Source organism: Schistocerca cancellata, chromosome 4 (genome assembly GCF_023864275.1).
Source record: "Schistocerca cancellata isolate TAMUIC-IGC-003103 chromosome 4, iqSchCanc2.1, whole genome shotgun sequence".
Lineage (NCBI taxonomy): Eukaryota > Metazoa > Arthropoda > Insecta > Orthoptera > Acrididae > Schistocerca > Schistocerca cancellata.
This window is the reverse complement of record NC_064629.1, coordinates 834,214,335-834,502,692: the sequence shown is the minus strand read 5'-3', so window position 1 is coordinate 834,502,692 and position 288,358 is coordinate 834,214,335. Positions and strand designations below refer to the sequence as shown.

Here is a 288,358-nt window from a genome sequence, read left to right as displayed (position 1 = left end):
AGGAAAGTGTCCAACCGATTTCTCATACACAAACAGCAGTTGACCGGGATTGCCTGGTGAAACATTTTTGTGATGCCTCGTGTAAGGAGGAGAAATGCGTACCATCACATTTCCAACTTTGATAAAGGTCAAATTGTAGCCCATCATGATTGCAGTTTATCGTATCGCGTCACTGCTGCTCGCGTTGGTCGAGACCCAATGACTGTTAGCAGAATATCGAATCGGTGGGCTCAGGAGGGTAATACGGAATGCCATGCTGGATCCCAATGGCCTCGTATCACTAGCAGTTGAGATGACAGGCATCTTATTCGCATGGTTGTAATGGATTGTGCAGCCACATCTCAATCCCTGAGTCCACAGATGGGGACGTTTGCAAGACAACAACCATCTGCACGAACAGTTCGATGACATTTGCAGCAGCATGGACTATCAGCTCAGAGATCATGGCTGTGGTTACCCTTGATGCTGCATCACAGACAGGAGTGCCTGCAATGGTGTACTCAGTGACGAACCTGGGAGCACAAATGATAAAACGCCAGTTTTTCTGATGAATCTAGGTTCTGTTTACAGCATCATGGTGGTCGCATCTGAGTTTGGCGACATTGCGGTGAACGCACATTAGAAGCGTGTATTCGTCATCAACATACTGGCATATCACCCAGCGTGATGGTATGGGTTGCCATTAGGCACACGTCTCGGTCACCTCTTGTTCACATTGACGGCACTTTGAACAGTGGATGTTAAATTTCAGATGTGTTACGACCTTTGGCTCTACCCTTCATTCGACCCATGCAAAACCCTACATTTCAACAGGATAATGCACAATCGCATGTTGCAGGTCCTGTACGGGCCTTTCTGGATACAGAAAAGGTTTGACTGCTGCCCTGGCCAGCACTTTCTCCAGATCTCTCACCAATTGAAAACGTCTGGTCAATGGTGGCCGAGCAACTGGCTCGTCACAATATGCCAGTCACTACTCTTGATGAACTGTGGTATTGTGTGGAAGCTGCATGGGCAGCTGTACATGTACATACCATCCAAGCTCTGTTTGACTCAATGCCCAGGCGTATTAAGGCTATTATTACGGCCAGAGGCGGTTGTTCTGGGTACTGATTTCTCAGGATCTATGCACCCAAATTGGGTGAAAATGTAATCACATGTCAGTTCTAGTATAATATATTTGTCTAATGAATACCCATTTACCATCTGCATTTCTTTTTGGTGTAGCAATTTTTATGGCCAGTAGTGTAGTTCCAATTTCATATGTTCTAATTAAGCCTGGAGGACACTAATCTTTGCCATCTGTTCAGTTTATTATTTTTTTATTTTTTTATTTTTTTCCCCCCACAGTCTACATGCACCGTTCCCTCTCTGTCTATACTACAGCAATATCCACACTTATCATGCACTACAACACACATTACATGCTTAAAAATGGAATTAAATTGCTTAACACACTTTACACTACAAAATGTTTGTTACATTATGTACACAATGCAAAAATTAGACGTACAATCTAGTGCTTCAGGTGAATGATCTAATGTAAAAAGTTAATTATTTCTGCTTGCAACAAGAACTCAGCACTCATTTAACTGAAGTATTTATTAATTAACAAATTCACTATAGAATGTAGATTTTAATGTAACTTCAATGTGAGTAGGCTACATGTAAGCAAACTACTAGTATAAAAGTTTCTAGATCAAACAACTTACGATTTACACTAGGCCCCTACTTTCCAGAAATATAACTTCGTAATGAATGAACATGCTCTACTTAAGTTTCTGGAAAAAAAAAACAACATAATGAAAGAGGATTCTCTAAGTTAACTGCACCAAATATAGACAAAAATATGATTATTTATTTATTTATTTTGATCCTCTGAATCATACATTGTACAGAAATGCACATCATGATATAGGACAGGTCATTTGATACATATTAGGCATTTATAAGAAGAGGTACATGTCCATGAATCTACGAAATGATTATATATTTATATCACATGTGAAATGTACTTAGGTCTTATATTTAGTCTGTACCAGAATTTACCATTTATATCAATAAAACTTATATTTAGTTATGTTACATAAGGTCAGTAGTTTGGGATCCATTATCTGATGTTTTTGTTGAACAGTTCCTTATAGCAGGTTGGTTTCGAGGAACTCCTGTATGCTGCAGAGGCAGTGTTCTTCACTGCTATTGGGATATGACTGTAGAGTTTTATTCCCATATATTTGACACCTTTACTGTATAGTTTTGTTTAATGGGGAATTACTCATAGAGAGTTCTTTGGCTTTGTGTCATGTTGGTGCCAGTTTGAGTTTATATCTAAGTTGCTAATATTTTTCTTGGTGAAACATAGTAGGTCCAGTATGTAGTGACATGGGAGGGGTAATATGTTCAGATTCTGGAACAGTGGTTTACAAGATTATTTTTGCTGTTTGAATAATTCCGTAGCTTAATACAGAGTGGAAAATAGCATTGTACATTGATGTGAGGGGTGCTGGTATTAACAATATTCCTTATTTGTCTAATCATGAAACATAATTTACTCAATTTGGTGCAGGTTATAACATGACTTTTCCATATAAGTGTGTCAGTAATGGTAACCCCCAAAAATTTGGTTTCCTTTACATAGTTGGTCTTATCATCACTCAGTGATATATTTGGTACTGGTGGGTTTTTATTTTGAACTGTGTGGAAAGTAACACCAGTTGTATTTTTTATATTTAGGAGTAGTCTGTTTGAATTAAACCATGAGTTTAGTTGTGCTGTGCTCATGTTTGTTTCGTCTTGAAGATATTCATTTGAGTCAGATATCATAATTGTGGTAACGTCAGCAAAGAGGACGGTTCTGTTATTGTGTAAATTTAAGGGGATGTGATTTATATAAAGTAAGAAAACTATGGGACCCAACACTGAGCCTTGGGGAACTCCATGTTCTGTGATTTGGGTAGATGACTGTACAGTATTAGCAATTCCTGGTCGATTGGTTACATTAATTTGGACATAATGGTTTCTGTCTTTGAGGTAGCTTTTAAACCAGTCATGGCCACTGTCCCTTATTCCATGGGAATAAATTTTTTGGAGCAGTATATTGTGATTGACCATATCAAATGCCTCTGTTAGGTCAAGAAAATGCCTATGGCTGGAAGCTTCTTGTCTACTAGTGTTAAGGTGTAATCTGGAAGTTGCTGTATTGCATCAGTTGTGGTTTTTCCTCCTTGGAAACCAAACTGAGCAGCTGATATGGCTTTTCTTTTTTTTTCAGAAATGAATTTAGCCTGTCTGCATAGTATATTCAAATATTTTGCTGAATACTGAGAGTACTGCTACTGGCCTGTAATTGTTGATATCATCTTTACTTCCTTTCTTATGAATGGGTATGATTTTTGTGGTCTTGAGTTTATTAGGAAATATGCCATTGAGGAATGAAGAGTTTATTGTGTGGGACAATGATTTACTTATGAGATTGCTGCAGTTATGTAGAAGAAAGCAGGGGATCTGATCTTGTCCTGCAGAGAATTTTTTCTTAATTTTTGTATGAATAATTTTTTTCTATTTCTGCCTCTGTTGTTGTTAATAATAACAGTGTGTCAGTTTGGTTGTTTTGTTCTAAGTTTGGGAGATGATTATTTTTAAGGTGGTCTGTGAGACTTTCAACATTTTTAATAAAATATGAGTTAAATTCATCTGCTATTTCTTTTTTGTTTGTGATTGATTTCCCATTTATTTCTAGGTTCATGTAACTTACAATTTTTTCATGTTTTCTGGAAAAGATACATAAAGAAAAGTGATACATTTAATAGCAAGTTTAAAAACTCACTAATACATGTATTTAATGAGTAAACTATACTAAACTAACTTTTATTACAATCTTAATAACTTTTCTTTACAAGAACACAAGAACTTAAACGTGTTGCCGGACACAGTGCTGCCAACTTTGAAAAGTAATTTTACAAACTTTCAGAACAGGTTCCTTACACCAAAAGAAGAAAAGAGGTTTACATAAACATATGTCACAAAATCCTTTGTTTTTGAGTTATTAATGAAATCTTACAATTTAAGTGGTTGGAGCTCAACAATACATTAACTCAAAATAAACACTCAGAATGTCCTCCTATTGCTTCTAAATGCACAAGAAATTGTTGAATCCTGGACTGTTGTACCATTTCAAATATTCCCTGGTAGTTTTGAATGGTTTCACTGGCTGCTACGATATGTTGATAAAGAGTTTCTGCACCCGGTGATCTGCTGCATAGACCAGTTGTTTAAGATGCCCTCAGGGATAACTATCCAAAAGACTTACATTGGCAGAATGTGCATGACAAGGTACTAGTCCTTCTCTACTGTCATGATAGATACTAGCCAGTGCATCTTGAACACTGGGCCTGAAATGTGTGGGAGCTCCATCATGCATAAACTGCATGTTTCCTTTTATTTGCAGGGGCACAACTTCTATTAGGTCTTTGGGGTATTCTGAATATAGTGCCTGCAGACAGCACTTGTAAGATGTGCTGGGAGAACATATGGTCCCACTGGGTAGTCCTGCTGTTCCAGCCCACACAATAATCAAGATGCAGCCGGTTATCATGTCCTAATGCTCTACAGCACACTGTAAATATCACACTTAAATGTTGCCATTTCTCTTCAAATGTAAGTTAGAAATTGCAATAAAATTACACCATTTATCTTTAAATATGTTCTAGTATGTAAACAAAATGGACAGAAATTTATTTTATAGTGCCATCTCCATGATAACTAGAGACCAATGTCAAGTGCTGAAATGATGGTCAGCCATGCTTCAATCAACTCAGAGAAGTGACACAGCTGTCTGCTTTCTATTGTTCATTCTCAGATGTGGTACCATCCCTTCTAGCACTACAAGCGTTACATTGCTCACAGCACCAGGTCAGTATTTGTCTTTGAAACTGCATGTAATGTATCATGCAGGCATACAGTATGAGGGATTATTTAAGCACTATTGTCAAGGCTCCACTGTAGGTGAGTGGTCTAAACCATAAACTGCTAATTTGCAGACCTGTGTTTGATTTCCATAGATGCCAACTATTTTCCATTTTATTTTGTTCTGCACAAGTTAAACTATTAATTATATAATTTAATTATATTTAAACAGTTAAATTTATGTATGTAAGGTTAACATATTCAATTTAGTAATGATTAAGACCATTGCAAGACAAAAGGCTATGTGTCACCACATTGTACCACATTGGTATAACTTTGCACGAGCCACCACTGCATTTATCTTAAATGGATGCTAATGTATAGCCTGTAGTGTAGCATGAAGATTGTGATTGACCCATATGTGTTGGTTGCGGAAATTTGTAAATGTTGCCTCATTTGTAAACAAAACTGAAGAGACAAACAATGGATTGATAGTTTGTGAAATAAACCATACAAAAAAGATCTTCCATGGTGGGTGATTGGTTGGCATAAGGCCCTGTGCAAGTTGAAGAAATTACACATGCATGAGTTGCTGGATGAAGTATCCTCCATCCTGAACTTGGAGATGTACCCCATGCCAGGACTACTTGTCTTGCTCTTCTTCAACAGACCATAGGACATGCTCTTTCTGGTCAGGCATACAAGCAACACATGGCCTTCCTTGATCAATAGTCTGTTGTGCTACAAATCCTGTATCAGCAATGTGTCCACAGAAATAAAGTCTGGATGATTCCACTGTCTGCAAATGGTGTATGATACAGTCATGCAGCCTCATGTCCATTGCCATTCATGTGGATGTACACTAAAATTATGTCTGCCTGCTCACAAAATGAATATACTGCCATGCTGAATGAAGTACTGTCAGTTAACTCATCACTGTAGCAGATGTACACAATTGACAAACTGAAGACAGACGAATGAATGTAACAAGTCTCCCTGGCAACACAATGCCATCTAGGATACAATGAGTGAAGTGGGTGCATGGATAAGTTGCTCTGTTGGGTTGTGCCTGGAAAGCCATTTTACATCAACTTTCATTAATAACTCTAAAACAAAGGATTTTTGGACATATCTTTATATGAATCTTTTTCTTGTTAGGGTATAAGAAATATATCCCCAAAGTTTTTAAAAGTATTTCTAGAACACACTCTATACAGTAGACACACACACACACACACACACACACACACACACACACACACACACACACACACACACAAAAAAAAATGTGAAATCATCCCATTGACACATGCACCTATTTTCAGTATGATATGCAGTCTGTACTGTTTCACACACACTTACACACATATACACTATTTACAAATAAACACATCCACTCTCTTATTATCACCCGAGTGAGTGGTATGAGTATGAGATCATCTTGATCCCATCCCCACAAATGAACTGTTTGTCATTATGGCATGATACACTTACTTTCAGTTCCAATACAGTGTTTACCACATTATCTCACAGTCGAATGCTTACTTGGTGCACTATATGTGGGGTAGTGTCAACACCACAGAGCAGGCACTCCTTTTAATCAATCATGAGTGCCATTGAGGCAACATGATGTACATCCTTTGTCCACCTTTGGGTGGCATCTGTATCTGGACAGTATGATACATTTTTTATCTGAGCCCTACAAACTCCACAATCTGCAACCCATTTGCCTCATCTTATGCTGATAATCTTACTGCTTACAGGTATTATGCAATAAGGAATATCAGCCATTTACCCAGATGTTTCAAATCTGTCAGGCTGGTACCTTATTACTTCATCTGGATTGCAAGCCTTCATGCAATAGATGAAACTGTCCATACGCATATCAGCAGTGATGGCTGATGCAGCATTTATCTACAACTTTGGATGTGAAACCCTGAACATTAGTTACCATATTCTTCTCAATCCTTCTGCCTAACCACACTCTCAGAATTCACAACATGTTCAGATAAAATGGCCAAATATTTGTGGCAATGAAGAATACAAATGTTATTGCTGATCCCAGAATCTATTACAAATGGGAAGAAGGAAAAAAAAACAATGTTAGCATTCAACAGGATGTGAACCTACTTCCTTCAGTTTCATACTCGATGTCTCCAACCACATGGACATACTGAATACATGCAACCAAGAACAATATTATTGTTTATATTAGGATCTCCCCTATGAATGCATCATTAATTGACATTTAATTGGAAGAAATCATATCAAAGGTGACATGTTTGTGATAAATCTTCAATGACCAAAACCAACATTAGTAATATAAACCTGCACATGGGTAAAACATAGCACTTTTCAACTGGCCTTCCAGTTCCAGCTTTTGATTAGTTGCTTGGTTAGGGCTCAGACAGCATGGTGGGGATATTGCCCCCCTTGTTATTTCTGTTCTTGCCTCTATGGATTTGGTGCTGTGAGGCTTGTAGCACAGTTAGTGCCAGCTCAGGGGCCATCTGCTGGCACTGGTAAGACCTGCAGTGTCACACAAAATGGTTCAAATGGCTCTGAGCACTATGGGACTTAACTTCTAAGGTCATCAGTCCTCTAGAACTTAGAACTACTTAAACCTAACTAACCTAAGGACATCACACACATCCATGTCCAAGGCAGGATTCGAACCTGCGACCGTAGCGGTTGCGCGGTTCCAGACTGAAGCGCCTAGAACCGCATGGCCACAACGGCCGGTACAGTGTCACACACTATGTCTTTCTCATGGGCCTTGTGTCTGTAGGAAAGATGTCACTTCAGAGCATGTGCAGTAGCACACAGACACCTGCATCTCTTCTCTGACAAGGAAACATCACCATCTTGACTTTGTACTTTGAGGCGAAGAAAGCACATGTGCAAGATAAGAGCCCCAACAATCAATCCTGTGTAAAAATTTGGGCCATTATTCTGACAGTGTACAGTTATGGCCTGAAAGTGCAGCTTTGAAACACACATGCACATTACTTGTTTGTCACTTTCTCCAGCCCGCTGTGCCCACTTAACCCTAGATCACTAAACCTTCACAAAATTTGTATTTGCAGTAGGGTATAAAATAGGTCATTTTGCACTTAATTTGATATGTAACATACCGCTGGAGATCTAATAATTGTAATTAACTAATACATAACCTATAAATTATGACTTATTTTGAATAAAATTTGGAGTAGTACATTTTATGACGATTTAGTAGCAATGTAACATTTCCCCTCTTTAGTTTTCTAGGATTAATGCCCAAGTATGAAGTACTGTATGGTGGAGTGACAACCAGAGCCCTCCTATTGAATAACAGCACAGCTCCTGCAAATGTACTTCACTATAACATTGACAGGTTTACAGTCTAAAGAAAATAATGCACAACAGCAATGTTAGTAATTAAACAGTGACACACTCTTTTGCTTCATTCATTTACACTGTATTTGTGAATGGCAACATAAAAATTTTCAAAACAAAGAGGGCTCTGCCATCAACTACATGTTAGAAACCACACACTTTAACACAATGATCATAGCATGTTTCCAAAGCTGAAACAGTATCCAACTGGATGTTCAAAGCTATTTGTCTAGTCAGTGGTGTAGCCACTTTGATACCAAGTGTACCGGACAACTGGTCAATATTCTGGTGCACATAACTATCTGCAAAGAAGAGACTGCATTTGAAGGAAGTTGTTGCACTGACCGAAGTTCATATTGACACTCAGAAGTTACATTGAGTTGGTAAACATGTGGACAAAACCTTGAAATATGTGAAAGCCAAAAACATCCAGAGCTTGACAGTACTTTTTTCTGCCTGGTGGTATTGTCAATATAAAAACTGCAGCGTCTTTTCTACATTCTCTTCATATATTGAAAAGCGTCTGTGGCCAGAAAATGAACCTATAATCAATCCTAGATTACTAAACCCTTGTAATACTTACAGTTGCAGTTGGTGCCAAACAGAGATTCCTGACAATTTGGAATTGCCAGTCCAGGGTGTAAAACAAAAAATGAACTCTTCAAATGCATTTTGTATTTGTTTTGTATGTGACATACCATTAGAGACCTTATAATTGTAATTAACTAGTGCATAAACTATAAACTATGACAAAATTTTTAAGACTTTCATGGCTAATTGATGATAAATTTCCTGTTGGCTTCTGTCTAGAGTTCTTAGCCTGATATCTGTTTGACCATTTTCACCAGCATGAGTGGCTCACATTCTAAAAGTTTCTCCATCCATTACTGGTGGTGAACTAGAGTTGAGCTCTTGGCTGCAAATTATATATACCTGGCATACCAATGTCCAAGTGGTTTTCTGTTGTCAGTTTTCCCCTTGCTACATGTAACGAACATTCACTGCAGCATGGGAATCCAGGATCCATTCACCCTTAGGTTTTCTTCTTTCTTTCTGAAGCTACTGTCATGTTTGTGCATTTCTATAGATTCCCTGAAGAAGTGGGTGTGATAGCTATTCTCTACAGCAAGAACTTACATGACAGCTTATTTTACTATATGGTCAGTCTCACACGGCACCTGCTCTGCCTCCATGATTTTTCTATCTGCCCCAACCTGCGATGGCACGTATGTTTGGTGATTGTGGTGCTGATTGATTGTCAAGTCATTCTGACATAGATTTTTCCACATGCACATGGTATGCACTTTATTACCATCTTTTCATGGGGGTCCCTTTTCTCTTTTGTTGATCTGAGACACATTTTAATCTTCTTTTTCGGTTTATAAATAGTCTCATTTTTCCAATGTGTCACTTTTCTGAGTGTTTGATTCTGTGACACTTCTTATGTAACTGGTACAGTACCCATTGCTCCTCAGAACCCTTTCTAGGTGTTAAACTTCCCATATGAGGTGCTGTGGCTCATCCATTCATCTTGCTCATGTTGTGAGTGAAATAATCATCCCTCTTTTCTGGCTCAGATGGTTATTTGACAGTTTGTGCAGGTATTGGTGCTTGCATGTCAGCTTTCAATACATCTCAAAACCTGGGACACAGCATGTGCATCTTCAGATATTGTTGGCATTATTGTGTAGCTGTGCATCACATTATTCACAGACATGATTTCTAAATTAAAACTGCTGTGATCCATATTGTACACATCATGTCTACCGACCATTTCCACGAGGGCTGTGGTGTTAACAATGAACTTTTCAATGCATTATGTGATCATCTCATTACCCAGATTTTTAGATGTAGTAACAGGATTATTTTTTGTGCTACAATATCATGTTTCATCTTGTAAGTGTACACCCACCCAGCAGGTATTTTAAACTTTTTAAGTCCCATCTCCATTGCTGCTCAAACATCTCACTGCTGTATATTAAAATAGTGGACAGTCATTCTTTTCTTGAATGCATTATTAAATTTATACTGACAGACTGTGTTGACCTCGGAAAGCTCTTGTTGATGTGTATCCTGGTTTTCAAGATATCTACTCCAGACATACACATCTCTTTTTTTGTTTTAATGATGTAAAGTTACTCTTGATGGTCCTGAAAGACCGATACCCCTTTTTTCCACTTTTCCAAAAGGTGACAGCTCGTTTCATTCAGTGATTGGCCAGAACATTATGACCACTGTCCTTCTATTGATGTAAACCCATCCAGCTTATAGCAACATCACCTGGTAGGGAATGACTCCTGGTCAGACACATGTATGATGCATATAGTATCAGTGAGTGTGCTGTCCGTGTGTAGAATGAGGAAGGTATGCGATCTGCCTGAGTTTGACCGAGTTCAGATTGTGAGTGTCTTCAACAAGTGGTGAAACCAAAGTGAAACCAGATCCAGACGTCATGGGGTTGGGCGGCCACCCCTTATTACACATAATGGCCATCATAGGCTGGGCCGACTTGAAAACAGGACAGGTGGTGAACTGTGGTGTAAAAGTGTGCCTGAACACACAGTGCAATGAACACTTCTAAAGATGGGACCCATGCATGTGTGAATGTTAACTACATGACATTGGCAGCTGCAGCTGAAATGGGCACATGACCATTGGCATTGGACAATGGTGTAGTGGTAGATCATTGCATGGTCTGATGAATCCTGATACCTTCTTCATCGTGCTGATGGGAGGGTGCGAATCTGTCATTTTCCAAGGGAACAGCTCCTTGACACCTGTACTGCGAGATAGATATAGGCTGGCAGTGGTTCCATTATGCTCTGGGAAACATTCACATGGGCATCCATGAATTCAGTGGAGCTAGTATAAGGCACCTTGATGGTCAAGGGGTACTGTTCACTGGTTGCAGACCAAGTATACCCCTTCATGACAATCATGTTTCCCAATGGCTGTGGCATTTGTCAGCAATATAATGTGTCATGTCACAGTGCCAGGAGTGTGATGGAGTGGTTCAAGGAATACAGTGGAGCATTCCAATTGATGTGCTGCCCCCCCAGCTTGTCAGATCTGAACCCGATCGAACACATCTGGGATGTAATTCAATGTGGTGTCAGAGCTCATTGCCCCCTCCCCATAATTTATGACAATTAGGTGACTTGTGTGTACAGATGTGGTGCCAACTCCCTCCAGTGACCTACCAAGCCCTCATTGCTTCTGTGCCATTACATGTCGCTGCTGCTATTTGTGCCAAAGGTGGACATACCACCTGTTAGGTAAGTGGTCTGGCTAATCAGTGCACACTCCTCTCCTCTGTTATGCACAGGGACAAAGTGGTATCTGACAATATGAAATCTTCAAAGCAGGTTTCATCATCACTTACTTTCTTGTTTTCACATCCCGTTTCCATTGTATCAATAACTGTCACAGAAGGGGAAGCCTCATTATCATCATAGCTGTCCTCTAGCAAATAATCATTGTTTTGCTCTATATCTAGCAGGTGTTCCTTCATGAAGTTGTCTATTACTCCTACAATTTAATTGAAGGTATAAATAATAGCACAATACAAGCTCCATAAGCTTTTGTTTGCCTTGTTTAAATGTTATGTGGCAGTTTCTCCTGCTTTAATTATTTTGTTTGTTGTTTGTCCTTGGTGTCATCATACTGGCTGAAATATGGGGTTTGTAATTCCGACACTCGCTACTGCAAATGATGTAGCCGACAAATGCACAGTTGTGTTTCACAGTACTTCAATTTTCACTTTTCACAACCCCCCATTTACACAGTTATACATGTATGGCCAGTGCACTATTGTTTAACTTGCAATAAGCCTCATTAATAGTTTTCAGGCAAAACTCAATGGACTGCTACAATAGTTTACTTTTGAACATCTACAAGCAGTGAAAACATATCCACAAGGTCCATAGTTCTTGAAGAACAGTCAGGTATGTATGGAGCAGTCACTGTCATTGGTTTTTACACACGGCCTAATTGTTTAACACTTATTTCACAGTTAAATTGAAGTATTGCTGTTGTTCTAACAAGCACAGGTTACTCGTCTGAAACTCGGCCATGGACTGACTGTCTCGTGACCAAAAATTGGGTCCTTGTATATCATCACAACAATAGGTGCTGAAACTACACATTGTTTAAAGTTAAATTTACAGAAATTACAATTAAAACTTCACTCAGTTAACTGAATACATCAAAAAATTGCGTCTTTTTAACAGTTTCTTATACTATGATGTTCAGGTCGAATTATTTTTTTAAATCATGAAATTAACAAATATAGTTATGCAAACAATACTTTTGACAAAACTGTTAATTACTTTGGAATTAATTAAGGGCTGGCTTTGCTAACATGTTTTAAAACAGACCCAAATAGATTCTTTAAGATTACTAGTATTTTGTCTTCCAAATGTTTATAATTAGTACAGAATTTATATTTGTTTATGGGTCAACAATAGACTTTCAGTTATGAAACAATCACTGATTTTGCCCTATAACAAAAGTTACTAATTAGGAATAGTCAAAATAAATTAGAAAATCAATTACATACATAAAACTAAGCACAGAATTAGATCTGGTGTTATTTACTTCAAAACTGAGGGCCAATCTTTCTCTTTTATGGAAATGTAAATTCTGTTCATGTATGTTAATGGTAATTAGTTAAAATTGGAAAAATGAATTTTAAGGAGGCAGATGGCAAAACAAGAGGAGAATTAAAATTATCCCAGCTTGCTTCATCACAGTTCGTCAAATAGCTACATATAATTACGCTTACCAGTCATGACTTACAGGAGCTCTAGTTCTTTTTAGTTTAAATGTTGCATCTTGGCTGTCATTCTGTACCATTCCTGGAGGTGCTGCACTGTAACTTGTTGGTTCACTGACATTATCAATACAAACCTCTTACCCACTCCTCTGTACAGTGCTTTGCACTGGGGCATTAAGTATGGGGAGTGAATCGGAGCAAATGACAAGCAAGTGATGTGCACATGTGTTTAAAAGATGTACTTTCACAAGGTCATAACTGCATACTATAAGAATAATGGTCCAAATTTTCACATGAGTTTGATTTCTGAGGCTGATATCTTGAAAGTGTGCATTTTTCTTCTTAAAATATGAGGTCAAGTTGTGAGTGGATCATAGTACAGCAGAAATCATTTTCAGCACTTACCACTGTTGTTTCTTGTGATTGTGGAGAGAGTGCTACAAAATATGTTTTGTCCATTTTGTTTGTGTACCAGCACATATTTGAAGAGAAATTGCATAATTTAAGTGCATTGTCCCATTCACATTCAAAGAGAAATGACATAATTTTAGTGCAATATTTACAGTGTGCTGTAGAATGTTATCACATGGTCATTGGCCACCATAGCATGCAAAGTAACTTTGGGACTGCAATGAGTTTTTCAAACTCATAATGAAACTGCTACATGTGGAGTTTGATTAGGTCCAATATACACATACTGACATAGACAGGTTTTGTGAACACTTTCAAAACCTTAGCTATCTCCAATGTGCCACAGCCCTCATTAAAATAGTGACTTGTTTGAAGTGTGGCCTGGTGATATAATCCCTGCCTCATAATACCGCTACCAGCAGTGAACTATTTGAATTTCTCAATGGTTTCTCAAATTCTCCATTGTCTTTCTGAAAACTGCATTATTCACTGTATCAAATAATCTTTTTCAAACTCACAATTTGTGGAAGCCCTCTTTTCAGTGCTATCATCTACAGTCTATGCTCTTTCAAACAGTGTGACTAGTTGAATGAGATAGAGCAGAAGACTCTAATCAGTTTCATTTCCAAACTGACTCACTACTGGAGGTTTCTGTAGTGCATTATGTATCTCCTCTTATCTTCTAGCTTCATCATCAACTGAGGGACAGAATTGTTGCATGGTACTAGGTGCTCTGGATATAGATGTAAATCGCTGTGCACATAATGCAAATTATTAAGATATGCCATTTCTGTCTCTATGACATATCCTACATCAGAATTAGCAGCCACATATGAAAATTTACCTAATCCAACAATTTCTTCATTGGACAGCCATCAAAACTCTCCAATCAGCAGAGCTTATTGCATGGAATGTCTGTGCAAGTTATTTACATCCAGGTATAGGATGTAACTAAATCATTGGATGCACTGAACTCCTCACCCATTTGTGGATTATCTGCCTCAGTGTTCCTATGCACACACTGGCAAAGTCCCCTGTAAATATCATGTTTGAAAAAGACAGCATGTCAACACCAGCCAATAGTTCAATGTTGACACAAGTCTTATTCAACATGGCATCCCATGAAAGCACTGATGATGTGTAATCGAAGGCAGGATATAGTATATAGAAGATCATACATACACTCCAGTATTTCCCAAAAATATCCCCAAGTAAGCATATATTGATGTTCATACTGATTCCATATTTCTAGATTTCAAGAAAGCTTTTGATATCATTCCTGACATGTGGTTTATAATCAGGTTGCATGCCTACAGAGTATTGTCTTAGCTGTGCAACTGTATTTCCTGTCACAAAGATCACAGTTCATAGTAAGTGATCGAAGGTCATTGAGTAAAAGAGAAGTGATGTTTGGCATTCCTCAAGGAAGTGTTATAGGCCCTCTGCTGCTTCTAATCTATATAAATGATTTAGGAGACAACTTTAACAGAATTATTATATTTTGTGTAGATAGTGCTGTCATTTACTGTCTCATAAAGTCATCAGAAGATCGAAACCAATTGCAATATGATAGTCAAAAGATATCTGTATGGTGTGAAAAGCGGCAATTACAAGGAATCTGCTAAATTTCAGTTACATGATAAATCACACAAATCAAAAGTCTTTCAATTCACCTAAATATGTTGGGACTATAGACACAAATAGATTAAATTGCAACAGTCACAAAAGATAATGTGGGGAAAGAACCAAAGACTGTGCTTTATTGCCAGAACACTAACAAGGTGGAACAGGTATACTGCACTTGTCCATCTTCTTCTGGAGCATTGCTGTGTGGAACGGGATACGCATCAGTTATGACTGACAGAGATCATCATAAAAGTTTATAGAAGGGCAGTTTGTTTTGTATTATCACTAAATAGGGGAAAGGGTGTCACAGATATGATACACAAGTTAGGGAGGCAATCATTAAAGCAAAGACCTTTTTCCATTGAGGGAGGATCTTCTTACAGATTTTTGATCACCAGCATTCTACTCTAGATGTGAAAATATTTTGTTTGTGTCCACCTACATAGGGAGGAATGATCATCATAATCAACCACATGAAATCAGAGCTCACATGGAAAGATTTGTGTTAGTTTTTCCTGGGGTTTTAGGGAGTGGAGCGGTAGGGAAATAGCTTTGCCAGGTGTTTAATTATGACTTGCAGAAGATATAAAGTTGCATAACCCCCCCCCCCCCCTCTCCCATCCTCCTCCATTAGAGATGCTGTGAATTCCTGCCAAACATTCACTGCATGCCCATACTCCACATCCATTGTGGCATTACCTTTAAGGTTACTGGCAAATGCGATTATGTTGGGTGCTGTTTCATTGGAACTTTCCATAAAATCCAGATATTTGTATGAGAGGACCCTTTTCTTTATCACAAGCTGAAACTTTGAATAATCATAATATTCAGCTCTAGTCAGATATATGTCCCCTTGGTGTAGTGTCTCAGTGAGCTTCTGAAGTAGTGCATGCATGTACTGAAGTGAGTCAAGGAATTGGAGCATAATGTTCTTCATGCGAGATGTACTTTTCAGTGCTCTCAAGCAAGACACTAACCTTCTCATTTCTCAAGCCAAAGTCAGCCAAGTGCTTGACAAGGAAGTGAGCATCATACCTGCTCAAATTGTGGAAGAAAATGGGTATATGTCATGGTAGCTGGTATTTCAAGTTGCATTCGTTGTGAGTTACTATGCAGAACCTTCCCATTAGATGACAGTGGACTCTGCATGGAGTTTCCACATTTCTATTCCACAGGAACCCATAGATATGACAGTTAATTATGTCTTTGTATAAATCATCATTCTGCTGTGAATTGGTCATGGGAAAGTTGGTACCATAAATACAATCAACATTCTGTGCAAGTTGCTCAAGCTCCAAGAGCAATCACCTTGCAGGATGAATTGAAATGGTTATGACTAGTCACATGTGCGTATAACTTGATATGCTGCCACATATGGTATGCACCACTCTGTGAAGGTACTATGGGAGGCAGTAGGATTACCTCCACAGCATGTCACAAGATCTAGGAGGCACTCAAATTCAGCATATTCTTCAAAGGGGCACCACTATTGGTGGTGGGCTTTCTAAAACTCTAAGAACTTGACTGCTTAGGTAGCCAATTCCACATTTACTTGTTACTGTGTAGAACAATATATCAGATTCTTTGCTAAATTCTTGTTTATAGAAAATAGGTTGAGACATCTAGGACAGTAATGTCATCCACCATTAAGTTTACTTGATTGGCAGGAAAGTAAGTGGGACCATTTTTATCCATATGTAACACTGATTCTTCCTCTCAGAGAATAGCAACAAATCTACATGTTTAGGGTGATGACAGGCTACTTTGGGAAAATAAAGGAGTCCAATGACTATGCTTGGCCTCATTATCCTGCATGTTGTGGCTTGCTTTCTTCTTCCTTCTTCAGGCTGTAAACTGTGAATATACAGGTTATTTTTGCTGTATCATTATCAGTCTGATTGCAGCAATGACAAATGGTAAGTAGCAGAACTTGCCTAGTAATTTAAGTATTATGTATTACCAATACATGGAACTGTTTTTTAAGTAATGTTCAAGTTTGTTCGAAACTATGAAATGTGTGTATTTGTTTGTTTTCTGTTTCATAAGGGGCATAGCAACTAAGTCTAGCCAAAGATGATTTTCACCTTTGTATAAAATGCTGACATTTCTAGACTTTATCATGCTGAGGTCAATAGGGAACAACAAGATGACAGATAATACACTTACTTGCTATGTTCACTGTTTTTAACCCAAAACTGCACGCACCTGGAATCTCCGTGTCAGTACACACAGCTGGTCTCAAAGACCTCAACAGTTTCCATCACTTTGAATTTGCATTGTTATATATATTATGGAGGGAAGTGTTAGTAAATGAAATAGTATCATTGTAAATCATTTTAATGTATCTATTTAAAAGAGCAATTTTATATTTTGGTCAAAAGAATTTATAAAAAATGGAGATGTATAAAAATGAGCTGCTATGAAAATAGTTCACTTATTCAGTGGGATATTTTGTCTTGGCACACAGTAACAGAATATTCAAGGCAAATTTATTTCTTGCAGTTTTTTTAAACATATCCAGTTTTTATATTTTTGCCTTTTTAACCCAGACACCATCTTCATGACTCACAGTTGATTTCACTTCAGAGGTTTTCCACACCCCAAAGCTCTCCAGTTCTCTCAGTTACCTTCTTTGACAAAGTTTTTGACATTAACATATGCTTAAGATGGTCTTGCAGAAGTGCAAAAGAAATCTGCCTCAAGAACTCTCTTCTTCTCAATTGTTCTTTGTTTATTTGTGTTGAAAATAATAATGGCATCTAATTCTCTCCTCTTCTACCTTGTAAGAATATGCCACAATGCAGTTAGAATACTTATAAGATACTAAAATAAGGTACTAAGCAATAAAGGTCTGTCAAACACTAAACAAATTCAATACTGCATACATTAATGCACAGGAATAATTTAAATGGAGCTAGCAATAAACTAACACCAGTGCACACAACTGGTATGTGATACCGAAGAACTGTTTGCTGTAAGCTAACCAGAAGTGCTATTGTTAAAATACCAAGTACACCACACTAAATTACTCCTATTATGGTCACTTAAATATACTGAGAAGATAGTTTCTTGGAAGCAATTGTCAGAAATTGTATTAATGTGAAAATATTCTCTGTCATCTCACAGACCACCTGCGAGTATTTCCCATTTAACAATGTAAATCTGTGAAGAAAATGTGATATGTAACAATGTGTTTTCAGTACTGATTGAACTTTGTATTGAGCAAAATCATTATGACACACACATATGAGATAAGTGGTTAGATTCTTTACATCTACATCTGCATCTACATATATACTCCACAAACGCTGTATGGAGCTTGGTGGAAGGTACTCGTACCACTTGTACCCATTTCCTTTCCTGTTACATTCACAAATATAGTGAGGAAAAAATGACTATCTATATGCCTTTGTACAAGTCTGAAATTGCCTTATCTTATCTTGATGGTCCTTACATGAAATGTACATTGGTGGCAGTAGAACTGTTCTGCAGGCAACTTCAAATGCAATTTCTCTAAGTTTTCTCAATAGTATTCCTCAAAAAGAGTGTCAGCTTCCCTCTATGGATTCCCATTTGAGTTCCTAAAGCACCTCCATTATACTTGTCTGTTGTTTCAAACCTACAGATAAGAAATCTAGCAGCCCACCTCTCAAGTGCTTCAATATCTTTCTTCAATCCAACCTTGTTTCGATCCTAGTGACTTGAGAAGCACTCAAAAATGGGTCATACTGGTGCCCTATATGCAGTCTTCTTTACAGACAAAACACACATTCCTAAAATTCTCTCAATGAACCAAAGTCATCCATTTGCCTATCTTACTAAAATCCTTACATGCTCAGTCCATTTCATATCACTTTGCAATTTTATGCCCAGATATTTAAGTGATGTGACTCTGTCAAGCAGAACATTACTAATGCTGTATTCGAATGTTACAGGTTTTGTTTTCCTACTCATCTGCATTATATTACATTATTCTACATTTAGAGCTAGCTGCCATTTATCACACCTAGTAGCAACTTTTTCTGTGTCATCTTTTATCTTCCTACAGTCACGGAATGACAACACCTTTCCATGGCTAAGAATGTATAATGATGTCAGAAATTAAAACTGTTAAAATGTGTTTGAGTGAATATCAATGCGCTCATGAAAATATATTTTAAGAAGGTAAGACTGGTAATATGGGGAAAGTCATGCAAAAAGCATTTTTGATATTGTTCATGCCTATGAGGTCAAAATACTAATGAATTATGATGCTCGAGTTGACAGACTACTATCTTTTGTCAAATCACAGTTTCAACTGTGTGAAATAATAAACACTATATTCTTGTAGTTAGAAAGGATAGCTACAAAACAGTATTTGATGGAGGAGAATGACTCAAGTGCATTTTTTGTTTAGTGACTATACTTTGCATGCATTTAAAGTTAAGAGAGTGCATTTCTCCAGATAAAATTGTTCCCTTCATCAGTGAGAGTGTTAAGTGATAATTCACAGGTAGGCACTATCTCTGACAGTTTATAGCTATCACAGGTGAAATTCATTAACCAAAAAAATCATCAGTTTATGAAAGGATAAGACTAAACTTAACCCATCAGTGAAAAGTGATGAGTACTGGAATGATATGCAAATGATTAACTTTTCAGAGCATTCACACAAGGTTGGCGCCGGTGGCAACACCTACAGTGTGCTGACATGAGGAAAGTTTCAAACCGATCTCTCATACACAAACAGCAGTTGACCAGTGTTGACTGGTGAAAAGTTGTTGTGATGCCTTGTGTAAGGAACAGAAATGCGTACCATCACGTTTCCGACTTTGATAAAGGTCAGATTGTAGCCTATCGCAATTGCGGTTTATTGTATCGTGACATTGCTGCTCACTTTGGTCAAGATCCAATGACTGTTAGCAGAATATGGAATTAGTGGGTTCAGGAGGGTAATACGGAATGCTGTGCTGGATCCCAATGGCCTCGTATCACTAGCAGTCGAGATGACAAGCATCTTATCCATATGGCTGTAACAGATCGTGCAGTCACGTCTCGATGCCGGAGTCAACAGTTGGGGATGTTTGCAAGACAACAACCATCTGCACGAACAGTTTGATGGCATTTGCTGCAGCATGGACTATCAGCTCGTAGACCATGGCTGCACTTACACATGATGTTGCATCACAGACAGGAGCGCCTGCGATGGTGTACTCAGTGATGAACGTGGGTGCACGAATGGCAAAACGTCATTTTTTCGGATGAATCCATGTTCTGTTTACAGCATCATGATGGTTGTATCTGTGTTTGGTGACATCACAGTGAACACACATTAGAAGCATGTATTCATCATCACCATATTGGCGTATCACCCGGCGTGATGGTAGGGGGTGCCATTGGTTACACGTGTTGGTCACCTCTTGTCCGCCTTGACGGTACTTTGAACATTGGACATTACATTTCAGATGTGTTATGACCCATGGCTCTACCCTTCATTCAATCCCTGTGAAACCCTACATTTCAGTAGGATAATGCACGACCACATGTTGCAGGTCCTGTACAGGCCTTTCTGGATACAGAAAATGTTTGACTGCTGCCCTGGCCAGCACATTCTCCAGGTCTCTCACCAATTGAAAACGTCTGGTCAATGGTGGCCGAGCAACTGGCTTGTCACAATACACCAGTCACTACTCTTGATGAACTGTGGTATCATGTTGAAGCCACATGGGCAGCTGTACCTGTACACGCCATCCAAGCTCTGTTTGACGCAATGCCCAGGCATATCAAGGCCATTATTATGGCCAGAGGTGGTCGTTCTGGCTACTGATTTCTCAGGATCTATGAACCCAAATTACGTGAAAATGTAATCACATGTGAGTTCTAGTATAATATATTTGTCCAATGAATACCCGTATATCATCTGCATTTCTTCTTGGTGTAGCAATTTTAATGGCCAGTAGTGTATTTGTTCATCAGCAACAACTGGAGCCTCATTTGGTATAGACCATTTGCTTTCAACTACAGTCAGTATGCCAGACTCACACACTTGCATAGTCCAAATTGGTTGAAAAACCCCTACAAAAGAAAAGCATACCTTAGCTAATATATGTATCGAGTGTAAAGTATACACACAGATAGAGAGATATATATGATACAGACCAATTCGATCTTCTGCAGGCAATTGCTTAGGGCTATATGGATTGGGCTCTGTATTATTGCCCTCATTCAACAGTCCTGGAAAAAAATAAAACAATATACAACTATTATAAAAATATTCACAAATATATAAATAAGCACATGTACCTGTGGTCATAATAATCACCAATAATTGCAATCAAGTTTTCCATAGTATCATCACCAAACAGCAGTGGAACAGCACCACCACCACCAACAACAACAAAAACAACAACAACAACAGCAACAGCAACAGAAAATTCAGTAGTTCTTGTCTATATATGAGAAAAACATATATGCACATATAATGCATTAGATGCATACTTCCACTGTAGTCAGCCAAACGAGGATGTCTGCTTCCACCATCACCACACCCATCACTCTCACCATGTTATCAAAGGAGCATTTCATGCTTGATGGTGTTAGTAGGTAGTTTAAACTGGAATGAGTCCACATTCAAGACAAAAGTTTATCTAGCAAAATCATATTGGGTGCATTTTGAAAACACATGTATGAAAACAAGGAGCTGGCAACAATGTCACATCTTGCAATGCATCAGTATGTACAGAGGAACATATATTACTACTGTACTAGCCATCATAGCTCCCTGGCTAGACTGCTGGGACATCAAAGCCACATCCACCATGGAGCTATGGTTCAGATCCTCATCAGATTCCTTTCTTAATTTTTAGATGTCCATTCCCTAGTTGTCATTATTTATAAGCAGGACATCATTTTGTCACATGACAATAGCCTATCAAATGACAGTGGGACCCATTAAACTGCATTTATGTGTCTACTAACCACATACTGTTCAACCATAACTGCTCCTGTCAGGTCCATGTAGGGTGGCTTCGCATTGGAGTACACAATCATTGAATATGTTGATATTCTTTTGGTGCAGGGTGCATCTGATAACCAAACTGCTGCTGCTGCTGCTGCTGCTGCTGCAGCAGCTGCTGCTGCTGCTCATGCATGTGCTGCATAGTACCCTCAAAGGTTCTATCCTGATAAGAATGTTTTTTGTCACCTGGAGCAATACCTTTTGGAAACTGGTAATCTTTGTCCACAAGTAATGGACAGAGGTTGTCCAAAGACATACTCCACAAACAGGGTACAGAATTCTTGAAACAGTTCATCAGTCACCTCAGTGAAGTACCTGTGACATGGCAAGGCAGTTCCAGGTATCTCAAAGGCAAGTTGTTGAAGTATTGCATGACGAACTGCATCCATATCATTACGTGGCCAGAAGATCATATGCGGTGAGTACAGTTTTGTGAATGGCTTTTGCAACAAGTGGAAGATAATGAACATTTTATAAATAATGTGATAGGGACTGATGAATCTAGCTTCACTTGTGAAGGTGTTTTCAACCTCCGCAACAGCCATTATTGGTCAAAACACAACCTACATGACATTAATGAATGTGGCTTTCTGGCATGCTTTGGCATAAATCTATGGGCTGGAATTGTGGGAGGAATACTTCTGGGCCTTTACGTATTACCCGACAAGTGAATGTGCCCCTGTATCATAAGTTTCTTTGCAGTACTTAGCCTGATGTGGTAGAAAATGAACCACTTGGTGTTTGGTGACAACTGTGGTTTGAGAACAGTGGAGCAACTCTTTGGAATGAATGTGCATAATATTTAAATGAAGCATTTCCAGAGAAATAGATTGGTCATGGAGCTCCAGTGTTCTGGCCTCCATTTTCCTTGGACCTTAATCCACTAGATTTTTATTGTTGCACACTTAAAGGAACAAGTTCATAGCACTCCACCCATGGATTCACAAAACCTAACAGCTTACGTGCATGCCCCTTTGGCATGGTGTATGCAGAAGCATTGTGTAGAGTCCAGCATAGTATGATCCAGTGAGTAGCAAAGTGTTTTCAAATGCAAAGTGGTCACTGTGAAAACTTCTCTAAAATTCATGTTGTTCAGACATGTGTGTACTGGCTCTGTAAAGGTAAGCCTGGATATCAAATGTGCAGAATGGAATTGCACATAGCATAACTGCAATCTAATGTGGCATACCTATCATGATTTTTGTATCTCATTGGATACAGACAATGTTACTGTATCCACTATTATTTTCTATTGGCTTTTTGTGTCATGGACAAAATAAAATGGTTGTTTGGAGCTATAAGACATTTGTGATATATCTTAGTGTTTAAATAAAGGTAACAGCAGCAGAAATAAATACACAAGGTACCACATTTAGGAGGCGTAAATTGGATAAAATTTTATACTTTAACTGAAAAAAGAAAAAATGTTTGGTATGAATGTGACTTGAACATTGATGAATCTGTGTATTCATTCCCTACACCAATGCCTCATTTCACTGAACTAATGGGACAGCTCCAGCACAGAGCAGAGTTCATGCTACATGCTCTTGGCCACATTGCATGCACTTACAGCATTGCTAGAGGCTCATTTTACAAATTGCATTTCTGTTAAACCTATTGGTGGGACTAGGTTTTGATAGATACACTTTGGCCTTGACTTGGGATGAGGAATCGTGTGCCAACCACCAAGTTGGGAATTTTTTCTTCATCTTGTGTATACACTCGCCCTGTGGGTGTGATGGTGGTGGGGGGAAGGTATGTTCAAGCTTGTATCTTCCTGTATGTGTTCACAGGGTCAAATGGAACAAATTCATGCCAAAATTATAATGCTTCCTGGAAATGCATTCACAGGTGATGAGAGTGAAATAACTTGTAGCATTCTTATGTGAATTAAAGTGATAGTCCTTGTATCTACCAGAGTGTAGAAATTAAAGCCAAAAACATATCCGCAGGTCATCAGAGTGATTAATTTCCAGTGTTTTCATGGGAATGGAGACAATGGTTCAAGTAAATGGCAGAGTGTATAAATTAAAGCCCAAACACATCACTGTTAAATATATATAGCATATTTTTATTCTTAATTGAAGAAAATGTCAAAGAAAGTTATGGGAAAACAAGACCACTGGGTGGTTTCTGTCTGTTATCTATGTATGTCTTCTGGTGCTGAAAGGAGTCCCATTATACAGTATGTGGACACTAAATCTGTTGGTATAGTGTCAGAAGATTCTGTCTGCTATTGACATATGACATGAGTCTCATTAAGCTATTGCATCTGGTTACAGCTCTAAGTGATATGCCCACCCAATGTGAGTGATGGAGTGGTGGTCGGGGCATCGTGTTGTTGTACTTGAGGATGATAATGTGTTAGAACCAGCTGGCGCTATCTCTGTAGAGGATGCATCTCCTTGCAGCTGCACTGTCAATGGATGGAGTGGCCATCCACCTTTGCTACCACACTGCCACATGCCACTCAGATAAACATGCATATTATTTTTCACACTCACATGATGACACAAGCGCACATATTCGTTATAAAACACCAAACTACTCTGCTTTTACAACAGTCATTAAAGTGAATTCAGAGAAGACTCAGAAGGAGCTGCAGTTTAAGGTGGAATCTAATTCACTTCAAACAATGAGTGAATGGAGTTTCGCATATTATTCAGCATGGACTGGACCTTGGGAGGAGGTGGCATGTGACCACTGCCAATTCCAAAGGCACATCAATTTGCAATGGCTCTTTCACGTTCTCATCAATACGGTACCAGAACGTTTAAGTGCTACCACTGTATAGACTGAAGATCCATGATTCGGAATGTCAGAACCATGTAGTAAGTAGCGGCAGGAACACCACCACAAAATCACACAGTACTAACACTCCAAACCATCAACTCTCGGAGAGAGATTTTAACTGTGTTCAACCCAATGGTAAAGTATCGAACTATTTTTCTCCAAATCATACAGTTTGGGGGAAAAGCAGTGAGAATAATTACTTTTGGATAACTTTTATCAGACAAAGCCTGTTATAACAATAAACTGTTTCGCTTAATAAAATGGCTGCTAGCCCAAATCGGGAACATTGTCTATACAAAAAGATGAAGTCAATTTTTGACACTGAATAAATAACTACTTTCACTTACTATGGTCACTTGGCAGTAAATACTATTAATCCCACTTTCTGTTACTATACTTCAGCAATTATTTAAATAAGACAAACATATGTTTCAACAAGGATACAAAAAAATATTAAACTCATAGCTATCATTCATATGACCAAAACTATTATTTAACATGACTAAATTTAATTTCTTGAGGACTATTATTTGTTAACATTTTACTAACATCAATATTTGTTTGGCTTTCTTTGACATGGAGAGGCAACATGAACAATTACTGTTAAGATTATTGCAGTTAAGCAATTATGTTACTTTACTTTCAGAAATACTATTGAAAACTTATCCTCATGGCCACGCAAAGCAGTGGCCCTCAAACTGATACATGCAAACTTTAGTATTTAATAATGATTTTCAGAATTTACTACCAAAACAGTACTCTTGCCAGTAATTTACTATTATTCAAGCTTCAATAAACAGCAGGCTACTTGAAATAAATTCATTTAGGTAAGGACCCTACTGAGGTAAATGACATAGGAAAAATCAAGGTTAAACACAAAGGTACATTTAACACTTATATTCCACTGATTGAAGATGGATGGTTCATACTGTGATACACTTCTGAATAAAGTACTTTGCCTGTTACTGATGTCAAAGGTGGCATGAGGCAGTGCTGCGTAGTAACATTGCGCAGGTACGGCTCTTGATGTACTTAGCTCTGTCTTCCTCTTGGTGGCAATGATAAAATTGCAAATTTCTGAGCTATTAATTCATTGCCATACTGTGCCAATCATGTAAAGCACGTCCGAGGCCAAAACCCAGTCTTGCAGGTAAATTCGGGGCCTCTGGTGCTTGACCAACGTAATGCGTGTTTACTACTTGCAGTGCAGTTACCGACTTAATGAGCCACTTGTGCGCCAAATCTCACTCACACGCCCCACCACCTTTTGCATTCCTCCACAGAATGGAGTTCCGTTCTACCTATTATCCCTACACCTTTTCAATTTACACTTCTGCTTACAAAAACCCTAAGTATGAACCATCTACAATTGCATGACAGCATATACATACAAAATTGACATAATTAATTACAGTTGTACTTGAAATATTACATAATTAGTTACAAAATATGTTTTAATATGTTTATTCCACCTATGTCAAAGAGGTTATTTTAAATAGATAAACTACACTTAACAAAAGCTTACTCTCGTTATAGTATTTTCTTAATTTTTCAAAAGTATTATGGAACAAAAAAATTTTAAAACATACAGATTAATGGCAGTATTATATTTGCAATAGCATTACAAATTCTGTCATCTGTATTTGATGAATCTCATAGACAACATATCTAGATGAAGTTGCATGTATACCATGAATAAATCCCTACCTGTACACGTAGAGCAACTTCTTCAACCCTGTGGAGGAGGATGGACTGAATAAATAATAACACATCATATTTTTATTAAAAAGTAATTTATTCATCACTCAACTGAAGCACACATAAAATGATTTTCTTCTCCATAGTTGTTCTTCAGCTGTCAGAGGGAAGACAACCCATATGATTTGAATTGTCATTGCATTCTTCAAGATACTATGCGTCCATGGATGTCTTCTCACTGCCTTTGACATAGATGATTGTGTCTTTGTGGGCAAATGTTTGAAGGTATGTCACCATATCTTTGTCAGATATGTCTGAGTGGTCCCTCACACTGGATACTAAAAATATGTTCACCATGATACAGTTCACATCCTTGAAATCTACCATGAAGTGACACGGATGGAGAATATCATTACATATCCTTTGTTTGTGAACACAGTAAATGCCATATCCTTAAACATAAACAGTCCACATTCATTGTAGAAGCATCTATAACAGTGTTCACACTTTCAGGTGTCATCCTGAAAAGCTTTAGATGTGACACAACACTTGTACATTTGTACAACTCATTTCACAATTCCCACGAGCAGTGAGCAGTTAGTTACATGGTCATGAAGTACTAAAACATAAGCTGTGGTGCCAGATAGGAAATCTGTTGAGGATTTTGAATTCTATTCAGACATTTATCACTCCCAATTATTTCATTCTGCTTTGAGCAATCTATCACAATTACTGGTGTTAAATCTCTAAATTTCTGTTTGTTGAGCAGACATCCTTCCTCTTATTTAATGTTCTCATAGTAAGAATGGCATAACGTTGTATACATATTGTATGGTAGACTGTATATTTTGTGAATGTGCCCTAGCAGTAAGTTGTCATATGAATAAGACCCTGAGTTAAAACAGACTTTAGCACTAGTTAAATTAATATTGTTGTACACAGTAAAATTCTTTCTCAGGTTTCCCTTCCTTGTGGTTTGGAATGCTAGTCTAATGAAATGTGATGTTTCTATTTGAATGGAAGTTTTAATAGCCCAAGTTTGCTTGGATGTGGTTAGTAGCATGGGATATGCAGACAGCTCTCATGAATGGAAAGTTAAGGGCAGATGTATACCTGCATACAGAACTTTCAGAAGTCTAAAGCGTTCCTTGTGTGTTACAGTAATGTGGAGAATTTTCCATATTATTTTATCAATGATAATCTCATTCTATTTAGCACCTCAATTGATATGAATTATTATCAGGTGCACTTCATACCAGAACAACTTCCTGCTTAGCATTCATAATAATGTTTTTCATGTCTTCAAAGCATCACATCAAAAGATTAAGATGTATGCATGCACTAAATCATCTTTACTCCACTAATGTTCTGTTCACCAGTTCATCTATGAACCATCATGCATCTTCTAATCCAATGAAGTCCAAGGCTGATGCAGAAACATATGTTTTTAAGGCTGATGTTATGCCTACATTGTTTGTGGAGTCAATCTCAATCCCATTCAGTTAATTCCTTATTTACTCAAACATAAATGCTAAAATGGTAGGGTAGTGTATGCTTTGATGCCACTACTGCATCACCACCCTTTTTCCAAAATTTCCCGTAGAGGTATAAGAAACTCTTGCAGGGAATGATTAAAGCATCCTCATACTTGATAACAACCCACATTACATCATTTTTATCAAGCACTGTCAAAGCATAGGGCTTGTGTGAACAGTATTCCTGATCATCATATTCTACAGGAGGTGTTATGTAAACTGATGTCATTATGAGGTTTCAAGCCCAGAGATTTAAGAAACTGATAGTTCTTCTGTGTTATCATGTTATATCACCACATCAAAGAGGTCACTGATTGCTGTGTGTGCTGGTTGTATACCATATGCCTGTGCTGCTTTCAGTGATGAGGTATCAAGATTTCCTTATTGTGAAAATTGACTAGGCACCTGTCTTGGACCACAGTACACAACTTGAGATGATCTAGTGCCTGGATGGTCACTGACAGGTATACAGGATTGGTGGGTATCTCAACAATCTTATATCCTGGACTGAATGCAGAAAAGAATCCATAAATTGTATGAATCAATTTTTTGTAAAGCTATGCATTCATTGCAATATCATACTCAGCAAGAATTGTACTGACTGTTGCTATATATAGTGGCTGAGCTGTTTCATAAAATTTATCAGAACCTTTCACAAAACTTGACATTTTACAAAACCTATTAGTGATCTTACTAAACCTTCATATCTAAAGTTTGTTGTCACCTGTGCTGTCCTTATTTCCAATTTAAGCATTCTGATGTTTGCACATAGCAGAATTCCTTTTACTTACTGTTTTAAAAAATGTGTTTAAATTATCAATATTGTATGCACCAGGTGGCATTTCCACAACTTTTCTTATCATTAGCTTCTAGATGTAGTTTATTATTTGCCTCAGTGATATTAGGAATGCTAGTTTACATCTCCAGTGCTACCAATATGATATTCCAATCCCCCTTGCTTAAATTGATTGATGGAAAATACTCACATGTAGAACTGACAATCATTCTTTTAAAGTTATAGTGTATGACATCACATCTCTACCTCAACTGAGGTAATGGTGTGCATGGTGCCTGTTTTTATGCACTTGTCAGGAAGAACATGATGCAAAAATGGCCAACCAGTTTTGGTGGCACCAAAAATTGTAGAACACAAAATTGTTGGTAAAGTATCAGAGTACTTCTTCTGGAGGCCATGAGTCACCAAATGAATTGAAATAGCATATTTTATTATGGTTAACATATACAATCCTGTGAATTACAAGTCCTCCTGCAACCACTAAATTCACAATCCCACATTTTTTAGATTTCCATATAGTCTTGTGGAACATATTCCACACAAACATTCCACAGAATCTTGGACTGTAGAATTCTTTGATGAATTTAAGCAGATCGATATTTGTAAGTCATCTCTCTCTCTCTCTCTCTCTCTCTCTCTCTTTCTTTTTTTTTAAATAGTCCAACACCTTTGCCATGTTCTTTTCAATCAAGTGCCTTTCTGATAGCCAGTGATTCCATTATCCTGTTGCAAATTTTTGGCTCATCAAGCTGTTCCAGGGCACTTTTTACATTTTTGACTGTTCTGGCAGTAACTGCTGCTCCTCTGACTAAAGAGCCAATCACTGAAAGGGTTGTCAGTGCATTAATTACAAATGGAATATTTACACCAGATGTCTTAGGTATTCTTTGAACTCTAAGCATTTTAATTGACCCTCCAGTTCCTATTTTTACTACTTTCTGCTTCAGGATGCTTTTAGCAGCTCACAGCATTATTTCAATCTTATTTTTTAAACATATGTTACTGTGTCACCAAGGTAGCCCCTGCAGGCTGGCAACACATCTAACATGACACAGGACCGAAGTTGTCAATGCCCAAAGGCGTAAGCAATGGTAAACATCGGCTGTTTTGGAAACAGACATTCCATGTACTACTTCTTGCAGAGGGAGTTCGAGATGGCCTGCAGGAAGTGTTACTACACCAACATCTGATTGGCTGACCAGTACTATTTAAAGGCTAGAACCAGCACCAGATGTCAGTTCACACTGAATACCAACCCCAAGAATGTCTCCACAGAAGACTACATGTTTGCCATCAGAATAGGACTTGGAATTAAGTGTATGTGTGTTACAACGGGCTGTTGTGGGAAACTTAGAAGTTACCTTTTGTTGCCTCTAGTATTAAATTCTTACCGGCTTTGTGATTGTGACTTTTCATTGTTATTCAGTCATTTCCATGTAGATGCATGTAAATAAAACTTGTACTGTAAAAATGTTCGAATTGTCAGTCACAACACAAGTGGCTGTGAGTTTGTGCCTCTGTGTGTCTTTATCATGACAGAAATAGTGCTTCAGCAGCTGATCCAAAGTGTGCACGACTTACTACGAGGTTTTGAACAGTTTTGCCAGAAATCTCAGGATACACAGGAACGTTCCTTTACAGAACTCTTGAAAAACCAACTGGTTCCACCACCCCTGCTGATTCCTGCTTTCAGTGAGGATACTGAAGACTGGGAAACATACGAGAAATGGCTGCTGCAGTATTTTCACATCCACCAGGTTGTCCAGGAGGCTGCTCATCATTCCTACTTTTTGTCCTGGAACCAGTCCAAAGTATATGTTCTCTTGATGAAACTACAACCTTGACATCCAGATTCTTTGACTTTCTTGCAGATTTGTAAGGTTCTCATGGTTTACTACTGATGACGGTTCCACATGTTGGCTGCCCGGGTCGCATTCTACCAAGGTCGCAAGAAGCCAGGCCAATCCTATCGCCAATGGGCAGTGGAGCTACAAGGTCTCAGGCAGAAGTGTCAGTTCAGCACACAGGTCTCCAAAGAATCCTACACGGATGAGATAGTCCACCACCACCTCATCCAGGCTGCCACTGATGCAGCTTTCTGACACGATGCCCTCAGACTCGACGATCCTACTCTGGACCAGATCATTGATCTCTATGGCAGCCAACAAGCATTTGAAATCCTGGGCAGAAGTGGCGTCCCTCCATGACCACGGTGCCTCGGAGCCTGTCGCATCGCTGGCGGAGGTCAAAGACGTTGCCGCCATCCGTTCCGATGACTGGCGCCGGCCATCAGGTTCAGCACAGCGTCGGCAGGGCAGCCGCACTGACAAGGACTTCGCACCCTCGGCATGCTCAGCGGGTCCAGCGTGGACTGTCAGTGCACAGTGGCCCCCACACCCTCACCAGCACCACCAGCCCCTCTGGCTGCCCTCCTGACCAGGATGCTTTCAGGACCATGCACAGGAAGACTGCCCTGACAGGTGGGCATATTGTACAGTGTGTACATGTAACGGATGACAGTTTGGTCTGCTGCTCTTGGCAGCCTCCTCCTCCTCTTCCTCCTCCTCCAGCCACTGACCATTGGGGGGCTGCTACCCGTGGATGTCAACCAGGTGCAGTCTTCAGCATCTCACATCAATGTTCAGGTCAATGGTCAGCCGCTGCAGATGCAGGTGGATATCATAGCAGCGATCTCACTGATCAGCTATTCCTCTTATGCGAAGATTGGGGTGCACCCCCCTGGAGCCCACACCTCAGTGCCTCCTTACTTATAATAAGCAAGCAATCACTCTCTTGGGTCAGTTCACGGCTTCCGTCCTGTATAAATTGGTTTGCCAGGAAGTTACCTTCCTTGCGGTCAACGATGCAGCCACTGCGGACCTCTTTGGGTTGGATGCCTTCTGTGCCTTTGGCTTCACCATCAATAACAATGTTCATGTGGTGTCTTCCCAGGTTCCGTTTCTGGCAGTTGATACCTTGTGCATGGACTTCCAGGACCTCTTCACGCTGGGCATTGGCTGTGGTCAAGATTTTCAGACGTTGCTCCAGCTGAAACCATCTGCCCACCTGAAGTACTTCCAGGCTTGGCAGGTCCCCCTCTCCCTCCATCTTCCTCTTAAACAGGAACTGGACTGTCTCAACATGGAGGGAGTCATCACTCCGGTCTGTTACAGTTCATGGGCAACACCCTGGTTGACATTAAATGGAAATAAAACAAATTATATGCAGTTTGGGAAAATATGTCAAAATGTAAATCTTGATCTGTTGTTGGGTGACAAGGCCATAGACAGATTGGCGTCAACAAAATTGCTGGGGATTTGTGTAGATGAAAATTTTAATGATCATGTAGTGAAACTTGTGCAGAAACTTAACTCAGCTTGTTTTGCTCTTAGAATTACTGCAAATATTTGTACTTCAGAGGGTACCAGCATGGCATATTTTGGCTATTTTCAGTCTCTTGCAACATACAGAATAATATTTTGGGGTTCCACCACTTGCCATTTGAAACAAATCTTTCTGTTACAGAAGAGGGCTATGTGAATAATAACACACAGTCATCCACAAACACAATGCAAACCCTTATTCAACAAGCTTAAAGTTCTAACAATACCTTCCTTGTATATGATCAAATGTGTTTTATATGTTAGGGCCCACCTTACAGATTTTCTGACAAATGCTGACTTGCACAACTACAAAACTAGAAATAGCACAGCATTCTACACTCGGTGAACAAAAGGAACACACACACATAGCCATGTGAGCCATATGGGTACAAAACTCTACAACATACTGCCAGCCAACATCATGAAGTTAGAAGATAAAAACAGATTTAAAGTAGAATTGAAAGAATTTCTACTTGAACAATGTTTTTTCTCGGTAAATGACTATTTAGGCCAATAAATAATTCTGATAATGTTTACATTAAAGCAAAACTGAAAACACTGTCTTTCATCTCCTAAAGTTTCTGTTAATTTTTTAAATCTGATGAACAGTTGTTGAGTGTGGTAAAATCTTTCCTGAATTATTGTAGTGAATATATGGGACTCCTGTTTAGGGAAGACAAAAGTAAAGCCTTAGGGGAAACAGACTATGCATTGACAATACTGTTAGTATACATGTATGAAAAGTTGTATTACTGTATCTTGTATGATGAAGTATTATTCTTTGTACATTTTTTGGACAATTATGTATGTATTATTCTTTGTATTACTTAATGTAAAATTTTGTATGTTCCTTTTGCACAGATTGTTTTCCATAAATTTACATGTACTTTTGGACAACATCCATACAATATTTATTATCTACAGATGGATAAATAAATAAATGAAAAAATAAATTAAAATGGACCAATAAATGGTTTTTTATCATTTTATTCAGTCTTTTCGGTCTGTTGTTCCATGATACTTTGTTTCATGTGAGTGAATGCTATGTAGTAGTGAATTCCATAGTGCTCCATTGCCATCTTGAAATTCCTATTATAAATTCCTCTGTATGGTCAGTTTGAAGGTTGTTTGGGTAATGATTTGTAGCAATTGTTTTGTTTGTGCCCATGCAACTTGCTTGCCATTTTTGTTTTCACAGGTATTACTTTACATTTATACTTGTTCCATAGATTATGAATATGACAACACAGAACATGTCAGTTTAACGTAAGTTTTCTTTACACAATATAATTAACTTTTTAGTTGCTAATTCATATCTAAAAATTCGTGTATTGAGTAGGAGTAGTTGTCATTCAGAAATCTTTTAATTTTCTTTAAATTTTGGTTGGCTATCTGTCAGACTTTTAATGCTGTTTGGTAAATGATCAAAGATTTTTGTGGCAGCATAATTCATCCCCTTCTGTGCCAAAGTCAGATTTAATGCAGAATAGTGAATATCATCCTTTCTTCTAGTGTTGTAGCTATGCTCTTTGTTATTATTTTTAATTGGGATGGATTGCTAATAATAAATTTCATAAATGAATATACGGGGTGGTCCATCTGAAGTTTTCGATGAGATTATCTCGAAAACTATACATCAGGTAAAAATAGTGCATAAGACAAGTTCATAAGCTCAAAGGGGGGACATCAAATGATACTATTCATGACCTGCAGCCTCCACCTCCTTGGGTGGGGTGGGGAGAAACTTTTAAAACTTAAGTGGAAACACAAATTTTTTATTGCAGATTCGGATTCTCCATAAAAAAGTAATCAAGTTTTGTCTGAAACATTTTTTTTAAACCGTTGACAATAGCACTGAAATCAAGAAAAAACTAAACTGGGGAAGAACTCTGATTTATTTAGAAATATCCAAGAAAGACGCATCAAATTGATAAAAAATGTGCACCAATTCTTTCATTATGCCAAATTAAGCTATATTTGTGCAAAATGTACTGTATCCTACTTTTAGCGTTACCCAGGAGCAACAACATGGATGTAGCAGAATGATGTTCCCATGGGGTGCTTCATTAGTGTGAGTCCCCTTGCATCTCACATGTTGGGGTGCTTCATTAGTGTGAGTCCCCTTGCCTTTCACAATTTGTGGTGATTAATTAATGAAATTAGCTACGAAGAAATTGTTCAAAGTTATACCCATTTGCTTCAATGCATAAAGTCAATCGTCTGCGAAAGTTGTCCAGAGTTTTGAGCAGCACATCCCATGGTATGACTGCACACGCTCTTCGAATGCATTTTTCCATATTGTTTTGGGTGTGAGCTGTCTTTCAAAAACAATATTTTTTAAATAACCCCAGAAGAAAAAATCAGGAGATGTTAGGTCTGGTGAGCGTGGAGGCCACTGAATTGGTCCACTGTGTCCTATCCACCAACCAGGGTACCATAAATTAAAATGTTCTGCACATTTTTAGCATAATGGGGAGCTGCTCCATCCTGTTGGAACCACATTCGTTGCCTAGTTTCTAAATCAACATCTTCCATTATCTCCAACAAAACATAGCAGAGAAGTTGTAAATAAGATTCCCCAGTAACATTTTGGTCAAAAAAATATGGTCCTATCAAGTAACCATTTAAAATTCCACACCAGACCATTAACCACCATTTGTGTTGATTGTCAACTGGTCTGTACCAGAGTGGATTGACAGGGGACCAATAATGACTATCATGACGATTTAATTCGCCATTGTTTTTGAATGTGGCTTCATCAGTGAGCATATCTTATCTAAAAAAGTCATAGTCACCTCTTATTATTTCCAAGGCCCATTGGCAGAAATGCTCGCGTATTTGCATATCTTTCGCCGTTAATGCCTGTGTCAGTGTGATATGATATTCATGATATTTATGTACCTTCAAAATCCTCAAAACAGTTGAATTTGGTATTCCAGTTTGTCTCTGAATCACATGACTACTCATTTTGGGATCCAGTTGAACACAGGCGAGCATCATTTTCATTGTATTTGCAACGACGAGGTGGATGGTGCATGTATCCATTTCGAGCTCATTGAGTGCAATTTCGAATAATGTTTTCACTTGGGTGTTGTCTGTTTGGGAAACAATCCACATACAACTGTGTAGCTGCAGCATAATTGTTATGGCATTCACCTAAAATTAACATCATATCAACAATCTCTGTAGGAGGATAGTGAGCCATGTTTTGCTAAAGAATAATTTACTTCCATCAGTTGATGTATATGGTTCACAATCTGAAAGTGAAGTGACATCTGATCGCATTGCACCAACCTTTATACTGAGCCATAGTTCGCAGTTTGGCCATGGTAGCACCACAGTTGGGTGAGTAATGCAGTTGTGAAGAGATCCCTAACAAGATTTTAATACCATTCCACCTCCCTCCATCAAAACTTGTGGTGGGTAGGATACATTTTGTAAAAAAAAATAGCTTGATTTGGCGTAATGAAAGAATTGGTGCATATTTGGTATTGATTTGATGCATCCTTCTCAGATCATTCTAAATAAATTGGAGTTCTTCCTCAATTTTACTTTTTTCTCGATTTCAGCGCCATCTGTCAATGGTTTACAAAAATGTTTCAGTCAAAACTTGATTACTTTTTTATGGAGAATCCGAATCTGCAATAAAAAATGGGGGGTTTCCATTTAAGATTTAAAGTTGTCCCCCACACCATTCAAGGGGGTGGGGGCTGGGGGTCACGCGTAGTATCATTTGATGTCCCCCTTTGAGCTTATGAACTTGTCTTACCCACTATTTTCACCTGATGTATAGTTTTCAAGATAATCTCATCTGAAACTTCAGATGGACCACCCTGTACATGTTGCAAAGCATTGTGAATATCCTGAGTTTCTTAAATAAATGTCTACTAGGTGATGTTGGATGGGCTCCAGCTATTATTCTGATCACATGCTTTTGTTAAATGAATACTTTTTCTCTTAATGATATATTACCCCAAAATATGATGTCCTATTACCCAGGTGAATTTGGAATACATATCAATAACTATTAAAATACATCTGAAACTTTTATTCATATGTGAATATTGCTTTCTTGCTATGAGATCTGCTTGCATTATAACCCTTGCATTATAACACATCTATGCAGGAACATTTTGCACACTGGTTTGTGAAGTTCTTGTATGACTGTCTCCATAACTATTTGATGATGTCTCTTGCTCCAAGCTCAGAAGTGATTTATATGATTTCATTCATGTGAGCCACATACTTGGTGATGGCTGATACTGTGAGCAGTGGTAGTATTCTATTATTTGACTGGGGGTATCATAATATTTATACTGCAGATATTGAGTGTTGATTCTTTTTGCTGAATGTGAACAATTTCACCAATGCTATGTCTAGCAATTAATGTCAGTGTAATAATTGTTTTGTATTTCACACTGGTGCAGTCTTTTGGTCTTCCATTGGCTTTCTTATGCACATGAGTCAAATTTGATATTTCACCACACATTTCTAGATAATTTGGTAAATAATTCTTGGGTTTTGGAGCTCTTGGGAATATTAGATTCAGAAAACTGGGTGATCTTCCATATTCTCTTCCACCAACCTGTATTGCTTGCCTGGTTAAAAATGTATGTAGTGTATCCACCATATATGCTTTTCCTCTGCTGATCCCATATATTTTATCTGCCTTAACACCACTGTTTTGATTAATAAAATCAGTAATGGCATCTACTTTTTTCTACCTTCAAGAGTCATTTGAAGGATCACTAACTGCTTTAAATGTTTCTCTGAGGGATTTATCTCATTCCAGATGGTTCTAATCTTGTCAGCTGTAATTTCTGTTGAGTGGCCTTACAAACCTTGATGACTCTACACTTTGTGCACATGCTTTTACATAATAAACTGACTTTGATATAGTATGCTATGTATATAGCCTTGGAAACTTACACACCAATGAATGGGGTTTCTTGCTGTATTTCAAAAACTTTTTCAGTCTCATCAACCTTTGAATTTGTCATATTGATTAACCTCTAGTCATACTAGTGGTTTCTCCCTGAGCTCTCTTTATCATCATTATTATTATTTTATAATAATAATAGTAATAATAATAATAATTATTATTATTATATTATTTAACAGTCACATTGCAGACCCATACACATTCCCTGATACACTTACACATGGAATAACTTATCTGAAACCTAAAGATCAAGCAGACACAGCAAACCCAGCTAAATATCAAGCCATAACATGCCTACCAACAATATACAAAATATTAACTTCAGTCATTACACAGAAATTAATAACACATACAACACAGAACAAAATTATAAATGAAGAACAAAAAGGTTGTTACAAAGGAGCACGAGGATGTAAAGAGCAACTGATGCAGAGGTGACATATCAAGCTAAAACTAAACAAAGGTTGCTACACCACGCATACATTGATTACCAAAAAGCTTTTGATAGTGTACCCCACTCATGGTTACTACAGATATTGTAAATATACAAAGTAGATCCTAAATTGATACAGTTCCTAAACATAGTAATGAAAAATTGTAAAACCACACTTAATATACAAACAAATTCAAATAATATCACATCACAGCCAATACAGATTAAGCATAGAATATACCAAGGAGACTCATTAAGTCCTTTCTGGTTCTGCCTTGCTCTGAACCCACTATCCAACATGCTAAATAATACAAATTATGGATACAATATTACTGGAACATACCAACACAAAATCACACATTTGCTATACATGGATGATCTAAAACTACTGGCAGCAACAAATCAACAACTCAACCAATTACTAAAGATAACAGAAGTATTCAGCAATGATATAAATATGGCTTTTGGAACAGACAAATGTAAGAAAAATAGCATAGTCAAGGGAAAACACGATAAACAAGAAGATTACATATTGGATAACCACAGCGACTGCATAGAAGCGATGGAAAAAACAGATGCCTATAAATATCTAGGATACAGACAAAAAATAGGAATAGATAATACAAATATTAAAGAAGAACTAAAAGAGAAATATAGACAAAGACTAACAAAAATACTGAAAACAGAATTGACAGCAAGAAATAAGACAAAAGCTATAAATACTTATGCTATACCAATATTGACCTACTCATTTGGAGTAGTGAAATGGAGTAACACAGACCTAGAAGCACTCAATACACTTACACGATCACAATGCCACAAATATAGAATACATCACATACATTCAGCAACAGAAAGATTCACATTAAGCAGAAAGGAAGGAGGAAGGGGATTTATCGACATAAAAAACCTACATTATGGACAGGTAGACAATTTAAGAAAATTCTTTATAGAACGAGCAGAAACTAGCAAAATACACAAATCAATCACTCATATAAATATATTGGCTACACCACTGCAATTTCATAACCACTTCTACAACCCTCTAGATCACATAACATCAACAGATACGAAGAAAGTAAATTGGAAAAAGAAAACACTACATGGCAAGCACTCGTATCATCTAACACAGCCACACATCGATCAAGACGCATCCAACACATGGCTAAGAAAATCAATATATACAGTGAGACGGAAGGATTCATGATTGCAATACAGGATCAAACAATAAACACCAGATATTACAGCAAGCATATTATTATAGATCCCAATACCACAACAGATAAATTCAGACTTTGCAAACAACAAATAGAAACAGTAGATCACATCACAAGCGGATGTACAATACTAGCAAATACAGAATACCCCAGAAGACATGACAATGTAGCAAAAATAATACATCAACAGCTTGCCTTACAACATAAACTTATAAAACAACACGTTCCCACATACAAGTATGCACCACAAAATGTACTGGAGAATGATGAATACAAATTATACTGAAACAGAACCATTATAACAGATGAAACAACACCACATAACAAACCTGACATCATACTCACCAATAATAAGAAGAAATTAACACAACTAATCGAAATATACATACCCAATACAACAAATATACAAAAGAAAACAGGAGAAAAAATTGAAAAATGCATCCAACTGGCTGAGGAAGTCAAGGACATGTGGCATCAGGATAAAGTTGACATTATACCAATTATACTATCAACTACAGGAGTCATATCCACCAGTAAATCAATGCAATACAGCTACATCCAAACTTATATATACAACTACAGAAATCCATAATTATTGATACATGTTCAATCACCCGAAAGTTCCTAAATGCAATATAACATATACTGTACAGTTAAAAGGAAGTCACACTTGATCAAGGTCCGTGTCACTTTTCATTTTTGACCAGACATAACGTCTGAGAAAAGAAAGAAAGAAATAATAATAATAATAATAATTATTATTATTATTATTATTATTATTATTATTATTGTTATAATTTACAAGAGATCTATTTTTTCATATTTTCTAATGATTTTTCAATTTCGTGAACCTTTACAGATACTGTATCCAGGCAACCCACAGCATTTCACAGTGTTAATGTATTGAATTTCCATTCTGTAGGGTTTAAGGCTCATCTGCTGTTTCAATTTTCACATTGACATATGAATGAAAGTTCTGTCTATGTATCCCCCACCTCTCAGGCTGAGAGTGGTGTTCATGCAGATTTGTCCATGATGTAAAGTACACCAATGTACTCACCTATTTTATTTCTGCATGTATTGAGTAATAAGAAATTCATGGCTGTTTCATCCATATAATTCATTATTCAATTTTCTTGTTTTATCAGTAGCCAGAAGCTTATGCTGTGTGGGATTCCACATGGTTACAAAACTGATCAAATGTCATATCAGTTCCTACATGTACCACATGAATGTGTTTTAAATTCATACTATCTTGTTTGATTGTGATAATAAGTTTAGCATTATCCCTTAACAACTGTTTCAGTATCCTAGAATATGTCTGACTAAAATAAGTCTTCAACTCACATATGATGGCCAAATCAGAAATGTTTCTATATTTGAGCCTCATTCTTCACAGTAACATCATCAAATAACACAAAGTGTTCAGGTGACAGAATATAACTGCTTTTGCTGAATGTTGTGTATGTTCAACCACTGATGCCACGCAATATCTCCCCTAATAGCTGGTATTTGGGTTGAATTAATGTTTTTGAAAATACATGCACATGCTTTAAGTGGATCTTCTTCTTCTTCTTCCTCTTCTCCTCCCCCTCCTCCTCCTCCTCCTCCTCATCTTCAGTAGTCATGCAGGACCCATCAGTTACTATGAAGTCCTTGTGATGAGGATGTTTTGCCCACTTAGCCATGGTGATGTCTGTATGATGACATTAGCATGCAAGGAGTTTTATAGAGAAATTAAAAACAAAACACACATGTAATTCTTACATAAACTCATATACATATTAGGGTATATGAACATCATTAAATAAGGTTCTGTGTGTACATCTGGCAAGGTAGATTCAAATATATTTGTATGTATTGAAGCACAACATGTGCTGTAAAGTTGAGCGACAGTTTCTTCTGTAACATGCAGAGTTTGAAAAACTAATTCAGCGGAATTTCTCATAATAATTTATCTAGAGCATGCTGGATTGCATAATTGGCATACATTAAATTTTAAAATGTCTGCTCTTGCAAGTAAGTATTAAAAAGTTTAACTATTCGTGGAAAGTCCTCTGCAGTGATCATGCAACTGCCTAATATCACTGAGGGTCCTTGAGCAATTCCTTTGAACACAGCAGAAATTTGGATTTAGGTACCACATAGATGAATCCACTCACTCAAGGATAATATTGCTTTTTGTCACCGTATCATGGAGTTTTGAAAACAGTCAGTGGGTAAAACTCTTGATCTAATTTCATTCCCACACTAATGTGTTTACTTTCACTGCTGTTCAAACTACATATTGTAGTAAATAGTACTATTTTTTAGACCTGGTGGTGGTGGTGGTGGTGGTGGTGGCGGCGGCGGCGGCGGCGGCAGTGGCGGCAATGGTGGCGGTGGTGGTGGTTGTGATGCCGATGCCGGTGGTGGTTGTGATGATGCCTCTGCCTCATCTACATGATGAAGAAAAGAAAATGAGTTACGCACATATTTATAACTGCAGTCTAAGATCATCATCATTCTCACTACTACTTATGTAATGGATGCATTTAGGATGTCAGTGGTGATGCCGCTGCTAATGCTGCCACTGCTCCTGCTACTATGCATTTTGACATGGTCACCCTTTGGGAGTTCTTACTCAACTGGAAGAGAACATTTCTCCAACTAGTGTTAATAATAATCATTCATAACAGTGTATGCAACTTTTAAAAAAATGTATAGTTACATATCATCTTTGTTTTTTGCTATAAAAGAGAAAATAAGCTGGACTGTAGACTCAGTTCATTGCTATCACTTGTGTCATCACACATTCTGTTGAAAATAAATAAGGTTATGATACTTGATCCTAAACTTGAGAAACAGAGGGTGATAGTACTAGTTGTTAACTGAAGTGAATGTAAAATACAAGTTCTGAATACTGAAGTATCTGCCTATACATTGAATGCATCCATTAACTCACTGCTAAAGGGAAATGATGGCTGTGTGACAATAGTGTAGTCAAAAAATCTGCCAAGCTTAGATGCCATGAAGATTCTGGAACTAATTATTCCTAAATAGTATTAAAAGGCAGTCCTAGGTTGCACAATGCACAATGGACTGGAATAAATTTTATTCCTGAATATGTCACAAATGTGCAGTTGTAAGACTATGGATTCAATAAAAGAAGAAGGATGAGAGTGCTAATACATACTACAACTCTGGGTGTCTCAATTGAAAAATGAGTGCAAGCAATTTTTGAAATTTGTAAGAAACTTACAGGGTGACGTCTTAGTTTGAACACAACTATTATCTGTTTCCTAAAGAAGTGGTACAACTGTTATATGTTATTTCAAATAGCTTTCACTGGCTACCACCAGTGTTTCAGAGTGAGTGCTTATTTCTAAGTATGAACCTTCTTGTAAACATTATGGTTTGATTGTACAATGCCAATTTGATGCACCTCCTCCTATTATACTGCACTGTCAGGATTGTAGAATGAGAACGAGGGAAGTCATTTTTCACATATATGTTTTTTTCTTTTTAAAAAACATGCACAGTTGCTTTAGTTTAGCAAGTTGGTTAGAGGATGGTAATGCCTCTATTGCTGTATAAACCTCAGTTTAACAAACACATGCATTACCTGCTGAGCTACAGTGTCTGCACATCTTTATAAACTCTTAAGTTACATCTAATGATGTGATGGAGCAGGGAAAAATAAAATCAATTTTGTAAGAAAATATTATTTCATTGTATATTTTCATATACAGTTATTCATAATCATCAACTAATGTTATTCTCTCTTTTGCTCTGTTATAGCATTCACACTGGAACATCTCTCAAGTAATTATTTCTTTTATGCTTTAAATTCACACTGTACCACAGCCAAACAGATGGGAGCAACAAAAAACCTAGGTGTTCCATCCATAAATTCTGCTTATATGGATTTATACAAGTGACAGAAACTGACTTTGGTACTGTGTGATATAATGAATCCAGTCCTGCTGGAACTTTTGCTCAATTAATGAGCTGTACAATACCATCTAAATTCTTATCAGAGTTGAATTGGTTTTCCTATGTAAATTACGTATTTCATATTTATTTATTTTTTCATCCAGTAAATCTCTACAGATTGTGGGATGTCATCTGCATATCACTCACATACACACACACACACACACACACACACAGGTTACATATAACTTCGAAATTTATTTTAATAGTACAATAAATTCATTATGTTTGATCTTGCTTTAGCAGCAGTAGTAGTTTTCGCACATTCTCGCTTCATATCTGTTGCACTTCACATGGTTTAAGAATTCTGTCACTGAATAGAAGCAGTAGTCTAATAAGAATGCCCTTAGCGATTTGTAAAACAAAGAAAATGAAATAACTTTAATTTTATGTGGTACACTACTGTACATTTGTATTGCACTATTTGTGTTGTAGGTTTTAAAGGCTGTTGTCCTTACTGACTGAACATGGAGTTTGTCTTTTTGCCTAGTATTATTTTCATGTATATTACATTTTTTTTATTTATTTCTTTGATATTTTTCCTCACATATATGCAATTTTCTAGAATAAAAAGACAGGGGAGAGGGAGGATGGAAGACTTCTGAAAGAGGGGCCTACATGAGTCAGTCTGCTTTGCATGGGGCACCACTCTTACAGCTCTTTTTTGGGACTGGAAGATTACTGCGCTAGCAGCTGTGCTACCCCATAATATAATTCCATACTGTAGAATACTGTGGAACTGGGCAAAGTATGCAATTCTAACAGGGTGGAAGCTTGCTTTGTGTGTAAGTAAGCGTAGGCTGTAGCATACTTTTTTCAATGTCATATTCATTTTTGTTATATGTGCATGTCATTTAAAATCATTTTGAAGCCATGTGCCTAAAAAATTTGTATCCAGTGAGGGTGTAATTCCAGTGGTGTTTATTGTCACAAAGTGTTGCAGGCTTGTTTTGGAAGTGTTTACTATTATTTTATTTCCTCCAGACCAATCATTTAGCTGGTCTGTAGCTTCATTTATTTTTTCTTGTAGCTGTGTTTGTGTTAACCTTGTAAGAAAGATACTTGTGTCATCTGCAAACAAAATATTTAGTTGCGATTCTCTGCTTACATCTAGGTCATTTATATATAGAAGGAAAAGAATAGGCCTGAGAATGGATCTTTGAGGGACCCCAGTTTTCATTATTCCTGAATCTGAAAAATATGTTCTAGTGCTGTAATTTAGTTTGTATGTTATTACTACTTTTTGTTTCCAATTTCTCAGGTATGAGGAGAACTTTTTTAATATGGTGCCTCTAATGCCATACTTTTAGAGTTTTTTTCAACAAGATTCTGTGGTCCAAAATGTCAAAAGCTTTGCTCACATCTAAGAAAACACCAGCAGCATTTATTTAATATCCATTGCTTCTAGAGCATTTTGTAAGAAATTATATATATAGCACTGATTGTAGATTTATTTTTCCCAAAACCATGTCGGGCATCAGTGAGGATTTTGTTCTTATCCAGAAATTCAATCAATCTGTTATACATGATTCTTTCAATGAGTTTGGCAAAAACTGACAATAATGAGACTAGTCCTTAGTTTTCCAAATTTGCAATTTTAAGACAATCAGGAAAGGTTCCAGTTGAGAAAGATGAGTTGTTATCTCTGCAAGGGGTGTTGCAATGTTTATAATACATTCCTTTGTGATGAAGTCTGGAATACCATCAATTCCTGAGGACATGTTTCTGAAGGTTTTCAATATGTGAATGATTTCATTCAGGGTGTGTCATAGAGATAGATTGAGTGGAGGCAAGAACTTACTTTATTCTGTTGGTTAATTGGGATATCTTTCTTATTATTAATTATTGTTTTTTTTTATTGTCTTCATAGTACTGCCTGAAAAGATTTGCAATCTGCTGTGGGTCAGTAATTCTCTTGTTGTCACAGTTCAGTGTGATATTTTCCTTTTTACTATTTCCTCCCTGCTTTATTACTTTCCAGATTGCTTTGCTTTTATTTCCTGACTCTTATATAAACTTATCATTGGCCATTATTTTTGCCTGATGTGTGACTTTTTTGTACATCTGAATGCATTTTGTGGTATATATGTTGTGGTTTTTTTCTGTAACTTAGCAATTTTCTTTTTATGTTGCTTGAGACTTTTATGCCACTTTTTATCCATGACTTTTCTTTTAGATTTGTGTTCCTTACCACCCATGTTTTCAGAGGAAATACTGTTTCAAAATAATAGTTGAATATGTCAAAGAACTTTTCAAAATTTTTGTTGGTGTCATGCAACTGAGAAACTTCTTCCCACCTTTCTCTTGATAACAAGTGATTGGATGTTTCTATGCTTTGTGTGTTGAAACTTCTTGCAGTCACTGTCCTTTTATGGTTTTGTCTGGGTAGTAAACAGTCTGAGGGGGCTATCACATGAGCTTCATGATCACTAAAATTTACACATTTTGCAGTGTAGGGTGTGTTAACAAATATCTAGTCCACAGTAGTGGCAGAAGTTTTTGTAATTCTTGTCAGGGGTTGCAGTTGTTTTTCTTTTTTCCTGCTCATTGCAAGAAAGTCAGTGTTGAAATCCCCACACAGTACTACTGATTTCTTGCCTACATGTATCCTATTTAGTAATGTTTCAAGTTTATTGATAAATGTCTTAAAGTTCCCATTTGGAGAGTGATAGATACACATAAAAACTGTTTTTGCACCAATGATTTCTACAAGAGTTGCTTCAAAGCCTCTTTCTGTATTGAGCCACTGAAAACTATCAATAGTTTTGAATTTCAACCCACTTTTAATAAAAATATCCGTACCTCAATTTTTGTATTTTCTTCTACAGAATTAGTCTGCAAGTGTGTAGCATGGTACTGTAAATGAAGCAATCTGATCCACCTTTAACCAGTGTTCTGAGAAACATAGAACACTGACAAAATACAGTGTAGTGTTTGGCAAAACCTCAACGTCTGAAACCTTATTTGTGACTGGCTGAACATTCTGGTGGTATATGGAGAGACACTTGTCACTGCAATTTATTTGTTTACTAGATTTTAAATTAACATCCAAATTTTCTAAGGGCATTATTATTACATCACTTACCTCAGTTTTGTTTGGAAGGATTCTGTCCATAAAAAATCATCAGTGCAGGTGCTTAGAGTCTTCTTTTGTCTCCTTGACTTCCGAATGCTTTCTGCTCCTGAGATGTTCATCCATGTGGCTGTATCTTCAGTGGTGCTGTTGTTAGCTGCTTGCACCCAATCATTTCCGCAGATTTTCTTAGCTCGCTCAGACTCGTTGGCTGCTTCCGTTTGATGGTTTTCTGTCTCATCTGGCACAGAGATAAATGGTCCATTTCCAGCCTTGAGAGGTGCCACTTTTGTTACCATACACTTTGTATTTATAGAATTAGACACAACACATTTGTCGTTGAGAGGTATGGCTACCCAGATATCCTGCTTCAGGTATAATTTTTAACCTACTATTTCAATGAATTTCTTTCCCACTCTGTTGAGGTGGAGACCATGATTTGTGTGGAATCTTCTTCCAAGTCTACTTATATCCAAGAATGTTGCATTTTTAAACTGTCTGCAGATATTTTTAATATCTTTGTTTGCTTTTCATACCTCTTCATTTACACAGGACCAGTTTGGTAGGTCACAGCAATGTGCAACTGAGAAAACAATCACATTTGTGTTTCAGGACTCAAGCAATCATTGCTTAAGAGAAATCATGAGTTCTTTGCTATGTCATATGTTCCAGTGAGGGAAACAGAGAAATCATTTGTGATCAGTTCCCATACTTTTTGACGATTTATTGCAGTCACAGATTTGAAATTGGCACCTGGTTTCACAACGGCATTGATTTTGTAAGTAAACCTGTTACTTAATTTGGTGACTATTCCTCATCCTTGACTATCTGTAAACAGACCAATTTTAGCTGCGCTTGTTAAGGGAAGTTTACATGTTTCAAAAATACTATTGTGGACTGCTATGCTTTCTTTTGAACTACTCCCCTTGATCATTTTTCCGATGGGATGTTGTGTGGATGTTCCTATAGTCTTCTTATTGTCAGTAGAATTTTTCCTTAAATATAATTTTCCATAATATATTGATATAGTCTCACAATTTTATCTTACATTGTGAAAATTAGTCAGCAAATAATTAACAGAAAATACTCTAAAACAAATCTACATTTTTTTCTATTTTTTGCTATTCAATTTTAAATGCAGATAATGCATATATTTCTACCTAAATTTCTAACTATTTTACTATTTATATGTAAATGATATTGCACCATAACAGGAAGTTTCCAGTTTTTATATTTACACATTTTGTAACCTTTGTTATCAGATAATATTACTTCAAATGACATTCCGTACAATAAATCTGACATATAACCGGAAAAACAGAACTTGTCTTAACATTATTGTGGCTGATGGTATGTTCTGGAATATTCTAGAATAAATTACTTGTCTTGTATTATGTTTTCATGGCACCAATTGCATCAGATTGTTTTTCAGTTCAGTAGGGTTCAGATATATATTGTGTTTAACTTGGCTTGAGTTAACACCCACAGAAACTCTTTCAAATTCATGATGAGCTCCAAGTTTTCTGTTTTGATATTTACTTGTGGCATTTTGGAAACTTGTGTGAAATGCAAACAATTAATGAGACAAAAGAACTATTATGTCCATGCCAAGTCATTTCAAACCCCGGTCATTAAATTGGATATTATGGAACACCTTTTCACAACAGAACACTGACTCCTTCTCAAAGTTAAGTGAACTTTCCTAAATATATGTTTCATGCATTATCTCTTGGACTTACAACTGCATTGGTGGGCAACAACTGTTTCAAGCAATGTCAACGAGACTTACATCTTATAAGCTAAATCATAGTAAGTCCATGATTTTATACACTGTTATAAGTCATCTATATGCACACTACAGTTCCACAGATAGTGTATGTTGGCACTGAATGTGAATTTGACATACGGTTGCCAGTGATCCATTCCGTCTGACATAATCCATAATGCATCATATAGATCACAGAAATTCATAACACCTGAATGACGTAAATAAATGGATTAGTCTCCAGGTGTTAGCTTGAGTGTTGTCCCCCCACAAATTTCAATTATGGATGTCTTAATGTCAAAGACACAGATGTTGACAGGAGTATGAGAGAGGCTGTAATCAGCCATCATCTGGGCTTTTATGTACTCCATCTTATGACAGCCCATTGCACACAGTCTCTGTAAACTACATTTTAACACTATGTTTAACATTCTTGATTTTCATTACTGCGTCTCAGTGACTGCCTGATTCTATACCTACATTTACACGTTTGAATCCACTAGCAATCAGGGCATATGTGGTGGCAAATACACTCCTGGAAATGGAAAAAAGAACACATTGACACCGGTGTGTCAGACCCACCATACTTGCTCCGGACACTGCGAGAGGGCTGTACAAGCAATGATCACACGCACGGCACAGCGGACACACCAGGAACCGCGGTGTTGGCCGTCGAATGGCGCTAGCTGCGCAGCATTTGTGCACCGCCGCCGTCAGTGTCAGCCAGTTTGCCGTGGCATACGGAGCTCCATCGCAGTCTTTAACGCTGGTAGCATGCCGTGACAGCGTGGACGTGAACCGTATGTGCAGTTGACGGACTTTGAGCGAGGGCGTATAGTGGGCATGCGGGAGGCCGGGTGGACGTACCGCCGAATTGCTCAACACGTGGGGCGTGAGGTCTCCACAGTACATCGACGTTGTCGCCAGTGGTCGGCGGAAGGTGCACGTGCCCGTCGACCTGGGACCGGACCGCAGCGACGCACGGATGTATGCCAAGACCATAGGATCCTACGCAGTGCTGTAGGGGACCGCACCGCCACTTCCCAACAAATTAGGGACACTGTTGCTCCTGGGGTATCGGCGAGGACCATTCGCAACCGTCTCCATGAAGCTGGGCTACGGTCCCGCACACCGTTAGGCTGTCTTCCGCTCACGCCCCACTATGTTTAACATTCTTGATTTTCATTACTGCGTCTCAGTGACTGCCTGATTCTATATCTACATTTACACGTTTGAATCCACTAGCAATCAGGGCATATGTGGTGGCAAATACACTCCTGGAAATGGAAAAAAGAACACATTGACACCGGTGTGTCAGACCCACCATACTTGCTCCAGACACTGCGAGAGGGCTGTACAAGCAATGATCACACGCACGGCACAGCGGACACACCAGGAACCGCGGTGTTGGCCGTCGAATGGCGCTAGCTGTGCAGCATTTGTGCACCCCGCCTCCAGTGGTGTCACGACAGGCGTGAATGGAGGGACGAATGGATACGTGTCGTCTTCAGCGATGAGAGTCGCTTCTGCCTTGGTGCCAATGATGGTCGTATGCGTGTTTGGCGCCATGCAGTTGAGCGCCACAATCAGGACTGCATACGACCAAGGCACACAGGGCCAACACCCGGCATCATGGTGTGGGGAGCGATCTCCTACATTGGCCGTACACCACTGGTGATCGTCGAGGGGACACTGAATAGTGCACGGTACATCCAAACCGTCATCGAACCCATCGTTCTACCATTCCTAGACCGGCAAGGGAACTTGCTGTTCCAACAGGACAATGCACGTCCGCATGTATCCCGTGCCACCCAACGTGCTCTAGAAGGTGTAAGTCAACTACCCTGGCCAGCAAGATCTCCGGATCTGTCCCCCATTGAGCATGTTTGGGACTGGATGAAGCGTCGTCTCACACGGTCTGCACGTCCAGCAGAACGCTGGTCCAACTGAGGCGCCAGGTGGAAATGGCATGGCAAGTCGTTCCACAGGACTACATCCAGCATCTCTACGATCGTCTCCATGGGAGAATAGCAGCCTGCATTGCTGCAAAAGGTGGATATACACTGTACTAGTGCCGACATTGTGCATGCTCTGTTGCCTGTGTCTATGTGCCTGTGGTTCTGTCAGTGTGATCATGTGATGTATCTGACCCCAGGAATGTGTCAATAAAGTTTCCCCTTCCTGGGACAATGAATTCACGGTGTTCTTATTTCAATTTCCAGGAGTGTAGTACACTGTAACCACCATACTGTGGCTTGATAGGTGTGGGTGCAGCAAACAGTTATGTGCCCTGTTCAGAAATATCAGGTAACCCATCTGCATGCTGCTATGGCTAGATGAGCAATGGCACAGCAAATACGTGTATGTCTTGTTCCAACATATCAGCTAGTGCTGCAATGGGGTGCTGTTGCACAGTTGAAAAAAGAAAAATTGTAAGTATTTCCAAAATTACACACACACCCAATGATTAATGCAAGTGTAGTTGGTTAATACCTACACATCATATCTCCTCCCTTATTCTGCCTCATGGCAAATCTCTGATGCTGATGCTTCATGATACTCTCACGCTGTAAATAGAACACATGTGACACACAAGTGGCCTAGAGAGGGAAAGGGAGGAAGAGGGGGTAGGAATGTGGGAAGGGAGGGGGAAGGAGGGGAGAGAGATTGACATTGAAGCTAAGGAGGGCATTGACTCTTTAGTGAAGTTCTGGCAACAATGCAGCTTTGAACCTTGACCTTTTGGAGATTTGGTTGCAATGCAGAGTGGGCACATTCTCTCTTTCATCCACCTAGGAGACAATCTGAGCAGCTCTCTTACATTGTTAGCAGATGGTATTGTCATTTACTATCTAGTAAAGTCACCAAATCCAACTGCAGATCATTTTGGACAGGATATATGTACGCCACAAAAAGTGGCAATTGGCCCTCAGCAACAAAAAATGTCAGGTCCTCCACACAGATAGTAAAAGGGCAATCAATCACTCAAATATTGCACCAACACCCTTTCTATTAGACTTCAGAATCTGAGGGCAAGCAGGCCAGCTTACTATCTATGAAATTCCGCTGCTAGGGCCAGAATGGTACCGAGGCAGCGTGGTGCAAGACAACAGCCTGGCGCTGTGGCAAGGGAGGTTATCTCATGCAACACTGTGAGATACCACTGCCTCGGCCACTCTACATGACCAGAAGTGGTGCCTTGTTATAACAGAACAGAGCAGAGAGAGAATAAATACTAGCCATTCCAGCCTAACAGGATCAGTTTTTGGCTGTTGCCAATGCCGAGAATTACTCCACACCAGCTACTGGCGCAATGTGGATCACCCAGTCTCCTGTAAAACTAGCTGCCACCTTCTATATCTGCTGGTCTGTGTGCTGCTTTTAGACATGATGCTGCTGGTGCCTGAGACAGTTGGGGTCTCCTCCAGACTGTCATCAACCGCCTCCTCTCCCAGGGGATCCTGGATGTGCAGCCTAAACCCTGGTGCACCTTGTCTCTGACCTACTGCCACTAGCTTCTGGCAATGAGCAATACATGCTTCACTCTTGGTGGAATGCCTGATGCAGCCACATGTTGCAAAACTTGCTCACCAACCTGAGACAACCATCCTGGTGCTAACAGAGCTATCATCCCATCACAATTGGTGTTGGAAGAGCCAGTGACATCAAAAAATAACATGAGTTGGCCTACAGAATTGTCATCACAGTGTGCTAAGTGAAGACAAACATTTTTTCTCCTTTCCATCCTTGAAATTTGCAATGACTGAACACACAGACTGGAGAGCTGGTTTTAAAGTTCGGTTCATCAAAGTTGACTAAGGTACAGATTTGATCAAATTTATAGCAACATCAGAGAGAAATATGGGAGTATGCACCCAGTTAACTGTACACAATGTAATTTTCTGGGTAGTAGTGCCCCCTCGCGTGTAGTCATCAAGAGCAGTTTGTTTTAAGTGTAGAAAACCTAGGCATTATTTCAGAGAATGCTTTGAGTGTGTGTGATTGGTGCTCAGGGGTAAAAGATTAAGTAGAGTGTTGAAAAAGTGTTACTGTGTTTTTAATGTGAAATGTTTACCTATGTTTGTCCTGTGGGCTTTACAATGGGTAAATCAGGAGAACATGTAGTCACCATTCCAGAAGAGCTTCAATCTTTATTAGCCCAAGTGTCTCAGATGCAGTCACATAATATAGACTTGCCATTAGATACTTTGAAAGAAGGCAGATGCTCGTCCAGTTTATCAGTACTCATCCTAGATGCTAGTACCACTAGTTGATCCGTTTTTTGGTAAAACAGGAGAGGATGCATTAAAGTTTGTGGATCATTTGTTAACACCCACAAAACTGGTTTTTTGTCAGAGTTGTTACATATGGCCAAACTACATTTGGTAGGAGATGTGAAAATATACATGAAGTACCCTGAGGACCTAGAAAATGCTCAAACATTTGAAGTGCTGAGGAATGGCTTAATACAGTGGTATAGAAGGAAGAACAGTTGTAGATATTATTTGGAGCAGTTACCTGGTGTGTCACAAAGGTAGGTTAAGGAAACTCAGTGTCAATAATAAGGTTCTTCTGTAGCAAGCAGAGCAGAGGAATTACACACATGTTACAGGGATTACTACACACCATTTCCAGAAAATTACAGACACCATTTCCTAAGGACTTAACTGGAGTCATAGGAATGGCAATAGTTTTGCAAGGAGTATGCAATAAGTAATACAACACATTTTTTTCTGAAAGCAGCTTGGTTTCGTTTAGGATTCTAATACACCATATTATTCCCCACTCTTTTGACTACAAAACCCCGTTTTACACATAAATAACATCCAATGTGATAGTGTTAACCACCTTACTGGGAAGGCCTGTATGCCTGCATGGTACCACTCTACCATTTGACGTTGGGGCCAATGTTTTGCTGCATCAATAATCTCCCCATCATCCATATACTGCTTCCCATGAAGTGCAACCTTCCTTGAGCTGAACAGATGGAAGTGGGAAGGTGTGAGATGTGGGCTGTAGGCTAGGTGAGGGAGAAGAGTCTGATGAAGTTTTGCGAGCTACTCTCAGGTGTGCAGGCTTCTGCGAGGCCTTGTGTTGTCATGGGGGAGGAGAGGTTCACTTGCATTTTTGTGGTAAAAAACATGCTGAAGTTGTTTCTTCAATTTCCTGAAGGCAACACAGTACACTTTAGAGCTGATCATTGCACCCTGAGGGTGGTCATCAAACAGAATAACCCATTCAAAGTCCCAGGAGGTCATTGCAGTGACTTTACCAACTGAGGGTGTGGCTTTAAACTTTTCTTTGGGTGGGAGGCGATGAGGCACCACTCCATGGATTACCGATATGTTTCTGACTTGAAATGATGAACCTATCTTTCATTGACTGTGATGATATTTGACAAAAAATTGTCACAATCAGCCTCATAATGTGCAATAAATTCTGCACAGATGACCCTTTGTTGCTCTTTATGGTCTTCTGTTAGGCAGCAAGGGATCCAGTGGGCCCACACTTCTGAGTACCCACACTGGTGGACAACTGTATCAGAGCAATTGATTGATTATTGATTGATTGACTGAAGGGGTTTATGGGACCAAACAGTGAGGTCATCCGTCCCACAATTCAACAGATATGTTTGCAAGTGGCATCTGTGAAAAGTAGTTGTATTCAGTTAGTGAGGAGGCTAAATCATACACAACAGAAAGGATAAAACAGTAGGCTAAATCTAAAATCTGGGGAATAGAGGGATAAAATAGCAGCCTTTGCACACAGGAGGGGTCATGGGTCCCAGACCCAGAAAACACGAAGAGGGGCCCTGACCACAAACACCCTGCCCCTGCTCCAGGTAGAAAGCAAAAACTCATAACTGAAAATAAAAACCACTTTCACGAGGGAAACTGAAGACCAGTTCAGACATCTGTAAATTGTCCGCTAATATTATAGGCAAGGAATTTGGAAGGCCATACTTAGTATGAAGGGCCAAAAGAAGGGGACATTCCACCAATATATGGGATCCGTCAGACTGGCTCCACAACCACATCATGGTGGTGGCTCATTATGCAAGAGAAAAGAATGGATGAGCATAGTATGACTGATACATAGATGGCATACCACAGTGGACTCCTTCTGAGAGGGGCGGAAGAAAGGGCACCAAACTGCAGTAGTCTCCTTGATTGTGCAGAGTTTATTACTGAGAGCAGCAGTGCACCAGATGTCATTCCACTTTTGGGCAAAAAGAGATTTGATGTGAATCCGGATATTGGCACCCAGAATCCTGAAAGAGAATGGGGGGTAAATATCTGCCTCTCTAGCCAAACGGTCAGCCAGTTCATTCCCTGGGATGCCTACATGACTTGGGACCCAGAGAAAGGCAACTGAGCAGGTGGCACAGCCAAGGGCAGAGAGAACCTCGCAGATATCAGGGACCAAAAGGCAATGAGAGTAGCATTGGTCTATAGCCTGTAAGCTGCTCATTGTGTCAGTACATATTAAAACACTGTGCAGGGAGGCCTAGATAACAAAATGGAGGGCCCTGTTAACAGATAGCCACACTGCTGTGAACAGGCTACATGATCTCAGCAATAAATCGCATTCCATGTCAGTAGGAGATGTAACAGCTTATCCCACCTTATCTATCATTTTAAAACCATCAGTGTGGAAGATGGTAGCACCCTGAAACTCCTCAGGGATAGAACATACAAGATGCTGGTACATCATAGGGGAGATGGAGAGCCGGCCATGGTGGCTGAGCAGTTCTAGGCGCTACAGTCTGGAACCGCGCGACCGCTACGGTCGCAGGTTCGAATCCTGCCTTGGGCATGGATGTGTGAGATGTCCTTAGGTTGGTTAGGTTTAAGTAGTTCTAAGTTCTAGGGGACTGATGACCTTAGCAGTTAAGTCCCATAGTGCTCAGAGCCATTTCAATCATTTGGAGATGGAGACCTTAGGCCGCTGGAATACTGGAACAGGTCTGTCCTAATCCATGGTTGAAGGCATTAACCAAGAGGGCAGAGGTATGGGAGGAAATACACGGGGAATATTCCAGTGACTGGAGATGGAGGTCTCGACAGAGGAAAGTGAGATGCAATCCAGCTGGCAATCCCACCTAAGGGCAGGTATCAGGAGAAAGACATCTCTCATTTGCAAAGGGGATGGGGTACACGGCATGGTCAGGGAATCATCGAATGGTGATTGCATAAGGAACCAGGAGTTGGCTCCATCATATTTGTAGAGGGAGAATCTCCACTTCAATGAGGAGGCTGTCAACATAACTAGTGGAAAACGCACTGATAGCCAGATGCACCCCATAATGATGAACAGAGTGAAGTAGACTCAGAGTGGAAGGAGCCACTGAGCCACAAACCTGACAACAATAATCTAGTCTGAACAAAACCAGAGCATGGAGAAGAGTAGCACATTCTGCACCCCAAGATGGGTAGGCCAGGAGGTGGAGAGCATTAAACTTCCACATGCATGTAGTCTTCAGGTGAAGAATATGGGGCAGTCATGTCAGTTCTTTATTGAAAAGAGGGCCCAATAAACGCAACTGCCCTACAACATCTAGGCGCTGCTAAATAAAGTTCTGGATTGGGCTGTAGTTAGGTCTACAGTAAAAATGCATAACCTGTGTTTTGGAGGGAGAAAATTGGAAACCATGGGAAAGGGCCCACACAGAGGCCAGTTGGATGGCACCTTGGAGCTGGCATTCAGTAGTTGCTATCAAATGGGACCTGCATCAAGATGCAAAAATTGTCAACATACAGTGCTGGAATAACCAGAGGCCCAACAGGAGGTACAAACCCACTGATGGTGATGAAGAAGAGTGTGGCACTTAACACAGAACCCTGTGGGATACCATTCTCTTGCGTCTGAGGGGTGCTGAGTGAGGTGCCAAGTCGAACCCAGAAGAGCTGGTGGAATAAAAACTAATGGATAAAAATCAGAAGGGGGCCAAAAAAGCCACAGTTATGGAGGGTAACTAAAATGTAATGGCACCAAGTCATGTTGTATGCATCACATAGGTCAAAATAGACTGCGACATGGTGTCAGTAGTTAGGAACAGCCCATCTGATGCTGTTTCCAGTCTGACTAAATCATCAGTTACAGATTGTCCTTCCCAGAAGCCACATTGATACATTGACAAAAGGCACTGAGATTTGAGTACCCAACAATATCGGAAGCTAACCATCCTCTCAAGCAGTTTACAAGGTACATTGGTCAGGCTAATCGGTTGGTAACTGTTGAGAGATTTTAGGGTTCTTCCTGGGGTTAAGGATGGGGATAAAACTATGCTGTCTCACCATTGCTAGGGTAAGGCACTTGTGAGCCAAATGTGGGTTTCCATGAAGGAAACATAGTGATCCCAGCATTACTTTTTACTCTGGTTAATAAGGTAGCGGTCCTTAGCATGGAGACACTTAAAAGTGACTGTGTTGATCTGTGAAGAGTGTTGTTTACATTGTTGCAGTGCCTTTCGGCAGTGATGGAGAGCGACTGCGATGTCCTTGGTCCACCACAGTACTGGTTGATGACACGGGGGATCTGTGGACAGGGGGACAGCAGAGCCAGTGGCATGAAGGATAGTGTCAGAGACATCTTGTACAACCACATCAATGCAATCTGAGAGAGAGGTGTCGAAGTTGTGAGGCAACGGGCGAGTTGTGGTGCCTTGAAAATATTCTAAGTTAGGAGTTGCCGTGGCTGCACGGGCTTCTCGGCAAGCTGGGGCTTGTCAGCAACCGCGTGGTGCTGAACAGCAGCCGGAGCAAGTGGGGTGGCCCCAGCACATAGTCCAGGCTGACTGCGTGCCTGGGAATTCCATGTTGACACTGTGTCAAGGAAGGTACTTTGTGTCAATGAAGGAGATTTGTATGCTGGGAGTGCCAAAGATGGCAGAATTTGTGAAACCATAATGGCAGACATTTCACAGTTAATAGAAGCCAGAGGACTCATGATACCTTAAAAAGAAATATGTACATTACTATTACTTGCTCAACAATTCTGATGGTGTAATCAGGTTTTCAATATCTTTATTAGTTTAAAGTTTAGTATCTGACTGTAAATTATACAAGTAACACCCAGCAACGAATTTCCAAAATCTAAATGGTCCATCTGATTTTGTCAATCAATTTGTGTTTAGAAAGCTATTATTGTAAACCTAAATTGGTATGAATTACAGGCATGTAACTTGAATAATACATGAGTTATTGGAGGCCAAAGTGGCCGATTCTATTGATTGTGTCAGGCCAGAAGTACTCCACATTACACAAAAAAATGGTAGCAGCATGCTTATAAACATATATTTATTCATCTATGTCTTTGTTTATATCCAATATATACTATTCATCAAGAAATTGGTCAAATATTTATTGCGTTTTACAAAGCACAGAGACATTAGGCTACTGGCCTACTTTTGCTTCTATTCCTTTGATGTATGTTTATTTAATTTGTTTATGTATTTAATAATGTGTGTTAGAGGATGATTATGGTCCACCCATAGGAATATTTATTTAATTTCAAGTTATTTAAATGTAAATTGAGTATTTTGTATGTGTTTCAATATGTTTGTGAGTGTGCATTGGCTTGAAGACCTGGCAGGAGCACTCTAGCCAATCACAGCACTCGTTACTATGGTAAGTGACTACCAAAATCAATGGAGGGACTGTATGGAAGTGGGGGAGGAGCATCAGGTTGCACAGGGTGGGGAGTGCTGGATAGGAAGGTGCAATGGACAGTCACAGGAAATACTTGGAAAGTGTTGAGCAGTTTTTGTGTAGTCGTGGGAGATAGAAATTTTTCGTAGTGTGCTTGTGAGATTTACATGGCTTCTGCAGTGAAGACATAGTATGCATTTAGAAGTGAATATCTCCCAAGCTATGTTGTTGCTCATAACTAATTATGTGAAATAGGAATCTATTGTTTCCCTGTTAATCAACTTATATTTTATTTAATTGTGTTTCTACACACCAAGCAGGTTTTTGAGCAAGTAGAAATGGTTGTGATCGAGTGCTGTTCCTCACAATTGATACCGAGAGAGGCCTCCAAAATGAGACAAAAACCAGTGTGGTTCTCATGGATCTTATATCAGCCCATGATACATTATGGATTGAGGGGCTACTGCTCAAGCTAACTAAAGTGCGCGTCATTTACGATGGCGGCCGAGTTTAGGCTCGTTCTGCGCATCTGACGTCACAAAACACAGTCAGCCAATGAACAGAGAACGATGTTGCCAGAGCTCGACTGCAGTACAGAGCACAGACAAGTGTCTTCAGTTTTAGAAATGTTCAGTCATAAATAAAGTAATTGAACAAAAGCAATGTCTTGATAGCAGACTTTCTTTTATAGAAAGTTTGGGAAAAGCATTCTTTATACCAATTGCTTCATATTCTATTAATTAATTAAACCAAACAAACAATAAGCCTCCTAATTCAGGTGATAGCAAGGAAAGGTGTTTGTATCATTCTCACTAACCGCTTTTTCACAATAAAGAACAGCGGTAATTGTTTATTTCCTATTGTACTTCGACAGACTGTGAGCAATTCATAGTCATACCAACAGTGTTTGTCATTACTTTGCGTGATATTTTAAGGTCCTCCGGGAGATGTAATGAATGACGGTGCGTTAGTGTAATGGTTAAAGTGTATGGCTGCTAAGTGAAAGGTTCTGAGTTCAAACCTTGTTCGGTGCATAATTTTCTTTATTTAAAAACAATATCAAAGTGTCTTACTTCATGAAGTTCATTCATTTGAATGTAATTTTTTGAAATTTATAGTGGCAACTAAAATCAACCGTACAGAAAGTATATGCTATGGAGTTTTACCTCTGCAAACTCTTCAAAATTTGGAGCAATGGTTTACTACATCTAATGCTGCACAATAACTGCATTGAACATCAAAACAAAATTAAGTATTTATGAGGGGAAGGTATCAGTCAAGAAGATGTGTAAAAATCAAATTTTTGGACCAAATAGTTTTTGTGAAATCGAATGATAAAGAGTGTCAAAGCAGTCGAAACACCATGTGTCTGCACAGGCGAGTAGTGCAGTGGTGACAAAATCGCGCACAGCAGTGAAAGGGTTAATGCGGCTGTGGTGCCTGTACTTCATAAACTGCGCGCTCCCCCCTAAATGTAAGTTTGCGAACTATACTATGGCGCCGCTTCTCTTGGTGCATACAACTGGCAACGCAGCAATCTCCCGCGTCTGGGCAGACATGCGCGAACCGCCATGATAAAAGAATTGAACTATAGTACCATCACGTTAAGATAGACTTACACAATTCTCAAAAACATGTTAACATACAGGAAAATCGAGGTTTCACTTCATGACACTCACAGCAAGAGCATGGTTCTGAACAATGGCCTGCAACAAGGTTCAGCACTATCACTCACTCCTTTCAGTCTCTACAGGATGTATCAAAAAGGATGGCACAAACTTACATGGCTGAAAGTACATGATAATAGAAGCACAAATGTCAAGTAAACATGGGCTCTAAATCGCATACCTTTAGAGCTATGAGATATTGTTGATTTTCAATATTGTGAAACAGATCTCTTCTACTGCAAGTTCTTTGTTTTTCATATTTTTTGAAGTGGTAGTATGGACCAAAACAAGAAAAAAATGTCCAGTAAACATGTGCTCTAAAATGCATACCTTAACAGCTATGAGCACCTGTTCATCTTTGGTACTTTGGAACACAACTTTTCTAATGAACAAGAGCTCATAACTTTTAAGATATGCATTTTAGAGCCCATGTTTACTTGACATTTGTGCTTCTATTATGGTGTACTTCCAGCCATATAAGTCTGCACCTTCCTTTTTGCTACATGCTGTATATTGACAACATACCAGACACAAAATTGTAAATTTGTGTCTGTGGACAACCTGGCTATCATATATCAGAGTAAAAATTTGAATTACCTTGACAAAATACTGAATATAAATCTGAAAGTACTTAACACCTACTACTCCAAGTGAAAACTACATTCAAACCCTAACAAAATAAGCAGCACCATAATGCTCCTTAACAATTGAGATACAGATAGAAAATTACAACTCTCTACAACTGGCCAATGCATCAAGCATGATAATAAACCTAAATGTTAGGGAATGAAATTAGATCATACAATAACATATAGTTCACATCTAGAAGATACAAAACAGATGTTAAAATCTTATAATGATATCCTGTCGAAACTATCAGGAATAACATGGGGACGTGGAATGAGCACACTGAGTACTTCAGCACTCACCATTGTCTACAGCATGGCTGAATTCTGTTCATCAGCCTGGATGAGATGTGCAGGCATATCTAAAGTGAATGTCCAACTGAAGGAGGAAATGTGAATAATTTCTGGAACACTCAGGTTTGCAACATGCACCTGCAGAGCCCTCTGAAATTTAGCAATCACAGTTAGCCTTAAGATCATACAGAAAGATCCTAGACAACCCACAACTCCCTATACAGGAAGACCTATCACCTCTAAACAGACTTAAATCCAGGTCAACTTTATGGAAAACTGACAAAGAATGGCAAGGCTTCAACTAGAAGACAGCTTGAAAGAACTATAGGTTGTTAGTGGACATAAGAAGCAAGACAGTGGGTGACCCCAACAAGAATATTTATGGATTCAATGACCTGAGGAAATTGTGGATAACTTTGAACCATGTCAGGATGAATGTTGGTAGGAGGAAGTAATGGACAAATGGGGCCTATTGGACAATCCTGATGTGAGTGGGGGGAAATCCAATCAATTGACCATTTACTTGCATGTGACGTGCATGGATACGATGGTAATCTGAAGGACACAGACACTCTGACTCAGCCACAGAGTAGCTCAAGAATATTTGCAATATTGTATAGTATTATAAGAATGTATATAAAGAACATTGTAATTCAGGATGTTTTAGTTAATACATTATGTGGTGAACGCCTTTATAAATGCCAAATGAGTAAATAAACAGCGTAACAACAAACTGGTTTTCTTTTTTGTTATTGGCCATAGTTACTGTGATGCTTCAAAGTAAAGTACAGCACTGTGCAATTTTGGAAAGTTTCCAGTGAAACATGTAGTCACTGGCCAGTCTACATTAAGTGCATTTTATGTCATATATTGCTGCATAAAAATGTAGTTAACATGTCTAAATAGTTTTTAATGCTGGAAGAAAAACTGTACCTGCTTCCAGGCTTGAGTAAATACATGATACATTTTGGCATTTGACCATGATGAGCTATGATGTGTCACGCTCAATGCTATGACCAAGTGCTGCATTATGTGCAGCTGTCTTGTGTTGGTCCCAATACAAACTGAAGCACTCAGCCACCCATATGCTTCCAAGCTGGAAAGATGTCTTGATCTGTGTGTTTCTATGTGCTGCAAATAGTCAACATAACAGTGCTGTTTGGAGGTATCTTTCATTCAGCTTGTTGAGTAAAGTTATTGTCTATGGGATTACACTATAAAATTGTATTTGTGGGCAGATTCTTGGCATGGAGGAAAACAGCAATGGAAATGAAAGAAATGGGTAAGAACTTGTTGTGGAATCTATGTCACCATTTTTAACTCATTATCTAAAATGTTAATTGTATTCTAAAAATTACTCCATTCAAAACTGAAATGGAGGATACCCTACTTAAGATTCTAGAAATGTTAATTGCAGATATACTCACTGAGCAAGCCCCTGCCTCAGTGCATTTAAACATACAGCTTTGAATAAAAGTTGTCTACAGCTGCTTCACATCATGTATCATATGCATATTGTAACACCCCAATTGGAACAAGATTATCACACAGATAAGTGTTGCATTATGTGACCTTTATTACAATGAATCATACTGCATGTTGTATCATCTCAGTGTGAACCATACTATAATTTGACTTTGGATAAAATACAGTGTACCTTAGTGGAACATTATCTCATCTGGGAAAATTATTGGCTGTGTCACTCTGTCACAAGGGCCTTTTTACCAGAAAGATGAACTGACTGAACTCTGTGTGAGGCCAGTAAGGATCAACCTATGTCATAAAGTAATGCAAGGTATGTGGAAACTGCATCTGGTAAGCATGAGAATGGATCTCCTCGTAAACATGTTATGTGTGAATGAGCATTTGGAGAAAAAGGTGAATGAGATACAACACAGTGATTTGTAAACAGGAGAATAGTATGTGAATGAGAGATATATGGTGAGCAGACTGTGCACTGCAGTATAGCTCTACATCCGCACCTAAGAGGCACACACTGCAAGCCCTGATATGGTGCATAGTGGAGGACACCTTGTACCACAACTAGTCATTTTCTTAGCTGTTTCACTTGCAAATAGAGAAAGGAAAACATGACTGTCTGTATAATTTTGTATGAACCTTAATCTCTCTTATATTATCTGATCTTATCTTCATGGTCCTTATGCAAAATGCACATTGGTAGCAGTGCAATTGTTCTGTAGTCAGTTTCAAGTGCCTGTTCTCTAAATTTTCTCAGTACTATTCTGTGAAAAGAATTCATTTTTCCTTCAACGCTTCCCATTTGAGTTCATTAAGCACTTCCAGATTACTTGCGAGTTGATCAAACCTGTCAGTGACAAATCTAGCAGCCCACCTCTGAACTGCTTGGATCTTTTCTTTTAATTTGATCTGGTGCGGATCCAAAACACTTGAGCAGTACTCAAGAATGGGTTGCGCTAGTGTTCTCTATGTGGGCTCCTTTACAGATAAACCACACTTTCCTAAAATTCTCCCAATAAAACAAAGTCAACCATTCGCCTTCCCTATTCCGCCCTTAAGTGCTAGATTGATTTCCTGATTCATTGCAACATTAAACCTAGTTATTTAATCAATATGACTGTGTCAAGCAGAACACTACCAATGCTGCATTTGAACATTGTGGGATTGTTTTTCCTATTATTCTGTATTTACTTACATTTTTCTGCATTTCGAGCAAGCTGCCATTCATCACACCAATTATAAATTTTGCCTAAGACATCTTGTACCCTCTGCAGTCACTCAACAATGACACCATCATGTATACAGTAGCATTCAATTTTGTACTTTATATAGTCAAGTGTTTATCACACTACTACTGTCCATTAGGTAGCATGCCCTATGCTACTACTACTTGGCAGCATAACTATTTGCCACATGATTAGTCCAATGTCTGTTCTTATAATGAACTGCAACTGTGAAGATATTTTTATTCTTTCCCATGTAGGTCTTAATCTGTGATTTCTGCTGTTTGATTGCAGCATTTTAGCTTGTAACATATGCTTATAATTTTAAAGTAGTATAAGTTATGTAAGTACCATTTTTTCTGTATACTTCAAGTCACTGTTATAATGTGTTGGTTATTTTAGATGTAGAAATGCTGGAACACATGAGGCAATAGTGACCCTATGAGTTATCTTAGAAAAAAGATCAAGGAAAGGCAAACCTACGTTTCTAGCATTTGTAGATTTAGAGAAAGCTTTTGACAATGTTGACTGGAATGCTCTCTTTCAAATTCTAAAGGTGGCAGGGGTAAAATACAGGGAGGAAAGGCTATTTACAATTTGTACAGAAACCAGATGGCAGTTATAAGAGTCGGGGGACATGAAAGGGAAGCAGTGGTTGGGAAGGGAGTGAGACAGGGTTGTAGCCTCTCCCCAATGTTATTCAATCTGTATATTGAGCAAGCAGTAAAGGAAACAAAAGAAAAATTTGGAGTAGGTATTAAAATCCATGGAGAAGAAATAAAAACTTTGAGGTTCGCCGATGACATTGTAATTCTGTCAGAGACAGCAAAGGACCTGGAAGAGCAGCTGAACGAAATGGACAGTGTCTTGAAAGGAGGATATAAGATGAACATCAACAAAAGCAAAACGAGGATAATGAAATGTAGTCGAATTAAGTTGGGTGATGCTGAGGGAATTAGACTAGGAAATGAGACACTTAAAGCCATAAAGGAGTTTTGCTATTTGGGGAGCAGAATAACTGATGATGGTCGAAGTAGAGAGGATATTAAGTGTAGACTGGCAATGGCAAGGAAACCATTTCTGAAGAAGAGAAATTTGTTAACATCGAGTATAGATTTAAGTGTCAGGAAGTCATTTCTGGAAGTATTTGTATGGAGTATAGCCATGTATGGAAGTGAAACATGGACGATAAATAGTTTGGACAAGAAGAGAATAGAAGCTTTCGAAATGTGGTGCTACAGAAGAATACTGAAGATTAGATGGGTAGATCACATAACTAATGAGGAGATATTGAATAGAATTGGGGAGAAGAGGAGTTTGTGGCACAACTTGGCAAGAAGAAGGGACTGGTTGGTAGGACATGTTCTGAGGCATCAAGGGATCACAAATTTAGCATTGGAGGGCAGCGTGGAGGGTAAAAATTGTAGAGGGAGACCAGGAGATGAACACACTAAGCAGATTCAGAAGGATGTAGGTTGCAGTAAGTACTGGGAGATGAAGAAACTTGCACAGGATAGATTAGCATGGAGAGCTGCATCAAATCAGTCTCAGGACTGAAGACCACAAAAACAACAACAACAACAATAACAACAACATTTTAGATGTTCATTTTGTACTGAGTTTAAGACATTATTGATGACTTTATTCCTTCAGAAGAAGATAACCCTAGTAGTTTTGAAACTGGTCAGTGTTCATTACTGTACACTTTGTGTATCCAATGGGTTCCATACAACATTTATTGAATTTCACTTTATCTTTTATTCAGTTGTCTTTCCTCTACAACTTGTTAAGACCCTCCCACAATAACCAATGTGGAGGGTATGATCCTCGCCAAATTTTAGAAATGTTATTAAAAAAAGCTCCTCTTAATGTATCTGGGTACTTTACACAGCCAAAATTTTATTGACAAGCATGACTGAAATTTGGAAGTTTGCTAAGTGTACTATACTGTATTTCTGATTTGCCACAGGAAGAAGGAATTATTGTTCACAGGACCCTGTGACAATGTAGAAATTCTGTGCCTTTATTTGACTATGTATGCTAGATAGTTGTTAATATGCCAAATTAAAAATCACAGCTGCTCTTCCCAGTTATCCTCCCCACTGACACCCAAACTGACAACAATGATGATGATGATGATGATGATGATGAAAATAAGTGATTTCTTGAATACATGAAGATCTGTTATGTTTATTGTTTGCTCTTTTCAGTGGTTCACCCAGTTTTAGCCCTTATAATCCAAAATCCCATTAAATTTTATGCAGATGATGACCTTGTAAATTGGATTATTAAAATGCCAACCAAATTCATTGTTAAGCCGCTGACCTACATGATTAATGGAAGCCATCACAAAAGGACTGCATCCAGAAAGTTTAAAAATTGCTAGGATGCTGCCACTGCACGGGAAAGGTGGCTCAGCAGAACCCAAAAACTCCAGACCTGTTTAGAACTACACTAGTAATATCTAAAATCTTCCAATGAATTGTGTTTAATAGGTTAATTAGCTTCCTAAAATCACAGAATATCCAACCAAAATCCAACATGGATTTTAAAAATACTGCTTCAGCAACACATGTACTTGTGGACTGTGTACCACAGATACTTGACAGGGAAGCTTTCAATTTAGTTGATCACAAGAGTCTTTTGGAAAAGCTAAAATTCTATTGGGTGAGAGACATTGCATTGTATCTCATAAAACTGTTCTTAATGCACATATATCAAAAAGTAGAAATAATAGATGAGGAGAGTAACAAATACTACTGAGACATGATTAAGAGCCTAAATAGCATGCCTCAGGAAGTGTCCTACGGCCACTGCTGTTTTTGGTATACATTAATGACCTTCCTGATGAAATCCCACAGAAATCCATACTATTTGCAGATGACACAAATATTCTAACTAAGAAGATGTATCTAAAAAAAAGCTACACATGAAGCTGAAAGTGTATTGTGTAGACTAGATAATTAGTTTGAAATAATGCTCTGATATTAAATTAAAAACAAACATATTATGAGCTTTAAAACCAAACAACCACAAAGTTGCAACGTAGTGCTAAAAACTGAGGAGAACAAACTAGATCACATACTCTGTGTAAAACTTCTTGGGTCTCCACCCTGACATTAACATCTATAGTATAAGCAGTTAATTGAATTCAGGCTGCTATAAATCACAGAAGTTACCCAGCATTGTTAGTATTAAAGTCCTCAAATTGTTTGACTTTATGCACTGTGAATCCATAATGTCTTATGGAATGGAACTATGGGGAAGCTGCGTAAATTCAAAATGTGGGATCTTGCACACTCATTGCTAATAGAGTACCTAAGGGATGCAGCATTCTTGGAATGCTATACAACAATTCAAACAAATAACATTAGTATTTTTATTTCTGTAAAGAAATTGACAATACTTTAGAGATATATTGGTGTCACAAGTAACATGCCAGCCATTGGCAAAGTCTAGACAAGTAACTGGCAAGGGTCACAACTAGTTGTTCTTGTAGCATGCTCTGCAAATACGTTCCACTAAGGTCAGTACACTGAGGCAATCTGAGCCCCGAGGCTGGCAGGAGTGGCACTTATATTCACTTCTTTGAGATGTTATTCCTGGCATGGTGCAGTCCAATTCTGCGCACCATTGGCCGACATTTCCTCACCATCTTCTCTGGTCTTCCATTCATCTTTATTATTCTGGTGTTTGTGGTTATGCCAGACCACAAAGAAGGTACTCATCACACAGAAATGGGTTATGTACCTGATGACCAGTCTGAAGCAACTAACAAACTGTAGACCAAAACTGAAACTGGTTTGAAATAAAAATAAAACCAGTAGACTTTTTATAGCCATTTTATTTTTATATGAAAGTCTGCACTTTAATGCACTGTTCTACATAATTCACACCAGCTGTAAGGCACTTATTGTATCATACAACCAGCTTGGAATAATATTCTCATAAAATCTGCCACCTGAGCATAACTTTCAATTATTTAAATGTTCTGAAACAGTTGCATAATGCACATCTTTTGAAATTTGAGGAAACTTCTCATAATATCAACATCATGTCTCCCAAAGAAGTAGCATCCATCACAAAATCCTTAAAATCCAAGTATTCCAGTGGGTATGATAACATATCAACAAAGTCAATCAAAGAGTGCTCATGCGAGTTGAGTTCTATCTTAAGTAATTTGTGTAATCAATCTCTTATTAACAGAATATTTCCAGACTGGTTAAAATATGCTGAAGTTAAGCATCTTTACAAGAAGGGGGATAAAGAGATACCATCAAACTATGAACCAATTTCACTTTTGCTGTATTTCTCAAAAATCTTTGAAAAGGTTGCATTCAAGAGTCTTCTTAAGCATCTGACTGCAAATAATATATTGCCCAAGTCACAGTTTGGATTTCTTGAGGGTTCTGATACAGAGAAAGCTATTTACACTTACAGTGAGAATGTACTCAATTCATGAGATAATAAATTAGAGTCTACTGGCATTTTCTGTGACCTGTCAAAAGCCTTTGACTGTGTGTACCACAGCACTCTATTAAGTAAATTAGAATATTATGGTGTCACCGGCAATGCTGCAGAATGGTTTGAGTATTATCTATCTATCAGGAAACAAAGGGTGTCATTGCGAAATACCTGTGCTGTAGTCAGTCTGTCTTCATCTGACTGGGAATTAATTACATGTGGTGTTCCTCAAGGTTCTGTCTTGGGTCCATTGTTTTTTTTCTTGTGTACATTAATGACCTCTTATCTGTTACATTACTAGATGCTAAGTTGTGTTTTTTTTTTTTTTTTTTTTTTTTTCCAGATGATACAAACATTGCAGTAAGTAGCAAGTCAAGTACAGATTTAGAAACAGCTACTAATCAAATTTTCACCGACATTAATAGGTGGTTTAAAGCTAATCCACTGTTATTAAACATTGAGAAGATCCACTATATGCAGTTCAAAACCTGTAAGAGATTTCCTTCCAGCATGAGTAAAATATATGAAGACATGCAGATGAAGAGGTTGACAGTGTGACAGTGTTAAATTTCTGGGATTACAACTCGATAATAAATTCAGTTGGGAAGGGCATATCACAGAATTGCTTAAGTGCCTAGACAAGTCTGGATTTGCTGTGAGAATGATGTTACATGTAGGAAATATAAATATAAAAAACTTGCATACTTTGCTTACTTTCATTCTATTATGTCATATGGGATCGTATTCTGGGGCAACTCATCAAACCGAGCAAAAGTTTTTAGGGTGCAAAAGTGTGTGATAAGAATCATTTGTGTTGTAAATTTGAGAACATCTTGTAGAAACTTGTTCAAGGAACCTTTTATTCTAACCACTGCTTCTCAATATATTTATTCCTTAATGAAATTTGTTGCAAGTAATACATCTCTATTTCCAACCAATAGCTCAATACGTAGTATCAATCCTAGGAATAAGAACAATCTACATAAAGACCTAAGATCACTTACCTTGGTCCAAAACGGGGTCCAATATTCAGGAACACATATTTTCAATAAATTGCCAGTAACCATTAAAAACTTGGTTTCAGATAAAGCATGGTTTAAACAAAGTTTGAAAGACTTTTTGATAGGCAACTCCTTTTACTCCATAGATGAATATCTTAACAGAGACTGTTAAGTCAGCTTAAGTAAAAATATCAGTCAGATTTCAGTTTTGACAACACTTGGTCACAACAGTCATGATTAGGTATTTTGTGTGTGACAAATTTAATAATAGTGCATAACAGTGTTTCATTCTGACAGCGTATTAATTTTGTAAATATTAGCTGTTCCAGTTTACTGCATTGTATTAACCTATTTTGACTATCTCCTGACAAATGATCAGGGTAGCAAGTATTATATTCAAATGTTTTTATGTTATACTTTTTGATATGTTCCACACCCACGAGAATCATCTCATTTTTTAGGTCTACTGAATGAAAACTGAATCTAATCTAATCACAAAATGTCTGTTCTCTCTTACTTTTTCACCAACCTTCTGCACAAAATCATCAATAATGACTTAAGGTCACCCACTTCATTCATCATGTACATGCATGTGGTCATCTTTTAAAGTTCTCACTGATTTCCGTACCATACCATTGCTCTAAAGTGTCAAGAGGTGTGTTTTATGCAATTGTTACACAATGTTAAATTATTCAAAGTAATGTTCAGGCAGCAGTTTTCTGTGAGGATGGTACTGAAAGCTGGTTGTATGATACAATAAGTGCCTCAGTATTGGTGAGAATTACATAGAAAAGTAGATGACTGTAGTGGCTTTCACATAAAAATAAAACTGCTAAGAAAAGTTTACTTGTTTTATTTTTCTTTCAAAATGGCACCTAAAAAAACCATGCCTCCTATATATACAAAATACTGGTACACAGTGAGAACAACATTGGTAAAGTTCAGTGAGGCTTTGGGATTGCAGCCGGATCATGTTGACTTCTTGCCCCAATATTTCGGCACTCGGACACTCACCCAAAGATGGCTGGATGAGTACCAGCTGAAATATTGTGGTAAGAAGTCAACATGATATGGCTGTAACCGAGAAAACTTCAAGAATCACAACATTAGTAATATTAAGAAAAATGAAGGGGTTCATCAATACGAAACTATGAAACAAGAAACTGTTGGAAACAGAGAACAATCCAGCACTGGATGAGGCGTTATGTGAATAGTGTAACATACATATTGATGTTCCTGTTCAACTGCCTTCTAAACAATATCAAGCAAATAAAAAACATTAGTGCCTTTACCGATGTCTAACAACGTTCACAGTGCAAACAGAGATTCTTTTTAGGCACTTCAGTGCTGGTATGCTTTTCCAAGTTGAATTTATTATCAAGTTGTAATCCCATAAATTTAACACTATCATCATCTTCTATCTGCTTGTCATCATACAATATTACAAATTCTGAACTGCATATAGTTTTTTTTTTTTTTTTTTTTTTTTTTTTTTTTTCAAGGTTTAGTGCCAAAGATCTGAAAATTGATTGTTAGAGTGGCGATCATGTGTAAACTCTCAGTAAAATGTACCTGCAAGAGCAGCAGAATATAATGACAGGCTAATGTTGGAGAATGACCTAGAAATTGCTATGTAGTGCCTCAAATTCTGAATAATACATCTTCTCACTGTATAGGTGCCTGAATGACAAGATACCTGAGGCAGGTGAAACCTGAGTTCCACAACACAATACATGTATAAAACAACTGAACTATAAGTAAGGACAAAGTGATACCACAATAGGTCCTGTATGAACTTGTTCTTGGTTACCATCTGATGACAAGTGTACCAACATACTGCATTATTGACAGGCACACTTATTTCAGTTATGACTGATTGTGACCACATTGTAAGGTAGACAGGAGCAGTGCAGTATGTTTAATTAATCAATATAGTCACATTATCCTTTGCTATATCACTACTTCATTCATTCTCTTGTAGCCTGTAAATTCTAGCCAAAGGTACTTCTGAACACCTAAACACATCTCCCTCAGACATAGTCAAACGGGTCCTATCATTTGTTAGACACTTCAGTTCCCCCATACATATTTTGGACCCAACAACATTCCACTGGAATATGGCAACCATTCTTGGCAAGAATTTTTAAATATATTTTTTAAATTTTCTTGAGAGGTAGACTAAAAGGACTAGCTGATTCCTTTTCATTCGTGTCAACCTTTTCAACTGTACACTCATTCTCCTGGGTTGCTGGTAGCTGTACAGGATGGCAGCCAGTCAAGGAATATTTTAGGGAATTGGTTTAAGAAATTTATTTCAAAGGCCCAGTGGAATCTTTAAAAGTTTTCTCCCAGAGTAATTCATGCCATGTCTACGTGACACAAGTTGCTTGCCTTTCAAAACTGAGGCGGTTCTGTCCAGTTAAAGCTGCTGACAGGAAACCCCCTAAGCCCTCTGCTACAACTGCTAGTGAATTCACGCCATTGATTTTAGCCAATAGCAAGTGCGGGATACCAATCATGTGTGTGGACGTGGACACCAGAGCATCCTGCGGAGCAGAACCCACTTGCTTCTCTCTCTTGTAATCCAGACCTCGAGCAGAACAGACGTCTTTTTGGAAGGCAGAGCCTCCAGCTCTGCCTTTCACGACCGGCCACCAACGTAAGTTAACATGAACCACTTCCCCTTCCGTTGCCCATTTTAATTAATTATTCAACCTCCTAAGCTGGCCTAAACCTGCTAACTTCCTACCCTAGGCGCACTCTTTGTACTACGTATATTGAAATATGTCCTGTTCATTGTACTTAATTTCCTGTTTTGTCATTTAACAGCAGCCCTGGATGCCCACTATCAAATCCTGACCACTTGACCTCCTGCACACTGCCACCACAAGGCATATTTAACAGCCTTCTTCCCCCTTCCCTGCCAAGCTATACATTAAGATCGGTTGCAGAAGTCCCTCATTACTTCCCCTAACTTTACATAGCTTCAGGTTTACGGCATTTCAGCTGCAATTTATTCTTTCTATATTTGTGTGTTTTAAAACTTTTCCTTTCTGAGAGAAAGCTGGAGCATCATCTGCTACTGACAGTAATGTTAAGCTCATTATTGTAATCTCTTGTCGCAAAGCAACTGGAAGCTCTGATAAGTTGACAGTGATAGTTAATGGTCTTTACTGGGGAATTATACTTTCCCTGTATAAAATTGTATTAGATACCAAGCTGCACCTGCAGTTGTTAGTATTTGCTAAAAAAAGACTATTATTAAATACTGTTACAAGAGTGTGGCCAAATATTTGGCAATTAAATTGCCCCATTGGGTTTTGTATTTAGATATGCACCTTGAAACAATAGTAGTTAACCTTAACATATTCAGATAAAACTGATGGAGGCAGTGATGAAACTGTACTTGCAGTATACATTATCAGAGCTATGCCCAGTTGACTGCTGGCTTGCCTCAGCCTGCCATTGCTGTCTTGCCATGTTTCTTACAAGCTAGCTACTTGCTTGCCCATTAATATTCCTCTACCTGGGAGCCCATACCACAGGCAAAGTAGACCCATATTACCCAGTTAATCTAGATCTCAGAAGACCTGGCCAGGCTGAAAAAAAATCATCTGCAGCTAATATAAACCTTATTAATGACAGATTAACGACAGTAGGCTGAAACCTTGATTCTTAAATCTGTTATGTTGTTTTAACCTATTTTCTCACATTTATAACCTACAGGGGTAAATCTTGTAGGACCTACTTGTTAAAAGTAGGACCTGCAGAATCTTCATGTTATCAGACTACAATGCTCCTTCAATGTCATTGAAAGAAACAAAAATACACTTCATGGAATAAAGAATTTTTCCACAAAGGTTGTGTAAACCTCAAATACCCTAAGCACTGAGTCTTGGGCAGAAATGCTGTCCCAAACAAATACCAAAGATGCAAATGGAAACACACACAAATTTGCAGATTACATAATACACCCCTGGAAATTGAAATAAGAACACCGTGAATTCATTGTCCCAGGAAGGGGAAACTTTATTGACACATTCCTGGGGTCAGATACATCACATGATCACACTGACAGAACCACAGGCACATAGACACAGGCAACAGAGCATGCACAATGTCGGCCCTAGTACAGTGTATATCCACCTTTCGCAGCAATGCAGGCTGCTATTCTCCCATGGAGACGATCGTAGAGATGCTGGATGTAGTCCTGTGGAACGGCTTGCCATGCCATTTCCACCTGGCGCCTCAGTTGGACCAGCGTTCGTGCTGGACGTGCAGACCGCGTGAGACGACGCTTCATCCAGTCCCAAACATGCTCAATGGGGGACAGATCCGGAGATCTTGCTGGCCAGGGTAGTTGACTTACACCTTCTAGAGCACATTGGGTGGCACGGGATACATGCGGACGTGCATTGTCCTGTTGGAACAGCAAGTTCCCTTGCCGGTCTAGGAATGGTAGAACGATGGGTTCGATGACGGTTTGGATGTACCGTGCACTATTCAGTGTCCCCTCGACGATCACCAGTGGTGTAAGGCCAGTGTAGGAGATCGCTCCCCACACCATGGTGCCGGGTGTTGGCCCTGTGTGCCTCGGTCGTATGCAGTCCTGATTGTGGCGCTCACCTGCACGGCGCCAAACACGCATACGACCATCATTGGCACACAGGCAGAAGCGACTCTCACCGCTGAAGACGACACGTCTCCATTCGTCCCTCCATTCACGCCTGTCGCGACACCACTGGAGGCGGGCTGCACGATATTGGGGCGTGAGCGGAAGACGGCCTAACGGTGTGCGGGACCGTAGCCCAGCTTCAAGGAGACGGTTGCGAATGATCCTCGCCGATACCCCAGGAGCAACAGTGTCCCTAATTTGCTGGGAAGTGGCGGTGCGGTCCCCTACAGCACTGCGTAGGATCCTACGGTCTTGGCGTGCATCCGTGCGTCGCTGCGGTCCGGTCCCAGGTCGACGGGCACGTGCACCTTCCGCCGACCACTGGCGACAACATCGATGTACTGTGGAGACCTCACGCCCCACATGTTGAGCAATTCGGCGGTACGTCCACCCGGCCTCCCGCATGCCCACTATACGCCCTCGCTCAAAGTCCGTCAACTGCACATACGGTTCACGTCCACGCTGTCGCGGCATGCTACCAGTGTTAAAGACTGCGATGGAGCTCCGTATGCCACGGCAAACTGGCTGACACTGACGGCGGCGGTGCACAAATGCTGCGCAGCTAGCGCCATTCGACGGCCAACACCGCGGTTCCTGGTGTGTCCGCTGTGCCGTGCGTGTGATCATTGCTTGTACAGCCCTCTCGCAGTGTCCGGAGCAAGTATGGTGGGTCTGACACACCGGTGTCAATGTGTTCTTTTTTCCATTTCCAGGAGTGTACAATAGGAGACAAAAGTCATGAGATACCTCCTAATATTGTGTTGGACCTCCTTTTGTCTGGTGTAGTGCAGCAACTCAACATGGCATTGACTCAACAACTTGCTGCTAGTCCCTGCAAAAATACTGAACCATGCTGCCTCTATAGCTGTCCATAATAGCAAAAGTGTTGCAGGTGCAGGATTTTGTGCACAAACTTACCTCTCAATTACGTCCTTTAAATGTTTGATGGTATTTGTCATGTGGTGTGGCTGGCCAAATGATTCACTCAAATTGTACAAAATATTCTTCAAACCAGTCTGGAACAATTGTGGCTCTGTGACATGGCACATTGTCATGGAAACATGAAGTCTCTGAATAACCGAAAATGCTCTCCAAGTAGCAGAACATAATCATTTCCAGTCAGTGGTCAGTTCAGTTTGACCAGAGGATCCACTCCAGATCACGTAAACACAGCCCACACCATTATGGAGCCACCAACAGCTTGGGCAGTTTCTTGTTGACAGATTGCATCCATGGCTTCATGGGGTCTGTGCCACACTCAAACACTATCAGCTCTTACCAACTGAAATTGGGACTCATCTGACCAGGCCACAGTTTTCCAGTCATCTAGGATCCAATCAATATCATCACAATCCAAGGAGAGGCACTGCAGGTGATGCTGTGCTGTTAGGAAAGGGACTCTCACCAGCTGTCTGCTGCCATAGCCCATTAACACCAAATTTTCCCACACTGTGTAAACCTGTACATTCATCATATGTCCACATTGATTTCTGAGGTTATTTCAGGAAGCGTTGCTTGTCTGTTAGCACTGACTACTCTACACAAACACCACAACTCTCAGTCATTAAGTGAAGGCCATTGGCCACTGTGTTGTCTGTGACAAGAGGTAATGCCTAAAACATGGCATTTTCAGCACACTCTTGACACTGTGGATCTCAGAACATTGAATTCCCTAACGATTTCTGAAATGGAATGTCCTATGTGTTTAGCTCCAACCACCATTTCATGTTCAATGTCTTAATTCTAGTCATGTGGCCATAATCACACGGGAAATCTATTCACCATAATCCCCCAAGTACAAATCTACATCTCCATCTACATTTGTAATCCACAAGCCACCCAACGGTGTGTGGCGGAGGGAACTTTACGTGCCACTGTCATTACCTCCCTTTCCTGTTCCAGTTGCGTATGGTTTGCGGGAAGAACGACTGCCGGAAAGCCTCTGTGCGCACTCAAATCTCTCTAATTTTACATTCGTGATCTCCTCAGGAGGTATAAGTAGGGGGAAGCAATATATTCGATGCCTCATACAGAAACACACCCTCTCGAAACCTGGACAGCAAGCTACACCGCTATGCAGAGTGCTTCTCTTGCAGAGTCTGCCAATTGAGTTTGCTAAACATCTCCATAATGCTATCACGCTTACCAAATAACCCTGTGACGAAACGTGCCGCTCTTCTTTGGATCTTCTCTATCTCCTCTGTCAACCCGACCTGGTACGGATCCCACACTGATGAGCAATACTCAAGTATAGGTCAAATGAGTGTTTTGTAAGCCACCTCCTTTGTTGATGGACTACATTTTCTAAGGACTCTCCCAATGAATCTCAACCTGGCACCCGCCTTACCAACAATTTATTTTATACGATCATTCCACTTCAAATCGTTCCATACACATACTCCCAGATATTTTACAGAAGTAACTGCTACCCATGTTTGTTGTATCATATAATCATACAATAAAGGATCTTTCTTTCTACGTATTTGCAGTTTATTACATTTGTCTATGTTAAGGGTCAGTTGCCACTCCCTGCACCAAGTGCCTATCCGTTGCAGACAGCTCTGCAAAGCATTGCCTTTTATACCTTGCTTATGAGATACTACCACCATCTGTAGATGTGCAATTTGCTATCCTATGATTTTTGTCACCTCAGTGTGTGTTAAGAACTAAAAGGAACTGAGCGAGGTGGCGCAGTTGTTAGCACACTGGACTCTCATTTGGGAGGACGATGGTTCAAACCAGCGTCCGGCCATCCTGATTTATGTTTTCTGTGATTTCCCTAAATTGATTCAGGCAAATGCTGGGATGATTCTTTGAAAGGGCTTGGCTGACTTCCTCCCACATCCTTCCCTAATTCAATGGGATCAATGACCTCGGTGTTAGTTCCCTTCCCCCAAATAAATCAACCAACCAACCGCAAAAGGGTATAATGAAAAGCAATCACTAAGGCTAAATTTCTTACTAATGACAGATCATCTGAAAATGAATCTTAAGTTATTTTGTGTACTATGAGTACTGGAGCAAGAATCATATGTGAAGAACATTAAAAAAGAAAATTTGTAAAATAATACAATTATTTCACTGCTTGTTGCAGCAGTAAAATAATTGTATTATTTTGCAAATTCATTATGCTCAAAGTTCACAAAGCCAGGCAATCTAGAATGCTTAAGAGCTGCTTATAGCATGAACATACATGCAACATATGAACATGAAGTGTTAAAATTGATGAAAAGCTAGAAACATAAAATGTCATCAGGAGTAACTAAGGTGCTGCTGCATGTTATTATCAATTGGTGAAGCACTGAATCAACAAATATATAAGTGACCTTAAGTTACTAAACAGTAATCAACATTGATTTCCATCAGGTAAAAACACAGAAACAACAGTAATATGCTATATCAACAAACAATAAGAAATCTTGAAGAGGAAAAACCAATAGTATAATACACTGAAGAGCCAAGGAAACTTGTACACCTGCCTAATGTTGTGTAGGGCCCCCACAAGCATGCAGAAGTGCCACAACATGACATGGCATGGAATCAATTAATGTCTGAAGTAGTGCTGGAGGGAACTGACACCATTAATCCTGCATGACTGTCCATAAGTCCGTAAGAGTGTGAGAAGGCGGAGATCTCTTCTGAACAGCACGTTGCGCAACATCCCAGATATGCTCAATAATGTTCACATCTGGGGAGTATGGTGGGCAGCGGAAGTGTTTAAACTCAGAAGAGTGTTCCCGGAACCACTCTGTAGCAGTTATGGATGTGTCGGATGTCGCATTGTCCTGCTGGAATTGCTTAAGTCTGTCGGAATGCACAACGGACATGACTGGATGCTGGTGATCAGACAGGATGCTTATGCACGTGTCACCTGTCCGTCATGTCTAGACGTGTCAGTGGTCCCATATCACTCCAACTGCACACACTCCACACCATTACAGAGCCTCCGTCGGCTTGAACAGTCCCCTACTGACATGCAGGGTCCATGGATTCATGAGGTTGTCTCCATAATCGTACATGTATAATTATACATCTACACTCCTGGAAATTGAAATAAGAACACCGTGAATTCATTGTCCCAGGAAGGGGAAACTTTATTGACACATTCCTGGAGTCAGATACATCACATGATCACACTGACAGAACCACAGGCACATAGACACAGGCAACAGAGCATGCACAATGTCGGCACTAGTACAGTGTATATCCACCTTTCGCAGCAATGCAGGCTGCTATTCTCCCATGGAGACGATCGTAGAGATGCTGGATGTAGTCCTGTGGAACGGCTTGCCATGCCATTTCCACCTGGCACCTCAGTTGGACCAGCTTTCGTGCTGGACGCGCAGACCGCGTGAGACGACGCTTCATCCAGTCCCAAACATGCTCAATGGGGGACAGATCCGGAGATCTTGCTGGCCAGGGTAGTTGACTTACACCTTCTAAAGCACATTGGGTGGCACGGGATACGAGCGGACGTGCATTGTCCTGTTGGAACAGCAAGTTCCCTTGCCGGTCTAGGAATGGTAGAACGATGGGTTCGATGACGGTTTGGATGTACCGTGCACTATTCAGTGTCCCCTCGACGATCACCAGTGGTGTAAGGCCAGTGTAGGAGATCGCTCCCCACACCATGATGCCGGGTGTTGGCCCTGTGTGCCTCGGTCGTATGCAGTCCTGATTGTGGCGCTCACCTGCACGGCGCCAAACACGCATACGACCATCATTGGCACCAAGGCAGAAGCGACTCTCATCGCTGAAGACGACACGTCTCCATTCGTCCCTCCATTCACGCCTGTCGCGACACCACTGGAGGCGGGCTGCACGATGTTGGGGCGTGAGCGGAAGACGGCCTAACGGTGTGCGGGACCGTAGCCCAGCTTCATGGAGACGGTTGTGAATGGTCCTCGCCGATACCCCAGGATCAACAGTGTCCCTAATTTGCTGGGAAGTGGCGGTGCGGTCCCCTACGGCACTGCGTAGGATCCTACGGTCTTGGCGTGCATCCATGCGTCGCTGCGGTCCGGTCCCAGGTCGACGGGCACGTGCACCTTCCGCCGACCACTGGCGACAACATCGATGTACTGTGGAGACCTCACGCCCCACGTGTTGAGCAATTCGGCGGTACGTCCACCCGGCCTCCCGCATGCCCACTATACGCCCTCGCTCAAAGTCCGTCAACTGCACATACGGTTCACGTCCACGCTGTCGCGGCATGCTACCAGTGTTAAAGACTGCGATGGAGCTCCGTATGCCACGGCAAACTGGCTGACACTGACGGCGGCGGTGCACAAATGCTGCGCAGCTAGCGCCATTCGACGGCCAACACCGCGGTTCCTGGTGTGTCCGCTGTGCCGTGTGTGTGATCATTGCTTGTACAGCCCTCTCGCAGTGTCCGGAGCAAGTATGGTGGGTCTGACACACCGGTGTCAATGTGTTGTTTTTTCCATTTCCAGGAGTGTATCTATCTGCTCAATAGAATTTGAAACGAGACTCGTCCGACCAGGCAATATGTTTCCGGTCATCAACAGTTTAATGTTGGTGTTGATGGGCCCAGGTGAGGCACAAAGCTTTTTGTCATGCAGTCATCAAGGGTATACAAGTGGGCCTTCAGCTATGAAAGCCCATATCAATGACATTTTGTTGAATGGTTCACAGGCTGATGTTTGTTGATGGCCCAGCATCAAAATCTGCAGCAATTTGTGGAAGGGTTGCACTTCTGTCATTTTGAATGATTCTCATCAGTTGTCATTGGTCCTGTTCTTGCAGGATCTTTTTCTGGCCACAGCAATGTCAGAAATTTGATGTTTTACTGGATTCCTGATAGTCACAGTACACTTTTGAAATGGTTGTACAGGAAAATCCCCACTTCATCGCTACCTTGGAGATGCTGTGTCTCATTGCTTGTGTGCTAACTGTAACATCATGTTCAGTCTCACTTAAATGTTGTTAACCTGCCAGTGTAGCAGCAGTAACTGATCTAACAACTGTGCCAGACACTTGTTGCCTTATATGGGCATTCCCAAGCAAAGCACCATATTCTGCCCATTTTCACATCTTTGTATTTGAATACACATTCCTATACCAGTTTCCTATACCAGTCTAGAAGTTAATTCAGACCTCTCCAAAGCATCTAATACTGTCAGTTGTGACATTCTTTTAGATAAACTGGAAGCCCTAGGTATTCAAGAGTATGGCAAAAAGTGATTTGAATATGCACGTAATCACCCAGAGATTGTAGGGCTGATGTATTAATGAATGTACAACCTACTTACAGCAGCTATCGTGACACTATAGAAAATGGCTATGTTGACCAATAACATTTATCTTGTAATATTTGTCTTAAGTCAAAACCAAATATATTGTCCTCTTTCCCTCAACAATTTAACTGTATTTGCATACGTAAATGGCAGCTATTCTTCAATCTAAAACTGTTACTAAATCGTTGCTGTATTTATAATATTTGCTATCTGAGGAAGATAAAAGTAAATATCTCTGAAGAACTGTATGACAAAAGTGTATATGGACATAAATTTGTATTATTTTGTATATCACCTTTGTCTTACTTCTTGTATGTATGTAACGCATGTCTTATTTTATGTGTATATTTGTATGTCCCATTTCTTTGTAATGATTTCATGTAAAATTTTTATGTACATTTGGACAGCATCTATACAGCATTTGTTATTTCTGGCTAGATAATAAAATGCATATGTAAATAAATAAAAACATAAATTTAATGAGAAATAGTTAGAAGTGTCTTTCCATTATAAAACTAATTAATAAACAAGTATTGTTCACATTACAGCTTTTAGCAGGAAGCTCAGATTTCTTTTAGTGTTTGTATATTGTGACCAATTTTAACGTATTGACTGCTGTGTGGCCACCAGCAGCCACAGCAGAACTGCTTGCTTCATGCCATGTACCCACCGGCAGCCACAGCAGATCCTCATAACTAACACTGTGGTCTGGCGAGATGCTGAAAGATCAGTCACTAAATGTGTGGCAGTCAACTTGTTAAAACAAGTTAATTATTTTTACTATCGTAAATATAATTACAAATAGTAATCAGTTTTAGTAGGGCTAAATACTTGGTTTAAGTAAGATGTAATTTATATTTTGTGGAGTGGCTTTACTCCTCTTATTCTGCAGTGACAATTCCTATGCAGCTGAAATTGGATTGCACTGGAGAGCTAGTACTAGGAATGGTTAAAATGTGTTCAAGACTATGCAGTTTTGGAAGGCAGTGTTACTATAATTTCCCTAAGGAAAGCAAGTAGTTTTGGTCCCTGTTGTCTGGCTTCCCTGTCATAACCAAGTCATTTCAGCTCAGATGTAGATGAGAATTATCCAAAAGGTACATGGAGGTTCTTAGTTGTGTCACGGTCAGAAATCTAAGGTAGGCCTGATTATCATGGACACTGTCTCAGCAAACAAAGTTGTCTCCAACATCAATTTAAGGAATTAAAACGAAAAATTCCTTCTAATGGTGTGCACTTTGGGGGAAAACAGGAAATTGATAAATTTTCTCCTGCACTCATCATTTCAGGATATCTTTTGTTCAGTGGTTTTATATGCTCTAGGAGAACATTTACGAGTAATGGAAACATTTGTTTTCCTGAAATAAACTTTGTTTAATCATCAACATCATCCCTGTCGAAGTAATGCCCCAGATGTAACACACTTGTTCCAGTGCATTTTACAATCTTGTAAGCACTTCTGGAACTCCATTTTCACTTCTTCAGAAATTCTGTTTTTATCTCATCAATGGGGGCAAAATGACATTCTTTCATGGTTGTCATTAGCCTTGGGAATAGAAACAAGTCACAGTGGGCCATGCCTGGCAAATATGGTGGCCGAGGCAACAAATTTTTTTCTCCCCTTTCATCATGCAATTTCCTAAAGTGGTTTTGCCACAATTCTTGTCATTTTCTTCAGAGTGCTTCATATAAATAGCACATAACTTCCAGGTAGTATTCCTTATTGATCATAAGACCATAAGGCGAGAACTCTTGATGCACTATAATCAAAGGAAACTGTGATAAGAACCCTCACAAGTGTTCAAAATTGTGGATTTTTTTTGTTTTGTGTCTTCAGGTAGTTTCCATTGGGACAAATGGGCCTTTGATTTTTATGTCATATCCATATACCCACCTTTTACAACTTCTTTTAGAAGTTCTGCATCTTTGTCAACTTCACTCGGCAATTCTGGAGTGATGCCTATGCAGTGCCTTCATTAGTTGAAAAATTCAATAATTTCTGAACAGGCTTTGCTGTTACACTTTTCATGCCCAACACATAAAAAAAAATGCTTGGCTTGAGGGAAAGGATATATGCCAACATCATCAGCAACCCCTTTGATGGTGATTCAATTTTCCAGAACCCGTTTCTTTACGTCTTCCACACTTTCATCCATAATTGATGTGCTAGGGCATCCAGGACAGCCATTGTGTTCATCATCATCATCATCATCATCATCATCATCATCATCATCATCATCATGACCCTCTTTCAAACATTTATATCAGTCAAACTCTTGTCTTGTACATTCGCCAGAAGCCACATACAACATTTTGAATATGGTGCTGCACTTTATTCCATTTTTCAAGCAAAATTTACTGCAAATTTTTTGATCCATCTTTTTGAAAGTAATAATTCACCAAGCACTGACAACCACATACAACCTTTTCAACTATCAACAACAAAATAAATACACAAAACAGCTGAAAATGCCAACATACATTGAGAACATGTGTACCAAGAAGATTCAAAAAATTTGAAAATTGATGTATAAATCCCATGAAATTAAAAAAATTACCATTATTTTTTCATCACACCTTGTGTAAATTGCTAAACTACACTATTTTTTTTTCTCCTCCTCCTCCAAATTTCTTATACCAAGGCACAGCTGTGCCACAACCAAATGTTTGTCTCTTTCTTCCAATTTATCTTACAGAATGCTTTTGGTCATTTCTGTATTTTTAGTCATACAGAAAGCCTAATCAAATGGTAAGTTAAACAATTTTAACTAGAATTCTGATGTAGGTTCAGAGCACTTGGTCAACAGTTCAGTTCATAGTAACGCATTACCATAAGTGGTATTGTTAAATGTTTCTTGGCTTTTAGATCTTCAATTATCTGTATAAACTTAACCAGAAATCTAGTTAAGTTTAGTGCCAATTCTTGCATCCCAGTTATTTTTACATGCTAAAGATTAAACATTGTGATTTCTTTTAATCAAATTTGCACTTTAATCGACCACATCCAGCAGCACTCCCTGCCAACTGTGTTCTACACTGTCTCCTTACCAAGGCTTTTAACACACATTCCAGTTCTTTTTAATACACTGACAGCCACATGCATGGTGATGGATGTTCAGCAGGTCTGAGCAGGCACACGGTATTACATATGAGATATAAGGCTCTGCTGTGGCTGCTGGCAGGCACATGGCATCAGGTGTGAGGCTTTGTTGTGGCCAGCAGGGGCCTTGTGGCCATCACGATGTTAATATTGTACTGACAATATCGTTTAGCCACAAAGTAATTGTTAGTGTAGATACAACCAAAGTTATCTATAAATCTCTACATGCATGCACACTTACACCTCCAACTCAACTCTGAAATTATCTGATTTCTGAATTTGTGAGCATTCTACTCATTCATGCAGCTTTTTTCTTCAATTAACATGTGACATTTTCCAACATCTCCTGAACGTTTTGAAGGATATGTACTTTCTGACAGTTTTTTGAGGATGTTTTCCAATAAATATTGTAAATGTGCAGCAGCTTTTGATTTATTTCGTTTTTTTCTTTGGCTTATACTTACTGGTAATTTTATCTTCTCCCTCCCTCCCTTCCTTCCTCCCCATGTCAGACCATTTCAGTCACTAATAGATACCAGAATTTCAACCCCCTTACAAATATTTCACCCATACCACACATTTTGTTTTCTACTTCTTCATTTTCTTACACTACAAACTTCAGCCTTGCAGTAGTAGGTAGTATTACAAGCTAACCAACTGAAACAGACTATCCCCCTGATCACATAAACCCCCCCCCCCTCCCAATCCTGGATTGGAACTACTTAAATCATTCCTCTGTCATGGATATCACAATCTTTCTTCATCCTCCAAAATGAAGAATGTACTCCCAAAAATGTTTTCTGCTTCACCCAAAGCAATAGTCTTCTGGCTGTTTAATTTACGAAGAGTTCTGGGCCACCCTTCTCAGTACAACACTGTCAGCTATAATGTATGCTTTATTACAAGTGTCATCTGAATTCCTCCTATTTTCCTTCAACACATGCTTCTGTGAATGAAGCAGAAGGTAACTGTCTATCCAATACATCCTCCACTCTCAGTATCTTCCTGACCTCAATCTCTGAAAGTCCCTGTGCTTAAGTTACCTCTCTCTTCTCCAACGTCTTGCCACTGTTCCCTAACCATTTCCTGCTTCTCCTCACTCCCATATCAACCTCCATACTACTGTTCATCTCTCATGTTGGTTATTTTTATGGGCTTATGTACCCATCTTACTTTCCTCTCAAGACAGCTTTTCAAATTAAATGTCTTCAACAACTCTGTATTGATTGTTTGTCCTCTTCCGTACTATTTCCTCCTCACCAATATCCAATTGACAGTACACACCTGCACTTGTGAAAATTTCTCTGTAATCTAAGTTTATCATCTGTAATAGCACTGCCTTTAAACACCACATTAATCTTTACAAATACAAAGACATACTCAAAATAGAGCATTGGGTGAAAACACAAATTACTCACATAATAATAAAAAAAATTAACAAACCATTAATATAGTTCTTTTATGTTACAAATTTACAACAGTACTGTACAATTTAGTACAACAAAAACAACTGAGGTGACAAAAGTTAAAGCTAATTTTACTATATCTGTACACTCTCCATATAATACAAAATATTTTTTCACATGTTTAATGCATATTACAATTAGAAGAATGTTTTCCAGACATACTCCAAACAAAATATCAGGCTTGGTAACATCAGTATGTGATGGAAAAAAATACTTTGACAATATACAACTCAGAAATTTCAATTTACAAAAATATTTCTCAAATATTTGGTGACTGAACTGCAAGAGAACCTAACGACAATAACAGTTTCAGAATATTATACTTTCATTTGGCATAGTCACTTGGATACATAGTTACATATGGCTAATATCACATTTCTGTATTCCAGTTTTGTAGCTTCTACAGTGTTAATATCATCACGACTACACACACAATAAAGACTTAACACTCTTCTTACAAGAAGAAAGAGAGGCTGCTTTGTTAACATTAACTTATTTGTGAACATGTACCATAATATACATAGTGTACAATATAAACATGGTGAAGAAAATGCTGTACAAATTTGTGAATTTACATTATTTCTGATTTACAGGCCTCCCTTACACGAGGAAATACCAAAACTGATCACTGTTTGAAGCTTCTCATACACAGCTGAATTTCACACCTGCAAAATGATGAAAATAGTCAATTCTTTTATCACTCATACAATGGGGATTTCATGAAATGTGATATACAAAATAATAATGAAATCCATGCTCTAAACTATGTATGACCTACATCAAAATGGAGAGATTTCATTCACAAACTTGTGCTTTATCTTAAAATATCTTTATGTTAAATTGGTAGTTCTCACCACTTTTTTCCCTATTCGCTTTTCATTAAAATTAATATCACATTGTAAACTTTTATAATTTTACATAAAAAGGGGTTTTAGTTTTGCTTTTCTTTTGAAACAGTGAAACAGATTTTTTTTATGAAAGCAACAGGTCTTTGTGCACATTAGAATAGAATAGAATATTTTTATTAGCCTTTCGGTATTTTTCATACAATTGGCTTCGTCAAAGTTCACATATGCTAATAATAATAATAGTAGGTGAATGGAACCTTTAAGTGGCAAGAACTATAAACTGAAATAATATATGGTGAAATGAGCAACAATTATTTAAAAAAGGTCAAAATGAAACCTAATAAGATCCATAGGAACATTAAACAAAAATCATTGCATGTCAATGATGACACAATCAAATCTAAATTGCACTTGTAACCAAGTTAAAATTGTCTGAGCTGAAAAGAATATGTTTTGAACAACCACTGTGGCAGGGGTGAACCAAATTCATATTCTGATGCTCAAGTCTGAACATGGAATTTCAGAAAATGATAATGGATCAGTCTAAATTATAAACATAAGCTATTAAGAAAAATTATCTGAATAATTTGAATCTCTATATTTTGTGTCACATCACAATTGTCTCAAATTTGATTTTATTATTTGGGCTGATGTCTAAACAGTAGGAAAAAAGAGCAAAACCTGGTCAGAAATTAATAGGCTGGAGAAAGTTATTTTTATTTGCAAGGTAAAACGCCCAACATGTGATATTTAATATGAGGTTTTTGGTGGGTAAACTATAGAAAACTTTACCAATACTGCTGTGGGAAGTAAAATTTATGAAAAATGGTGTGTGTTAAACTGGACGTGAACTAAAAGCCGCATTTACATGTTCTGCTTATGGCAGAATGAACATTCTTTAAAGCATTGAGATCCCTGGAGATGCACACGTTTAGGAAGACAAATACAGCTGACAATACACAACTGATTTAATATAAACTGTGCAACTTTGAAAGTAAGCTATATATGGGAGTATGTGAAAATTATACCCATAAAAATTAAATAAGCAATATGAGAAATATTGGGAAATGATGATGAGTTTCTGAAGGACTGAGATGAATATTAGTAAGGGTAGCACTCTTATCAGGAAAGGTATTATTCATATAATCTGTAAGAAAACAGATATTAACACAGAGCGTATAGTGCCAGAGATCATACTCCACGAGTGATCAGAGTGAAGATTAATGGCAACTGCTTTGACAAATTCAACATTCACTAAGTGACTTGGAAAATTTTTTTTTTTAAAAAAGGAAAACTTTGCACTTGGAAAATGCTCATGAAACACAGATTTTTTCCCCTCAGAAGACCTGTTAATTTGTATTACTTTACTATATCTGAATTGTACCTTATAGAATTCAGCTACATGTTTGTTAGTTTTCAGTAGCTAATTTGGCCATTGATAACAATACTCTGAATCACTGACAAGTACTATATTTTCAGGAGCAATTCACACAAAACAGTTTTCATTCACCAGACAGCAGGGCACCAGAGGGAATCTCAAAAGAAAACTACCACTTTACTCATTGTTAAGAGTTTTCTTTTATTTCGTTTCAAGTCACAAATTAACTGATGAACACAGTAATTTTATTCAACACTATATTACCAATACTTACCATCTTCACTGGAATAACAATTATGGCAGTGGAGTTTGTTATTGCGAACTCTGACATCTGTGCCCATAAGTCCATCACCAAGTTGGATGTGGCACACACAGCATTTAAAGCAATCAATGTGATAGAAAAGTCTCAAACTCTCTATGATCATTGCAGCTCCTCTGCCTGAAATTGAATGATCACAAAATCATTAAGAAGTTTAAGATATTGCAAAATTTATGACAGGATTACTTTACATTGTATTTTCTCTGAAATTTCTGTTGTATGTGCTTAAATTTCTAAATTACATTAAATATAATATGTAATCCGACATAAAATGATAGCATACATTTTGGAATATATCTTCAGTTTTTAAAGAAAAACTTCTTATAAAATGTGGTATCCAGTCACAGAATGTTTTTCTGAAAACTAGGTTTGTTCCAATGATAATTTTAAAGATAATTGCAGCTTTATTCACTCATTTCACAGAAGTATCACACCAAAATGGAATAAATCAGATCATGTTCCCTATATAACTCCAAGATCAATGTGCGTAAATGATAGTAATTTTAAGTAACCTACAATACCCATTAATACACTGCATTTAACTAAAAAATTTGAAGTAAAATGAGTACTTATTACTGACCTAACTGTTACTTTTTAGTGTCCCATTTGTTTTTCTGTACCCCACTATCAGAATGATCTTTCATCTACACATCTCTGTACATCCAAGAAAATACTATCTAAAAATAAGTATTTGCAGTCCTGGATTCCAGTATATGAAACACTGATTCTTTAACTGCTCAATCCTCCACAGTTCTGTACAATCAAAAATTTATTAGCTGATGGTAATGTAGTAGTACTAATGTTGTTGTTGTTGTTGTTGTTGTTGGTGGTGGTGGTGGTTGTTCAATTCAATCATGCCATCAAATATACACATACTTCTAATGCAAATTTTAATGCTCAATATATGATTTTCCCCTCTCTCCCCTCTTTGAAATTCTGGTGGTAGCAGGGGTATAATGCAGGGAGCGAAAGGCTGTTCACAACTTGAGCAGAAACCAGACAGCAGTGTCAATGGGTCTGAAAGGGAAGAAGTGTTTGGAAAGGGTGTGAGACAGAGTTATAGTCTGCCCCCAAGTTAAAGAATCCAAAGAAAAATTTGGAGTAGGAATTAAGGTCCAGTGAAAATAAATAAAAATTTTGAGGTTTTTCGGTCACATTGTAACTGTCAGAGGCAGCAAAGGACTTTGAAGAGCAGTTGAAAGGAATAGACGTTGTCTTGAAAGGTGTGTATAAGATGAACATAAACAAAAGCAACACGAGGATAATGGAATGTAGCTAATTTAAATCAGGTAATGTTGAAGGAATTAGATTAGGAAATGAGATACGTAAAGTAGTAGATGAGTTTTGCGATTTGGGCAGCAAAATAACTGATGTGGTCGAAGTAGATAGGATACAAAATGCAGACTGGTAATGGCAAGAAAAGTGTTTCTGAAAATGAGTAATTAATTAACATTGATTAAGATTTAAGTGTTTGGATGTTTTTTGTCTGGGCATATGTCTGGAATGTAGCCATGTATGGAAGTCAAATATGCATGATAAACAGTTACATAAGAAGAGAATAAAAGCTTTTGAAATGTGGTGCTACAGAATAATGATGAAGATTAGATGGTTAGATCATGTAACTAATGAGGAGGTACTGAACAGCATTGGAGATGAGAAATTTGTGGCACAACCTGACTAGAAGAAGGGATTGATTGGTAGGACATACTCTGAGACATCAAGGGATCACCAGTTTAGTACTGGAGGGAAGTGTGGGGTGTAAAAATCATAGATGGAGACCAAGAGATGACTACAGTAAGCAGATTCAGAAGGCTGTAGGTTGCAGTAGTTAATCAGAGATGATGAAGCTTGCACAGGATATAATAGCATGGAGACCTGCAGCAAACCAGTATCAGTGTCATTGTTTTAGTGTCAGGGAAACATAATGTGTTGGTAAATGGGGATATCCTGCAATTTTGTCATTTGCGTTTAAGCACTCACCTAGTTCCTCTCCACAATGAGAACATTTTTTCTTTCCACTGACACTAAGCATTTTCTCAGTAGTTTGGTCAGAGTTCATTGTTACAGGATTACCATTAGGCCTGAGAATATTATGGTGACCAGCAATCTGCTCTCTGCTTTGGCTGTCTTGTGCCCTAGAAAAAACAAACAATTCATATAGAGTTTTAAATGACACAAATGAAACAACAAAAAAGTAACAGTGTAGATGTAGATACTTTCTTCATGGTGGTTTGTCGCAGTGAAAATGGAAGTCCCTGCATGCTCATTAAAAATTCAAAAGTAGTTACAGAAAACCAACTTCTGTTGCTCAGATGTCAGCTTTAGAGGTAAGATACTGAGGATGGTATTTATGTTGTTCTTCAACAAGTATCTAGGATAACTAATTTTTAGTTGCTACTTGCTATGGCGTGGAACATGACGGTAGATGTATCTTGATGAAAATATGGCTACATACAGATTATTGTACTCTACACTATAATTTCATAAATGCTACCCAGCTGCAGACATCTATCTAGAAGTGAGGCAGTCAAAAAGTTTGGTGTAGCATTTGGTCGTCGTCGTCGTCAAATGGCATTAATACAGAAATTCCACCACAGATAAGCACAGAAAATATTCCATGCACAGCTATTTTTAAACACTGCAATCAATAGTAAAACCAGAGAATATTTATACTGCTGAAGACTGCCCAAAGAGTAACACAATTTTAATGAAGTCTTGGTGATTACTGAACAGCATATCAAGATAGTTGAACATGCCAAGACAAGAAACCTGTCTTGAGATGAAGATCATTTCACTCTTCAAAAAGAAAAGTAGTTGAATAAGTGAACACCTTTGCAACATTGTCCTTTGGCATTACCTCAGTTCATTACAGGGCAAATTGCTTATTATGCTGCCCAAAACAAAAACCTGGGTCTTAAGCACAATTCATTATTACCAGTCACTGGAAAATACTTTGTCTCTGGTTTTAAAAGGACAGATCCCAGAACAAGCTTAGGGAAACAATCAGTAGCAAGAGTCAATGAAGTTCTGTCTATAAATACACGTGAAGCTGACTTTTTCCAATTCTTACACCATTTTTGAAAAATATCTTTTCAACATAACAAGGATTTACTACCTGAAAAAATAAGCATATTCACAGTAAATGTGAGACCACAAATAAATGTCCACATATAAAATTTGAACAATCTGCCACGTTATACAGGAGCCAATCATGTTAGAAAGTGTACAGTGGTGCTGGTGAAGATAAAGAACACTTGCAATTGTGAGTACAACTGAAAGATTAATACCTTCTTGGCAGTCAGCATAACAATGCACCCCCTAAAAATGCCCAAGTAACTGTTCTGCACGTCTCTGAATCACACACCTAGGAAAGGCATTTGATACTGTGAGATGAAGTCAAGAGGGGAACAGCGCTAGATGATACATTGATGTTTCAATAGTTCATATACTATGTTCATAGGTCAGTTTCATCGTCTACAGACTGCAAAGTAACCATGTAATGGTAGGGTTTGTTTTGAATCACACTTAGGGTATATTTTTGGTGCTATTGCATTTATCTGTTTAACTGGCAGAAAATATGGAATTAATGTTAGAAGTATTTGTAGTTTTGAGTAACATATTTTTGATAAATAAAAGGGAACAGAATGTGGTTTCTTTATCACTTAATATTTCGTTCAAAAGCCTCTAACTTCAATGACCATCAGCATATTGCATGGAAGGGAGTTTATGAAGTGCATAATAAATCCTACATTTTTTCCACCTCCTCCTAGACAGCTAAGCTGATGTTTTACAGACAACCAAGGCTTTTTGGCATGTAATTAGGCCAACTTTCTCACATGGTGTCTATATATATGGACCATGTGAGAAATATTGTTGACATTTGTATTGGAGACAGATTAAGTTCTTCAGAATAGATGTTGCAATTACAATCATTTCATTACTCGTAATATGGATATACTTGACACTATCAAGTTTATGATATATCATGTGAAATATTAAGTCCATAGGAACACAAATCTAGCTCCATATTGCCATAGGATCTGGCTTCTACAAGATGACTCCTGGATATACTTTGGATTTCAACACACATCTAGCAGCCTATATAGTAATAAAAGACCCTTATTTGCTGGGGCAAATACTAATACCAATTTGATGAGTAAAACAATGATTTGGCAAAACTTTTATGTTCTGCCAGTCACAGCTTATATCATCCTTAATGATTGCATGTTTGCTTTGTGGACTGGCCTCCAAAGCTTGAGCCAAATTAAATCTTACCGAACTTGGAAACATAGTAGTAAGTTTTAATTGCGCCACTTATGACAAAATATTTTACTGTGACATGTTAATGCTTTTAGACAAGTATTATCACAGACAAGAGTCCAGTTCACACACACCTGCTACATTCTTAATTATCTCAATATTGACTTACCCACAATGTCACAATATACTCAGGTAAACCATACAGACCCCAGCCTCTGAGGTCACTCTAATGCAATCACACTCCGTTCCTCCATGAGAGGAGCAACAGAGTCATGAATAGCCTGCTGACCATGTGGCCTGGCCGATGAATCAACTGGTCCAACTATGTGAGGTGGTGCAGATATCTGAGCTTTCATTGGCTAATTTACAACACACACACACACACACACACACACACACACACACACACACACAAATTTGCAATTTGCTAGCTTTTAGGATTTTAATCCTTTTGAGCCAGGGAACACATTCAAATATAGTCAGCATACCACCTCCCGCCCTCCAACCCACTAGGTGTTACACCTTATATATTGCATTTTCCTGTGCCATATTGGGTTGAACCTGTATTTTACTGCAATACTGCTAGCCAGTCTTAAATAAATCTCAATCTAACTTAAAAAATGAATGAGCAATACAAAATTCCTACAAATTAGAACACAAAATATGAGAAGACAAGGGTAAAATGTATATATGGCCAGTTTACTGAGACTGAATGATTTCAGTAAAGTTATATCTTTAATAAAATAATTTGTTTGATTGGCAGATTGCAGTGGCAGGGCACAGCCAGGCATACTTGATAAGGTTCTGCATGCACCTACGAAACAGACAAAGACAAAGACAATACAGTGAACATGTGGGTGCAGATGGACTACAATCTTGCAGATTCGTATTCTACACCATAAAACACCTAGGTTTTAACTGAAACATTTTTTCCCCATTCATGGTGGATGAGATTAATCAGCACAAGAGTTACAGTGGCTGGATGAAAGAACACTCCAAAATAAGTCACCGTGATGGTGAGATTTGAAGGGACTCGATGCAATCAAGCATCCTGATGGTGTGGAGAGACACCAAACTCGGTTTCGAAGGGAAGAAAAAATGACATTACATTTAATGTAGTTGATTTGCCAGACATTTAAAAGTCTAAATGTGAAGGTTCTACTGTACAATCAAATGTACAAAACTAAATTAAATTGTTAACAATAATATCTGCTGTTGTGAACAGAAAGTTTAAATTTTTATCAGAACTGTAAAACAGAATCAAGTGAGCCTGTTCTTAATTCCAAAAACTAAAAAATTGAATTTTGTGAAGTACAGCACCATATGCCATGAATGGAAACAAATGGTTTCAGATGTATCCTCAGGAGTTTTTGGCATAGAATCTGAATCTGAATCTGCCATAAAAATGGCAATTTGAAAATGAAACGTTGACAGGTTTTCTTACAATTAGTTTCATTTGGTCATTCCATTAATGATCATTTCAAATGTTTTACTCCTACATATTTTATAGTTGTTACTATTTCCAGGAACTGATCTGCAACAAAGCATTCTAGCAGTAATTGATGTAGTTAAATATATGTTATGTATTTCTCATAAATAGTTAAGTTCATTGTCAACTGCCTGTCCCTGCACCAATTATCCATCATTTGCAGGTCTTCCTCAGGTTTGATACAGTCTTCTGCCATTGAAAACAATAAAAGTGTGAAGAGTTTTGCATTTTCTGTCACCAGATTTTTATTGTGCCTTCTGACATCCCCTTGGCAACATTTCAGAGAATTTTTGCTTAGCTTGATAGTCCTCTTTTTCTCTCAAATACACTATCTGATCAAAACTATTTGGACACCTATTAGTGGACATAAATCTGGTATGTGACCACTCCTCACCTTTTTCACAACTAACTCTGCTGTGAATATTTTTAATAAGGTGTCTATGTCTGGAGAAATGGCAGCCCATTTTCCTCGAGAGCCAAAACCAGAGAAGGTAGTAATGTTGAACACCTGGGTCTTAGTGAAGTCCAAGTTCTAACTCATCCCAAACGTCTTACATTAGATTCTGATTGGGACTGGTAAGGTCAGTCTATTTTTGTCCACTGCTTTGCAACAGCACGCATTTTCACGATTACGCTAAGTATCATTTTTTAACTGTTTGTCTGCGATACGCAGTACACAATACTGTAAAATGTGTTCATATCCTCGATCATTCAGCATTTTCTGAAGTGCAGTAAGGCGACCACACACTAGCCAGAAAGAAGACCCCCATGCACCAACATCACTCCCTCCAATCTGCGCTGTTGGTACTACCCATGATGGTAGGTAATATTCTCCAGGCATTGACCAAACACAAACACTTCCATTGGAATGCCACGTGGTATAGTATGATTCTTCACTCCAAATCACTCATTTCCAGTCATTCACTGACCAGTGAGATTGCTCTTTACACCATCTCGAGCATCGCTTAGCACTGACTACAGAAATGTGTGGCTTATGAGCAGCTGCTTGGCCACTCTACCCCATTCTTTCTAATTCCCTACGGAGAGTCACTGTGATAGCTGGACTGCTGGTATAACTTCGGAATACACAAGCGACTAATTGTGTTGATTCCTTGTGATTTTTTACAACCACCCTCCACAGTCCTCAATGGCCTCTGTACATCGATGCATGTCATCTGCAAGGTCTTTGTTTCACTGAGGTTTTTCTTGGTGTTTCCACTTCACAATCACGAACAGTTGACTCTGACATCTTTAGAAGGTTTGAAATGTCCCTGGTGTGTATGTTGTTCAGGTGACATCCGAAGACTAGCCCACACTTGAAATCACCAAGCTCTCCTAACAAACACAGTCTACTGTTACTATTTCTCTACTGACAACACGACACTCCCCACCACCTGTTATATAGGCAGTTCTTCCTTTCGTGACATCTAGTGAGCAATTCCAATTATTTAGGTGTATCTGGATACTTTTGATTAGATAGTGTATTTGTCTTGCTCCATTTGAGAATTTATTAAAATTTACCTTCTTCATACCTGCTTCTCCTTTGGTGTTTGTTTAAGTAGCTTTATTAAAAAATTGTCCTTTTTGTTAATATTTGTATAATATTTGTTTTGTGAGATGTTGAACTTCTTATATAATTTTATCTGAATATTCTAACTGTTCTTAAACACATTCTTATTACTTCCATTTCTGACTAACTTCTTGAAGAATGGTTGGTTTCTTTCTTGCTTTGTACATATTTTTACATTTCACCTTAACAGCCTATGATTACCTTATTTTCTAAAATGGTTGAGGACTATCCTATTGTGTGCCATTTCTCCATTGCTGGTAACATTTAATTCACTTTATTTTTAGTTTCATCTGGTTCTTGTCAAATCACTTTTCCATTTGTTTTCATCTGCAAGCATGTGCATGATAAACATTTTTCCTTCTCTGCAAAATATAGTGTGGTTCATGGTGTGGGTTCCTGTAGTCATGTCCTAGTTCATGAACCACGGGCAACGTATGAGTGGCCAAGTAAGTGGTCCCGACAGTCGGGATACCAGTTACTTTGAAATAAGGCTGGGCATCTCGGACATATTCTGAGTCGTGGTCACCTTTGTGCTCATACGGCAAAGACTACCAAATCCACCGGTTAGTCCCTCAGCCGTTAGGGGTAAAACCCAATGGGACTCGGGGCAACCTGCTTCCCTGGCACTTTAAATATGGTGCTGGCAACAATCAGAGCAAAATGCCTCGGACCTTTGGAGGTGACGGAGTCCCACCTCTAACTGACAAACCAGGGATTCTTAAGATACGCCTTGGGAAACAAATGGTAATGAGATGGGGAGCTATTAATATCAATGGGGGCTACTCTGGGAAGAAGGTAGAGCTGGCAGAGGCTGCAAGTAAGATGGGGCTGGACGTTTTAGCTGTTAGTGACATTCGGGTAAGGGGTGAGAAAGAAGAGAAGTGGGAGAATACAAGGTCTACCTGTCAGGAGTCAAAGCAGGAATAGCACAATGGGGTGTAGGGCTTTACATCAGGAAAGAAATGGAACACAGCGTAGTTGCAATAAGGTATGTAAACGAATGACTGATGTGGATAGATTTGACAGTGTCTAGCAAGAAAATTAGGATTGTGTCAGTATATTCGCATTGTGAAGGGACAGATCAAGATAAGATGGATAGTTTTTATGAGGCACTCAGTGATGTAGTTGTTAGAGTAAAGGACAAGGACAGTGTTCTGCTCATGGGTGATTTTAACACCAGGATTGGAAATCGAACAGAAGGGTATGAAAAGGTTATGGGTAAATTTGGAGAGGATATGGAGGCCAACAGGAACGGGAAACAACTCTTGGATTTCTGTGCCAGTATGGGCTTAGTAATCACAAACTCCTTTTTTAAACATAAGAACATTCACCAGTATACTTGGGAAGGCAGGGGAACCAGATCTGTCACTGACTATATAATAACAGATCAGGAATTCAGGAAGGCTGTGAGGGACACACGTGTATTCAGGGGACTCTTTGATGACACTGATCATTATTTAATCTGCAGTGAAATTGGGATTGTGAGGCCGAAAGTGCAGGAGGTCAGGTCCATATGTAGGAGGATAAGAGTGGAGAAACTTCAGGATAAGGAAATCAGGCACAAGTACATAACAGCGATCTCAGAAAGGTACCAGTTAGTTGAATGTAGTCAATTACAGTCATTGGAAAAGGAATGGACAAGGTACAGGGACACAGTACTAGAAGTGGCTAAAGAATGTCTTGGAACAGTAGTGTGTAAAAGTAGGATGAAGCACACAGCTTGGTGGAATGATACAGCCAAGGCAGCCTGTAAAAGGAAAAAGAAGGCGTATCAAAAATGGCTACATACCAGAACCCAGGTAGACAAAGAAAGTTATGTTGAAGAAAGAAACAAAGCCAAACAGATAATTGCAGCATCCAAGAAGAAATCGTGGGAAGACTTTGGAAACAGGTTGGAGACTATGGGTCAAGCTGCTGGAAAACCATTCTGGAGTGTAATTAGCAGTCTTCGAAAGGGAGGTAAGAAGGAAATGACAAGTATTTTGGACAGGTCAGGAAAACTGCTGGTGAATCCTGTGGATGCATTGGGCAGATGGAGGGAGTATTTTGAAGAGTTGCTCAATGTAGGTGAAAATGCAATCAGTAATGTTTCAGATTTCGAGGTAGAATGGGATAGGAATGATGATGGAAATAGGATCACATTTGAGGAAGTGGAAAAAATGGTCAATAGATTGCAGTGCAATAAAGCGGCTGGGATGGATGAAATTAATGATGATTGGTGTTTTAGGGCGCAGTGGATGAAATTAAGTCGGAACTCATGAAGTACAGTGGAATGTCAGGTCTTAAATGGCTACACAGGATAATTGAAATGGCCTGGGAGTCAGGACAGGTTGCATCAGACTGGACAAAAGCAGTAATCACACCAATCTTTAAACATGGAAACAGAAAAGATTTTAACAACTACAGAGGTATCTCTAATCAGCATTGTGGGTAAAATCTTATCAGGTATTGTTGAAAGGAAAGTGCGAATATTAGTTGAGGACCAACTGGATGAAAATCAGTGTGGGTTTAGGCCTCTTAGAGGTTGTCAGGACCAGGTCTTTAGCTTACGGCAAATAATGGAGAAGTGTTATGAGTGGAACAGGGAATTGTATCTATGCTTTATAGATCTAAAAAAGGCATATGACCGGGTTCCTAGGAGGAAGTTATTGTCTGTTCTACGAGATTATGGAATAGGAGGCAAACTTTTGCAAGCAATTAAAGGTCTTTACATAGATAGTCAGGCAGCAGTTAGAGTTGACGGTAAATTGAGTTCATGGATCAGAGTAGTTTCAGGTAAGACAAGGCTGCAACCTGTCTACACTGTTGTTCATATTATTTATGGATCATATGTTGAAAACAATAGACTGGCTGGGTGAGATTAAGATATGTGAACACAAAATAAGCAGTCTTGTATATGCGGATGACTTAGTTGTGATGGCAGATTCGATTGAAAATTTGCAAAGTAATATTTCAGAGCTAGATCAGAAATGTAAGGACTATGGTATGAAGATTAGCATCTCCAAAACTAAAGTAATGTCAGTGGGGAAAAAAATATAAACGGATTGAGTGCCAAATAGGAGGAACAAAGTTAGAACAGGTGGACGGTTTCAAGTACTTAGGATGCATATTCTCACAGGACGGCAACATAGTGAAAGAACTGGAAGCGAGGTGTAGCAAAGCTAATGCAGTGAGCGCTCAGCTACGATCTACTCTCTTCTGCAAGAAGGAAGTCAGTACCAAGACTAAGTTATCTGCGCACCGTTCAATCTTTCGACCAACTTTGTTGTATGGGAGCAAAAGATGGGTGGACTCAGGTTACCGTATCAACAAGGTTGAGGTTACAGATATGAAAGTAGCTAGGATGATTGCAGGTACTAGTAGATGGGAACAATGGCAGGAGGGTGTCCACAATGAGGAAATCAAAGAAAAACTGGGAATGAACTCTATAGATGTAGCAGTCAGGGCGAACAGGCTTAGATGGTGGGGTCATGTTACACGCATGGGAGAAGCAAGGTTACCCAAGAGACTCATGGATTCAGCAGTAGAGGGTAGGAGGAGTCAGGGCAGACCGAGGAGAAGGTACCTGGATTCGGTTAAGAATGATTTTGAAGTAATAGGTTTAATATCAGAAGAGGCACCAATGTTAGCACTGAATACGGGATCATGGAGGAACTGTATAAGGGGGGCTATGCTCCAGACTGAATGCTGAAAGGCATAATCAGTCTTCAATTATGATGATGATGCAAAATATAGTAATGGTACCTGTCATTTCTGGTGCAAATATGAAGTTTCCCTGCAGAAGACGTGTTCTGTACTTTTTGACCTCCTTTCAAATTAAAACTAACATTATTTTGTAATGGAATTTGTCACAATTTTTTCCAATTTCTGTAACTAAGGTCTCCTATCTCTTCTTCAGAATGTGAGCATATTAGAGCATGGGTTTGAAGAATTTTCATGGCATGTTTGTTGTCAATTTTTTTTACATACATCTTGCTGTTCTGAGTGATTTAATTTAAGTACTGCAATAACATTTAATTTTCTGTTGTACAACAAAGCCTACATTTAAATTCACTTTTGCTCTGTACTTCTGTACTGATCAAGATAACCAAATTTTAATTATATTTGATCTTCACATTTTGACATATTTCTGATGACTTTGCACTGTATCATTATGTCTTATTTAATTCCTTTTTTCACTTCAATAATCTATCTTTGCATACTGATGTTCTGTAATTAATTAACACTCATTAGAAAAATGGAGGCTATGCTTTATTTCTGAGGTCTATGTTATTGTTTAGTTACCTGAACTTCATGGAGTAAAGTGCAGGCAGATGCAGAAACAGCTGGGCATATCCCACAACCTAAAACTATCACTGGGGGTTTCTCAGTCTACTACTCCCAATATTCTTTTATACTGCACTAACCTGCCAGGGCCCAACGAGGTTGCTGAGAGATGTGAATATTGCTAAGGATCAGTGTAACTATTTCCACAACAGTGTCACAGCAGATATCTGAGCTTTATCTCTGAGAATGGACTCACATAACCACTTCACTTGCTGATCTCTTGCTGTAAGAGCCCTTGATTCATTATGGTCATTTAGTATTCTGTAACTAATAAGTCATTTTGCCTAAGGGGTTTTGGACAATGATTCCTTACATTGCTGGCAGTGTGAGTAGCTCATACATGATGGGGATCACCACCTTATGGATATTAACAGCTGCACAAAGAGTATCTAGACCATTGTTTATTTATCTTGGTTGATTTCTTCAACTCTCATCATAAATTAAGAGCTCTTCCCTCAGTGCTTAGCTGGGTGACATCATTTACTTCCATTTATTTGTTCATTTCTTCATAATCCCATCAAGTGATACATCACCATTTCTTGGCGTAGACTAACTCCTCTATGACATTTACTCCCCTGGCACATTATTTCTACAAGCTCTGTCTACATACCATTATCTGATACTCTTAGTTTCGATGGCAAACGAACACCACCACCTCAGTTGCATCAGTGGTATACTAAGTCATCTACAAAAGGAGAACTAACAGCTTCCTGTTGTCATAGATATTCCATACAGTTTACTGCACCACCATTTACAAGTTTTGTTTCAATGAAGTAATGTAAACAACACTGGAGACTAAATGTTGCACAACTTGTAGCATTTTTCTTAAACCTTTGTGTGACAAAAGGGTTTTTCCAGCAAAACAATGAAAAATGTGTGAGCATGTACTATTTGGGAATAACAATGAATAAATCTACTCAATTTATTATGTAGTTTTATGTCTACCATTTATACCAATGAAGGAGAAGGAAAACTATTACACACAGTTACTTCAGTGGAATAGCAGTGGTGTATTTATATAGTAGTTTCACTTTAAGTGTTAATTATCTTACCAAATACAAATTTAACCATAGAGTACGAATTAATGTGAATTCTCTCTTTATGTGGATTTATCTAAAGAAACATAAAAATTTAAGATTCACGTCTTTCTTATGAAATAGCATATATGAAACAGAGAAAATGTAGGCTGAACATATTAGAACTGTACCAAATCTTACCGTGTTCTGTTCGGATATTTCTTGCTGTCTACTTTGTTCTGAACCCTCTGTGTCAGAGTGTTTATAACAGAATCAGGCAAAGGTTTTTTCTGCTGTGGTTGCTGATGCATCCAGAGCAGGGGCTGAGACAACTGAGATGTTGGCATTTTCTGGGAAGCCATCGCATTTCTCTGTTGTTGTTCAGTGATCCTCCTTTGTTCTGCTTCCTATTAGAAAACAGACAGTTGTGAGTATGATTCAACACCAGAGAGAGAGAGAGAGAGAGAGAGAGAGAGAGAGAGAGAGAGAGAGAGAGAGCTCACTGTGCATCAGGGCATCAGGGCATCAGGTGAAAGCACCACAATACAATTTCTTGCCTTAAGGCAAGGCTTACATTGCTCTCCAGGTTCGCAGGAGAGCTTCTGTAAAGTTTGGAAGGTAGGAGACGAGATACTGGCAGAAGTAAAGCTGTGAGACCGGGCGTGAGTCATGCTTCAGTAGCTCAGATGGTAGAGCGCTTGCCCGCGAAAGGCAAAGGTCCCGAGTTCGAGTCTCGGTCGGGCACACAGTTTTAATCTGCCAGGAAGTTTCACTTTCTGAATTGTTTCACAAAATGAATAATTTTGACACATAAAATGTAAATTCAGACATTTTATTAATTCAAACAGAAATCATTTAACCAGGTTACATTCTTTCTACGTTAAGCACCTCAACATCAGGTTCTTCGAGTTAACAAGACATTTAACTCTGATGTTATTAGAGGTAGAGTAGTAACTCCACTGGAAAGAAGGAAAAACGCATTAGCCATAATTTAGTTTACGATCGCTGTCAAAAATGTGATGATGCTTGCCAGCATGTTATGAATCCTTGTGCCTCTAATGCTCATAATTAACATAATGAGCAATACCTTTCACTCAACGATTTGTTATTTATTTATTATGATTATATTTCCATGTATCACTACATCTACAACACCATTTACTGCTGTTAGCCACAGAATACCCAAAGAAACACATTCTCTGGTATAAACAGTTTGGCATGCAATACACTGTTCAGTGTAAGTTATAAAAAATTGAAAACCTCCTCTTCCCCATAAAAAATAATAAGCTGCCACAAGAGATGCATGTTACAACAACAAGAAATCTCCTACCTGTATCAGCCAATGTTGACTGTTGAAAGTGCCACGTTTACTTTCTGGTTTCCTCTTTGCTTGTATCCAGTTGTCAGTCGGGATAAGCCGAGGGCGAGGCACAGCACTCAGTGCTTGCAAAGTCTGTCGTGTCATTTGTTGTCCCTGGATATGGTTGGTTCCTGAACTTTGGAAGTCTTTCTGTTGTGTGACAGGACTGAAGACTGGTGTCCAGCTGCTCCTGGAAAGATAAACCATTATGAATTAGAAATCAGTTTCAAACTTCACACAACTTGGATCTATTAATTTCATGTTGAACTTCAAACAACATTTCCTAAAACAACACAAAACACAGGACATTTTTAATATGTCATCACACTGCGTATAAATGTGTCCTCTTATTTTGATTCAGTTTACTGGGCTGTTCTGAATTCATCTTGATGTGTAACCAATTTTTACAACTCATTCATTACATGCCAATCTTTAATTATTTTATTTCATGTGCTTCAGTTAGAGACATTTGTAATTATGACATTTACCTCATCAAATTATGAATATAAAATATTTAAATGAGACTAGTACTTCATTTCATAATAGGAAATTTAATGTACATGGTCACCCTGTGAATCAGTGACTGCAGCCACATACATACAATTCATTACCTGCTGTAATTCTCTTTTTCCTGCCAGTCTTGCTGTGCAGGTTGAGAATGATGGGTGGAGACCACCTTTGGTGGACTCTGTTGTTTCCATTCCTGTTCTGGTCGCTTTTGTTGAAGATCCGGCATGGATTGGCAGTGCTCTGGAAGCATGCTCCTGGAAGTAAACTGAGTTATGTTCTTTTGAGGCAAGTGTCTCACTGCAGATATGTCCTGTAATGACAGGCGTCCTTTGTTTCCCCATTGTTGTGGTTGTGGTAATTTATCTTTATGCCTTGGAATGATTTCTGCTTCTCTCTCTAATCTTGTTCGTTCCATATGTAGCATGGCCTAAACAAAATAATGTTAACTCAGAGAACTGCAGAATTAATGTTCTAATTTTTTTTTTTCTATACATGTGTGTCTTACTGCCTTATTAGCAGTTGCAAGAGTCCATAAAAACTGGTAAAGATATCAGTTCTGTTAGGTCAACTTTCACTACTACTACTACTACTACTACTACTACTACTACTAATAATAATAATAATAATTATAATAATAACAATAACAATAAAGACGACAATAACGATGTTGTGATGAACACATTTCGCTGTTGATTTACTGCTGATGGATTTCCTTCATCACCATCATGTAAATGTAATTGACATAAAACAGAAAGAAAAAAATTGAAATCAAGCTAGTAACAGGAAGCTCTGTCAACACGTAGAACTGTCAACAGGGCTTTAAATTGTGAGAAAATACTAAGTAAAAATGAATAATTTAAATGAATTACATAAGTGCATCCTTTGTATATATAGTTTGGTGCTGGCATGTTCTGTAGAATGTAGAAAACACACATTACATTCTCTCAAACAATCTAGTTTTATTTCTACTTCATATTTTTAAGATCATTAATTTACTGAATCATCCTAATAAATAGATGTAAATTCTTGATACACCAGCCTTATCAATCAAATTGGTATTTCCAGTATATGAATGTCTGTAACATGGGTCCCATGTAATGTTAATTTATCTGAACTCTTTATTTTCCCCAGATGTGTTATATTTAATCTTTATACACATAGTAAGGTAATTCATTCATGACAACTAAATTAGAAAAGCTGATACAGTCACCCCTGACAGAACTGTCACTGACTTTTAGTAGTACATACAACCAATTGGTATGTTGCTACTCAACCTGTAGCTTCGCCAGGTGAAGTGTTCATGAGGGAAAACAAAAACCACGCATTTTGGAAAGTCTTTAGATACACCATGTTTAGATGAATGATGTTCCCTATTGTTCTGTATATTTTCCATTCATACATTATTTGCAGTGCACTTTGTCCTTAGCAGATTAATAGTTTCATTTACTTTCCTTCGCAAATACAGTAGAGCACAGTGCTGCCCTCATCACCAGGTACACACTTGGCTGGGGTATTTAAAGACAATATGAACACTAAATTTAATTCATGAATATGAGTGAACTGCAGCAGTTTTGCTGTCCAACATACAACAAAGAGACATGTTTATAAAAATCTGCAACTGAAGTTAAATGTTGACTACGTGGACTATGCTCCACAGTACTTGGGATCTAAATTATTTACTGTGGAATTACACACAAGAAGAGAATTTATGTCAATTTGTATCCGATTATGCGAAGAGACTGGTCTGAAGATGACAATTTACCAATTAAGAAAAAAGCAGAACTTTAACTGCATGAACCTTGCAGGATATTTACAACATGATATAACAATAAAGTAAGATAAGGATTTAACATCTCAATGATAATGAGGTCATTAGGGATGGTGAACCTCGCATGGGGAAAGGGTGGGGAAGGACATCATCTGCGTCATTTTCAGATGACCGATTCTGGAATTTGCTTCAAGTTATTTAGGGAAGCCACAGAAAACCTAAATCTGGATATTATTACAGTTACAAAACAGCAGCACACATGCTTGGCACTGCATTCTGAATGTTTGAAGGGCTAGTGGGTGAGAGAATGATTTGGAACCTACCAGATGACCACAGCCTGTAAATTAACATTGGAAGTACTTTCATACCAGTTTAAAATAATCTAAGGAAACAGATGTTGAGATCTGCATCACCAGGAAATGAAACTATCATGAAAAATGCAGCAATTGAGAGATGTGACATTGTGACTGGAAAAGTGATAAATTTGTCTGTGCTCTATTGTTTTACAAATCTCATTCTCCACTCTCAATGTGTTGCCCTAATGAAATAGATTCAAACTGTTCCAGTAATAAAGATGAACACCATTACACCAAACACTGTGTAAACATCACTCTCACTTAAGCACTTTACAATGCAGTGTGACTTCTTTTTAGTTTAGTTTCTTTGTCCATAGATCATATTTTACAATGATATTGGACACCACATAATTCAATATATATACTGTTTTATATGCAATGAACAAAATTTCTTACTAACTTATCACCAATACATAAAAATATTTTTTTAATAATAATAATAATAATAATAATAATGTTATCATCATCACAGGTGAAAACACCATGGACTACGGCAAATATCGCATCTTCAAAAGCAAAACTGACAGGCGCGTTCCCAAAGGTGTTTCACTACTGGGGATGGCCTTCATGGTTCAAAAGACCATAGTCAAATTCATAAAAGAAGTTACACCTATTAACAACCGACTGATGACTATGCGGGTTCAGCGTGTCAACAAGAAGTACACACTGATCAAAGCACACGCCTCACCAACCAGAGTAATGAGAAAGACCCACAGTCTGCAGAAAAATTCTGGTCAACCCTCAAGAAAGTGATGTCCAAAGTCCCCATAGGTGATGTCAAACTCCACCTGGGCAACTGTAATGCACAGATCGGCAGAGAAAAACAACATAGGGAAATAGTCTGACATTATCCATTGTATAAATTTACTAACAAAAATGGCACATGGCTCATAGAACTCTGCCAATGGAACAACCTCAAGGTCATGTTGACATCCCTCTGAAAAGATCCCAGAAAACAGAAAACCTGGCACTCACCAGTCCACCAGTTAGGTGACTTCCAAACTGACCATGTGGCAATTTCGTACCCAGTACAGAAAGAGATCCATAATGTGCAGGTACACAGGGGAGCCAACACTGACTCTGATCATTACCTAACATGTGTAAAAGTCAAATTCATCCCAAAGAGAAATTTCAGAAAACCCCCTTACCAAAATTTGACACAAATATAGATTGCAGAATCTGGAGTGAAAGAAGCCTGGGAAAAAGAACACATGAATGACCGGCAAAATTTCCACAGAAAAATCAAAGGAAAAGCACAAGCCCTCATTCCTCCAAAGAAGAACCCTTGGTGGGACACCGACTGCAAGAATGCATTGTCACTAGGAAAGCTACATATCAGAAATACAAGAACAAAAAATCCTCAGAAAATTTACAGGCTCTCAATGAAACACAAAAAACAGTAACAAAAATTATCAGACAACCCAAGAGAAAATTCATGAAAGAACAGTTGGACTCCATAGAGGACAACTTCCATATCTACAACACAAGATATTTCTACAGGACGGTTGGTTGGTTGGTTGGTTTTGTTTGAAAGAGGGAGGGAAAGGGACCAAACTGTGAGGCCATTGGTCCCCTGTTCGCAGTGAAATAATTACACAAGGGAAAGAAGAAAAGAAAGGAGACGTACAGCACAATAACAGAAGAAAGGAAGAACCAGAAGAACGACAGGAGGACAACCAACACTACTATGGACAAAAAAGAGGAAAAGAAAACCACACAGAGAAGCAAGAAACAGGTGGAAGGGGCAAAAACAAGATAGCAGATGACCATGGCTGGCTGACCACAAGAATAAAAAGGAAAAGCTAGCCACTCTGCAACACATCAAAACATCCACCCTAAAAGCATTAGAGTGGAGAACACAAAGGGATAAAGGACATGCGCTGAAACTTATATAGAATAATAAAACCCACTGTCGCATACGAAACGTAAAACTAAATTAGCCAATGAGGAGTTATCAGCTAAAATTAATGGCAACAAGTCCGGTAACTGAAGAGTCCAAAGCAGGGCAGCCAAAGAAGGACAGCTCACCAAGGTATGGGCCACTGTCAGCCCGGCACTGCACCAACACTGAGGTGGGTCATCACGGCACAGGAGGTATCAGTGTGTCACCCAAGCGTGGCCAATGTGGAGCTGGCAGAGAACCACAGAGTCCCTGGGAGAGGCCCGCATGGAGGACTGCCACACATTCATAGTCTCCTTAATGGCATACAGTTTGTTGTGCGCGCTGAGGTTATGCCATTTCGTCTCCCAAGGCCACAAAATCTTGTGGCATAGTACTGAACGCAGGTAAGTTGCAGAGAAGCTGATCTCCATAAGTGGTTTCCGTGTAGCCCGTTTGGCCAGCCTGTCGGCAAGTTAATTGCCTGGGATTCCGACGTGACCTGAATGACTGAATGACTGGACCATTCCAGGGAACAGATGGACTACTGGATGGTCGCTACCAAAGGATGAAAAGGGTAGCATTGGTCGATAGCTTGTAGGCTGCTGAAGGAGTCAGTACACAGAAGAAACAACTCCCCAGGGCATGAACAATGTGCTCAAGAACATGAGATATAGACACTAGCTTGGCAGTGAAAACACTGCAGCAGTCGGGTGAGGAATGCTGTTCAGTATGTCCTCCATGGACATACGTGAAGCTGACGTGAGCATCAGCCATAGAGCCGTAAGTGTAAACCACTTTGGGGTCTCGGTACATGTCAAGCATTGAGAGGAACTGGCAGTAGAGAGCCGCAGGGTTAACTCGGTACTTAGGGCCATCTGGAAGTTCCAGGCAAAGCTGTGGCCTAGGTGTACACTATGGAGGTGTACGTGAATGGACCTCAAGTATGGGTGGTAAAGGCAAGGACTCTAGCCACGGTTTTCCATGGCAATATACTATTACTAATACTAGAATAATTACATTTCCTGTAATAAAACAAAAGATGATTTTTCTGCTCTATTTTAGAATTTATGGGACACAATTGAGAAATAACCACATGTTTACTTTCGAGATTTAGATCTTGACAACTGTCACTGAATGGAATCCATGCTGGTCTTCATCTAGAACTACTAGCAAGATTAGCTGGAGATAAAGAGTTTCTCCAGTATAGATTTAGACAAAATATATTTGTAGCTGCCACTAGATGAAGCCTCACAAAGATACTGATAAGAAACATAGTACACTGTCTATACCACTGTCTATATCACTACAAGCACTTCCGTTTTGGTGTAGCCAGTGCACTGATGGTGATCTAAAGATATTCATAAAGGCTTACACAAACCATTCTATCCTGCACTAATTACCCAGGAACAAATCACAGATTCTAGGATGCTATTTATTAAGTTGAAGCAAGAGGGTCTAATATGTAGCTTGCAGAAATTCATGTTGAATATGTAAGTCACACGTATAAAAATATTATTAAACTGACTAAATAGCATATTTTTGTTGTTAAGCCAACAAAGGTACAAAACATTGCACTTATTCAATTATTTTTGGGGAAAATCAATTACTATGGAAGGCTCGTCTCACCCATAGCAGAAAAAAAACACTCATTAAGTAGGGTGTGAAGAAAGATGTTCTTCCTAAATGGACAGCAGAATATGACAAAGAATCTGAGGCACTTAAGATTATATTTAGGTTGTTGTCATGTCGGACGACTTTCATTCCTGGGAAACAACTCGTGCTTGCAACTGATACCTTTGAGTACAATATGTGAGCCATGTCGGCACACTAAAATGCCCACATGCCAGAGCAACTGATCACATTTGCCACCAAAACTTTAACATCTGCACAACAAAACTATTCACAAAATTTTAACGAAGTAAAAATTTCATTTGATCACTGACCTTAAGCTGTTATTGGCCTGCACCCATGGCTTTTAGAATAAACAATGCAAAGCACACAAAGTTGGGCCCTCTTCTGAAGTGCATACCACTATGAGATCATTACAAATAAGCCGTATAACACATGGACTCACTGCCACTGCTGCCACTACTTCACATGGACCCAGATCCAAACCCAGATTTTGGTATGACAGAAGTAGTATATTTTCAAACAGATATGGAAATACAAGAAAGCTTAGCGAATCTTCCAATTGCATTTTAAAATGTAGCTAGGGCCACATTGGAAAAAGATATTCTTCAACAAGTAATGCACTACATGCAAAATGATTGGCCTGAACTTCTGTCAATCAGAAAGGTTTAGTAAGAATTTTTTTTCCCTTCTTACTTAATTGCAGACTTAATTGCAGGCTCATGAAGGTACACAGAATGTCACTGTTTGTTACTGACAGACTACCACCATGTAATAATTCACTTGTGTACCCAGTACACAAAGCAACAGGCAGCTGTCCCACAAAGGTTGTGACTGTGGCATTTCCAGGCAGCCCGAGGACCGCATCCACTTACGAACTGACAGTTTAACTACAACAAGTGATCATTACTGAGAACTTCTTACAGTTCATTTTGGCATGCTGTAAAAGCTTCCATGGCTGAAATTGAATAAAAAAAATTATGGTCTGTACCATTTCAGCCACAATAAAACAGTGAAGTAGAGCAGCTAGTGTACACTTCCAAAGACCATGTGCAGATGTGTTTGGAGGAGACAACTTCAGAATCTGCAAATACATATAGGATCACATTCACCAACTGGATGAGCCTGGCTGTACTCTCATAGCTGGTAACCCTTCTGGTCCTTGCTGAATGGGTGGCAGGAAGGAGATTGGTTATAAATGTTAGGTGTAAAAACAATGAGTGAACGAATAAAACACATTGACACTACATCTACATCTACATCCATACTCCGCAAGCCACCTGACGGTGTGTGGTGGAAGGTACCTTGAGTACCTCTATCGGTTCTCCCTTCTATTCCAGTCTCGTATTGATCGTGGAAAGAAGGATTGTCGGTATGCCTCTGTGTGGGCTCTAATCTCTCTGATTTTATCCTCATGGTCTCTTCACGAGATATACGTGGGAGGGAGCAATATACTGCTTGACTCTTCGGTGAAGGTATGTTCTCGAAACTTTGACAAAAGCCCGTACCGAGCTACTGAGCGTCTCTCCTGGAGTTTATCTATCATCTCCGTAACGCTTTCGCGATTACTAAATGATCCTGTAACGAAGCGCGCTGCTCTCCGTTGGATCTTCTCTATATCTTCTATCAACCCTATCTGGTACGGATCCCACACTGCTGAGCAGTATTCAAGCAGTGGGCGAACAAGCGTACTGTAACCTACTTCCTTTGTTTTCGGATTGCATTTCCTTAGGATTCTTCCAATGAATCTCAGTCTGGCATCTGCTTTACCGATGCTCAACATTATATGATCATTCCATTTTAAATCACTCCTAATGCGTACTCCCAGATAATTTATGGTATTAACAGCTTCCAGTTGCTGATCTGCTATTTTGTAGCTAAATGATAAAGGATCTATCTTTCTGTGTATTCACAGCACATTACACTTGTCTACATTGAGATTCAATTGCCATTCCCTGCACCATGCGTCAATTCGTTGCAGATCCTCCTGCATTTCAGTACAATTTTCCATTGTTACAACCTTTCGATACACCACAGCATCATCTGCAAAAAGCCTCAGTGAACTTCTGATGTCATCCACCAGGTCATTTATGTATATTGTGAATAGCAACGGTCCTATGACACTCCCCTGCAGCACACCTGAAATCACTCTTACTTCGGAGGACTTCTCTCCATTGAGAATGACATGCTGCGTCCTGTTATCTAGGAACTCCTCAATCCAATCACACAATTGGTCTGATAGTCCATATGCTCTTACTTTGTTCATTAAACGACTGTGGGGAACTGTATCGAACGCCTTGCGGAAGTCAAGAAACATGGCATCTACTTGAGAACCCGTGTCTATGGCCCTCTGAGTCTCGTGGACGAATAGCGCGATCTGGGTTTCACATGACCGTCTTTTTCGAAACCCATGCTGATTCCTACAGAGTAGATTTCTAGTCTCCAGGAAAGTCATTATACTCGAACACAATACGTGTTCCAAAATTCTACAACTGATCGACGTTAGAGATATAGGTCTATAGTTCTGTACATCTGTTCGACGTCCCTTCTTGAAAACGGGGATGACCTGTGCCCTTTTCCAATCCTTTGGAACGCTACGCTCTTCTAGAGACCTACGGTACACCTCTGCAAGAAGGGGGGCAAGTTCCTTCGCGTACTCTGTGTAAAATTGAACTGGTATCCCATCAGGTCCAGAGGCCTTTCCTCTTTTGAGCGATTTTAATTGTTTCTCTATCCCTCTGTCGTCTATTTCGATATCTACCATTTTGTCATCTGTGCGACAATCTAGAGAAGGAACTACAGTGCAATCTTCCTCTGTGAAACAACTTTGGAAAAAGACATTTAGTATTTCGGCCTTTAGTCCATCATCCTCTGTTTCAGTACCATCTCGGTCACAGAGTGTCTGGACATTTTGTTTTGATCCACCTACCGCTTTGACATAAGACCAAAATTTCTTAGGATTTTCTGCCAAGTCAGTACATAGAACTTTACTTTCGAATTCATTGAACGCCTCTCGCATAGCCCTCCTCACACTACATTTCGCTTCGCGTAATTTTTGTTTGTCTGCAAGGCTTTGGCTATGTTTATGATTGCTGTGAAGTTCCCTTTGCTTCCGCAGCAGTTTTCTAACTCGGTTGTTGTACCACGGTGGCTCTTTTCCATCTCTTACGATCTTGCTTGGCACATACTCATCTAACGCATTATGTACGACGGTTTTGAACTTTGTCGACTGATCCTCAACACTATCTGTACTTGAGACAAAACTTTTGTGTTGAGCCGTCAGGGACTCTGAAATCTGCTTTTTGTCACTTTTTCTAAACAGAAAAATCTTCCTACCCTTTTTAATATTCCTATTTACGGCTGAAATCATTGATGACGTAACTGCTTTGTGATCGCTGATTCCCTGTTCTGCATTAACTTTTTCAAATAGTTCGGGTCTGTCTGTCACCAGAAGGTCTAATATGTTATCACCACGGGTCGGTTCTCTGTTTAACTACTCAAGGTAGTTTTCAGATAAAGCACTTAAAAAAATTTCACTGGATTCTTTGTTCCTGCCACCCGTTATGAACGTCTGAGTCTCCCAGTCTATATCCGGCAAATTAAAATCTCCACCCAGAACTATAACATGGTGGGGAAATCTACTCGAAATATTTTCCAAATTATCCTTCAGGTGCTCAGCCACAACAGCTGCTGAGCCAGGGGGCCTATAGAGACATCCAATTACCATGTCTGAGCCTGCTTTAACTGCGACCTTCACCCAAATCATTTCACATTTCGGATCTCCGTCAATTTCCTTCGATACTATTGCACTTCTTATCGCTATAAACATGCCGCCTCCTTCACTGTCCAGCCTGTCTCTGCGGTATACATTCCAATCTGAGTTTAGGATTTCATTACTGTTTACGTCTGGTTTCAGCCAACTTTCTGTCCCTAGTACTATATGGGCGTTGTGACTGTTTATTAATGAGAGCAGTTCTGGGACCTTTCTGTAGACGCTCCTGCAGTTTACTATTAGCACATTAATATTGTTATTCCCTGTTGCATTTTGCCTACTCCTACCTTGCCGCATCTCAGGAGGCGTCTTGTCGGGCCTAGGGAGGGGATTCTCTAACCTAAAAAACCCCCATGTGCACTCCACACGTACTCCGCTACCCTTGTAGCCGCTTCCGGCGTGTAGTGCACGCCTGACCTTTTCAGGGGGACCCTACATTTCTCCACCCGATAGCGGAGGTCGAGAAATTTGCACCCCAGATCTCCGCAGAATCGTCTGAGCCTCTGGTTTAAGCCTTCCACTCGGCTCCAAACCAGAGGACCGCGATCGGTTCTGGGAACGATACTGCAAATAGTTAGCTCTGATTTCACCCCGCGAGCGAGGCTTTCCGCCTTCACCAATTCCGCCAACCGCCTGTACAAACTGAGGATGACCTCTGAACCCAGACGGCAGGAGTCACTGGTGCCGACATGAGCAACAATTTGCAGTCGGGTGCACCCAGTGCTCTCTATCGCCGCCGGTAGGGCCTCCTCCACATCTCGGATGAGACCCCCCGGCAAGCAGACAGAGTGAACACTGGCCTTCTTCCCCGACCTTCCCGCTATTTCCCTAAGGGGCTCCATCACCCGCCTAACGTTGGAGCTCCCAATAACTAATAAACCCCTCCCCCCGTGTGCCTGCTCGGACTTTGCTGAAGGAGCAGCCACATGTCCACTCACAGGCAGAGTGGGCGATGCCACACGGCCAGCCTCCACATTGACCCTCCGCCTCATGCGCCGCGAACGCCGCTGAACCCGCCACTCCCCTTGGGGAGATGGTGGCCCAACCGCGCCCGGTACCCGCGAAGATGTCTCGACAGCAGGGACAGTGGGTGAAGCATGTAACACCTGGGGTGTACCTTGCGACGCACCAGACTCCCCATTGCCGCTACACTCCGAGGCAGCAGCCTGAAGACGGCTGACCGCGGCCATCAACACGCTCAGCTGTTCGCGAAAAGTGGCCAGCTCCTCCTGCGTCCGTACACAGCAGTCACACATCCTATCCATCCTAAGAAATCAATTTACTGAAGAGTGTTAATCAACCTTTAACTAGACTGCTAATTCACTAAAGGCGGCTGTTTATTCACTAAACTGTGGTTGCTAGCCACTTCTTGTAGAAAACAATGAAAATAGCACTACCTGTCTCTGGACTGTATTGAAAACAAACACTAGCACTACTGGCACTATGGTTGACTACAGGGACTCTCTCTGACCGTATTCAAAACAAACACGAAATCTATGGAACACTATTAATAGCACCCGACAATTAATGCTTCCTAAAAGCAAATACACATGGAAGAAGAAGTGACAAGTAAGAAAAATACAATACTGCATCACAGTCAGCAGTTTCCTGCTACTTCTTTCTGCATTTGGGTTCTTAATTCAGAAAAATGAACATCTGATATAAAATGATGTGTGGTTTGAAACTTTGTAAGATATTGGTTGGGAATATTCAAAGTGACTTATTCCTCAATTTTATTTGGATTTTTTGTCTGAAGGCCATATTTCTGTTTTGCTACGTGACTTTGCAATTTTTTCAGATTCATCACGTGTCAATGTCTAAGGGATGAGGTAATGACCAAACCTTTGTGTCATATAATCACAGCCAGAACTTTGACCATGCCTTTAATGGTCATTCACAAAGGTAACAGTAAATTAAGACATGTTGCGAGTCTAAAGCATCAAGTAATTCTCATTTAGCAATCTTTTCAGTCTACAGCTCACATGTAAAATTCATTTACATCACTGGTATGGGGTGAGTACTTTTCACAGACTTGTCAGATGTTTGTTTAAAATATTATTAACTGTCATTCAGCAACAAAGTGGTGCCACTCAAAGTTTGTAAGCAATTACATGTTCTTGCAGATAGTGACTCAGCAATTTGCACATTTTCCTTAATAGCTATTTTATTCCATAACATTCTGCAAAATTACTTGGTAGACAGAATGGTAACTTCATGCCAAGGACACTTGTTAAACATGCTGGTTTTATTTAGCGCACTACAAACAGCTGGCCTGAATAATAATCTACAACAAAGGTTCTTCAGTCTAGCACATAATATTTAGAGTTTATCTTAACATGTTGACTGCTACATGAAATTATCAGGAAATCCCCGTCAGGCCACACGTGCTGCTTAGATGTGCACTGGCAAGGCATTTCTACTTGCTATGGCTATGACAAATGCACTTCTAACATTGACACTTGCTCAATGCATATTTGCAAACATATGTAGTATGGTCAATACCTTTTTTTTTACCACAGCTACAATTAAAGATTTATGGGTATTCATTCAACATGCTAAACTTGAAGTCTGTTTTGTCTTGCTTATCATTTGGGTCACTATTTAAGATTTTGTCAAAATCAGCTTGCTGTCAGGTATCTGTTTAGGTTATCACAAAGCAAAACAAACATTCTAGAACCATTTGACACATATGTTCATTCAATTCTCTGTGGATCTTGGCCCAGTGCAAACCAACATCTATCTTCAGCCTTGAACATGAAGAGGTCGGTCTAAGAGTGTGAAAGTAACAGTGAAATCTTTACTGCTAAAAATGGGGTAGAAGGTTGTGTTCTTGTCATCAGAGAAAGAAGAGGAGGAGGAGAAAGTTTACAACTGGCATGATTCGAGATGTAATCAACCAAAGGAGGCACTTGGACAAATGGACAGTGACAAACAAAAGTGAAATGAAATGATTTTTGGACTAATTCTAGGGATGAGATTGGTTAGACTACCATTCTTAGATTTATATTAGTCCCATGATGCTGCACATATGCAAACATTTCTGAAGGAAATCATATTCAGAAGCAAATTTGAAATATTGAGAATGATACATTTTGCAGACAACAGAGATAGTAATGGTTTCAATCATTTGTCCAAAGTACAGCCACTTCTAGACAGTTTGGTAATAACTTTTCGAAGTATTAGAATGCACCATAAGATTATGCAATTCCATTTTGTGGCCACATTATATTTAGACACTATTTAAAACAAAAGTGCTACAAATAGGGAATTAAAATATTTAAGATATACTGTGGATCTGGTTATATGTATGACCTTCACATGCATAAAAGTTAAAAACTATGCCCATTAAAACTGTGATTTCTCTGTGGAGATTTGTTGAATAAGGGACACATGCTGCACTCTAACAACTAGTATAAAAGTTTAGAATTAGTGAATAAATTTAGTGATAAAATATTCTTTTACTGGGGAGATTACATTCAAAGTGACAGGGCAATTTGGGGCAAGTAGTCAAAAACAATGCAACCTAGTAGAGGAAGGAAACAAACTGATTTGACGTCAGTGGAAGCAGTGGCCACAGAAATGCAGGAAGAGACTAGTGGTGGTGTGCAAACGTGTAGTGCACAGAGAATTGCCCGAACATTGGACATACGTTTGAGCACGGTGCGTAAAATCCTACGAAACATCCTTCTTTGCTATCCATTCAAAATTACCCATGTGCACAAGTTGTCTCCTGTTGACCAGCCAGCAAGAGAGACCTATGCTTTAGAATTTCTTGTTCGCGTGGAAGTGGGCAATGACTGGCCGTGGAAGATTCTGTAGACGGACGAAGCCCACTTCCATCTGACAGGATATGTCAGTGCACAGAATTGTCGAAAATGGGCAATGGAAAATCCATGTGCAGATCAACCAGGACCACTTCATCCTGAAAAAGTCACCGAGTGATGTGGGTTTATGGCATCAGTTATCATATAGATATATTTTTCCGGAGAGACGGTTGCTTCCGATCCTGTTACCTGTATCGTCACTGGTAAGCGCTATGAGTGTCTTTTGCACAATCACATCATTCCAATTCTCCAGCAGCATGGATTGGTCATTTTTATGCAAGATGGCACACCTCCGCACATTGCAAATCCAGTTAAGCAGCTGCTGAAGCGCCATTTCGGAAATGCTAGAATTATCAGTCGCCATTTCCCAACAGCCTGGCTGTCCCAATCACCTGATCTTAAATCCATGTGACTTCTGGCTGTGTGGCTATCTGAAAGATGTTGTGTTCAGTGTTCTGATTGCAAACATATCTGCACTGAACGCACACATTGAGCAACACATTCTGAACATGACCCTAGAAACACTTTGATCAGTTGTGGAACATGCTGTTTCTCATTTCAACTTGTTACAGAAAATGGTGGACAGCATATTTAACATGTTTTGCACCAGTCACGTGGAAATTAATAATCCAAATTTATTTTAATTGATGCTTTTTATGCAGTTTTTGGCCTCAGGACAATTAAAAACTGATTTTCCCCATCCGTTGTGATACAAACTATCTGCGGTGGGTGGGCTTACGTAACTAACAGTATCACACCTGTACTCCCATGCACACTGAGTAGTACTATTTGTTTAATGTCAAACATACGCCTTAGGTATTGTTATATGATTTGTCATTTGTAGACTACCACTATTAAATTATGATGCTTAAAGCACCATCTATTGCTACATTTTGTAACTATTTATTTTTCTTCTGCTATACGTTTTCCCCCTTCTCCGATAATGTCCTGTTGCAACTTGATGTCATTCTCACCAGTGGTATTATTTCTACAGCGGTTTGTGTTTAACCTTAATTATAATCACCCTGTACATTTACTGTGCTTCAATAAATTCCACTAAAAGTTTTTGATTATTAAGTATTTACATGCATTAATGATACAATCCTGTAATAAAATTTATTCAAGTTTTACTTAATTTTTATTTAAATAATTCCTTAAAACAGTGTAATTTTTTTAGTTTTATATCATATTTTACACTGTCAGTCACTGGCGACTGCCATGGACTGAACAAAAAGTTTAATGCCTGTCACTAATGACTGATATGCACTTAGCATGTTAAGCAAATAGAGCAGAACACTCTCACAGCAACATGTAGAGCTGATACGCAAGTCGTCTTGGCCTTCCATCTTAAAAGGATTGTAATTGTTGCGAGTCAAGTCAACACCAGTCCAGCTCACCTACAGTATCAGCTACAAGAAAGGGGAAACATATTTTGATCCTCTGAATGTGAGCAAATTTTCCAACAGATGATAGAAGCACAAACTTTCACATCATCTTACCACGTAAATCCCTGGGAAGATGCTTATTTTTGCAACAGATTCACTTCTGCACAGCAAATGGGCCAATCTTTGGAACTAAAAGGTAATTCAGTGTATCTAATAGCTTATAAATTAATAAAATTATTTTCAGATTGAAAAAGAAGTACTGTCACTTCTATTCATAGATTTCATTTATATCTCTATGGCACCAAGTCTCTCCTAGTGAGGCATTGTAATGTATTAATACATTTGTTCAGTGTAAGCACACAAGATTGCACAATATTTAGAATAATGGACCTCTTTCTCAATTTATAGAATTATCTAATACTGTATATGGCAAAAAGCCAACACACAAAAGTAAATTCCTTTCAAAAGTTCCTGTCTGTCCAGACTTGTTTCTGACTCTTGTGAAGTTATATGCTTCCACCAAAGTGACGAATGGCACAAATGGTTGAAGCATTACCAGTAACTGCAATTTAAGTGTCCAATATTATGACTCAATATGCCTTTCTTTAGCTCATGGCACATTTCATTTAATACGATGGAACAGGTGACATGCCAACCAATGTTGATCTGGCACTTCACACTGCTAACAGTCTGCACCATCAGATTGGGGAAATGGCATATGATACTGCACCTTTGAACATACCACACAGGGCATTGTGACATCATTCTTCCACCACTTTTATCCCCACATATTATTGTTACTGCACATCAGTCATCGGGGTGTTACGCTGATGAATCACCATGCTCACTGCCACAAATATTGACTAGGAATAGTTGGAACTGTAACACCTTATCTTTTTGTCAATACTGCAGCCAGCAACAAGTTGTTTCTATGCTGTCTTACTCACCATCATTAGTCATGGCAATAATTGTATCTTAACATGGAAGGTATTCTTCCTTAATTTGACTGGCTCATTGTGGTCAATGCATGCTTTAAAGTTTCTTTACCTCAAATATAGGATGCCCACAAAAACTGAGGCCACACAGCCTAACAAAGATTTTTGTGATTGGAGGCTTACCCAGTAGTATTTTTCTTTTGTGGCAGTCCCTCATTTACAGGCCAATATATTTCTTATTTCCATGGAAAAATGGCATTTAGTATTTGTTACTAGACCCATTTCACCCGCAATCACACAGTGAAGTGGGGCACAAGCTACACAGCTTTTGGGAAACATGTTGCAAAAGGGACACTAACAAAGCACTACATGCAAAGCCATGAATATGGATAAAAATGGTCTAGTGAACATCTTGTACAGACAACACTACCACACACTTCTGTGTTTCCACACTGTTGGAGCCTGCTAAACACTGCTGTTGTAGATTTAGGCCACATGCCCCTATCTGGGTCAGCATATACGGTTACCAGCCCAAAGGGCATAAGTCAAGAGATTCCACACTTGCAGTTGCTGCTTTGATTCAGTTGACATTCAGGACAGTTGTAGCTATTACTCCCAGAACCAACTACATCTCCACAGCCAGTAGTTTCCTTTTATGTCACTAGTGTCATTGTAGGCATTTTACAAATCCCTGATATGTCAACCTGTCAACTACTACTGGAATCAGGTTCATGTAAGCACTAGTGTTCCACTGGTAGCTCCAATAACAGAGCATACGGAGATAATAACACTCCTGTGTGTGTTGAGACAGAGCCGTTAATTTCTCTTCCTCCCCACAAAAGGTAGCACAAAATGAGTGTTTTTAAACTACAACAAATCTGGGAAGAAGGGGGTGGGGTATGTAGAGTTCTTTGGATCCATTGATGATACCTTAGCTTGAGTACCCAGCATTTACTTGACATGGAGATTCTGTTCACGATAGCACATTCCCGCAAGTGTTCAACCACCATGAATCACATGAATATATCACATGTTAATTGTGGCTTACGTTAACATTACTAATGTAGTTCACATCAATTATGTCTCTAGTGCATTCAATCTCTTGTTTATCTGATTCAGTCATTATGGTGACACATATATGCTGTTCTGGACCGTCAGGTTTGTGCATTTTATTATGATACTGCACACCTTTGGCAGTCTGCTTATGACTAGTAACTACAGATTTGACTGTCATATTTTTGTGAACGGTAGTGAATGTTACAAAACTTGTGACCCAAACATCCATCTCTGGTTTGAAACTTCCTGGCAGAGTAAAGCTGTGTGCCAGACCAAGACTCAAACCTGGGACATTTGCACTTCACAGGCAAGCGTTCAGTCAACTGAGCTAATCAAGAATGACTCATGACCTGCCCTCACAGCTTTGCTTCTGGCAGCCTAACTTTTACCATGAAGTTGAAAATAAGCACATGCTCCACTGTAGAGTGAAAATTATTTCTGGAAACAGTCCCCCAGGCTGTGACTAAACCATGCATGGTGAATTACTTTTCTTCCAGGAGTGCAAGTCCTGAAGGTATGAAGGAATACTTCTGTGAAGTTAGGAAGGTAGGAGATGAGGGACTAGAAAAAGTAAATCTGTGAGGAAAGGTAGTGAATTACACTTGGATAGCTCAGTTGGCACAGCACACTACCATGAAAGGCAAAGGTCCTATGTTCTGCCACAAAGTTTGAAAATCTGCCCACACACTGGTAGAGAGCGAAAACTCATTTTGGATCTAGCTTTGCTTACAGTTTTGACTGTCTTCTTCTCAGGAACTGTGCTTAGTGCTGCAACAGTCTAACTGCACTAAGGCATTCCCCCAGACCAATAAAGTTTGCTGTCTACAAACACACACACACACACACACACACACACACACACACACACACACACACACACCAATTTGCCTGGTTGTCAAGCCTATGATTTTTGAACTACACAGCTGTGTTGCAGCTACTATTTTAGAAGTACAGCTTTGAACCACTTACAGCAGCATACAGTATGAAGACCCTTTAGATGGTGATCAGCACAACAAAATGTTTCTCCAAAGATAAATACAAGCTACAGAGTAACTAACTGATACCAAACAGAAGCACACTGCACACTGTTACACAATTATAATGATTATTATCAGCAAAGGATGTGACTAATGGTAGCCTTTTGTCTACAAAATGTTCAGCGTACCATTATTTTGCATTTGCATCACTAAATCTGACTTGTCTGTAATGGATATAAATTACTGCTAGTTTCTTGTTTGTGCACCCATTTAAAGTCCTTCCCGTACTGAAAGGAGTGACATGATAGAAAACAACCACAACACACCGACCACTGTACAACAAAACTGTAGCTTGAACAGAACTGCATCACTAAACACACCCAACCATTTCCATTTACTATGATAATTGCCATGTATTTGTCACTGATTGGCTGTAGGCAAATTACATTGTAGTTGTTCTCTAGGATATGTTGCCCAATTAACATCCCATACACTACTCTGAACTTAATTTGTTTCAGTGTGGTCATTTGTTTTCATCATTCTGAATAATAGTAAGCAGAGCTTTGGCATTTTTAGTTGAAAATGTGTAAACTTTCTAAATGTTCATTTTAATCTAGTTGTAGTGGCACACAGATGTGAGATGGCATAGAGAATCTGTTTACCCAGATTCCTAAAGTGATCCTCCATTGAAGTTGATGGTTATGACAGTCTTGCAGTGTCAAGTGCCAGAATTGTTTCTCTGAATTATTCAGTAATTAATGAAGATAATTAATGAATGCAGCCTCTTAGCATGAAGCTTTAACAGTATCAGCTTCCAGTAACATCATAGAACTGAAATTTTAATATCATTACAATACTTTTAATAAATTTTTTCCTACTGTATCTACATATAAAATGTAACTTTTTGCTCAGTATACAAGGTGTATTGGAAGTTATTTAATTTAACATTAATCTTTAAATATGGACAACACACACTTACTTCATGTCGCTGAAATTCTCTCTCTTTCTGTCTCATTTCTTCCTCACGTCTTTGTACAGTCTCTTCCAATTCTCTCCTCTGTGCTTCTTTTTCCCACTCAAGCCTCAAATTGTCTTGTTCTAGTTGCCACAGCTTCTCTGTTAGTTCTTCTCCTGTTAAAGAACAACTTACTTTAATAACTGTGTGTTTTTCAACAGGATATTAGTTATTCTAAGACCCTTGAAAGTGCAATTATCCAATTTCTTCCAAGGTATACACCAAAATGACATGAACAAAAGACCATTTCATGAAGACTGCAGGTGGGGGGACTGATGTGGTTGGGTGACACGCGAAATTAAAAGAAGCACACACATGTGGACAGCCTGGCAGGCTGGGGGTGGGGGTGGGGGGGGGGAGGGGAGATATGGAGAAAGGGGGGGGGGAGAGAGGAGAGACAAGAGAGAGACCAACCATAAAAGCCTTGGAGGAGAAAATAATCAAATAAGAATTGTGGAACAGTGTATAAGAGGAAATATGATGCAATGGGGCAGAAATGGTTGATCATCAACCCAGCTCATTATAGCCATTTATGCTGAAGTATTTCCATGATGCTCCAACATCTGATCACCTAGGTTTTATGAAGACTACACAGAATGACACACATCCTACCTCTGGCCAAGCAACTGTATGGAAGGCCAGTGATCAAAGCACATGTCACAATTATTTCTGGGGCATATAATACCAATTCCACCTGCAGCAGCATCATTCTACTGGATTGGTATTCACCTCTTGGGGAGGTTTCCAGAGACAACCAATGGAAATCAATGGATCATAATCTGCACTGACTACCTTAGTTGCTATGCTGTTATTGAAGCTGTGGTAACTCCATAGCTCCAAAAACCGCAAGGTTTCTTGTAGATGACACCATTTTTAAACACAGAGCAACCAGTGTGATAATCATTGATCATAGAAAAGTTTTCCAGCTGAAACTCGTATCAGAGGTACTTTCATATTGCAAAATCTACAGGGTGACAAATTCCTTACACTCACAGATGAATGGTCTCTCAGCACACTTTAAGTAGACACTGGCAGATATGCTCTTGATGGATGTTGATGTCAAACAGAGAGATTGGAATACAGTAGTGCCCTTTGTGATGCTCCTAATAACAGCAAAGTATGACACGACAGGCTTCATGCCATTCTTTCTGCTGCACAGCCTTGATGCTGAAATGACAATGGATACACTGTTCCTGTTTCAACCAGATGATACCCAGGAAGACTATGTGAAATGTCTAATCACCAGAATCAAAGAAGCAGGACAGCTGACTCATATGGTCACTTAATTCCCAAGAGAAAGATGGAGTGTTGTAATGCCAAGTATGACCAGTGAGGTACGCCCCAGGGGACTTGGTATGGATTTTTATGCCTGTCCAGAAAGTGAGACTACAGGAAAAATTACTAAAATGCTACTTTGGGCAATATTGTGCTCTTTCTTGCTTATCACATATTACATATGCAATTTAGGATTATGACCCCCCATCAAGAAGATAAAAAGCTAAAAGGCATTATCCATGTCACCCTTATGAAGCCCTATTACTGTCCTGAGAGACTCAAAGGCATTTGACAACTGCTCAATCCCAAAGCTTCGACAAGAGGGGCACCCTTTGATGCTCATGACAGTGAGGAGAATGTGAAATGATCTGAATGAGGAAACCCTCAAGCACTGTCATACAGAGGATCAATGGCAAGCTCTAGATCAAGGATGTTGTAGTCTGCTCCAATGAGAATTTCTGAAACAGCAAAGGAGCAGCAATGCCACAAGCTCTGCTGCATGCAATGTGGAGTAGTGGTTAGATTCCCTAGATGGTGTGCTGTGGGTCATAAGTTCAAATCCTATCACCAATAAATATTGGTTGTTTAGTATTTCTCATCCCTAGAAGCTTTTTGAAAATTCTTGTTTGTTATGTTTGTGTGTTCTGGAAATGTTTATATAAACAGCAGCATTCTCTGCACAGGAGGCCATTGTGTCCATCTGTTCATTGGCATCCATAATAAATGTGCTTTCAGTGCATCACTGATGACCTTCCTTTTTGGTTTGGCCTTTACTGTAGTTAAGACATGACAATACGATTCATTTGCAGCTCAGACAGACAAATTCACATGATAATTGTGCACTATAATGTAGAAGACTTAGGCAACAAAGTAGATGCTTTTGAATCATTTATTACAGGATTGGCTCCATGTGTGGAAGCTGCCAAACACAAGAAATACTGGGTATCCAATGAAGGAGTCCAATATCTCAAAAACTAAGCTTGACAGACAAATGCAACAAATGATGAGCTTATTGTGAAAGCTTTCATAATTTTACAAAGAAGCTATGACATACTTCAAAAAGCTGCTAACGGATGTCACTGTAATCACAATACTCAGTACCTATAAATAGTGCACCATAGCTCAGCAGGACAATTTCCACTGTTGAAATGTGGAAGGAGGTTTGTGTACAGAAGGAAGGAGTTAAATAATTTATTGCATTGAAAAATTTGGTTTTCTGGTACTGGAACACCACCTGTTAGGTCACAGAGAATGGAGGGTTGGTGGCCGCCCCTCCACCCACCCAGCCAATCAGCATGTTCATTAAGTGGGATACCCACATGGCTTAAAATGTTCCAGGCTGTGATGGTAATCACAAGTGGTGGTGGCAAATGGTTGTGCTCCACCAAGGAACTGGTCGGTGCAAAACAGGGCCCATTGAGCGAGGAATGGCAATGCCAGCAGCACGAATTATCTTGCTCAACAGATCACCAACGACTTCATCAGCACAACCTGGCAAAAGAGGTTTAAAACTGACCTGGGAGATGTACAGAGGACAATAAGCATGATGGTAAGCCTGGATGTGTAGCCTGGCGATTGGGAGGTGTGATGGGAATGAGAAAATCAACAACAAGTGGTCACTATCGCAGAGGTCATCATGTGATGATCAGCAGAAAGACATGGGTCCAAAATGCAAACACTGGAAACACCTCACTGGTGGTAGGATGTATGGCTTCACATGACTGATAGAACATCACCTTGACCTTCTACAGGATGGTATCTCCTTCAAATGCCAGAATAGAGGTGCTGGTAGCGGTGCAATTTTCCTTACAATCTTTCTGAACACGCTGAACAAAATGAACACACTATCGTTCCAGATTGGTTTGAAGTTTTTCACCAGTTTGAAGGATAAGGTCCCTATGAAAAATGACTCCCTGAATCACATTCAATGGCTGGTGAGGAGTAACGGACACCAGAATGTAGCCGAGATGGTCAAAAATATGGAGGGCTGCAGTTGGGTGGCAGATGTAGTTTTGATAAACAGTGAAACCGACCACAGCGTACTGAGAAATTCCACTTAGCCAAACTTGTTTTAAATATTTCTCACAAAATAACTGCTTGGTGGTGGTAAAATGTCACTGTCAGTCCTAGTGCACACTAGGTAGTGTTGAAAGTGTTTCAGACCAAGCTGACGAGTCTGATCTTCCTCTCATGGTGTAGACAGGGAAGGGAAAGCTGCAGGGTCATAAGAAACAGCATTAAATGATTCACTGACAATCAAAAAGCTGGCCGAAGAAGAACAGCCAGTTTTTTGAGGCTTAATGTGTATCATATGCAAAGCATCTGCCCCAATACCACACACTCCAATTGGGGCTCTCTCCATGGGCACCGTCCAGGCACAGCAAGCACCATCTGGCATGGTGGACATTGCCAGAAGTTCTGATGCTCCAGAATGACAAGCAACCAATCCCAGGCAGGCACACATACACACACAAAAACTCAGTAACTGGAAGTGTGATCTCTGTGTTGTCAGGGGGCTCAGCCAGATGGGCACATAACAGCCCTACCACACAGGTTGGCTATCTGTGCTGGTGGCCTAGTGGGACAGAGGGGGAGCCACAGTGGGAAAGGATGAGGGGAAGAAAGGGGGAAAGGAATCATGCTAGAGAGGGAGTTTTTCCCCAAGTAGCCAACACAATGAAGAGAAAATTTAAGCCAGGTCAACCTAAGTAAGAAAACACACACACACACACACACACACACACACACACACACACACACACACAAAGGAGAGAGAGAGAGAGAGAGAGAGAGAGAGAGAGAGAGAGAGAGAGAGAGAGAGAAGGGGGCAGAGGGAATGAAGGAAGGACAGAGGGAGAGGTACAGGATGGAAGAATGGAATGCAGTAGCTCGGGGCTCCGTGTGCACCTTGTGCCAACTCATGAAAGAGCCACGAGCTCCGTGGGGGGACTGCGGAGTATGTACATAGATGTAGATGTACTTGTACCTACCTACTACTACTACTACTACTGTCAATAATAAATGGAATGTTTTCATCTAAGTTCTGGTAGGATGCAAACAGTGTCACCTCATCATAAAAAGTGATGATCATAAAAATCAACCTCTTGAAGTTAATGGTATTTTTAATGATGTTGAGAAAGTGATGTCTGCGTGAAACAGTATGTACAGTATACATGTGAAACTATTAGCAAACAGAACTGCTGTACACTACTTACAGTAGCCACTGATGATATTCTGTGGATTATTGCTAGCCTCAAACAAGTAATCACTAAGCTCAGATCAAATTTCTCCTTTTCTACTGATGAAATGTAAACCTGAGTTAGTGAAACCATTAGCATGTCTGATAAATTGTATTCCTGAAAAGGTGTGTTTTGTGAATAGTTGGAACTGGCTGCAGTCAAATGCTTGCACAAAGATGGGGAAAAAGAATGTTCAAAACTACAGATCTGCAGTCTGAATCTTAACTTTCTGCAAATGTATTGAGAAACTAGTGTTAAAAAGCATCTTAGAACATTACAGTAGTGATGCAACAGGCTGTTTAATGTATGGCTTCAGAAGTGGTCAGAGTATCATATCATCAGGAGTGCAGGTTCTCCATTATTTGAAAAAATAAACTGAAACAGCAAGAGTATTATTGGATGCCTCAAAGCTTTTGACAGAGTACATCATCATGCACTCCAATCAATATTTGTAATAGGTGGTGTTAGTGCAAAACTTGTGCTATCACTATAAAAACACTTAAAAGGTAGGCAACAGTGTACAAAAATGAGTAACTGTTGAGCCAAAGCATTATGACCACCTGCTTGAAAGTGTATTGGCCCACCTTCAGAATGCACTACAGCACATCTCTGCATGGCATCGACTCAATAAGTCCTTGGTAGATTTCCGGAGGCACGCAGACACCAAGTATCTATGCACAGGTCAGAAATTCCCATAATTTAGGGGCTGGTGGTTTGTGAGAACATAACTGGCACCACACAGCATCCAAGACTTGTTCCACTGGGTTCAGATCAGCTGAACTTTGTTATCAAGATGTCACTGTCGTGCTTCTCAGTATGCTGGCTGCTTGAAATGAGCACTGCACTGTGGATGCAGGCTGGTGGGGCCATTGTTATGCTAGGGCAGGTACTGAACTGGACTTCCATGGGACTTGGGGTAACAAAAGCACTATGACAGCTGAATATTATGTGAACATTATTGGATACATCCCACATCCCTTCATGTTTGTCCTCTCTGGCAGTGATGGCATCTTATAGCAGGATAACCGTCCATGTTGAAAAGCCAGAATTTTGCTACAGTGGTTTGAGGAGCACAATAGTGAATGCAATATTTCTTTACTACCAAATTCACTTTATCTGAACCCGATGGTCCACATCTGGGACACTATTTGGCACCAGTCAGCATCCCCACACACCACCTACCCATAATTTATGTGAACTGTGTGACCTGTGGCTAGACATCTGATGCCATATACTCTCAGACATCTATGAAGGATCTGTTGAATGTATGTTGCACAAAATTGCTGTTGTAATGCTTTTCAGAGGTGGATCAACATGCTGTTAAGCAATTGGCCATTACATTTTAACTGATCAGTGTAGGTAGTGAATGCAACACACTATGTGAAGAATTTAATATTTTAGTTGGTAGCCCTGAAGAGAGAGTTATTCATTGGCTCAATGAACATTTAGATAAACATAATGCCCAAGGGCTTAGTTACAATGATTTGTACACTCTGAAAAAGTGTTTTTGAAGAACAGTGTTCAGTGATCCAATTCTTACTTTCAGGAAGTGTATAACTAACAGAAATATTCTCTCATATGAACAAAGAATAGAGAAGTAGTTGCAAGAACCATGTGGTTTTCGACACATGGGTAGTAAAGTTTAAAAGTGGGAGTACATACATAACCTCCAGCACCACTATGGGCGACTGGTAGCAGTATCGACCTTGGATTTGCTAGTGTGTTTCGATTCATTTATTGAAGAATATCTATGACTCACAGTTAAGCAAAATGCTGAAATACGTTGACTAAGTGTTGGTGCAGCTCATTCCATCATTCATTCAAAACAAACTGAACTACCATCAGACTTTAGCAAGATGGATTCCCAGGGAGGTTACAGTTCATCACAAGGAATAAAAGATTTCCCCATTTCCAATTAACCCAAAAAATCTTTTCTGTAGCAAAAGTGATGCCTCTTTGAACAGGTTTTAATCTTGTGATGGAACTTTGATACATCGGTCTGCACTGGAGACTGAGCATCAAAGCAAGTAGTGGAAAGACCCTGGATCTTCCGTCCGTAAGAAATTCTAAATGCAATCATTTGCTTGCAGCAGTAACACATGAACAATAGCCTATACTACTCAGGCATGAGTGTGAATGAAATCAAGCCCATGATGAACAGGAAATGTACAGGATGGTAGAGGAACTGTGTATTTCTTCAAGAGAATGTTCAAACTCATACAGGGCAACTGATTCCAGAAACTATTGACAAAGTGGGTTGTGAGGTCCTACCACCTCACGTTTACAGCTCTGCTGTTGCACCTTCAGATTTTTACATTTTGGTCTGATCAAAGAAGCTTTGTATGGCATTAAGTTCCATGGGAATGGAAAGATAAAGGAAAAGAACAAAATTGGCTTTGAAATCAATGCAAAACATTTTTTCCCTCTTAAGAATATGGGGAAAGTGTGTAGAAAATGGAAAAATAGATCAAAAAGCTGTACTGAATTAATAATCAATTTTTGCTATAAAGTTATTTTCTGTCTGATTACTGAATTACCCTCATATAACTACAAACCATTATGTTAGTGAAAGAAGACACCAAGGTCACAAATAGGAAGATGCAAATTCACAACCATGACATGGGGCACAAAACAGAATTTTTTTATGATTATCAGAAGATTAATGTTAATAGGAAAAAACTATTATGTCAAAGGAGCTATCTTTCATAATTTCCAACCACATGATCGTAAGATGTTGAATGGAGACAATTTTAAAAATGCTGTCTCTTATTCTTAAATGCCCATACAACTTTGAACTAACCAGACTACTAATGTGACACTCCTGTCCTAGCAACAAATGTAATACAAAAGTACATATAAAAACAATTCTTACACTATGACATGATTTATTGCCTACCCATATACTCGTGTTCAGAAGAAGAAAAAAAAGAGAGAGAGAGAGAGAGAGAGAGAGAGAGAGAGAGAACATCTTTAACAACTACAGGTAGGACTTTCATATTCACAGGACACGTACATCAGTATGTCCTGCAGAAATGCTTAGCATTTGAACCATTTCAACCTGCAGGTTCAAGGTCAACATTGATATTGCAGCTCAACACCACCTACTGGTAAAATGTGCCTGCAGTCCTCATTGCCCCACTATGCAGATGCATGCACAAACTGGACCATCAAATCAGTGAATTTGAAAGAGGGCGCATTACTGGCGTGAGAGAATGTGATGCATCCATCCATGAAACTGTTGCTTGTGTGCAACAAAGTGTTTTGGCAGTGCAGCATGGTTCATGGAAGACCACCGAACATGACAAAATGGGTCACGTCGCACCCCCTTTCCAGAGAAGATCGACATCTCATTCGCATGGCATTGCAGGACAGATCTGCATCCTCCTCAGCTTTGACGGAACAGTGTAACACATCATGTACTATCAGGGGTGACAGTCCATCACCATTTCTTATAGTGTGGGTCACATGCACTTCATCCACTTCTCCATCTACCTTTAACGAATGTGCAGAAACATGTGAGACGGCAATCGTGTATGGAATGATGACACTGGGGACAAGAATGGCATCAGACTGTGTTTTCAGACAAACCCAGGTTTTGTCTATCTGAAAATGATGGCTTTGTTTTGGTTTGCTGCACAGTGGTGGAGCAACATCACAGTGAAGGCATTCATACAAGACACGGTGCCAACTCAAGGCCTTATGGTGTCGAGTGCTTCAAGTACAACCACAAATCACACAGTTGGTGTGTGTTTAGGGCACTGTGACCTGTGTGACATATGTGACATATGTGAATGACATTCTGCAATCTGCAGTCATACCCTTTCTGTGTAGCACCATAGATGCCATTTTTAGCAAGACAATGCATGACCACATGCTGCTGCACAAACACATTCCTTCTTGGTGTCACAGGATGTCCATCTTTTCCCTGGCCTTTAAGATAACCAGGCTTGTCGCCAACTGAAAATGTGAGGGATATGGCAAAACAACAGGTGCAGCATCGTGACCCAAATGCCAACCACCACAGATGAACTTTGAAACCAGGTGAATGCAGAGCAGATGGCTATATGACAAGACATCACTCCTGCCTCATACGCATTGATACCATCGTACATGGAAAAGTTATCAGGGCCCATGACAGACCCTGTGCCTACGAGACAACAGGACCCATGCAGAAATGAGGTGACTGAAATGTTTATCATTTCTGTAGAACTTACTAATGTACATGTACTTTGAATACGAACATCATATCTCTGGTCCTCAAGGTCTTCTGAACCCAAGTTTAAATTAAATAATTGTACAATACTGTAAAAAAACTTCTGTGTGCACAAATAATGCTGTGAACATATATTGTTGATACTCATCTTGAGGTTTAAGCTCTTCTGTCCATGTTTGCTTATGAAGAGATTTATTTATTTGTTTATTTATTGGGGATCTGCCTTGAGAAAAACACTATTTTTATTCCCCTGGCATGTTTCATTGACGTTTCAGCATTATCAGTAGGTTCTTTTATTGTATTTCTATAAAACAGGAGCAAAGCTTTTTACTACTTGTACACACATAAATTTGAGTTTTTAAGACAGTATTTACATATTTGAAAAATAGACAAAGTTTTGTATATATACCTTGTTGCCATATGTCGTGGAATTCCTGGATTTTAAGTTATTTAATGGAGTTTTTTTAATTTCACCATGTCATCTACAACCATATAGAACTTACTGTACAACAGTTACTTACTTCAAAATTTTACAAATAAAAAGCGTGCATACACGCACACACAATCTTCTACATAGTATTATTTAATGGTAGGTATAACCATAATGTGCCCATTTGTAAAATTGGAAAGTAAAGAACTGTTCTACAATAAGTTCCATATGGAAATAGATGACCAACTATGAAACATAAAAAACTGCATCCAGGAAATCCACAACATATAGCAACAAGACGTATATACGGAACTTAGTCTCTTTTTTTTTTTTTCAAATATATAAATACCATCTTAAAAACTCGAAGTTTTGTGTGTACAAGTAGTAAAAATCATTTTTCCTGTTTTACAGCAAGATGATAAGAAAACTTGACCGAAACATGTCTGGGAAATTAAAATGAAAATAAAAATTGTGTTCTGCTTTAGATGAACCGTTTCCAAAAAATGAACCTGTTGTTGATACTGCCCATGCCAACAGAATGGTGTGCTATGAACAGAAAATAAATGGTACCAACAGTTTTGGTATTATGCCCTCATACATTCAGAAATTTTTTCACCTATTTCTGAATATAGGTTCTGATATGGATAGAATTGCATGGGATTTTATGACACCAATTAAACAGAATTTAACAGAACAAGTAACATGCTTTTGTTGGCACAAACCGATATTCTCTTCATGATTATGAGGACTATGTCCATGTTGCCATTGCTCTTCTTTTTCCAGAGTTTCTATTATTTCTCTTTCTTTTTTGGCTATTTCATCATCCTCTGAGGCAATACTTGCAGTTCCATAAATCTGAAATAAAATAACAAAATGAAATGTAGTAAATGCAAATGAGGTCTAACTGCATTAACAAATATCTTTGGGGGTTGGAATGGTGGGGTAGGGAGAGGGGGAGGGAGAGAGAGAGAGAGAGAGAGAGAGAGAGAGAGAGAGAGAGAGAGAGAGAGAGAGAGAGAGAGAGAGAGACACTAACCTCACTATTCTGACGGCTGTGTTCTAATGATAGAACATCAGGTGTTGATGATGGCTTCGGAACCCATATATCATCAGGATTTCCTTTCTCCAGCTCAACCCCAGAATCGCGACTGTCAGTGGTCTCACCAAGGTTTGAGTCTGATTCTGAACAGATTGATTGTCTGTATAGTTGTTTCTGTAGCCTCTGTTCCTCCATCAAAAATGTTGTCATATCTGGAGGTGGTGCAACTTTTAGTTCTGAAACAAAATTTTTGAGGTAAAATTTATGAAGAGAGAATATTTTGTAGAATTTGCAGCTCTAGTCTTGTGCACAATTACTCTCAATTTGTGTAATAAGTATTTAGAATACATGGCCAACTATCTATCCAGATTTCTCTCTTCCTACTGTCCTTGTAGAAGATCTTTAGATTTTGACCTAAAGCCTGTCATACTTTATGTAAGACTCACTATATTGTTACAATAGTGGAAATGCATGGCAGTTGGTAGAATGCATTAAATAATTAAGAAAAGCAGTCACAGACCAGAAAAAAGCTTAACTGCGAAGCAGGAAGAAACCTTTTCTTTACTTAACACAATTTTAACTTTATCCCTAGTGCCTTGAAGAGGAAGAAACAGCAATAAAAATTTAATAGTACATACATCGAAAAAAAATTTTAAGTGTGAAAGAGACTATCCATGTGGGTTAAATTTAAAAAAGAAACCCCAGATCACAAAAGAAACCAAACCACAGATTGAAAAAGAAATACACAATCTTAGTGTGAAATAAGTTATCAGGAATGATGACAAAAAAGTGAAATTAATAGAGAGTGAACAGAAAAAGATAAATGTGTGCACATGAATAATAAAGCCTAAATAAAGAACAAAGTTCTCAAAGCAACAGGCAGCAAATGGATGTTATCAAAGTCAAGTAAAAACTACTGAAGATAAGAGATAGTACACAGGGAACACTCAGGGTGGGAAAAAAGAAGTAAAACATACTGTACTACCAAGTAATGTTATGTTCTGAAAGCCACCAACAGGGTATAGTCAGAAAAAATATAGCAATAGTAGCTATGCCTCTCAGGTTATTTAAATATAGTCTGATAAAGTGTAGTGTTATTCAGAATGGTCAAAACAAAAAATTGTCCTTTCAAGGTGTGTCTGCCCATGATTTGGACTTTAACAGTATAAATATATCTTATCTCCTTTTAACTACAGTGGAATGTTAAGAGACACAACACAGTACCCTTGACAAGTTGCTGTGAATGTCTTAACACTCGCCCATCTGTTGTGTGTTCCTTTTGAGAATTCTTCACTTCAGTAGCAAATCTGCTAGTATGTGGACAACATTTATTTGAAATTAGAAACATTGTTAGCATAGTTTGAAAGACATCCACAGTGAATTTTATCTTTAGCACAAGGTTTTAACTGACTAAAGTTTACTGTATTTTAAAATGTGTTTATCTTCCAAATGATGCATACAAAGTCAGTTTTTATATTTAAAATCTTTTTTGTCCAGACATCCCTCAAGTTGCACAACCAAGGAACACTCTGCCTGTGCTTTTGTTTTTAGAAACAGGTGTAACACATCAAAATTGCAGGATGTACTGAAGAAAAATTTGGTTTCTCATTCCCTCAACTGAATGGTAACTGGGTGAAATGTGTTGACAACAGAATTTCATCTACTCACAAAGCTTTTAGAAAATCTGACAGATTAATGTGTCCTAATTATGAGCATGTTCTTTTATATACTGGGAAGCATTTTCCAAATATTCAAAATGTTGTATGACAGAAAGACTCTAGGAAAATTATGCTAATGCATAGATGCACTGTATTCTCAAAACACCATCTCCAAGAAGCCAGATACAGATTCAAACAAACATGGAATCAACCATCACCTTTTGTACCTTGTTCTGTGATTTAAAACAGGAGAAAATACTGAGAAAAATCAGTTATATTGGAAATCTGCTAGTACTATTAAAATTATTTAAACAACAACAACATATAATACACAAAAACCAAACACAGTGAAGCATTTAACTTGATCAATGCCAGTTTGAAATTTATAACAAAACATAAGATGGAAAATACATGTAGTGCACATAAATAGCATTCAGATAACGATTTTGAACCTTCTCAAAAGATGAATTACTGTGACAAGAAATCCAGGCACTTTTTGTTTCAGGTTCTAAAACAAATATTTTGTGAAAGATACTGAAGTAATTGTCTATTTCTGATAGGAAACAATTCATATATAAACACAAAGTACACAGCTTAACATATTGGCTTTTAAGTTTTCCTACATACAAGTTACTGTGCCCACTTACAGGAAACACATTAGTACATTACTTATTTACTATGCCAACTTATAAATGTTTTAGTTTTGAAAGTGTTCTATGGATTAATTACTGTGCTAGCAGAATGACAGGAAAGTTTCAATATTTCAGATTTTATGGTATTAATTATGTGGGGTACCTGAAAGAACAAAAACTTGATCATCACAGCCAGAACTCCAGAAATAATCAGCACAGAAAGACATTAGAATCTCTGGTAACTCAGTTGCAAACTGTGGTCTGTCTGGGTCACAGGAAGATATTTGAACCAAAGCCAGTGTTTGATAAGCTACAGAACAAGATGATGAAAGTTTTGTCACCTTGCAGTTTACACAAAGTGTGTGTTATAGATACTTAATGTGTGTTCATCCTGTGACTAAGCACTCCATCTGCTACAGTCTAAGGAACAAAGCTACATGCATTGGTTATTACTGTGGTTCACAGTGAATGCTGATGTGGTAAAGTAATGTAATATATTGTCTGTTTATCTTTTGCACTGTGTGAAACACTCAAATGCTTTGCAGAACAACACAAAGTCCTGTCCCATCACAGCCAGCATCAGAAACACAATTATTTGCACAGTAGTCTATCATGAACCAAAAACTAGCCACATAACTATTAAAACATCTGTTTATTTCTTGAACTACAGCCCTTAGGAATAGACACAGATCAGTAGGTTCTACAATTAGATACAAGAGAAAGAATAGTGAACAACTGAAATGATTTGGTGATTACAAATCACTTTTGTAACAGCTTATTAAAATTGTGTAGGAAACTGCTAACGAACATATAATTCTTAGTGAAAAAAGTTTTAAGATCTATGAAGCTTCTCCAAAAACTGGTTACTGTAATGTCAAAACCAGAAGGTAAGGAATTAATGGTCTGAACATTTGTTATGAGCTGTGTATTTAGTTTTGTATCAGCAGTTGCGAAACTCTAATGACAAGCGTAATCACTGCCTGCAGTAGAAAAGATATTCAGAGCTGAGAAAGAATGGCTGCTCAGCTAACTTTGTACCTAGTAATACTAGTAATAGCCTGCACACAAGACACTCTGCACAAGTGGCCCAAAATTGATAATGACATAACTCAAGACAGCATGCAGCAGCTGCTTCTGCAGCAGTTAATTGGTTAAAAATATCCTAACAGAAGTACTTTGCTTTTCAATAAATAGCCTAAGACTAATGATTCAAACTAGAAAATGATCAAATGAATCACCCATTCAGCCATTTACCAGCTGTTGTTTATCTAGAAACTATGATAATGTAACACTTTAGACTCTCTCAGTGGATCTGTTGCATATATCAGAAACTACCAAAGGATAACGTATTATGAACAGTATCAAAAGCAGTTTATTTACAAAACTATGTTTACCTAGGTTCATGCACAGAAAGGAAACAGAAGACCTTGCTTCTGCATTGCAACATAATCACTACAGTAATTACAGCTTTTCTCTTGTATGCTCCCATAGAAAATGTTGAATGCACCAAGGTGCATGTGGGTAAATAATGTTTTAGTTCAGCACAACACTGGCACAGTGTTGTGTACAGCCTCTCACAATATTCCCAGTACTCCACAATTTTATTTGAAATAAGATGGGAATTCTTATATTTCTATACCCATTACAGCAGACAAATGGAGAAAATAATTTTTCTGTCAATATTATGAACTATTTGTTGTAACCATGGGCTCCCTTTAAATTTTGATTAAGGACAATTGTTCTATTTTGGTACTGTACAAATATATCATCTATAACAGTAGTATGCCCATAGAAAACAGTTAATGATGCAGTCAAGTGCCAGGTTTTGGGGATAGGTAGGCCTACTGCTGAGAACTTAAAATTGGATTGTCTAATTATGGATGGATGGATGGATGGAAAATGATAAAACCCACCCTCATGAATAAAATGTAAAAATAAATCAGCTGATGAGGCGTTGTCAGATAAAATTGCAGCAACAAGTCCGGTAACCCAAGATTTCATCGTTGGGAAGTCAAAGTGCAGCAGTGCACCAGAATATGGTCCACTGTCAACTGGGTGCCACACCGACACTCAGGCAGGTCTTCATGGCGCAGGAGGTAACCGTGGGTCGTCCAAGCATGGCCAATGCGGAGCCAGCAGAGGACGACTGATTCCCTGTGAGACGCCCGCATGGAAGACTTCCACACATTCGTAGACTCCTTAATGACACACTGTTTGTTGTGTGTACCGTTATGCCATGCCGTCTCCCAAAGCCGAAAAATCCTGTGGCAAAAGTCAGAACGCAGGTCAGGTGCAGAGATGCCCATCTCCAGAAATGGTTTCCGCATAGCCTATTGGGCCAGCCTGTCAGCAAGTTCGTTGCCTGGGATGCCGATGTGTCCTGGGGCCCACACAAACACGACTGAATGATGGGACCAGTCAAGTGCACAGATGGACTCCTGGATGGAGGCTACCAAAGGATGGCGAGGGTAGCACTGGTCGATAGCTTGTAGGCTACTCAAGGAGTCAGTACACAGAAGAAATGATTGCCCGGGGCATGAACGGATATACTGAAGTGCACGAGAGATGGCCACCAGCTCTGCAGTGAATACACTGCAGCCATCAGGCAAGAAATGCTGTTCAAAATGGCCTCTGTGGACGTAGGCAAAGCCAACATGACCATCAGCCATAGAACTGTCATCGTAAACCACTTCAGAACCTCAGAACACATCAAGAATCGAGAGGAAGTAACAGCAGAGAGTGGCAGGAGTAATTGAGTCCTTAGGGTCATGTGAAAGGTCCAGACAAATCTGCAGGCTAGGTGTCCAATGCAACTGGCAAACAGTTGTGCATGTTGCATCTGCAATGGAAGGACTCAGGACTCCGGCCTCCACCAGGGCACTGGTCACCGGACTCGTTCTGAAAGCTCCTGTCGCTAGGCGAACTCCACAGTGGTGCACTGGGTCGAGTACACGCAACACTGAGGGTACCGCCGAACCATAGATCAGACTCCCATAGACAAAGTGGGAGTGAACAAGGTCTTTGTAGAGCTGCAGCAGAGTAGAGCAATCTGTACCCCAATTGGTGTTGCTTAGGCAGTGGAGGGCATTGAGGTGCTGCCAACACATCTGCTTAAGCTGACGAAGGTGAGGTAGCCAAGTCAATCGGGCATCAAAAACCAGTCCTAAGAATCAATATGTCTCACAACAGTGAGTGGATTGTCATGAAGGTAAAGTTCTGGTTCCGGAGGAATGGTATGATGCTGACAGAAGTGCACAACACACGACTTAGTGGCCGGAAACTGGAAGATGTGGGCGAGAGCCCATGACTGTGCCTTGTGGATGGCTCCCTGTAGGGACCGCTCACCAACACCAGTGCTGGTGGAACAGTATGAAATGCAGAAGGCATCTGCATACAGAGAGGGTGAGATGGACGGCCCTACAGCTGCTGCTACTGCTGCTGCTGCTGTTTCTAGACCATTAATGGCCACTAAAAATAGTGATACACTCAATATAGAGCCCTGTAGGACCCCATTCTCCTGGATATGGGGGGAACTATGGGAGGCACCAGCTTTGACATGGAAAGTACAGAGCGACATGAAATTCTGGATAAAAATCGGGAGCGGGCCTCAGAGACCCCACCCGTATAATTTGGCAAGGATATGACGTCACCAGGTGGTGTCATAAGCTTTGCATGGATCAAAAACGATGCCAACAAAGTGTTGGCATCTGGAAAAGGCTGTTCGGATGGCAGACCTGAGGTACACAAGATCATCAGTGGTAGAGCAACCCTGGAGGAAGACGCCCTGACATGGAGTCAGTAGGCCACGTGACTCCAGGACCCAACCCAACTGTTGACATACCATACGTTCCAGCAGCTTACAAACAATGTTGTTGAGACTGATGGGCTGATAGCTATCCACATCAAGTGAGTTTTTGCTGGGTGTGAGCACCAGAATGATGGTGTTCACCTGTCATTGTGATGCAAAGATGCCATTGCACCATATCCGGTTGAAGATTATGAGGATATAGTGCTTGTAGTCAGACAAGAGATGTTTGATCACCTGACTCTGGATCTGATCCGGCCCACGAGCTGTGTCAGGGCAATGTGCAAGTGCGCTGAGGAGTCCCCACTCTGTAAATGGGGCATTATAGAGTTCACTGTGGCATGCAGAGAACAAGAGAACTTTCCTTTCCATCCGCTGTTTGTGGGTGCAAAAGGCTGGGGGAGAGGGGGGGGGGGGTAGTTCTCTGACGCAGAGGCTCAAGCATAGTGCTCAGCGAAGTGCTCGGCACTCATGTTTGCATCGGTACATAGCACGCCATTGATGGTAATTCCAAGGACACCTGTTGGGGTGTGGTACCCAAATAGACATCTGATTTTTTTCCAGACCTTGGAGATGACATATGGCACCCAATGGTTGACACATACCTCTCCTAACACTCCTGTCTCCGTCGTTTTATAATCTGGCATTCACAGGGACGGAGCCGCTTAAAGGCTATCAGATGCTCTAGAACAGGGTGTTGTTTATGTCACTGTACAGCTCGACGACAGTCTGTAATTGCCTCAGCGACTTCTGGCGACCACCAAGGGACTGTCTTTCGCTGGGGGCACCCTAAAGAGCAAGGGATCACATTTTCTGCTACGTAAACAATTGTGGTAGTCACCTGCTCAGCCATCACATCCATGTTACCATGTGGGGCAGAGTCAACGGTGACATCAGAGGTGAAAGTTTCCCAGTCTGCCTTGTTTAAAGTCCATCTGGGCAGGTGTCCGTGGGCCTGACACTGGGGCAATGACAGGAAGATGGGGAAGTGGTCACTATCACACAGGCCATCATGCGCTCTCCAGTGGATAGACGGGAAAAGTCCTGGGCAGCAAATTGATAAATCAGTGGCCGAGTAACTACCCCGAGACACTGAAATGTGTGGCAGCCCCAGTATCTATGAGGAAGAGGTCGAAGTTGAACTGAGACAGTAAAGTTTTGACATCTTTACCTCGGCCAGTACGTACGGCGTCACCCCACAAGGGGGTTACCGGCGTTAAAATCTCCCAGAAGTAGGAAAGGTTTAGGGAGTTCATCAATCAGTGCAGCTAGTACATTCAGGTGTACTGCACCATCTGGAGGAAGATATAAAATGCAGACAGTTATTTCCTGCGTCATTGTCATTCTGACAGCCACAGCTTCAGGAGGGGGTTTGAAGGGGCACAGGTTCACTACAGACTGAGTTTAGTACATAAATGCAAACTCCACCTGACACTCTATTATAGTCGCTACGGTTTCTGTAATACCCCTCATAGCCCTGGAGGGCATGGGTGCACATTGCCAGGAACCATGTCTCCTGGAGTGCAATGCAGAAAGCAAGTGTAGAGCATAACATTTGCCGTAGCTTGGCCAGGCAGTGGAAAAAACCGCCGCAATTCCACTGGAGGATGAAATCATCGTGAGACTGGGAAGGCACGGAAAATTCAATGAGGCAGTTTACACCTCAGGGTCACCTGCTGCCACTGACTTTTGCCTGAGCAATCTATATCCATTGTGTCTGAGGGTTTGGCGAGATCCAGGTCCTCAGCGGACGACAGAATCTGCACCCCATCCTCAGACGCAGAGCTTGTAGGTAGTGGTGGTGTAGGTGTCACTGCAAGTTCCTTGTTCTTAGGGGTCTTCTTTTTCAATTTCTCGTGCTGTTCCTTGGGTGTCCCTGGCTGGGAGGACTTCACTGAATCAGTCTCCAGGATGGAGGATGAGCACGAAGCCCTATGACCAGCTGCTTTTCGGCTCTTCAGCCGCTGGCAGGTGTCACCTATCTCACTAGCAGTAACCTGGGAAGGGAGTGACCCAAGGGATCCCTTCCTAGTGAGAGGAGGCGAAGAAGCCTTACACTTCTCTGGGTCAGAAGTGGGGACTGAAATCCCCGATGGTTGGGGGGCTGTTGCTCCTAAAGTAGGTGGTGCGGGAGCAACAAGGAGGGAACGGCCCCCCACCATCAAGGAGGCAGGTGTAGTCTCGCAGTTCTGAGAGGCGACAGGAATTCCACGAATTGATGGGGATGACAATTGTTCTCGTAGCGGTGGCACATAAGGAGGTCATAGCCACAGGATGTACGTGCTTAAATTTCCTCTTAGCCTCAGTGTAGGTCAGTCAGTCCAGGGTCTTATACTCCGGGATTTTCCTTTCTTTCTGTAAAATCCTGCAGTCTGGCGAGCAAGATGAATGATGCTCTCTACAGTTGATACAAATGGGAGGTGGGATGCATGGGGTGTTGGGATGTGATGGACATCCACGATCTCGACATGTGACACTGCAAGTACAGCGGGAAGACATATGACCGAAATGTCAGCACTTAAAGCACTGCATCGGGAGAGGATATATGGCTTGACATCACAGGGGTAGACCATCACCTTGACCTTCTCAGGCAATGTGTCATTCTCTAAGGCCAAGATGAAGGCACCTGGTTATCCCTCAGACCCCGATCGATGTGCCAGACAAAATAAACACCTCACCACTCTAAATTGGCATGCAGCTCATCATCAGACTGCAAAAGAAGGTCCTTGTGGAATATAATACCCTGGACCATATTTAAGCTCTTATGAGGCGTGATGGTAACAAACATCCAACAACTTACCAAAAATGAGTAATGCCTGTGACTGGGCAGAGGATGCTGTTTTTATCAAACCTGACGCAGAGCACAGTTTGGACAGGCCATCCACCTCCCCAAACGTGTCCTCCAAATGCTCCACAAAAAACTGAGGATTCATGGACATTCCCCATCAACTCTCGTACAAACGAGGAACTGGGGTGAATAAGCTTCACTGACATCCTTAGCCCGGCGTTCCTCCCATGGTGTGGCCAGGGAGGGGAATAACTTGGGGTCATATTTCTTAGCATTGAAGTTAGACTTTGCCTGCTTAGAGACTGCTGGTGGTGGACCACCAGCAAGAGATGATGTACTACACTTCGTGGCGTGTCATCTGCCCTGATGCCACCCACTCTGGCCAGGGGCCCTCCCCACAGGCACCACCCAGGTGCAGCAAAGGCCACCTGGCAGGATGGCCATTCCCGGGAGTCCCAATGCTCCAGGGTGATGGGCATCTACTCCTTGGCATACATGGGGAGTTAATGGTGCAGGCACCAGCAGAGCGACGTCTGTGTTGTTGGGGGGGCTACAACCAACAGGGTACATGGTGGCCCCACCACAACGGACTGGCTACCATGCTGGATATGAGGTACAAAGAAGTCTATGGTCATCATCAGCACATAAAACGACACTGCATAGTGGGTGGAGGAACACACCCAGGAAGGTGTCCTTGCTCAAGAGATGAGCAGGACTGCAATGCCATGATGAGAATGTGGGCTACAAATCTCAATGCACAATGGATACTGTGCACCATGTAAGGCGCCCTTGCCCAATTGGCTCGCTCTTTGGGAAAATTTTGAAAAATGGACATCAAACCCTACAGGGGATGATCACGAAGGCCGAAATGTGTGCGGGTCTTTTTAGTCGCCTCTTATTTCCATTTTGTCAGAGCATTCTTGAGGTAAGAATACTGAATGCAAACTCCTAGAATATCTTTTTTGTAATGAAATGCTCACTTTAACATCTGAAGCAATACATTTTTGCAACTTTTCTATCATTACTATGAATCAAGTGTAAGAAAGATATTCCGATATAAAATTGAGTAACTGAAGTGCTACCTACCTGGCTCCAAGTAACTGTCATCAGCATTCCCCTCAATACCCAAAAAATTGGTGCGTTTTCTTCTGATTTCTTTTTTTATTCTCTTAGTGGAGTCAATCCTCTGAAGCCCTCTGCCCTAGAAATGAACAAAAACGTAAAACTAGCTACGTAAAATCTTGAACACTGAGTAAATTTTCACTTAGTCCATGTTACAGAGTAGATAACTTTACAGTGCACCTTTGTTGAAGTAGGAGTGTGCTAAGTTCATGGTAGAGTAAATAATCAGTCAACATTTCAATTGGGTGCAGAGTGCAATCCATGTTCAAGTTTTGTTGCTATTTCCTCTTTAACCTATGATCCTAGCCTACACAGAATCAAATCACTAGACATTTGAGTATGCAAGCCGTCTAGGTGTCATGTCATCTTTAATAATATGAACTTCATTATGTGCATTCAGAGATATTTCCATGATTTTATACGGTGTACTAAGGTGAAACTGTCTGGCTACTCTAGAATCTTCCTAAATTTGTATGGGATTTTTATGTAAAACTACTTCATCAGGTTACCCTCCATTCAGAGGCTGTTGCACGCAGTGACTGTTCTGTTGGTTCAGAATTCTGCCGTCACAAAAATACCGGCATCAACTTGATTAATGATCAGGTTGTTGTTAAAAATGCATGGTTCTGGGAGTTGTTTGAGGACTTGCTGCTGGGAACTGTTGTAGGGTCTGACCCAGGGAGAATGAGGTAACACCTACCATCTTGCCAATACGTAGCAACCATTTGCATTATACTATACGAGTACAATGAGTATAATTCTGAACCAACAGAACTTCTTCCATGATATGTTAGGTGAGATGCATAAACAGTATTATTAACAGAAATTCCATATACTGGTTGTTTTACACTTACAAGGAAAATCGGCTTTAAGGAAGAAAGAGGTTAGCACCCTCTACGTCTATAGCGGAATAGCCAAATTGTGACAACCATGCATCTGACTGATGTTTGGCGCCATCTATGAACTATTTAATAAATATGACTAACAATATACTTATTATGTTTTAATAAAGGGAGACATAATATAAAAATAAATATGGCTTAAATATATCAACCAATAGATGTATACAGCACGTGTCTTCCAGTGTTTCATAAATTTAAAAAATGTTTTTAAACATTAAAAAAGTTTTACCCACCTGACATAATTTAAATGTTTTAATAATAATAACGGACTCTCAAGGAGTGAACATGGAAATTTTATTACTTGGTGATAAATAGGAAATACGTCAGACAACAATGTACAAATTTTACTTAAATTTCAAACGGACAAATGGTAGCTGAAATCTATTATTCACATGTAAAACTTCTGTCAAATGTGATTGGCAACCTAAGCCCATGAAATTTTTTGTTGTTCAAAGACTCAAACTAAGCCAGATTCACCTTTCTGAGCTAAGGTACAAGAACGTTATGCAGTTAATGATCTTGGCATTTTACTTTATGGCGGAACTTCTCAGAAATTTGGTTTCTTCATTCCACCATATGAAAATTTTTCTTCTACGTGCCACATAAAAAATATCAGCAACAAACCTGTACAGTGAAGTATTTCAGCAAGACATTCTAAACATATACCTTTCAGCCATTATCTAGCAAACATAATGATCAGTCTCAAATTTCTCTTCATAACGACGATGGTACACCGCCAAAATATCAGTTGAAGAAATTCCAAATATGTAACTACTATGCAGCAACTTCTTCAAATTTCAAATTTGCTACGAGAACTTTATGTTTCTCATAACCTTGCTGATTAAAGTTTGGCACCCATGCTGCTGCAGCATTATAAACTGTTAGAACATAAATATTGCAGTTCTTACTTAGCAATAAAAGTAATTTCAAACATTGATACAAGAGACTGGTACAGCATGTGTACAGCATGTTTACATCATCATATAATATGGCAGAAGTGCACAGAAAAATACAGCACAGTGCTTTTTGCCCTAATGGATGCCTGTACATTCAACAAGAAGTTGATTTTCCTAAGTTGAAAACCACAATAAATTGATACACTGATGGCTCCAGAGATGTGACGACATATGTAGCAGGCATGGGCATCTAATACGGACAATTTTGAGCACAGCTGGGATGCTGTGCTAAGCAACATACGCACTTTGAACCTTACTCATATTAGTATTCAGGTGATTACTGAATGCCCTTAGATGACCATTGCTACCTGGCACTGTACAGACTTGAGATAATGAATTGCCAATGTGACCTGATGAAGATGGTGCTAAAGATAAGTATGGAAGTGCATCTAAATCATATTTCTGATCAATATAAACCATGCTGATAAAAGTTGAACAGAACATAATGAAGTTACAAGGTACCAGTGGTCAGCAGAGTGAGTTAATTAAGCAATACAATAAACAGGGTCATAGATGATCTGTTAACAAGCTGAAGTCAACCTTGGTTAGTTGGCTGTCTGCAATTGTTATCAGAGATAACCATTTTAACACTAATCAACCGGTCCTGTGTGCCAGTTCTGCTGTAGACAAAAGCAAATATGCATTTGGTAACAATCCTAGTCATAATATGGTAAAATATAGCATGTCTTGTTGAAGAATATTTTAAAATTCAAGCATTTAATTAACAATTGCAAGTATAAAAGCAATACATCTAAAAGCAAGTTGCACGTGCTTATATCAGAAGTGTGAACCTAGAGCTAAATGAAATTACAGGATCTTAGTAGCTTTAACAAAGCAAATATGAGAGTTATATACTGAATATTAATTGCATCCAGGGGAAAAATTCAGCTGCAGAAACCATGAAATTACCAGCTGAAAGCTTTATGTGCGTATCTTTTAATCGTGTGCCTGTAACTTAATGTTTCTTCTTTATGGTAAGTAGCAATCTATCTTTTCCTACATTATTTATATTTCTACCTGGAGTTTCCATTGCTGATCAAAATTACAGTACAACAGAAACTCTGGCTAGTACTTACCTTAAGGAGGCAAAATGCTGAGTACTTGCTGAATGAAATACTTTGAAGTAGAGAAATACTGTACCAAGATTTCAGAACTTTTATCTTCCTTTTTCAGGAATGCAAGAGGTTTTTAAGTTGGAAAAGATTTGAAAGAAGACAAAACAGATAATTAAAGACACTGATCATTTTTACTATTAAGTATAGTTCACTACTCACTCTCTGTACATGTTCATCATCACTATCAGACTGAGGCGGCGGCGGGGGTGGTGGCTTTTCCTTTGGTGGTTCTGCTGCTGTTACAGGGCCAAGTGGAAATGTGAGACCAGCCACAATTTCAATTTCACTTGAAAGATTTAGTGGTGGAATCTGGTAGGAAAAAAACTGATATTTAACTCAGACATTAAGTTCTTGTGTGTGTGTGTGTGTGTGTGTGTGTGTGTGTGTGTGTGTGTGTGTGTGAGAGAGAGAGAGAGAGAGAGAGAGAGAGAGAGAGAGAGAGAGAGAGAGAAGAAACAAAGCAGCAAGCACATTCATCCATCCCCTAACAAAACACACACACACACACACACACACACACACACACACACACACACACACACACACACACACACGTTTAATAGTGATATGTGGATACAAAAGATGATACTGAAATTTTCAAATCTTCATTATCTTTCTCCCTGAATTACAAATGAAAGGAAACAGAAGAATGAAGAAAATTAGGCAGACACTGTAAGTGTGGAAATGCTGGGTTAGAGAATGGGACAAGGTGCCACCCAAAAAGGGTGAGAGGGTTGAGTATGGGATAGTCTTTTGTCCCACACCACTCCTACTGCCAGATAGCCCACCCTTTCATCTCTTATGGCATGCCAATGTAGCCTACATCCACACGAGGCCGGGCAAGATAATGACATTACCCCACTTGGACAGCCAATGAGTGGGTCCTGTGTTATCGCAAGCTGCAACAGTCAATTGCATGGATTCAGGGCATTAACACGTGTCACTTTACAGTTTACAGCCCATTGAGTCAGCGGCAGTTCTTCACTGGGCGGCAGGAACTAAGAGCCAGAGTTTGTCGAGAGAGATTCTAGAATTCAAGCTTAGCAATACTCTGAAGACAGCAGCTGCCTGTCTGGATTAAGCCACCTACAGTGAACAGTCCACAAGGATAGGAACTGCCACATTTCTTGGAGTAGTGTTGTTGATAACAGACTGTCTCTGGACAGGTGTACCTCTGGAAGTGACTTATGTTATGGAACTTAGTTATTAGCCCGGGCAGATTCATGTACGTGAATAACCTGAACTGGATGATATGGTTTACATGTATGCTGCAATAAATAAGTGTTCTATTTCATTGTACTAATTAAACAGTGTAGTGGCGTTCCAGTACATTATCATGACTCAGGTGACTGACACAGTCAGTTTGATATCAAACTGCTATCCATTAGATAGAATGAATGCCAGAACAGGTCAGGTGGGGGAGAGGGAGGTGGGGGAGAGGGGGAAGGGGGGAGGGAGGGAGGGCTGTTTGTGTAACTAAGAGGAAAGGAATCATTATGCTAGTTTATTATTTTGGATAATTACCCTGTTTTAGAGTTGCATCATTTGATTTATACGACCAACAGAACCACATCATATTTTAGTACTGTACACAAATTTGTGGAAGGTAACACGTTTGTGGAAGGTAACACGTTTGTGGAAGGTAACACGTTTGTGGAAGGTAACACGTTTGTGGAAGGTAACACGTTTGTGGAAGGTAACACGTTTGTGGAAGGTAACACGTTTGTGGAAGGTAACACGTTTGTGGAAGGTAACACGTTTGTGGAAGGTAACACGTTTGTGGAAGGTAACACGTTTGTGGAAGGTAACACGTTTAAGCTGTTTTTCAAATTTTATACGAATATTCAATATTCCTACCACATCAAATCTGAATAAAAACTCAAGCTCTGGCAACAGTTTTCATCTTCATAAAGAACAACCAATCTTAGCATCCCAGGCAGAGAAGGCAAATGACATGATTTTTCAGCTGCCTGAGAAGATAAGAAGATAAGAGTGTAGCTGAACTTCATTAAGGACAGTCTTACCTCAGGATCCCTAGAATTTGCAACACCTCTCCTCAGCATCAGAACAACTATACTGATCAATCCAGTTTCCATCCACTGCAGAATGCCAAATACATTAAAATCACTGATTTACAAAAATCAGTGATATCTGACCACATTCTTAGTCACATAAATGACCATAAAATTATGTTTAATTAAACAAAATTTAGTTCTGAACATCATAGTACTGGGACATTGTTCACAAAAGAAGTCTTAACCAGGACAGCAGCCAAAAAATTAGTGGTGCATGGAAACAGGTTCTCAATACTGAGAGGCCACAGAGGAATTCTGTGAGTTCCTTACATTACAGTAGGTGCCACTAGCATCATGGACACTGACAAGATCTCTGGCAGCATAACAACAGTTGTTCTTTATGAAAATGGAGGTTACCATACAAAGCTTAAGTCTTTATTCTAATATTGTAGGTCACAAACTCAGAATATTTTACAGGAGGAGGTCAATGCAAAAACACACTGGTCCCAATTATTTTGATTTACTGGCTGTCTATATCTGGACAGGATCCTCCTCTTTACCAGCAAGTAAACAATGTGTCTTTCGTAGTAAAATAACTAGAATAAAATGAACTGAAATGAAATAAACAGGGAGTCTCAACATAGCAATATGTTGCATATTCAGAAGGAGAGGGGAGCTACAATCAAATTGTTCTTGGGTACAGTAATTTTTGATTCTGTGATTCAATAATAATCACAGTGATTCAGGTGTTCTATGAACATGTTGAGAAACGGTACAATTTCATCAAAATATACAAATATATTTACTGTACCTGCTCAAATATCAAAATAAGTTAACAACAGGCTAAACACAACATTTGCTACAAATATTTTATTTACATTGGCCTTTAACACACTGAAGGTCATTCATATTTCTCTGCAAGCCATCCACTTTTTTGAGTGGTTATTTATGCCAAATAACAATCTGACAAGCAAAAAGTGTTCACTCACCTGATGTATTATTTGAGATGTATCTGTAATAGGAGATTCTATCATTTCTTCTGTGGTACTGGCAAAAGACTCAGACTTTTTTTCAGGAGATTCTGACAGCCTTAAATTTTTTAAGTCTTTGGTAACTATTTCTGTGGTAAGAAAACTTTTGACAGGTGGTTCTTGCAAATCTGGTTGCTTCTGAGTTGGATGATCTTCATACACAACATTACTCAGTTCATTAAAAGATGCTACACATACTCTATCATTGAGCATAGTTTCAGCTACTTTATCATTTCTTTGCAAGCCAGAAGTGAGGAATTTCTGGTTTTCATGACTGGCATCATCTTTCTGTCCTTCAGCATAACCACAAGCAGGATCCCTCATTTCCTCCTGTGGAAGATTACATGAAAAATAACGAGTAATGTTGATTGTTCCATCACTATAAACATCACATTCTACAACAGAAGAGTACATGTTGCAGGAGCAACTGAGATACTGACAGCAGGCAAGGTAGATCCTTATCATGTTATCACATATTTAAACACAAGAATTTTATCTAATCTCTGATAGTGTAGCTATCTCTGCACAGTAACCAAATAAGCTGCAGTTTTTGCACAGGCAAACATGTGTATTTGGTTAATCAGTACAAAAAATTAGTATACAATCTGAGGTTCAAATGCTACAAATTTGTGAAAAATTTGTTTCATTAATCATTTATTTGTTGCTGGAGGATAGTCACTTATAGTGATATCACAGACTTACATTGAGAGTAGATAAGAAAATCCTCACCAGCTTAGAAATCAGTCTCAACTGAATTAGAAACACACTTCCTCTCTTACTTTGTGGTTAATTTTTATTTCCAACAGTTTTTCCATTTTTTTTACGTACACACACACATACAGAAACTAATGTAGTGAGTATTTTTAAGCAAGGCATTACAATTTGCAGTAATAGCTAGCACACAAACATCATGCAAAGGCATAGGCACCATTAAGCTTATGAAAAGTTTCATTCCCTCAACGAACCAGTCATGCTATTAGAGAGAGAGAGAGAGAGAGAGAGAGAGAGAGAGAGAGAGAGAGAGAGAGAGAGAGAGAGGGAGAGGGAGAGGGAGAGGGGGGGGGGAGATGATGATGATGATGATGATGATGGGGAAATAAACAAGATGTTACATGGATTCAATAGATAAAAATTCAGATAAAATTAACTGTTAGAAAGAAAATAATCAGTCCCCCTGATGTCCACCTTTTATAGTATATCAGGTCTGTTCTTCATTAACTTAAGATTTTTTGTAGAGACTTTCTGCCAATGACAACTGAAGAGAAAATTATCTTTAAGGATTGAAAGTCTGCATGGCAAAGTCTCCACAGCAGGAATATACTTTTATTCTCCAGCCATGTTTGATTTTTATCCCAGTGGTAGTTTCTCTCATATTTACTATACAGCAGTTGCGTCTGAAGTTGGAAAGTCATTTTTTAACACTAAATGGATTTTACCAACCAGAAAAGCATTTAATTTAACCTCACCAGCACCTACCATAGCGTATTAGTTCAGCATTATTTTACCATAGTTCCTCTAGCCAACCCATTCCCCATGTCACATTGTTACTCTGTTATGTCGGATTAAATAACCAATAACTGGAGAATTAATAAAAATACAAAATTGTATCCATGGCTTTCATCCAATAAAATATACAACCAAACTACGAGTAGAATCCTAGTAAAGGGGCTCCCACTACACTTCAAGGATACTGGCTGGCTTTACCAGAATGACAGGGAGAGAGAATGCACAAAAAAGCAGTTTCGGTGTGGGTAGCAGTGGGCTAACTTGCTTTGTCTCCCTGATTAAATCAAATCAAGATTAGAATGAAAAGGCAGTGGTACATTTAGACTGATGGATGGATGGATGGATGGATGGATGGACAAGGAAATTGACCACATCCTTAGCAAAAATTTGTCATAAGGGATTTTGGGAAAATGTGAAAACCTAAATTAGAACTATAAGACATGGATTTGAACCACTATTCTCCCAAACGTGATTTCAGTGTTTCAACCACTGTGCCATCTCACTAAGTCATTCTAACCCAGCCAGAACTCCGTCCTTTAAGCCAAAACACAACTACTGTATATTTTCTGTGTGTTTTATCAACATGTCATGTTACAATAATTTTATTAAGAAATTATTTTCAGTTTCAAGCACCTCCTGCTCATACTCATTTGGTTTATGGAGTTTATGCAATGTTTTGTGCTACTGGTGCACTTTGTGGTAAACAGCAGGATAGCCCATTAATGTGGAGACCATGGAGCAAACGTAATGTAACTTTGGATCACCTGAAATATTAAAACTGGTCAAAACTTGCATTAAAACTATTCTCGAGTGATGTTCATAGTTAAATTGACCACAGGTACATAACAGGTACAACCTAGTTAAAATGACCTCCTCCTGGCGGGAGGGCCGAGAAGAGGTCGTCCAAGCTGCTGGGAGAAGCTTAATACTCCAGAGCTTATTCCCATGACAGGAGGACCAATGGCAATGCCGAAGGGACACCATCTCCTGACAGACGGCAAAATAGGTATCATTGGAGGGAATATGGGTATTAGTGGGCAGAGGGACAAGGACTCCAACCTTGGCAAAAGTGTCCGCAGCCTCATTTCCTGGCAGACCGACATGACTAGGAACCCACATAAACATCACAGTGGCTCCACCAAGAGTGTGCAAGTGACAGTTTTCCTGGATCCATTGCACTAAGGGATGGGTGATGTACAGCGCACATAGACTTTGAAAGCCACCGAGAGAGTGAGCAGAGGACAACATTGAAAAGTCTACATCACCACATCTACTCTGTGGCCTGATTCAGGGCGAAGAGCTCCGCTCTAAATACTGAGCAGTGTGCTGGAAGCCAATATTTAAGCCAATGATGAAGGCACACCCAACACCGTGATCAGTCTGGGAGCCATCAGTGTACACAAAGGTACTATTGCGAAGTTCCACGTGAAGGTTGTGAAGCTGAAGGCGATAGGCTGAGGCTGGAGTAGTGTCCTTGGGAAGCCAATGAAGGCCAAGGTTAACATGGGGCCCTTCACAAAGCCAAACTGGTGAAGGGTTCACACCCACCAGGAAAGTTGCAGGTAGTGTGAAGTTAAAGCCGCTCGAGCAAGACCCCAGGAGGGATGTGCCCCATACTGCCGATCAAACAAATCATCAAAGAAGGAGGCATATGATGGGTGGCCACACATGGCAGACAAACAGCAGGAATACCTGCTGAGGGGGAAGTCATAACAATATGACAGTGGTAGTTCAGCAGCATCAGCAAACAGACACTAAACCGGGCTAGTTTAAGAGGCTCCAGTGGCCAAATGGATGCCACGATGGTGGATAGAGTTGAGATGGAGTAAGAGGGACGGATGTGCAGATGCATAAACATAGCACCCATAATCTAGATCAAACAGACAAGGGACCAGTACAAACAGGGGAGGGTGGTTCGATCTGCACCCCAGGAAGTACCATTGAAGACACGTAGGACACAGAGGGTAAGACACATGGGAGGACTAAGAGCCCCAAAAATTTCATAGTTTCAATGAAAGGAACAGGCCCAAGGTGTAAAGATGGTGGGAGAAACCAACTGCAGTGCCAGAAATTCATACAGATGGTTTTGTCTGTGGAAAGACGAAATCCATTGTGAATGCTCCAGGAGCAAAAACAATCAAGACATCGCTGAAGATGACACTCAGTGAGACAGGTTCATGGAGAATTGCAATAGATAGCAGAATCGTCAATAAAAAGGGAGCCGGAGATGCCCGGCGGGAGAAACACCATTATAGGGTTAGTGGCAATAGCAAAGGGGACGATGTTCAGGACGGAACCCTGAGGCACACCACTTCCCTGGATAAAGGTGTCCAACAAGGCAGAATTCACACACATCTTGAAGACTCAGCATTTTAAGAATTCGTGAAACAAATAGGGCAGGCAGCTAGAGAAACCCCACATGTAAAAAGTACAGAGGATACCAGTTCTCCAGCAAGTGTTGTAGGCCTTCTCCAAATTGAAAAACAGAACCAAAGTCTAGGATTTCTGCAGAAAACGATTCATGACATGGGTGGATGAAGTACCAAGATGATCTCGTGCAGAACACCACACTCAAAACCCACACTGAGCAGCCGTAAGTAAATTGCGAGACTTGATCCACCATACCAGGTATGGATGAATCATAATTTCCATCACCTTGCAGACACAACTGGTGAGAGAGAGATGGGGTGGTAGCTAGAAGGAAGGTTTTTGTCCTTACTGGGCTCAAGTATGGGTATGACAGTCACTTCATGCCAACATCCAGAAATGTTGCCCTCTGCCAAGATGCAGTTGTACGTATTAAGCAAAAAGTACTTGCCCATAAAAGAAGAGTGCTGCAACATCTGCATGTGGACAGTATCTGGCCCTGGGGTGGAGGATTGGGATGAACAGAGCATGACGTAGCTCCCTCATACTAAGGCGGCATTGTAGCACTCACAATTTTGAGAAGAGAAAGATATCACCTGAGCTGCCTATGCTCATTTCCGGTGGAGGAAGGCAGGGTGATAGTGGGAACAGCTCGAAATTTCCTCGAAATGGTGGCCCAAGGTGTTGGAGATAGCAACAGGATCCACACTGTAAGGCCGGAAATTGGCGAATAGATCTTGGTTCCAGAGAGCCATCAGAGGATGGTCCACATGACACAGGAAGGGGTGGAATTGTTAGAAGAATAGTGAATGAAATCCAGCTAACTTTTTTGCTATACCAGAGAATATTAAGACACTTTGCATGCATCTGTTTATAATGAATGCAGTTTGCCATCATAGGGGGACGGTTAAAAACCTCTCCGCGCATGAACTGCATCATGGACTGGGACACAGTATGGTAAAGAGGAAGTGCGAGGAATGGAATGTTCTGCAGTAGTAAGGGTAATGTTTGTGGTATTTTCCACCTGGTCATCACAACCAGGGAAATCTTGTTCTTCGAAGGTCACCAGGGAGGAGTAAATCTGCCAGTCAGCCTTAGTAAGCTGCCATTTGGGTGTCCACACATGTGGGGTAGGAGTCAGCAAATGGATAGCAAATGGGAAATGGTCACTCATGTAGGTGTCAGAAAGAACGGACCACTCAAGACAATGGGCAAGCTGGGCAGTGCAGAAAGATAAGTCCAAGTGGGAATACGTGTGTGAGGAGTCAGAAAGGAATGCGAGTGCTCTAATGTTAAGGCAGAATAGGTTAAGTTGGTTAAGAAGGTCAGCCAGGAGGGCACCTGTCTAACAGGTTCTAGGAGAACCCCAAAGGGGATGATGTGCATTAAAGTCAATGAGTAGCAGAAATTGTGGATAGCTGCCCAATAAGCTAAAGGAAGTCTACCCTGGTGACATCGAATGACGGAGGGATATAAATGGTACAGAGGGAAAAAGTCAGGTGAGGAAGGAAAAGGTGAACTGCGACAGCTTGAAGATGGGTAGTCAGGAAGATGGGTTGACTATGATCATCATCCCGTATGAGCAGCATGACATCCCCATGAGATGGAATGCTGACCTCAGGGGGAAGGTCAAAACAAACCAGGAAGAAATGTGAAAGCTCAAAGCAGTTTTGAGGACACAATTTTGTTTCCTGAAGGCAGAGTAAAAGGGGATGCTGTGGTGCTAAAAGCAGCCGTAAATCCTCTTTGTGGGACCGAAGGCCATGAATGTTCCATTGGAGGAGAGTCATGATGAGGAAGAAGTGAATGGGTGTCAACTCGGCAGCTGCGAAGTGACAGCCTGCGGAGATTCACTGGTACAGGGCACAGAAGCAGGAGGATCCTTCTCCATTGGTTCCACAGATACATTGACTTGCTTGTGCTGTTGGTCTGTGGAGTCCAACACAGAAAAACAGTTTGTGGTGTGCACCGGCGACATGGAGGCCAGCCAGGCTAAGGTATCACGTGGCAATACTGTCGAAGAGGATCTTAGAGTCGCTGAAGGAGAAGATCACCTATCTTTGTTGAACTTCTTCAAGCCTTTCCGGTTAACAGAGGAAGGCTCAGGTGTTTGGCTGGAGGGAAGTAGGAAGTCTTCACGGGAAATTACTCGTTACCCAGTCACCTGTCATGAGTCAGACACATGGGCTGGTCGCCAGGAGCGCACAGGGAGGAAGAAGAAAAAGAGGAACCTCTGATGCCAAAGTGGAGGAATGGGAGGAGAAGGGAAACAAAGAAAGGAAAAGGGAACGACAGACAATGGTGAGACTGTTCTTATGTCAATAATGACTGACAGTGTGGAACATTTCCAATAACACCCCAGACATGTTCCCCAGGGGAGGGGAAAAAGAATAGCAAGAGGATAGACATGTAGCATGGAAGGGAAAGGTGCTGCAAAGGCTGCAGCCCCATGGTGGCCAAGCACAAACCTGCCAAAGACTGGTGAGCCCCCTGGGGGTGGGGGTGGGGAGTCTTCTTTTGGTGCTTAACTTGTTAACGTAAGTATTTCTCCTTTAATATACAATATTGATTGTGGTGGGGCAAATCATACAAGAAGAAGGTGGCAGTAGAAGTCTAAAACAGTCAAATGCCTTTACAAAAATAAATAAATTAATGCAGTGTTATCATCATTTTTAAACAACATTGGAAGTCATGTAAGGATCAGATTACAGTGCGACAGAAGGTTTTAGACATTTTTCTAGCAAGAAAGTAAGTCTACTGTATAGGATAGAAACAAAGAAATTTTAGTTTGCAGAAGCAAGCAGTTCTAACCTTGGATTCTTTAGTGCCAGTAGACGAGTCTTTGGTGCTGATACAGGCAGAAAGAGCAGCACTACATTTTCCATCACCATATTCTAATTCTACATCATTAGCTTCAATTTTCTGTACTAGCACCTCATCCTGCTCCTTTCCATCTTGCTCATTTTTCTGTTCTTCTGTTACTCTTGCAACAGCCACCACCGTATTACTACTGTCAGCATCTATAGCATTAGTATCAAGAAGGGAGTTTCTGTCAGAGGATTCTGTCAAAACATTAATTATCTCTTCTTGTTCCACATCATCAGCTTTTTCATGACATTGTTTACCCTTAATTATATTTGGAAGTAGTATATTTTTGTCTGACACAGACATGTTCTCAGAAACATTTTCATCCTCAATACTTTTCAAAGAAATTGTTTCTTGTTCCAAGTTAAATTGTGCTAAAGAACTTTGTGTGTGTTCATTATTAAGTTCATCAGATAATGTTTTGTTCACATTTGTATCTCCCTTCTCAGTACAACAAGTATCAGATGATTCTGTAAATTCCACTGGCAAGTGCATGCCTGAACTATCAGACTTCAGTAGGGTTGGAGGAAATTGTTCATGCTTCTGTATTTCCTGATCATTATTTTCTCCATTAGTTACAGGTTGAGCAACCTGTGTCAATACAGCTTTCGTTGATTCCTCAGTTTCGTAACTAGGATTTTCTGATGAATTGATGCTAACTTTCATACTGTTTGTCTGTGGATCAAACAATACCATCTCACTTTCCTCACACTCTACAGTGGATTTTGCTACTTGCATACCGCTTTCTTCTTTACCAGTATCTGACAAAAACTCCTCATCTTTGGCAGAGACAGTGGAGGGATTAGAAATTTCTTTACAGCTGTCGACATCTAACTGTAGCTTTTGAGGACAGTTATACCCATCACCCTTCACAACTTGAGTGCATATAGAGTTGTCATGCAATAAAGAATAGTTTCCTGCGTCTGTTTGTAAAACAGTGCTGTCAGAATTTTCCATACCACCCAGTGATTGAGAACTTACATCAGTACTCACATGTGACACCAAAACTTCCTCACTTTCACAAGAAGTACAGGTTTCCAATGATATTCTTGATGTATCTGCAGTCCCATTTGGCTCTTGTGCACCAGATGGGGCAAAATGTGAAAATGCCTGCTCTTCAGCAACACACTTTACATCATGGTCATCAGAATTACTCGCAGTCTTATCTAACAATAAATTAGAGAAAGTATTTGAAATTTCTGCACTTGGATCTCCATACTCTGCAGCTTCATCTGTCTGACTGATAGAACAAGAGACATCTGCTGTGTGAATGCCACTGTCTTCACGATCAGTATCACCACCATTTGAAGAAGAGCCAAGCATTTCTATTGATGATGCTGACAGTGGATAATCTTTGACACTATTACAATGTTCTAAGCCTTCAAAACTTTGAACTCTTTCAAGCAGCTCAGAACCAACATCATCGCAATATTTTTTGTCCAAACTGTCTAAAGAACGATGAAATTTCCGTCTGCTATGCTTGGTGTTATCTGACTGAATCCAACATTGCTCTGCATCATCTATAGTTCTTCTATTATCTGAAATATCACCCTCATATCTGTAATAACCTTCATTTTTCGAGTGAGTATCTGCAATTATTTCAAATTTGTTATTTGTGCTTGCATCTGTAGCAGAATTCAGGGACTTCTCTTTCAGAGAATTATCTGAGTTATTACCATTCATATCATACGAATTCAGACCACTTCCACTCTCTTCTAAAAGTTCAGAATCACTTCTGTAGCACTTTTCTCCAAAATTGTTGTCACCATTTGGTTCAAGTTTGCCATCATCATTAACATTTATGTATGATTCGGATGGCTGTTTTCTAGGATTTTGCAACTGCAGCTGCCTAGATGTTTTTATTTCTGTTTCAGAACTTTTCTTCCTACTGCTCAGCCCAGAAGAATTTATTCCAAGAGATGACAATCTTTCTTTGACTGTTTTAGTATCAATTAATTCTGCTGGTTTGTTCTTTGAGGAATGATCTTTTGAAGTTGAAGATTTTTCAAAGACTTCCCTTCTTTTCAGAACATCTACTTGTGGCAATGATAATTTTCTGGTACTATCAGAAATGTAACCATTACCTTCAGCACCCAAGCTCTTTTTGTCTGTCATAGGAACTTCTGACTTTAATGAATACTTTCTAGGTTTTGGAGCCACAGGAGGTGGCGTTTTTTCTTTCTTTCCATCATCATTAAGTCTCTCTTCACTCCTCAAACTGCAGTTTGCTTCCTTCACTGAATGATGTTCATTTCTGGAACTATTCTTTGACTTAACTCTTGTCTCAGCAAAATTAACATAACCCTGAATTGCTTGCTCATATGTGAATTCTTGAGACTCTTGTGAAGTTAATGAAGTATCCTGCCCATCATTTGCATTGTTTGTTTGGATGGTGGCCCTCTGGGACTCTGCAGCATACTCTTTTCCAGGCTGAAAAACCAAGAAAATACAGAAAAATCTTTAAAAATGCAGTAATGAATTGTTTTCTGTAAACAAGTGGACTTTTTTTTAGAACTTACATCACACATTTATTTACATGCTGCCTAACAATACTTTTAGTTCTTATAATTAGATTTTCCTGGAGACATTTGAGTCATCATATAGTATTTAACTGTCTGAACAAGACTGTCCTTATTGGTTTCTAATATTTACTAATTCACCTAAACAACAGCATCTAGCTTTATAAGGCCATATTGTTATTATGCTTCATTGCTACTATTACTCTTTCACCTTTTGTTCCTTCACAAGAGGTTTTGGACACATTATTTCTTCAATTTAATCTGATGTGAAATGCTGATAATTAGATTTCCCTCTCTTATGTCACTACTTCCAAAATTTATAAAAATGTATGTACATCTTAAATCACATGAACATTCTGCTAATTATACAGAAAAATCTTTATGAACATGTTTATTTTATTGTAATATACATTTTTCCTAGAATTATTTTCACAGAAACAAGTTATATGACAAAAAATATGTACCTATTTTCATTTAGTAAATAACTCACCATGCTTTGAATCTCACTATCATCACTGTCATTGTTTCTGCTGCCAGAATTTGCTCCAAGGCCCAAATCGCTCAAGTCTTTATCATCATCATCTTTGTACACGACAAGACTTACTTTTCGCCCTCGATTAGTTCTGTGGGATGAAAGTGTGTTACATTGAGTTATTTAGACTATGCCAAGGTACGATCTAAACCGCTTTCAATTTAGTTGCAAGAAATTCAGAGGACTACCACAGTTTTAGATAGTAATTTGAGTAATTACAATTAGAGTTTTTGTTGGAGATTCAGAGGTAACATGCAGTTACATTAAAGAAAAGCAGAATAAAATAATGGTGGCTACCTCATCATTGACTTGCCAACAAAGTAGCTACCCTGTTTGATTATGGACTTCGTAATTGTGAATGTTTATTAATTAGCATTCATTCGCTTCTTATTATGAACAGACCTTAAGTTTTGAAAGCAAATAAAGGACTGTAGATGGTATCACAGATAAAAATGTCATTCAGTTTATATCCTGTTTCTTCTCTTTGAGGAGAAGTGATGTGTATTTTTTTAACGTTCAAATGACTCTGAGCATTATGGGACTTAACATCTGAGGTCATCAGTCCCCTAGAACTTACAACTACTTAAACCTAACTAACCTAAGGACATCACACACATCCATGCCCGAGGCAGGATTCGAACCTGCAACCGTAGCAGTCGCGCGGTTCCGGACTACAGCGCCTAGAACGGCATGGCCACTGCAGCCGGCTTTTTTAACTTATTTTTGTTGATATCCATCAGAATTTTCTGAACAGTTTTAAGTTTTTTTCTCTTTAAAATTTTAAATTTTCAGTTTCAACCAAACATTATGGGAATGTTAATTGTTTATGAACATTTTCTAGTTTTATTTCATAACTTACTGGATATGCTGAATTTAATAATATGAGGACAGCATTTCGAATCACTGAATGTAAGTGATGCTATCCCTATTAATAATATGAACATATGCATAGGCATCCATATTGATGAAAATTTAAATTGGAAAAAGTACATTTTGGAACTCTTACGACAGCTTAGTTCAGCCAAATTTGCATTTAGAATCATTGCAAATATTGGGGAGAGACAAATGAGTAAGTTGACACATTTAGTATATTTTCATTCAATAAGGTCATATGGAATAATGTACTGGGGTTGCTCGTCTTTAAAAAAGGAACTCTTCATTGCACAAAAATGTCCTCTAAGAATAATATGCGGTGCTCACCCACAATCAACTTTTAGACCTCTGTTTAAGGAATTGGGTATTCTGACTATGGCTTCACAGTATATTTATTCCCTCATGAAGTTTGTTGTAAATAATCCATTACAGTTCAAGAGAAACAATGAGGTACATAATTACAATACCAGAAGGAAAAATGACTTTCATTACTCCAGTTACGGTTGTCTTTAGCACAAAAAGGGACGCACAATGCTGCAACAAAAATTTTTTATTACTTACGTAGGGATATAAAATGTCTGACAGACAGCAAATTACAATTTGATAACAAACTGAGGAAGTTTCTTCTTGACAACTCCTCCTATCATGTAGAAAAATTTCTATTATGGTAATGTGTAAAAGGTGGTGGGTAGAAATTACCAACTCACATCTATATATAATTTTTGGTAATAATAATAATAATAATAATAATAATAATAATAATAATAATAATAATAACAACAATAATTAAAAATATAGAGCTTAGAAATGTTCAGAATATAGTGGTATGTAAAAATTAATTTACAATGTAAATGTAAAATGACTTGTTCCACATCATTACGATCTACTGAGTAAAATGATTCATGGAACATGTAACTAACTAGTAACTAACTAACAAATGTATACTATTGAAAAGTGCTTAAAGAAATCAAAGTGAACTGCCTGAAAAGTAATGAGTGCATAACTAACAGGTGTTTGAGATGCAACACAATTTGTTTACTTCTTGCAGTCTGACAATTTTCAGACTTACCAAATAAGTTCAATCAAACTGACAGTTCTAGAATCTAGTCCTCTTGTGTCAGTCAAGTTGCCTAGGATAAATTAACCTGGTAAGTGGAATGGAAAGTCTAGTACTACATGTGGAAATTTCAAAACATATCAAAGGTATTAGTGATTTGATAAAAAGTAGAATCCTGTGTGGAGACTTTTTCAGTAAAAATAGACATCACAAGGAGGTGAGAGAGCACTGGTATGAAGCACTTAACCTCAAAACATAAGTGAACAGTAAAACTAAAGTAATGCATAGTCCAAGTGTACACAGTTTAAAGTAAAGACAGACTCCTTAATGAGCATATAAACACATCAAAAAACATTTTGCATCACCTCAGTTCTGAGAGTTCCGTAACCTGTACAGAGATCAACATAAACATCATTTCCGCCCTTTTTATTTCTCATGAAAACCACACATACAGCGAGACCTTCAGAAGTGGTGGTCCAGACTGCTGTACACACCAGTACCTTTAATACCCAGTAGCACGTCCTCTTTCATTGATACATGCCTGTATTTGTCGTGGCATACTACCCACAAGTTCATCAAGCCACTGTTGGTCCAGATTGTCCCACTCCTCAATGGCGATTTGGCGTAGATCCCTCAGAGTGGTTTGTGAGTCATGTCATCCATAAACAGCCCTTTTCAATCTATCCCAGGCATGTTCCATAGGTTTCATGTCTTGAGAACATGCTGGCCATTCTAGCTGAGCGATGTCGTTATCGTGAAGGAAGTCACTCACAAGATGTGCGTGCTGGGGGTGCAAATTGTCATCCATGAAGACAAATGCCTCACTAATATGCTACCGATATGGTTGCACTATCAGTTGCAGGATGGCATTCACTTATCGCACAGCTGTTATGGCGCCTTCCACAACCACCAGCAGCATACGTCGGCCCCACAAATGCCACCCCAAAACAGCAGGGAACTTTCACCTTGCTGCACTCACTGGACAGTGTGTCTAAGGCATTCAGCCTGACCGGGTTGCCTCCAAAAACGTCTCCGACGATTGTCTGGTTCAAGGCATATGCGACACACATCAGTGAAGAGAACATGATAGCAATCTTGAGATGTCCATTCAGCATATTGTTGGGCCCATCTGTACCACTCTGCATGGTGTTTTGGTTGCAAACATGGACCTCGTCATGGATGTCGTGGGTGAAGTTGCTCATCATGCAGCCTATTATGCACAGTTTGAGTCACAACATGACTTCCTGTGGCTGCATAAAAAGCATTGTCAAACATGGTGGCATTGCTGTCAGGGTTCCTCCTAGCCATTAGCCATAGGTAGCAGTCATCCACTGCAGTAGTAGCCCTTGGGCGGCCTGAGTGAGGCATGTCATTGACAATTTCAGTCTCTCTGTATCTCCTCAATGTCCGAACAACATTGCTTTGGTTCACTCCAAGACATATGGATACATCTGTTGTTGAAAGCCCTTCCCGGCACAAAGTAACAATGCGGACATGATCAAACTGCAGTATTGACCATCTAGGCATGGTTGAACTACAGGCAACACGAGCCATGTACCTCCTTCCTGATGGAATGACATGAACTGAATGGCTGTTTAACCCCATCAGTCTAATAGGCACTGGCCACAAAAGTTTGTTCACATCTTTGGGTGGGTTTAATGATATCTTTGAACAGTCGAAGAGACTGTGTCTGTGATACGATATCCACAGTCAACGTCTATCTTCAGGAGTTCTGGGAACCCAGGTGATGCAAAACCTGTTTTGATGTGTGTAGTACCAAGTCTGATTGATACATATAAATAAGGAAGTAGATTTCATAGTTATTATCTACGTAGTGAAATGAAAATATACGAGGGCTGGAACTTCAATAGTGGCAACTAGTTATTCACAACAATACGAGAGAGTCACATGTTTGCACTTGTCACTATCCTTCAAAGTAGTCACCAGCATTGTGTAGAACCCATTGCCAGCAATGTGGAAGGTGTAGTATACCATTAGCAAAGCCTGTTCTGTTGATGGTGTGAATGGAGTGGTCTACTGCCTGCTGAATCTCTGGAACAGTTCTGAAGCGAATGTCATGAAGTGGTTCCTTCATCTTTGGAATAAAATCAAAGTCACAAGGACTTAAGTTCGGGGAGTATGGTGGATGGTACAGTACTTCCCAGTCCCATTGACCGAACAGAGTAGCCACAGCTCGCACTGTATGTGCCCACGCATTATCGAGCAAAATGATGGGTGGGTTGGGCAGAAAGTGTCGCTGCTTCTTTCGCCAAGCTGGTCACAGGTGATACTCCAAAAACCAACAGTAATATTGTGCATTGAAGGTCAACCATGAACGAACATAATGCGTTAGGATAACACCATTACAATCATACACGAGAATCACCATAACTTTAGACCGCTCCATTTGCATGACCAACAGGACAGGCTCTGCTAACAGTATGCTACACGCTACACCTTCCACATCACTGGCAACGGGTTCTACACAACGCTGGTGACTACAGTAACAGTCGCAAATATGTAACTCTTTTGTATCTGTTGCGAATAGTTTCCACTATAAGCTCCGACCCTTGTACAAATGACTGTCTAAGCCTGTTTTAGATGACACCTATCACTTGGGTTCCGATACCACCTTCCATTCGCACAGGTTGCTGGCAGAATTGGTAAAGACAGCTGGCCTTCTCCTTGCGTGCCCGAGGAGCTTACAATTTGCAGTATCATACTCAGAATTTATCAGGACCCTTTGGTTTGGAGCTGAGTGGGCTCTCAACCAGAGGCTCCATTGATTGTGTGACAGTCTTGGCTGCAGATTTCAGGATCTGCATTATGAGGTCGAGAAGTACAGGATTCCCCTTAATAGGGTCAGCGGCATAGGTTTGAGGTTGTCCGATGTCCAGTTGACACACAATGAGTGAAATCAAGTCACATAGAAAATAAACGCACACTGAACATCAAAATTTTAACACTAACCTGCAAAGTATTTGTTTTTAAGTCTCTGAATTTACCACACTCCAGGAAAGTTGTTGCACTAAAATTATAGTCTGAAGTGAGACCTGGATGAAACATAAAGTATAAAACTGAAATATTTAATGAGGCATGGAACATATACTGAAAAAACAGATTAGATGCCATACGGAGAAGCCCATTCATAGCAATTAACAAAAATTGTCTCTATGGAGTTCAAAATTGAGTCTGCATGTGAGTAATCAGCCTATGGGAACTCAAGTTAATAATCATATATTTTGCTGGCCATCTGACTATGCTGAAACAGTTTCAGAATCTTTCACAGGAAGTCTATGCTCAGGAGTGTGAAAGTACCCTGAACATGCAATCTTACTCAGACACAAAATTCAGCCTACTGAGTATGAACTCTGGTATCTATAGATCCATTGCAGGTGGTATGGACTGTCAACTGAAGCAGCTCTGGCCACTTTGACAGCTAGTTTCAAACCCACATGCAACTGAAATATTTTAGGCCTTGTCGCTACTAACAGGCCTTACCTTTCTGTCAATGCCAGCACATATACAAGGATTAGTGATTATGATATCATAGTGACAATGGTTATTGAAGTTAATAAATCCATCAAGGAAGGAGGCTAAGAGAATTTTTATGCTGGGAAGATCAGGTAAGTAGTTGTCAGCCTCTTACTTAGACAATGGATTGGCATCACTTAGTTGTAACTATTATGGACGCAGAGCAATGATGGGAGTTTGAACAGTGATGTTTGTGCCATGTAAGAGGATTAAGGATAGGGAAGAGCTGCCATAGTTTAATAATAAAATTTGAAAAATGCTGAGGAAACAGACTGTTTCACTCCTGGTTCACAAAGAATGCAGAAATGTCGACAGGCAAGAGTTAGTAGAAACTGGCGTGTGTATAAAAAAGTTATCTAACAAGCATAGAACAGCTTCCACTGTCACATGTTTGTGAAAGATCTCTTTGCATTTATTGTAAACATCTTGCACAGTACAGGCGATTCCTGTATGTAAAACTGGTGTCATTAACATGAGTTTGTTGCAGAATTCTTGAGCATATTCAACATTTAAACACAATAAATTTCACTGAGAGAGGAGAACTTCTATTCAAAAATTAGTACAAACTTACACAGTATCCAATCACATTAATTTAACCACCAGTCAAAAGCCCGAATACACCTTTTGCAGTGTGGATGTGCAGGAAGCGAGTCGGCGAGTGTCTGGAATGTACTGACAGGGATGTGCAGCTATGCCAACTCCAGTGCCGTGGCTGGCTGCACTACGTCTCTCTGTTGAGGATCCATATTGTTAAGAGGCCGATCAAGAGTGTCCCACAGATTCTCGATTGGGTTTAAACCCGGGGAGTCTGGTGGCCTGGGGACTTTGGTAAACTACCCCTGGCACCCTATGAACCACGCACGGACACACAGAACTGTGCGACATGTTCCACTACCCTGCTGGTAGATGCCATCAACTTGAGGAAAAAGAAACTGTATGTGGGGGTGGACATGGCCCCCACGGATAGATGCACACTCATGTTGAGCCACTGTATCTTCTAAAATTATGTAGTCACTGAGGGAATGCCACAAAAACATTCCCCAGACAGTGACTCTCTCCTTCACCCTGGACCCTTCCAAAAGTTGTTGTAAGGTGTTTGTTTGCAGTCTGATGGAGCATAAAACATGATTCACCTGGAAAGGCCACCTGTTGCCACTAAGTGGATATCTAGTTGTGGTACTGGCATGTGAATCCCAGCTTTCATCCCTGATGAACACCAGTCAGCATGGGTACATGAACCAGATGCCTGCTGCAGAGGCCCATATGCGGCAACATCTGCTGAACAGTCATTGACGTGACACTGTTTGTAGCTTCTCGATTCATCTGGGCAATCAGCTGTTCAACAGCTGGATGTCTATTAGCCTGTAGACATCTCTGCAGCTGTCTTTCATCTGTCACCTGTGGGCTGTGATGCACCACAGTTGCTGTGGCACCAGTTTTTTATAGTGCTATTCTGCAATTCATAGTTTAGCGTAACCACGGTTGCACATGAACAGCTTAAAAACTTACCCATTTTGGAAATGCTTACACCCTTGGCCTGAATGTCAATGTTCATAGCAGATAATTGCTTCCTTTCTGGATTACAATGACTGCACTGTTTACCGTGTGTGTCTCTTTATATACCCTCCTCTGCTAGTACTGCCACCTGTTGTCTGAGAGTGGTTATTGCACGCTGACACTGAATATTGGTGGCAGTCACATTAATGTGGCTGGACTATGTAGAGAGCACTGCTCTTGTGAAACTCTACTTCCTCTTCTCTCACGTGATATCCTTGAATAATGGCTGAAGGTTACCAGGCAGGCTCTGTATTTCTAGATTTCTGGAAAGCATCTGACAAAATTCTCCCAATGTGAATTGTTAATGAAGGCCGGAGTATACAGAATAGGTTCTCAGACGTCAGAGGGCTCAAAGACTTCTTCAATAACAGAACACACTATGTTACCCTAGATGCTGAGTGTTTATCAGAGACAAGGGTATCATCGTGAGTGTCCCAGGGAAATGTGATATGACTGCTTGATAGACAGGGTGAACAGGAATCTGCAACTGTTTGCTTATGATGCTGTAGTGTACAGGAAAGCATCATTATCAAGTGACTGTAGGAGGATACAGGATGATTTGGACAGTTTCTATTTGGTATGGTGAGTTGCAGCTTGCTCTAAATGTAGAAGAATTCAACTTAATACAGAGGAGTAGGAAAAACAATCCTGTGATGTTTAAATACAGTATTAGTGTTGTACTGTTTGACACAATCACAATAGTTAAATTTTGAGGCATAATGTTGCAAAGTGATATGAAATGGTTAAGCACATGAGGTCGACTGTAAGGAAGGCAGATGGTCAAATCTGGTTTAAGGGGACATTTCTACTGAAGTGTAAAGGAGACTGTATACAGAATGTTAGTGTAACCTATTCTTGAGTACTGCTCGAGTGTTTAGGATCACCACCAGGCTGGATTCAAGAAAACAAAGCAATTCACAGACCTACTGCTGCATTTGTTACCGTATGTTTCATCAATACACTAATTTGATGGAAATGCCTCACAAATCAAATGCGAATACTTGGAAACAAGAAAATGTTCTTTTTGTGCAATGCTATTTATACAGTTCAGAGAAGCTGCATCTGTGACTGACTGCTAAATTATTCTACAGCCACTAATGAAGATCTAACTTAAGGACTGTGATTACAAGATATGAGAAGTTAGGGGGGCAATACAGAGGTTTCTAGAGTGATGTTTTCCCCTTGCTATGTATGTGAATGGAACAGGGAAGGGAACAACTAGTGGTGATACAAGGTATCCCCCACCATGCATCACATGGCGGCAATGCAGAGTATGTATGAATGATGTGAAAGTCAGTAATGATTAACTGTAGAAGATATTTTAAACACTATAAGTAAAAAAACACACTGTTCAACAGAATGACAAGCTTGATATTTACTAACCGTTCTTCCATCATTTCATTGAAAGTTTTACTGCGTTTTCGATTTCGATCGTATTCTTCCAGCTCAAATTTCTTAACTTCTACCACTCTCTCAATAATATGTTCTTGGCGTTTTCTGCGGCTGTTCTTCCAGTTGTCAAGGTTCTGAAATTTAAGCAAGTATGCAATGTATTTCCAGAAACAGTGCCAAACAGTAATTAAAGAAACTAGATATTTCCAATAGACTTTCAAAATCATGTTAGTTGGTTAATGCAAATTATTGATATGAGAATGATTAGAAACGTACATGATCTATGAAGAGCACCAGCATCGAGTTTGGGGGATGAATATGGACTGGGAGGGTAACACATGCTCCAGTGCTGAAATCTTATTTCAGCCTTTCATACAGCAGCACCACCACCAAAAACACAGTGAAAGAGTGTTATTTAAGATTTCATATTTTATCACTAGTCTGACACTTTCCAAGTACTTAGAACTGCATGATGTGTCAGAGGATAATTCATGTAGACCCCAGAAGCCGTGTCTTTTGACACTGACAGATGGATGTTTTATCAGTGCCAATGGTTTTTAAGTGCCCGCAAAGATCTTTTGGCAGTGCTATCAGTGTGCTGAGAACCACTGGAGCCACTTTCACTGGTTTATGCCAGAGTGGATTTAGTTTGATTTTCAAGTCCTTCTATATAACAAGTTTTTAAGTTATTTCTTGTCAGTTCAGCTCTCACTTAGGATCACAATTTCAATGATCAACACACATTTCCTCCACAATTATGATGTCTGGCAATTGTGTTCCAACATTTGATGTGTCTCAAGTTTGAAGCTCTGTAGTAATTTACCATTCTCATTTTCAACAACTTTTTCTGGCTTGTTGTCCCATCAGGTATTTGCCCACAGCAAATGGTAATTTGGGCACAAGCTACAGTGAATAATTTGTGCCATAGTGTCATGCCTTGGCTTGTAATCAGTCTAAGCGAACGAACAGCTCAATCATTTCCTCGGCTCCTTTGCATAGTCTGCACTCTGAATCTGCTTCTGACTACTTAATTCTGGCTTTGATGGCATTAATTCTAACGACTTGTTTCTTCACAGTAAAACAAAGTCCTTCAGTTTCCTTCTTTATGGTTCCATTGATCAGCCAAGACCAAGTCTTTTCCATATCTGTTTTGCGTTTGGTCTTCTCGAAAAATTCCCCATGCAGTGCTTTATTGCAGGCGCTGTCAATTTGGCACTGGATTGAAAGTGTCTGGTATTAATTCTTGGTTTGATATTCACGATTTAAGTCAACAACTGAAAGCTGAGTCTTTGCTATGTTTCCCAAAGTCTGCTACTGCATGCTTACCTTCTTCCACTGTCTGCCTCTTTTTATGTCACTGCAAGGCTGAATAGTGAATTATTGTATGTTTTCTTGTTGTCCTGGCCCAATTATTGAGCTGTAGCTTTGTCCAGTTCAAAATGCCTGCAATGTCTTTAGTGACTAATATAGTTAGAATATTGATTCCCTTGACAGTAGCTATTTTTCTTCTTTCTTGCTTTTTCCAGTATTCAACAGAGTCAGTGTTGTTATATGGGTTGAGGGAATGTTAGTGACAAGTGGTGGCTGCATGCCATTCCTGACACCAGCACTTCCCCCAGGATGGAATCTGCATGGCTCATCTGTCAACATCTAGAGGAAACCTCATGTTCAAGTGTGAGAACATTTTCCTAATGTTTGCATAGCTTGTATCTGAGAGGGGGTCATGTGAACCAGCTCAGTATTTACCTAAATGGATGTTGGACACTGCCTAAAAACCACATGCAGGCAGTCAGCTCACCACCCATCATTGTTAATCCTCGAGATGGATTTGATCCACGACAGGGTCATCTCCATGAAGTGGCATGGTAACACGCTCAGCTATGCAGGCAGGTGTTTACTGCCTTGGTGCTATTGCCACCATGTAGTTTGCCTTTCAAAATGTATCTGATGCTTCACACGTACTCTCTGCTGACCGTATTTTTGTCGAAATGGCCATGCTCATGTTTTCCAATTCTTAAGCCCTTATGCATTTGTAGGCTTCTGGCTGGTGGCACTTGTTGGGTGTCATCTGTCATTTCGATGCCTTCAGCTTCTGAGATTGTGCCCTTCTTTAGTGTCAGTGTGGCGCATATGTCTAAGCTGAAATCCATGCTGACAATTCAGACTGTATTATTTAGAGGCTGGATTTCAATTTACATCTTCCATAGAGTTTCAAGTCATCCATGTACAGCTGATGGGATATTTTCTGAGAATTTCTCCCTGTCTGATAGCTCAGATTTCCTTTCCGTACAATAGTTGACAGTGGGATCACAGTGATTGTTAACAGTACTGGGGACTGTGAGTCCCCATGGAAAATGCCTCTCTTGATGTTCACTAGTCTGTGACTCATCTCCAACAGGTACTTCCGTTTTCTAGTGCTACACAGCATGTTCTGTTTTTTTTTTTTTTCTGATTTGTTCTGACCATGAAGGTTTCCATGCATGTTATGATCCAACTGTGTGGCAGTAATCTAAGGCTTTTTTGTAGTCAATCCAGCTTCTAGTTAAATTTGTTTTCCAGCTTTTACAGTTTTCCAGACTCATTTTGTTGATCATATGCTGGTTTCTTGTGCTCCTGCTTCTTTGTTTGTTACCTTTTTGTTCTGCTAGTATGATGTTTTCTTCCAGAAATTCTGTTGCTGTCTGTGATGCCTCTCAGCAACTTTATCATTGTGAGCAGGCGTGTTATTGTCTCTTTAGCTGTTTCATCCTGTATTGAATACGTTTTTATAGCTCTTAGCCATTCACTGACCTTTATGTTAAACAGTTTGGCCATTTTCACCTGCAGACCTGTTAGGTACTTGAGCCAGTAACTGTGCAGTTGATCATTGTGAGGGGATGTCCTGTTCTTGACTTTTTCATTCTTTTAGTTGCTCATTTCAGTTTTTATCTCTAGTTGTTGCAATTTGTTCTTAGAAAATTTCTTCTTTAAGTCCTTTATCCTCTCTTTAGGTTTGTTGTGCTCTTTTTCAGTTCCACAGACATTTTTCCAGTGCTGGATTGCGGCCACTTCTCTGGTTTTCAATTTGTAAATATGCTTGCTGATTCATGCTCTGAAACAACTGCTCCTTGTTTGATTGGAAACTGCAGCTACTGGATGGTCCTGGTCTATTATCTTCCAATTTCTCTGGCTGTTGCTTCACAATTTCCAAAGCTTCAATTTTTCTTGTATTCAGCCAGTACTTATTTTAAGATCCCCTTTGTTCTTTTTTCATTCAACTTATGCTCTTCCACGTTCTTCGAGTTGCTTGCACAAGCTATCACACTTATTTTTCAGTCCCAGTTCGAGCTTCCACTTTGGTTTTAATTTTTTGGCACGATTTCATTGCAGTGACCTTACTTGTTCTAGTTTTGTTGGTGCTTTACTGTATGTGAGCTGTTTCACTTATTCTCTTACTGATATTCAAATAACTGAAAGAGCAGCATTAATGGTGTTCAATGGAGCCAGCTGTTTTCTGTAGTCAGTTTGAGCTTTGGAGTTTTGTCCTTTCTGCATTAGATGACACATGGGACTGACTTTTGCCTCCAAGTTCTAGATGTCTTTGAGACAGTGCGATATGCAGTTCATCAATGATTTCTTAGTCTTCCTCAACCTGTATTATTCCCCAATTTTCACCAGTTACAACAACAAATTTATTTATCATGACAGAAATTACATTAGTGGCTACTGCTAAGTCTACTCCAGGTTACTTCCAGCTTTCTCAAGAGTAGGTCTCGTGACTTAGTAATTTTAAAATACTTCATCCGAGATATGGACTGTTCCAGAGAGTACCGTACCTAGTATTTCAGTGTCTTTACTGTGTTCTAGGGTTCTAAGACAGACTGCTCTTTGGGTTACGTAGCATTGATCCAAGAACATCAATGATGCAGCTTGTAGTCTAGTGGCTTGTGTTGCTGCATGTGGATCATGGGGTCCCGGGTTCGATTCCCAGCTGGGTTGGGGATTTTTCTCTACCTGGGGACTGGGTGTGTGTCGTCGTCATCGTCGTCATCCATCACACAGAATGGAAGCATCAACTAAGGGGTATGATCTTTTTATTTGGTTGATATATAATGATGTCAGGCTTATTAGCTGCTACCATTCAGTCAGTACATATTTGTTGATCATGTGGGTCAGTATTAAGGCCAGCTGTCTTAGCTGCTTCATACATGGTCATACCATTTGTTTGCGAGATCTGAGTATTTACTAATGAATGTATGAGCACAATTGATTGTGCCTCTAAGTATTCATTCTTCATGAAGATGGAACAGCCTGGTATCATGTGGCCTGTGGCATGAAAGTATATTCCACAAAGTTAACATTTATAATTTTGGGTGCTCTTCCTTATACAATCATCTTTTCTCCTCTTCAAGGACTGATCTTGTGCAACCACTATGAGAGCTTCTGACTCAGCTCTTATTCTTCCTCTTGCCACATGTGCATCTTATCTGTCAATATTTCAGTTCTCCAGGCTGTTTTGGTAAACAACATGCAAACCCTGGTTTTATTTAGCTTATTCTCAGTTTCGATTTTGAGATTATTTTGTGGGAGTGAGCCAGTATGAGTACCTTCTGCATTCTGTTTGAATTCACTTTCAGCATTCCTTATTGTAGGCAATGATCCCTTTTCATTTGCCATGTCAGACAGTATTATTTGTGCATTAGTGGATCATGTACGTGCTGGATTATATGCCTGACAAATCCAACTATAGCACTGTAATACACATTTATTTGCCTCAGATTTCGTCATCCTTCCTTAAGTGTCATCTATCCTCTGTCAAGGTCAGCTATTCAGTGAAGTACACCATACACAGTAAGCAACTTTAGCATCTCAAAATAAATAAATAATTAAATAAATAATAATGTCTGATTAGGTGTCCAGCAGATTTTATACAAACATGTTTACAAATCTTTTCTTAGCATGGAAGCTGATGTGATTGTTCAGCAGACGGTGGTAGTTCCTTTGGAAGATGCTCTTGGCCAGTGGTATTCCCCTATTTCACTGAGACATCGCTTGTTTTCTTCCGCATTGCTACTAAGGCAGCAAAATTCTGCTACTTCCTTGAATCACTCACTTCCTCATCTCACGTGTCTTACCTCCACCTCCTTTCTTGTCTATAGCCGTGACTTATGTTAGTATATTTTTAGCTTTGTTATTTCTTTATTTACGACCCTAAGCATTTTATTTAGATGCTTCCCTGAGTCTGCCACTATTATAGTGTCACTGGTAAATCTGCTGCAAATTTATACAATTGCTTTTGATTCCAGTCTTATTTTCTTCCATTGTTGTTATTGTCTGCTCGATGAACATATTAAATAAGTAATATGTGGAGGGCTCCCCTGTCTCATTCTCCTTCTGATTTTTGCTTCTTTCTTGCTATCATTAATATTCAATTCTTTACTTTGACTTTTGTACATGCTATAAAGTACAATTGCCTATCTTTACAGTCAAGTCCTACTTTGTGCATCATTTTAAATATAAACTTACAATTAATCATATCAAATGCCATTTCCAGGTCAAGAAATGGTGAATATGTTTTTCTGTTTACTTCTAATCTTCTTTAGAAAGTTTGACATAGTGCCGATATTTCTTCACTCATTCCTTGCGGTAATTTGAAGCCAAACTGATCATTGGCTAAGTTCCAATTTTTTTTTTTTTTAAATCCTCTCTTTAATCATTCACAGTAATACTTTTGATGCACATGACAGAATTTGTACTGTCCTTGGGTAATGCAACAGTTCTAAGAATTGTGAAGTTTGGTGGGGTACATACCCTGTTTGTAGCAATTAGATACCAGAGTAAACAATTTGCTTTTGCTTTTAGTGTGGACACTAATTTGCTGTAGGAGCTCTGCAGGGGTGTAATCTACACTCATTGCTTCATTTGATTTTCATCTATTTACTGCAAGGAAATTTAGTGTTACTGTACAGGTCTTCAATAAACTCTTCACATGTCACATCTGTGTCAAAAGACAGCTTACAATTTTTATCAGTCACAGAATTACTGTTGGTTCTCTGTCTATGCTGCAACAGTCTAAACTTTAAGCAAGCTTCATCCTGTTAACCATATTTAAAATTGTCACTCACTTCTTTGTTTAATTTTCCCCAGAATTTATTTTCTCTAAATGTCACATTGTTGGTATCTTGTTTCTGATAGTGTTATACTGATCAGGGTTCTCTTTTGGTCTGCTCCTTTTGTCAACAAATTCCAATATTTCTGGAGTCATCCAATGTTTCCACCGTCCTACCTTCCTAATTCCTAAAATGTCTGTATAGTTATATTTGACACGAAAGCATCTCAGCTCCTTTTGACCCTGTGTGATTTCATCGTTGCATGCTTTAATTTCTAAGCAGCTTCTGTAACCTTCAATTTATATATTACCTTTCCCTTAGGTATTTCAGCTGGTGCCGCTTAAATCCTACATTGCACTTTGCCACAATATTTGTATGGCCCCTATCTCTATTAGCACCTGGGCAACTGTGACTTTATTTTACTTGGTTCCTGTACCTTTCTTTTATTATTATATAATCAATCATGTATCTCCTACTATCACCAAAACTTGTCTTCCACATGTAGCACCTTCTCTCTGGAGCTTCAGAATATGTGTTTGTTAAAACTATCTCATGATGTTCACAAAATTCTAAAAATTTCTTAACTCTTGAATTTGTTCTTCCCAATCCAAACTTAACAGCACACTTTTAGTTATCTTATATGGGTACCAGTGCATTAAAATCTCCCATGAGAATAACATTGTATTTGATGCATCATTTCCATTAATTCTTCACTGGAGTCATGAATATTTCATATTTGTTAATCATTACTGTTTGTTGTTTGTATATACACTCCTGGAAATGGAAAAAAGAACACTTTGACACCGGTGTGTCAGACCCACCATACTTGCTCCGGACACTGCGAGAGGGCTGTACAAGCAATGATCACACGCACGGCACAGCGGACACACCAGGAACCGCGGTGTTGGCCGTTGAATGGCGCTAGCTGCGCAGCATTTGTGCACCGCCGCCGTCAGTGTCAGCCAGTTTGCCGTGGCATACGGAGCTCCATCGCAGTCTTTAACACTGGTAGCATGCCGCGACAGCGTGCACGTGAACCTTATGTGCAGCTGACGGACTTTGAGCGAGGGTGTATAGTGGGCATGCGGGAGGCCAGGTGGACGTACCGCCGAATTGCTCAACACGTGGGGCGTGAGGTCTCCACAGTACATCGATGTTGTCACCAGTGGTCGGCAGAAGATGCACGTGCCCGTCGACCTGGGACCGGACCGCAGTGACGCACGGATGCACGCCAAGACCGTAGGATCCTACGCAGTGCCGTAGGGGACCGCACCGCCACTTTACAGCAAATTAGGGACACTGTTGCTCCTGGGGTATCGGCGAGGACCATTTGCAACCGTCTCCATGAAGCTGGGCTACGGTCCCGCACACCATTAGGCCGTCTTCCGCTCACGCCCCAACATCGTGCAGCCCGCCTCCAGTGGTGTCGCGACAGGCGTGAATGGAGGGACGAATGGAGACGTGTCGTCTTCAGCGATGAGAGTCGCTTCTGCCTTGGTGCCAATGATGGTCGTATGCGTGTTTGGCGCCATGCAGGTGAGCGCCACAATCAGGACTCCATACGACCGAGGCACACAGGGCCAACACCCGGCATCATGGTGTGGGGAGCGATCTCCTACACTGGCCGTACACCACTGGTGATCGTCGAGGGGACACTGAATAGTGCACGGTACATCCAAACCGTCATCGAACCCATCGTTCTACCATTCCTAGACCGGCAAGGGAACTTGCTGTTCCAACAGGACAATGCACGTCCGCATGTATCCCGTGCCACCCAACGTGCTCTAGAAGGTGTAAGTCAACTACCCTGGCCAGCAAGATCTGTCCCCCATTGAGCATGTTTGGGACTGGATGAAGCGTCGTCTCACGCGGTCTGCACGTCCAGCACGAACGCTGGTCCAACTGAAGCGCCAGGTGGAAATGGCATGGCAAGCCGTTCCACAGGACTACATCCAGCATCTCTTCGATCGTCTCCATGGGAGAATAGCAGCCTGCATTGCTGCGAAAGGTGGATATACACTGTACTAGTGCCGACATTGTGCATGCTCTGTTGCCTGTGTCTATGTGCCTGTGGTTCTGTCAGTGTGATCATGTGATGTATCTGACCCCAGGAATGTGTCAATAAAGTTTCCCCTTCCTGGGACAATGAATTCACGGAGTTCTTATTTCAATTTCCAGGAGTGTATATTTACGTTATTGTTATATCAACTGGGTTAGCTTTTAGCTTTTCCATTTATACACTATCACTCACACAGTATGTGTTCATTAAATTATGCATCCACTTCTTTGTTAATATAACAGCAACTCCAGTCTCTCTTGACACTTGTATCCGTTATAAATTACTCTACAATCTTCTGACGTAAAGTCACTATTTCTAGCCCACCTCCTCTCACATAGTCCTAAAATACTCAGTTGGCACTTTTTCATAGTGTTCTTGACTTCATCTTGTTTACATATTTAATAGTATTCACACATTCCATGTACCAATCTTCAATTTATCTTTCTCTTCTTTTTATAGTCTTCCTACTTCTTCTCTGCAAGGATTTCATTCAGTGATGACCTAATAAGCCTCACCATTCCTCCTGCCAGACCATGGGATCTGAAACCCACGTTCAGTAAAGATACATTGTTGCTACACATGGGATATCCAGGTGGATCTTTAATGTGGTAGTTTCCTGTTGCTTTCCCTCCATACCACTAACCTTGGTTGCTCAGCTATCCTAAGGTAAAGTGGGTACCTTACCTCTATCCACTCATCTGTCCTCCAAGGAGACCACTGGCACTAAATAGAGAACGGCTCCTTTTTCTGAGAGACAGTTGGTCCCAACCTACATTAGCTGCCTTAACCATGGCCTGCTCTCCACCACTTGAAGTTTTAGATTGAGTTTTTCGCTTCGTTCAGGAAATTGGCAGATAAAATATCATATTGGGTTCAGTCTATCCTACAGCTGTAATTTCGGTTTTTGATTTCAGTTCAGTTTGTAAGGGCAATTTTACCCCCTGCAGTATTCTTGAAATCTCTTTTTCTTCACTGTCTTTTGCAATCTAATTACATCCCACTGTACAGATTTCCCATTACAATGGTTGGTGAAAGTCTGACTGTAAATACAATGCTTCTGTTCGTTATAAAATAGTTTTTGCTGCTGCCACTCATAGTTCTCTTATTTCTTATTCGATGCAACTAGAGAAATTATGTTTCTCAAATGCAAAAAAAAAAAAAAAAAAACGCATTTGGGAGTGGAATCATTTCCCAGATGTATCATGCAAGAAATAAACAAAAGAAAATCTTGTGTGGCTGCAGAAAAAGTTATTTTATAACTAACAAAGTCCATTATTTTCCTCTGTCCAAGGTTATTTAAAGTCTCCCCAGACTCTAGGTTTCTAATACTAAGATCTTCAACTAAATGAGTGTTGTCTGCCTTCACAAGTTTCCCCTCTAATCATGTTTACATTTGTCAGTGCCAATCTGCACATTAATATCATTCCATGGTCCTGCAAGAGGAATGGTGAGGCTTATTAGGTCATCACTGAATGAAATCCTTGCAGAGAAGAAGTAGGAAGACTATAAAAAGAAGAGAAAGATAAATTGAACATTGGTTCATGGAATGTTCAAATATTATTAAATATAGAAACAAGATGAAGTCAGAAAGACTATGAAAAAGTGCCAACTGAGTATTTTAGAACTATGTGAGGAGGTGGGATGGAAATAGTGACTTTACATCAGAAGATTGTAGAGTAATTTATAACAGAAACAAGAGAGAATGGAGTTGCTGTTCTTTTTTGTGTTAAGGTTTTTCTGTCTACTCCATTTTTATTTGTTTACTGTTCAATTTTTTACTTTTTCATTGCATTGCCACCACACTGTCAAAGATGTTACTTACTGTATGTTTCTACTTCAATCTAGACGTGTAATTTCTCGATCATGTTTGCAAACATTGTAACTTCTTTGGCGACAATACTCAGTAAATGTCTGATGCTGGCTTTGTAAGCCGAAAACAGATTAACACAATAAAAGTGATTCTGTAGAACAAAAGCAAACTGGTGCTTCTCATTTCTTACAATGTTGTTCTACCAAGAACCGACGGAAGATTCCGTCAACATAAAAATTACTTTCCTAACAACATAAAACCACCTCTTCCAGATAGAAAGCATTTAATATATTAACAAATAATCTGAAACTAAGAATTTGAAAATGATATTACTGTTTATCCTACAACATTAGGCATTAAAAGTCCATGCAAGTTACCGATTGCCAATCCTCAGCTTCATCTCGCTTTTCCTTTATTTTCTTCACTTCTTCTACTTTGCGAATTTGCTCCTGCGCTGATCGATACAAGTCACAGGGACCAACTTTGATGAACTGAAGTGGATTAGCCGCTGGTTTTGAAGACGTCAGCTTTGGAAGTCGAGTCGGGATCGTCTCCACATGCTCCTGGAAACACTGAAAGCAATGTGAAGTAAATTGTAAATATTATAATGGCAAGAACAACATTGAACTAAATCTGGCCGTACGTATGAATCGCCTAAACAAATTTGACACTCGGCGCGATGGCTGATGGGAGCGACTGTGAATGGGAAACGCCTTTAGGGTCGCTCCCATCAGTCACAGCGCCTTGTGGCAACTTCGTTCAGGCGTGTAGTACGGCTGAGACTTATTATTCTGTTTTGTACTATGCTACACATTCCATGAATCAAAATGGCTGAGAGACTGTTCACATGAGTAAATTAATGAGAAAAACTAAGTGAAGAAAACTAGATTCTTTTTTGGAGCCATGTCTCCAGTAATAGTGAATTTTTCTTTTTTTTCCACTACATGATTAAATTTTCACTGTATATGCTACAAAGGAGATAATTTAACCAAGTAGCTAGTTGGAACACATCGGCTGACTGATCACGATAGAAGTTAGGCCTATACACAATGCAGCCTCAGCAAATATCCGAGATGGAAATTTGTTTCATGAGTTCATTCAGATTTTGCTTCCAGCAGTATGATCACTTTTACGTGAACGGATAGCAGTCTAAAGAACAGCTTCTGAAACTCCGTCTACATCCATAACGGTTATCTGCAAATCACACGTAAGTGCCCTGCAGAGGGTTCATCGAACCACCTTCACACTAATTCTCTATTATTCCGATCTCGAACAGTGCGCGGAAAAAACGAACACTAGTATCTTTCAGTGTGAGCGCTGATTTTCCTTATTTTATTTTGATGAACGTTTCCCCTATGTAAGTCTGTGCCTATAAAATATTTTTGGAGTCGGAGGAGAAACTTGTAATTGAAATTTCATGAAAAGATTCTGCAGCAACGAAAAACGCCTTTGTTTTAATCATGTCCACCCTCAAATCCCGTACCATGACCGTGACACTGTAGGCTCTAATTTCGGAATAATTTCTTTGAATTTTCTCGATGTACTACATCAATCCTATCCGGGAATGATCCCACAACGCGCAGCAAAACTCCGAAAGAGGACGAACAAGCGTAATGTAGGCAGTCGCTTTAGTAGATATGTTACATTTTCTAAGTGGTCCGCCAATAAAAAGCAAGCTTTGGTTTGTTTTCACCACAACATTTGCTATGTATTCTTTACATTTTAAGTTGCTCGTAATAGCGATGCCTAGGTATGTAGTTGAATTTACGGCCTTGAGATTTTAGTGACTGATCGTGTAACCGACGTTTAACGGATTCCGTTCAGCACTCATGTGGATGACCTCTCACTTTTCACTAAGGTCAACTGCCAATTTTTGCAGCATACAGATATCTTTTCTAAATCGGTTTTACAATTCATTTTGATCTTTTGATTCTTTGACAATAGACATAATCATCTTGGCGAATGCCAGAAATAACTTCTGTTTTACTCGATGAGTTTCCGTACATTACTACGAACTGTGACCTCTCCAACAGGAAATCACGATTCCAGTCACATGACTGAGACGATGTTCCGTAAGCACGCAATTTCACTACAAGACGCTTGTGTGTTACAGTGTCTAAAGCCTCCTGGAAATCTAGAAATACGGAATCAATTTCAAGACCCTTGTCAATTGCACTCAACACTTCGTGTGAGTAAAGAGTTAGTTGTGTTTCACAAGAACGATGTTTTCTTAGTCCGCGTTGACAGAGGTAGTTCATTATGTTTGAGCACAATATATGTTCCAAAACCCTGCTGCATATCGATGAGCTAAAGAAGGATAACTAGGGTTTAATGGGAACAAGCACACAGTTTCATTAGCACTTCAGAAACTAAACCGTGATGACAAAGGCAATTGGGACCTTTTGTCCAACCAAATACTGTTTGTAATGGTTTACAAAGTGCGACAAACAATACGGAGCAGTTTAATTATGAGATGATATATAGATAGATAGATAGATAGATAGAGAGAGAGAAAGAGAGAGAGAGAGAGAGAGAGAGAGAGAGAGAGAGCGAGAGAGCGACTTTATTTCTTCTCCCACTTGGGTCGACGACCATGTGAAATATGTGCAACAAAGTAATTTGACGAAGTCCCCATATCTTATCGACTTCATTATGGAGGGTGCTCAAAATACACAGTTATGAACATGTGTTAAGTGGACCACAATCAGATGTCTGTGTGAAAGCTCAGCATCATGACCAGGCTCATACTTCGAAGCAATAACTTAAGAGCATTTATAGGTCAGCGATTTGTGTCTGTGAATCGCCTCACTCTTGCAGTGTTGCTAGTGTTTTGTCTAGAATTTTGTAGCACTTGGGATAATACTGTCCACATAATAAACTCTTATGAAGGACCGCCAGTCTTCCATAAAGCTCCAGCCAAGTTATACGTCGCTAAAGCAGCTATTGAACTATTAAACAGGGTAATGGGCGACCCTCATATAGTACATGGGCCTCTTCCATCCACTTAACGCCTAAAAAGTATTGCATATATAGTATGTGCAAGGATTACAGAGCACTAAACCCCCCAAACAGTACCAGACAGAAATCCAATACCAAATAATGAGAACTTCGCTCACTTGTTGGCTGGTACTTCAGTATTTAGTGTTATTAATTGTGAAAAGGTGTATCTACAGATCCCAATGGCAATGGAGGACATTTACAAGACTGCCATCATTACTCCTTTCGTATTAGGTGAATACTTGTACAAGCTTCGTGCATTAAAAATCTCTGCCCAGCCTTGGCAGCATTTTATCAGTATGGCTCTCAGTCACTTCTCGTTCTGTTTCCCATAACTAGACGATACACTGATTTTCTCCTCTTTGCCTGAACAACATTAAGAGGACCTGCAGATGGTCTTCTGTGCATTGGAAGAATTTGGGATAGTAGTAAACAAGGACAAATGCCAGTTCAAAAAAAATGGTTCAAATGGCTCTGAGCACTACGGGACTTAACGTCTAAGGTCATCAGTCCCCTATAACTTAGAACTACTTAAACCTAACTAACCTAAGGACATCACACACATCCATGCCAGAGGCAGGATTCGAAACTGCGACCGTAGCGGTCGCGCGGTTCCAGACTGTAGCGCCTAGAACCGCTCGGCCACCCCGGCCGGCCAAATGCCAGTTATGCAAGGAGACATTGTGACAAGATGGACTCAGACCAATGCAAGAATGTAAAGGACTCATCAGACAGAGACCACACACTACCAAATTCCATTAACTTCACAGATTCCTAGAATGGATAACTCTTACAGGCGTCACATCCCACCTGTTGCAAAGACTAACGCCTTTGCAGGTAAAAATACGTAAACAGCCTCTGCAACGGACCTCCGGGTTGCAACATACGTCCGACACTATAAACAAACAAAAAAAAAAAAAAAAAACTTCCCAACACTATCGCTTCGGCACACCCTTCACTTTCGGCACGACTGTTCATAACAGCAACAAACTAAATGGCCTAAAACAACTGCTACACAACTGTGGTCTGCTTATGACCGCGAAATATCGGCTTTGTAAGAAGCCATGAAGTATTTACAGGAGGATATTGAGGAGCATCTGGTTACCATATTCACTGACCACCGACTTCTAGTACATGCGATATGCCACCCAATGAAGAACTGCTCTCCTCGCTGCTTCTGTCATCTTTATGACATTGGGAATTCGCTATCAACATTTGCCACGTCAACAGGGCCGACAGTGTGATTGCCAACTACCTGTTCCTTATTAGCACCTGTAGTGGGTGGACAGATTTAAATGAAATAACAAAACAATGAAGGAAGGCTTAAAAGATAATAGCGACCTTAACAGACAGCGCCATTGGGTTAACCGTACAACTAATACTGATTACTGGCATCGTCTCGCACCTGCAGTGTGATACTTCACAACACGAATTATACGTCCATTGGTCCCAGCTAGGTTACACAGAGTTAGTTTCGACAACCCCACCCTACCACGAAGTTTGTTTCATGTAGCCCAGCGTTCAGGCCAGCTGAAGAAGTGGACCCGTGGTTGCCTCGATTGGCAGCTCCGTAGGTTCAGGTGCCACACTTCCGGAAACATGGAAAAGTTTGACAACAGCACATCCATTTGGATCTGGTGGGACCACTGGCATCTTCTCATGGTTTCCACTATATGTTACGTGCCACTGATAGACTGACACATTGGGTGGAAGCAATTCCAATAATGGACGTAATAGCCGAATCGACTGCTCTTACATACGTGGATTGCACATACCAGCTTCCCACCTTCGATAATTACTGACCGGGCCGACAGATCGAGTTCCATCTTTACAGGGTTGTGCAGATTGCGTGGTGTCCAAAGTTTTCTAACTACAGCGTATCACCCGCAAAATACCGCAATAGTCTTATGTGGGCACATCTACATCTACATCTACATTTATACTCCGCAAGCCACCCAACGGTGTGTGGCGGAGGGAACTTTACGTGCCACTGTCATTACCTCCCTTTCCTGTTCCAGTTGCGTATGGTTCGCGGGAAGAACGACTGTCTGAAAGCCTCCGTGCGCGCTCTAATCTCTCTAATTTTAAATTCGTGATCTCCTCGGGAGGTATAAGTAGGGGGAAGCAATATATTCGATACCTCATCCAGAAACGCACCCTCTCGAAACCTGGCGAGCAAGCTACACCGCGATGCAGAGCGCCTCTCTTGCAGAGTTTGTTAAACATCTCCGTAACGCAATCACGGTTACCAAATAACCCTGTGACGAAACGCGCCGCTCTTCTTTGGATCTTCTCTATCTCCTCCGTCAACCCGATCTGGTACGGATCCCACACTGATGCGCAATACTAAAGTATAGGGCGAACGAGTGTTTTGTAAGCTACCTCCTTTGTTGATGGACTACATTTTCTAAGGACTCTCCCAATGAATCTCAACCGGGTACCCGCCTTACCAACAATTAATTTTATATGATCATTCCACTTCAAATCGTTCCGCACGCATACTCCCAGATATTTTACAGAAGTAACTGCTACCAGTGTTTGTTTCGCTATCATATAATCGTACAATAGAGGACCCTTCTTTCTATGTATTCGCAATACATTACATTTGTCTATGTTAAGGGTCAGTTGCCACTCCCTGCACCAAGTGCCTATCTGCTGCAGATCTTCCTGCATTTCGCTACAATTTTCTAATGCTGCAACTTCTCTGTATATTACAGCATCATCCGCGAAAAGCCGCATGGAACTTCCGACACTATCTACTAGGTCATTTATATATATTGTGAAAAGCAATGGTCCCATAACACTCCCCTGTGGCACCATATGCTTCAGGCTGTTCTGACGTGCCATTTGTCGCAGAGGGCTTAAGCCCTCCCGTGGATGTTGCTGGGAATATGTACTATCTACAAAGGAAATTTGTGGGCGTCTTCGGTGGAAATCGTTCTCGGCGAATGCCTGGTCGTTTCTGCTGACTTTCTGCTTCTGTCACCATGTCTGGCGAACTGTGAATTGCCAACTTCAGAAACTAGTGTGAAACAACATATCACTCACATTCGTAAACCCCCTCCTTATGCGCACGGCCTGCTGTAGGTATTTTTCCAAAGGGCATTTGGAAGATTGTAGTGAAGTACAGCTGCATGTGATACTATCTCTGCAGCCCTACAACAACTGTATTCCAGACAAAGTGCTATAGCATGGTGATCACACATTCAATATTTTACTTAATGGCAAGCTCTCCACTGTCTCCACTCAACAGCTTAAGCCGTCACGGGTACTGCAGGATCAAGAAGTGACTAAGAACTAGTCCATCAATAAGGCGATCTTACCTCTACCTCTGATACTCTACATATTATAGCAGCAACTGCTAATAGTGGCGCTGTTAAGGTTGCTTATTTTGGCTGCTACCATTCATTGTTGACCTATGACGTAATATTTTGGGGTAACCAAGCAATGGCAAAGTATTTGTCACTTGGGAAAGTCACTGTAAAGAAACTTGTCAAGAAACGGAGATTAATGGATAATAGGTGTAAAACAAAGCATAGGGCTATAGATAGAGAGACGCTGAATGAACTGCATTTGGCTGTCAAGAGAGCAATGTGTGATACTTTTATTGACTATTATACACTCCTGGAAATTGAAATAAGAACACCGTGAATTCATTGTCCCAGGAAGGGGAAACTTTGACACATTCCTGGGGTCAGATAAATCACATGATCACACTGACAGAACCACAGGCACATAGACACAGGCAACAGAGCATGCACAATGTCGGCACTAGTACAGTGTATATCCACCTTTCGCAGCAATGCAGGCTGCTATTCTCCCATGGAGACGATCGTAGAGATGCTGGATGTAGTCCTGTGGAACGGCTTGCCATGCCATTTCCACCTGGCGTCTCAGTTGGACCAGCGTTCGTGCTGGACGTGCAGACCGCGTGAGACGACGCTTCATCCAGTCCCAAACATGCTCAATGGGGGACAGATCTTGCTGGCCAGGGTAGTTGACTTACACCTTCTAGAGCACGTTGGGTGGCACGGGATACATGCGGACGTGCATTGTCCTGTTGGAACAGCAAGTTCCCTTGCCGGTCTAGGAATGGTAGAACGATGGGTTCGATGACGGTTTGGATGTACCGTGCACTATTCAGTGTCCCCTCGACGATCACCAGTGGTGTACGGCCAGTGTAGGAGACCGCTCCCCACACCATGATGCCGGGTGTTGGCCCTGTGTGCCTCGGTCGTATGCAGTCCTGATTGTGGCGCTCACCTGCACGGCGCCAAACACGCATACGACCATCATTGGCACCAAGGCAGAAGCGACTCTCATCGCTGAAGACGACACGTCTCCATTCGTCCCTCCATTCACGCCTGTCGCGACACCACTGGAGGCGGGCTGCACGATGTTGGGGCGTGAGCGGAAGACGGCCTAACGGTGTGCGGGACCGTAGCCCAGCTTCATGGAGACGGTTGCGAATGGTCCTCGCCGATACCCCAGGAGCAACAGTGTCCCTAATTTGCTGGGAAGTGGCGGTGCGGTCCCCTACGGCACTGCGTAGGATCCTACGGTCTTGGCGTGCATCCGTGCGTCGCTGCGGTCCGGTCCCAGGTCGACGGGCACGTGCACCTTCCGCCGACCACTGGCGACAACATCGATGTACTGTGGAGACCTCACGCCCCACGTGTTGAGCAATTCGGCGGTACGCCCACCCGGCCTCCTGCATGCCCACTATACGCCCTCGCTCAAAGTCCGTCAACTGCACATACGGTTCACGTCCACGCTGTCACGGCATGCTACCAGCGTTAAAGACTGCGATGGAGCTCCGTATGCCACGGCAAACTGGCTGACACTGACGGCGGCGGTGCACAAATGCTGCGCAGCTAGCGCCATTCGACGGCCAACACCGCGGTTCCTGGTGTGTCCGCTGTGCCGTGCGTGTGATCATTGCTTGTACAGCCCTCTCGCAGTGTCCGGAGCAAATATGGTGGGTCTGACACACCGGTGTCAATGTGTTCTTTTTTCCATTTCCAGGAGTGTATTTCACAGAACCCAAAGGAATTCCTGGTCGTATGCAAAGGCTGTTGGTCGCAGAAAAGTTAGTGTCCAGCCCCTACCGAATGAGAAACTGAAAGTAGCAAAGCAAAAGCTGAACTGCTTAACTCCGTTTTCAAATGTTCCTTTACAAACGAAAACTCAGGAGAATTGCCCGAAATGAATCCTCGTGCGGCATTGAAAAGATGAGTGAAGTAAGTATTAGTATCAGTGGTACTGAGAAACAGCTGAAATCGTTAAAACTGAACAAAGCTCCAATGCTGATGGAATCACTTATAGATTTTTGAATGTTGGGCTCCATAAGTTTCCCTTTCTGTGCAGCGACCGCGAAATAAAATTATACAGAATGTAGCAACCAGTCGCGGAAGCATAATTTATCTATCTTGCTGCAAATCGATTTCGACTGATATCAGTTATCAGCGCATTTTTTCTAACCGATACATGTAATAAGTAGAAGTACTGTCCTTGGCAGATTTCTATCATGATATTACAGTATTTTTTGTAAAATGCATGTGACGCCGGATCTTGACTTGTTCTGGGTTCCATAGATATTTCCCTTTTCCTCTTACACGAAATTTTAATCCCTTTAGTTATCCATAGCTTGCTTTTTTATGAAACTTCTGAATAGCTTAATAGGAAAGCATCTTTCAAATATTGACAAATTGTTCTGATGAAAAAAATTAATTTTGCTTTTCTGGAAACTGTTACACATATTATGGTCCTGTTCTGTTCTAATTTATTTCTGGACTTTCTACACTTTGACTAAGCTAAAAAAAACTGCCCTATGACACCAGTAATCACAGAAATTTTGCCTGTGTGCATGTGCCTGCCTGCCTGCCTGCCTCCCCCCTCCTCCTCCTCACTTTTTCTGAAAGATGCTCAGCTAATTCCTATTCAGGTGCAGACCATGATTAGTGTATCCCTATCTCCCACTTGTAGCAACAGGTACAGCTAACAGCAACCCACTCAGCTTCTTGTTTACACCTCTGTCAGCTGTGTTAACCCAGGGTTTATCATGACGTTGCAAAATCTTCCACATGACTGTGTGCTGTAACTGCACCTGTTTCCTCCGGGTCACCTGTAATGCTATACTCGAAGCTGCTATCCAGGCTGCTTCCTGCTCCTCTATTGTAATTACCTGAACCTCTTCTCTCCACAAAGCCCCTATGTTCCCTGTTACCTGGCTAAGCTTGGCGCTAGGTTCCACAATGCTTGTGGCCTACTGTTCTACACCCAGGTTTTTCTGTAGCATTTGGTCTACAACGCTCCCACGATTGCTACCTATAAGGATGACTCGTCGACGATTTGACTTTTTACTGGCCTAGCCTTAGAGATAGTCCTTCAAATCTGCTGCATTATGTTTAAAAGCCAGTTGTGGCTTTTCTTCTATTTGATGTAACAAGCCAGACTGACTATTATTGGGAATGTGAAATGTGAATTCCAAGGTTTTCAACTTTGCATATTACTTGTCGCCTTTTCCCAGGTAACATTCTCTCTTTCCCCTTCAGCCTATGTAATCCAAAATACGCCATTTCTAATTCCGCCTGAAGGGCACAAATCTTTCCTCCCTGTTCCACCACACTCTTATCTCGCCTACATAATCTACAACTCCACGGGAGAGCCTCATGTTATACTTCACTGCCTTCCCAGCTACAATCACCCCGATGAAACTCCAACCCACAGTTCTGACAAGTTTCTCTCATACCAACCAAAACAACATCCCATTTGGCACACATGAAGCTACTTTTTCTGTACATTAAAAAGCACTAACACTCACTAAAACTGTAATTAAGTGAGACTTAATGACAACTTACCTTTGAAAGAGTTGCTACTAGGTGGGGATGGAAGTAAACACCACAATGTAAGCCTCACACACACACACACACACACACACACACACACACACACACACACACACACTCGCTAAACTTAAGTTTAGGTAGTAGAAGGAACGAAATGAATGACAGCTAAAAAGCACGATATTTTTCTAACAACAATCTTAAATACTATCAGGAAATTACGAAAAGAACTGTAATGAATCCAAACAACATGTAACGACTAGACGGCAGCTGGACGTTAATACCTGGTAGCTTTTTAGCAGTTTAAAAGTAACTCGTAATGTATGAATATATGGCCTCGTGGCGATATGAATTAATAAAATCTTCTATGGCTTCCAGCCGCGTCAGGTGGTTAAAATCCCGCAAATATTTCGACCGAGCTCTCCTCGGCTGTTGTCAAGTGGTAATGGTCATTTCCCCCTTGTCAATGGTCGATCAGCGATCACTCGAACGCTTGTGGCATTTTAACCACCTAACATGGCTGGAAGCCCGAAAAGAGTTTATTAAGTAAGTTGTAATTCCAAGTGACGTTCTTCCTTAAACACTGAGAACATCCAATGGCAATGCTCTTTGACTCACTAATTGCAATCGTCTTTCACACTCAGTGGACACACTGGTTCGGAGGATCACTCCTGTATCCCATACAGAGAAGATGTGTCATGATATTTATATGATTACATGTTAGCCAACTTTGAACTGTTGCATTATGAAGGCCATTTCGTGAAAAACACACACGCTGACCACACTAAGGATTGACCGGAGTAGTCGTTGCCCAATGTCAGTTGAAGAGTTTAGGAAGACGCAAACTTTTCCTTTCGTCCAGTGTCCTCGGATTTTAAGTACTGGGAGCCTGAACTTCTGCCTGTACGGATTTGGAGTAATTTCAGTTGACGATCAAATAATATACACTAGAACCTAAATTTTATGTGGTAAAAAGTAGACAAAAATCAGCACCATTTTGTGCGAATTCTGTGGTGAATTAATGGTGAGTTAACAATAGACGATATTACAATTTCTTGCCTGCTTACTCGTTTCCGTGTTAATCGTCTAAGTGTACATGATTATCCATGGCCAAGAGAGCAAAAAACAGATGCTTGATGTTTAAAACTAGTGACAAATGCCCTTTAAGAAGATTATCGTGTAACATGTGCAGAACTTTTGAGAGCACAGGGATTTCATAAATGGCAACATTCCGAATTCTCCCGAACAGTTAAAAAAAAATAATAAATATTCTGCCGGATACGTCCCTTAATGGTTTATTTCTGAGGAGGAATAGATACGATTGGATTGTATTGTACTGTACTGTATGCAACTGGGGACCTAGAAACGACGGAGAGGCTCCGTTCCCGCCGTAGCACAAACCAACAGGCTACAACAGTCCACTCACTCCACCGCCGCCCCACACCGAACCCAGCGTTATTGTGCGATGCGGTGCGCCCACCGTCCCCCCTCCCCCATAGGGAACGTCTCACACCAGACGAGTGTAACCACAATGTTAATTATGGTGTACGCGTACGTGGAGAAAGTGTTTGCACAGCAATCGCCGACATAGTGTAACGGAGGCGGAATAAGGGAAACCAGCCCGCATTCGCCGAGGCAGATGGAAAACCGCCTTGAAAACCACCTACAGACTTGCCGGCACACCGGACCTCGACACTAATCCGACGGCACGCCTTCTCGCCCGGGAAGCAATTCGTTAGGCCGCACGGCTAACCGGGCGGGGAAACTCTGCTTTAGTTGCTCGATGATGTTTGGTTTGCGGGGCGCTCAACTGCATGGTCATCAGCGCCCGTACAGCGTCCCAATCTTTACACAGCCCGATCCACCCGCTTTCACGAATGATGATGAAACCACGAACACCCAGTCCCCGGGCAGAGAAAATCCCCAATCCGGCCGGGAATCGAACCCGGGTAGTTGCTCGATGGCAGCTCTTTCTTCTTCGTGGTAACACTGAGAATTCTGAAACCGAAAAGCTGCATTTATACGGCCGAGAAGTACTACCTTACGGTCGCTACAGTCCAAACGCGTCTTTCAGACTTCGACATATCCCCAATATTTACGTACAGACGATCAGAAATATCACATGGCATGCGAAAGCTTTCATGACGCCGAAGCTATGACTAAAAAGCAGGAAGATTACATTCAAAGACAATAGCAAGATAGAGTAAAATAAATATGTAATATGTGGGTGGGGGGGGGGGGGGAGGTGAGCGAGAGAGAGGGGAGGAAGACCCATCACTTAGTGGTCCACTAGAAGGACTAGATTTGTCACATACACCTGCCACACTAAATAATTTCATCAGCTGGGGTAACAGCAACGCTCCATTTCCAACATGGTAGGTTCACAGATCCTCTCAGCACTTAAATCTCACATTGCCCCACTCCTACATTTTCAGTCTCGACGGACGCTCTTCAGGTTATCTTGTTGTGTTACTAGACTCGGGGAAAAGGGACATGGCAGGGTTCTCAAGGTGTGATACGTTTGAAGGCTTGATTAACCCATTCCTGCCACTGGCGCATTATCTTTATGAATGATGCTCTCCTTCCCAAGTAAAAGAACTGTCAAGCGTGAATTCTGACGATGGATTCTGAGCAAAACTGGCCGAGAATGCTTCCCACTTGAATTAATGGCCCTGCAGAACGTGAAGGAAACGCTTCACGGATCATGATGGTGTTCCACTGTGTTGCAGTTACCCTGCAACAGTCCTTGTATTAGCTGTCCGACGTTTTCTGCCGGTCTCTCAGACGTCCAATCTCTCTACGAAGCATAAAACTTAACACGGGCGATAGCTAAACGCTGCCACTCAGTAGCAGCCCACTTTGGAGTTTGTTAAATCGTTTCGTTACTGCACCCTCAATGACATGGATACACACACTACCACTCCTCTGCTTTGGAACCTCGTAGAGAAAAGTTAAGTTGCCTTTCGATTGGTTTGGACGATCAGGGGTTCCACAAGACAACAGGTCGGTGAAAAAGATACTATCACAATTAAACTGAATGAATATATTGTGACTGATGTACCACAAGTGGTAAGTAATTTTAATCTCGACTATATAAATGTATCAATTGAACTAGGGTCAAATCGTTCATTTGAAGCAAGGGAATATGTTACAAAATCGCATTCCACAGAACTTTAAGCAACCATAAGTACACCAAGAGGCTTTAGGGAAAGTAATGCTCTGAAAACAAAAGTTTATTTTGTTTTGAGACAATTTCATATACAATTCTGAATAGTTATTTCAACTTAATAATTCATATGCTTAGCGGTACAGATAATGTATCGCTACATCTGCCATTTTTTCCAGGTATCAAAAGCTGGCCACTGTCACCTATGTTTATGAGAAAGGTGAGAGACATGAACAAAATAACTCTCATCCAGTTTTCTTTCCGACCTCATTTTACAAAATATTCGAGCTAGTGACGTATTCAAGAACGGTGTCAAACCAAACTACAAAAATTGATTTATCACTCCACAGTGTGAAACCCAGAAAGATTGCTCTACTGAGAACGCTATTTATTCTTATGAAATATTACGAACATTAAATAAAATAACATTGACATTTGGTTTTCTTGTGATCCGCCCCAGGAACCTTCGCGTGGATCATGATTTCTCTTCGAAAAGCTCAAGGTTTCTGCAATTTATTCTTTGATAAACAAATAGTTGTTTATATTGAGTCTGATTCAAAGAATGCAGAAGGCTGGTAAGAATAATTCATGAAGCCTGGAAAGACGAAATTTTAGTGACTGGAGAGAAATCATTTACGGAGTCTGATTCAATTCCGAAAACAGTTTTACATTTTATGTGGATGACCTTCCACGTAAAATACATGGCGATTCCGTGATTATGAGACAAACGTGCAGGGATTATGGAGAAGCGAAAACTTATCAGTTTGGAATACGATATCGTGCTCCGGAAGTTATAAGCGAAAACCGTTCTGATACTTCCGACCGTGGAATACGTCTACCGGCACATTTTCTACTAAGATCGTACGGTAGACAACCTTCTAAGATGGTAGTATGAACCAACGCAAGAAAAAAATGCCAAGTGGACATGGGCTTAAGAGCTATACCTTTTTTTTAGCGGAAGAGATGTGTTTCACAGTAGCGAAGACGAAGAATGCCTCACAATTGTTAAAGTATGTATTTTAGAGAACATGTTTCTAGACTTTTTTGCTTTGGTCCATACTACTACCTCTGAAGATAGCTTACCGTACAATCTCAGTAACGAAGGTACCAGTATATGAACTTCACTGTCAGAGGTACCGAAAAGACAACTTTTGACTCTGTTGTTTCTATACCAGGGTCCCTGATACGTTTACTCTTCTCATTGATCCCTGAAAATGTGTATCACGGAATCACCCTGTATATCAAGATGAGTTAGTACTTATTGCAAGTAATAAAATCGTTATAATTAATCCAGTCAGAGGGGAAAAATAACAAATTGATGGCCATGTACTTCAAGGAATTATTTAGTGGTTCTCTGAAAAAGAACTCCCCTTATATGCACGGGAAAAAAAACGAAATTTCTGTACAATGAATGTTACAACAACCAAAAATACACGCATTACAATAACATAAGAGTCAGTAAATAGCCTAGTGCGCTCTAAATTTTTATTTGACATCTTAATGAAAATGTGTAACGAAAGAAATACATTACTGAGCTGATCGAAGAAATACGCTAAGCAGCTTCTGCTCTTCACGTTTTGCCAGCTTTGGACTGATTGGTTGACTAAACAGCGAAGTCATCAATCCCTCGGCCAAGAGGTAGCAACGTCAGCCAAGAATTTCATCGAATTATGAAAGTAAAAGCTGAGAAACCCGGCGTTGATCAGGTATTTATTTATAGCTTTGCCCGAGACTTCGTATGCGTAGCATTTTTTTTTTTTCTTACAAGGCTTCTTTGTATACAACGTTTGGTAGTATGTTTGGAGACATGACTGAGGAGCTTGGTTGTTTCACTAACATGGGAGACAGCTACACAGTGTCAGTTGCTTTATACACAGACTGCTCCGAGGTTCATGGCCGCAACACGCAGCGTCGTAACATAAGCTCACAGGGAATTTTACACAATTATACAGAAACAGTATATTTGGAGGAATCTAGAGGATTCAGGGTATAAATAGGTCGCTGCCCTGCGCCACTGCAGTCAAAGCTCCGCTCTATGATGTTGCGTTGGATAAAAGTAACCTTAAGGTCATGTAAGTAAACGGTTGTGAGGAACGACATACTGCATGATGCTCTGTCAGAGTTATGTCATACCTCACTTTCAGAAGTAGTTTCCAAAGAACGAGATAAAGCCTGATCTTCTCGAGCCACACCAAGTCTCGCCTCATGACCTTCATTGGATTTTTGAGACCACACAGTCTTCAGTCTTTCAGTCAATCTGATGTGTTTAGAGAGACTACAGTTTTCTAGATTTTTTATTTGTTGACAAAACGAAATAAAAATTTAATGAGTAGGCACCCAAATCACAAAGCAAACTTAAGACCTTTTTTCCCCAGCGAAGGATATAAATAAAACCTGTTGCAAGAAGCAAAACAGTGTTCATTTTTTAATATACATAGCGTACTCAGTAAATTCCCATGTTAGCTAAGTACATTCGCTGTTAGTTTGCACCCTTAAATATAAGATTGTGGCGCTTAATTCTGTCACTGACAAACTTTCAAAAGGAACAGCGCCATCTGTTGGTTCTATGATGTACTACACCATGATGACTGAACATTCGAACTACTAAGCTGAACAGACGATCTTAGGTAAATCTCTAAATTACGGTGTCACTTTCGTGTGTTCCGATTTCGATGAAATACAGCCTGTATGTAATCCCAAGCTACACTCAAGTTCCCGTGAAAACCCGATGAAAATTCGTCTAGTAGTTTTGGAGATTGACGTGTTCAAACACAAAAACAGACAGACAGGATTTTTACAGTTTTATCATTAGCATTGGCGGTTGGTTGTCATGTACTAACGTGCTACGGCACACTGTAAATATCACAGGTTATGCCATTTCTCTTCGAATGTGCGCTGGTATGCAAATAAAACGGACGAGAAACATGTATTGTAGCGCTCTCTCAGCGGTAAATGGTTCAAATGGCTCGGAGCACTATGGGACTTAATATCTGAGGTCATCAGTCCCCTACACTTGGAACTACTTAAATCTAACTAACCTAAGGACATCACACACATCCATGCCAGAGGCAGAATTCGAACCTGCGACCGTAGCAGTCGCGCGGCTCCGGACTGAAGCGCCTAGAACCGCTCGGCCACCTCTGCCGGCTCTCAGCGGTAACTATAAGCCAGTGTCGAGTGCTGAAATGATAGTCAGCCTCACTATGATCAACGTAGAGTAGGGATGGAGCTGCCCGTTTTCGACTGCGCATGCTCCGATGAAACATCATCCCTTCCTGTGCTATGAGAGCTAAAGTTGCTCATAGGACAATGTCAGTATTTTTCTTTGAATGTGCATGTAACTTATTCTGCAAGAGTGGAGTCTGAGGAATTTTTGAGGCACACTGGCTGTTAAACAGTGAGGCCGAGTGGTCAAATGCATGACTGGCGGCTTATGGGTTTGGGTTAGATTCACACTGCTAACTTTTTTTTTCATTTTATCCCTCTCAATGAAACTATTAATTATAAAATTTGGTTATATTTAACGTTTAATTTATATACATAAAATATATTCAATTTAGTTATGGTTACTACCCTTTTAAGGAAACAGGTCACCCCATTTTAGCACTCTGCTAAAATTTTGCACGAGCCGCCACTCCTTATTAGTAAAGATATTACACTGATGCACCAAAACATTATGACCTGTTAAATAGCGTGTTGGTTTAATATGCAAACGCAATATAGCACTGATTCTGCTTGGTATGGATTCTACGAGTCCTTGGCAGGACTCCGGAAGTACGAGTATGTGACACCCGATGTCTACACACAGGTCAAGTAATTTCTGCAAATTACGGAATGGTGGTTCGTGGGCATGTAGCTAGCGCCCGATGTGTTCCAATAGGTACAGAACAGGCAGATTTGCTGACCCAGACATCAATGTGAGTTCAATATAATGCCCGTCAAACCACTGCAGCACGATTCTGACCTTGCAAAACGGGCAGTTACCCTGCTGGAAGATGTCATTGGCGTAGGGGGAGACTTCAAGCATTAAGCGAAGCAGGTGGTCCATAATAATGCCTTCGATTACCACCACAGATCATAAAGAAGCAGAACTGAGTGTACCCCATAGCATAATACTGCCCTCACTGGCCTGCATCTGTGGTGCAGTGCATGTTTCGTACAGTCATTCGCCTGGATGACGACGTATAAGGATCCAGCCATCTACCTGGTGTAACAAGAAATGCGGTTCATTCTAGAGGTGACACGTTTCTATTGATCAAAGGTGAAAACTCAATGATGCTGTGCTCATTGCAATCATACTGACGATGTCGTTGGATCAACAAAGGAACACGTAGGGGTCATGTGAGATGGAGCTCCTTGTTCAAAAAGGCCTAGGAACGGTGTGCTCAAACACTTGTGCCTGCACCAGCATTGTACTCTGTCGTCAGACCTGCCTGTCTGACCTGGAATGCACAGTGGTGGCTCCTCCGACCTCTACTTTTTATGACGGGACGTAGTCTTCCAGTACCATAACGGCCTACTCGTTATTTCACCATTCTACCTGTTTCCATAGGTGCTCACGACAGTAGTACGCCAATAGGCGATCAGCTTCGCCGTTTCAGAGATTCTCGTTTCCAGCCGCCGCGCCACAACAACGTGAACTTTGTCTAAACCGCTTATATTAGTGGATTTTCGCATTTGTGGGTCGTGTTGATGTTGTGGTCTTCAGTCCTGAGACTGGTTTGACGCAGCTCTCCATGCTATTCTATCCTGTGCAAGCTGCTTCATCTCCTAGTACCTACTGCAACCTACATCCTTCTGAATCTGCTTAGTGTATTCATCTCTTGGTCTCCCTCTACGATTTTTACCCTCCACGCTGCCCTCCAATACTAAATTGGTGATCCCTCGATGTCTCAGAACATGTCCTACCAACCGATCCCTTCTTCTGGTCAAGTTGTGCCACAAACTTCTCTTCTCCCCAATCCTATTCAATACTTCCTCATTAGTTATGTGATCTACCCATCTAATCTTCAGCATTCTTCTGTAGCACCACATTTCGAAAGCTTCCATTCTCTTCTTGTCCAAACTATTTATCGTCCATGTTTCACTTCCATACATGGCTACACTCCATACAAATACTTTCAGAAACGACTTCCTAACACTTAAATCTATACCCGATGTTAACAAATTTCTCTTCTTCAGAAACGCTTTCCTTGCCATTGCCAGTCTACATTTTATATCTTCGCTACTTCGACCATCATCAGTTATTTTGCTCCCCAAATAGCAAAACTCCTTTACTACTTTAAGTGTCTCATTTCCTAATCTAATTCCCTCAGCATCACCCGACTTAATTCGACTACATTCCATTATCCTCGTTTTGCTTTTGTTGACGTTCATCTTGTATGTTCCTTTCAAGACACTGTCCATTCCATTCAACTGCTCTTCCAAGTCCTTTGCTGTCTCTGACAGAATTACAATGTCATCGGCGAACCTCAAAGTTTTTATTTCTTCTCCATGGATTTTAATACCTACTCCGAATTTTTCTTTTGTTTCCTTTACTGCTTGCTCAATATACAGATTGAATAACATCGGGGAGAGGCTACAACCCTGTCTCACTCCCTTCCCAACCACTGCTTCCCTTTCATGTCCCTCGACTCTTATAACTGCAATCTGGTTTCTGTACAAATTGTAAATAGCCTTTCGCTCCCTGTATTTTACCCCTGCCACCTTTAGAATTTGAAAGAGAGTATTCCAGTCAACATTGTCAAAAGCTTTCTCTAAGTCTACAAATGCTAGAAACGTACGTTTGCCTTTCCTTAATCTTTCTTCTAAGGTAAGTCGTAAGGTCAGTATTGCCTCCAGTGTTCCAGTATTTCTACGGAATCCAAACTGATCTTCCCCGAGGTCGGCTTCTACTAGTTTTTCCATTCGTCTGTAAAGAATTCGTGTTAGTATTTTCGCAGCTGTGGCTTATTAAACTGATTGTTCGGTAATTTTCACATCTGTCAACACCTGCTTTCTTTGGGATTGGAATTATTATATTCTTATTGAAGTCTGAGGGAATTTCGCCTGCCTCATACATCTTGCTCACCAGATGGTAGAGTTTAGTCAGGACTGGCTCTCCCAAGGCCGTCAGTAGTTCCAATGGAATGTTGTCTACTCCGGGGGCCTTGTTTCGACTCAGGTCTTTCAGTGCTCTGTCAAACTCTTCACGCAGTATCGTATCTCCCATTTCATCTTCATCTACATCCTCTTCCATTTCCATAATATTGTCTTCAAGTACATTGCCCTTGTGTAGACCCTCTATATACTCCTTCCACCTTTCTGCTTTCCCTTCTTTGCTTAGAATTGGGTTTCCAACTGAGCTCTTGATATTCATGCAAGTGGTTCTCTTTTCTCCAAAGGTCTCTTTAATTTTCCTGTAGACAGTATCTATCTTACCCCTAGTGAGATAAGCGTCTACATCCTTACATTTGTCCTCTAGCCATGCCTGCTTAGCCATTTTGCACTTCCTGTCGATCTCATTTTTGAGACGTTTGTATTCCTTTTTGCCTGCTTCATTTACTGCATTTTTATATTTTCTTCTTTCATCAATTAAATTCAATATTTCTTCTGTTACCCAAGGGTTTATACTAGCCCTCGTCTTTTCACCTATTTGATGCTCCGCTGCCTTCACTATTTCATTCCTCAAAGCTACCCATTCTTCTTCTACTGTATTTCTTTCCCCCATTCCTGCCAATTGTTCCCTTATGCTCTCCCTGAAACTCTGTACAACCTCTGGTTCTTTCAGTTTATCCAGGTCCCATCTCCTTAAATTCCCACCTTTTTGCAGTTTCATATTGATTGCATAAAAGCACGCAGTGACAATAACATGTGGTGATCAGTTGCAATTATCTCTTATAAGAAACAGTCAAATGGGACCATGTAACGGTTCCATTCAAAAGTAATCACCACACTCGTTAAGTCATTTATCCCACTGGGCTAGAGACGATAAATTTCCGTTCCGTAGAACGCGGTCGGCCGTTGACGGATCCACAACCATCCACTCTTGTACTTTCTCGTCCGACTGAAACCGACGTCCACACGTTTTCCTTCAGGTCGCCAAAGATGTGAAAATCACACGGTGAAAGATCAAGTCTGTACGGAAGATGACGCCTCCGTCCCATTAGCAGTGTGGAGGTGGGTGTTATTGTGCGAAAGGATGATTCCGTCTGATAGCTTTCCGACAGCCCGAGAGCAAGCGGAAAAACCAACAGTGGCCTCCTCCGCCAAAGAAATCTAAAGCTGTTCACACGAGTTCCGGTAAAGCCGTGATGAGCTCGTTCTTCGACTGCAGGGACCCTCTGCTCGTCGATTTCCTCGAGCGTGGACCACAATCAATGCACAGCACTATGAAGACACTTTGCAGAAACTGCGACGCGCCATGAACTCAATTGCCCAGGAATGCTGTCTGACGGAATCATCTTGTTGCACGATAACGACCGACCCCATACTGTCAATCTGACGAAGGCTACGTTTCGGCGATTTAGTCGGGAAACACTGCACCATCCTCCGTACAGCCCGCATCTATCACCGTGTGATTAACACATGTTTGGCGACCTCAACGAAGACGCGTGGGCGTCGGTTTCAGTCGGACAAGGAAGTGCAAGAGTGGGTGCGGTTGAGGATCCGTCAGCGGCCGACCGTGTTCTACGAAACAGGAATTGATCGTCTCTTCTCCCAGCGTGATCACTGTCTTCACGCGTAGTGTCATTACAGGGTTATTACAAATGATTGAAGCGATTTCACAGCTCAACAATAACTTTATTATTTGAGATATTTTCACAATGCTTTGCACACACATACAAAAACTTAAAAAGTTTTTTTTAGGCATTCACAAATGTTCGATATGTGCCCCTTTAGTGATTCGGCAGACATCAAGCCGATAATCAAGTTCCTCCCACACTCGGCGCAGCATGTCCCCATCAATGAGTTCCAAAGCATCGTTGATGCGAGCTCGCAGTTCTGGCACGTTTCTTGGTAGAGCAGGTTTAAACACTGAATCTTTCACATAACCCCACAGAAAGAAATCGCATGGGGTTAAGTCGGGAGAGCGTGGAGGCCGAACATCATGATGGAAGTGCGCTGGAGCACCATCCTGTTGAAAGATGAAGTCGGCGCTGTCGGTCTCCAGTTGTGGCATGAGCCAATTTTCCGCGGGCTACGCGTGAAACTTGCCCGCGCGCGTTCAACCGTTTCTTCGCTCACTGCAGGCCGACCCGTTGATTTCCCCTTACAGAGGCATCCAGAAGCTTCAAACTGCGCATACCATCGCCGAATGGAGTTAGCAGTTGGTGGATCTTTGTTGAACTTCGTCCTGAAGTGTCGTTGCACTGTTATGACTGACTGATGTGAGTGCATTTCAAGCACGACATACGCTTTCTCGGCTCCTGTCGCCATTTTGTCTCACTGCGCTCTCGAGCGCTCTGGCGGCAGAAACCTGAAGTGCGGCTTCAGTCGAACAAAACTTTATGAGTTTTTCTACGTATCTGCAGTGTGTCGTGGCCATATGTCAATGAATGGAGCTACAGTGAATTTATGAAATCGCTTCAATCATTTGTAATAGCCCTGTACTTTTTAGTGGAACCATTCCATGGCCCCGTTTTGGCGGCTATTCGTTTTTCATTTTACTGCCCTCGTATAGGCCTCAAGGAATTAGGCATTTTAAACGATTCTACATAATATGTTTATCTTGTAATAAAATTCCTTATAAATAATTATCACAATTAGAAAAGAATAGTTATGTCTGCATTTATAACGTTAAATGGAAAAAAATGACTTCCTATTCACGACTGAAACTCTTATGGCTCAGAATGGAGTTAAATATGCAGTCAGAAAAATCTTGTTTGGCCGACAACATAAAATCAGTGATAGGTAACAAACCAAATTTTAGAATAAACTCAAACTTGGTCACATCTTTCTGAACTACAGAGTAATGAAAGTCTTTTTTCTTCCAGTATTGCAATTATGACCGTTTTTATTCCTTCGAGAATCTAATGGAATTTAAAGGGTGACAATTGCGTTCATACTGCACGGTTGGCCGCGGGGTATGATGAGAATTAGTATGCGCATGTGTGGTATAGTTTAGCGACGATGCCCACTTTCATTTGGATGGCTTCGTCAATAAGCAATATCGGCGCATTTGAGGGACTGAGAATCAGCATTTCGCGATTGACAAGTCTCTTCACCGTCAACGGGTGACTGCGTGGTGTGCAGTGTCCAGTTACGGAATAATCTGTGCGATATTCCTCAATGGCGCGATGCCTACGCAACGGTACGTGAAGGTTTTGGAAGATGATTTCATCTCCATTGTCCAAAGTGACCCAATTTCCACAAGATGTAGTTCATGCAAGACGGAGCTCGACCCCACAGAGACAGGAGTGTGTGTGATGTCCTGGAGGAGCAGTCTGGCGACTGCATTCTGGCTCTGGGATATGCAGAGGCCACTGGCATGGGCCTCGATTGGCCGCCATATTCTCCGCATCTGAACACATGCGACTCCTTTTTGTGGGGCTATATTAAAGATAAGGTGTACAGTAATAGTTCCAATACCATTGTTGAGCTGGAAACAGCCATTCAGGAGGTCATCGACAGCATCAATGTTCCGACACATCAGCGGATCATGTGGTATTTCTCTATTCGTCTGCGCTACATCATCGCCAATGATGGCAAGCATATCGAATATGTCATAACCTAAATCGGAATATCTGTAGTGACGTTTCATGTTGAATTAAGTGTGCGCACGCCGTAGTTCGTAAGAAATTTCGGTTTTTTTCATATAGTTCAGTAACTGTCACCCTGTATAACACATGTAATGAGAGAAAATATGCACTGCAGTGCTGCGGTTAAATTACGAAACGCAAACAATCGTGTGCCAGGCGATCGTAGTTGAGCACCAAATGTCATTCTTATGACATCCTTTCGCGCAATCAAAATTTGCATTCGAAAAGATGGATTACCCTAGAAGGAATTCCGTCTGAGAGTACTTGAAAGTTTACTAACCAATTTATTTCTCAATACGGAAGTGGCTGAAGTGAGGGTTTAAAAAGCTCGAAACTATATTTTTTTCCAATTTAAATTATCAGTATGTGCACCCAACAATTTTTAAGACTCTGTCTTACTAACTACTAAATGCTTCAAATTTAATCTTTGGTGTCGTACTCTGGTGTGGAGAAATTATTGTGCTATATATTCCTTAAGTGTAAGGGAGCATGTTCAGAAAAAACAAGCAATAATTCTTTTGAATTCAAATTAAAATGTCTTTAACGTCTCTGTCGAAGGAATCTAGAGCATCTCTACATGAACATTCCTAAAGAAAAGAAACTTCTCAAAAAAGTAGCAGATATTCGGGAAAGACCATTAGTATGGACGCCAAGTCGCTTTTCTCACACAAAATACCTTGCAAATAGTAGATGCAGTTGGACAGGTGGATACCGTTTTTCTAGGTTCCCGAAAGGCATTCTGCATTGTGCCACGTTACCAAATTACGAAGTTGCGACCATACCAGAGCGTCTTCGCAAATCTATGGTAAGTGTAAAGAATATTTTGGCTGGCACAATGTAGTAAATCATACCGGGGGCGGTGATAACATAAGCGAAATTAACTTGGAGTGTGCTTCGAGGAAGCTTAATAAAATGCAAATATTTCAAAGATTAGCAAACGGTTTACGGATAGTGTCAAGCAGCATCGTCAGACTTTTCATGGCAATGGTGTTGTCTACAGCTACTTCTATACTTCGCGAAATCATCGAAGCGTGTACCACATACACTGATCGTCATTATGAGAACAAGGTGGATTGCGATCATTGTTGGCATGTGCTGCTCCAAGGGTTTGGACCTATTTAATTTAAATTTATTCGAAAGAATGCTTAGTGAAGTAGAGGAGACAATTTTTAAACTCCGTGTTTGTAATTTGGTTTCTACGTTTTTCCATTACAGTTTCTGAAGGTTCGATCGTAAGTGAAATTTTGTGATCGCGTCCGTCAGATAAAAAATGAATTATGGCCACTTCGCCGGCCGTAGTGGCCGTGCGGTTCTAGGCGCTACAGTATGGAACCGAGCGACCGCTACGGTCACAGGTTCGAATCCTGCTTCGGGCATGGACGTGTGTGATGTCCTTAGGTTGGTTAGGTTTAAGTAGTTCTAAGTTTTAGGGGACTAATGACCTCAGCAGTTGAGTCCTATAGTGCTCAGAGCCATTTGAACCATTTGGCCACTTCGGATGGCAACTTGTTCGAGCATCTCTAGTTCTCTTCATCGTTATACCACGTGAGAACCTTCGTCTGTTCCGTCTGTCAGGCAAAATGCAGAGTTCGGACAAGTGGATTAGTGTAGCCTCGACCTGCCCTGGGCGCAGTTTACCTGACACGTGCCACGCATGTGGCTGTAAACTTGTCATGTTTCACAACTGTCTGCCGCTGTCATGCTGGTGGCGCTACCTTTAAAAGAAGAAATAAAAAGGTTCAAATGGCTCTATGGGACTTAACATCTGAGGTCATCAGTCCCCTAGACGTAGAAGAACTTGAACCTAACCAACCTAAGGACATCACACACATCCATGCCCGAGGCAGGATTCGAACCTGCGACCATGGTAGCAGCGCAGTTCCGAACTGAAGCACCTAGAACCGCTCGGCCACAGCGGCCGGCTACCTTTGAAAGAAATTCAAAATCGTCTGTGCTGGGCCTACGGTGCAGTTTCCTGTTCGCGACAGGTTATCGAAGATTGAGCATTATTCCTTACATGAATATGTAGGCATTTATTTAGTGTGTGGTGCAGCAGAGAATAGTACCAGGAAAGACGAAAGAATGTTTCTCTAGAGGTGTAATCGAAATTGCAGGAATTTTGTCGATGTCGACGGAAACTTGGGAGAAATTGGTCTTCAAGTCACAGAAGGTTAACGCCACTGGACCGTGGATGACTCTAAACGAGTGACTGGGAGGGATGAATGACTCTATACTTTGTGGCAATCCGATGGAAGGATTTGGAGACTGTCTGGATAATGTTACCAGTCATCATATGTAAAGCTAACAGTGAAATACAGAGGAGGAGGAGGAGGAGGAGGAGGAGGAGGTGGTGGTGGTGGTGGTGGTGGTATGGTATGGTATGGTATGAGGGTGTTTTTTGAAGTTAGGGTTGGTCTCCTTGTGCTTAAAGAAGCTAAATGTGGAAGGATGTGTGCACAATTTACACCATTGTGTGTTCCGTACGATGGAGGAACAGTCGGGCACTATGGCTGATGAGCATGTCAAAGCAGCTTGAGAGAGAGAATGATTTGTGGAAAGTAACTGTCCTGAAATGGACTGACCTGCCCAAAGTCCCTATCTAAACCTAACGTAACATATTTTGGACGACTTAAAACGTCGACTTCACTCCAGATGCCACCGGTCAACGTCACTACCTTCGCTGGCCTCGGCTCTTGGGGAAGAATGGGCTGCTATTTCTCCTCAGACATTCAGACACTTCATTGAAAATATCCCCTGCATGGTTCAAGCTGTAAAAGAAGAATGGTGGAAATACCCTTAGTTAGTACTTGAGAAAATTCCGATTGAACGAGCTGGTTTTAGCCAAGAAAGAACCTGTCCAGACCAGATAATGTCACCCACGATCTACATAGAAGCAAGCTTTTAAAAGAATTTAAAAACATCAGCTATATTATTAGATCTCTTAGCAGCTTATGATATAGTATGGAGACACGGTCTTCTCTAAAAACTCATTCAAATAATCCCATGCAGAGAAACAGTCCAACTTATTAGCATCATGCTTGCTGGAAGGTCATTCCAGGTCGCACTGGGAAATTGGATAAGGTCTTCAAAGACACTAAATGATGGACTATCTCAGTAATCTGTCCTTGCCCCACTCCTGTTTAATCTGTGCATCTCAGACATGTCTAAAACTGTACCTCCTCAGCCTGGATACGCCAGTAATTGGGTGCTGGCAGTGGAGCATCGAAATTTTGAATAAAATGAAGCCATCTTAACATCTGATCGGGCGATAACAGGAACACACTTTCGGAGGAGGAGATTGAAACCAAACCCCACTAAAACAGGGACGGCTTGCTTTCATTTATGCAACAGAGCGGCGAATAGACAGCTCCAGGTCTATTTTGGCGACAGATTGCTTCACCATAATCAGCACCCAAAATGTCTAGGGGTTACATTGGACTAGACACTATCACAAAAGAAGCATCTGGAAATCACCATGCTAAGATACCAACTAGGATCATCATCCTACATAAGCTGTGTGTGACAACCTGGGGCTCCGCTGCTGAAACTCTGCGGCCTCCAGAACTTGGGCGCTCCTGTATGGCGCACTCTAGACGCACAGTTGAACAACAAAATGAGAATTATCAGCATCGAAGTGTTGAATAAAATGAAGCCATCTTAATATCTGATCTGGCGATAACAGGAACACACTTTCGGAGGAGGAGATTGAAACCAAACCCCACTAAAACAGGGACGGCTTACTTTCATTTATGCAACAGAGCGGCGAATAGACAGTTCCAGGTCTATTTTGGCGACAGATTGCTTCACGATAATCAGCACCCAAAATGTCTAGGGGTTACATTGAACTGGACACTATCACACAAGAAGCATCTGGAAATCACCATGCTAAGATACCAACTAGGATCATCATCCTAACAAAATGAGAATTATCAGTGGTACACTAAGATCAACTCCCGGCGAACGGATGTCCATACTTAGCCACATTCCGCCCTCTGGACTTCGACGAAAAGCAGCTCTACTCCGTGAGTTTAAATACATACAAGGCAACCTGTAACTACATCTATAAATATGTTATCCTACAAAGAAACCAGCTATGGTAAAAAAATTTATGGAAACAGCAATTTAACTGCACACGTCTGAGGTCGGCCCAACAGACACATGGGAACGAGGCTGGTCAGAGGCTTGCCCTCCACATTGCCAGAACTTGCCCTGCCTAACAAAGAAACCCAAGGCCTTTGACCACTCATGGAATGGACAAGGTTTAACAGAATATGCACCAATCATTCCAGAGGCATGGCCTCTCTTCATAGCTGAGGTAAGGCTCCATCTCCAAACTGCGACTGTGGAGCAGCCAGGCAAACCGTTCATCACATAATTACAGAATGTCCCAACAGGACCTGTCGTACTTGCGACGATTTCCTGACGGCAACGAATAATGAAAGTCATTAAACTAAAAATTTAGATGTCTCTCTATAAATTAAATGTGTTTTCAGTACTGTGTGTAATATTGTACTTAAGACCATACAATAGATAAATAAATATCCACTAATAAGTTTCCGGATACTTTCCGTACCTTAGCAATTTCCCAGTATAAGCCGGGTTTTATAAGAAGTATTTTTCGTACGAAAATTGCAAGCCAGCGCTGATAAAACAGCTGTTCTTAAATTTCAGCTATTCCTCTCTACATGTTCATTGTACATTAGAGTGTTTGCTGGGCAAATAAACCCAAACTACATGCCTAGTACATGGTCATCAGAGGACATACTACACGCCGTAGACACTCTAAGTCCTCCCGATAAAGCCCATCTGCCTCCTTCCCAGTAGGTGTTGGCGAAGACGCGGGGGTTCTGAACTGCGACTGCGCTCCCTCCCTCCCCAACCTCACGCCTTCTTAACCCGCGAAAAATTTAATTTAAAGATAAGGTGAAAACTGTCTGAAGCGTGCAGTGTGCTCCGCGCCTACGCTGCGGCGTCGTGTCCAGGAATAACTGGTTGCTCCTGCGGCCAGGATCTGGAAGGAAGCTTCGTTCACATCTGTGTTTGTATCTGCCGTTGCCCTCTGGACGAAAACGAAACAAAGACAGGAATAAAACTTCCCTCCCGACTGACTGTTAAACATCCGAGAACACAACTGTACTGAATTCTTATTTCCTCTCTTCGGTGTTACCATAATCCTGTCGCGCAGATCACTGAAGCGAATTTTCATAGATTTTGCACAGTAAGGGATAGTGGGCGGTCTTTCGGCAACTACACTACGTGACAAAATGTGTATTCTCCGGACCCCACACTTAACGCTAACTACGTTACTTCAGGCTATGGATCGTAGAGTACATAGATGTTGGCACAGTTCAACTCCATAAACTTTCATTCTAGCAGAATGCTAGAGAATGAGAAACTTTCTCACAAGTTAAATCGATGTCACCCGGATCCTGTCATCCGATGCGCAATGTTGTTCTAGACTGAGATATCCGGACACGACTTACGACTCCGCCCTGACAGCTTTCGTTCTGATAATACTCTCCTAAATTCCGCATCTACACGTACTCCTAAAGCGACTGTAGTGCCTGACAAAGGGTACGTTCAGTCAATATAAACGATTTTCCGTGCTATTCCATCCGCGTACTGAGCACCGGGAAAATACCGGTCTATATGCAGTTGCACAAACCCTAACCTTATTCTCACGAACTGCACGCGAGGTCTACGGCAACACCGTTGCCTTTCTTCCAAATATTCCCATTTAAGTTTCCTGAACATCTCTGTTGAACTTCTGTATGGGCTATACTCACCTGTTAATACTTTTCCGTCCGGCGACACCATAGTGGTGTTGTGAGCGAAATAGCGGTCAACGGCCGGTGACACAACAGTGGTGTCGTGAGCATGGTATCGTGCTGTGGCCGGTGACAGCACTTTAGTATCTTTTTCATTCTGTTGGTGTTTTGTTTACGTAACAGTAAGTTACACTTCAAGTTTTTGTTTTGTTTTTATAAGTACTTGTGCACTTTCATTATGGCAGACTAAAGAGACGATACGATTATTTACGATGAATGCGCGGACGTCGTGTCTGGCATTCCGGACGACTTGGCCGATTGAGAAGAAGATATTGGATATAAAAAAAAATGAAAGTCAAGCATGATTGTCGGAAGATAGTGAAATACGTCCGAGAAGAATTCGGCAAACGCTACAGTTGCCAACCGATTCGGATGAATCGGACGAAGAAGACAGACTGAGGACCAATAATAAATTTGAAGGATCTCCGGGTGCACACATAATTCCCAAAGATACACAGAGGGTCGTGGATATCGTAGAATTATATGTTGGGAACGATCTATTTGAATATATTAGCAACGAAGCCAACAAGTATTCCAGTAAAAATTGCAATAGAAGGAAACTGGATAAAAAATGCAAAATTTGTCTATGTTACGGGACCCGAACTTAGAAAATGGTTTGCTATCCTTATGGGAATTCTAAAAAAAACAAGGCTCGATGATTACTGTTCAACGAATCCGTTGATAGACACACCGATATTTCGCGAAACGATGTCTCGCAACCGATTCAGACAAAAACTATTATTTTTATATTTTTCCAACACCAACAATAAACCGGATAATGCCCACCGGCTTTTCAAAGTGCAATTCGTAACTGATTATTTTTTCAAAAAGTTTAAACAAACGTTTAATCTAAGTCGAAACATCTCAGTTGATGAAGGAATGATACCGTGGCGTGGACAGTAAAATTTAAAGTTTACAATCCGTCGAAAATTACTAAATTTGGCATACTCATTCGGACTCTGTGCGATTCGAGTACGGGATACATTTCTCCATTCAAGATATATTCCGGCGCTGGACAACCTATAGCAAAAACGGTGATTGAACTATTGACATCATCTTATGGATAGTTCAAATGGCTCTGAGCACTATGTGACTAACATCTGAGGTCATCAGTCCCCTAGAACTTAGAACTACTTAAACCTAACTAACCTAAGGACATCACACACATCCATACCCGAGACAGGATTCGAACCTGCGACCGTAGCGGTCGCGCGGTTCCAGACTGAAGCGCCTAGAACCGCTCGGCTACCAGGGCCGGTCTTCACCAAGGAAAACCATCAGTTAGGGTTCTACTGTCTTTATAAAACTGTGTTGGGAAGTTAGTTATCGAGATTAAATTTTAGGATCGAAACAATATTTCCAGATTATTTTTCCAATCAGAATCCTTTATAAAATCTACATTTAAGTCGCTACAGACTATTAATTGTTTGTTGCTGTGTGACAAATACCATGGTAAGGAATCCATGTTCCCCATAGATAGATAAAACTTTCCCAGTGGGGAACTATGTACAGTTAGAACTAGAAGTTAACTATTTTTGAATATTAATTCAAAAGCATTCACTTCTATGTACTAATCACTACAAAATCTACTTGTGTCAATGTTTTTTAACTTGTATTCTGTCTTAACATACGTAGCAACTCTTTTTTCCATATTAGTTTTTCAGGGGTAAGTTGCTGGAGTGCAGTCTTTCATTTGTAACTTACCTGTGCCTGTAATATTTGCTATATTTGTTGTGTGATTAAAATAATTCGTGTTTCACGCGACTAGTCTTTGCTGAACATGTGATAATTCTTTTGGGAGAAGCTTACTTTCCTACATAAGCGTCTTCGTAACTCAATGTAAAATATACTCAAAGGTCTTTCAGGTCGGCACGACTTCTATGACGTTTGTCAATTAGTTGAGAGGCGCAGGCGCAATATAAGCTGATAAAGTATGTCTTAAATGAGAAGTCGAGTCCCGGTGCGCCACACAACTGTAACTTTTCAAGATGAAAAGAAGATTAGTATTTAACGCACCTCTGGCGACGAAGTCGTTACAGATTGAGCATTTACTCGTAGTAAACGGGGATGGGGAAGGTCAACGGCCGTGTCCTTCTATAGCGACCATGCCGTCATTTTCCATAAGCGATTTAGAGAACGGGGAGGGGAAAGTAACCTGGAAGGTCTAACGAAGGGTTGAACTCCGGTCCTTCAAATTGTGAATCCAGAATCTTACTGCTGCACCATCATGCTCAAGAAATACGAGACGGGGGCGAGGCTACAACTGGTCACCGGATTTGTCTTTTTTGAAATTCACCCTGAAGTGCATTTGTAGTTAGTTACGTGCTCCATAGAGCATCTCCACGAGCTGTGTGTACCTGAACATATTTTGAGTATGGGTACATACTGGCCATATATAAGTTACTAAGTAGCAAACTGCCTTAAATTTAATGAGAATGAACGTATCTGTGTCTCATAGTACTCATGTAACAAGTGATATCGCACAATGAAGCAACTATGAAACCTAGGTTTATGACATTTTTCCGTTGATTTAAGGAACAGTAATAGCATCAAACTACATTTTAACACATTTCAGAGGGATCCACTGGACATGTCGCTGTTTTCAAAACTCTTGACTCTTGTTTGGAAAGAGTCAACTTCGAATCCTAGTACTTTGATCGGAATTTAAGGTTCAAATGGCTCTGAGCACTATGGGACTCAACTGCTGTGGTCATAAGTCACCTAGAACTTAGAACTACTTAAACCTAACTAACCTAAGGACAGCACACAACACCCAGCCATCACGAGGCAGAGAAAATCCCTGACCCCGCCGGGAATCGAACCCGGGAACCCGGGCGTGGGAAGCGAGAACGCTAACGCACGACCACGAGATGCGGGCGAAATTTAGTCCAGCCACAAAAAGGTTAGTTTACAAAACCCTCGTTCGACCAACTCTTAAATACTGATTGTCCGTTTGGGATCCGTACGAGATATGACCGCTGGAGGAAACATAGAATATCCCAAGCAAGAGCAGCGCATCTACACTCCTGGAAATTGAAATAAGAATACCGTGAATTCATTGTCCCAGGAAGGGGAAACTTTATTGACACATTCCTGGGGTCAGATGCATCACATGATCACACTGACAGAACCACAGGCACATAGACACAGGCAACAGAGCATGCACAATGTCGGCACTAGTACAGTGTATATCCACCTTTCGCAGCAATGCAGGCTGCTATTCTCCCATGGAGACGATCGTAGAGATGCTGGATGTAGTCCTGTGGAACGGCTTGCCATGCCATTTCCACCTGGCGCCTCAGTTGGACCAGCGTTCGTGCTGGACGTGCAGACCGCGTGAGACGACGCTTCATCCAGTCCCAAACAAGCTCAGTGGGGGACAGATCCGGAGATCTTGCTGGCCAGGGTAGTTGACTTACACCTTCTAGAGCACGTTGGGTGGCACGGGATACATGCGGACGTGCATTGTCCTGTTGGAACAGCAAGTTCCCTTGCCGGTCTAGGAATGGTAGAACGATGGGTTCGATGACGGTTTGGATGTATCGTGCACTATTCAGTGTCCCCTCGACGATCACCAGTGGTGTACGGCCAGTGTAGGAGATCGCTCCCCACACCACGATGCCGGGTGTTGGCCCTGTGTGCCTCGGTCGTATGCAGTCCTGATTGTGGCGCTCACCTGCACGGCGCCAAACACGCATACGACCATCATTGGCACCAAGGCAGAAGCGACTCTCATCGCTGAAGACGACACGTCTCCATTCGTCCCTCCATTCACACCTGTCGCGACACCACTGGAGGCGGGCTGCACGATGTTGGGGCGTGAGTGGAAGACGGCCTAACGGTGTGCGGGACCGTAGCCCAGCTTCATGGAGACGGTTGCGAATGGTCCTCGCCGATACCCCAGGAGCAACAGTGTCCCTAATTTGCTGGGAAGTGGCGGTGCGGTCCCCTACGGCACTGCGTAGGATCCTACGGTCTTGGCGTGCATCCGTGCGTCGCTGCGGTCCGGTCCCAGGTCGACGGGCACGTGCACCTTCCGCCGACCACTGGCGACAACATCGATGTACTGTGGAGACCTCACGCCCCACGTGTTGAGCAATTCGGCGGTACGTCCACCCGGCCTCCCGCATGCCCACTATACGCCCTCGCTCAAAGTCCGTCAACTGCACATACGGTTCACGTCCACGCTGTCGCGGCATGCTACCAGTGTTAAAGACTGCGATGGAGCTCCGTATGCCACGGCAAACTGGCTGACACTGACGGCGGCGGTGCACAAATGCTGCGCAGCTAGCGCCATTCGACGGCCAACACCGCGGTTCCTGGTGTGTCCGCTGTGCCGTGCGTGTGATCATTGCTTGTACAGCCCTCTCGCAGTGTCCGGAGCAAGTATGGTGGGTCTGACACACCGGTGTCAATGTGTTCTTTTTTCCATTTCCAGGAGTGTAGTTTACAGGTTAATTTAGTTCGCGAGAAGGCGTTGCGGAAATGCCCAGCCAACTCCTGTGGCAGACTTTCCAAAAGATACGTCGAGCATCACGGTGTGGTTTAGTGTTTAAATTCAGAGTGCGTACGTTCCTAGGAGTCCACCGCTATTTTGCTTCCTCTTACGAGTATCTCGTGGAAAGTCCACGAAGGTAAAATTAAAGACATTCGAGCAGACGTGGTGGCTTATCAGCAATCATTGTTCCCTTGGAACATTCGCTACTTGATCAAAGAAGGGAAAGTGACAGTGGTACGCGAAGTGCCCCCCGCCACACACCGAAATATGGCCTGCGGAGTACAGATGTAGCCTCTCCGTTCTCCAATGACATTCAGATCGACCGCCTTCATCTTGTGCAGTAGTTTTTGGGAACACACTTTTCCCTCAGATAGTAAATCCAGTCTACAGGGAAATCATACAGTAGTTCTACTGAGGGGTAATTGTTTCTTGAAATATTCTGGAGGGAGAAAAAACAACTGTTTGCAATACTTGTGTTGAACGTCAGACGAAAATTTCACATACCCGCATTGGAACTGATTTAGTGCAGATTTCACGAGTCCGCTTTCTACCGACTTTAAACGGAGCGTGTTCACACATGTAGGTGCATTTCGAAATAAATAATAAAAGATGCAGATCTTAGATGCTGTGCTACTGTCCGTGGAAGCTAACAAACAAGGTTAAGTCTTGGGACCTCAAGTCCAAATAAGCGTGTACGGCAACATACCGGCGTGTTTACGGCGGGTGCGATAGAGGCGTGCTCAGTCGTTCACTTCTGCCTTGTTTACTCAGCGGGATCTTTTGATGTAGATTCCCGGAGCATCCTGGGGCACGACCCCGGCCGCTTCAGATGCCTGATAGTCGTCCTATCCGTTTCATTCCAATTTCCTCTAAAATCTGTCTGCGACGGAACAATGAACACATCTCAGGCTGGAAGTAGTATTCTCTACTTCCCCATCTTCGCGTAAAAGATATTCGTTCATTTCTTTTTAAAAAAAAATCCGCGTATGCAGCCCTTCTTACAACTCCCCACTTCACAACAGCGTTTTGTTGGTGAAATGTAAAATTACACTGGCTCAGGTAAGAAGAAAGCACTATAAGCAAATCATCCGTTATGACAGTCGAGGTAGTCGAACTCACTTGACAACTTATCAGAACGTGAGGATAAAAGCAGCTTTTCTTATCAATCTGTTCTAATAATGTAATTAGATTTGTCTTATCATCCATTTCACAGATTAGAGTCAACACACACACACACACACACACACACACACACACACACACACACACACACACCGCGCGCGCGCGTTAAGAGTCGTTGAAGGGTCTATTGTTCCACGCAGCGTCATTTCAGGGCTTTGCTGACGGTTCCAAAGGAACTGAAATGTTTGTCATAAGCCAGTACACTACGTCAACCTCGTGTACCTCTTAAGCAACAGGCACATCTGGCCGAAACAGCACAGCGAAATCCAACGGTGTCACGCATTACAGTCCCCTAACAAACTGTAAATTGGAGGTTCAAGAAGAGCTTATCTACGCGCCTGATTTCTACTCTGCACACGGCAATGAAGAGACGAGCCCCATTTCCTGTGGAGCCAAATAGCAATGGGATACAGCCGTGAGTAAATAGAGGAATGTGCCTTTCAAAAGTTAATTCCTTTCTAGTTTGCAGAATTTTTGGGAAAGAATCTGAAATCTGTACAGTGTCATAATCGTTATGGAGAGTTAGTGTGATGGTTCTTTAGGCCCCTATACCAGGTCTACAAAGCTGTTGTGTAGTGTGTCACATCTTTGCATGTTGGCATTATTCGTATGACCACCGACAAATGTACAGAGATTATGTACCGACAGCAAGCGTTATTTCAGAGGTGGTGTTGGTACATAGTACTTCATGGACAACAATGCCCGTGCGAATCTAATCGCTCCGATGGATCAGTGTCCCACAGGGAAGCATTCACCGTATATGGGGCAGAGGTATCCCCTGACAGCAGTCCTACATAGCACTTCTGAAATACATTAGCGGCTCGTCAGCTACCAGTAATGCCTCCTCCTGACTTCTGAACGGTTCTTTCTGAGAGAACTATCAACTGCCAACATAAATCTAGAAAGTATGTTAAGTTACTGACAAGCATGTGTGGCGGCTGCTTTAGAAAAAGGTGTCTTCGAGTTTGTTACATACGATTTCATATCTTTTCAAATTACATGTTTTGGACAATAAGTCAAATATCAAGTGATTACGCTGTTCTGTAACCCTTCCAACAGTTTGTTCAGGAAACACGCATCCATTTGTTGATTACGCTTAACTTTTAAAAACTAGTGTGGTGCACATAGAAAGGTTAGATCCTTCCTTGGCACACTACGTCGATCAACGATGCAGGTGGTCTCCCCTTGTGCGAGTGATTACATCTGCTCTCTTTGTGATCCACTCCAGAAGTACCAGTCCCCAGTTAGAGTTGTTAGCAACGCGCAGATACACCGAAAAAACGGTTTGTGGTGACTCTGAATCAAGGACATACAGTGATTCTAGAGTGAAATTAGTTGTCAGAAATTGTGTTCAAATGCGCGGTTCCAGACTGTAGCGCATAGAACCGCTCGGCCACTCCGGCTGGCCAGAAATTGTGTGTTCCTAATTTCAGTTCATTCACACATCAGTAAATTTCTTGGACAAAATAAATACATCCACTGTAACAAAATGGTTCAAATGGCTCTGAGCACTATGGGACTTAACATCTGTGGTCATCAGTCCCCTAGAACTTAGAACTACTTAAACCTAACTAACCTAAGGACATCACACACATCCACGCCCGAGGCAGGATTCGAACCTGCGACCGTAGTAGTCGCGCGGTTCCGGACTGAGCGCCTGAACCGCTAGACCACCGCGGCCGGCCACTGTAACAGCTGAACTGTGTGCGCTGATGGATAAATTAAAGCACTAGACTCTTATTACGGTGGTTCGGAATTCAGATCCCCTTCTGACCATGCACGTACTGGTTTTAGACACTTTTCCTAAGCCAATTAAGGTGAATGATTGAGTCGTTCCCTTGGAAACAACATAGCTGATTTCCAGGGAAAGAGGAAAACGAGACAGATGGGGGAAAAGTAAATAAATTACTTAACACTTTAAAAGTGATCGCCGGAACTATTAATATATTTATCCCACTGTGAGGCAATACTGTCAATGCCTTCATGGAAAAGTGATGCTGTTGCACGCCAACATGTTGCCAACGTTGTTTCGAGTACACTCTAGAAGTTCCGCCGGGAAGCCCCACACATCCTCCACATAGTCCCCATCCTCCACTTGGCGATTTCCATATTTTTGAAGAAGAAAGACATCCCTGGCCGCCGATGTGCTTCGGAAGAAGAAATGCACGCCTGGCTACAATCACGATTCTGAAGGCAACCGCAAACATTTTTCCATGAAGGTGTTGACAGTCTTGTCTCTCAGTGGGATAAATGTATTAAACGTTATGGCGATTACATTTTGAAATGGTAAATAGTTTACTTACACTTTTCCATCTGTCTAGTTTTCTTTTGACTGCCCCTTATATTTCTCCAATCAGCTCTTGAGCTCCGTCACTAACAATCCCGTATTCGATGAGATTCATTCTTACTACCTCCTTTTTCCCGTAGATAGCATTAAGTTATCCACTTTAACAGGAATTGAGGAATGTTACAGAAGGTGGTGGTTTGTTTTTTTTTTTTTTTTTTACATGTCAATGTTTAGATTTTCTTTCAACAGGATCAAATCGGCAGTCAGTTACACTACATACCAGACCAAACAACATCTCCAGCATAAATTATTCTAGCTTTATAACTTAAAAAAAACTAAGTGTAAAAAGTAACAAGAATTCATGACTGATCCTACGATATATGGACTTGGGGGACAATGTGAGCAGCCGTCTTCGGTCGTTTGCAGATGACTCTGTCGTTTATCGCCTAATAAAATCATCAGAAGATCAAAACAAACTGCAAAACGATTTAGAAAAAATATCTGAATAGTGCGAAAAGTGGCAGTTGACCCTAAATAACTAAAAGTGTGAGGTCATCCACATGAGTGCTGAAAAGAATTCGTTACACTTCGGTTACACGATAAATCAGTCTAATCTAAAAGCCGTAAATTCAACTAAATACCTAGGTATTACAATTACGAACAACTTAAATTGGAAAGAACTCACAGAAAATGTTGTGGGGAAGGCTAACCAAAGATTACGTTTTACTGGCAGAACACTTCGAGAAAGTAACGCATCTACTAAGGAGACTGCCTACACTACGCTTGTCCGTCCCTTTTTAGAATACTGCTGCGCGGTGTGGGATCCTTACCAGATAGGACTGACGGAGTATATCGAGAAAGTTCAAAGAAAGGCAGCACGCTTTGTATTGTCGCGAAATATGGGAGAGAGTGTCACAGCAATGATGCAGGATTTGGGCTGGAAATCGTTAAAAGAAAGGCGTTTTTCGTTGCGACGTAATCTTCTCACAAAATTCCTATCACCAACTTTCTCCTCCGAATGCGAAAATATTTTGTTGACACCGACCTACATAGGGAGGAACGATCACCACGATAAACTAAGGGAAATCAGAGCTCGTACGGAAAGATATAGGTGTTCCTTCTTTCCGCGCGCTATACGAAATTGAAATAATAGAGAAATGTGAAGGTGGTTCGATGAACCCTCTACCAGGCACTTAAATGTGATTTGCAGAGTATCCACGTAGATGTAGATGGATGTCAAGTTCGTTATTTGTCACTATATGCGACCAAAAATGGTTCAAATAGCTCTGAGCACTATGGGACTCAACAGCTTGGGTCGTAAGTCCCCTAGAACTTAGAACTACTTAAACCCAACCAACCTAAGGACATCACACACACCCATGCCCGAGGCAGGATTCGAACCTGCGACCGTAGCAGTCCCGCGGCTCCGGACTGCAGCGCCAGAACCGCTAGACCACCGCGGCCGGCTGCGACCAAAATGGCAACTAATATGCGTTCATAATGTTCCCCAACCACAGTAGCATCATTCTTGCCCACCTGCCAGCCAAAAATAAAGCCACTCAGATCCTATCATTGATGAGATCAGTCAGAAATAAAAGACGGAACAAGATGAATGTGAATGAAGCTTTAAGGAACTAATTTTGCACACACTGTTAATTATGAACTATCACTAACCTGATGTATACTATTTGGGCTTACACCTACTGAATTAACAGAGCGTTCTGCTGAAAAAAAAACAAGATGCCTGTGGTGAAGACTTCAACCAAGAAAGTTTGTAGGTTGCCAGGAATAACACTGTAACACTGTCAACTTTGAACGATGTCGTATACATTCAGCAACCTGACTTTACTATCAGTGAAGGCTATGAAATTCTCAAATGGACTAGTACGGTAAATCCTATAAAATATACGCAGTCTGCTTAATCTTGCTGCGAGCTCGTAATTTGTCTAGACAATTATTTTATACATAAAAAAAAGGAATCAGTTCTGTGCTACGTTTTGTATTACATTTGCATATATAATTATTAACTACTAGGTCTACAATTTTGCTTCCACAGTTTTTTCTCGAAGTTTGGGGCTTTATTGTGAAAACCTTACATAAAAAAATGAGTTGTAGTATTGCCCATCGCTGGCCACTACATTCTCCCATCTTCCGGAGAGCATACGAATCCCGTGGCGGAAGAACTAGGCGTCTTTTTCGGAGATCCATGAATCGATTCAATTTTGCACTTGTTCATATGAGCGGAAGTACTGGTCAGCCAGACTGTATACCACTGATCGAAAAAGGTGGTAGTCAGAGAGAGCAACGTAGGAGAATACGGCGGGGGGGGGGGGGGGGGGGGGGTAGGACTTCTCATTTCAACGTTTCCTTGCATATTTTGACGGGTTTTGAGACATGGGGTCGAGCACTGACCTGCTGCAAAATTACCTTTACGTGTCTATCGCTGTATTGTGGCCGTTTGTGTTTCAGTGCTGGGCTCTAACGCATCAACTGCGCCACACAAACTTGCTTTGGGCCACATTCATCCCGCGGGCCGCGGGTTGGACACGCTTACTCTAAATTGAAATTATCCATCACCTTTATTTCTGAAAGTTGTCTTCGTTAGTTGAAAACATTTAAAGTTTGCCGCTAATGCTTCTAATCCCACTACTGTCCCAGTTTCAAATAAATGAACCCTTCTCTCGCTTTTCCCTCGTCTTCTAATGCAGTTAATAACAGTCTGTTCTTAGTGCGACAGCGAGAGACTGCAGGAAATACTCGACTATGGTGTGCGATGTCAGGTCGATCACCTAGCTCTGTTAAATCTGCGGCACATTTCTGCCGCGAAATAGTCGCATCGGTGTGGAGAACTCTTTAATACGTAGTTGTCCAGAACTTTCATGACGCTTGCTGCGTCAGATGGCCAGATTGATGCCCTGCACACTACAATGTGGTAGCCATTAGACCTTGTCTTTGAGCGGGGAATGTGTGGAGTACATTCTCTCTTGGCATACCGCGTATCTTAACTCGATCACGGATGTGATGCAATGGAAAACGAACTACTTGTGTGCTGAACAGCCGCATATCCAATAACGTGCAATAAATGTTGTGTATCGAAACATTTGTGCAATCGATTGCAATGTATTCCAACTATAGCTTTACGGTACAGAAAATCTTCCGACGTACATTGTCTTTGACGAGGTACGGACATCCATCGTTTTGTCTACCAGCAGTACATACGTTATCCGATCACTTACAATAAATTCTAGTAACAACAGCATGTTTACGGTCGACGTGTTTCGATTTTGCCACGATATTTATTTCCAGCTATCGTACCCTTGGTCACAACCCATTAAATCAGTAGATTTCACCATTCTCTGTATTCGTAACACCAGCCACACTGAAGTTTCTTTGTAAATTTAGCAGACAACTGCTTTACGATTCCGGACGAAACGAGTTTACTATTCCGAGTCACTATTTCCACAACGCGTTTCGAAGTGTAGATTAATGTGGATTACAATGACATGTTTATATTGTGTTACGGTTCACATGGCTGTGAGCACTATGGGACTTAACATCTGAGGTCATCAGTCCCCTAGAACTTAGAACTACTTAAACCTAACTAACCTAAGGACATCACACACATCCATGCCCGAGGCAAGACTCTAACCTGCGAGGTTCCGGACTGAAGTGCCTAGAACCGCTCGGCCACAGTGGCCGGCTACTGCGAAGTGAGAGATCCGTAAACGGAACGCAAGAGTCATAACATGTGGTGCTGGTGTAGAAGAAGTAGGAGGTACGTACATCTGAAGGTCCCTTCCTTACACCTCACTGTTACAAACGGGCGTTACACCACGACACAGACATACATCTGAATACAGCGAACACACACGTCAATGACCGGACGGAAAGGTCATAATTTTGTGAGGGGAAAAATAATAATGCGGGGGGTAAGAGGGAGATTCGTACACGGATCTACCCCTTCGGAAGACAACACCGTGATTACACAACAAAGACGCCGCAGCTCTAAGTTCGCATCGTAAGCTTGGACCGTTCACTTTTTCTGTTTTGTCTCTTTTTCAGCATATCTTCTGCCTCTTTCCATGTTCGATTTGCGTTTAGCTTTCGACGGGCTATCCACTGGGTCATCTCAACACTAAACCGTGGGGGGAGGGGGGGGGGATGGAGAGTTTACCTTGTGAGAGGTACTGTTGTGCTGTCGAAAGTTCCCTGGATCAATACCAGCCGTAACACGAAGTCTTCCAGAAAGTTCCCCCACACCACGACGCCAGCAGTAGAACATTGGCAGAATGGGCCCCTCTACAAATCACCATACTGACGATGGTTATTCAGGGTAGTTCAGAACCACGCGTTCTTTGCCGAGAATGCGACACCATTCATCACAAGTCCATGCTTTCCGGTCTCGGCACCACTCCAGACGCTGCTGTCTGCTCGAAACAAATTCGCTAATGCTAACATCTTGGCTTCAGCCGTTTTATGCATTGATATACTATACTGCCTATTAGTGACACGATTATCTATGCCGGGACTCGAAGCCATATTTCCCGCTTATCGCGAACGGTCGCCTTAACCACTCCGGCTGTCCTTGTGCGCCAGCAGTATAATTCAGCGAGCATAAAATGATCGATGTACGGTACTATGTAATAAGGATGGAGACAGCGTGATACACAGAATTTTGGGTCGGTCCCAGGGGCGTACAAAAATGGCTGAAGTGGTTAAGTCGACCGCTCGCGATAAGCCCGAAATCCGGGTTCGAGTCCCGGTCGGGCACAAATTTTCATATGTCACTAACAGGCAGTATGCCAACGCCTGATACAGCTGAAGCCAAGATATTCGCATTAGCAAATTTATTTCGAATAATTTCGTGCGGCTGTAGATCGACATTAAGGCCCGATTCTTTCAGACATGCAAAGTAAGCTGTAGTTTGTGTTGTGTTAAAGACAGCCTACGCAGGAGACGGTCATTCTCTAGTCCAGCTGCTCTTAGTTTCCGACCAATGGCGCAGGACGATACAGAACGATGCAGGGAGTCCATTACCTGTTCCCAGTCGGCAGGCGTAGATGTGTATGGCTTGCGATGTGCACAATACTGCGATCTCCCTTATAGTCCTCAGACGCGATCGACCGGAACCTGGACGACGGGTACACCCAGGCCTTCTCTCACGTTCGCATGAAGTCCACCATCGGGGCACTGTCACATCCAAATGCCCCACTGATCTGCATATTACCCGATGTGACCAGCTGGCCAAATGGAGCCCCACAATATGGCCAATTTCAGACCCTGTCAGGTGCTCGTAACACTGTCCCACGGGAGTAGACAGCATTTCCGTAATCACTGAACAAAGCTGTTCACGCCTGTTATATACCTTACCAGGCTGGTAATAAACACTACAGTGCTCCGGTGGCCGTTCTAGCTGTCAGAGAATTGCAACTCTGATTCACATACCCCCGACGGCGTGTACGTGTACCAAGTTATATTGACATTCGACCATGTCTTCTGGTGCTTCCCTTTTCTGTCAGACGGCTTATTTTATACGAAGAAGCATACCCCCTTATAAAATAGAACAAATTTAGGCGAGTTTTCGTTTAGTATAAACATTCCAAAAAGAATTCTAAAAAAATGGTTCAAATGGCTCTAACAACTATGGGTCTTAACATGTGAGGTGCTCAGTCCCCCAGACGTAGAACTTCTTAAGCCTAACTAACCTAAATACAGCACACACATCCATGCCCGAGGCAGAATTCTAACTTGCGACCGTAGCAGCAGCGCGGTACCGGACTGAAACGCCTAGAACCGCTCGGCCACAACGGCCGGCAAAGAATTCTATTGCGTACTGAATTCTAATTTAGCCACTTTAATGAAATACATATAACACGACAGCTTTCCGAAAGCCGTATAAAAAAAAAAAAACCTACACTACTGGCCATTAAAATTGCTACACCACGAAGATGACGTGCTACAGATGCGAAATTTAACCGATAGGAAGAAGATGGTGTGATATGCAAATGATTAGCTTTTCAGAGCATTCACGCTGGTGGCGACACCTACAAGGTGCTGACATGAGGAAAGTTTCAAACCGATTTCTCATACACAGCAGTTGACCGGCGTTGCCTGGTGAAACGTTGTTGTGATGCCTCGTGTAAGGAGGAGACATGCGTACCATCACGTTTCCGACTTTGATAAAGGTCGGATTGTAGCCTATCGCGATTGCGGTTTATCGTATCGCGACATTGCTGCTCGCGTTGGTCGAGACCCAATGACTGTTAGCAGAATATGGAATCGGTGGGTTCAGGAGGGTAATACGGAACGCCGTGCTGGATCCCAACGGCCTCATATCACTAGCAGTCGAGATGACAGGCATCTTATCCGCATGGCTGTAACGGATCGTGCAGCCACGTCTCGATCCCTGAGTCAACCGGTGGGGACGTTTGCAAGACAACCACCATCTGCACGAACAGTTAGACGACGTTTGCAGCAGCATGGACTATCAGCTCGGAGACCATGGCTGCGGTTACCCTTGACGCTGCATCACAGACAGGAGCGACTGCGATGGTGTACTCAACGACGAACCTGGGTGTACGAATGGCGAAATGTCATTTTTTCGGATGAATCCTGGTTCTGTTTACAGCCTCTTGATGGTCGCATCCGTGTTTGGCGACATCGCGGTGAACGCACATTGGAAGCGCGTATTCGTCATCACCATACTGGCGTATCACCCGGCGTGATGGTATGGGGTGCCATCGGTTACACGTCTCGGTCACCTCTTGTTCGCACTGACGGCACTTTGAACAGTGGACGTTACATTTCAGATGTGTTACAACTCGTGGCTCTACCCTTCAATCGGTCCCTGCGAAACCCTACATTTCAGCAGGATAATGCACTAACGCATGTTGCAGGTCCTGTACGGGCCTTTCTGGATACTGAAAATGTTCGACTGCTGTCCTGGCCAGCACATTCTCCAGATCTCTCACCAATTGGAAACGTCTGGTCAACGGTGGCCGAGCAACTGGCTTGTCACAATACGCCAGTCACTACTCTTGATGAACTGTGGTATTGTGTTGAAGCCACATGGGCAGCTGTACCTGTACACGCCATCCAAGCTCTGTTTGACTCAATGCCCATGCGTATGAAGGCCATTATTACGGCCAGAGGTGGTTGTTCTGGGTACTGATTTCTCAGGATCTAAGCACCCAAATTGCGTGAAAATGTAATCACATGTCAGTTCTAGTATAATATATTTGTCCAATGAATGCCCGTTTATCATCTGCATTTCTTCTTGGTGTAGCAATTTTAATGGCCACTAGTGTATTACGAAGATGAAATTGATGCTTTACTTCAATGTGGCGCAACATACATCAACATGACCAATTTCGTTGACATATAGGCAACGTTTTTTCGAAGGCAGAGGAGGGGACTCACCTGTCGGTCCCTGTCGGGCAGCGAGCAGTCGGAAGAGGCGCTGAGCCGGCGAGAGGTGTCCATGCCGCCCGCCACAGCCGAGGACCTGCGTTCGCTTCCCGTGGCCGGCATCTCGCGTCACGCTGCCGTCTGCCTCTGCAACACCCACATCACGCCGTCTTACAATAAAACACACTATCACAGAACAGTCAACTTACTCATGAAGTTGAATCGTGACCCAGTATAAATTACGTCAACGTAGTTGCTTTATTATAGTCGCCATATTTCATTTCTCTGGAAATTTTAATTATACCGGGTGATCAAAAAGTCCGTATACATTGGAAAACTTAATAAACAACGGAATAATGTAGATAGAGAGGTAAAAATTGACACACATGCTTGGAATGACATGAGGTTTTATTAGAACAAAAAACAAAAAAAAAAAAACACCCCATATTGCTAGACGCGTGAAAGATCTCTCGCGCGCGTCGTTTGGTCATGATCGTGTGCTCAGCCGCCACTTTCGACATGCTTGGCCTCCCAGGTCCCCACACCTCAGTCCGTGCGATTATTGGCTTTGGGGTTACCTGAAGTCGCAAGTGTATCGTGATCCACCGAAATCTCTAGGGATGCTGAAAGACAACATCCGACGCCAATGCTCACCATAACTCCGGACATGCTTTACAGTGCTATTCACATCATTCCTCGACCACAGCTATTGTTGAGGAACGATGGTGGACATATTGAGCATTTCCTGTAAAGAACATAATCTTTGCTTTGTCTTACTTTGTTATGCTAATTATTGCTATTCTGATCAGATGAAGCGCCATCTGTCGGACATTTTTTGAACATTTGTATTTTTTTCGTTCTAATAAAACCCTATGTCATTCCAAGCATGTGTGTCAATTTGTACCTCTCTATCTACATTATTCCGTGATTTATTCAGTTTTCAAATTTATACTGACTTTTTGAACACCCAGTATTTTATAGCATTCATCTTTTAACTATTAGAAACGGTTCACTTTGCGTCGTCGTCGTCGTCATTCCGAAGACAGGTTTGATGCAGCCCTCCATAACAGTCTATTCTGTGCAAGCGACCTACATCAACACCCTCTAAATGAAGGATACTGCCTGCTTCCATTTAACCTGCTCACTGTAATCTAGTATTAGTTTCTCTCTTCGAAGCGCGCGCTCGCTCTTTCTCCTATTACCAAATTGAGATTCCTCTATGTCTTAAGATATGTCCACAAAATCTCCTTTTCCACAATTCGATTCGGTGTCTGTTCTTTAATAACTATCTATCCAAGTAAGCTCCAGCACTCTTCTGTAGCACCATGTTTCAAACTCTTCAATTCTCTTCTTCTCTAGCCTGTTTATCGTCCATGCTTGACTTGCGCTCAATGTGAAACTGCACAGATACCTTCATAGAAGCATTCCTAATATTTCAGTTTATATCCGATGTTAACAAGTTGTTCTTTTCTCAGAAGCGCTATTCTTGCTACTCCCAATGTACATTTTATATCCTCTCTACGGTCCGCCCCCGCTAGCTGAGTGGTTTACCGGCACGGTAGCTCAGCGTGTTCGGTCAGAGTGTTGGTTGGCCTCCGTAATAAAAAACTGAGTGAAAGGATCAACAACGAACTTTGACGGATGTCATGTGACGTCCGCAACGACCAAACAACGATCAACAACGATCAACAACGAACAAACTGAAAAAAAAAATAAAAAATTAGTGGTCAGCGCGACATAATGTCGATCCTAAGGGCCCGGGTTCGATTCCCGGTTGGGTCGGAGATTTTCTCCGCTCAGGGACTGGGTGTTGTGTTGTCCTAATCATCATCATTTCATCCCCATCGACGCGCAAGTCGCCGAAGTGGCGTCAAATCGAAAGACTTGCACCCGGCGAACGGTCTACCCGAAGGGAGGCCTTAGTCACACGACATTTTTTTATCCTCTCTACTTCTCCCAGATGCTGTCCAAGTAACAAAGCTTATCGCTGCTTTTAATGTAGCACTTCCTAATTTGACTCAGTCAGCATCACCTGATTTAATTTAACTACGTGACATACACTTATTTTTCTTTTGTCGGTGTTTTTCAAGATACTATCCAGTCCGTTCAACAGATCTTCCTAGTCCTTTGCCGTCACAAACTGGGTTACTATGTGATTGGGAAACCGATAGGTTTTCATTTCTTTTGCATGAACTTTAATTCCCTTCCCGAATTTCGCCTTGTTTTCTTTACTGCATGTACAGATTGAGTGACATCGGGGATCGGTCATATTGCTGTCTCACTTTCTTCTCAGTTATTGCTTCCCTCTATTGTTCTGCAATTCTTAAAGCAAAGACTGGTTTCTATACAAGTTTTAGATAACCTTCCATTCTATGAAACTATAACTGTAGTTGGGATAAAATACAAGAGTTTGTTCCAGTTACCATTATCAAAAGCAAATGTAGGGGTACTCCTGATATTTGGCTTGTCAGTTCAGTAGCTTTCGGTTCTGATTCCGTTTGCAGTAATGTCCAGTTTCGTGCAGTGTCTGGGAATCACCGCAGTGTTTGGCAGAGGGTACTTTCTATGGCATCCTTTTTCTGTGATTCATTCATGGATCGATCATGGAAAGGACTTCTTGGGCGAACTACTACTTGCGTCATTTTATCTGCGCGAGATCTGTGAGATGGACAAGTAGGGGCCTCAGGAACATTCGTCTTTTCTGCCGTGAAAGGCGATCCTTGAAATATTCTAAAAGCGAGATGGACAGCGTGCTACTTCCAGTATCTGATGTTTAACGTTGTCTAAGAGATCTGTTGTACTGTCTTACCAGTCTTACAATTCTGTGACACTCCACACCGCCCTTCTTTTGGGTATACTCCTTGTCTCCTTGCTAGTCCGATATGAAATGTATCCTCGCAGTTGAGCAGTGTTGAAGTATGGACCATGTAAGATTTTTGTCAACAACAGCTTTTTTAAGCAAACAGAAGTTTCTCACTGTCCTACCGATGAATCGCAGCCTGTTGGGTTCCTTAATACATCGCTTAGACAATTAAAAGCGCGCTCTCAAGCGTGGAAGATTCTAGAACTGAAATGTGTCGGAAACTGAAGCTTAGGAAAACCGCAAGTAAGTCATTGGAGAATACTCTCCAACTTGACGTGATAACATTATCTAAACTGCAAAAACTAAATCGACCTTTCAGTTCTGCCAGTATTTTTCACTTTGAAAAATGATGATGGTTTCACCTTACGCCTTACTCTATATTCCACGAAGATTGTAATTCACGCGATAATTAACGAGAAGATGAGTCTTATGTGGAGAAAGGTCTTATCTAAGTAACGTTTGAGACGATTAAAGCGATGGAAATCTAAATGAAGTCATTAGCTTTAGTATACTTTCCACTCGTCTTAACTTCAAAGCTCCTCTTCGGATACACCGAGCGAGGTGGCGCAGTGGTTAGCACACTGGACTCGCATTCGGGAGGACGACGGTTCACTCCCGCGTCCGGCCATCCTGATTTAGGTTTTCCGTGATTTCCCTAAATCGCTCCAGGCAAATGCCGGGATGGTTCCTTTGAAATGGCACGGCCGACTTCCTTACCCATCCTTCCCTAATCCGATGAGACCGATGACCTCGCTGTTTGGTCTCTTCCCCCAAAACAACCCAACCCAACTCTTCGGATACGAAGTCCGAAATTAACGCGAGAGGGAGAAGTACAGCGAAGGGCGTTGACTGTATCGACATTGTTTCATTATACTGTTATACTTGGTAATTTCAAACGATCGCGCTTTGTAACAAATATATTTTCTCCTCTTATGAAAAAAAAAATTACGTTTTGGACTCCAAAACCAAAGAAAAACAAAAAAGGAGACATTCTCCTTCCACCGTGGCGGCAGTTACTGGAAAATTTTCTAGATCTCCATGTGTGAAATGCGGCAATTTATTGACGTGAGTGACTGATAAAAGGGAAAGAGCTGGAAGCATTGCAGGGTGAAGCACAGCTTCACCGACATACTTTCAAAGGTTGTTCAGGGATACTTTGAGTATTCTGGTTTCATGTACCCACAGTTTCCGACGGCACATTAAAGAGTTACTATATTTCGTTCGGATTGCCACCAACTAGCTTTGTATTTGTAATGCACTGAAAATAGTGCACAACAGTACAAACATCTACGGTAAGCGCAGCGTCTCTTGTTTGTGTTCGATCGAGGTGCCTGCCGTCAATAACAGTAATATGCTATCAAGTTTGCATTCAGTACTGCTCGGCTCTGTCAAGGGTTTTGTTTTCCGGAAGTGTTAGTTGTGCGTTAACAGTGATACACAGCCGTATTAGTCTACCACAATATTATTGCACTTGCACTTTGGAGTGAGAGCGCTTCGGTCAACTTACCGTGAATTTATCGTCTTTCGGGACGTGCCCATACAGCTATCTTAAGAGTGTAATGTCAGTTATTAAGATACGAATATAACACAACAATAACCAGTCCCCAAGCGGAGAAAATCTCCGATCCGGTCACGAAACGCAGCAGGGCCCCTTCGTTAAGCAATCTACATTGTGGGTCTTAGAATTAGTCTTTAGTATATGCGCAACTGACCTGAAAATACTGACAGTGCGATGTCTTTTTCCTTAGTCACCACTATACAGGGTTATTACAAATGATGGAAGCGATTTCACAGCTCTACAATGACTTTATTATTTGAGATATTTTCACAATGCTTTGCACACACATACAAAAACTCAAAAAGTTTTTTTAGGCATTCACAAATGTTCGATATGTGCCCCTTTAGTGATTCGGCAGACATCAAGCCGATAATAAAGTTCCTCCCACACTCGGCGCAGCATATCCCCATCAATGAGTTCGAAAGCATCGTTGATGCGAGCTCGCAGTTCTGGCACGTTTCTTGGTAGAGGAGGTTTAAACACTGTATCTTTCACATAACCCCACAGAAAGAAACCGCACGGGGTTAAGTCGGGAGAGCGTGAAGGCCATGACATGAATTGCTGATCGTGATCTCCACCACGACCGATCCATCGGTTTTCCAATCTCCTGTTTAAGAAATGCCGAACATCATGATGGAAGTGCGGTGGAGCACCATCCTGTTGAAGGATGAAGTCGGCGCTGTCGGTCTCCAGTTGTGGCATGAGCCAATTTTCCAGCATGTCCAGATACACGTGTCCTGTAACGTTTTTTTCGCAGAAGAAAAAGGGGCCGTAAACTTTAAATCGTGAGATTGCACGAAACACGTTAACTTTTGGTGAATTGCGAATTTGCTGCACGAATGCGTGAGGATTCTCTACCGCCTAGATTCGCACATTGTGTCTGTTCATTTGACCATTAAGAAAAAATGTTGCTTCATCACTGAAAACAAGTTTCGCATTGAACGCATCCTCTTCCATGAGCTGTTGCAACCGCGCCGAAAATTCAAAGCGTTGTTTGACTTTGTCATCGGGTGTCAGGGCTTGTAGCAATTGTAAACGGTAAGGCTTCTGCTTTAGCCTTTTCCGTAAGATTTTCCAAACCGTCGGCTGTGGTACGTTTAGCTCCCTGCTTGCTTTATTCGTCGACTTCCGCGGGCTACGCGTGAAACTTGCCCGCACGCGTTCAACCGTTTCTTCGCTCACTGCAGGCCGACCCGTTGATTTCCCCTTACAGAGGCATCCAGAAGCTTTAAACTGCGCGTGCCATCGCCGAATGGAGTTAGCAATTGGTGGATCTTTGCTGAACTTCGTCCTGAGGTGTCGTTGCACTGTTATGACTGACTGATGTGAGTGGATTTCAAGCACGACATACGCTTTCTGGGCTCCTGTTGCCATTTTGTCTTACTGCGCTCTCGAGCGCTCTGGCGGCAGAAACCTGAAGTGCGGCTTCAGCCGAACAAAACTTTATGAGTTTTTCTGCGTATCTGTAGTGTGTCGTGACCATATGCCAATGAATGGAGCTACAGTGAATTTATGAAATCGCTTCAATTATTTGTAATAGCCCTGTATTTATTTGCTGTAACGTCAGCGCGTGTTCGGCCACGGGAGACCTAGTGCAATAATAGCGTTGGCGGTTAGTACTATGGGTAGATTTACTGATGAAGAGATGGCCAATATGCACCAATGGGTTCACTGAATACAATTTAAGAACACTGAGCTGTCCCCGCACCGATAGGAACCACATCACAGCACTTTTGCAACCGAGGGTTGTGGTTTTACTCCGTGTTGTGTGTGATGCACGTTTTTTCTTTTTTTTTTCATTGAATATTACAGGTTTCAGAAATTACAGAAACAAGGGTGACTGCGGTAACAAGCCGAATAATCACAATTACACTATTTTGGTACAAGTGACCAACGGTTTCTGGCAGCTCGTTGCAGAGTAATACTCAGAAGGTATCCCTTTAGAACCTCTGAAAGATGAGTGGAGTTCCGCTTTATCCTGTATATTAAACATTTAGATACTACGGGAAATAAGTCTTATGGGTTAAAATTTTAATTAATAAGAGAGATTAAACACTATATCGTGCGTCGCACACGAACGGAAATGAGTTCATTGGTTCAAGATATAGGAAACACAAAGCTCATCGAAACATGGAAGACAAAAACAAAACGCAGGCGATGTTGAAAGTTTGAAACCCTAGTGCACAGCCAACATACTCTTAACACCATTCAGCGCTTGCTCTGTTGCGTTACCCCAGGACCCGTAACGAGATTTATTGGTTCCCCTGCGGAACATCCAATTTAGTTCTCAGTGACGCTTCCATGGCAGGAATGAAATGTAGTCGTAGGCAGCCAGCTTTTACATTACCTAACAGATTTCGCCTTAGTGTCGTGTAGTTATTTGGTTATTAAGAAGGCTCGAAAGACAATGCAGTTGTAACTTTACTATCGAAAATAAAATAAAAAACCAATGATATTTTATATATGTTGCATCGTATTAACTCCGCGGCCGTTAATGATAGTTGGTGAATAATGAAACTCGTCCCAAATGCGTTTTAATTTTTTTTTTTAATGTTATAACTGGTTTCGGGCTACCATGCCCGTCTTCAGATGGCTAATATTATTCGTTACACAGATGTTTTGATCAACAGCATGTCGTCTGCTCCACAATACGTTCCAGTAGATGGCGATTTGTTTCGTTGAGGTCCATGTTGCTTTCTAGCTCTGTGTGTATGTTCTTGAATTCCACACAGCACACATACTGTAAATGTCACAGGAATTTTTTTTGCAATACCTATGCTGTTGATCAAAACACCTGTGTAATGAAAAATATTACCCATCTGAAGATGGGTATGGTAGCTCGAAATGGGCTAGGACACTAAAAACATTTAAAAAGTATTTGTGGCTGGTTGCACCCTTCACCAAATAAAAACCGCTTGCGAAGCGTTCTATATAGCTGGTACTTCGTAAGCTCTTATGACTACGAAGAAACAACGCACGTTTTATGACTGTACAACCAATAAGGGAACGCCTTGCTCCAGGAAAGTACGCTGGAATTTTGTGTTAGTGTGTCTAGCTGCATTAAAATAAACCATACATCCAATACTTGCTACTGTTTCAAGGCGTTATCAGTGTGACAAAAGGGTGTCATACAGAATTTTTTTCTCTCAAATGGCTCGGGATCAAACATTTACTTCACTATGATAAGTCTGCGTCTGAAAGGGTGAGGGATCAGAGACATTATATAATGCAGTAGACGTCATCTAAATAAATGCGTGTATAAAGAGAGGCGTGTTGCAATGTAACGTCCCGACGACGTCAAGATCGCTTTGAACCTCTCTGCTGCCTATTACGAGTGTTCTGTCCTAACCAGTGTGCCACCAGATGTAGCTTCAGCAGTTTTGTTTCGTGAGCATTTCTAACTCTTTGTATGTTATTTGTTAAGTTCGCTGTCACGAGGACAGATATTCAGTGCACACTAAACTGATTCTGATATAGTTCAGTGTACAACAGTTTGGAGTTGGGACACAGAATCCATTGAAATCGTTTCAGACAGCGAAGAAGTGACGATTCAAGCTGAATTACGAGAAGAGGTAGTCAAATGGGCTTGTGTATCATCAACTGATAGGACCTACAGAAGATCCTACTCTATTTCTTGCTCTTATATATCAGTGACTGAAATACCAAGGCACCGTCGCGGAGATTTGTGAGTGGGCAAATATCTGACATGATAAATGACGCACTAAAAACCGATGATGAGTATTTGCCCGAAAGCGTGAGATGTCATGACTTTTCATGGAGACATAGGACTGGAAGATTATTGCGAGTAGACAATTGGACGCATTGTAGAATGTGGAAAGAAAGCAAGAACGACGTTATGAGATATTAAGAATGTTACAGGGCTTATGCCTATAAATAAAGTGGATAGCCTAACTGACTGACTCATCATCGCCAGCAGGCCGCTGTGGCCGTGCGGTTCTAGGCGCTGCAGTCCGGAACCGCGGGACTGCTACGGCCGCAGGTTCGAATCCTGCCTCGGGCATGGATGTGTGTGATGTCCTTAGGTTAGTTAGCTTTACGTAGTTCTAAGTTCTAGGGAACTGATGACCTAAGATGTTAAGTCTCATAGTGCTCACAGCCATTTGAACCATTTTTTTCATCATCGCCCATTCCACAGTATGCATCGTTTAAGAAGGATTTTTGCGAAATATGAGTCGAAAATTTTAATGAAAATGTTTTGTTACATTAAAACAACTTTAAAGTTAAATCTATGAAACACTGCATTTGACGTTTACAGATATATGTGGTAGGGGATAAAAGTTTCTTTTGAAGTACCAGAAGCACTCAAAAGGCAGGTTTAACATAGACCAACTATATCTGCCAGACTCGCTTTTTGGCCAGAAGTAAATTTGGAAAAACCATACTTCTACGGCCGTAATTAGCGTGCAAAGTTTAGAAGACATTTCAGTTTGTGAACAACATACAAGTTCGATTAAAAAAACTGTGCAGACCATACTGTCAACGCGAGCGAAGCAGTGGGCGCTAAGCTAGTAAGCTAGTTAGCTTTAAAACTAGCGGTAGCAATACATGTCAAAGTACTTCACAGTACTCGCCCCACTCTAGAAAGAAGTAACTTTTCCAAGAGTATAGAAGAATTGAAACTCAGAAAGTGATAATTCATCTAATAAGACAGAAAATCCTAAAGTACAATAATAATGGAAATAATGGGCAAAACTTCGTAAAAAGTGTTATAACAGTGTAATGGCAACAGGTGGCAAAATCAGAAACATTTGTAGCAAGTGGGAAGAACAATTCTGTCCAGATTACGGAAGAGCTTTGTACTCAGACAAATTATGAGGCAACGTAAAGTAGGGAAGTGTGTGAGGAGACATCCATCGTGTTAGGAGTCTGAGGGCACAGAGGAAACTACTCCATTTCTTATGTGTATTATTTGAGATTTACACTGAGGTCCACGATTTAATTGAGACGAACCGATAAATTACGCAAATCAAGCGTACAAGGCTTCAGACTGAAAGCCGTTAGTAGCGGTGTTACTCGAAGGGCAGTTTAGGCCGTGAAGTGGAAGGTTTCTAATCTTACGTCGGAAAGCTTCGTGCTTTCCATGTGGGTTAATTTTGATATACCGCAAAGCTACTACTTCAGTTCCCATAGTTGACACTAAGCAACTGGTATTTAGGTACAGGATGGAAGTGACACAGCGGACTGCGTTAAACAATGTCATCCTCATAGATTTGAAAAGACAGTCGTCCTTAATTTCTATGCTTAACTAATTTTGTTGTTAGATTTTCAACACGGCCGTTTTTCATGCGTAGAACAAAGTGACTATCCAAGTCTCGTTGGAATTTTCAGGTCAATCTACTGCGTAGTTTGAAATTACGTGTGTATCACCTGAACAGGAATCTAAGTTCGTTCTGCTTCTTCGTAGTCCTAAACTCATTTTTACGTTTTCCCTATGTAGTCTGTCATATGCTACCCGAGAGTCTATGAAAAGGAGGTAGGTCACCAAATGAGTTCATAGCCTCCGTCACACTTTTGTTTCAGAATGCAGATTTAGTTAAAAACTACGTCCTACATGGGAAGAACCCTGAAACTACTTATCCATTCAAGCACTTAATGCGTTCTAGAAGATAGAGAACAATGCAGCAAACATTTAATATCGCTGTGTCATTGCCTATTATCTCTTTCTTGCAGAAAAATCAAGGTCCATACAGCTGTTAGTATTTTATCTCAATTTCATACATATATTTATTGGTTAATGGGCAATGGCCTTGATCGTCAAGACTCCTCAGAAATTTCTCTCTGTCTTGTCCTCTTGCATTTCATGATGTATTTTACGTAATAATGTTCTGTAGGTGACAGGCCTTTTACTCCTCATTCTTTAGGTGTTCCTTGAAGTATTTATCACTTTTATGTGACTTGTCTTGTTGCATATGACGGATACATACTTCACGAAAAAATTTTACCGAAGTTTCAGAGAAAACGAGAAACCGCCACTATAATACAGGGTGATTCAAAAAGAATACCACAACTTTAAAAATGTGTATTTAATGAAAGAAACATAATATAACCTTCTGTTATACATCATTACAAAGAGTATTTAAAAAAGTTTTTTTTCACTTAAAAACAAGATCAGAGATGTTCAATATGGCCCCCTCCAGACACTCCAGCAATATCAACCCGATACTCCAACTCGCTCCACACTCTCTGTAGCATATCAGGCGTAACAGTTTGGATAGCTGCTGTTATTTCTCGTTTCAAATCATCAATGGTGGCTGCGAGAGGTGGCCGAAACACCATATCCTTAACATACCCCCATAAGAAAAAATCGCAGGGGGTAAGATCAGGGCTTCTTGGAGGCCAGTGATGAAGTGCTCTGTCACGGGCTGCCTGGCGGCCGATCCATCGCCTCGGGTAGTAGACGTTCAGGTAGTTACGGACAGATAAGTGCCAATGTGGTGGCGCTCCATCCTGCTGAAATATGAATTGTTGTGCTTCTTGTTCGAGCTGAGGGAACAGCCAATTGTCTAACATCTACAGATACTGTAGTCCAGTTACAGTAGCACCTTCGAAGAAAAAGGGACCAAAAACTTTATTGGCTGAAATGGCACAGAAAACGTTCACCTTAGGCGAGTCACGTTCATACTGAGTTGTTTCCCGCGGATTCTCGTCGATTCACTTCTGCAGTACTCAATAACACAAAAAGCTTTCTGTTGAGCGGTCGCCATCTTAGCATCAACTGACGGTGACGCCTAGTCAACAGCGCCTCAAGCGAACAAATGTACAACTAAATGAAACTTTATAGCTCCCTTAATTCGCCGACAGATAGTGCTTAGCTCTGCCTTTTGTCGTTGCAGAGTTTTAAATTCCTAAAGTTGTGGTATTCTTTTTGAATCACCCTGTATATTGTGACCGAAAGAGATGGCGCAATTTGACACATTCTGGAGAAGCAGGGTTCAGATCTCCGTCCAGAAAACTTGCGTCAGCTTTTCTGTAGTTTTCTTAAATCCTTTACGCTGAATTCAGGGATGTTTCCTGGAAACATGGAACATCCAATCTCTTCCCCCTCCATTCTAAAAGTGAATTTGTCTACCATATTATCTCTCTGGCAGCAGGACATAAACATTACATTCCTTCAGTACTACGGTGTAAGGAACTGCGCGTACATTCTGATCAAGGCAGTTCGATAACAGTTAAGCTTATCCACGTTTAATTTAGTCCGCGACGTCTTCGGACAACAGAACAACAATATTTTTCAATGACGTGATCCTTATTGTAATGGAAGCTGTGTGCTTAATAATTAGAATTCATAGATGCTTAAGGTGTGGAACGACCTGGTATTGACTAACTGAGCCCAGAAATGTCGAACCGATGCGGATGACGTTGCGTTTATGAGATTGTACAAGTTTGTTAAGGTTACTACTTATAGATCATGGGATCCCTCTTTTTATCAGCTCGGGTACTGTATAGTGTGTTATCATTCCATCATTATCGACTCAAGTCGCCGAAGTGGCGTTTAATAGAGGCACTTGGCGGCCGAACTACCCCACAGGGAGTCTCCCGACCAATAACGCCATACATTGCTGCCTGCGGTGACTGACAACTTACTACACCACACGCAGTAAATTAGACCTTAACAAAAGGAGAAGATACAAGCAAGAGCGAGGTTTCTTCAGCATACAGTAAACATAGATCCGATTAAGAGAGAATACAAATCAAAATCTACAAGACTATGTTTCGCTTTAAATGTGGATAAATTTAAGTCATTACGGATGGTTAAGAGAAACAGCCTAATAATATTCGATGATATTTTTAATGGTACAATTCATGAGAGTCACGGCGGTTTTTTTATGCGCAACGTTGTTGAAAGACGTCAAATGGAACAATTACGTAAGGTCATTTCCAGGGAAGGCATATAGTTTACTACCGTTTACTCGGCGAGTTCTGGGGAGATATAGCTGACGTACAAAGGAGACCGCATACAAACGTTTGCGCGACCCATTCTAGAATAGTGCTCCTGTGTTTGAAGCACCGAAGCAAGTGTGAGACGGTTATGGAAACGGTCTGTAAGCTTTGATCGGAATCTTTCCATGGAGGGGACCGTCTTTCCACGAAATGCTATTGAGAAAGTTTAGCCGACCAGAATTTTGGATAGATTGCACTTACTTGAACACAAAATAATGGAGAGAACGACTTCTGGGAGGCACACGGCGGTCTGTTCTCTAGAAGCGGTATGTGGAGAATACTTGGTTCAAATGGCTCTGAGCACTATGGGACTTAACATCTATGGTCATCAGTCCCCTAGAACTTAGAACTACTTAAACCTAACTAACCTAAGGACAGCACACAACACCCAGCCATCACGAGGCAGAGAAAATCCCTGACCCCGCCGGGAATCGAACCCGGGAACCCGGGCGTGGGAAGCGAGAACGCTACCGCACGACCACGAGATGCGGGCGGAGAATACTTGGATCTGACGAAGATGAGAGAAGCAGAAGGGTGAGAGCAGAGAAACTAATGAAAGCACGTTGGCTGGCAGTCAGAATATAAATAAGGAGGCGATCAAAAAGCTTCAGTCCGAAGGCCGTAGGGTCCAGAATCAGTATGCCAATCAGGCAAAATCGCGCGATCATTGGAGCAATCATCCCACTGACACACCAGGTGGAAGATACCCGTTTGATTGAACAGTGTCCCGTTGGGTGAAGAAGTCCGTACCTGCCAGCTGCACATCCTCGTCCGACAGGAATCATCGATCTTTAAAGGCCTTTTTTTTTAAGGAACCGAAGGTGCGATAATCGCATGGGGAGAGATGAGGACTATAGGGTGGGTGCTGAGTGTCTCCCCCTTGAGTTGGCGTAACTCACGCGTTACGTCATTTGCGATACGGGGTCGTATATTAGCATGAAGTAGCAACAACCCCTGTCACAACTTTCCGTCCACAACGGTGGTTTTCGACACACATACTGCCGGTGTTTGCGCTTCGGCCGCCGAGAAAGGAATACAGCACGTTGATGCTGTTTGGGCGCATTTGGTAATTATATCGTGAAGCATCCCAACTCTTGTGGTTCCCTTTTTAGGTACTCCAAGTCGATGTCTGCTCGTAGATACGTATCGTCGGTAGGTTTTCCGGCTTTACTTCCCGACGTCACAGCGACGACTCCGATGAAGTGCGGGCCTTGTGTTTTGCTATTACTGCGAGTCTTGTAAATATCGCCTTTATTTAGTAATTTGCCCGGCTACAACTCTCCCCTTTTATGATTAAGACAGCCTGCGCCACCTTTCGAAGTGGGGACGTCAAAGAGTAACGAAAGTTTATATTAAGCGGTCCGTAAAACACGTAAACGTTCACTTCAGTTAGCGTGTTAGTTAATGCCTACGCTTTCCGCTAGGTGCTGCTGACTTACTGCTGAATAGCTTTGGTTCCGTAAAACCTTCACTGACTATTACTAGGTAAATGAAATAAGTACAACACTCTTGTATTTCACTTTCACCCTATATTCAAGGATTAAGATAGTGATTGATGATGGTCTATTTAAAAGGTTCCTAGCCTGGAGGAATGTAAATAGTCCACAAATGCCGATATGCACGCGATCTACGTCCACATTCGCAACTAACGGCACACGACACTTTCAGAAGTCCACACGTTAATATCTGAATACCGGTACCTCTGAATTCACTCGTATCAGCAGATAATTTGAGTTTCTGTCGTCTATATGTCCGTAAAGTTCCAATCTAGCACTAAAGTCCTAAAATCCCCTTAATACTCCGTTGCTACCAACAGTCATAGATCGTACACTACATCACTTTTAATCTCCGTAATATTCTAACAGTTTATCGTGAATCTTAACACGATAAAGTCCAATCAAATTATTGTCTCGCTGACTGACATGGGTTCCCCGCCCTTTAACGAAACAATCAAGGTAAAAAGGCGGCAATAATGACGATCAGGCCTTTTTATAGGCTTTTCATCACAAGAGTTTGAGGTCACTGCCTTCTGATGGAGCTTCCGTGGCTTTGCTGTACTTAGACGTTAAACTACTTGCTGATATACTATAATTTTGATCTGCAATTACCGAACTCTATTTTCCCCTCTAAAAATTCTATCCTTAATTTTAAATTATTCTTTCTATAGCTTTTATCACTGTAAACTGAACCGAGGTGTTACAGTCGCCATAGTTCACGTTTCCCCATTTACCACAAGCACGCCTGACAGTCACGAATACCACTCTAATCCGTTGCCTACATGGCTGGAGTCCCGCTACGTCGCATATACGCTGCAGCAACGCCCTGAAACGGAAACTTTTGGCCGCCATTATACATTTCGAGTAGGAAGTGCCTCTAGCGGCATGGTCACGTAGAAGGATGTCTGTAAAGGCGATGCTCAGGGAGAACAGTAGAATGCGCGTCCCACTGGTAGACTAAGAATACAGGAACTGGAAAGGGGGCCGAATACACCTCAGTGTTCCAGCAGACAAAGGCAGCGACAGTAAATCAATGGCTATAGAGAAAACTATCAAAAACAGGATGTGGTATTCAGGATATGCGATTGCTGGACGACCACAGGTAACAGCTTAAAATCCACATCGCGTGAGCTCTAGCCGAGCTGGAGCCACGTGTAAAGGAATGCAGCTATCCACTTCCCAAATTCTTTTCCGAGGAGGAAAAGAATCTGTTGACACCGACCTACATAGGGAGGAACGATCACCACGATAAAATAAGGGAAATCAGAGCTCGTACGGAAAGATACAGGTGTTCATTCTTTCCGCGCGCTATACGAGATTGGAATAATAGAGAATCGTGAAGGTGGTTCGATGAACCCTCTGCCAGGCACTTAAATGTGATATGCGGAGTGTCCATGTAGATGTACATGTAGAAGGGGCTAACTTTGCATTCGAAACCGATTCAGGTACAATAGTTCCAGGTAGCATGTACTCCTTGTAACGGAACATATTAAAGGCTTTACTGTACCGAAGTATGCGATACCCTCCAAATTCAACCAGTTTAACGAGTATTTATGAGTATAGAAAAGTTATTGTGTATGTTAACAATGATTGCATAACATGTCTCCATAAACAGTCAACCCATTAAATTATACTGAATAACTGACCCACACACTTGATCACTTTATCACTGATACAGCAAATGTCATCATGTAAAAATACTAAGTTCATCTTAAATAATTAATATGAAGTACGAAAAATAGTGGCCAACTTTGGTATTTTAGATCTCCTTAAATAAAAATCACCCAGTGAAACCTATTTGTTCATTAGGAGCGGTTTCGCTCAGTATTCACGAAATCAATCCTATTTTATACGAAAACCAATGTAATTCTTAATAATTCATGTTATTTACTTATTTATGCAAATTAGAGAAGTCAATTGACAAACTTCTAAAAAACGGCCTTTTTGTAACAAAGAATTATTCTGTCAAGTCAACAAATCTGTCTGTCATTTTAATAACATGTTAAATTATGTCACTCGATGCAAATTAATAACTTTTCTGCACAAATTATGATAACAGATGTACATGTGACTTATAAACTATATCTCTTTTTAGTAGTTCTTTGACAATGTTATAAATACAAGCAGCAAGAAGGGTCGGGAGGCAGTCGGAATGTCACTTTGGTAAAGTGTGTTTGTGTGTTATTGTTTGAGGTGGATAAACAATGCAAAGAACATGTAAAGGAAGTACTACTTTGTGTTGTGTCATGGTCTTTGGTGGACAGTGGAATTAAGATGGCCACCAGAGTAATAAATATTTGAAGTTTACATATTTGTTGGTTTCGCTCGTTCTTTATCAAAAGCACATAAAAAACACGGGACCTCATGTTTTTAACCCTAGACAACCAGATTTAGAGCCAGCATCAGCATCGAGACACGGCAGCGATCCAGCAAGTAGCAGCGATTACCACAACACAATGCATTTTAATGGCGCCAACCTAACATCAAGTGCTAACAAGCTCCGTAAATGGGAGTGAAAAAGTGCGATTATAGCAATTAGCAATATCTACGACTAGGCGACCATTACATCCTCACCGTTGTGCGTCCTTTACCGGAAAAGAAAAATAATGCGGGCAGTGATCATTTCCCACTCGCGCTCTACCTCCCGCCGAAGCAGAACTCGCCTCACACTGACGCAGCGATAACAAGCGCGGGGTGGTGGTGCATAGCGCAGTGTGCTGTGTGCGGTTGTTGGCACAGCAGGCATGCAGCCGGCCGGGCGCTAAATAGCGCGCCGCAGGACCTTGCGCTGCCTTAGTCATCTGCGGGATGCGCGCGCCTATTCTTAGTTCCCCATGCCTGCGCGGAAGCTCTCCACAGCTGCCTCGATTTAACCACAACTTTTACAAGCCCGCCATTGTCTCCGCGGCCTCTTTTTACTCAGCCGCTCTTCCTCCTCGCGCAGGTATTTCAGCAGTCAATTTAGAAACCGATGGTGCTTAAAGAGGTGATCAGGGAAGGAGATTTAAACAGACTGAATTAGACACAAGATGGTCACACGTAACGGCTTTTAAGACTGACGCCTGTCGCAGGAGGTACCCTAACAGCGTTCTCACAAACAGGAGTTCCGCTCATTTCCAGAAAACTAATGGTCGTTGTTAACTAGAGCTTATTTTCGTAAGCTGACGAATAAGTGACGCACCGATAGTAAACCGCAGAGGTTAAGATGACTGTAAATCGAACACCTGGTTCAGCTCTTTTGATTTAGGGAAATTCCGAAACATTTGCATCTGAATAGTTAACGCGAGCGAGCGAGAGAGAGGGAGGGAGAGGGAGAGGGGGAGGGAGAGGGAGAGGGAGAGAGAGAGAGAGAGAGAGAGAGAGGGGGGGGCAGAGAGAGAGAGAGAGAGAGAGAGAGAGAGAGAGAGAGAGTGGGGCGGGGAGGGTAATGATCGACGGAGAAAGTGAGGGCTAGGGGGAGGCGTTACGGGTAAGCAAAATTTAGGCCTCCATCCAGACTAACTTCTAGATAAAAGTGAAGATTCTAGCGTTTCGTCGACATCAGAGATGGCGCTTGATTGATGAAGGGTATCGAAAAATGTCCTTCCGAAGGAACCATCCCGTCATTTGCTTGAAATGCTCCACGGTAAAAATGCAGAACTTAAATCAGAATGGCTGGACAGGGCCATGCTGACAAAAAGAGTGAAGCACCCACAAAACAGGGTCGAATGTCAAAGTAGCTTAGTTGGTTGGTTGGTTTTGGGGTTTGATGGGGGCTAAACATCAATGTCATCAGTCCCCTGTTCCAGACATACTTGTAAAAGGCCTATACAGTAAAAGCGTACCCTCTGCACCCAGAGGGAGGGTACACCAAGGGGTACAGAGCTAAAATGAACACCGCAGTAACACAAAATATAGGACACTTAAAAGGAGCAGAGCAAATAGTTGATTAGAGTAAAACAGACTACAGTGGTTGATGGATCAGGTAAAAGGTCAACCACTCAACTACAAACTAACAACCTCCAGCTGGTAAGTGTTGATAGAGGTACCAACACAACTTGTTATCATGAAAGACACTATTTTGGCATCCACGTGACAATTAAAAGTCGTTGGAGTGGGTGTAGTCTGAGAAATCATGCGAGAGCGCCCACACTAGAGCGAGTGATAAAACCCTGCTGCACAGATAAAACGTAAAACTGAGTCAGCTATAGAGGCATTGTCACCGAGAATTAAAGGAAGTGCAGCTGGTAAATTAAAGGACTGCCGCAAGGGGGCTAAAAGGGGGCAGTCCATCAGAAGATGGACCACTGTCAGCCCTGCATCACAGCGACAGTTGGGTGGGTTCTCACGACGAAGGAGATAGCTGTGGGTCAACCGTGTATGTCCAATTCGGAGACGGCAGAGAACAACTGAGTCCCTACGCGTGCCCCTCGAGGATGAGTTCCATACGGCCGTGGACGACTTCAAAGTAGCTTTAGTACATGTACACACGACCGGCGGGCCTGAGAATCAGTGTTGTAATTATCCGTGACTACGGCCACCAGAGCCCGCCCGGTTGGCCGTGAGGTCTAACGCACGGCTTTCCGGGCGGGAAGGAGCGCCTGGTCCCCAGCACGAATCCGTCCGGCGGATTTCTGTCGAGGTCCGGTGAGCCGGCCAGTCTTTGGATGGTTTTAGGCGGTTTTCCATCTGCCTCGGCAAATGCGGGCTGGTTCCCCTTATTCCTCCTCAGCTACACTATGTCGGCGATTGCTGCGCAAACAAGTTCTCCACGTACGAGTACACCACCATTACTCTACCACGCAAACGTAGGGGCTACACTCGTCTAGTGTCAGACGTTCCCTGGGGTCCACGGAGGCCGAACCGCACAATAACCCTGGGTTCGGTGTGGGGTGGCGGAGGTGTGAAGTGGACTGCGGTAGTCGTCGTGGGGTTGCGGACCACTGCGGCTGCGGTGGGGACGGAGTCTCTCCGTCGTTTCTAGGTCCCCGGTTAACATAACGGCCACCAGAGTGCAACAGTGTTTTTAGTGCTAATTACCAGACCTGGTAGGATATATAACGGGCATGAACAGCTTCAGATGTGTACTGATCACGGAAATGCAGTTTGCCCCGGTGAGACAGCGTTATCGGCACCTGATGCGGTCGGAAATTGGCCTTATTGTGGGGCTCCGTTTCGTCGGCTGGCCACATCGTACAATATCCAGAACTGTGAGGCATTCGGATGTGACAGTGGCCCGATATTGGACTGCATGGGAGCGTGTGAACAGGCACAGGCCTACTCGTCGCCAAAGTTCCTTTCGATCATGTATAACCACAAGGGAGGACCAACTTACTGCGCACGAAGCGCATATTAACCCCTTTACAAATGCTGCTGCTATCGTAGAACAAGTAATGGACTCCCTGAAACATTCTGTGTCTTCCTACACCATTGGTCGCAGACTAGCAGCAGCCGGACGAGGGAATTAACGTCCAATGCATAGGCTGGCGTTATCTCCACAAAACAAATAGCTGCATTTGGAGTAATTCTGTGACCATGGAGATGGACTACTTATTAATGAAGTCGCATTGTGTTCAGCAATGAATCGTGGTTCTGCACTGCCCCAAATTATCATCGTCGGTGAGTACAGCGTGAGCGGGTGACAGGTCCTCTTCTTCGAATGTTCTCGAGGGGCACTGCGGTATTGCTCCTGGCGTCACGGTGTGGGGATCGGTTGGGTATGGCTGCAGGTCACTACTGATGATGATGAGGGTACTAACGGCACACAGTACGTCTCTGACATGGTGCGGCCTCATGGGTTACCTCCAATGCGGCAGTATCGCCTTGACATTTTTCAGCAAGCAATGCTCGTCGACGCATTGCACGTGTGTGTACGAACTGTGTGTCATTTTAAGATTTTGAAGTAGTCCTGTGGTCAGCAAGATCCCCACATCTGTCTGAGATACAACATCTTAGTGCCAGTATCCACAATACCGAGGACCACTTACAACAGTTGTGCGCCATCTTGCCTCAGGAGAGAGTACAGGACCTATATGCACCCTTCCCAACGGAATCGGTGCATGCATCCAAGCCAGATAGTATGTGCAACGTCATACTGGTAATTGTGCACGTACTGCCAAGCTCTTTGAAAATTCGACTCCTCGTTGTAATCCCTGACATAACGTCCTGCGAAGTTTGATAACATTTCTTCCTTGCCATCTTGGGACTCCACCCCCTTTCTTTGGCAGGCAGTGTATCTTGTCCATCCTGAAAACGTGTGCAATGTTTTCAACTCTCAGGTTCTTTGACTAAGGGCTTATAGAATATGCTTTTTTTCCGCCAAATGTCCACTTCTCCGATGTGCACAGACTTGTCTTACGTTCTAATTGTGTTTACAGAGCTTTTGGAAAGAAACTGACAGAATATCTCTGGTGGCAGCTTGAGAATATCTGCTACTCGCCGTAATACAAAGAACTGGCAGCCTTTTAGCTACTTCGTGCACATACGAAGCACTTTTTATGTAGCAAACCAGAAGCTGAGGATGACAGTGGATGCTGTAAGACCATTCACTGTACAGTTTTTGTGTGTGTGTGTGTGTGTGTGTGTGTGTGTGTGTGTGTGTGTGTGTGTGGTGGGGTTTATGGGCGCTCTACAGTTTTTGTAACAATATCTTCTCTTCATGCGCGAGTCTAAGTGACTGTACGATGTATTTTTTCTCATTTAGTATGGGAATTCCATATTAATTACCCTACATCAATGGACGTGATATCAGAAGCTGAATTTGCCCTGATGGCAGTGGCTTTTAAGTGGTGCTGGATAGTTATTTACCAGTTTTTAGTTACTGCCTGGAAGGAGGACACTTATTCTATTACTGTTTGATTCAAGAATGCTAGCGCGATAACAATGAAGTGACGCAGTGACGTTCGCTTTCACAAATAAACATGCGGAAACATATTTAGTCTGTTTCTCATTTAGCACCGGAATTCACATCTAATTTTTTGCGATTAAAATACTATTGCCAATTACTGTAGATCATTTTTCAGAAAGAAAGTTTCTTTAAACAAAGTACTTGGAGCGGAAGTTGACAAGCAGTGTTGAAATAACACATTATCAGTATAAATGTTGACTGCAGCGTACACATAGTGATGCAAATTGAAACTTCCTGACGAAGCTATGCCCCGATAAAGCATTCGCCTTAATCGATTTAGGGAAACCGAAAACTAGATTTCGATCCATCTGATCCAGAATGAGAGTTCAGTGTGTGAAACACACCCCTTTGGCAATAGCATGGACTGTGAAAAGTCTTGATCTGTCCGAGTAGGAGCTCACTTTTAATCTGTCCACAGGTTTCCCAACAGCAAGCGCTTATTTAAAAATTTCCCACAGTAGGTACGCTGTTGGCAATTTTTGTGGCAACAAATAATAGCAGCCACTGTGGAGTGCCGTTATTTCCTAGTACACACGAGAAGTTGGCAAAAACATTGGCGCTCTCCTGCCCACCTGTCGCTGTTTTCAATTAAGCGGTCTGCGCGAAGCAGTTAATCGCGACACGGCTGGCGCGTCTGCAAGTATCCGGGGCGTTTAAGTTGCGAACAATTGCCGAGCGCCGCAACAACAGAAGTCACGGCGCCACCGCCGGATGTGACGAAACCGAGTGGTCACGCCGGACTAATTCTCTGTGGTACATTCTGAAATGAATCTCTTTGTTTCTAGGTACAGTTTCGTCATCAGCAGCGGCTACGGCGCCAAGGCCGTATTTCAAATGTGTGGCCGTGCTTTCAGATGTCTTCAGAGCACAGGGCTGCGAACAAAATCATCGCAACGTACCAGTTAATGACGTATGCCAGTTTTAGAGCATGTATGCACTATGAACGTAAATAACTGGTACCTCTGAAATGAAACGTATCATGAATTTTACATTAACTAAATGCAGTTTCTTCTCCGAAACGAATTGAGGCTTACTGCGCATGTCGTGTCTATGAAGGTTAAATGTCATTCTGTTAACCACTGCTGTCGGCAATGTTTTTTAAAGTAATAAATTCACATCATCATACATCCAACTTTGTTTAGGAAAACCTTATCAGGGACACGGCAGCGTATATGGTATTTGGATAGTTTATATTCCACCCAGTCCTTTTTTATCATCTTTGGGCAGTTCCTCAGTGTATTTAGTAAATTGTACATCCACGAACAAAGTTCTCTCTTTGTTTTCATATGTCTCTTCTGTGTATATGTGTAAACTTGACAACAGAACTATGGGCCGGTGGCAATCGCAGACAGTTGAACACAGGTAAACCACGGGCATCAATGAAATGCAACATGCTTTATTTTTCTAACTGCCTTGCGAACGAGCCGAGGACAAAATATTACTTCAGAAATTACAGAAAACTGATCTTGTCAGTATTCCAGATCTATTCCCAGAATGTACAACGTCTTTTCTGCTAACAGACTATACTGGTATTATCCGTATACATAACGCATGTTAACTGAATATATGTAAGTTCGTAAATTGTCACTGTACCTGAATAAGCAACCAGCAGGATTCACATATAAGGTATCAAGTTCTAATCCACGAGACTATCATTTTTCACCCTAAGAGACATTTTTTCTGGTTCAACGCTTTGTTGTCTATGAAGCCCTTCATCGAATGAATACATTTTTCCAGTTCTGGTAGCCGAACATGACTGCTAGCTTTTTCCAGTTATTTCATTCACGAGCACAATTCTCTTCTGTATTAACACAATCATCCAGTATCTCTGAGTGGAGACCTAGCAAGTGTCAGAACTTGTTATCTATAGGCTTTTTCTAATTTCCAGTCAGATCCAAGGAATGAACAGTTAACATTTGGGAAATGAACTCGTTCGGAAGCTTACCGTTTTCAAGCTACAGGAAGATTTATTTATTTATTTAAGATAATTGTTCAAAGGAAGGAAGATTAGTGTTTAATGTCTTACCAACGGTGGGATAAGAGACTGGGCACAACCTCAGATTGGGGAAGGATAGGAAGAAAGCAGGCCGTGGCCTTTCACTGGAATCATCCTAGCTTTCACACGGCTTTATGCACGAAAATTACGAAAAACTCCATCTGGATACACAGGTGAGGATTCGATCTGCTATCCACCCGAATACGAAACCATTGTCGTACCACTGTCACGTTGTTCGGTCTAAGTGTTACATCTGCAACCAGCTATTTAAAGTGGAAAACATTCCCAATACGAAGAGCAAAATGAAACGTGCAATATTCACGTGTCACTATGTATGTTTAGTGTCTCTTCGCCGACTCAGTAGTATCCTGTTACAGACAACTCGACGTCAGTACTGCAACTGGCTATTGCCGTATGTGCATTATCGATTGAAAGGTTGATCCTGAAATGTTCTTTTTCTGATTAAATCGATGTACTACCGTTACTTCATAAGGTTTCAGTTGGATTTTGCGCCCCGCTATGAGCGCATGCATATGTGGGGATCGGAGCCGCCTCCCTAGCAACAGCCGGACATAGTGCTTCTTCCACCCGAAATTAAGCGTTATTTTATAGCACCGTTATCTTTCTGAGGTGATTCACATTTCGGTGAATAGTTAGCAGCATTCAACACTTATCTGAACTTTGTGGTTACAGACAGTGAAAGCTTTCAGCCGTTCGTAGTATCAGCACAGAAACGCCACGTTGGCGGTCATCCAGACTGTTGTAACTGCAACTAGCGAGAAGGCTGCTGCCCCTATTCAGGACCCACACATTTGTCTGGCCCTCAACAGATACCCCTCCGTTGTGGTTACACCGCCGGCCGGTGTGGTCGAGCGGTTCTAGGCGCTTCAGTCTGGAACCGCGCGACCGCTACGGTCGCAGGTTTGAATCCTGCCTCGGGCATGGATGTGTGTGTGATGTCCTTAGGTTAGTTAGGTTTAAGTAGTCCTAAGTTCTAGGGGACTGATGACCTCAGCAGGTAAGTCCCATAGTGCTCAGAGCCATTTGAACCTTTTTTTTTGTGGTTGCACCTATGGTACGGCTATTTGTATCGTTGAGACACGCAGGCCACCCAACCACAGCAAAGTCCATCGTTCATGGGGGGGGGGGGGGTTAACAGTGTATGGTTGCTGTTTAACTTTTTTTAAAAATAAATCGTTTTATCTTTACAGCCACCATCTCACCATACATCGATTTTCGACAAAACTGTTGTAATTCGACATTTGTCTGCAGACCTGTCATCTAAATACTGTAGCAATTATGAGCATCAACTGGTGTCTCCTGTCAACGAACGCCTTGCCCATACTGCAGTTTCACTGCCGCTCTTTCGTTCATAGTTGAGTAATCACCTCGTAACTTTTCCGGGAAACACCAAATGTCACGCTTCCAACTGGCGCGGAATCCGAAATCGTTCTCTTTAGGCACTTAAAAGAATGTTGCATTTCAATCGCAATAACAGGAATGAATAAGTGACAGTAGGCAGTGTTAAGGTCTAAAATTGTTACAACACCGAAATGAAAACGTAACGTACCCACCGTAAACGGCGCGAAGTTTTGATACCCCTCTTCTCCGGCTTCCAGCCTCCCCTCAAACTGCGCCACCCTGCGGTTGCGCGGGAAGTCCCCCGAAGAAATCCTTATTTGAATGCAAGCTGCCTCATTTCCTGCTGCTTCCCTCCCATTGTGTTCCGACTACGCGAGAGGAATGAGCGTTCAACTGCGTCTTTCACCGAAATGTACGAGCTGCACACAGAGTTGATCTTCGTTGTTGTTTTCCATTTATCGTACGGTTTTGCGAAGGATGCGGAATCGGCAGGCAGTTACACGAAAACATATCTGCACTGCCTTCTATGCTGAAGAAGTTGTGCCCTTCTCTTGTCGCGAGTTTCGTTAGACACTGCATGCAGTTTTTCAGTTAAGGAAGGTGGCTCCGTTCAGCGTTTTATGAACAAAGCCGTTGGATCTAGACAGATTTTCACTCTGCAGAGGAGTGTGCGCTGATGTGAAACTTCCTGGAAGATTAAAACTGTGTGCCGGACCGAGACTCGAACTCGGGACCTTTGCCTTTCGCGGGCAAGTGCTCTACCGTCTGAAGTAGGAGACGAGGTACTGGCAGAAGTAAAGTAGTGACGACGGGACGTGAGTCGTGCTTGGGTGGCTCAGATAGTAGAGCACTTGCCCGCGAAAGGCAAAGGTCCCGAGTTCGAGTCTGTGTCCCGTACACAGTTTTTATCTACCAGGAAATTTCAAAGCCGTTGGATTTTGCTATGTTAACAGTCAGTGCAGATTTTTTAAGACTTGCAGATCGATTTGGTGGCCATGACATCGAAGCAACTTGTCTATCTGGCTCCTCAAATCACTGTAGCACCATTACGGCCTTGTGTATCTGAAAGTTATCCTGATGGAAGATGCCACTGCTGCCTTGGAGACATCCAACATGAAGGTGATTAGCAAGAATGTTCGTGTAGTCCACAGGTTCCATGGAATCCCAGGTGGAAGATCCCATAGCTTAATACTGCCCCCCCCCCCCCCCCCACACACCGGCATGCGTTCATGGCGTAATGTATGTTTCGACCAGACGTTCGCTGGATGATGGCAGATCCGGATACTACCATCGATTCATTCGACCTGACGACATGTTTCCATTGAGCAATGGTCCAGTGTCTCGGATGCTGTGTCTAGTGCAATCTTAGCTGACGATTTCATCGATCCTTACGACAGTAGCACGCGAACAGCCTATCCGCTTCGTCTTTTTCGAGATGCTCGTTCCTAGGTACCGGGTCATAATTATCTGCCTTTTGTCGAAGACGCTTATGTTGGTGCTTTTCCCCCATGAGCAGCGCGTATCTTCACTAGAATGATTCTCCATTCGTTTCTGTTCCGCTTATATACTTTCCTTACCGCGCCAGTAGACAGTGTAGAACATACTAATTTTTTGGGTGTACATATAGATAAAACTCTTAATTGGAAAATTCATATTTTGGATCTTCTAAAGCGACTAGGTTCAGCAACTTTTGCAATCAGAATAATTTCCAATTCTGAGGATACAGAAATTAGTAAGCTAACATACTTTGCATACTTTCACTCTCTGACGTCATACGGAATAATATTTTGGGGTAACAACATTTAGACACAAAGTATTCACTGCTCAAAGGAAAGTGGTTAGAATAATGTGTGGGGTTCATAGTCGCACATCGTGTAGGCATCTTTTTAAAAGACAACAGCCTCACAGTACATTTACTCACTAATGGCTGAAATGGCTCTGAGCACTATGGGACTTAACATCTGAGGTCATCAGTACCCTAGAACTTAGAACTAACCTAAGGACATCACACACATCAATGCCCGAGGCAGGATTCGAACCTACGACCGTAGCAATCGCGCGGTTCCGGACTGAAGCGCCTAGAATCGCTCGGCCTACTCACTAATGAAATTTGTTCTCAACAATATGGACCAGTTTAAAAAACAACAGTGACATTCATGATTATAATACCAGGAAAAAGAAAGACATTATCCTTTACTCAACCTATCTTTGGCACAGAAAGGGGTAAAATATGCTACTATAAAAATTTTCGGCAAATTACCAGATGAAATACAATGTCTGACAGACAGCAGTAATAGCTTCAAAAATAAATTGAAATCTTATCTTCTTGACAACTCCTTCTATACCATAGACGAATTCTTGAATAGGAATAAATAAATCTATAAATATGGTATACGCATTTTGTGCCATTTAAGGGAATGGGGTAAACAATAGGAGTATTAATCTTTAACTCTGTATTATAATATATAATCTTGTTTCATATGTGCATTTCTTGTGCACTTTACACGTTCCACATCATAACGGCTACTGTACCGTGCGATTAATCAATGGAACAACCAACCAACCAACCAAGTGCCGGCAACGTCAACAGGCGACATTCAGTTTCGCGGTGGTACTGACCATAAATTTTTGCTTCCTGAATATAAGAATCGCAGAAGAATGAGCTCCTGAACAGTGTTTCTACATGTTAGTGATCAGCACGGCGGCACGGCGCAATGAAATTCCGTTATAATCCCGAGATCGAGCAATAGTCATGCAGTAGCTTTCAGCCACATCAAACTAATTAAAGACCACGTTCATGGTCTGATTTGAAGATGTAACATAAAGTGTGCTGTATTTGAGAATCTTATTTGAGTGATTTACGGATGACACAGGAGGAGCAAGAAGAATTTACATAGCGGAAACCAGAATCTCAACTTTCCAGAATGAGAGCCTCGGGCCCAGTTTCAGGAGAAAGTGCTATTGCCGAATGCGGCGGACAAGGATTTCACACTGACATCATTCTCTTGAAAATGTCTACAACCTACTCCATGTGTCTACAGCACCGCGTGTTCACAAGCGTAAGAACACAGCTAGCTAACAAGTTGCATAAAATCAGTTATCTTTGACTAGCAAAAAAAATGGTACATTAGTACACGATTGTTACGGAAGTGCCTTTTCGTTAAATAACTACGAGAGGGTGCCACAAATATTTTAGTAGCTGTGTCTCACAACGCTCATTTAATGGTAAGCTGGATCTTCAGAAGACGGTATAGCTCCAACGAACGTGTAGCAAAAATACTCGGGGAACTCACATATGAATTCTGCGCAAAAATACTACATATTTCTCGCGAAAACTTGTGCAGCCATTGTGCTCCCACCGTCGTACGTCGCACGTAGGCATCCTCGTACAGAAGAAACACAATCTAGTATCTCTCGCTCAGTAAGTGAATGGGATAGGCCAGGGAATCGCTAATATTGGTGCAAAGTACCTGCTGCCATGCACTCTCCAGTGGCTTGTGGAGTATAGATGGGATTCATTGCTATCCCTGTGCAGTCACACTTGTTTCACTAACCGCTATTTGCTGTCAGACATTTTATATACGTAATCAGACTTTTGTCCCAATTTGAAGAGAGAGTGTAATTACTCTCATCGGTATAGACGATGGTGTGTATACTTCGTGTTCGCTCCTCAAATTTCCTTTTCGTGCATATCAAAAGGTGCGCATTTTATACATATTTGACGAGCAGGAAAGTACTGGTCTACAAGCTCATACGTCTATTTGATGATTAGAGAAATGGACTGGTCTTCGGAAGAAACACGGTTAAAATCCCTGTCCAGCTACAGTCTTTTAGATTTTCCGTGGTTGCTGTCTTCTAAAGGAGACTGAAAGAAACTACGTGGAATACGTTAAGTATGGAACAGGATACCGGCTGCAAAGTATGGCCGAATCAACAATTGGTTTCAACTTGTGCCTCGTATTTCTGACAGCATGGGACGAAAGGCAGTGTGGCACTATCTAATGGACACAATTAATCGCCATCCGGTTGAAATACCGGCGTTTAGTAGACCCGTGACACTTAATACTTGTTTTAATTTAGCAAAGGTAGTAGTAGTAGTAGTAGTAGTAGTAGTAGTAGTAGTAGTAAGAGGTCCCACTGGCTCAATCTCACGGTCAGTTTCAAAAAGCACATCGTATTTGTTGATGAGGCTCTCTGCTTATACTGCTTCCCTGTACAGATTATGGAATCCTACCACCGACACGCCGCTAGCAATCAAGTAGATAAGCAATTGGCAAGCCAGTCTACTGGGCAGGAAGAACCCTCGAGAGAGTTGACGGTATGTGTATGTTGAGTCTCTCTGATGCGTAATGCCAGGTAGTTTGTCCGAAACTAAGTTGAAAGAGCTTTCAATCGCTTGACGGTAATCAGGGTTGCCCAGTTCAAGGTCTGAAACGGCATACGCAATGGCACTTATGTCCGTAAGTTATTATAAACAAGAAACCCCTTTTAGAAACACCACAAGACAAAATCTGAAGCACGCAAACAACCTAAATCTTACGGCACCGCGCGAGGTAGTGCACACTGGATACACACGTTTTAGTGAAACATGCCACGGTTACTAAACGGATTTGATCGTACGAGACGTCAAGCTTATGAACCTACTTGCGTGTTATTTGGTACACTTCAGTTCTTCACTAGCCGACGAGCGATAAGAGGCAAAAACACAACGTTACTCATAGAAATGTATAATGACATTAAGAAAAAAGATTTTCCGAACAAGATACTGCTGAAGAATTTTGTAGAATACACAAATGAACATTGTTTCGGGAGAGCAACAAGCAACAAAAATTGCTTTCAAACACTTGGTTTCTCCCTTTCAACATTTCCTGCTGTATCGCAGAAATTCGTTTGACCAGAGGAGATGTCTGTCACTCTTGCCCATCACAGAAACAGTAACAGACACGATACTGGTGATGAAACATTGCAGGATAAAAATTGTAGCCGTATTAAGAGGGGTGTAGCTGCCCTAAATCGGCAATGGTAACGAAAGAAAAGCTTTTTTGAAAGAGTTTGTTGGTTTGTTTGTTTGGTTGGTTGTTTGGTTGTTTCCCTCAACAACAATGAACTACACGATGGCCATGGAATTCAATAAAATCAATCATTGATAAAATAACATGAATCAAGGATGTAACTGTCAATCTCAAGCGGATTATTTTATGCGTGGGGCTCGTGAATGTTCAAAAACAGTGAATAACGCATAAATAGAAAAAAACTTTTTATTCATCCATTGAACGAGACGAGAGAGAGAGAGAGAGAGAGAGAGAGAGAGAGAGAGAGAGAGAGAGAGAAGTTTAAATTATACATGTGGTGGTGGTGCTGGTGGTGGTGGTTGATTTGTGGGGCGCTCAACTGTGCGGTCATCAGCGCCCGTACCAAGTCCCGATTTTAGCACAGTCCAATTTTGTACACAGTCCGATCTATTCACTGTCACGAATGATGATGATGATGATGGTGAAATGATGAGGACAACACGAACACCCAACCCCCGGGCAGAGAAATCAATAAGGTGATAAAAGTTAGCTAAATGCTGAATAATCATCCTTCTCGATCATTTATTAAGAAATTTCTCCACTTACTGTTACTGTACTTTTTGCAGTGACTTATGTAGGTATGTGAGTATTTCATTACAGCAGGCATCATTTGAAACAATTACATCGTGCTTATAATCAAACCTTGCTAACTGCTGATGTTGGATTGGACAGACCTTGCAACCATGAACTGAGACGAAATGACATGTCTGTGTTTGGTCGAGCGCACAAAATACTGTGAGCAAGTGTAACGTCCGGAGAAGAACTAGTGACAAGTTAGAACTATGAGGTCGTTTGTGATGCTTGCTTAGACACCTCAGTTGGCAGCTAACTACAGACAGATGGCAGTGATTATGCACACAAGCGTTTGATTACTGCAAGATTCTCTGTTATCTCTGGCTGCAAACATGTGCTTTCAAGTCTGAAATAAGGCTGTATAGGATAACGAAATGCGGAGGACAATGGTTCGAATACTGGAGGATTGCCGACATTTAGTTTCATCACATAAATCTGGGTGAATACTAACGTGTTCCTTCAAGCAAAGCCATTTTTCAATTATAAATTGTAAAGGAGTTCACCTGAACATCCGCTATTGTGAAATCAGTTAAGGCCGGATAAAAGTAACGTGCCACGAGCAAGAGTAACTGTCACCATATATCTAGAAGAATATTACTGCCTGCACACTTCAGGAACTCTGAATGAGAGGAGAAGCAAAAGGTCCCGGCGACACACAGCAGAAAGGAATGTAATCCCTGTTTTTGTGGCTCTGAAGGGGTGTGACGGGACCTCAGGAAAGGGTAACCGTGCAGCCTCCCCAATGGAGCTCGGTCGACATTCTAGAATCTCCTGGCCATCATCTTAGTACTGGTTGAAAATTTCAAACTAACAGGGTCGACATCTGTGGGCCACTGATTGGAACAAAATTTGTAGCCGATAATTTTAACCGAGGTAAATGAAAAAAGAAAAAAAAAAAAAAAGATACGTATTTCGGCTTTTAGCTCGACATTAAGTAATTTCCGAGGAACTCGATATGAAATCTTTCTGTGAAACTATAATCATAATGAGTATATCCAATTGGTCAGCCGGTACAGTGGTCGAATGGGGACGGTGTGACGCACGGAGTGATAATTTATTGAACGCGAAAACTGCATGATGAGGCAGATTCGGTTGAAGTCAATATGCTACGTCTTAATGAGCTTTTCGAACGCATTGTACATATAGCTATCTTATGTTTGGTTTGCTTAACAGCTGATCACTGAAAGGTGGTTTTTTAATAATTCCACTGAGGACTGTTTTCCGTAGACTCACTTCTACGGAATATTTCTCAATGTAGGCAGCATAATTTATCTGCTGCACTAAGTTCCATCGGAGGGCTTGCGAAGCGGACAATGAAAAATAAGAAATTGTTCTATTATTGCGCAGTGCAGTTTTTATTAATTACGAATTGCAAATGAAGTTTTACTACAGTCTACAATAGTAAAACTACCGGTGAAATAGTTGCGATTCTTTAAAAAAATATTCTGCGTTCTTCAATATGAAAAAGATAATACGTATAATATTGGAATACTGATTGTTTTGTGCCACACATTTTTTGCAGATAACAACGCTTTGTCAGAAATGGTATGAAATCTTAAGCACGAGTCCGCTAACTCATAGTATGAATTCAGCAACATTCGCCTGCAAGAAAAGGTGGCCCGACCATTGACAGTATATACGACTACGGCGATACACCAAACTTTGCTTTCTCGCAAACTACCTAAATGAAGAAATACTTCTTATTCAGTTACGAACACCTGTGCAAAATTTCACCCAAATTCTTGAATCATAACCGGCAGCCTCACTTTCCAATATGAAATTGAATGTATTGGTACCATGAATGTCGCTACAGTTTACACGAATTTTAATTTGGTTTTAATTTATCTTACCAAATTGCGTTGTTTTACTTATGAGTACGTGTTGTTGTTCTTGTGGTCTTCAGTCCTGAGACTGGTGTGATGCAGCACTCCATGCTACTCTATTCTGTGCAAGCTTCATCATCTCCCAGTACCTACTGCAACCTACATCCTTCTGAATTTGCTTAGTGTATTCATCTCTTGGTCTCCCTCTACGATTTTTACCCTCCACACTGCCCTCCAATACTAAATTGGTGATCCCTTGATGCCTCAGAACATGTCCTACCAACCGATCCCCTCTTCTAGCCAAGTTGTGCCACAAGCTCCTCTTCTCCCCAATTCTATTCAATACCTCCTCATTAGTTATGTGATCTACCCATCTAATCTTCAGCATTCTTCTGTAGCACCACATTTCGAAAGCTTCTATTCTCTTCTTGTCCAAACTATTTATCGTCCATGTTTCACTTCCATACATGGCTAGACTCCATACAAATACTTTCAGAAACGACTTCCTGACACTTAAATCTATACTCGATGTTAACAAATTTCTCTTCTTCAGAAACGCTTTCCTTGCCATTGCCAGTTTACATTTTATATCCTCTCTACTTCGACCATCATCAGTTATTTTGCTCCCCAAATAGCAAAATTCCTTTACTGTACGTGTGATCATATAAACTCAAAGCTAGCTCTCAAACTGGAGTGAAGGCTCTTCTTCATTGAGAGCCATCTTCACTGGACAATACAGTAGCATAAACTACATGAAATGAATTCGCATTTGCATGTCCAAAATAACTTTGCATCGTAATCGGAATAACACAGGCACTGCAATATGGTATAATACAGTAACACTACGCTGTAATGGACTCGCTGGGCCAACAATACAATATTATTTAGTAGAATACAGTACCTTGCTGTACTGTTTTTATCGTATTTGTATTATACGTTTTATTGTCGCAGGTAATCTGTAGCTGCTTCTGCATTCTTGAGACAGAGAACCTTTACGAATAATATAAAACCTTCGTACCACGAAAGCCTTTGCTTCTAAGTTAAATATTTATGCTTGTACTGGAAAGATCATTTATGTCATGTAATACACCCGAGTTTATTGCTGCCCGTATAGCGTAATGGTTGGAGCTGCGCATGGAGATTGCCCTGACCTGGGTTAAACGCTTTCTCTGGCTAAACAGGATTCTTTATATCCGATTATTTCCTCACATTGTTTGTCAAATACCATGCTGGCAGGTCCCTGCAGCTGCATCTGCATCTACTTTTACACTCTGCGAACCATCGGCTTAAAACTAAAGCCTCCGAATTTTTTTGTACTGTTCTCAATAACGGTTGAGGAATTTACGTGTCGTGCACACTGCTCGGTCGACCTTACCGCTTTGCTGACAAGTTGCAACCGTCTGCCGCTAGAGGGCTCCAGCGATGTGTAATGTAGATGTGTGATGTAACTGTGTCAGTACGTGAGAAACAGCGTGCGGTGACAGAGTGTCTAAACACAGAAAACGTTCCTCCAATTGAAATCCATACACGAGTGAAAGCTGGGTGCGGTGATGACTGTATCGACATCAGTAATGTGCAACGTTGGGTTTTTAGCGCTCTTAATGAAGGACATGATGGTGCTAACCTCAACGTGTATGACAGCTGTAAGTGGAAAACCGCCTACGGAAACCGATAGAGACTCATCTAACTCGGTTTGATGAACTCCGAGCAAACCGTCGGATGACACAAGACACAGCTCTTAGGAAACTGTGACATATCACGAGAGCGTGTGCAGGCAAATAATGCTGAACTGCGTTACAGGAAACGGTGTGCACCGTGGGTGCCTCTAATGCTCACTCCTGAATTGAAATACAGGAGATTGGACATCTGTCAATCTCTTTTGCGTTTTGAACATGAGGGTGATGGGTTCCTTAACAACACTTCGACAAGCGATGAAAGCTATGTTCACCATTTTGATCCCAAAGACAAGAAAGCATCACTGGAGCTCCGCCACAAAAGATCACAAAATAAGTTCAAGACCATGCCACCAGCCGGCGAAATCATACTCAGTGTTCTGGGATGTTTAAGGTGTGGTGCATTTGGAATTCAAGCCTATAGGCACCACCACAAACTCTGTAAAGTACTCAGAGCCCCTGAGAAAACCGAAAGCACGAATTCGAAGAGTTTGTCCACCCTCACTCTCAGCCCGAGAACGTCAGAACACACACGAGCACTATGACATCTGCAACAACCTGACCCCTTGGGTTCACTGCCATCGATCGTCCTCAATACAGTCCCGACGTGGCCCCATCCGATTTTCATCTGTTTCCCGAACTTAAAGAACACCTTACGAGGACCTTACCCTGATAGTGATAAAGCTTTGCGAGCCAGAGGTGCAGTTGTGGCTCCGTAATGGAAGTCGAACTTTCTACTGTGGTGATATCAACGAAATGGTCCCTCGATAGGAGAAATGTGTTCGTCGACAGGGTGACTGTTTTGAAATAAATATGAAGACATAAAGAATAAAGATGCAGAATGTTAATAACGTTTGATTTTTTTGATAAGCTGTTTCAGTTTTCACATTAAATTCGGAGGCATTACTTTTCAGCACGCCCTCGAATTCCCCATTCTACCACGTGTTAGTGTTGCTGTTCCTTTCATGTATGGAGCGCGGGGAGAAGGGCTGCGTAATTGCCACTGTGGACGCTGTAATCAGCCTAATCTTTGCTTCGCGGTCCCTACGGAGGCGGTAAGTAAGAGTTTGTAGCATGTTCACACAAAGTTGGTTTACGAATCTCGTAAACTGACTTGCACGGGATAGTTGGCGTCGTATATTCAAGCGTCTGCCTGTTTAGGCCTTTTAGCACTTCAGTGACGCCCTCTCGGAGGTAAAGCAATCCTGTCAGTATTCGTATGTATGAATATCCTGTTACAGAAAGTAAAGGAAGGTGTGGCAGACGGTCGCAGCAACTTGTCTGATTCGCCACGCTGACAAACCGTAGCGCTTTGAAGAACTAACAAGATGATACTAAGCAATCGCTCTCACGGCGCGTAGGCTGACTGAGAAAAACCTAGACGGCTGACCGTTCCATCAGACCGGTCCGCTTTTGGTGTTTAGCGTCCCATGCAAGTCAAGTTCATTCGTTTGTGTACAAACTGGCTGAAAACGGGTGGGCAGGAATCATCCCATATTTAAATGGACTGACTGAGGAAATATACTGGACACTTAAATCAGGCAGCACCCCCGTCCCGCCCCCACAGAACCCCCCCTCCGCCCCCCTCCCCCCCCCCCCCACACACACAAACATACAAACAAACAAGCCCGGTGCTCTGACAACGTGCACGACTATCCTCCTCGTACATTAAGGTGATGTGGCCTCAGGAATGGCGTTCGGCTACAGAAATATATACAGGGTGGTCCGTTGATAGTGACCGGGCCAAAGATCTCCAGAAATAAGCGTCAAACGAAAAAACTACAAACGAAACTTGTCTAGCTTGAAAGGGGAACCAGATGGCGCTATGGTTGACCCAATAGATGGCGTTGCCATAGGTCAAACGGATATCAACTCCGTTTTTTTAAATAGGAATCCCCATTTTTATTACATATTCGTGTACCGGTAGTACGTAAAGAAATATGAGTGTTTTAGTTGCACCACTTTTTTCGCTTTGTGATAGATGGCGCTGTAATAGTCACAAACACATGGCTCACAATTTTAGACGAACAGTTGGTAACAGGTAGGTTTTTTAAATTAAAATACAGAACGTAGGTATATTTGAACATTTTATTTCGGTTGTTCCAATATGATACATGTACCTTTGTGAACTTACCATTTCTGAGAACGCATGCTGTTACAGCGTGATTACCTGTGAATACCATATTAATGCAATAAATGCTCAAAATGATGTCCGTCAACCTCAATGCATTTGGCAATACGTGTAACGACATTCCTCTCAACAGCGAGTAGTTCGCCTTCCGTAATGTTCGCACATGCATTGACAGTGCGCTGATGAATGTTGTCAGGCGTTGTCGGTGGATCACGATAGCAAATAACCTTCAACTTTCCCCACAGAAAGAAATCCGGGGACGTCAGATCCTGTGAACGTGCGGGCCAATCCACCTGTCATGAAATATGCTATTCAATGCCGCTTCAACCGCACGCGAGCTATTTGCCGGACCTCCGTCATATTGGAAGTACATCGCCATTCTGTCATGCAGTACATCTTGTAGTGACATCGGTAGACCATTACGTAGGAAATCAGCATACATTGCACCATTTAGACTGCCATCGATGAAATGTGGGCCAATTATCTTTCCTCCCATAATGCCGCACCATACATTAACCCGCCAAGGTCGCTGACGTTCCACTTGTCGCATCCATCGTGGATTTTCGTTGCCCAATAGTGCATATTATGCCGGTTTACGTTACCGCTGTTGTTCGTCGCTAAATAGAACGCGTGCAAAAAATCTGTCATCGTCCCGTAATTTCTCTTGTGCCCAGTGGCAGAACTATACACGACGTTCAAAGTCGTCGCCATGCAATTGCTGGTGCACAGAAATATGGTACGGGTGCAATCGACGTTTATGTAGCATTCTCAACACCGACGTTTTCGAGATTCTCGCGCAATTTGTCTGCCACTGATGTGCGGATTAGCCGCGACAGCAGCTAAAACACCTACTTGGGCATCATCGTTTGTTGCAGATCGTGGTTGACGTTTCACATGTGGCTGAACACTTCCTGTTTCCTTAAATAACTTAACTATCCGGCGAACGGTCCGGACACTAGGATGATGTCGTCCAGGATACTGAGCAGCATACATAGCACACGCCCGTAGGGCATTTTGATCACAGTAGCCATACATCAACACGATATCGACCTTTTCCGTAATTGGTAAACGGTGCATTTTAACACGGGTAATGTATCACGAAGCAAATACCGTCCACACTGTCGGAATGTTACGTGATACCACGTACTTATACGTTTGTGACTATTACAGCGCCATCTATCACAAAGCGAAAAAAGTGGTCCAACTAAAACATTCATATTTCTTTACGTACTACACGAATATGGGGGTTACAGTGACGGTTAACACGAGCTATGACGATGATGAGACAACAGTTTCATGGTTTCTAAGGAAAAGTTTGTCAGTACTACTGTTAATCTAGGAACTTTGATCTCTTTCTTCTCATTTTGTAATTGTGTAACTGCCAATTTTTCCCACTGGCATTATTTTAGTTTATAGTATTATATCCTTTTTCTTTGAGGCGTTTTACTTTCACTCAACCTATATTTTCGAGTTGTAGTCAATCTCTAATATCTCATCCTTCAACAGGCTTGCATAAGTTTAGTGGGTTGCTACGGATATTTATTAATAAAGGATACCATGTAGCAGTAGTAGTAGTAGTAGTAGTAGTAGTAGTAGTAGTAGTAGTATTGCTAGAGATGCTCGTGGTAATGAGAAGACGCCAAGAGTGCTGGAAAATATCAGTAATGGAAGATTCCACACTTACCGAACGATTTCTGTGAGGGCACTAATATTTTGAACACTGTACGAGCGTAAATCTAGAGCAAAGCATTGATTTTCGCGACATAACACTTTTAGTTTCATTGCAGTAGCTACAGACTCTTAATAGCTGTTTAGCGTCCCGTATTTTCGGTATGATGGTGCCATAACGCTGAAGTGCAGATCTTTTTCACCTCTAAACAAGATGACATGTTAGGTACTGATGCATCACAACAGCAAAGATATATTCTCTTCAATTTAAAACGAAATATGTGAGATATGTGTTAATATTTGCCTTCCAGCTCTCAAATGTGCTCAAAATTCAATATGCGTGATTCTGAATAGGTAGGCCTATACTACAAAATATACTGACTGCTATATTCTCGTTTGCATACAATTTATTCTACAGCGAATCCGACACGAATCTACAGTGACATCATTTTCCCTCTGCCCTTACAAAATTCTACACAAACTCTTGGTAATGTCTGTGTAAGTAATCTGGTTGTACAGAGCCGAAGAATTCACGTACTACTAACCACTTAAATAGCAAACACAGAAGGATTCAAGTAAGTCAAAGAAAAACTCTGGTACGCATCCGACAGACCAGCTATATTCATGAACTATATTCCTAAAAAAATAACAATGGGAACAACACGCTGAATTAAAGAAGACGAATTCCACGTGGTAGTAAATATATTATTGACATAAAATATTTAAGCAAGCCAATAAAATTTTCGCCAAGCATTCTTATGCCTTAAAAAAGATGTTTAAACCGTTACAAAGCATTATTCTAAAAATACTCGTCCCATGTACGTTGGTAATTGGACGACTTCAGTGAGTGTAGAAGCGCATAAGAATTTTGTTATGCCAGTATAATATGAAAAGATAATAATATGAAAAGATAATAATACGAAAAGATAATAATACGAAAAGATAATAATACGAAAAGATAATAATACGAAAAGATAATAATACGAAAAGATAATAATACGAAAAGAGAATAATACGAAAAGAGAATAATACGAAAAGAGAATAATACGAAAAGAGAATAATACGAAAAGAGAATAATATGAAAAGAGAATAATATGAAATTCGTTAATTTTACTAGAATGGATCATAGAATACTTGGTTATTAATTTTACGAAAGATAGACACACCACAAAGTGAAGAAATTTCTTACAACTAAACTGATGTTTACCATTGTGTTCTCGCATTCTTTTCCTCACACTGGTTCCCGGTTTTCTTCAAGTACTGGACAATTCAGATCATAGCTGCAGGGAAGCCAGTCATGTTGATACGATCACTAGTGATTCATGAACGCCCGTCCTTGATATCCGAACTACTCTGATCTGAAGTGCCGAGTACCTTAACGAAACAGATACTAGGAATGAAAACGAAAAGAGAAAGACTGCCAGGTTAGACTGCAATAAAAGATAGTTCAATAATAATTTTTGTCTTATTTAGTAGTTTTTTTATATGTGCAGACAGAAACAGCAGCTGCTACTCTGAACACACACAGCGTATGTAAAAAAGTTTCATAAATCACGTAAAACATTTGATTTCACATAGCTGTACCCAAAATTCAATTTTACAGCTTTTCAGTTGCTACATATTGGTTACAGAGCTGCCAGAGCACAAAGAGAACGAATCAGATTCTAACACTGAACGTCTGATGTGTAATTACTTCGTTTTTTCATTTAGTAATGCCCGAGCTCAAGTTTACAAGTCAACTGCAGTAAAATTTAGACTGATACGGAAGTAGCTTTGTGTGTTTTATGTCAAATAAATTCTGCCGATATTTTTCACATAGTCATTGCGCTTGGTGGTTGTGTAAGTGTACGTAAATGCCACAGATCATTGCTGCTACAACTACTGTTACTGCACCTAACATGTTTCATACATTAACACAATTGTCCATTTATCATCAGTTTCTCTAGAGACGAAGTAGTTTCTAGATACGAACCGCATTCGGATATAGTGATTTTTTTCCTTACATCGCACGAAACAAAACAAAAAACAAACAAAAAACAGAAAATGTTGCTAACAATAGTTTCCTCCTCACAATAGGTTCTTACTGCGATTTCTGGGAGCTTTCAATAAAACAATCACATTTAAGGTAGTTGGGAATGCGGCAAAAAATTGCAATATTTCTCAGGGATGCATAAAATGAAATTTTAATGTAACTGTTGTTTGTGGCCTTGCTCTATCCAAGACATCGTTATCTTTTGTCACATCTAGAAAGTATACCGCCATGATCATCCTGTTATTAGCTCACGTTCTTAGCATTAACTTACTGCAAGAAACTCAGTATCGTATTGTCGTGTAGTTATTAGGAGCCTAAGTACATGCAAGGGAAGCAATAGCTGATAAGGGAGAGAGAAAGCGTTGTAGCCTATCCACGATGCTGTTCAGACCGAATATCGAGTAAGCAGTAACCGAAACCACAGAGAAATATGGGAACAGAATTAATTTTTAGGAAGAAGAAACGAAGTCTGACAAAATTTTGCTTTCATAGGTAACGAGACTGTGGAGATTAGTTGAATGGAATGGAAAGTGTGTTAAAAAGAGATTATTTAAATAAATGGCGACTGCCGAAGTAGAAAGCATATAAAATGTTGAATCGGCAAAAACAAGAAATGTATTTCTGAAAAAAGACAAATCTTTTAAAATAGAGTATAAATTGAAATATTATGTCTTTTATGAAGGTATTTGTCTGGAGTGCAGCTTTCAACGAAAGCTATGTGTGGACGATGAAAAGCTCAAACAAGAATCATCTTCTGAAATGTCGTGCGACTGTAGAGTGCCGAGGATTACGTAGGTAGATCGGATTATTAATCAACGTGTACTGAATCGAACTGGTGAAAAAAAATAAATTTATGCCAGAACCCTGTTAAAAGGAAGGTTCGACTGATCGACAGAGTCATCAAAGAATGATCTTTTTGGTAATGGAATAAATTGTGTGGGTAGATAGAGACCACGGCTCGAATATTGTAAGCAGGTTCAAAAGAGATGTAGGTTGTACTTGTTATGCAAAGACGTCTGCACAGCATAGACTCGTTTGATGCATCTCTACACCTAGTCTATGCACTGAAGAAAAACATCCACCACCGGTATCGGGACTAGATCAAAATGTTTCAACTGCATCCTAAAAAAAAAAAAAAAAAACGATTCGTTTCTCTCACTGTTTCACGTCGTTACTGAACTGATGTTGCCTGCCCCACAGTTCGCACCTTTTCCGCAGAAATCACTGGAGTCACCTGTTTAGCGTCCGGACACCTGCGGAGCGACAATGGAGGGAGACCAATGGAGCAGTAAATCGCTTCCTCCTCCCTCCCGGTGCGGGAAAAAGTGCGGCGTGCGCGGCGAGGCTGCTGCTGTACCTGATGGATGGAGCCGGCCGCGGCGCAGCGTCCGCGTCGCAGGCTGTCTTTGTACTGAGTCTAAATCTGGAGCAGCCCACTGAATCACACTCCTGCGACCTGCATCCCCGCCGCGCCGCCACTTTTAGCTGAGCCATACAATATGCATTGACCAACTCCCTCCACCCCGAAATGCTCTCTAGCACTCTGCACATCCGCAGAGACAACTCTAATATACATTGGCATGTACATGGCTACTCTGGAAGTCACACTGAAGTGCTAAGCCGAAGGTTCATCGACCCACTTTCACACAAATTCTCTATTGTTCCACCCACTAACAGCATCCGGAAAATATACATTGTGTTACAAAAAGGTACGGCCAAACTTTCAGGAAACATTCCTCACACACAAATAAAGAAAAGATGTCATGTGGACATGTGTCCGGAAACGCTTAATTTCCATGTTAGAGCTCATTTTAGTTTCGTCAGTATGTACTGTACTTCCTCGATTCACCGCCAGTTGGCCCAATTGAAGGAAGGTAATGTTCACATGCGACTCATTACTCGACAGTACTAGCATCAAGCACATCAGTACGTAGCATCAACAGGTTGGTGTTCATCACGAACGTGGTTTTGCAGTCAGTGCAATGTTTACAAATGCGGAGTTGGCAGATGCCCATTTGATGTATGGATTAGCACGGGGCAATAGCCGTAGCGCGGTACGTTTGTATCGAGACAAATTTCCAGAACGAAGGTGTCCCGACAGGAAGACGTTCGAAGCAATTGATCGGCGTCTTACGGAGCACGGAACATTCCAGCCTATGACTCGCGACTGGGGAAGACCTAGAATGACGAGGACACCTGCAATGGACGAGGCAATTCTTCGTGCAGTTGACGATAACCCTAATGTCAGCGTCAGAGAAGTTGCTGCTGTACCAGGTAACGTTGACCAAGTCACTGTATAGAGTGTGCTACGGGAGAACCAGTTGTTTCCGTACCATGTACAGCGTGTGCAGGCACTATCAGCAGCTGATTGGCCTCCACGGGTACACTTCTGCGAATGGTTCATCCAGGAATGTGTCACTCCTCATTTCTGTGCAAATGTTCTCTTTACGGGTGAGGCTTCATTCCAACGTGATCAAATTGTAAACTTTCATAATCAACATGCGTGGGCTGACGAGAATCTGCACGCAATTGTGCAATCAATTCATCAACACAGATTTTCTGTTAACGTTTGGGCAGGCATTGTTGGTGATGTCTTGATTGGGCCCCATGTTCTTCCACCTACGCTCAATGGAGCACGTTATCATGATTTCATACGGGATACTCTACCTGTGCTGCTAGAACATGTGCCTTTACAAAAAATGGTTCAAATGGCTCTGAGCACTATGGGACTTAACTACTGTGGTCATCAGTCCCCTAGAACTTAGAACTACTTAAAGCTAACTAACCTAAGGACATCACACACATCCATGCCCGAGGCAGGATTCGAACCTGCGACCGTAGCAGTCGCGCGGTTCCGGACTGCGCGCCTAGAACCGCTAGACCACCTCGGCCAGCCGTGCCTTTAGAAGTACGACACAACATGTGGTTCATGCACGATGGAGCTCCTGCACATTTCAGTCGAAGTGTTCGTACGCTTCTCAACAACAGATTCGGTGACCGATGGATTGGTAGAGGCGGACCAATTCCATGGCCTCCACGCTCTCCTGACCTCAACCCTCTCGACTTTCATTTATAGGGGTATTTGAAAGCTCTTGTCTATGCAACCCCGGTACGAAATGTAGAGACTCTTCGTGCTCGTATTGTGGAAGGCTGTGATAAAACACGCCATTCTCCAGGGCGTACGACACAACATGTGGTGTGGTGGTGGTGGTGGTGTTGGTAGCGGCAGTGGTTGAGATTTGATTGCATTTTTGAACTGGCTATGGCACAATAAACGAAAATGTTAAACTTAACTATGGAAGATTGGTTTCCTGAAACACTGTCAGTTGCGGATCCATGATAATTTCTTTGCAAGAATGGGCAATATTATAAACAATTTTGAATTGTTTTAATTTCTGGTATTTCACTGTTGCCATACAGCAGTTCATCAAAAACTTTGAACGCGGAATGATAGTTGGAGCTATACTCACGAGAAATTCCATTTTGGCAATCTCTACGAAATTCAATAATACTCAGATATCAACAGTGTCAAGAGTGTGCCGAGAACATCAAAGTTCAGGCATTACATCTCACCAAGGACAACGCTGTGGCCAATGGCTGCCACCTAACGAAGAGAGCACCGGCGTTTGCGAAGACTTGTCAGTGCTGACAGACGAGCAACACTGGGTGAAATGACAGCAGGAACAAATGTGCGACGTACCCGTGAGGACAGAGTGTCGAAATTTTGCGTTAATGGGCTATGGCAGCAGACGACCGACGCAAGTGTTTTTGCCAACAGCACGGCATCACTTGCAGTGCCTCTCCTGGGGTCGCGACCTTATTGGTTGGACCCTTGACAAGTGAGAAACAGCAGTCTGGTCAGAGCTGACGGTAGGTTTCGAATGTGGCTCAGACTCCACCAAGCCATGGACCCAAGTTGTCAGCAAGGCAAGCTGGTGGTGGCTCCATAATGGTGTGTTTACATGGAATGGGCTGGGTCCCCTGATTCAACTGAACCAATCATTGACTGGAAATGGATATTCATGAGGGTATTTTTGATCCGTCGTTTCAGCTACAAAAATGCGTGATTTTTTCAACAGACGCGTTTCGCTTTATTGGGGTAAAAGCATCATCAGTGGTCTGTAATTAAGCTTATTTACATTTTGATTAGCTTATTAGATCGACGAACAGTTCGTTAAGAATAGGTTGATTTGTACTAGCGGTGATTTTTCGGCTGATTTCACGCTTACATCGGGAAATGCCGTCTGCTAGTACATCGTTGTGTTAGACACTGAATTTTCGTCTACTTCTTAGATGTTCTCCAGCACTATGCATTTCTCACAACACACTTTTATGCACACCACTGTATTCTGTTCGTTTTCGTTCTTTAAGTTGTGTTTTGTAGTGCTGCCAACATAACCATTCCATTACTTTGTCTTTGACCTACAAATATAATTTTTAAATTACATTATTGTATGTGTGTAATTCTATTTAAGTAGGTTTGTTTATTTATGTGCAGTGTAGGAGTAGAGAAGGAATAGCGATGGAGATTTTTTTTTGGGGGGGGGGATGGGGAACGGAGTGTGGGTTAGCGGAGAAGGTAAGGAGCGAGGAGTGAAATGAAACTGAGTTGGGAAAGGGGGGGGGGGTTGTGGGAGAGTGGGGGGAGGGGGGTGAAAGATGAAAAAGGCTCTTTTCTTTTTCATGTGATTTCATCAATTATTCTATACAGAGTCTGGTTTCCAATATTTATCTGGTCATTGAGCAACTGTTTATTTTGTGTTAATGCTTTTTGTATGTGGAAATTTTCTTAGAAAGGAAGGAGGTGTCGGTCTTTACTGATTTTTATGATATTCATGTCGTTTTCAATACTGCTTGGTCTATGGTGGTGTTCTTTTCAATGATCCTAAAATGTTGAATTATTTGTACCGTAATTGAATACTCTGATGTGTTCTTTATATCTTGTGTCAAATGTCCTGCCCTCATTCCAATGTATATCTTCTCACAGTCTCTGCAACTGAGCTGAAAGATACCACATAGTTGGTATCTGTCTAGTTTTGATTTTAGTTTTAGGATGTGCTTTTGTATGGAATTGTTTGTTTTGGAAGCAATGTTTATGTCTTGTTTTTTTGAATATGTTTCCTATTTTATGAGTGAATTTGTTGTGGTAGGTCACCGTTTGTCATTTCTTTTGTTGTAGTACAAGTTGTGAGAGTTAGTGTGGTTTGGTTAGTTTCTTCCTTATTTGTCCCTTTATTTTTTGTTTAGTCTGTCTACCATTGTTTCTTTGTGTCCTTTTTTAGTGCTATTTGTTTTATAATGGCTAATTCTTTTTGGTAATTAGAAGTGTTTAGGGGGATCCTGTTCAACCTGTTTAACATTTATCTGCTTGCTGCTTGTTTGTCGTTCTGTGACTGGTTTGAAGTTTCATTTAAGATAATGACACTTATGGGTTTTCTGTGTATGTTGAATATGTGTTTATTACTGTCTTTTCTTGTGGTTATGTCTAAAAAATTGTGTTTTCTTGTTCTTCTTCTATTGTGAACTTGTGTTTTTGTACACAGTATTTGTGTGTCTGTGTACTGTACACAAAAACAATAAAGCGAAACGCGTCTAGTGAAACAAAATCACGCATTTTTGTAGTTGCAACGACGGATCAAAAATACCCTCATGAATTATAAAGCAACTACGCACACTATGGCAACAAAAATGAAGAAAATGGTTATGTTCGGTTGCTTGGAGGCCATATGCAACCGTTCAATTATGGAATTTTTATCAATGATAGAGCGCCATGTCAACAGGCCACAGCCGGCCGGTGTGGCCGTGCGGTTCTAGGCACGTCAGTCTGGAGCCGCGTGACCGCTACGGTCGCAGGTTCGAATCCTGCCTCGGGCATGGATGTGTGGTGATGTCCTTAGGTTAGTTAGGTTTAAGTAGTTCATAAGTCTAGGGGACTGATGACCTCAGAAGTTAAGTCCCATAGTGCTCAGAGCCATTTGAACCATTCAACAGGCCACAAGTGTTCGCCAGTGGTTTGAAGAACATGCTGAACAATTCGAGCGAAAAATCTGGCCACCCAGATAGTCTGACATGAATTCCATCGAACACCTATGGGACGTAATCGAGAGGTCAGTTCGTGCTCAAAATCCTGCACTGCCAACACCATCGCAATTACGTACGGCTATAGAGTCAGCCTGGCTCAATATTTCTGCAGGGGACTTCCAACGATACGTTGTGTTCATACCTCGTCGAGATGCTCCACAACGCCGAGCAAAATCATGTCCGACACCATACTAGGAGGTATCTCATTGCTTTAGTCCCATTAATTCTTTGAATCTGACCTCTATTTTCTTGTAATCCAGTTTGGTAGAGCTCAAAATCCGAGAACCGTTGAGACGAGCGCTTTTTACGCTACCTCCGTCCAGATGGTTGCCAGAAGATATTGGTATGAGGTTTTCGTCGAATGATGTGACTAAGACGCTAGCTTAATGTTAAACGGACATCCTCCTCTTCTCTGTCGACTGATTTCAGTGATTGTGCGGCTGTAGTTGAATTATGTCGGCTCCTTTCACCTGTCTACGATAATTGCCTTGCTTTTGCTTGCATTAGACGGACAGTGTGGCCGAGCGGTTCTAGGCGCTTCAGTCTGGAACCACGCCACCGCTACGGTCGCAGGTTCGAATCCTGCCTCGGGCGTGGATATGTGTGATGTCCTTAGGTTAGCCAGGTTTAAGTAGTTCTAAGTTCTAGGGGACTGATGACCTCATATGTCAAGTCCCATAGTGCTCAGAGCCATTTTTTGCTTACATTGAGGTCAACTACCAGTTGCGTTGGTTATCTGTGGAGTTCGCCTGTACTTCACCATTTTTTTTCTAAGACTTAAAGAATGCCCCGTCTCCACATACCTGTTTTCCTAAATTAGTACTTTATTAAGCACTACTAGCTGGTCAAGAGCACAGCTCATTGTCAATTGTCCAACGGATGTGATGCATCACCGTCGGAACGTATAACACAGTGCATAGTATGCAATTTCCGGTTCACATTACTTAGCAGGACGATGTCCCCACATTCACTGTACACGTGAGTATGAACACACACTCGACACAGCTAATCGTACTTCATTAAGTACTGTACTACTATAAACTGACAGTCTGGTGGAAACGCTTTCTTTAAATCTATGGCGGCTATTGTGTCCACACAGATGAAGTCATTCGAATTTTCTAAACCTAGCACTCTTCCTGTCCGCCTCATAGAACTAAAATATAGCGTATTTCTCAAAACTCTGTTATAATCGCGGAACGATTTACGTAAATTAAACTTAAAACCCTATTTGCTGTCTTCCCATGACAGCAGTAATGTGAAATGTGACATTTGGGGAGCACGGTATTGGCGCCGAGGGTTGTTTTTATCCCTATGCGGCATTCAAGCTGTTTGTGTAATAGTATGAAACAATGAGCGTATCAGGAAATGACATCATCGCAAGAATTTCCTTTGATGTTGGAACTATTCAGGACATCAGTGGTGCTTGGAGTGACAACTACACTTAGTACTCCGACGTTATTCTGTATGCACTGAAGCTGATGGTCTCTTCACCAACTGACAGCTTCATCCGTTCGCATCATCCCAACCTATCCTTCATACACTAATGTAAATTTTCTCTTAGCAGTACACAAGTTGACATCAGTGTTCATGTGACCGTATTACAGCTGTGTTTCCACAGCTGTTCGCTCGGATTCATGTTTACGGTCGAGCACACAACAGTGTCTACATTACTTTAGCTGAGAGCCGGGACGGTTTTGCAATCAAGGCTACAGCCAATCTCCTTCCCCATTCTTGTTCAATTATAGCTTGCCCTCTGTAACCAACGGCAGCGATGTCGACAACTTCACAACATGAACTGAGAGTGGCCTTTGTATCACACAACAGCTGCGTCCACATACAACATAATGGAACTCTATTAAATATTTTAGCCTCTTCCCGAATAGTTATACAATCAGCAGTACACTGTTTAAGTGTCTGAACTCTCACTCTAAAAGTAAAAGGAATTCGAAATAAATTCGCTGAATGTGAATAACTCTGCCTCACCGACACTACAATATGGTATAGGGATGTAGGCAATGTAATATGTAGCAGTTTGGGTCGGTCAGGGAGGCATGCACAGTTAGCCAATGGTATAGGCGACTGCTCGCGATAAGCGGGAAATACGGCTTTTAGTCACAGGCCGGCACAGATTTTCGTACGTCACTAATAGGTGGTAGATCTATACCCAACACAGCTGAGGCCAAGTATTTCACATTCAGCGGATTTATTTCGACTTGATTTCGGACGGCTGTCTACCGTCATGAATGTCTGTTCATCCAGACAAGTAAGTAAAACGTCGAAGGGATTTAAAACTACAATTTAACAAGGAATTCAAACTCAACGTTAAGTTATTGCCAGAAACAAATTGTAGGACCAACCTGGGAAGTAATACCCAATACAATGAACTTAATATCTGATAACAAGCAATAATAGATTCTTTTGGTCCAGTACAGTTTGGTTCGCGATGCAAAGAGACGTGCGACCAAATTTGTAATAATATAGGATATTGTTTTTGGTTGTCTCTAATACAAGCTGCTGCTGTTTTGGTCATCAGTCCGACGCCTGATCAAACACATTCCTTGATACTAATCTGTCTTGGGCAAGTATTTTTCGTATCTGTGTAACTACTGCACACTACTTCCATTTTAACTTAATTATATTTGTCACGCCTGGGACATCACCTGCAATGTTCATCCCCACTCTAGTCTCCACTTCCAAATTCATTACACCTTGTTGACTTCCTAACAAATTTGTATTTGATGTTTAAACTTTTTTTCCAGGCAAGCTTCTTTTGTTATTTCCAATATACATTTTGCATCTACTTTACTGTGCCCCCTGTCAGCTATTTTGCAGGTCGAATAGTGAAACTCGTGTAATACTGTCAGAGTCTCATTTCCTAGTTAAATTCCTTCAGCATCATTTGATGTAACTGGACTGATTTTCATTGCTCTTGTTTTGCTTTTATTTATGTTCATCCAATAACATATTTTCAGGACACTACGCATTCCGTCCAGTGGATCGTCTCCGTCTTTTGCCGTCTCTAACAGAATTACTAAGTCACTGACAATTCGCGAAGTTTTAAGTTCTTCTCTCTAAACTTTGCTCCTTTTCCAAATTTTTCCTTGGTTTCATTTAACATTTGCTTCGTGTACCGTTTGAGAAACACGGGGATAAGTTGCAATCCTGACTCATTTGATTCTGCATTACTGTCTCGCTTTCATGTCGTATATGTTGTTCCTAAAGAGGGGCAACCGTCTGTGTAATTGAAAAATCTGACCTTTTAACACTAGCCAAGAAGGCCTTTGTATTCTGCTACTTTGGCAAGGCTGAAATAAAGAGTAAACGACAGCCTTTATAAACTTTTTATATTAAAAAAGAAGACTCACCACGAAGGAATTATCCTAATGGGACGGAAATCTGTAGATATGATGTACTTGAACAGAGAAACAATCACAATTTCAGAAAAAATGGATGATTTTTTCCAAGAGAAAAAGCTTCACAAGTGCAATTGGTGCGTTAGATCTTCAAAATCCTAAGATAGTTGGAGGGTTGTAATGTCCCCACAGAAAATACCCTCTACCACGCACCAATTAATCATTGTCAATCAAACCATCCACATTCATTCACTTTGGAAAAGTATCTGATCTGATTTTCTCGTAACATATGCGGCGACAGCTCGACGACGCCAAAGTATTTTCTAGTGCGTTTATTCTCTGAAATAACAGATGCATATATGCATTCTCCATGGTTGTTAGAGGGGTCACTACGACAGCTTCTGTAGTATCTGTTGAGGGATTGACGTGTTTCTGAGAGATACATATTTTGCTTTTCTTCTCGCTAAAGCAAGCCAATTAACATTTGTGCCGCTAGCGGTTTGTTTGAAGAGAAAGAGGCTGTAAACGGAAAATAATTAAGACGTGGAATCACCGGAGATCTGGACATGTTATGGAGATGGATTGAATACACAATGTCCTTCATAAATAAGGTTTGTGACTTTTTTGTTCTGGAGTGAATGAACGAATGAGTTTTTTTCTGAATTATTTGATGATCACGTTGGCCCTGTAATTAGTGGGGAAGTTTCAGCTGTGTCGAAGAGAGCCTGCAATCACTGAGTGTGTTAAATCGTCCAAAAAGGCTTCGTACACATCTGGAATTCGCAATCTTTCGTAAAAGGAACAAATTGTCCACACGATTGATTCTCCCGACTGAATGCAGTGTTTAACAGTAATAATAAATGTAAAGATCTCTTACAGCAAGCCAGCCGCTGATTACCAAGACGAAGGACTCCACCAAAGATTCTATTTCGCTGATTTCACGTAATGAAATATTATATTAAAAACTGTACATAGATAAAGGAGAGAAAGAGAGAGAGCGAATGAAAATAGAGAAAATACTAATAATCCTCCATTAGTCTAACTTTTCGCCTGTCTTATCACGGATCAGCCGACAAATGGGAGGCCCTTACTTTACTGTATAGATTTGTGTGTGAAGGTGAAGGGATCTTAAAGGCAACAGATACACGTCTATACAGACAAGACATTACACAAAGTTAGCGGCTAGCTGCATTCATCATATATTCTTACATGAAGAGACGGCAACTTATTATCTTTAACATTTAAAAGAAATGTTAAAGGGTCCTGCCCTTAATGCTCCAAACGTTGTCAATTGGGGGGGAGTTGCGCGACCTTTCTGGCCAGAGTTCGGTTTGGCTAACACGCAGACTAGCGGTAGGAGCTCTCTCAGTTTGCGGGCGAACATTATCTCATTGAATTTGAAGTCCCGGATGGCTTGCCATGAAGGGCAACAAAACGGGGCGTAGGATACAGTCGTCGTGCTGTAGGATGACAACCAAAGGGGTCCTGCTATGATAAGAAATCGGACCCCAGACCATCATTCCTGGTTGTCTGGCGGTATGTCGGTCGACTGTCAGGTTGATTTCCTATCGCTGTACGAGGCGTCTCCAGACACGTCTTCGGCCTGGAATCTGATTGACTGGAACAAAATTGTCTTCAGTGACGAGTCCCGCTTCGGATTCAGCCCCGATGATCAGTGAAGCCATGTCTGGACACGCCTCGGACAGCAGTGAGATACCACCCTGCCCGTCGCCCGCTATACTGCCAGACAGCCTGGAGTGATTGTCTGGGCCACCACTTCGTTTCATAGCAGGACCACTTTGGTTGTCATCTACGACAACCTTACAGCAATGCGGTACACCGACGATATTCCACGCGGCGTTTTGTTAATCCTTATGGCAAGCCATCCTGGGCTTAGATTTCAGCAAGATAATACCCGCCTGTACACGGCGAGAGTTTCTGCTGTTTGTTTTCGCACTTGGTCACCAAGGTCGCTGGACCTCTCCCCAGATGAGTACGTTTGGAGCATCATGTGCAGGGACCTCCAACTAGACGGGACTTTGACGATCTAACGCGCCAATTGGACAGAAATTGGCACGATATGCCTCAGAAGGACAGCCAACAACTATCAATCAATCTCAAGCTGAGTAACTGCTTGCAAAAGGGCTAGAGGTGGACCGATGTGTTACGGACTTGCTCAGTTTGCGAAACGCTCGATCTTTAACAGGTCATCCAATTTTTTCTGAAACTGATAATTTGTTTGCCTGCTCATGTACATCATATCTGCCGATTTCCGTCCCATTCACGTAATTCCCTCGTGGTGCGTCTTTTTCTGTGTCTTAGAGTATTTCCCAATGTCACGCAACATTGCTAAATGATTCAATGATGCTGGAATCCTCCTCGGTAAATACCCAGTTTGTACATACGAGGGTCACTCCAAAGAAATGCACACTATTTTTGTAAAAATATAGTTTTCATTCTGCATGTGTGAAAGTTTTGTCGCGCGGGATTAGCCGAGCGGTCTGAGGCGCTGCAGTCATGGACTGTGCAATTGGTCCCGGCGGAGGTTCGAGTCCTCCCTCGGGCGCGCGCGCATGCGTGTGTGTGTGTGTGTGTGTGTGTGTGTGTGTGTGTGTGTGTGTGTGTGTGTGTCCTTAGTATGATTTCGGTTAAGTAGTGTGTAAGCTTAGGGACTGATGACCTTAGCAGTAAAGTCCCATAAGATTTCACACACATTTGAACATTTTTTTTGGAAAGTTTTACAGTGTGTAGTTACATCATTCCCGCTTGTTTTCAAACTTAGTTCAACCTGTTCCCGTGAGTGGCGCCGTCACAGCATGTCATCAAGATGGCTGTTACACTTGACGTTCGTCAGAAGCAACGTGCTGTCATAAAACTCGTGTGCTGTGAAAAACGAGACAGTGGGGAAACATCCACAAGAGGTTGAAAAAGGTGTATGGAGATGCTGCTGTCGATCGCAGTACAGTTAGTCGGTGCGCAAGAAGGTTACGTGATGAAAGCGGGCACGGCAATATTGAGGATTGTCCTCGCAGCGGCAGGCCTCGTACTGCACACAATCCAGACAAATGTGCGGTGTGTTTAACGAATTGGTGACTGCTGACAGACGCATCACAGTGAACGAATTGTTACGCTACGTTGGGATAGGAGAGGAAGTGTTTGCAGAATACTGAAAGTGTTGGCGTTAAAAAAGGTTTGTGTCAGGTGGGTTCCCAGGATGTTGACAGTGGCTCACAAAGAAACAAGAAAAACGGTAAGCAGCAAACTTTTGGAACTGTACGAGAATGGTGGAGATGAATTTCTTGGAAGAATTGTGACAGATGATGAAACATGGCTCCATCATTTTGAAGATGATGACTCCATTTGTGCACGCTGCCAAACACTGGCTCCAACAGGTTGGTCCAGAATTTTACCGTGCGGGTATACAGGCGCTGGTTCCAAGATAGCGTAAGGCAGTTGAGAGAGATGGAAATTATGTGGAGAAATGAAAATATTGTTCCTAAAGGATGTATCTACACACTGTAAAACTTTCAAACATGTAGAATGAAAGATGGATTTTAAAAAAAGTGTGCATTTCTTTTGGAGTGACCCTCGTAGTTCCCCAGTCTGGTCTCCAGGCGGCAACTATTCCATAGTAGGTTATTATAAAACATAGATTTGGCGTGTTACGTGTTGGACGGTGGAAAAGTTAGATACCTTAATCGTGCAGGCAGGCTAAGATACCTTTACACGAGAAATAGATATGCTGCAGTTGGTATAGTGGAACTGATGATGTACGGTAGGGAAGGAAGGAAGGAAGGAAGGAAGGAAGGAAGGAAGGAAGATTAGCGTCTAAATTCGCGGCTACGACGGGGTCATTAAGGACGCAGGACCTGCTCATATTAGGGAAGGAAACCGGCCGTGCCCATTCAAGGAAACCATCCATGCATCTGCGTTAAGCAATTTACGGAAATCACGGAAAACCTAATGCTTGGTGGCCGTACGGGGATCTGCGCCTTCGTCCTTCCGAATGCGAGTCCAGTGAGCTGATCACTGCGCCACGTCTCTTGATAAGGGTGATAGCAGGAAGAACTCAATTCTGGTAACATGAGTACAGGGATATCAACTAAAGATGAGAGAAATAACGCACGAGTAGGATTTCTATTGCATAGGAAAACACGTATGCGTGAACAGCTACAAACAGTACACTGAAGACTTCATTGTAGCCAAGATGCTCAGAAAAGCGAGACACGCCACAATAGTGGATGTGTGTGTGTGCGCCTTCCAACTCCGCAGATGAAGATACTAATAAATGAATGAGAGGAAGATGTACAGAAAACTGCAAGGTTTCGTTTTTCGGTGCGTCGTTGCCCCTGGCAATGCTGGGCATGTGCTTAACCGCGGAATGCCGCTATGAATGAAGCCAATGGAGTCTGTGAGTCATGCGGTGCGGGCTGACTGACAAGCGGAGGTGGTTCGGCGCCCACGGCCGGCCTATTCTGAGTGGCTGAGCCAACGGCTACAATGCCAGCGAAAGACGACACTCCCCTGACATTCCTTCTACCTACCTAGTCTGCAGTTTATGGGATCTCAGCACTTACATTCTCGTATTCTCAGTTACTTTTTCGAGCTCCCACCTGGCACTGGGAACACTGAACAGTATACTATCATTGTGCCAGTTCCCTAAACACACACTGCTTGAATACTGCTCAGCAGTGTGGGATCCGTACCAGATAGGGTTGATAGAAGATATAGAGAAGATCCAACGGAGAGCAACGCGCTTCGTTACAGGATCATTTAGTAATCGCGAAAGCGTTACGGAGATGATAGATAAACTCCAGTGGAAGACTCTGCAGGAGAGACGCTCAGTAGCTCGGTACGGGCTTTTGTCAAAGTTTCGAGAACATACCTTCACCGAAGAGTCAAGCAGTATATTGCTCCCTCCTACGTATATCCCGCGAAGAGACCATGAGGATAAAATCAGAGAGATTAGAGCCCACACAGAGGCATACCGACAATCCTTCTTTCCACGAACAATAGGCGACTGGAATAGAAGGGAGAACCGATAGAGGTACTCAAGGTACCCTCCGCCACACACCGTCAGGTGGCTTGCGGAGTATGGATGTAGATGTAGAAGTACAGTATTTTAAATCCCTGGGCAACGACCGTTTAGAGATATTAACATGACTTATCGACTGAAGGTGCGCGTCACCACCAGTTAACGCGTCGTGACCAAGCGAGGTGGGGCAGTGGTTAGGAAACTCAGGTACTCGGCAAGGACGAAGTTTTAATTCCCGTGTGGTCATTCTGATCATCTCAGTCTCTTTAGACGAATTCTGGAATACTTTTTTGTACTGTCCATGGCTCTTTTCTCCCGCAACCTTCTCGTTCCTACTTCGCGAGGACACCTTTTCTCTGTCTCACCGAAAGTTGTCTCGGAGGGACAAATTCCTAAACATTCATTAAAAGTATCTGCGGAGGTGATGCAAGAATGCACGGCAAGTCCGAGGATTTTTTCGGTGACAGGTGAACCTGTGACTAGGTTAACACGTTTAAAAATGGTCGATTGTTGTTAACCGATGACCAGCATTCTGGACGGTGGTCAACTGGCACGGCGCCATAGAATGTTGTTGAAATGTAGATGGCTAACAGTGATCTCTTGTCGCGAAGTGGCTGGACCTCTCACACCGAACGCCGCCCCATTTTACGGATGATGCTTCTTTGCCTAGACTTCTTGGCCAATAACGTATGAGGTGACTGGGTCTCCCCTCTTGAGTGCCAAACTGTTTGTTCGTTGCAGTGCTATGCATGGCTGAAATCGTGCAGTGTTTGAAGATAAATTGACAAATTTACACACACTACTCGAAAAAGGATTTATGCGAGGAGCGTTCAATAAGTAATTAAACACTTTTTTTCTGTCAATTTCGGTTCACAAAATGCAGAATTTTTTGTGGGAAATCGTAAAAATTTTTGTTTCAAGCCCTGTAAGTTTAATGAAGTTCCAATAGTTGGTGGTTCTATACATGGCCTTCGAAATTCTGTCGGTAAAGGGGGTGTGTTCAAAGTGGTTCAAATGGCTCTGAGCACTATGGGACTTAACATCTGAGGTCATCAGTTCCTTAGACTTATGAACTACTTAAACCTACCTAACCTAAGGACAGCACACACATCCATGCCCGAGGCAGGATTCGAACCTGCGACCGTAGCAGCAGCGCGGCTCGGGAAGGAAGCGCCTAGAACCGCTCGGTCACAACGGCCGTCGAGGTGCGTTCCAAGCAGACAACCATCATTGAGGTTTTTTTCTGCGGAAAACAAGAGCATCGCAGATATTCATAGGCGCTTACAGCACGTCTACGGAGACCTGACAGTGAAGGAAAGCACGGTGCGTCATTGGCGACGGGTCTGTCATAATCGAAACAAGGTCGTGCAGACCTGCCCGATCTCCCGCTTGTCGGTCGGCCGCTCATAGCTGTGACACTCCTTGAACACTTTTCGCCAGGCGGCAGGAATCGTCAGGCTGCTCTCTGTTCGCATCCTCTGCTCTAAGCATGCTTCGGACCCATTGAAAATTTCAGTGGAATTCTCCTGTCGCACTCTATGACCCCCGGAGAGCCGCCGTTTAAGAGCGGGGCAGGCTTTAGCAGTTTTTTCTGTACCAGCTTGTGGACAGCACGACGAACAGGATCTAAGCATGTTACAACGCACGAGATGGAGTAACAACGAAATATTCATTGTTTCTTACCAGCTATTTTGATTTCGTAGAGGTGCAGTTTCGAAAGGACTGCATTTTTTTCGGTTACCGTTTTATTTTTATTTCACAGTAAACCTATTTTTATAAGGCTTATTCTGTCATTCCTAGTACCCTCGAGACTAAGCCATACAGGTTCGCAGATATTCAGGTCGGGCGAAGCGCTTTTTGAACGGTTTGTATTAGTCATACCCTATGGCGAAGCTGCAACGCTTATAATTCTTTCATCCGCTCCTTCGAAATGTCTACGGTAGCGATAAACGGCGTAATCTCCATGCTGTATGAGAAACTACAGCATTTGAACTGAGTTGCATGGAAAAGAATGAAGTGATTATCAGCAGAACTTTCATTTTTTAACAACAGAAGGTGTCCTGAAAACAAGTGTTTCGTGAGAGTCTTAAATGTCTTAGTAGGGCTCCGTTACAAGAGCGTCGCGTGAAACTCACGTAGAGATTACAGTGTCCTAGGCAGAAAAACGTGCGCAAGAAGAAAGCGAGACTATCTGCTTCATCTTCAAAGCTATCTTCGTCGTGTCAGGGACGCTCTTGTCGCCATGTCTCTAACATCTCATCTCCGCAGACTCCCTCCTGCCCATCGTGCGAGCAGAAGCCACGATGTGTGCCGCGTTGCCCACCGTGGCGCAGCGACGGAGAAGCTGTTGCGTGGCTGAAGAATGTTGCTTCGCTCGCCTGTCGCCCACTTATTGCTGGAAACAGCTTACACACGCTATGCCTTAGCTGTATGAATTCCCGTCTATTTCTTTGGGGCGCGAAGGTGCTGCAAGTGTACTTCCTGTTGTCCTGGTAAAAACTGAGATCTGGACCTTCGTTCTACAGTCTTCGCAGAACATAGTTTCACGCTGACAAGGGGAGGCCGCCAATTGCGAAATTCAGATTCGATTCATACTGCGCATAATAAAACCTCATGGCCAGAGGTGTAATGTGGCAAAGCACCAAGATGCACTTTTCAGCCGTTGTCGTTATGTGCAGTGTGAATCGAATCTGAATTTCACAATTGGCGGCCTCCCCTTGTGAGTGTATTACATCTATTGGTAACTTTGCGACATTTCAGCTTTTCTTAACGAACCGAAAAAAATACACTACTGGCCATTAAAATTGATACACCGCGAGGATGACGTGCTACACACGCGAAATTTGACAGACAGGAAGACGATGCTGTGATATGCAAATGATTAGCTTTTCAGAGCATTCACGTGCCGACATGAGGATAGTTTCAAAACCGATTTCTCATACACAAAAAGCAGTTGGCCGGCGTTGCCTGGTGAAACGTTGTCGTGATGCCTCGTGAGGAGGAGAAATGCGTACCACCACGTTTCCGACTTTGATAAAGGTCGGATTGTAGCCTATCGCGATTTCGATTTATCGTATCGCGACACTACTGCTCGCGTTGGTCCAGATCCAATGACTGTTAGCAGAATATGGAATCGGTGGGTTTAGGAGGATAATACGGAACGCCATGCTGGATCCCAACGGCCTCGTATCACTAGCAGTCGAGATGACAGGCATCTTATCCGCATGGCTGAAACGGATCGTGCAGCCACGTCTCGATCCCTGAGTCAACCGATGGGGACGTTTGCAAGACAACAACCATCTGCACGAACAGTCCGACGACGTTTGCAGCAGCATGGTCTATCAGCTCTGAGATCATGGCTGCGGTTACCCTTGACGCTACATCACAGGCAGGAGCGCCTGCGATGGTGTACTCAACGACGAACCCGGTTGCACGAATGGCAAAACGTCATTTTTTCGGATGAATCCAGGTTCTGTTTACAGCATCATGATGGTCACATCCGTGTTTGGCGACATCTCGGTGAACGCACATTGGAAGCGCGTATTCGTCATCACCATACTGGCGTATCACCCGGCGTGATGGTAAGTGGGTGCCATCGGTTACACGTATCGGTCACCTCTTGTTCGCACTGACGGCACTTTGAACAGTGGACGTTACATTTCAGATGTGTTACGATCCGTGGCTCTACCCTTCAATCGGTCCCTGCGAAACCCTACATTTCAGCAGGATAATGCACGAGCGCATGTTGCAGGTCCTGTACGGGCCTTTCTGGATACAGAAAATGTTCGACTGCTGGCCTGGCCAGCACATTCTCCAGATCTCTCTCCAATTGAAAACGTCAGTGATGGTCGAGCAACTGGCTCGGCACAATACGCCAGTCACTACTCTTGATGAATTAATATATTTGCCCAATGAATACCCGTTCATCATCTGCATTTCTTCTTGGTGTAGCAATTTTAATGGCCAGTAGTGTATTTAGGACAGAGTTAACATGTAATTCATATCGCAGTAAATAACTCTGCATCCCTCCCCGGGCAAGTCTGGAGATGGGAATTAGTGCCACCCTCCTGATCTGAACAGGGTTCTCCAGGTGTAGAGGTATCTCTCTAGGGTGCTTTACGTAAATTTGTGCGACTTGCAGTCCGTCATATGGTGAGTGACGGAATGTATACAGCGAACGATTACCATCCCCCTCCGTCAAAATTCCGAGTCTAGTAGCAGATGATTAATTACTTCCCTGTATGTCACAATATCTCTACATACGCCGTCATGGCGTCTCGCTCATGCAGGAAAGACTGTAAGACATATTAAAATAGTTAGCTGCGTCAGTCATTTTTTTATTAATGTCCACGATGCATTTAGACGGTTTGACCCTCGTCCTCATGTGTTTATAGCGACTTGCATGTATGTTACTGTTTTCTTCAGCCGGCCGTCTGGTTTACGTTCTGTTTCGAAACAGATGATTGGTTGATGAGACAGTGACACACATACATGCATCTGAGGACGAGGGTGCAAGCCCTCGAATCCCATCGCGTATATTAAAAAACGTTACTGACGCAATAACTTACTTTCTCTTGTATGCTACCTTGGTCATTGGAGAGGTTTGTCGAAGGAAGTAAGTTCTGTGCTTCGTCTTGCAACATTCCTTCTCGTAATTTTCAGAGGGAGCCTTTCCGTAAAATGCAGCATCATCTTGTTGCAGCTTTCACTGGTATTTCTTAAGCACTTACGTGGCGCTCCAGCGCTGGCTAAACGGATCCGTAACGATTGTGCTGCTTTTCTTCCTCCCCTTCTCTCTCTCTCTCTCTCTCTCTCTCTCTCTCTCTCTCTCTCTCTCTCCCCCCCCCCCCCTCCCTCCCCACTCCTAATCAGCACTCTTAAGAGTCCCACACTGACAGTACTGAAGAATCGGTCGAACCATAACAGCTTTTTACCTTTTTTGTGAGCGACCTTCATCAATAGAGCATTTACCTTCCCCACAACTGGATTTGTGTAACTGTTTCATATTAATTACGTCGAGTTTCTTATATCTAGACATTTCACGTTGCGTCTGGGCCCAGTGACTGATGCGCTCAAAAACGAAGCTGGATTATTTTGGAAAATTTAGTGTCTTTGGCCATGGAGGCTGCAAGCGGAAGCACACAGTTTACTTAGAAGTTAAATATGTACACCTTAAATGACTCAAAGTACTCTTAAACCACTACGTCTATTACCATATAATAACTTCACATTCGTATTACGCGCGTGTAGTAATAATTAACACCAAATGAAAATTTCAATAAAAGTTTTGCGTCACGCCTATATGAAATACAGAAAGGAATTAAAAGCATTAATTACCACCAGGCACTGACATATTACCCTTACTAGGCACATGCGCTGACTACTATGCCATCCAGACCCAGTGTTCACCACATGCCCGAAAGAACGAACACCATTTTGATCTGGCAGCCACTATGAATCGAGGCAAAAATCCCGGTGTAGTACAAATTTTTAACTTGTCCCATTGATATAACTTGCCCCATTGATATTGATTCACAGCGGCTGCAGGATCGGAAAGTATTTTTTTTTTTACAAACTAACATCTTAAAGTAGGTTGGTATGGGTTAATAGCGACTAAATACCAATAGTTTCACAGGGTGCTATAGATACAAAGTAGGAATTAACTACGTACTCTGTTGTCCGACTACTATGAAGTACTAACAGTTATTACAGAAGAAAAAAAGTAATGTTTCCTGTCCTGTGGTAATACGAGCACCCTCTAGCAGTTTTTCCCCGATTGAACTAACAGCCCAGATCACATAATACTCTTTTTATTGCGTGATCTGGAATAACAGCTCATACTCTTAGTAAACAAGTTGTTTTAAGGAAAGTTTTAGAGAGCTGCAAACAACGATTTCGCGAACCTTCTGCAAGAATGTACAGTTTGCTCGAGTATCATGTCGTTTTTGGAAACTCAGAATCTACTATGTAGGAATCAACATGGATTCCGGAAACAGCGATCGTGTGAAACCCAACTCGCATTATTTGTTCATGAAACCCAGAAAATATTAGATACAGGCTCCCAGGTAGATGCCATTTTCCTTGACTTCCGGAAGGCGTTCGATACAGTTCCGCACTGTCGCCTGATAAACAAAGTAAGAGCCTACGGAATATCAGACCAGCTGTGTGGCTGGATTGAAGAGTTTTTAGCAAACAGAACACAGCATGTTGTTCTCAATGGAGAGACATCTACAGACGTTAAAGTAACCTCTGGCGTGCCACAGGGGAGTGTTATGGGACCATTGCTTTTCACAATATATATAAATGACCTAGTAGATAGTGTCGGAAGTTCCATGCGGCTTTTCGCGGATGATGCTGTAGTATACAGAGAAGTTGCAGCATTAGAAAATTGTAGCGAAATGCAGGAAGATCTGCAGCGGATAGGCACTTGGTGCAGGGAGTGGCAACTGACCCTTAACATAGACAAATGTAATGTATTGCGAATACATAGAAAGAAGGATCCTTTATTGTATGATTATATGATAGCGGAACAAACACTGGTAGCAGTTACTTCTGTAAAATATCTGGGAGTATGCGTGCGGAACGATTTGAAGTGGAATGATCATATAAAATTAATTGTTGGTAAGGCGGGTACCAGGTTGAGATTCATTGGGAGAGTCCTTAGAAAATGTAGTCCATCAACAAAGGAGGTGGCTTACAAAACACTCGTTCGACCTATACTTGAGTATTGCTCATCAGTGTGGGATCCGTACCAGATCGGGTTGACGGAGGAGATAGAGAAGATCCAAAGAAGAGCGGCGCGTTTCGTCACAGGGTTATTTGGTAACCGTGATAGCGTTACGGAGATGTTTAACAAACTCAAGTGGCAGACTCTGCAAGAGAGGCGCTCTGCATCGCGGTGTAGCTTGCTCGCCAGGTTTCGAGAGGGTGCGTTTCTGGATGAGGTATCGAATACATTGCTTCCCCCTACTTATACCTCCCGAGGAGATCACGAATGTAAAATTAGAGAGATTAGAGCGCGCACAGAGGCTTTCAGACAGTCGTTCTTCCCGCGAACCATACGCGACTGGAACAGGAAAGGGAGATAATGACAGTGGCACGTAAAGTGCCCTCCGCCACACACCGTTGGGTGGCTTGCGGAGTATAAATGTAGATGTAGATGTAGATGTTTAGCTTCCGTTGAAGGAAATCTTAAAGGAAATTAGCGAAGAGTGGACGAAGCCTCATACACCGATGTCAGGTATATTTCAAGTGTGTGCAACTATACAGTGAGACTGAGGATGCTTCTCATTTTCTGCCTCTCGGCTTACGATGTTGTAAGCAGAGTTAATACACCACGAGAAACCAGATACGTTTCTTCACGTCCTGCGTCAACGTTTCTGCTGCTACTGACTTCGAACCGCACTCTTTGCTGACAGACATAACAAATCTTGCTGAAGATTCTCTTCCAGGAAACACACTCAGTTTAAAGCCCATATTTTTGAGCTGTGAAACAGACCGAGCGCATGCCAGTAGTAGATGCCATGTCAACAAGTGCTTGTTTTGAAAACACCGGTTGTTTGCTTGGTAAACAGACAATGTATCTACACATAAGCTGTGTGATTTTTGGTTGATACAATTTGCACTTCTATGGTGCAAAATCTTTCTTGCGAAGGTTTTGTTACGTCAGAGACTTAATAAACCGACTAATAACCACTCTACGACAGTTACTCGGAAAGATGCAAGTCTGACTGAGACTAAAGAAAAAGCTATTTCTTCGCAGTAGACTCGTCTGCATAACGTGCTGCTGAAAAGCCACATACTGGTCTTTGTCCACTGGTTTCTGTACTGTACGAATAGTAGCGTTACTTGCAGTGACGGTTGGAGAAAGAACGGCTCTGAGAAGTTTTTGTCGTAAAATTTCCCTGCAGGACTGGCAGTGGATCTGTGCTGCTAGGGAATTCCTTGAGTGGTTTATTCTGACATATTCAGATAATTCTAGAAGTTTCCGAGCAGTGGAGCATCGTAGTGCACAATTTTACTATTGCCAATCCTATCGACATTTGCGGAGGCAACCTTTTGTGATATCTAAATCTCTCTTTAAACACCGCGCAAATTCTCCGTCCACTGCAAGTTATCAAAGCTGGCACGACGTTTGTAATCTGACGATTTGCAAAAAATTTGTGTTTTGGAAGGTTTTATGATCGCATAATGAGATACGTAGTTCTACTGGCTCTGTTGCCCATCAGGTGACGCTGAATGCCAGATAACATGCATGAAAGGAAAGAAAAGGTCTATAGTTCAAGTTTTATAACATTTATATTAGATACCGTTGAGTTGGATCTATGAATAACCAAAGCAACTCAAATTCGACAGAACACGTTCTACTGTATAGGGAGATTTCAACCGACTGTACTTTCACACAATTCTTGAAACTTATCACCCTTCCTGAACAGGATATCTCGGCAAGAGAGTTCAGCAGATTCATTTTCGGCTGCTGTTATATTTTATAAGCTTGTTTTCTAATCGTAGTACCGACAGAATTTACCACAATTTATAGCACTGTCTTACACATGAGATTTAAATTTATGTCTCTGTTTTTCCTGTTCTAGCGTTGGAGCTTAGCGTGTCTCCTATGGACACAGCCGCGAGTCATATTTCGCCTCTGTCGTGTCATTTGCGAAAACACTGGTGCTACAATAACTACATGCAATTTTAAGTGACACGGTGTCGTGCAGGAATTTTATGCAGCAGTCCTAGAGGAAATCTGGGAAAACAAAGATCGAACAGATGTTAAAGGAATAAACATGCACGACCTTCATTGAGCTGATGAACGTTTATGTTTGCGTCTAGTGCAAGCATCTGAAAGCAGGGTCTGAAATCAGTTACAATACCACTAAAATTGTGTATCCCACGACCGAGATGATTATCTAATAGAAACCTGTGATATGAAATAATGCAAACCAGCTGTCAAGCACTTTAAATAACAAACCATCAGCTGTACCAACAGAGTTTTATTCCTCTAGCGGTTTCGGTTCATAAAACCGCCATTACTAAAGGGAAAGGTAAACATAGATGATTTACACTTATATTTCGGTACAATGGCACTTTACTATGATTTACCACTGTCTTGGCTCATACAAAGTTTGAGTAGTAAAATTTGTATGAGCCAAGACGGGGGCAAGTTTTAGTGATATGCTAGTGTGTAGTTTTATCAACCAAATGTTTGATGTTTTATACCGTTTACGAGATATTAGAAATGTACAGGTTACATCACACATCCGTTATCACGTAGCTTATTTGTTGAGGTTTGTTGTGAAGAGCTATATTCAAGTGCTGGACAATGCGAGCACAAATTTCTTCGTGTTTGCAACTAAGCACGCTGCATGATTAAGTTCGTTGCAACGCTGAGCATGCTGTAGTTACCCTGGATTAACCTAATCATGCCCGCGAATTCAGAAATATGAGAGGCAACACTGATTATTCGATCTGTAGTGATTCGGAAGTTGACAATGTGCACGCCACTGTTATATTATTCTGCAACAGGAAACAAAAAACCTCCAACTAAAAATTAAGCCCTACAAAATTTTAGTTGATGAAATTTTTAAAATCAGTGACGTCAATTTTCATTTTTATTTGTAAGAGCCATGTACTGTAGCAAAAGAAGCCGACTAATTTACAACGGACACAATTATACGCGTATTTGTTGGAAGTCAATATGTTTACTCAGAAAACAAGTTTCTGCTGCTCCAATCTATAGCAACTGCTGAAGAAAACTGTCACACGCCTTAACGGGAAACACGCCTTAACGGGAAACCTCTCTGTGTCCTAGTGTTGTTTTCCAGACGCCAGTCGGTCGCGAACAACAAAGCGTCCCTCGAGATTTGGGGTAGAAGGTAGAGGCTGTAAAGGTAAAGGGAGCCGCCAGGATTATGCCGAAAGCTCAGACGGATTCTGCGCCAGTCCCCCTGGGTGTTGGCCCAGAGAGGGTAGCGCGAAGACATCAAAGAAAGCGGAGGTCGGCAAATTAGTCAATGAACACCCACGAACAACAACGAACGGTAACGCACCGACGATGACATTGAGGCAACTAACTACGTGAACCACCAATTTATTGGTAAGTGCAGGGAATGGCAACTGAATCTCAATGTAGACAAGTGTAATGTGCTGCGAATACACAGAAAGATAGATCCTTTATCATTTAGCTACAAAATAGCAGGTCAGCAACTGGAAGCAGTTAATACCATAAATTATCTGGGAGTACGCATTAGGAGTGATTTAAAATGGAATGATCATATAATGCTGATTGTCGGTAAAGCAGATGCCAGACTGAGATTCATTGGAAGAATCCTAAGGAAATGCAATCCGAAAACAAAGGAAGTAGGTTACAGTACGCTTGTTCGCCCACTGCTTGAATACTGCTCAGCAGTGTGGGATCCGTACCAGATAGGGTTGATACAAGACATAGAGAAGATCCAACGGAGAACAGCGCGCTTCGTTACAGGATCATTTAGTAATCGCGAAAGCGTAACGGAGATGATAAACTCCAGTGGAAGACTCTGCAGGAGAGACGCTCAGTAGCTCGGTACGGGCTTTTGTCAAAGTTTCGAGAACATACCTTCACCGAAGAGTCAAGCAGTATATTGCTCCCTCCTACGTATATCTCGCGAAGAGACCATGAGGATAAAATCAGAGAGATTAGAGCCCACACAGAGGCATACCGACAATCCTTCTTTCCACGAACAATACGAGACTGGAATAGAAGGGAGAACCGATAGAGGTACTGAAGGTACCCTCCGCCACACACCGTCAGGTGGCTTGCGGAGTATGGATGTAGATGTAGATGTAGATGTTACCGTTGCCGCGGAAGAGACGGACAAACCTGATTTGTAAATGGTACGACTCTATCGTCACCAGGCCTCTCCAATACAGGCTAACTTCCTAGTACTTCTACAGTTCGTCCTCGCGAGGTAATTTTAATGTTTCATAACTGGCCTCAAGCAAAGACCTATACAGCCAGTTTAGATACAAAATTTTTGTGAAAGTGTAAAGAGGTGTCGGCATCCGGTATTTTTGTTCAGACACGAGCCAATGACAAAGTACACACTATCAATACAGTAGGTGTTATGTGAAACAATCGCAAAATTCTTGCTGTCACAATCACGCAACAAATTTATCGGTTGCTAAGACGAAAGTAAAACAAAGAAAGTACAATGCTGACCATGCAAACTACTGTAACACCCCAATTACTAACAGAACGGCTAGCGCTTTCGACCCTAATCAAGATCATTTTCAAGTTTGCAAAGGTACCTGAACAAATAGGGTATACTGGTTGTATCGAATTACAAGGAACACACTACGTTACACCATATGAATATGGTAACACTTTAAAATCTGCGGTACGCCCAGACTATAATTAAAAACCAATAATTACTCAGAGTTGTTAAAAAGTAATTATTATTTGCCCTCTACTCTGAGCGTTTTTTAGATCGAGCATTAGATCTCGATGAACGCTATTTTAACCGTTTATGAAATAATAAGGGCATCTACATTACACGGAAGAGACTGTATTTAACAACGGAACTTCATCAACTAGACCTCTTATTTTCTTGAGAGAGGGAAAAAACCACATGAGCTAGGTATCAACCCCAGTAATCGATCTCCCACGGAAATTCGGGCCATTAAGCACATAGTACGCAGATATGGCCCCCCTCAACGTACAGCTTGCAAACATTCAAGAGTTCGGGTTGTTTGTCACGCGCCCCGTTTCATTGCGGCCGCGTAATGCCCGAACGCGAAGTACCGTGGGAGGAGTTTTGTAAGACATTTGTGTTCGGGATGTCGGTGAACCCACAAACTGTCGTTGGACGCCTCCGGGAACGGTATGAAATGACTACTAAACTGCAACAATTACATGTCAAAGAACTAGAACTCTTCAAATTGGTGACCGGTAGGCATCAATATTTGCGGTTATTGGACGAAATTCTATACACGGCAAGCGAAAGCACATGAGGCTATCTTTATCCTTTTCCTGGTACCTCTCAACTTCGTTGCAGATATAATAGACAACTGCACTGGCGAAGACGTGCTAAACACAGAAGAAAATAGTGGGTTGACGTTCGGTGCATGTGTACAAGAGCATGACGACGGCGATAACGAAGCTGCCATTTCACAACCGTCACATTCGTCGAACACACTCACTGCTTCAACGGGGCTGGGGCGTGCAACCTGCGACGTCAGTGATGGCTTTGACGATGTAATATTGTCGAATGCCACTTTGCCCTTGGCCGTCACAGGAATATATGCAACGGGCCGTTCCCTTTCGGGAAAGTGGAAAGAAGAGAAATCGGTCTTTCATGACTATCAATTAGAGCTTTAAATTATTAAAATAGAAAAGGGATCTGTATGCTTGGAATATGTATGTTGAAAACCGTGGTACGCATCGATAAAAGCTTGCAAAAGTAAATACAATCAGTGTAGATAAATTTTACAATGCGTACAGTGAGAACTTAGCGATCCGCGGCGTTAACGTATGGCAATGGGGCGTTCAATCGCAGTGGATGTGGGCCTAAATAATTTCAAGGCGTCTGCTGGGTGGATTGCAAAAAGAAATATGGTATTGTCTCACGAAAGATAAACCATGTTACAACTACGTAACGAACAGCTGTAATTACTGTGTGTGAAAAATTCGGCGTCGACACCAGAGCAGTTACGGAAGAGCTCGGGAAGCAGTATGTTTACAATATGAATCACAGTGGGTTTAATTTAAAAATGACATCAGGTCGAACTCTTGCGAAAAAAATGGACAAACTATGTCGTCACAGTTGTGCAGTCCGTCAGTTACACGACACTTGGCTACACAATAATGCCCACGATATCTGCAGATGGACACTTGCAACTACCTCTTATTGTTTTAAAAGAGCCGACCGGACCGTTTGGGCTGCATGTCAAAAATTTTGTTTCACGCGCCCAATACTGCAGTTGTCGCCTCATCTTCTTCTAAGAAAGTGAAGAAGGAACAGTTACAGAACTGACGAGAAGAGGTGTTTTACAAAATCATCCGATATAACATTAGTTTTAATAGTAGACTCGTTTTCTGGTCACATAAGTTTGTAAGTGCATGAAGGACATGGAGTAGAAAAAAAATGGCTCTAAGCACTATGGGACTCAACTGCTGTGGTCATAAGTCCCCTAGAACTTAGAACTACTGAAACCTAACTAACCTAAGGACAGCACACAACACCCAGCCATCACGAGGCAGAGAAAATCCCTGACCCCGCCGGGAATCGAACCCGGGAACCCGGGCGTGGGAAGCGAGAACGCTACCGCACGACCACGAGATGCGGGCTGACATGGAGTAGAAGACCGAGCCATTTCCACATCGATAATACCACCAGTTGGCACAAGATACTGGGGTAAGTGCTAGACGTATTTGGATTCCGCAGGTTCAAGGATTTGTCCAGAGGTTTACGAACACACTATGACTTCTGGGTGTAGATGTAAATTTCGGTCAGCTGAACATCATCTTGCAAATGCAATCGCTTCTTCACAGGCAGTTAGGCGAACCAGTGTTTAGGTCAGTCTTCCAGTACGCGTGATATCGAATCGGCTACACTAGTGACCAGCCAGAAGACTGAACGATCAGTGAAATATTGTTTTGGCACTGGTGATGTGTTATGTTCACTATGTCAAAGTGCGCGATTTCTACGCGTGGCTGGTGTTAAAGATCTCTTTGCAGTGAACATTTTATATTGCCATTCATAACTGCAGTGGAAACGAATGAGACTTCTTTTTCAACAACTAATGTACGAGGGCAGTTCAATAAGTAATGCAACACATTTTTTTTTTCTCGGCCAATTTTGGTTGAAAAAACCGAAAATTTCTTGTGGAATATTTTCAAACATTCCCGCTTCGTCTCGTATAGTTTCATTGACTTCCGACAGGTGGCAGCGCTGTACGGAGCTGTTAAAATGGCGTCTGTAACGGATGTGCGTTGCAAACAACGGGCAGTGATCGAGTTTCTTTTGGCGGAAAACCAGGGCATCTCAGATATTCATAGGCGCTTGCAGAATGTCTACGGTGATCTGGCAGTGGACAAAAGCACGGTGAGTCGTTGGGCAAAGCGTGTGTCATCATCGCCGCAAGGTCAAGCAAGACTGTCTGATCTCCCGCGTGCGGGCCGGCCGTGCACAGCTGTGACTCCTGCAATGGCGGAGCGTGCGAACACACTCGTTCGAGATGATCGACGGATCACCATCAAACAACTCAGTGCTCAACTTAAAGACATCTCTGTTGGTAGTACTGTCACAATTGTTCACCAGTTGGGATATTCAAAGGTTTGTTCCCACTGGGTCCCTCGTTGTCTAACCGAACACCATAAAGAGCAAAGGAGAACCATCTGTGCGGAATTGCTTGCTCGTCATGTGGCTAAGGGTGACAATTTCTTGTCAAAAATTGTTACAGGCGATGAAACATGGGTTCATCACTTCGAACCTGAAACAAAACGGCAATCAACGGAGTGGCGTCACACCCACTCCCCTACCAAGAAAAAGTTTAAAGCCGTACCCTCAGCCGGTAAAGTCATGGTTACAGTCTTCTGGGACGCTGAAGGGGTTATTCTGTTCGATGTCCTTCCCCATGGTCAAACGATCAACTCTGAAGTGTATTGTGCTACTCCTCAGAAATTGAAGAAACGACTTCAGCGTGTTCGTAGGCACAAAAATCTGAACGAACTTCTCCTTCTTCATGACAACGCAAGACCTCACACAAGTCTTCGCACCCGAGAGCTCACAAAGCTTCAGTGGACTGTTCTTCCTCATGCACCCTACAGCCCCGATCTCGCACCGTCGGATTTCCATATGTTTGGCCCAATGAAGGACGCAATCCGTGGGAGGCACTACGCGGATGATGAAGTAGTTATTGATGCAGTACGACGTTGGCTCCGACATCGACCAGTGGAATGGTACCGTGCAGGCATACAGGCCCTCATTTCAAGGTGGCGTAAGGCCGTAGCATTGAACGGAGATTACGTTGAAAAATAGTGTTGTGTAGCTAAAAGATTTGGGAATAACCTGGTGTATTTCAATGCTGAATAAAACAACCCCTGTTTCAGAAAAAAAAATGTGTTGCATTACTTATTGAACTGCCCTCGTAATGTAATTTAATTTTGAATATCATCGATGCACGTTATTTTCTTTGACATGTAGAGCTGACATTATCGAAGTGGAGTAAAGGGTTGGATTTCATAGTATTACTCCCTCCTTCAGTTCCCTAACTCTTCACATTTAGTATTTTGGGGAACTCGCTGTCGTCACTTCATTGCACAGTACTTCGCGTTCGGGCATTACGCGGCCGCGGTGAAGCTGTGCGCGTGACAAGAAACCTGACCGAGCGAAACCGTTCAAAAGCTGTACATTGAGAAGCTAGTATCTGCGTAGTATCTGCATAGTATCTGCATAATGGCCCAAATTTTCGAGAGAGATCGATTGCTGGTGTTGACATCTAGCTCATGTGTTTTTGTTTCTCCTCTAAAAATAACGAGATCGTGTAGATGAAGCTACGTATGAAAAATATGCTATACAACATAAAATTTTTATTAAATTGAGATTGATTTTTATAAAAACTATTAGATCGATGAGTTCTAAATATTTAATCAGCGGTCTCATCAGTTATTCAGTCATACGTAATGCGGAACGTACCCTTGGCTGCTACCCTACTGTTACAAAGAATGTCACCATGAAAATTACAGTTAAAGTAAGACGATTCTGCAAAATCCATCAAAGATGCAATTGTGATGTAGGCGACTCTGTATAATCGATATATACCACAACTGCAAGGACTTTTACATCTTTGATTTAACTGACACTGTAATAGTATTAAGGTTGCCCATAGAGGGCACAGCTATTACACATTGTAGTTTACCGTTTTTATCTAAAATACAAATAAGTTTTACACATACTAACTATCTGTTAATCAGACATTTTAAATGAATCAATTTTATGTTATTAGTGTATTTTGTACTTTTATACTTTGCCAATCAGCGATCATAATATGACGCTATCGTCAGTTGTGAAGTGGTGTGAGAGGAAGTAGGCGGAGCCTCTGCTTATAAAAGCTCATGCTCAGCACTCATAACCATCAGTTGACTTCGTAGCAGCTGAGGAAAGCTCCGCCTACCATCTTCCAAAAAAGCTACGGGTATAATAAGTTTCATTTTATCTTGTTAAAAATTTTGTCTTCATTAGACACTTTTCATTTTATTTTAAGACTGGTGTCTAGTATTTTCTAAAATTAATTCACAGGTCTGAAGATAGTTATATAAATATAACCGAAATCGGTGACCTATGTTATCGAGACAGAAGTGTTGTGATGAAGACTGAACTTTAGTTGAAATATTCCCTTTTAAGGCTCTTCATAATTCGCAGTATGCGAGTTTTTATTCTAGCAATATATCAAGATTACGCGCCGTAGCATTCACCAATGGAACGTGCACAGTATCTCTGCTAATGTGTGAATATGTGTGTGTGTGTGTGTGTGTGTGTGTGTGTGTGTGTGTGTGTGTTTTCGAGTTGTTACTGCACCAAGTTTATGACTAAAGTTTAAAAAGGACTGCGGTAGTTCAACATAAAGGTCATTTCTCAGTTCAGAGTCACGGGTTAGGAATGTGACATACTCAATTTGTGCCGTTGTTTAACAATCTTGTTGCTTCTTTCGCAATAGCAGAGGAAGCCATCCGCAGCAGTAGCTGCGGGGCGTAGCGGAAGCGGAATGGGAGACAGCTAATGACGCGGCGAGAGGAAACTCTAATAACGGGTTTCCGTGAAAGTACCCGCCCGATTCGACGCTTCGGCTTGTTATTGTTTCTCTAACGCGTACTAAAAATTGTAGTCGTTTCCGACGCTTGTATTGTTGCGCGTAATCAAAATTCTTCCCTCCTGCAAAGCTTTCGACGTAGCCGGTTTTCTCTCGTCGCCTTCAGTGCTCGCTCCAAGCGTAGTTTTCCACTCTCCAGCCGCTACGGTTTGTTAGCTTCATTTTCCATAGAACCCCGACACGTTTGCGTGCTCTGAACGGCGTTTCATTCTTAGAGGTACTTCGCTGTAGTCCCCTGATAAAAGCTCTCCCGCCACAGCACCGTACATGTGTTTCGGCCCCCCCCCCCCCCCCCCCAAGAGCCTACCCAGGACGTTCCAATTGGCACCACTTCACTG

At 41.2% G+C, this 288,358-nt stretch overlaps 1 protein-coding gene across 2 annotated transcripts; it reads right to left on the bottom strand.

Annotated features, from left to right (window-relative positions):
* Positions 1-83,574: 83,574 nt before the first annotated feature.
* Positions 83,575-258,172, bottom strand: LOC126184904 (uncharacterized). 2 transcript variants are annotated; one of them, XM_049927555.1, is made up of 18 exons: positions 258,058-258,172; positions 217,618-217,752; positions 174,033-174,227; positions 163,689-163,831; positions 155,243-155,375; positions 152,180-154,663; positions 145,454-145,825; positions 142,609-142,758; positions 139,441-139,555; positions 129,469-129,707; positions 129,155-129,287; positions 119,240-119,391; positions 100,778-101,103; positions 100,137-100,356; positions 99,008-99,213; positions 88,126-88,280; positions 86,101-86,265; positions 83,575-84,265 (listed from the first exon to the last, which is right to left on the bottom strand). In XM_049927555.1, the coding sequence occupies exons 2-18, from the start codon at positions 217,726-217,728 to the stop codon at positions 84,243-84,245; spliced, it is 5,322 nt and encodes a 1,773-aa protein (XP_049783512.1). In that variant the 5' UTR covers positions 217,729-217,752; positions 258,058-258,172; the 3' UTR covers positions 83,575-84,242. The 2 variants fall into 2 exon arrangements, with proteins under 2 accessions (XP_049783512.1, XP_049783513.1); XM_049927556.1 differs by lacking the exon at positions 258,058-258,172 and having other exon boundaries at positions 153,227-154,663.
* Positions 258,173-288,358: the final 30,186 nt, after the last annotated feature.

What these genes read in the sequence shown, in the direction of transcription:
- LOC126184904 (XM_049927555.1), bottom strand. Translation starts at nt 217,728, where the DNA reads ATGCCGGCCACGGGAAGCGAACGCAGGTCCTCGGCTGTGGCGGGCGGC. An exon ending in AATGAAATGATGGAAGAACG is followed by an intron (nt 155,376 to 163,688) that starts GTTAGTAAATAT and finishes TTCATCCCACAG; the next exon opens with AACTAATCGAGGGCGAAAAG. An exon ending in TTGTTATTCCAGTGAAGATG is followed by an intron (nt 84,266 to 86,100) that starts GTAAGTATTGGT and finishes ATCATTTTGCAG; the next exon opens with GTGTGAAATTCAGCTGTGTA.